This window comes from Phocoena sinus, chromosome 14 (genome assembly GCF_008692025.1).
Source record: "Phocoena sinus isolate mPhoSin1 chromosome 14, mPhoSin1.pri, whole genome shotgun sequence".
In the NCBI taxonomy this organism is placed as follows: Eukaryota; Metazoa; Chordata; class Mammalia; order Artiodactyla; family Phocoenidae; genus Phocoena; species Phocoena sinus.
Genome location: NC_045776.1, coordinates 79,216,640 through 79,504,997, shown reverse-complemented (window position 1 = coordinate 79,504,997; position 288,358 = coordinate 79,216,640). Strand labels below are relative to the sequence as shown.

The following is a 288,358-nucleotide window of genomic DNA, read 5'->3' as shown; positions in this document are numbered from 1 at the left end:
GAGGCTAGAACAAATGTGACAGGATGGTAGAACAAACGGAAAGAACCAGGTTCTCTACATATTGAAGAGCTTCCAAACAGCCCTGGACTGCCTATCTCCAGATGCCTTTCACCTGACAAAGATTCTTCTTTCTTGTGTAAGCCACTGTAGTTTTGGGTTTCCTGTTACTCACAGCTGTATCTAATTCTAAGTGACAGCCAGAATCCTGGGATCCCTTTCCTACATCTAATTTATACCAAGCCCTGTCTCCCAGCTATCCTGGCTCCAATCCATCTCATTTTATTATTCTTGTTTGAACCACATCATCTCTTACCAGTATGACTGCAATAGCTTCCTCGCTGACTCCCTGCTTTTAACCTCTCCCCACTGACATACATGCCCAACAGATTTCCACATTTTAATTAAGTAATCTTACTAAAACTCAAAATGGCTGTGTTACTTCTGAAAAATCATGGAATCACGGACACTCAAAATACAGAGTTTAAGAGGTCATTTAATCTGGATTTTTAAGGTTTGTTTTGCTTGCTGAAAAAGGAAAAGCAAATGGAGTTTTCCATGTGCCTTTTGCTATAATATATAAACTATTCCATATATAAAATGTAGAAGCGAACTTCTCTGGAGAAGACCCACAAATGTCAGCAGTTTCTCACAGGTGTTCACCAAAAGTTAAAAATCTCTAGTAAGTCTAACCTCCTCAATTTTTTTTTTTTTTTTTTGCAGTAGGCGGGCATCTCACTGTTATGGCCTCTCCCATTGCGGAGCACAGGCTCTGGACGCGCACGGCTCAGCGGCCACGGCTCACTGGCCCAGCCGCTCCGTGGCATGTGGGATCTTCCCGGACCGGGGCACGAACCCGTGTCCCCTGCATCAGCAGGTGGACTCTCAACCACTGCGCCACCAGGGAAGCCCTAACCTCCTCATTTTATATTCAGGAAAACTGAGGCCCAGAGAGGTTAAGTGACATGTCCATGGTCACAGAGAAGTTCAGTGGCAGAGCTGGAACATAACCTCCTGTTTTCTCCAAGCAAGTGTTACCAACTGGAAGCCAGTGAAGATGCAGAAGCCTCATACTCCTCTCCTTGAGGACTGAGTGCCCATTTTATTTTATTTTATTTTATTTTTTTTTTGAGTGCCCATTTTCACTTAGACTACACAGACTGGATTCACATTGATGAGGCTGTAATTTGTACCCGTGAATAACAGGAACTTTAACAGAGTTATTAATTATATACATTTCTGTTTACAGGAGAATAATACTGTTAGCCCCATTAAACACCATTATCAATGCATAATCTAATAATTTCAACATAATGAAACTAATATATTTCAGAGGAATAGAAGGAAATATTCTACACTTGGCACAAACTGGATTATTCTATGCTAGGAAGTCCTCGAGGCAGCAATAATAATTGTTCTGATTTTCACCACATCTACTTGGTACGGTGCTTTACACTTTACATATCATTTTCACATGCCTTATTACCTTGTTTCATTCTTCTAGAAACGTGGAGAGGGAGTAGGGCAGAGAAAACAGAGTGTACTGGTTGGGAATATCTGGGTTGCAAGCAACAGAATGAACATCCAACCTACACTAGCTTTAGGAAAAAAGAAAATGGGGGGTGGTAAGATTGCTGGCTCACATAACTGAATTGCCCCAGAATGTTCTGATTCAGGGGTCCGTGCTGTCATTAAGTTTCTGGCTTTGTTTCTGGATGATTCTCTCTGCTGCTTTGTTCGCTTCATCCTCAGGTTGACCCATAGTGGCCTCCTAGTCCCATATCCTCACATGACAAAGCCCAAAAGGGAAACAAAGGAGTTCCTGTGGCAGGTCTCATGGAGGGCAGAGCACTTGTCTGTCTCAGAAATGTCAGAAAACCTCTCCTCATATCTTATTGGTGTGACTTAGATCAGGTGCCCATCCCTCAACCAATCACAGTGGACGATGGATACAAGCACTTACTGGTTTGAGCCAATCAGGGCCCATTCTAGAGCAGAGGGTGGGATCAATTCCACCAAAAACAACAGAGCTAAAGATGGTGGCGGTGGGGGGAAGGTACCCACAGGAAAATGAGTGAGTGTTCTTGGTGGGAAAGAGGGAGGTGGTCTGGAAAAACAAACTACGGTGTCTGTTACATCGTGAACTGGAGAGGTTAAGAGCCATGCCCAAATGACACACGGATTCTGACATGTGGGACGAGACATAAATTCAGGGTTTCAAACTTTATACCATCAACACCATTGTCTAGAAACCGGAAGAATTTTCCTACTACCATTCGTACGTATCTGCCAGCTCTGTTCTTAGCAAAACATCAGAAAACTCGTGACCATTATGCTGAGCCAGTGACTTCCTGTCGTGCCCAATCAAAACAAAGAGCCCAAACATCAGATAATAAAGGAAATGAGACTGAACTTGGCATTGTCCTGATAAATACGAATTCCCTTCAATTTCACAGGAAGTAGCCAGACAGAAAGCAAGTTCACATTATTTTTATTCCTGGCCTCACACCCTTGTATATAACAAGTTGACCTCAGTTTAAGGTCAGCAACTCAATTCTTTATGTCACATATCAAATCACTGTGACTATCGCCTCCCCAGTCACACTGCTTTTTCTAGGATTTCAATTCATTTATATATGACTCACCTACTACTACAGAGCCTGAAACTAGCCAACAATACATGTAGCTCCCTATGAGGTAGGTAGAGTAGTATTTCTATTTTACAAAGGAAGGCACTGTGACTCCAAGAGCTAAAGCCACTGTATTAGAATAAACTAGTCTTTCCCTCCTGGGTGTATTCTTAACTACTCACACAGGATGCTTCACTTCTGACACTTCTGGTCACCAAATGCGTGTGGGTTTTTCCCCACACCAAGCAATTCTCCATGACACCCACTGGGTGTCCTACAATTGAACTCAATTCTAACCCTACCTACCTGCAGTAGAGTCGATCCCATGGGTTAAGGGCTCCATCCCACCCACTGTTCCCATCCCAAGTAGTAGGTCCCCAGATTACTCACAACCTCTGTCAGACATGGCTGCTAATCGGAGGTTCCCATGACCCTAATTTGCTAGAGCAGCTCACAGAACTCAGGAAAACACATGTACCAGCCTATTAAAGGATACGATAAAGGACAGAGATGAACAGACATGTAGGTTGACGAGGTCTGGAGGGCCCTGAGCGCGGGAGCTTCTGTCCCCGTGGAGCTGGGTGCGTCGCTCCATTACGTGGGTGTGTTCACCAACCTGAAGCGCCCCCAATTTCCATAGTATTGGCTTCATCACGTAGGCATGATCGACCATTAACCCCACTGCCAGCCCCTCTCCTCTGGAGAAGGGACTGGGGGCCAAAAATTCCAAGCTTCTAATTACGGCTTGGTCTTTTGGGTGAGCAGTGCCCACCCAGAGTTGCCTCATTAGAACAGAAGATGTTCCCAGTGTTATCACTTAGGACATTATGAGGGTTTCAGGAGCTCTGTGCCAGGAACCAGGGAGCAGAGACCAATACATCTGTTTTCCATCATCTCACAGTCACTCAACTAATAAGTGCTGGAGGCCCTTCCATGTGCGACTCTCACATGCTACACTCTTTACCAGGCACCCGATACAAGGACACATCCTGGTCTCCTTTGGAAGCACGTGGAAGCTGCTAGGTTGGAAAAGTCTGTCCTGCCTGGATTTGACGTCAGAGCCCCCTTCCCTGTCACCCGCCACTCATATCCAGGAATAAAAGCCTTGACTGAGAGGCTTTAACAGGGCCATCTGCTCAGGACACAGAAAGTACCAACAGGAAACATCTGCTCTAGAAACACCGGTGCTTCTGTTGATTGAAATGGACAAACGGAAAAGCTGTTCCCGAGTCTGGGGACATTGTGAGCTGAGGGGATTACGGTATTACCAGCTACTTCCGGCAGAGCTAGAGATGGGAGCACGTGGGCAGCAAGAAGCTTATCCCAGGCCAACTGGGACCCTCTTGGTCCTAATAATCAATCGCTGATAAATATTGTGCCGTGAAGAAGCTTGGAGGAGCCTCTGGGGTGTTTTGCCAGATGGGTAATTGAATTCCCTCTGGGAGGAAACAAGCACTGCTTGGCTAACCCCATTTTGGGTGGTGGTCTCTAGGTCAACTTAAGGTAGAAAAGCCAAACCCGCAGGACATTTTTACTTTGTGTGTGTGTGTGTGTGTGTGCTCATGAGTGCTTGTGGCTGTGTGTGGTTGTATGTGTAACATTGAATCATATCACAGAAAGACTGTTCATTTCACACAGAACTTATCACAAGTTTCTTTGAAACCCTAATTCCCCTCACCCCAGGTACTTTAAATAGAATGAGTTACAAAATCAATTCGGGTTGATTTATCTACAGACTTCCTTCCTCTTCCCTTCCCTTTCTTCCTCCCTTCCTTTATTCCATCCTCTCATTTAACAGACTTTAGTTGAGCCCCTGGTGTTAGTTGTCAGAGGTGAGTAAGGCGCAGTCTTCGGGGTGGGGATGGAGGTTTATAGCAGCGGTTTTTAAATAGGAATGGTTCCCACCTTCCCAAAGGGGACACTGGGAAATGCCCAGAGGCATTTTTGGTTGTCAGGACTGGGGAGGGAGGGGGCGCTACCAGCACCTAGTGGGTGGAGGCCAGGGATGCTGTTCCACATCCTAGAACGCACAGGACAGCCCATAACAATTACCCAACGGAAAACGTCAATGGTGCTGAGGCTGAGAAATCAGATCTTTCGTGTGGAAGATAGAATAGGACTCACTGCGTTCAGTCCCGGCTCTGCCTGTCGCTGTCAGGACCTCAAGTGAGTCTCTTGACCAAGTCCCTTGACCTCTTTGAGTCTCAGTGCTCCACCTGTCAAAGGGAATGAAAATAGTCCCCTCTCAGTAATGACTGAAGGGAGTCTGGGCATAAATCATACTGTTTAGTACCTGGCACAGAGCAGGTACCCAAGAAACAACAGCCACTTGGCTTCCAGGGTCTAAAAGGTACCAGTGGGTCCTGGTGAAATTGCAAATATATCAAGGGGAAGCCCAAAGGGATTGTCATGCTCTTTTCCCTTCCTGGTATCATTGTAACTTGTAGCTAGACACTGACTTGTACATTTAATGGTTCAGTGCCCCCATCCCCTGATCGACCCCTCAGCTCCATCAAGGCAGGGGCTGTGTTTTCTGTTGTTCCTTTTCTATATTCCCAGCACCCAGCAGTGTCTGGCCAGGTGGTATCTATTCAATAATTGGAGCCAGATGGCCTGAGTTGAAATCCTGGCTTCATCCACTCACCAGCGGTGTGAACTTGGGCAAGTTACTTAACCTTTCTGTGCCTCGTTTTCCTCCTCCAGAAAGTGGGCAAGTATCTACCAGACAGAGTTGTGGTAAGGGTTAAATAAGCCACCATATCTGTCTAGGGCCTGGCACCTGGTTAGTGCTTATAAGGATTTATTGTTATTATTACCATCATTACTTTCTTGTTTTCACTTTAGTGAATGCCACTCTGGCACCGGATGTCAGCTCACGGGTAGACAGACCTTCCTCTGCCTTTGAGGAGCGTTTGTTTCTGCGAATCATTTGGAGAAAGAGCTGAATTTGCAGAGAAGCTGGCAGCTCAGCTAAGCAGAAAAGTAGAAGCCGAAGTGATTTCTGGTGGGAGGTTCACGGGCCCGCTGGGTCACCCAACAGCTTCTCTCTCTCACCCGGAAGAAATGAGAATTGATTGGAAGCTCGTCCCATCTGAAAAGGTCTGTCGGCAGCCAGAACTGGTACATTGTTGTCAAGGATGCTTTTGGTTTTTGGTCCAGGGAGGAAGCAGTTCATGATGATTTGCTTTTCCAGGAAGTGAGACTGACTCCGTGGAGAGACAGAATAAGGTCCCAGACGCCTGCCGGATTTCACTGCTCCCCTGACAAGCAGGAAGACAGGACAATCGAGGGGCAGATAGGAAATGATAAACAAGGAGAGGAGACCCAGTGGGAACCAACCCAGCGGCTAAGGAGAGGCTGGGAATACGGGGCAAAAACTGCGAGCGATCAGAGAGGGAGGAAGAGAGGTTTAGAGCTGAGAAGACTGACAGCAACAACAACGGCAACAATAATAATAGCTGCTGTGAACTGAGTGCCTACTGTACGCTGTGGGCACTTTACACACCTGAGCTCAGTTAATGCTCATGGTGCCATTAGCTCATGTGTGTCAGGCCTCATCCACCTGTGGGTGATGAAAAGGTCACGCTTTCCGTATTCACGCATACATTCACTCATTCACTCAACAAACGTTCACCGAGCACCTAGCGTATGGCAGGCACTGTCCCAGGCACCGGGGATACGGCAGAAAAGCAGACAGACCAGCAGACCACACTCCCTGCCCTCGTGGAGCTGTCGTTCTCCTGGGCTGAGGGTCGGCCAACAATGGCAGACAATTACATCTAGTAGTCAGGTGGTGAGGGATGCTGTGAGGGAAATAGAGCCTGGGGTGGAGGTGGCGCGTGTAGGGGTAGGGTGAGGTTGAATTTTAAGACGAGTGGTCAGGAAAAGCCTTTCTGAAAAGGAGACATTTAAGCGATGACCTGAAAAAGGTCATTGGTTAAAATTTCCTGTGTTGATTCCAGCAGAGGTGGGTGGGTGAGTGGAGGGGCTTCCCATACCACACTAAGCGGTTCTCAGACGTCAGCAGGGTGTCTGCTGACTCAAGGCCTGGGAAATAGCATCAGATTCCACAGGGTTGGAACTGCAGGGCTCAGGCCTACAAGACCCCCAACACCACTTCAGATGCCAGCCAAAAGCCTGGGCTGCTGCCTGCGCCTGTGACCAGCGGACTGTTAATCAAAGGTTCCCACACCTTCCTCCTCCGGTTCGACGTATTTGCTAGAGCGGCTCACAGAACTCAGAAGCATGTTACTTACTAGATCACTGGTTTATTATGAAAGGACGTAACTCAGGAACCTCCAGGTGGAAGAGACACTCAGGGCGCGGAGTATCCACGCCCTCTCCGGCTGCACCACCCTCCCGGCATCCCCGTGTGTTCTCCAACCTGGAAGCTCTCTGAACCCCGTCCTTTTGGGTTTTTCTGGAGGCTTCATTACATAGGAATAATTGCAGGACTCACTGGCTGTTGGCAATTGATTCAACCTCCAGCAACTCTCCCTGAGGCTGAGAGGCAGGACTGAAAGTTTCAACCCTCTAATTACAGGATTGGTTTTTCCCAGCAACCAGCTCCCATCCTTAGGTGGGGTTCAAGCCACCTCCTTAATGTAACAGAAGACACCTTTGTTGATTTCATCACTTAAATTCTGAGGGTTTTTAGCTGTGTTGGAAATAGAAAGACCAAATATGTATTTTTTATTATAAACCACAGTATCACAGGTGAAAAGTGAGCCATGTGCATATTTTGGATAGAGTATAACAGAAAGAGAGCAGCAAGTGCAAAGGCCCTGAGGTGGGAGCGTGTCTGGCATTTTTGGGGAGTAGAAAGGAAGCCAGCATTCAGGAGCATAGGGAGTTAGGCAGACAGTGGTGGGAGGTGGGGGCAGAACAGGCACAGGTGTTGGATCACGTGAGCCTCATGGCATTGTAAGGATTTTAGCTTTTCATCCGAGTGAAATGGTGATCCATTACAGAATATCAAGCAGGGAAGTAATTTCATCTGACTTGGGTTTCAACAACAACTCTGGCTGCTGTGTTGAGAACAGTCTGTGGGAGGCAGGGAAGGAAGCAGGGGACCAGTTAGGAGGCTACTGCAAGGATCTGGGTGACAGATGATGGTGGCTCGGACCAGACAGTAGCAGCGGGGCTGGTGAGAAGGGCTGGGATTCTATAACCAACTTGAGTTTTCCCGAGGCCAAGCCTACTTATGTAGGATACTTCCAACACCCTGTCTCGTCCCACCCACGTGTTCTCTCACCTGTGCCCAGAAGCCCCCAAGACAGATGCATTCACCACCTGGCATCAGGCTGTTCTCTTGTTCGGGTTTCCCATGTCCTCATCACTGCACCCCTTGGAGTGGTGACACCATCACCACTGTGCTCATTAGGACACAATGTCCACGCCAGGGAATCACCTCCCTGTGTCCCCAGATCTTCCGGTCTTGGGGATGCAGGATGGGACCATGGGCCATGCAGTGGTGAGGAGACAGGCCAAGGCCTCACACCGGTTTGCTTGTGTGCCCCCGGGCATGAAGACTTCATCGATGCTTCTGTCAGCTTCTGGCCCTCACTTCCTCTTGCCAGAGGACTTGGGCTCAGTTGGGGACCAGATCCCTGGCCCTATTTTCCCTCTGTATCCCCAGTGAACCTCCCCCTGCTTCCTTGGGTGCAAACAAAACAGATTCCAGAGGACAGCCCTGAGAGAGAGAGAAAGAAGGAAGGAGAGGGGGAGGGGGAGGGGGAGGGGGAGGGGAGGGGGAGGGGAGGGGAGGGGAGGGGAGGGGGAGGGGGAGGGGGAGAGGGAATGTGTGCGTGTTGAAGAAAGCGGTGTGTGCCCGCTCAATGTAGATGTTATTGTCCCGTTTTCCAGATGAATCACTGGAGGCTCTGGGAGGTTAAGCGATTTGCCCAAGGCCATCGCTTGCATTCAAGTCTCCTAGTATTTCCTCTTCTTTTGCAATATCAAGACCCCTGCCCCATACTGCCCGTGTCCCCCCAAATCCAGAATGGCACTGTATGACTGGATAATGGAGCAGAGTATGCAAAACAATCTTTGTATTTAAAATCCTGGACATACTGTGGCTGCATATGTAGTAGCCCTTTATTCAGTCACTCAATAGACCTTGATTAAGCACCTCATAAAAATCAAGCCAAGAAGCGCACTGTCTCTTGTGGGAGATGGAGCAGTCAGAGATCAGTTCATTTCATTCTGGGTATTGGGAGAAAATTCTGGACTACTTACTCCTTAAGAGGAAGGGATGGGACCACAAATGGGGTTGACTCCCCACCTCACTGGTGTCAGCAACACCAGAAAAGCAGTGCTGTCGTGTCACGCAAACCAGGGTTCAAATCCGACTCTCACCAGTGACCAGCTGGGTGACCCACATTCCCTCAGGTCCCTTTAGCACCGACACACCAGTGTTTGACACAGGGTAAACACTCCATAAATGACCCTTACTGTTGCTGGGTTGGCAAAGGAATTTGAGGACAGAAACAAACTGGAGAATTCTGCCCCAAGGCCCCTTTGTTGGCAGCATCAGTTTTAGGGGAGGCAGGAAGCTCGTAAGTATCTGGATCAGGACACTCTGCCCCCAAAAGAGTAGTAGAGCTCCTCAAATCACCTGCACCCTTAAGCCCTGCCAGAGAAAGTTTCCCCAAATGCAGGAACCTAAAACCTTCCATGGTGGCTATAGACTTGACAACTTCACTTTTCCAAACAAGGGCAAAACTGGCTCTTCAACTTCAATGCCCGTGGGTGAAGTCCAACACGTTTAGTACTTTTCTAGGTGATGAAATGGATCGTTTTTCTCAAGACAAAAGAAAAAGAAAATCGAGATTCATGATGGGGTAGGGAAGAGGTGGGCAAGTTTTGATGATACAATAGAATATTTGAAATCCTGGCAAACTAGGGGAAAGGTCACCAACCATCTGTCCACTGACCAGACTGGAGCTACCTGGCAATTTGGGGATCCTGATCTATTATCTCCACAGACTGTAAGTTCTCCGAGGGGAGAACCACGCCTTTGAAAACTTCTTTTCCCCACAGGACCTTGAAAATAGTTAGAAACTTTATGCAGAGACAGGCAGGTTCCTGTTAATACCAACAGCCAATGTCTACTGAGTACTTGCCATATTCCAGGAACCATGCTAAGGGCTTAATCTCCATATACGTTCAAAACAGAAAATAAAAAAACCCAGATGGTGCATGCTATTATTACCGTTTACTATAATTACCATTTTATAGAAGATACGTTGAGGCTCAAAGAGGTGGAATAAGTAAAGCCCAACGTCACAGACGGGCTCTTCAACTTCAATGGGCGAACAGTTCAGTGAAAGAATGAAGATTTCCCCTCCTCAGCATGCAGAGGGTTAACTTAGAACCTCAGGCTGTCAGCACTTCTCTGATCTTGGCACTAATTATGTACAGAAATCATCTTGCCTCTGCTGTCTAATGAAAACGACTGTACAGAAATGGAATTTATCATGATATGTATTCTGAGTGTTTTCTTCTTTAAAAGACTACCTCAATTTCCCCCACTTTTCATTTCCCCCTCTCCTTACCAGATAATCAAATAGAAAAGTTATATTAACCTACCAACCACTTCAATTAAAATGCTCATCCAAAATTTGAAAACAATTAAAAAACCCATTATCTCAGATTTAACGTTCTCTGATTCCGTGTCTATTTTCTGCCACAGCGCAAACGGCAGGTAACATTATCACAGTAGGTGCCTTCTAGAAAGTAACATCTCATTCTTTGCCAGTCGGTCCCGACGCTGCTCGCCTGGCACGGGCCTTATTAAAAACCCTCACGCCCTGGTGTACTTCTGTCATGTCCAAATGCATTGAAATAATTGATTGTTTTAATGCGTTCTCCATCTGTGTCATTTTCTTCTGTCTTTCTCTACTCAGGAGTGGGTTTCAGAGAGAGGAAAGGACAGATCCACTCTTGGGAGGTTATAGACTGAAAGATGGGAGGGCCCCTGGCTTGGATCTGTTGCTCAGGGGGTTCTGCGTTCCCGTGATGAAATCAGAAATGGTTTTCCCTGGGACTTCCCTGGTAGTCCAGTGAAGAATCCGCCTTCCAATGCAGGGGACGCACGTTCAACCCCTGGTCGGGGAACTAAGATCCCACATGCCAGGGGGGCAACTAAGCCCGTGCGCCACAACTACTGAGCCTATGTGACACAACTAGAGAGCCCATGTGCTGCAACTACTGAGCCTGTGCACTCTGGAGCCCGCACCACAACAAAAGAGCCCATGTGCCGCAACTAAGACCCGATGCAGCCAAAAATAAATAAATATTTGAAAAATCTAATTGTCCAACGACAAAGAATTATATCAACTAATGGCATATCCTAAGAATGCAATAATATTCTGAAGTCATTTAAAAGTATATTAGAGAAGAATATATATTGAATGAGGAAAAATGATACCATGTTGTTAAAGAAACCAAATAGAATACCAAATGGTATGATCTAAGCTTTATGGGAAAAAAAGTATATGGCTATGACTTCATGGAAAAAAAAAAGACTGGAAGGTTATATGGTCCTCTGAGAAAATGAGAATCAGGGTCATTTTTATACTTGCTGAGCTTCTTCTGTTCCAAATTTTTTCTCCAGTGGTAGTGCATTAATTTTTCTGTTCAGAAAACAAAAGTTGTTTCCAAAAGGAATACCTGTGAATTATAGCAGGAAATGGAGGGGGAATATCTGGGAATTAAAGCAGGTTTAAGACCTTTCCTCTCAGCCCTGGGTTCCTATTACTACCCTGTAGTAGTAAGATTTGATGCATTACTACGTATACTATATATATAGTAATATATAATTAACAAGGATGACTACTGCGTCTCACCATTCCCTGGCCATTTATCCAGACCTATGCTCTGGCTCAATTTTTCCCAGATCTGACAAGCACTGTAATTGCTTAGTTAACACATGATGGAACTCCAACAGAACCCAGAAATGAGTTCAAGAATTGGACAATCTTTAGCTGTAGGCGAGGATGGAGTAGTGGGAATGGGAATATCCTCCTGCCTGAAACAACCAAAAAATTGGTGTCATATATGCTACAATGATTTTCAAGCTACTGGCACTCAGGAAACAAAGGACAGTGATCCCTGAGAGGCAAGAAACAAAAAGTCAGCCCTAGGTTTGCATTCCTCCATGAGAGGATTTCCAGGGTGCAGCATAGAGAGGGGGCCTGTTGGACTCCCTGAAATGAGAAGACATTGCTGAGAGTCTGGGGAACCCATGGTGGCTAGAGTTCCCAAGTCAGAATCGCGCAGAAGGGTGCTATTCAGAGAGAACTTCAGAAACCGTGGAGTTCTGATCAGCCCATGCATGTGAGCAAACTACCCAAGGCTGGGGAATCTTCTGCAAGGAGTGGAGATGACGGTGCTGGGTGTCTGGACCAACATATTAGTACAAAGGTGGAGAAACGGTTCTAGACGAAAACAGAAGAGAACGCTTTTGTGACCCTGCTTTAAGCAAAAATTTCTTAGATATGACACCAGAAGTACAATCTATATAAAGACAAATCAGACTTCATCAAAATTAAGATCTTCTGCTCTTAGTTAAAGCAGCCCCAACAGACTAAATACCACAGACTGGGGGCTTCCCTGGTGGCGCGGTGGTTGAGAGTCTGCCTGCCGATGCAGGGGACGCGGGTTCGTGCCGCGGTCAGGGAAGATCCCACATGCTGCGGAGCGGCCGGGCCCGTGAGCCACGGCCGCTGAGCCTGCGCGTCCGGAGCCTGTGCTCCGCCACGGGAGAGGCCACAACAGTGAGAGGCCCGCGTACCGCAAAAAAAAAAAATAAATAAATAAATACCACAGACTGGGTGGCTTATAAACCGCAGAAACTTCTTACAGTCCTAGAGGCTGAGCCATACAAGATCAAGATGCCAACAGATTTGCTGTCTGTTGAGGACAAGCTTTCTGGTTCATGGCCTACAACTTCTCGCTGTATTCTCACAGAATGGAAGGGATGGGGAGCTCTATGGGGTCTCTTTTTAAGGGCACTGATCCCACTTATGAGGGCTCTGCCCTCGTGACCCAATTACCTTTAAAGGCCCCACCTCCAAATACCATCACTCTGGGAGTTAGAGTTTCAACATATGAACTTTGGGGTTGGGGAGGAAAACACCCAGTCCGTTACATGTTCTTCGAAGGCACTTTTTTTCTCTCTCATTTTATTACAATGAAGTTTAACAGAACAGAAAAGTCACATGACATTGGTGGGTACAAAAGGCACTTTTAAGAGAATGAAAAGAGATGCCACACATATCTGGAGAAAACTGTAATTTGAAAAGATACATGCACCCCGATGTTCACTGCAGCACTATTCTCAATAACTAAGACATGGAAACAACATATATATAATAGAATACTACTTAGCCATAAAAAAGAATGAAATAATGCCATTTGCGGCAACATGGATGGACCTAGAGATTATCATACTAAGTGAAGTAAGTCAGACAGAGAAGACAAATATCACATGATAGCACATGTGGAATCTAAAATATGACACAAATGAGTCTCTCATTTGTGTTATCTACAAAACAGAAAGACTCACAGACATAGAGAACAGACTTGTGGTTGCCAAGGGGGCGGGTGGGTGGGAGAGGGATGGACTGGGAGTTTGCAATTAGCCGATGCAAACTATTATACAGAGAATGGATAAAGCGACACGGTCCTACTGTATAGCACAGGGAATTATAGTCAACATCCTGTGATAAACCATAATGGAAAAGAATATGAAAAAGAATGTATTTATATGTGTAACTGAATCACTTTGCTGTACAGTAGAAATTAACACAACATTGTAAATCAACTCTACTTCAATGAAATACAATAAAAAAATAGAGGTGCCACTCATAGACCGGAAGACATTATTTCCAAGTCATGTATTTAATAAAGAATTTGTATTCAGAATATATAAAAACTCTCAAAACTCTACAGTAAGGGAAAAAATCCAATTTAAAAATGGGCGAACTGTTTGAATAGACAATTCACCAAAGAAGCTATAGAGATGGCAAATCAGCACATCAAAAAAAGCTCGGCTTATTTAGTCATTACTCATTAGAAAAATGCAAACTAGAAAAACAACAGGATACCACTGAACACCTATCAGAATGGCTAAAATTCAAAGGGCAGACCTTGACACGTCTTGGCAAAGACTGGAGAAACTGCAACTCCTAAATGCTGCTGTTGGGAATGTAATATTGACAAACTGACTTCCAAAATAGTTGTACTTTTCTTAAAAAGTAAATTTTCTTAAAAAGTAAATTATACCTATGATATGATTCAGCTATTACACACCTAGCTATTTATCTAAGAGAAATGAAAGCTTATGTCCATGTAAAGATTTGCACCCAATGCTCATAACAGCCTTATTTGTAATAGACCCAAACTGGAAACAACCCAGATGTCCATTGACAGGTGAATGGATAAACTGGTATATACATATGACGAAACACTACTCAATAGAAAGGAATGACCTGCTGGTGCACCTAATGGAGACGAATCTCAAAATAACTATGCCGAGTAGAACCAGGGAGACAAAAATTGTATAAAAATGTAGAAAAAGAAAACTTAGAAAGCAATCAGTGATTGCCCAAGGCATGATGTGGGAGGGAAAGATTAAGTGAGACAGGAAGAAACTTGGGGGGTGATGGGTATGTTCTTGACTATGGGAATGATTTCACGGGTATAAATATATCAAAGCATCAACTTGTACTCTTTAAATATGTGCTGTCTGTTGCATATCATACCTCAGTAAAGTTATTAAGAAAAGTGAATACACAGATTTTAAAAAATTGAACTGTCAAGAAAATAATTCTGGCTCCAAGCATGTCTGAAAAAAAAAAACTTAAATGGTATCTTCTTTGTGCAACTTGTCTCTCCCAGAGAGAGGCTTGTCTCACTTGGTCAAGAGGGCTGCCATGACTCCGGGACTCCATCCTTCTATATTCAGATCCAGAGCCAAGAAAGCATCACCTCTTCCCTAAAGGTCCTCACAAAACTCTGAAATGTACTCTAGCTGGACCAGCCCAGTTCACGTGCCCACGAATGCATATGGGCAACCAATCACTATAGCCAGTGAACCATGATGCTCCGATTGTCTCAGGCCTGAGTCATGAGAAGTGAGAGCAGGAAAGGATCCCATTTCTTAAAACAATTCAGGGCTGCAGTCACAAGAAGCGTAGTGGATATTGTGGTGACCGCAAGAATGCGCCTCTTGGATCTCTGTGTGCAGGTAGCGTGATGAGTTGAGGGCCTCAGCTGCCATGCTCTGAAATCCATCACCGCGTTTGTGCAGAGGCCACACTTCCTTCGGGCTGCTCCCGGCCAGCAGGTGAGTGCAGAAGGAATCCAAAGGCAGACCCTTTCCTGGGAGACACAAGGCTCTCCTGACAAGTCACGATGGCTCAAGGACTCCCTAGTGGTCTTGCTGAATGGCTTATGCATTAAGTCTAACACGCTTTCATTCGCCCTTCTTTCCTCCTCTCTACCCTTCACCTGTGTCAAGGTGCCAGCTCCCTCTCCACCCTCCTCACAAGCATTTCCCCTAATGAATCTCTTGCACGTTTAACCCCATCTTAGCATCTGTTTCTTGTAAGACCCCAATTAACACAGATACCAGGGAGACACCTAACACATCTCTACCTCTAGTCAAAAGTTCCAGGGTTTGCCAAATCAGTTCTTATCCTGTATCTTATCTGACTTGCAGCCTTGGTTGGAGAAACTGCTAGGAACACAAAAGCCTTAAAGTGGACATAACAGGACTGACTTATGGGTGGTGACCCTGCCATCCATTGCAAGCACTCAGCGATTCACAAAGCACTTTAAGATACAAAACTTGATCTGATCTTCACAAAAGAGCAGTGAGGTGGGTGGAGCTATTTGATATTCGTTGTAAGGAGGTCGATAGGGAGGTCAAAGTGAATTGTTAAAAGTCCCATAGATCCAAGTCCCTGCTGCGCTGAAGAATCTTCAGTGGGGGCTTCCCTGGTGGCGCAGTGGTTGAGAGTCCGCCTGCCGAAGCAAGGCATGCGGGTTCGTGCCCCGGTCTGGGAAGATCCCACATGCCGCGGAGCGGCTGGGCCTGTGAGCCATGCGCGTCCGGAGCGTGTGCTCCGCAATGGGAGAGGCCACAACAGTGAGAGGCCCACATACCGAAAACAAACAAACAAACAAAAAGCATCTTCAGTGGTTCCTCATTGCCTTCAAGATAAAGACCAAGGTAGTCATGTGACACACAAGGGCCCTGTGATCTGGCGTTAGAGCCACGTTCAAGGCTCCAATAAAGCCACAGACTATTTGGCCTCTTGGCCTCTGCATATTCTGTTCCTTCTTCAAACACTTTCCATACCCTCCTCTGGTATCAACTACTCATCCATACTACTACTACTCTCTTCCTATTAAAAATCTACTCTTAAAGACTGGGTCGTGTATTCCTTTGAGGCCCCAGATCCCTGTTCTTACCCATTTCATAGTGTAATAGGTAAGAACCTTTGTATTCTTTTTTTTTTTTTGCGAAACGCAGGCCTCTCACTGCTGTGGCCTCTCCCGTGGCAGAGCACAGGCTCCGGATGCGCAGGCTCAGCGGCCATGGCTCACAGGCCCAGCCGCTCCGTGGCATGTGGAATCTTCCCGGACCGGAGCACGAACCTGTGTCCCCTGCATCGGCAGGCGGACTCTCAACCACTGCGCCACCAGGGAAGCCGTGTATTCTTTTTTACAAAAAAGTTACTGAAGTTTAATTGATTTACAATGTTGTGTTAATTTCTACTGTATAAAGTGACTCAGTTATACATATAGATTCTCTTCCATATTCTTTTTCACTACGGTTTATCACAGGATACTGAATATAGTTTTCCCTGTGCTATACAGTAGGACCTTGCTGTTGATCCATTCTCTATATAATAGTTTGCATCTACTAATCCCAAACTCCCCATCCCTCCCTCCCCCAGCAATAGGAGATACAGATATCATATGGAATTGACTCACACAATTACAGAGGCTGGAAAGTCAAGATGTGCAGTTGGCAAGCTGGAAACCCAGGAGAACACACGTACAGTCCCTGTGTGAGTCCGAAAGTCTCAGAACCAGCATTAGCCAGTGACACGTAACCAGCCACAAAACTGTTGACACTTGAGACCCAGGAACCAGTATTTCAATCCAAGTTTGAAGGCTGGAAGAGACCAGTATCTCTCCTCTAACCATTCGGCAAGAGAAGATCCCTCTTCCTCAGCCTTTTATTCTATCCAGGTGTTCAATGGATTGAAGGAGGCTGCTGTTGGGCTGCACCCCCCAGGCCTGCAAGCTTTGTAACTGCCCAGCCTCAAGACCAAAGAAAGAGCCCAGAGACGCCAGCCGTTATTGGATAGGGAATCTTACACGTCTGAAGCACAAGGTGCTGGACCAACACCTTACTGTGTACGGCAGACACAACATGACAGCAAACTTCACTTCTCAGGGGAGAAGGAGGCTACCATTTAAAGGGGGAATTGATGCCAGGTTGGCTCATCAGTTGTGAGGGAAACCAGTGGCTGGGGCAGGGGGCAAGCACGCAGGCAGCTACTCATTACACCTATCATGTGAGTGGACCAGGGGCTAGACATGCAGGGAGTGCACAGCGGGCAAGAGAACAGCCATCTTGAGTGGCCTGACCTCACACTCCACCTCCACACACCCTGCACGACCCGTACAGTCTAGGTCCACCTCTCTTCCACGGCTGCCCTGAGGTCAGGTAGATAGAGGTGCACTGCAGCCGAACAGCACACATGCGATAACAAGTAACAGCAGCTAACGAGCATCAAGAGTAAAGGCACCGGGACTTCCCTGGTGGCGCAGTGGTTAAGAACCCACCTGCCAATGCAGGGGACATGGGTTCGAGCCCTGGTCCAGGAAGATCCCACATGCCGCGCAGCAACAAAGCCCGTGAGCCACAACTACTGAGCCCACATGCCACAACTACTGAAGCCCACATGCCTAGAGCCTGCAAGCCGCAACTACTGAGCCCACATGCCACAACTACTGAAGCCCACATGCCTAGAGCCTGCGAGCCACAACTACTGAGCCCACATGCCTCAACTACTGAAGCCCACGTGCCTAGAGCCTGCAAGCCGCAACTACTGAGCCCACATGCCACAACTACTGAAGCCCACGCACCTAGAGCCTGCGAGCCGCAACTACTGAGCCCACATGCCTCAACTACTGAAGCCCACATGCCTAGAGCCTGCGAGCCACAACTACTAAAGCCTGTGTACCAAAGCCCGTGCTCCTCAACAAGAGAAGCCACCGCAGTGAGAAGCACGTGCACCGCAATGAAGCATACCCCCGCTCACCGCAACTAGAGAAAAGCCCGTGCGCAGCAATGAAGACCCAGTGCAAAAATAAGTTTATTCAAAAAAAAAAAGAGTAAATATACCTAGTATGCTAAAGAGAGTAAAATTCGCCTAGAGGTGGGTAAGCTTTGGAGCCGGGTGTGTATCGGGTCAATTTTTCATGCACATCCAGAGGATAACGACAGCATCTCGCTACAGACACAGCAATCAGATTCATTTCATAGTGAGACCACCACTGCCCCGACCCCCGAGAGCAGACTCCCTCCACTCAGACTCGGAGGAAATGCAACATGTTTAACAGGCACGATACAGGGGAGGTCATGACCTTTAGGCAGAATACAGCAGTAACAGCGCTCTGAGATCATACCGCCCTCGCCTGCGATTTCTGTACTGGCCTGCAGTGTCGTGTCACCTGTCCACGGGCAATCCCCAGAGCTGGTGCGGAATACTGGAGGGGAGGTATAATGGTGCCTTTCTCCAGTAGGGGCCGGATTAATTACCTAAGTAGTCTTAGGTGGGGCCAGGTAGACAACAGGTGAGATCTGTAAGTCCCTTTCTAAGCTTATTCCCCACTAGGCAGCAAACCCAAACCAGGAGGGTCTTACCTGCCAGTCCTACGCCATTTATAATGTGTCCCTCTGCGGGTAGGTCCTGTAGGCAAAAGTGGGTTATTGTCCTGACAGTTGGCAACCTTTGGGTCCTTTGGTGGTCAAGAGTTGAACTCAGATTGCGTGGACTAGTTGCCTCTGGGTTAATATGGCATAGACACTGGGACGATGCTGCTGAGATGTTCAGTCAGTTCATAGGGCTTGAGTCAGCCTCCTGGCCCACATGTTGAGAGCACGGGTTTCCTGCCTCAATCGTTAAGTACTCCGTTTATCTTTTCCGTTAGCCCGGCAGCGGTGAGGTTGTAAGGCTGGTGGAGATGCCAGCGGATGTCATTTTTATCAGCCCACTCCTGGACTTCATGGTCCTTGGTCGATGCTGACGTCCATGGGGGTCCTTATTTTGTGCACAGCTGCTCTAGACGGCCCCCCCAGTAGTGGTCTTTCTGTGGTGCTTGATGACTCGGGTTGGCCTTTTGTGATGTCTCCCACCTGTTGTAACGCACTGTAGACAGCATGGAGCTGTGGTCCCATCCCATTATACTGCTGCTCTGTGCCCTTCCATAGCCGGACCAGAAGCCCAAGGATTCTCTTGTTATTTGGCCATTACCACATTTTGGATAATTGGCCACTTCCAATTCACAAGCCTTTCCCTGAGTTAATATCCCTAAAGTCTGTGTCTCTCATGGTGTAGCGGTGGTGGGTCAGGGGTAGGCTGTCTTCCCGGACCAGAAAATATGCAAGTATGTAATAGATGATCCAGGTCCTTGCGTCCTGTCAGTGTTCACCAGCCATCCCCAGGCAGTCAGGAGCCATAAGCGTGGGGCTGCTCCTTTTAAACTAGAAGGAGACTCCAAGGTGAACAGGATACCCTCAATATAATGGAAGAAAAAGACACTTCCCATGGTGGTCAGCTGCCACAAGGCTCCATGCACGTGCTAGCGGACGGCCACCTTGGGGTCACCCTGCAACTTTCCATTCCCCATCCTTATTTCCTGACCTCTTGGGTGTTCACGGGGGTTTCCTTGGCCTCCTGGCTGGCCAACTATTGGACTGCACCCCGCAGGCCTGCAAGCCCAGCTTCGAGACCACAGAGAGAGCCTGGAGACAGCGACAGAGACATCAATACTTAATGACAGGGGATCTTACGCATCCGAAACGAAGGGTCCGGGAACGACATCCCCTCCATGTACAGCAGACAGCAAGCAGGATGTGGGAACCACGTTTGCTAGGCGGGGGAGGAGGCTACCATTTATATGGGGAATTGGCGTCAGGTTGGCTCATCAGTTACCAGGGAAACCAGCGGCTGGGGCAGGGGGCAAGCAGGTAGGCAATTACTGACTAAGCCCTACAATGAAGAGGATTGGATAGTCATGTGAGTGAAGCAGGGGCTGGTCAAGCAGGGGATGGCCGGGAAGCAAGAGGACGGCCATCTTAAACAGCCTGACCACCCAGAGGCCCACCCGCGCCAGGGAGGGCAATCTCCTGCAATGCAGTCTACTGATTCGAGGCGAATCTCATCCAGAAATACCCTCACAGACACACCTGGAATGGCGTCTGGCAAAATGTCTGGCCACCCAGTGGCCCAGTCAAGTTGACACATAAAAGGAACCATCACATGGAATAATTGTCCAAGGTTGTGTGACAGTGTCGGTGGCAGGGCTGGAGAACAAGCTGTCTCCAAAGCTCTTCTTTTTTTTTGGCCAAGCGGTGTGATACGTGGGATCTTAGTTCCCTGACCAGGGATTGAACCTGTGCCCCTCACATCGGGAGTGCAGAGTCTTAACCGCTGGTCTTCCAGGGAAGTCCCTCCAAAGCCCTTCTTACACAGCCATGTCACTATCCCCGTGGCTAAGGCAACCACAGGGTGGTGACCCCCTGCCTGATCCATCTGGAGCTTCTGCATTTCTTGAGGACATACTAAATGCCAGGCTCAGGCTCTGTGCTTGGCATTTTACTTATATCCTCATGGCCTTGGACTGTCCTGGTCTCCAGATGCATGGATATTGGTTGAGTGAATAAATCCCATTTGCCAGGGAGGATAACTCGCTTATTATAGGGTCCAAACCTAGGACGGACTCCACGGCCACACCATCCTTCTTGAAAAGCCCTCTTCCAAACCCATGATTTCTCACGCCCCAGAAACATGACTTTGCCCCTGCAGAGGCTGCAGGCTCGGCAGAACTTAACATCTCAGCTCCCCAGGGAGCATTATCCGCTGTCCAGAGCAGATTTCCCCAGAGGGTCTCAGTGCTGCCGAACAGGCAGGCGAACAGACTGGGTGAGGAGCCCTGGCACGTACCTTGCAGGTCAGCTGGCATCTGATCTAGACTCTTCTTCCCCAGTTTCTCCAGATGCACAGGGGTCTGCGATGCCAAGCGGGAGTGTTGTTAAGGGGATCTGTATTCTTTTCTTTTCCTTTCTCTCTTTAACTTTCAGCAGCAGCTCCTCCCCCCTTCATGGCAGGTTCCAAGAGTCTCAGGCGTCAATATTGACAGAAGAGGCCCCACAGCCCATCAGGGGATCCGGTTTCAAAAGAGTAGCTGAGCAAGCTCGTTAGGATGGCTTCTCGGCACACTTTGGCAGCTCCAATTACTTGGTTCTGAGCAGCATGAATATGGATCAGTGAGAGGAAGGGGACTCATCGGGATTAGTTTTTTTTTTTAACACAGAGACCGTATAGAGGAGGACTTTAAGAACACTAGTTTGGCAGTCAGAGAGACCTGGCTTCCAATCCCATCTCTGCTCTTTTTGCTTTGCTACCCCTGTGATGCTGGGAAAGGACATTCGCTACTCTGAATCTCAGTTTCCTTATCTGTAAAATGGCCCACCATACGTGTTGCATAAATACAGCAGTTCCTGGTGTTCTGTTTAGAAATGGTCACATCCAGAGGAACTGGCCTTCTTCTTAAGAGTGGGGAAGCTTTTCCCAAAGTCTCCTGCAGGTTTCCCCTCACGGCTCATTGGCCAGCACTGAGTTCTGCTAACTCCTGACAGCATCTGAGGACATCTTTCCCAGCCTCCTAGTTTTACAGTTCATGAAACCGAGGCCCAGAGAAGGTTGCATAGCAAGTCAGTGGCAGAGTCAGACCTGGAACCTGATGCCTAACCCAGAGCAGTTTTCATCCCCCTATAACACTTCTCTATCAGTGCTAAGATTTCCAAGGCTTTTTACTCAATGTATTTGTCAACATCTGCCACCAATTTCCTGAGCACAGGCAGGCAGGAGCCCTGGGCAAAGCCTCTTTCCCTATCTTCCAGTCCAGGTGAGTGGCTCAGTTAAGTCTTGGACTCTCCAGCCAGCTCAAGATCATCCTATCTGTCATGCAGAGAAGAAAATGGGGACGAAGGAGAGAAGCCCAGAGCGGCATCTATTCAACTAGTCTGCACAAGGACCCCTAGCAAGAAAGCCAGGCCTGACTGAGGGGACACACGATGCGGGGTGCTATGGAGACTGGAGGGGAATGTGGTCCAGCTTCACCTTCCCCGGGCCTCCTGCTGGAAGGCACGTAGTCATGCGGAAAGCCCACTGCCGTCGCACCAGAAGCCTCCCCTCGTTAAAATTCTGGGCCATGGTGTCTTGTATTAAAGCTGATATTAAGCCATAAAATGTAATATGTTATGACACCATAAAATTCAGTGTAATTGCTATAGAACCATAAAATGTAATGTAACAGGCGCAGTGTCCATTACACTGCTTCACAGTCTAAAGCAGTTAGCTTCCACTCTGCTTTTAGACAAACAAACAATTCCTATTCATTGCTAACTCTGGAGGAAGGTATAGGGAAATCAACGCACATGAGCATGAATTGTTAACACAAATGCCAAGGGAGGATGCAGTGGGGTGTGGAGGCACCCTCCAGGCTTTGTAGTAAGACAGAACCAAAGTGCCAGTCTTGTTCAATAATATCTAGATCAGGGGGACTTCCCTGGTGGCGCAGTGGTTAAGAATCCACCTGCCAATGCAGGGGACGCGGGTTCGAGCCCTGGTCCAGAAAGATCCCACATGCCACGGAGCAACCAAGCCCGTGCACCACAACTACTTAGCCTGCGCTCTAGAGCCCCCGAGTCACAGCTACTGAAGCCCGTGCACCTAGAGCCGGTGTTCCACAAGAGAAGCCACCGCAATGAGAAGCCCGCGCATTGCAACGAAGAGTAGCCCCCGCTCACCACAACTAGAAAAAGCCCGTGTGCAGCAGCGAAGACAAAAGGCAGCCAAAAATAAATTAAATAAATAAATAAATAATAATAATAGTAATAATAATATCTAGATCAGGGACCCGAAAAGCAGAGCCAAAGATGGGGATTCGGGCTAGATTTCTCCTGCAATCACATGTGCCTAGGTCCTGCAGAAGGACCACAAAGCTGCAGCCAATTTGGGCCTAGGAGTTGGAGGAGGAAAAAGAGGAGATCTGGAGATCTGGCCTGTCTGCTGCCCACGAGGTCCCGGCAAGGGGAACCACCAGATCCGTGACAGCAGGTGTGAGTTGCAGCCGGGCCTGAACTGACGTTGACGCTCTGAGCATAAACATGGCTGCTTGCTGCTTCATGCCCACTTTCCAAAGCTCACCCCAGTTCCTCTCGTGGCCCATTCGAACACAGAACCCTACAGGGAAGGGAATTTGGGGCAAAGGTTTCCATTCAACTAAGATGACATGATGTAAGGTGATCATGGGAAGGGAAGGCAGAGGGAAACGTGGAGTGGCATCACAGTCGGTGAGCCTTACGGAAGGGGAAGTGGGGCGGCCTGCGGGCGCTCCCCCAGTAGGGACCAGGGTTGTCTAGGGGCTCAGGCAGAAGGAAGTGATGGATAAGGTGAGGAGCGAAGGAGAAGCAGTTAGCCAGGTGAGAAGGGTGTGGTGGAAGAAACTGGTGTATGGAGAAGAGAGAGGGGGGAGGAGGGAGGGAAAGCGGGGGAGAGAGAGAAGGAGAAGCAGAAGGAGAAGAAGGGGGAGGAGGAAGGAGAAGGGAGAAGGGAAGGAGAGAGAAGCAGGTTAAGAGAGAAAGGGACAAACAGTAAGAGACAGTGAAAGAAAGATGCAAAGAGGGTATCAGAGAGAGGGAGAGAGACTGGAGAGAATTAGGAGTATAAGAAGAGCATGTGTTTAGAACGTGGAATGGAAGAAGAACGGTGTGAGGTGGGCTGGAGAAATAATCAGGGACCAATAACATATAAATACACACAAACAGAGAGAGAGAGAGAGAGAGAGAGAGAGATCCACACACCTATGTAGATAATCTATACTGTAAGCACCCGGTCAATGCATAATAGGCGTCCACACCCGTCCCTACAGACACAAGCACATATAATTCCCCAACGAATACCGTCCATCCCCTCACACCCCAGGAGGCAACAGGGGTTAATTCTGGTCACATCCTGGGCAGGGACGTTCTCCAAGATCCCGTGTGTGGTGTCTCCCCCATTGGCTGAGCTGGTGCGTGGTGTGGACGCTCAGCAGACCACAGCCATCCTGCAGTCAGTAGCCCTAGTCAGGGGAAAAGATGGTCCTTTCTGACAGGACATCAAAGCCTGGAAGCGTGGGCTTGGCTTCCAGGGGCTTTAAGAGGAGGCCTTGCTTCTGATGCATTTTTCAACTTGCTTCACAGCGTTATTAATGAGTAAAACAGACCAGAAAATCGGGAGGAAATGAGGCAGCATAAAGTCCCCACTGTGAATTCTGATCAGGCACCCAAAGAATCAGTGAGCTGGAGCCAGGGAAGTGTGGCTGGGAGAGCTGGCGCTGGAAAGCCACACAGAACAGAATGCACAACCAGGGACCACGCTGCACGACTCAGTGTCTGCCTGCGAGAAAGAGCCACGTGGATGCAGACCTAGGGGTGCCTGTTGTATAAATATTTGTGTCCAAGTAAATGGGAGAGGGGATCTAAAACCCCAGAAGCAAATGCTAAGGTTTTCTCAGGCTAGAGGGAGATATATTTTCTCCTGCACCACCGTGCCCCCTGCTATCTCCTTATTGGGGGTATTTTTTAGGGAAGGGAGAAGCACCAACAAATTTACTGTGAGACAAATGAAAGGACAACCATGATTTCAACATTTCTGCTGAGTCTTAGTGTTAAGATGGAGGCCTGGGCTAGATGCGTCTTCCTTTTGTGACGATGTACCACCAAGAATTTTGAATGATGCCGAGGAAGGTCCAGGAGCTTGTCTGCGTTAAAGACTGAGAAAAGATTCATTTGCTTAAGAAAATAAAATCAAAGTTTGCAGGTATTCTCTGGTATTGGGGAAGTTGGCACAAAGTATGTAGATCAGGGGGAGTGAGAATACATAAACAGAAAAGGTATCAGGCAAGGGACCTAAGGGGAAAGCCAATCTGTGAACAGTTCCCTGCAAGGTCTTAGCTAAGGAGCTTTAAGGATGGAGATGGTGAGTATTATATTTTAGGTTGTTTCCTATTCCACACTGCGTTGTAATTCACTCCTGATAGCCCTAAATCTTCCACAAAGTCTGTGTATCAGTTGAGGTAAAGGTTAAGCTGCTGTAACAAAGAACCCCAAAATGCAGTGGATTAAAGAAGACAGAAGTTTATTTCTTATTTGTGAAGGAGTCCTGACAGTGTGTGGTCTGGAATACGCCAGACTTTGCTCACATCCTCATTCGGGGACCCAGGTTCTTTCCCCGGCATTGTCTTTGTCTGCATGGTTAGGCTGCATCCAAGCACATCTCTATGCTTTTGTATACAAGGGAAGGGAGAGAAAGAACGCCATGCACAATATTCTTTTAAGCAAATGTGGCATTAGGGCTTCCCTGGTGGCACAGTGGTTAAGAATCTGCCTGCCAATGCAGAGGACACGGGTTCGAGCCCTGGTCCGGGAAGATCCCACATGCTGGGGAGCAACTAAGCCCGTGCGTCACAACTACTGAACCTGTGCTCTAGAGCCCGTGAGCCACAACTACTGAGCCTGTGCTCTAGAGCCTGCGAGCCACAACTACTGAGCCTGTGAGCCTAGAGCCTGTGTTTTGCAAGAAGAGAAGCCACAGCAATGAGAAGCCCACACACCGCATCGAAGAGTAGGTCCCGCTCACTGCAACTAGAGAAAGCCCACGTGCAACAGCGAAGACACAACACAGCCAAAAAAACCAAAAAACCAAAAAACAACAACAACAAAAAACATGGCACTAGTAAACCCATTGCTTCTGCTCACATTCCATTGGTTAATTCCATCTTGCCCCAGGGGAGGCAGCCATGTGCTCAGCTATTACTATGGAAGAAAGGGAGGATGGAAATTGTAAGAAAACTGGCCGTTATCTACTGCAGTCTTGAACCTGGGCTAAGCCACCATAGTTTCTTACTGGATTATTGTAATAGTCTCCCAACTGCACCCTTGATCCCTTCATTCTATTGTTTCTTTTCCCCCTCCATAGATTTCTTAACCTATTAAACACATTTTTTGACTACTATGCTCAGCCAGCTTTGAATTTGTATTATCACACAAAAAACTGTATCTTAGTTTTTGACTTTCAGTCTATTCTGAAAGCAACATCGGGAAGTGCTGCAAAAAGTTATTCACTGCTCAAAATGCTCCAGGGGCCTCCCATACGCTCTGAGTAAAAGCCAGAGTCTTTGGAACTGTTTACCAAGCCCTGTATGATTTCCAACCCCCAACCACTTCCGACCTCACCTCCTCTCACAGCCCCCCTTGCTTACTACCTCCAGCTACACTAGTCTCTGTCCTCCTCTAACATGCCAGGCGCGCTCTCACTTCAGGGCCTTTGCACTTGCCGAATCGTCTGCCTGAACCACTCTTTCGCAAGACATACATGTGGCTCATCCTGCTCCTTTCTCATCCAGGCCTTCCGTGACTCCACCCGTTTAAAATAGCAATTTTACCTCCTGATATACATGAATGATGTGTGTGTGTGTGTGTGTGTGTGTGTGTGTGTGTGTCCATGTGTAAGTGTATGGTTTCTTACTGTCCTTTTCACCCATTGGAAATGTAAGCTCCAGGGATGGGGACTTCACATGTGTGGGTGTTCATATGTATGTGACACATAGGCATATCTGCAAAATCTGTTAACCTCCTTCCCACTAATGACAGACTGTCTTAGGTCCAGGCAGGGAGGTGACAGTGAATAAAAGAGCCCCCAGTCTCTAGCCTCCTGGAGCTTATCTTTTGGTGGAGGAGGACAGACAACACACTGCATGAACAAATATTAAATATGATCATTTCTGAAGGTGATAATTGTTATGGAAAATAACCTGGGGTGAGTTGTTGATGAGTGATGGGGGAGGAGGGAAACTTCTCTAATCATCAGGAAAGGTCTTTCTGAGGAGGTGACATTTGAGTTGAGACCTGAGTGATACGAAGGAGCCAGCTGGGGCTTCCCTGCTGGTCCAGCGGTTTGGTTAAGACTCTGCGCTTCTACTGCAGGGGGCCTGGGTTCGATCCCTGGTCGGGGAACTAATCTTCTACTGCCGCGAGGTGTGGCCAAAAAAAAAAAAAGAAAAGAAAAGGAGCCAGCTGTGCAAAGTGCTGGGAACAGTATTTCAGGCAGAGGAAACAGCAGGTGCAAAGTCCATGAATGGGACTGGTGTATTCAATGGAAAGAAAAGCAGGGACGTTTGAGCAATGGAAGCACCAGGGATCATAGTAGAGATGAGGGTGGGAGGGAGGCGGGGAGGGACCAGATCATTCAGAGCTTCCCTGTCCACTTCCCTGCCCAGTAGCCAGTAGCCAACCGGTGCTGGCTACTGAGCGCTCGCAATATGGCAATTCCCAATTGAGACGCGTCATAATGGCAAACTACACACCAGATTTCAGAGATCTCGTATTCAAAAAAGAATGTAAACTGTTCATTTTCATATTAATTATACGTTGAAATGGTAATCTTTTTGATATTAGGTTAAATAAATTATTGAAGCTAATAACACTTGACTTTTTAATTTTTTAATGCACCGTATACATACACAGCTTGCATTATAGTTCTATCGGGCAGTAACAGAGACTTGCAAGCCTTGTGAGAAGTTTGAATATTATTCTAAGTGCAGCAGAAAGCCATAGGGGCATTTTAAATAGAGAAGCAACACGACTGGATCTGTTTAAAAGGATCACTCTGGCTATCGGGTTCCCGAAGAGCAGACTCTGAGACAGAGCAATGTGTAGGAAATTGATTAGGGAGTGTTCCTGGGATCCACACTCAGAGAAGGGAAGGGAAGGAAGCAGGATGGGTAGGAGGGGGAAGATGAGCTGGGTTGCATCCCACCAAAGGGCTCAGCTGACCCCCACGGGGAGCTCTGAAAGAGGGACAGGGCTTCAGAGTTATTCCAGACTGGGCCACGAGGCTGGGTCTTCATCCTCTTATAATGCCCAGTCTCTATACCAGCTGTCCCGGAAAGGGACAAGGTAGCTCTCACTGAAGCTCAGCCCTCCATTCTCGAAGGGGGAGCTGGTCAGTGCAGCACAGCACCCACTGCTGGGATCATTCTGTGGATCAGGGGAGGAGGGAGTCGGACTGGAAGCAGAGAGACAAGCTGGAAAGATCTGGCAAGGGATGAATCTCCAGGTGGGGGGGGACCCTAGTGACCAAAGCTGCAGAGGTGGGACGGCACAAGGGGTCGTCAGAGACTACGAAGAGCTAGGCTTCCTTTCAGGAAGCAGTGAGAGAGGAATGCAAATGAAAGTCTGGGGAAGTTTTGCTGTGTGTTGGAGACCAGATGCCCCACCCAGGGAATGGAAACTTCCTGGTTCCCTCCCACTTTAGGATTGGCTCCTTAAGGTCCAAAGGAGAAACCAAACAAAAGCATCCTTGGCAACCGGGTGCCTCCCAGCCATTCCCCGGCTTTCCGACAAGCTTGTCACAATATTGATGGAGTGATTAAATTTCGTGCTGAAGAGACTCGAGTCCTAAATAATGTTCCAAATAGACAGCAACTGTCTGAGATGCTGCCTGCACCTGCCCCGTGTTTCATTAGGGCCCCCAGAGGTGAAACAGAGCCAAGGAAGTGGGAAAAGGTCAGGATCTGAGCGCTCCGCATCCTGCAAGAGGGGCCATTGGGGTCCAGCAGAAAGGGCATTGGACTGGAGCTCCAAAAGCCAAACTTCCGGCCAGGATCAGCAACTCACTGCGTGACTTTGGGCAAGACATTTCCTTCTTTGGGCCCCAGTCACCTAATTTGCAAACCAGGAGGGAAGGGGGAACATTCACTGGTCCCTAACGGCTCTTGAATATTCATAACAGCTTTTTAAATGGAGGACTTATGATGGGCTAAGCACTTTACCTAGATTATCTCATTTACTCCCCACAAGAATCCCATGAGGTGAGCACTGTTATGATATTTTACAAAGGAGGAAACTGAAGCTCAGAGAGGTTAAGTAACTTGTTCCAGGTGACACAGCTAAGCGTTGGGTCGGAATTTGAAGGTCAGCCATGGAACTTACCATCTCAATCACTCCGTTTTAGGTTTCTTACCAGTGCTCTTAAGGGTCTCGACTATTTTTAACCTTACAGTTTAGGGGAAGATTATTTATTCAGGGTCACTTACCATTAGCTCTGCACTTTGAAATGTCAGTTCGACGGCCAGCTTGCTCTCTCCACCCCTGGGCTGTCTTGCCCTTGGGCTGGAATCATTTGTGGGACTCTGTCGAATTGACTTTGATTGGTACAGTCTCAAGAGGGCCAGGGTTTGGGGCAGACATGGCGGGACATGGGACATTATCCTGATTAGACTTTGCAGGTGCTTTATTGACAAATGTTATCCTGGCGAAAGACCAAAGCTCACCTGCCTCTGGCTCCTCTCGGCCTCCACTCTGATTCTCTGCAGCTGAAGTCCGTGGGAGACAGCCAGGCCCTGGGCTCAGCGGCTGTAGCCAAGGGGAGCTCCATCTCCTGTTCCCTCTCTGCACAGCCAGGTACAGCGGGCGGCCGGCCAGGCATCCGTCAGCACCCGCCAGTTGCTGTGGGAATAAAGGGAATAAAATATAAGAAACAGGTGGTTCCCTGTGAATCTGGGCAGAGTTCCAGTGCTGGTCAGGATGCAGGGGGAAGGGCACTCATGCTTTCTGGGGTGTGACCACTTGTATTGAAACTCTGAAAACTGGGCATGCCCTCTCTGACCCCAGCTCAGAGTGCCCTGGCATGCCAGTCTGTCCCCCAAATACCAGTACTCATGCCCCTCCTAACCCAATGGGGTGCCTTGGAGGGACCCTAGGGTCAGAGATGGCTACATAATTTGCAGGTTGCAGTGCAAATAAAAATGCAGGGATCCTTGTCTGTAATTTGTGGAGTCCAGTTCAAGATAAAAATTCTGTTAAAGATGCTGAAATAGAAAGCTTTTTCCTTTAAAATAAAATGGGCATGCCCTTGTTGAGAAAGGGCTCACTGCATATATAAATGTATTTGCATGGAAAAGAGACTGAAAGGCTAACCACTGAACAGTGGTTGTTTTTGCATGGTGGGGCTTCAAGGATATATGTTTTTAAATTAATAGATAATTTGGGAGCAGTTTTAGATTTACTGAAAAACTGAGTGGAAAGTACAGAGTTCCCATAAGCCTCTAAGTGTGTGGTAATGTGTGATGCGGCCATAATAACTAAGACATGATTGAAACAGGCATCCTGGCTCCAGACCCCATTCATGTCTCCTCACCTAGCTGCCTCTCTATTTCCCAGCTATGTGGACTTGGGCTAGTTTCTTGGTCGCCCAAAGTCTCAGTTTCTGCATCTATAACATGGAAATCATGATAATTCCTAATTCACAAGGTTGAAAGAGTGAGGAGGTCAGAGGAAGCTCTATAGCACAGTGCCTACATCTTGGTAAGATGTGATGGCCATTCAAGAAGTTATCTTGCTAACGAATGTCAGAGCATCTGGAAGCGCACACAGGTGTCAAGAAAACCAAAAAGCAATCATACATGTGGCTGGTCTCAAATGGGGAGTCTGAAGACTGAGGCAAAAATGACATTTTTCCCATTGAATTCCTTTCAGTCCCTCTAGAATTCCACTCAGATGTGGTCCAGTGGGGTGTGGTCTTTTCTCCCCAGTTTTTCTCCATCTTCTCTCCCTGTGTTCACATTCCCTTGCCTCTTTCTTCTCCTTTCCTCCCATGTCCCAGCTCTATCCTGGATCAGCACAAAAAGTGACAATCTCAAAATTCAAAATTGCCCTTGAAAATCCCTTAAGAGGTGTCATATTGGAGAACTACACATTGTCTTTTTAAAAATTAGTTAATTAATTTTTGGCTGTGTTGGGTCTTCATTGCTGCGAGCGGGCTTTCTCTAGTTGTGGCGAGCAGGGGCTCCTCTTTGTTGCACACTGCCCGGGCTTCTCATGGCAGTGGCTTCTCTTGTTGCGGAGCACGGGCTCTAGGCCCGAGGCCTCAGTAGTGGTGACTTGCGGGCTCTAGAGCGCAGGCTCAGTTGTTGTGGCATGTGGGCTTAGTTGCTCCACGGCATGTGGGATCTTCCCAGACCAGGGCTTGAACCCGTGTCCCCTGCACTGGCAGGCGGATTCTTAACCACTGTGCCACGAGGGAAGCCCCTACACATTGTCTTTCACTAAGTTTTCCTCCAAAATTGGAGTAGAAGGCTGTTTCTTCGGTTTCTGTTTAGGTTTCATGTTGGTCTTGATCAATATCTGTATCTATATCGATCTATCGAAATAGATGTATCTATGTATCTTTAAATTCTAGAACCACCCTCAGTGCGGCAAAGCTGTCCTCAACCCTGAGAAGAAAAGTAGGAAATGACCCCCACAGGGAATTCATTAGGTCCACGTTTCCCATCTCATGCCTGTCCTGGGGCACATACTCACTGAGTGGAATCGGGGAACATAACTACGAGCACACTTGTGTTAATACTTCTCTTTCTTTAATCTTAACTTTTTGAGGCTCCCACTAATCCTACTGCACCCATTCTAAGACGCACGCTTTTTCTGATTTTAACATCCCTGAGACCAAGATGCATTTTACAGTTTGCTATCAGCCAGCCAGCAGGTGTGATGTAGTTTTACTCCCTGTGCCCAAGCGAACTTGGTCGTAGCTATTCAGATTGTTACTTCAACTGCGTGGCGTACACTGCCGAGCCTCTACATGTTGATTTCATTCTCCACTTAACACGTCTTCAGAGAGATGAGGCCATGATACGACGAGCTGGCGTGGAATGGAAAGTTTCTGTGTGCACAGAAAGACCCCTAAGCAGAGTAATGGGCTGGAGAGTTGGTAATTGTGAAGCAAATTCCTGTCTTTGAGGGAATGATTCCACTTTCATATTTTCTTGCAAAGTAGCAACCAAATCTTGATGGAACCCCCAAAAGGGAAGAAACCACAGTAGATGACGCTATACTGCATTTTGTCACTGAGATACGTGCAAAAGGGTTCCTTGTCATATACCAAGCCAGGCAACAGAGGTAAGAGAAATTGCCAACTCCCTTGAAACAGATGAAGGGAATTTCAAACAAAGCATGGTGTGACCAGTTAAGGTGTTTAAAAAGACTATGAAGGCATTGGGTAGTAACTTAATTGGAAGAGCTTTTTAAAATTTATTTCTTAATTTTACATAAAATAATGATGTACCTTAAACTCGATGATGTTTTACATTTAATAAAAGCCAGTTGAATTCAAGGTAGTTAAATATATGGGGTGTGATGCGAATTTAATGATCAATGAACTCTCCCAGTAAAACACTGATGTGTTATTATATTTTTAAAACCTCTGACTACTCCCCCTGTCTTTCCAAAGATCTCTCCCAACCAGGGGTAAGGAAAGGGAGAAAAGAAACGCGTTCATTTTGATAGTGAAATATATATGCATGTATTTTAGGAACATGTAACAATACCAGTAAAACAATGCTTACCCATTAATTCAGAACTACTGGTTCCAGGAATTTACCCTCAGAAGAGTGACTGAGTACAAATATTTAATTACCAGGATGCTTATCTCAGCTTTGTTTATAAGAGTGAAAGATTAGAAACAATTTAGATGAGCATCAGTAGGACTGTACTTAAATAAATGATAATACATCCACATAATGGAATACTAGAACAGGCAGACATCAAAAACAGAGTCAATGTTTATCAGCATGGAAGGATACTCATACGATAACAAAGAGGATATAAGCCAAGCTTGAGAGCCTTTCTGTAAAATAATAATAATAATAATAATAAATGTCTATATATTTAACATATGAATGCTGAAGGGAAAGAAACAAATGAAATGTAAAAGCAGTTATCTCCTTTTCTGAATAGAGGAAATGTGGATGATTTTTATTTTCTTCTGACTTTTCTGATTCTCCTTTCATAAAATATTTTTATGTAGTTAAAAAATAATGAGAGGGACTTCCCTGGTGGCACAGTGGTTAAGAATCCGCCTGCCAGTACAGGGGACACGGGTTTGAGACCTGGTCCAGGAAGATCCCACATGCCACAGAGCAACTAAGCCCATGTGCCACAACTACTCTAGAGCCCACGAGCCACAATTACTGAGCCCATGCGCCACAGCTACTGAAGCCCGCGCACCTAGAGCCTGTGCCCTGCAACGAGAGAAGCCACCACAGTGAGAAGCCCACGCAGCACAACAAAGAGTAACCCCTCCTCACCGCAACTAAAGAAAGCCTGTGTGCAGCAATGAAGACCCAAAGCAGCCAAAAATAAATAAATAACAAAATTAAAAATAATAATAATAATAATAAGAGGGGAAAAAAGGAATTGATGTAGCTCCTGTGAGAAAAATGAGGAAAAGCTGCCCGCTTAGGCTTCCTCTGTGGTGTTTCTGTAGATGTCCACGGCCTTCTGCTCCAGGAATGACTTTTTCTCAGCAGGGGTGTGAATCGTAGAATTCAGAGCAGGGAGGTAGTTACAACTGGAAATGGCTCTGTTACAGACTGAAGCCTTATGTCCCCCAAAATTCATATGTTGAAGCAGCACTAACCTCTGGGGTGGCTGCATTTGGAGATGGGGCTTCAAAGGAAGTAACAAAGGTTAAGTGAGGTCATAAGGATGGGGCCCTAATCTGATAGGATTAGTGTCCTTACAAGCTCCTTCCCCAGTCACCCCCAGTGCCAGCACCAAGGAAAGCCCAGGTGAGGATGCAGCCAGAAGGCAGCCCTCTGCAAGCCAGGAAGAGTTACACCAGAAACCAAATCTGGGGCACCCTGATCTTGGATTTCCAGCCTCCAGAAGTTTGAGGAATAAATACCTGTTGCTTAAACCACCCAGTCTGTACTGTTTCGTTACAGTAGCCTGAGCCTACTGATACAGGCTTCCTCCATGGTGAGGGGCTCCAAGTTTCCCATCTGCTACACAAACAATTAGAGGCCTCCCTTATAGGTTATCTGACTGAGGGAAGGGAGTCAGACGGACCTGGGTACAAATCCTCCTGCCACTGCCTGGCTGTGTGAACTTGGGCAAGTCTCTTTACATCTCTAAACTTCAATTTTCTCATTTGTTCAACAGTGGTGAAAGCTGCCTATTTCCCTTATTGGGATGCTGTGAGAATTAAATTGAGGGAATGCATCTGCACCCAACTTGACCAAATCATTCTCCTGCTTAAAAATCTCGTTGGGTGAGGCCACATGACATAGATGAGATAATGCCTGCAAAATGCCTGGCATACAGTAGAGGCTCAACAAAGATCAGCTCCCTCATTTCAAAGGATTCTTCATGAATTCATTTATTTATGAGAATAAATTATCTTCTGGTGCCTCAGTTTTCTCACCTGTCAAAGGAGGATACATAAAATCACTATTTGGTTGAACCACATGAAACTGATAATATTTGATTGTTTGGGACCTATGGCAATTTCATAGGGTGCCACCCAATACCTCCTGGGTCTGTGGTAAAGATTTAAAAAAGAGTTAAAACGTGTAAAATGATCGTGAAAAAATATATGAACCCAAATGATGGCTATGATGACAATTATAAAGATGATGGTGATGATGCTTATGGTATAGAAGGCTCTGAGCTATGCCCTGGAGATATTATGGGAGACAAAACACCATTCTAATCCTTAAGAAGCTCACTGTCTAGTTGGGGAGAAAAACAGGTGCGAATGATCCAATGACAGATGCTTTGACATTTATCACCTCTTTCTTGGGGACCATGGACATTAGACAAGATGCCAGAGGGAGCAGAGTGCTGGTGGGTGAGGAGAGTCAGGCAGATGAAGCCAAAAGTGAGGGCAGGTCAGATTGTTTCAGCTGGAAGGAAGAACACGTTTTAAGATCTGGAGAGAGAGCCTGAGATGTCTTCTAGGTAACACCACGTCCATTCTGGTTGCCTCTCCCTGAGGCACTGATCCAGGCAGAGATCCTTTTTTTTTTTGTTGTTCTTTTGTGGTACGCGGGCCTCTCACTTTTGTGGCCTCTGCCGTTGCGGAGCACAGGCTCTGGACATGCAGGCTCAGCGGCCATGGCTCACGGGCCCAGCCGCTCCGCAATATGTGGGATCCTCCCGGACCGGGGCACGAACCCGTGTCCCCTGCATCGGCAGGCGGACTCTCAACCACTGCGCCACCAGGGAAGCCCGAGATCCTCATTCTTGAATCACTATATGACATGCTTGGACCTTCACCCCCTGTGCACCCACAATATCCTGACGGGGATTCTTTGCTTGAGTCACTCTCTTAGTGCCCAGTGTGCTCTGGCAAACCAAACTGAGCATCCTCACTGCCTTGCTTTGCTCTCACTGGCTTCCTTGCCTGGGCTGTCTTCCTGCTGCCCTGCTCCTGGCCCACATGAGTCTCCCTCTTCTTGCCTCATAAGGACCATCCTAAGATGTCTTGTCTGTTTCACCCAGAGAATACTCCCATCAGTCTCTTCCCTACCAGGAACTGTGTCCTGTTCCTCATTATAGCCCGTGTCCAGCAAAGTGCCTGGCACATAGGAAGCACTCATTAAATGTGTTGTAGAATGAATGAATGAATGAAGGTGAACGGGCAACATATATTAAGTGCTTGGCACATAACACCCCCAGATTCTTCTATCTAATCTGCCTCTACCATTTTATATTTTACAGATGAGGAAAGTAAGGGCTAGAAACATGAAGAGACTTGTCCAAAACTAGAAGTGAACTTTTCAGAGAAGCAATAATGATCATAAAAGCTGTCACGTATTAAGCTCTTACCATGTGCCAGGCGCTAAGCTCAGCACTTTATGGGATTCTCTCATGGAATTCTCCATGTAACTCTCTAGAGTTGGACTGAGTTTGACCCTTGTTTACACAAGAGGAAACTAAAGCTCAGAGAGGTTGTTAGTTGCCCAAGGCCACACAGCTGGATTCAAAGCTAGAGTTATGGGGCTTCCCTGGTGGCACAGTGGTTGAGAGTCCACCTGCCGATGCAGGGGACACAGGTTCGTGCCCCGGTCTGGGAAGATCCCACATCCCGCGGAGCAGCTGGGCCCGTGAGCCACGGCCGCTGAGCCTGCGCGTCTGGAGCCTGTGCTCCGCAACGGGAGAGGCCACAACAGTGAGAGGCCCGCGTACCGGAGAAAAAAAAAAAAAAAAAAAAAAAAGCTAGAGTTATGTGTTTGAGTTTTGGCTCTCAGCCCCTTGTCCACATTCCGGGAGCATAAACAAATGCTTCTGGGTTAAAAGAATGAAGTGGACAGGCTCCTCTCAAAACATGGGCTGCCCTCAGAGCCCTGAGGATGGGGGCGCCCCAGAGGGTCAAGGGCAGAGCTGGAAGATCAGGGCTCCAGCAGAAGCTGGAGGCGAATCTTGGTGGACTCACCTCCGACCTCCAGGAGGTGCTCTGGTTATTTTCTCCAGTGGTCTTTGAGGGGCTTTGGCCAATGCACCAAAAGTCAATTCTATGATACGAAGATCTCTGAAAAATCAAGTTGCCAACGACCAACTGCTCAAATTAGTCAACACTGCCAATTTTCCAAAACCTTATTTAAGGAAAATTCTTATCAAATATAGTTAACAAATATGAATACATTCCTCTTGAAGACAATGACTTACACTCCTATGCATGTGCTAGTTTAATACGCTCAATGACATTCACTGAATTTATACTTCTTGAACACTCCTATCCCAAAATTTATTCAGGATGTTTTAATTATATTCAGAACTTCATTTAAGATATTCAAGAACAAATTCTTCATTAGAAGATCGTCATAAGAAAGCTAAAGAGCTCCCATATTTCGCTTCAGACAAATTGAGCTTAAAATGCTACTGAGAATATATTCGCTGAAAACATTCAAGACTCATTTGTTAGCAAGAAGACCATTTTCATATTCATTGAAAATATTCAAGAAAGCTAGTAGTCTTCAAGGTATTTGTGGCAAATTCAGGAAATTGGTGAGTTGATGGCCCAGCTCAGCCAGGTGTTGGTCTGAGGCCTCTTGCACCAGCATGGGGACACATTCCTCTCAGTTCTGTGGCAGACACGGGACAGGCCAGTCCTTCTAGAAAGCTGTGAGCTGCATTTGGACCCTCAGAGGAGAAGACAACATTGCTGTGTCCCCAAGCACCACCTTGACCCTTTGGTCACCTTCATGAGAGGGAGAAACAGAAGACACGTTTCCAAGGGCTCTGTACGCATGATTTCCCTCAGTCACCCGGAGGACTTGGTTATAAAAATGATCCCTTTTTACTGATGAAGATGCTGAGGCTCAGACAGGTGAAGTGACTTGCGCAAGATCACCTAGTTAGTCAAGGGCAGAGTGGGGATTTGAACTCAGGCAGAGAGAGAATCTGAACTCTAGTGGCTGAACTTCGGAGCCCAGGGTCTTGGCTGGTGGACTGTACATCCTCACACAAAGATGACCTTCTATGAGCTTCACTGAATCAATGAACAAAGAAACTATAGTCAAGGTGGGGACCTGCTAGTGGGGACTGAGTAGCTGGGGCTTTGAAGAAGGAAGGAAGCCAGGAGCTATATGGGAATTTGCTGGCATATCCACTTGGAGATTAGAAACTGCAGGCAAAGCAGGAGAAGGAGAGAGTGAGTCACGAGGACAGGCCCCTTTTCCTTTCTCTATGCCATGCAGAAACGAAAATTATGGATATTCTGATGACCTACCTGTGTTTTTCACTTGTTCCACAGTCATGTGATTGCTTAGAGCCCAGATCTGGCTATATTATGTCCCCTGAAACCTTAAAAAAAAAAAAAAACCTAAGCACAAAGCGCAGCAGGAGAACAAGGCTAGCCATTAACGGAGATGCTTGCACTGTTTCCCAGCAGCAACCTTAGAGAAGTTTTCCAAAGTGTTCGCTTCATTCTTCCTTTGGAGGGGAAAATAATGTTCTTATTTTCTTCTTTATTTTCCAAGTGAGATGCACACCATATGCACATTGTTGATAAATCAAAAAGTATGTATAAGCTAAAATAAGACAAAAATCACCCATAAATCTTCCTTCCCCTACTTCAAAAACTCCTTGTTAACAGCGGGTGTACATTTTTCCCCAGGGCTTTTGTTTTTATGCAATTTTTAAATGGGATCATATTACACATGTTATTTTGTAACTTAATTCCTTTAATTTATTATGATCTTATTAATGAAGACAACTTCACATCGTTTTTATTATTGCAGATTTCTGATTGTTGATGATTCATTCCCTGAACCCAAAGAGGTAAGAGATGGAGAAGGCTTTGGGGGCTACTTGGGGTGCTGGCTGTGGGACAAGGTGTCCTCCGACAGGACTTAGGAGGGTTTTGGTGGGTGGGTCTCTGAGGAGGGGCCACCTACGGCTCCCTCCAGCCAGTCAGGGCTCAGGAACTTCCGATGGCAAACATGTGGGGAGACGTTACAATGATCTTCCACAAGTGACAGAACCCCACCTCTGTCAAGTGGGGTAGCTTTGAGAATTGTGTTACATCAGCCTGCAAAGTGCCTGCCCAGCGCCTCTCCCTTGACCCTCTCTACTCCACTGATCTAACACAGACACCTCCACAGACACAGCAGCGTTCTGGAAATCCCTCCCAAGGACGACGGATTTTAGCAGCTTTCGTTCCACCAAGACAGTAGTGTTTTGGCAGGGCACAGCAGAACTTGTCTGGACGGCGTGACCAGGCTCCTCTGAACGGCAGGAACTTAGCTCTGAGGTCACGGTTTCCTGGACCTCAGCATCCTTCCCCTCACCACCGGCTGGCTTTTCCACATCCTCCTCTTCTGCTTCTTGCTTGGTCTCCCTTTCTTATTCCCAGTTGTCTTTTTTTTTTCCAGAGTCTAAACACATAGAGAGAAGCTTGATGTGGTGGATGTTACTGCCAGGGGTGGGGAGCTAATGAAACCCTTGTGAGGTGAACTGGGGCTGGACCACCTTGTATTGTTATTTGCTGCTTGAGAATAAATATAAAGAATAGACACCCTTGGAGAAAAGGGAACCCTCCTACACCATTGGTGGGAATACAAGTTGGTGTACCCACTGTGGAAAACAGTATGGAGGTTCCTCAGAAAACTAAAAATAGAACTACCATATGCTCCAGCAATCCCACTCCTGGGCATATACCCAGACAAAACTATAATTCAAAAAGATACATGCATCCCCTCTGTTCATAGCAGCACTATTCACAATAGCCAAGACATGGAAACAACCTACATGTCCATCAACAGATGAATGGATAAAGAAGATGTGGTATACATATACAATGGAATATTATTACTCAGCCATAAAAAGGAATGAAATAAAGCCGTTTGCAGCAACATGGATGCAACTAGCGATGATCATACTAAGTGAAGTAAGTCAGAAAGAGAAAGACAAATACCATAGGATATCACTTAAATGTGGAATCTGAAATATGACACAAATGAACCTATCTACAATGCAGAAACAGACTCACAGACACAGAGAACAGACTTGTGGCTGCCGAGGGGAAGGGGGGTGAGGGAGGGAAGGACTTGGAGTTTGGGATTAGCAGATGCAAACTAGTATATACAGGATGGATAAACAACAAGGTCCTCCTGTATAGCTCAGGGAACTATATTCAATATCCTGTGATAAACCATAATGGAAAAGAATATGAAAAAGAATGTCTCTATGTGTGTAACTGAGTCACTTTGCTGTACAGCAGAGATTGGCACAGCATTGGAAATCAACTACACTTCAATTAAAAAAAAGAATTAATAGACACCCTCAAAGCAGTCATTCCCCTATGCAACAGAGACTCCTCAACAATATTTTATTTTTAGCTAGTTAGTGAGATAATGTATATTTAAAAAACCACAGTGCCTGGTACATAGTAAGCACTCAATAGATGCTAGCTATTACTATGATTGTGATCCCTTAAAAATGCATAGAGGGGGGCTTCCCTGGTGGCGCAGTGGTTGAGAGTCCACCTGCTGATGCAGGGGACATGGGTTCGTGCCCTGGTCCGGGAAGATCCCACATGCCGCGGAGCGGCTGGGCCCATAAGCCATGGCCGCTGAGCCTGCGTGTCTGGAGCCTGTGCTCCGCAACGGGAGAGGCCACAACAGTGAGAGGCCCGCGTACCGCAAAAAAAAAAATGCATAGAGGGGTTTCCCCGGTGGCGCAGTGGTGAAGAATCCACCTGCCAATGCAGGGGACAAGGGTTCGAGGCCTGGTCCGGGAAGATCCCACATGCCGCGGAGCAACTAAGCCCGTGAGCTACAACTAATGAGCCCACGCGCCGCAACTACTGAAGCCCGTGCGCCTAAAGCCTGTGCTCCGCAACGAGAAGCCACCGCAATGAGAAGCCTGCACACCGCAATGAAGAGTAGCCCCCGCTCGCCACAACTAGAGAAAGCTCAGGCGCAGCAACGAAGACCCAACACAAGAAGGAAGGAAGGAAGGAGGGAAGGCGGGAAGGCGGGAAGCGGGGAAGGGGGGAAGGGGGGAAGGGGGGAAAGGGGGAAGGGGGGAAGGAAGCATAGAAAGCATTTAGACCTTGCATCTGGGCACCCACGGGAAGTCTGAAACAAACACCATTCCTGCAATGAGACCCTCCTCCCCGACCCTGGAAACAGCCCCGGGCAGAGTGCATGCTAGCAGTATTTTCATACCCCATCACCTCCTGAAGACAGCCAGGGTGTCACCAGGCAGGTAAATGCGCTCATCTTTTCCCGCTGAAATTGGCACGTCCGGCGTGGAGCTTCGATGATCTATTTATCGGGGACAGTTCTGCTCTGGCATGGAAGTGCCCTGGTTTGCTGAGTGGTCTATTCATTTGTCTCTGCTGGCAATGCAGGCTTGTGGGGTCCCCGTCCTGGTTCCCACTGATGCCTTATTCCTCCTGCGTCCTGCAGCTCACACTGAGGGCAGGCACGGGGGCTGGCGGTGTGCTTGCCTCCCCACCTACAAAGGTGCCCTCCAGGGCTGGCTTCGAGTGGGCAGATCCCTGGGGATGGTCATGGGGCTGCGGGGTGGGGGTGGGGGCAGCTCACGTGGCATTAAAGAAACCACACCTCCAAGATCAAGGCCCTTTTCAAGATGCCATGGGAGTGGAATTGCTCCAGGCTCAAATGCTGGCTCTGCTTTTTCTTAGTTGTACGCCCCAAGCAAACGGTCGTTATGAGGGAATAAAGACACGTATTTCCCGCTTTCCTGTGAGGAGAGCATATGTAAAGTACCTGGCACATAGTAAAGTGAGCCTGACACACGTAGGAAGCTCTTAATAAAAGGCAGCTATTGTTCACATCTTCATCCTCATTACCATTCCCCTGGGCTCAGAGCCCGTCCCGAAGAGGGTGGGGTTTTCTCCTAGGCTGATGAAATACCAGAGCTGGAAGCAACCTACAGAAAAAGCCAGACAGCTGGATTGAAGCTTTGACTCCGTAACACTGTCACACTGTGTGACGAGCGGCAAGTTATTTCACCTCCCTGAACCTTAGTTTCCTCATCTGTCAAATGGAGGCAACAAAATGAGATACATCACGAGAAGCATCAGGCCTTGAGGGGACTCAGTGAAGATCAGCTTCTTCCACCCCTCCCTCACTTGTGCGATGCTTTACAATTTGCAAAGGGAGGTTACAGACATTATCTGATGCGATCCCCCCTCGACACCCCCAGCCCAGGGACAGATCACAATCCCTGGTTCACAGATGGGGAAACAGGGGCTCAGAGAAGCGCAGCAACTTGTCCCAACTCATATTCATTCATGTAACAAGTATGTACTGAGTGCCTACTGCGCGCCAGCTGCCGTTTCAGGTGCTTCGGGTATAGTGATGCGCACAACAGGCAACAAGAAAAAAAAATCCCTGTCCTCATAGAGCTGGGGTGCAGATAATGAACAATGGAGATAACAAAAAGACAAATTATATGTTAGGAAGTGACAAGTGCTCTGGAAACTAGATCATGATGGGGGGATCACGAATGATGGATGGAGGAGAGACAGGTTGTAGTTTTTTTTGTTTGTTTTGTTTTTTTTTGAGGTACGCGAGCCTCTCACTGTTGTGGCCTCTCCCGTTGCGGAGCACAGGCTCCGGACGCGCAGGCTCAGCGGCCATGTCTCACGGGCCCAGCCACTCCGTGGCACATGGGATCTTCCCGGACCGGGGCACGAACCCGCGTCCCCCGCATTGGCAGGCGGACTCTCAACCACTGCGCCACCAGGGAAGCCCAACAGGTCGTCGTTTTAAGGAGGGTGTTCAGGATGAGTCTTACTGAGAAGGTGACAGCAGAGCAAAAACTTGAGGGAGCCGAGGGCGTTAGCAATGCAGACTGCAGACGTCTGGTGGGGAAAAGCATTCCAGGCAGAAGGAACAGCGCATGCAAAGGCCCTGAGGTGACAGTGAGCCTGAGGTGTTCACAGAACAGCAGGGAGTGGAGTGGAGAGAGAGGGAAGGGATGAGGTTGGAGGGACACAGAGGTGATGGGGTGTGTGTGTGTATTCAGAGAGAGAATCCTTTAGGGCTTTGTAGCCATAATAAGGACCATAGCTCCAAGTGAGTTAAGGATCCATAGGAGGGTTTAAATAAAGTCGTGCCATGGTCTGAGTAGTATTCTCCCAGGACTGCTCTAGCTGTTGCAGACAAATTGAATGCAGGGTATTCATCAGGAGATGAATGTGTAAACAAAATGTGATCTCTCCATACAATGGGACATCATTCAGCTGTAAATAGGAGTGAAGTTCTGACACAGGCTACAACATGGATGAACACTGAAAACACGCTAAGTGAAAGAAGCCAGACACAAAGGGATCTTGTATGATTCAAATTCTATGAAATACCTAGAGAAGGCAAATTCATAGAGATGGAAAGTAGATTAGCGGTTACCAGGGACGGGGGAGAGAAAGGAATGGGGGTAGTTATTGCTTCATGCCTACAGAGTTCTATTTGAAATAATGAAAGTTTTGGAAAGAGATAGTGGTGATGGTTACACAAACAGTGAATGTAATTAATGCAGTTGAATTCTGCTCTGGTAAACAATGGTTAAAATGGCAAATTTCGTGATAGATTTTACCAAAAAAACAAAAATTGACCGCGGGGACAAGGATAGAAATAGCCTATAGGCTGTAACAGAGGCTCAGACCAAGGCGAGGAGGTGAGAGGGCTCAACGCTGGATACACGTGTGAATTAAGACCAGGTGTGGAACCTGGTCTCCCGAACCTTCCCCAGGACCTCAGGGCCCTGGAACCACACAGAAAGTGTCCTGTGCTCACCGCAGGTCCCCACCCTCCCAGTCTCCTGATGCTTCCAGATCCTGGTGGCGCAGCCAGGACGGGTGCTGGATCCCTCTGGCTCGTTGGGAGCATGCGGTGTAAGTACACAGAGGGGAGGTCGTGGGCTGAGGCCCTTGTGGACGTTGGCACCGCTCCCCCCGCTCCGCCACATGCACGCACACATCCAGGGTTTGCACCACCAGCCCTGCCCAGGCAGCTCAGCTCCAAGTTGGCAGCTACACCTCTGTTTGCTGTATCGCTCTGGTTGTCTGGGAGATGAGTTCCAAGGTCACGAGCCCAGATTAGAAACTGGGGGGAGCCCATGAGCTCACGAACAACACTGTTGCTGTTTGCACACCATGGACCTTAGTAACCGGCCAGAGAGACACTGGCCCAAATCCTGCCCCTCCGGAATTCGGGCACCATGGACAGAGGGGATACCGGCTCAAGTTAAAAAAATAACCTGAACATCCACTTTATTTTTGTAAAAATTAGTGTCACTTTAAAACAACTAAAATATAAATGCAAATTTATATTTCTTTTAAATGGAGTATTACACAGACTGCTTGCTTGAGGCCGGCTTTCCCCATGCGCCGTGACAATAAATCACCTTCAGGAGTGTGGTAGTTAATGGCTGCATACTTTCTCCCATTGTGTGGAAGTGCCATCATCTGTGCAACTAAACCCCTCACGCGGGCTATGGGTTCTGACAGTCCTGAGCTCAAATCCCAGCTCTGATTTCTACTTCCTATGTGACCTGGGGCAAGTTGCTTCCCTTCTCTGATTCCTTATTTCCTCCTGTGGGGAGTATACCACCCAGCTCCTGGACTTGTGAGGGTTAAGGGACAAACAGGTGAATGGATGTTGTAAAGTGACAAGTGCTAGACAAACAGGAGGATTCGTATGACAGAGGACCTCAGAGAGTACGGACGACGCCTAGTGACAGGCGGACAAGGAGAGAGGGCAGTCGAGGAGAGTCCTGGGTTTTCTGGGGGAGGAGTGCGTGTTGATGCCGTGAGCGAAAGTGGGGAAAGGGAGGGAGGGGAGCAGTGTGCAGGAAGAGATATTGAATTCCGTTTTGCTCGTGAGGAGTTTGAGAAGGCCTCGGGTGGAAATGCTTAGGGGGTATTTGGAGCTCTGGAGAGTCGATCTGGACTGCAAGGAGGAATTGGGTGTGTTAACATAGTGGTGGCCATTGGAGCTACGGAATGTGTGTGCCGATCCCAGGGAGAAGCAGAAGGGGCTTAAGACAGGATCCCGAGCACCACTGCATTGATGGGATGTTTCCAGGAGATGGAGGAACAAAGGGAGAGGTAGGAGGACTTGCCCAGGGTCACAGAAGGAATTTGTTTTTGAGCTGGATCAGAACTCAGGGGCCCCTTTGTAGGTGGCCTGCAGGCGCCGCTCAGCCCAGCACCTCTCCATGTCTCTCTCTCTCTTCCTCTCTCGCTATAGCAGCTGGTGTTCATTGTTTTCAAGGGAAAGAAATGGACTCTATCTAGTTCAGGGGGAAAGGATTTGGTAGAGCACATACAGTTGAAAGGAAAGCTCAGCACTGGCCCCCAGGAAGTGTGGGAACCACTGCCCTACACTGCCCACCTTGGCCAGGCACGACCATAACCACTTGCGTGTGTTGTCTCACAACAGGAGGTCCCGATAAGGAACACAGTGTGCTGCTGCCGAAAACTAACCAGGAGGATTCGGGAGGGGCCCCAAGGAGGGAGGAGACGCCAGCCCATAATGTTGTCCTGCCAACCTCTCGTGCTGGAACCTTCGTGCTGGAACTTGGCTGAGAGATGCGTGCGCCACCAGGAAGGACCCTGAGTCAGACCAAATATGGGCCAAGCAAGATGACTGGCCAGAGACAACCCAGAAACTGACCCCATCACCATAAAACCCGAGACTGCAAGCCACGTGGCAGAGCAGTTCTCCTGGGCTCCCTTACCCCGCTGCTCTCCACCTGGGCGCCCCTTCCCAATAAAGTCTCCTGCTTTGTCAGCACGTGTGTCTCCTTGGACAATTTACCTCCGAATGTTAAACAAGAGCCCACTTAAACCAGGGTGCCCCTTCCTGCAACAGAAGGACAGGAAGGGAGTCGGGCTGAAGACCTAGGGAGTAAGAAAAAGGAGCATCTCTTCAGGGCATCGTCACTGGGATGAATCAGCTTCAGTTCTTTCCCATCCTCCCGTCTCTCTGCTAACGGTTCACATTCCCATGAGAGACCCTGATTGGCTTAGCGTGGGCCATGTGCCCACCCTTGGTGAAAGAAGGACAGGGCCCTGGGATGGCAATTCCCAATGAAACCACACACAAGGGTGAGGATACCCCAAAGAGATATTAAGGGACTGGAACCAGAGGAAAGGGACATGGAAGCTGCCAGGCAGAAGCCACAGGTGTGACTCCACTGGGCGCAGGGTTCTCTGGAGCCTCCGAAAATGGGTTAAAGGGCATTCCCTAGAGGAGGCGAGACTTGAGCACGGGTGCCCGTGATTAGTCAACCTGATTAATTCATCACTACCCTCTTATACCTGGCAGGATCCCAAAGGGATGCAACAGAAGGTGGAACAGGATAGCTTTAACGAGAAGAGGAGGAGCAAACAAGACCTTAGCCACTCAGACGCGTTAGGGATGAGAGTGGGGCAGGGGAAGGTAGGCCTACACTGCCACAGTGCTCTCTCGATGCCAGGACTGCTCCAAGCGTTTTACGTATCTTGACTCATTGGTTCCTCAGCACAACTCCACAAAGCAGTCTATCATCACCTCTACGTGATCGTCAAGGAGCCTGAGGCACAGAGAAGTTACGACGTTTGCTCAGGGATACCCAGCTAATAAATGATAGAGAGCGATTCCAATCAGGGTGGTCCTGCTCTGGACTGTGTGAGAGTGAGTGTGTGTGTGTGTGTGTGTGTGTGTGTGTGTGTGAGAGAGAGTGTGTGTGTGTGTGTGTGTGTGTGAGAGAGAGTGTGTGTGAGTGTGTGTGTGTGTGTATAACAATTACATGGCACATAATGCCATGTTGTCGGAGGGGAAGTAAAATGTGCATCAGGTAATATGTTACCTGAAAGGGTCTCTTATGAGAATCAAATCATTTTTTTCTTTTTTTGGCCGTGTGGGATCTTAGTTCCCCCACCAGGGATCGAACCCATGCCCCCTGCAGTGGAAGCATGGAGTCTTAACCATTGGACTGCCAGGGAGGTCCCGAGAATATAGCACCTAGGTTTACTTTTCCCATTTTAAAGGTAAGACACTCTCTAGGCAGAATATTCAAACAACCCAGAAATGCACAAAGGAAAGAAAATAACTTGAATATCCACTTAATTTTTTAAAAAAATAGTGTCACTGGGCTTCCCTGGTGGCGCAGTGGTTGAGAGTCCGCCTGCCGATGCAGGGGACACAGGTTCGTGCCCCGGTCCGGGAGGATCCCACATGCCGCAGAGCGGCTGGGCCCGTGAGCCATGGCCGCTGAGCCTGTGCGTCCGGAGCCTGTGCTCCGCAACGGGAGAGGCCACAACAGTGAGAGGCCAGCATACCTCAAAAAAAAAAAAAATAGTGTCACTTTAAAGCAACTAAAATATAAATGCAAATTTATATTTCTTTTAAATGGAGTATTACACAGACTGCTTGTTTGAGGCCGGCTTTCCCCATGCGCCGTGACAATAAATCATCTTCAGAAGCGTGGTAGTTAATAGCTGCATACTTTCTCCCATTGTGTGGAAGTTCCATCATCTGTGCAACTAAACCCCTCTAGTTGAGCCGTTCTGTCATTTCCAATTATCCCTGAGTATAAATGCAGCAGACGCTGCGGGTGATCGGCTCAGATCTCCTCATATGCTTTTTACTGTTTCTGAGCACACCTACCCTGGCTGCTGGGCACTCTTGTTGGCATGGGTCCGCATCTGTGACTTTTCTCTGCAGAACCACCCTGGGGGTTACTGAAGCCACAGAGTCCAAAAGCCTGCCGTTTACTTCCTTGTGGGGCAATCTGCCTCCCCCACTTCCGTCCCTAAGGTAGACCTTGGCCTATGAGTGCCGATGTTGGACTTCTAAAGCCCAGACCTCTTGCCTCAGGTCAGAACAAATTCTGACCCACTTGGTCCCTCTCTGGCAGCACTGTTCGACAGTGTAGGGCAGAAGCGTTGTCGTGCCATTTTCACAGATAGATCACAAAAGACCTATCGGGCTTTTGTCTCACGCTCTCTCCTGGATCGCTTGCTCCCAGGGAAGCCAGCTGCCATGCCATGAGGACACTCAAGCAGCTCTACGGAGAGGCCCACGTGGTATATGTGTGTGTGTGTGTACATATACACACACAGTAAGTCCCCTACATACAAACGAGTTCCGTTCCGAGAGCGCCTAAGTCCAATTTGTTCTAAGTCCAACAAAGTTAGCTTAGGTACCCACCTAACACAATCGGCTATACAGTACTGTACTCTAATAGGTTTATAATACTTTCCACACAAATAATACATAAAAAACAAAGAAAACCTTTTTAATCTTACAATACAGTACCTTGAAAAGTACAGTAATACCAGCTACATCACCGCTGCTTTTACACTTGCTTCCAGACATCCTGGTCTTGAAATAAAGATACTGTACTTTATACAGTACTGTGTGTAGTAAAGTAACAAAAGCACAATCACTTGTAGAGGATGCACGCACGTGACAATGCACACCAGACACGGGAACGAACTTACGTGACTGGACATGCGAACACACGTTCACGTCTTTGAAAGTTCACAACTTGAAAGTTCCTATGAAGGGGACTTACTATATATAAAACTGAATCACTTGGCTGAAACTAACACAACATTGTAAATCAACTCTACTCTAATATGAAAAAGAAAAGTAGACCCTCCATTCCAGTCAAACCTTCAGATGACGGCAGACCTGGCCACCACCACGATTCAACCTCATGAGACCCCAGATCAGAATGACCAGCTCAGCCTTAGCGGAATTCCTGAACCTCAGAAACTGTGAACTATTAAATGTTCATTGTCTTAGGCTGCTTGATTTTAGGCTAATCTGTGATGCAACAAGAGCTACCAGCCGAACCTTCTTCTTAAAGGTTCACAATGCACATCGCCAGGCTAAAGAAGAATGTTTGAGTATTGTCTAACCCAGGACTTCCCAAAACTATTTGACTGCAGAACCCAACCCATTCCCTTTTCTTCTGACGGAACTCACTTTAGGAACTGCTGACCTAGTGTGAAATCTTGGACACACCAGAGATGCTCAATTTCTGGCACTTCCGCGAGACCCTGTCTTCTGACAACTGTGTCTTTGCTGGCTTAGATCTGAGGAGCCATTGGCAGTCAGCTCTGTCATCCTGTCTGCTGTGGATTTTGTAAGCTTTCACTGTCAGAATCAGAACAAAATTCACACAGCTGTCACGCAGCTCTGATGGAGCACAAACAGGCAGAGGAAAATGGACACTGTCCCAGGATATCAGGTCACTAGGCAACACGTCCGAGACAAGTGGTCCATGACCCTCCTCTGCCCTTCCTGCTTTACTGGGCTGCTGGGATGGTGATAATAACTTAGCAATGGTCCTGTTTGATTTACAAACTCACTCATCTTCCCAGCCACCCTCTGGGGGATATCCAGGGCAGCGACAAATGAGCCCCATTTTATAAGTGAAGGGACTGAGGCTCTGAGTGAGGATTAAGAGCTTTGTTTTTTTCTGGCATGATTCCCTCTTCCAGAAACCCTTAATCCTTCTTTCCACCACACATGCCCCCCGGCCTAGCTAACACTGGTCTGAAACCAGTCTGCCTGAGTTTAAAACTGGCTCAGCCATGCTGCCACTTCCCAGCTGTGGGAACGTGGGCACATTTCCGCATCACTGTAGTTTGGCTACGGATTAAATGGAAAAATGGATGTGCAGAGCATGGACAGCGCCTTACAGGTAATAAACATTTAATAACGTTATTATTATTAACTCTCATCCTTTCAACTTTGACAACATTTCTTCCTAGAAGCCCCCAGGAACTACTCTCACCTAACCCAGGCTGAGTCCAACCTGGGCTCCTCCTGTACAGCCGTGCCCCCCCCCCCCGCCCCCAATTCTCCAGTGGTTCCTAACCTTGGTTGCACATTGAAATCCTTGGGGAGCTTTATAAAAATAACCGTGCCCAGGCCCCACCTGAGACCAATTAACATCAGAATCCCTTGAAGGATTTCTAGAGCATGAGCTAAGCATTTCCCCACCTGACCTTCCCCTCAGCCACTGAGGGATGCTGGAGACTGGGTGCCTGGGCTCCAGCCTGGGAGGGCATCCTGACACCTTCATTTGGGACATGATGGAGGGAGGCGTGAGGCTAGCCAACCAGCATTGCCCACCTGCGTCTCTCCTCAATTTCCAAGTCTTCCAGGGAGGAGAATGCTGCAGTCTACTGCCAGCCTGCTGTCTGGGCCTCTCCCTTCCGCCATGTTCTCTTTTAAAATTAACCCTCTCCGGGGCTTCCCTGGTGGCGCAGTGGTTGAGAATCTGCCTGCTAACGCAGGGGACACGGGTTCGAGCCCTGGTCTGGGAGGATCCCACATGCCGCAGAGCAACTGGGCCTGTGGGCCACAACTACTGATCCTGCACATCTGGAACCTGTGCTCCGCAACAAGAGAGGCCGCGATAGTGAGAGGCCTGCGCACTGCGATGAAGAGCAGCCCCCGCTTGCTGCAACTAGAGAAAGCCCTTGCACAGAAACGAAGACCCAACACAGCAAAAATAAATTAATAAATTAGAAAAAAAGGCACTTAAATGCTATGAAAAAATAAAATTAACCCTCTCCACCATGGTAGTTTTGTAGGATAACCAACAAAAACAACAGTGATGGTAATAGCTGATATTGTGAACCCTTCCTATGTTCTGGGGACTGTGCTGAAGGCTAAGGGGCTAAAGTCATCCTCCTCTTCCATAGAAAAATACATCATTCAGATTCCAAAGTTATAGCTACAAGTTTCTACTGATTTAAAATAATAGGTTCAGGACTTCCCTGGTGGCGCAGTGGTTAAGAATCCGCCTGCCAACGCAGGGGACACGGGTTCAAGCCCTGGTCCAGGAAGATCCCACACGCCGTGGAGCAACTAAGCCTACGTGCCACAACTACTGAGCCTGTGCGCTAGAGCCCGTGAGCCACAACTACTGAGCCCGCGTGCCTAGAGCCCGTGCTCCACAACAAAGAGAAGCCACCGCTGTGAGAAGCCCGTGCGCTGCAACGAAGAGTAGCCCCCGCTCACCACAAATAGAGAAAGCCCGCGCGCAGCAACGAAGACCCAAAACAGCCAAAAATAAACACATTTTAAAAAAGAATAGGTTCATGGTACAACCACTGTGGAGAACAATACGGAAGTTCCTTAAAAAGCTAAAAGTAGAACTACCATGTGATCTAGCAATCCTACTCCTGGGCACATATCTGGAGAAAATCATAATTCGAAAAGCTACGTGCACCACAACACTCGTTGCAGCACTGTTTATCGATACAACAGCCAAGACGTGGACGCGGCCTAACGTCCGTCGACAGAGGAATGGATAAAGAAGATGTGGTGCATACATACAATTGAATATTAGCCGTTAAAAAGAACGAAATAATGCCATTTACAGCAACATGGATGAACGTGGAGATTATCAAACTAAGTGAAGTAAGACAGAGAAAGACAAAACTCATGTGATATTACTTACGTGTGGAATCTAAAAAGAAAGATACAAATGAACTTACTTACAAAACAGAAACAGACTCACAGACTTCGAAAACAAACGTATGGTGACTAAAGGGGAAAGATGGGGGGGATAAATTAGGAGGTTGGGATCAGCAGATACACACAACTATATATAACATAGATAATCAACAAGGACCTACTGTATAGCACAGGGAACTCTACTCAATAGTCTGTAATAACCTATATGGGAAAAGAATCTGAAAAAGAATGGATATATGTATATGTATAACGGAATCACTTTGCTGTACACCTGAAACTAACACAACACGGTAAATCAACTATACTCCAACATAAAATAAAAATTAAAACAAAAATAGGTTCATTCTTGGGCGGCGGGGGTGGGGACTGGCAGCTAAGATGATAGAGACGTGTTATCAGGGTTACCTCTAGACCTCTGACAGTGGAGACTGAAATCCCCTCAATGCCCCTAATTCCCACTCTTCTTGTCCCTAATGGAGACCTCGAGAATTAGGAGGCAGGTGCTGGGAGAGCATCAGCTCCAGGTGCAGACTCAGGCCACTGGTTCAGTAACCTGCCACGGCTCCCTGGCAGACCCTAGGTTCCGCCTTCCAGGCTGGGCTCGTGCTGAGACCACCCAGTGCCCCCCATTTACTGTGGACTTACTCTGCATTAGTACCTGTGGGCCAAGCACTTGGCATACACTTGTGTAATCCCCACAGCAGCCCTGCATTGCCATCACCCACTTCTGTGGATAAGAAAACAAATGCCTGCCCACAGAGGTCAAGTGACAAGGTCACATATAGGGTGAGCCGCAGAGCTGTGATCACAGTTCAGATCCCCAGTAGCCTTGCTGCTCCCTGATCTCAGGGCTCACACTTAGTTCTGCCCTGGACCCTGCTATTCTCTTTGCTTATTTACATATGGCCCGAGATCCCCATTATACCCTCAAGGGCAGAGACTCATGTCTGTCTTTTTCTCCAGGGCGCAGCATGGTACCTCATACATAATGGGCCTGGGGAAAGGAGGCAGTATTCAGAATCTTTAACAACTTGCAGGACCAGGGCACTGGCTATTCAGAATGGCCACTGGTCCAAAGGGAGCTGTTGATTCCTAGAAAAAGTGGGAGAAGGTAGAGGGAGGAAGGTGTCTAGATTTTAAAATGTAGATTTCATCATTATTCAGGTATGGCATGGCTAAAAGATCGGGAGACGAGTGCCATAGAAAAAATAGCTCAGTACATTCACAGATGCCAAGAGGAGGGGGCTTGCCACGTCATGGGGGCCACACGGGGAAGCACCAGGTTCGGTCAGAAGGCAGAGGGAATGTGGACAAGAGCCTTTATTGTGGTCTCTACGGGAAGGAACAGGGGAGGTGGCGGAAACAGACTTAGAATAGGCTAGTTCAAATAACTTCAGTTAGCTCTGGGGCACAGGGGCTGTCCCTAGTTGTTTGGTACCTCACCTTGAATGATCTGGGCAGGTGGGCGGTGGCTCAGAGGGAAAGAGTGTGACAAGGGTTGGGGTGGGGTCTCCGGATTGGTCTTCCTAAGAGAGGGGTGCTCGCAGGCTATCTCTGTGAGGGGCAGTCCCTCCAAGGTCAGCAAGGCGCCCAGTAGTCAAAGCACCAGAATAAAAAGACATGCTTAATAAAGGCTGAGACACTGCGGGCAGCTTAGAGGCAGTGCCATTTGTCAAGTGGTACTGAAGTATTTCAGTATTTGGACACCTGGCTCCATTGTACCTGGGCATACAGTTGAATCTGTGCTGAGCCTGAAGAAAGGCACTCAGTAAATATACATCCCGCGGCTCAATTGTATGGGCGGGGCCTGCAGTCTCCTTGCCTCCCCACATCTCAGTTCCCCTTGGAGAATGACCATGGCAGTGCCATTCCACACGGCTGCCCTTCCCTTTTCCTTGGGAGCCACCAGGGAGCCCCCATCTGCTCGTACTTGCAGGACTTGGAGCTGGTGGTCGGGTGGGCTGCTCTCACTGCAGACAGGGTGACTCAGCCAGCTCTCAGCAACCAGAGCGCAGAGCCCACAATAAGCCTTGAGCCTCCCACCCCTTCTGGCAACTCCTGGGCCCAGGGCGCTGGGTGGGAGGGGGCCTCCCAGCGGCCCTCCGCCCCGCCAGCTCCAGGTGTTCACTCCTGGATGAAACAGTGTTGATTTTCACATTATGATGCACAACTCGGCAGGTGCAAAGTGGAGGGGGTGGAGGAGAAGCCAGCCACTGATTCTGGGAATTTATTTCAAGACACATTAATTTGTTTCTTTCCTTCAAGGTCAAATCAAGTCATCTCCATATATCACCATTGGCAGTGACTGGCTGGCAGGCAGTTAGGAGGGGGTGGGGATGGGCTGAGGATAAAACTTTCCAGGGAGCTGGGTCAAGGGAGCAGAGCGTGGAAGCAAGTTCTGGGCGGTCCCTGTCCCAGCACCATCATCAAAGTGAGGGCTCTGGAACAATGTTCCTCCGTCATTTCGTTGGAGATCTCTGGGGAGGGGCCGAGTCATCCGTTTTGATGACAAGGCTTGTGTCTGTAAGCTGGAAGCCCTCAGAACTGAAATGAGCTGGCTTTCTGGGGTCTGAGATCGTGTGTTTGGCCTAATTTCCCAGGGAGACCCACACTCACCATTCCTTCCTTCATTCATCTATTCGATACGTATGTACTTTCAGTGGGTGGGCTCTCAGTTCTACCCACTCAGGGTCTCACCATTCAGCGACCCAGAACTGACGAACGTGGAAATGAAAGCTTTGCTTTTCTCTTTCCCTCACCAGGCTCTCAAAGTGAAAAGAAAGGGTAACACGACACCCAGCAAGGTGCCTTGCACTCGTATGTGCCCAGTAAATATTTGTTGAACAAATATCAAATGAGTAGGGATTTTCCCCTTTACTTGAATTTCTCCTTTCATCCTTAAAAGCAGAGCAGTTGGAATGAGTTTTGGTGTTTGTGATTGTTATTATTATTTATTCTGCTACACAAATGCCCAAGCTGTTACAGGATGTGCTGAGCTGGGATGGGGGTAATGATGAGGGGCTCTGGCCAGCTTGCTGGGAGTCTGAGCTGAGATCCTAAAGGATTAGCCAAGGAAGACGCTGGAGGAGTAAGCCCTGGAGAGAGAGAGCAATGTATTCAAAGTTCTGGGAGCAAGACAGGGCCTGTCTGGTTAGAGGAGCCAAGGGAAGTCAGATGGGGCTGCAGGGCGAAGGGAGGGGGTTATGGGAGGGTGGAGAGCAGTGACCCGGGGGAAGATCCCATAATGCCTTGCAAGTCTTGCAAAGAAGCTTGGACTCAATCCTTTGAACAACAGGGAACCACCAAAAGGTTTTAAAAGGGACATACCCTTCGCTTTGGCTCTTGTGTTTTCTTGTGCCTGTGAGGCACCTCCCCACCCCAGCCTCGTGTGCTCAAGCCTGACAACCGTGGAGTGACCCCTCCTCTGATAAGCCAATCCTATCCCCACCCCCTGCCATGCCCCGATTTGAAAGGTCACTTCTCTTCCCACAAGGTGGACGGACTCACTTAAGACACCCTTACGTTCTGCTTTGCTGACAGAAAGGCAGAACTGGGTAATAGGTTAATAGTAGAGTCAGACTCTCTAAGCCTGTTGCTTAGCAGGTGGGTGATTTGGGGCCATGCACTAATCCTTGCATGCATCAGTTTCCTTATCTGTAAAATGGAGGTAAGAACCGAACCTTCCTCCTGTAAGCGAGCAGGACCCTTACGGGGACAGACCGCCCCCGCTCTCCGCCCTCCACCTGCCTCTTGTTCGTAGTAAAGCTTTAGCTTCCTAGGCGTTCCCCGAGTTCCAAAGAATAAATTTCATCAGAGAAGCGAGAAAAGACTGAGACAAAGGAAAACGGTCAAGCAGACAAAATTATAATAGTTTAGCCTTTAAACAAAGTCAAGGACCTTTAGCTCCTTCTCAAGGGCTATAGATACTATTCTGAGGCAAATCCTTTGAGCTGTTCGGCAGATACTGAAACCCGCCCCCCGCCCCAGGTGGAAGACGTTAACTACATGCTGAGAATAAACGCACACTTCCCCCCGCCCTCGCCGAGCCTGTTGGAACCAGAAGGTTGATGACGCTGACTCCCAATTAACTCACCACCAACCAATCAGAAGAACGTCCAAGAGCTGACCAAACACCCGGCAACCCTCTTCCTCACTCTGTCTTCAAAAACCTTTCCCCGGGGCCTCCCTGGTGGCGCAGTGGTTGGGGGGTCCGCCTGCCGATGCAGGGGGCGCGGGTTCGTGCCCCGGTCCGGGAGGATCCTACGTGCCGTGGAGCGGCTGGGCCCGTGAGCCATGGCCGCTGAGCCTGTGCTCCGCAACGGGAGAGGCCGCAGCAGTGAGAGGCCCGCGTACCACAAAAAAACCCACAAAAAAACCTTTCCCTGAAAGCTGTCAGGGAGTTCAGGCATTTTGAACCCTAGCTGCCTGGCCTTCATGCTTGGTGCCCTGCAGTAAACGCTGCACTTTCCTTCACCACACCTGGCGTCAGTAGATTGGCTTTACCGCCTGTGGGCCAGGGGACCCAAGTTTGGTTCGGTAACGCTCATAGAATTGTAGGGTGATTTAATCTATTAATACATACAAGGCACTCAACACGGTGTCACAGTGAGGATTTGGTGAGGGCCGGGCTTTCTATTATCTGCCTACCCCTGTTGCTGCTCGGAGTTCCACTGGGAAGGAATCGTGGCTGTTTGCTATATGCTTGGCTCCCAGCATGTGATCAAAATAAGTAGGTGCTCAGGAAATAGTCACTGACTCCTGCTGTCACTCCGGGGTTTGGAGGTGCTCTTAAAAAGAAGCTCAGCAACTCATTAACTCTTCCGGAAGCAAACGTCTAGGTTCAAGTTCTACCATCACCATGGGACTTACCTGAGCTACTTCCCGGAGACGCAGCTTCTTCACCGTAAAATTGGACATCTACTTCCTGGGCTAACGTGAAGCTTAAGTGAGATTGGCTCCAGGGATGGAGCATGTGACCCAGGCCTTACCAATCAAAGCACTGATTTCCTGGGCTGTGCTTAGCTCAGGGATGGTCATGTGACCCAAGCTGGTCCAATAAGAATGACTCCCAGCAGAAGCGAAGAGAAAAGAGTGGCTTTTCTCGCTGGGGACTGGAATGTGGGGATGTGGGGCTGTAGTGATCGCAGCTGTCTTGTGACTACTTGAGAGGACATGGGGACACAGAAGAACAGGGGCAGGGGACGTGGAAGGCAACAGGGAGACTGGAGATGGAGCCGACACCGCAGGACCAAGAGACAAACAGTTCTATTAACATCATTAGAGACCTGAAAGCAGCGTTTAACCTGGACTTCACAGCTGTGTCCAATAAACACCCCTTTTTGCTTAAATCGGTTCGAGTGGGGTTTCCCAGCACTTAGCACAGAAACAGTTCTAACTGATGTACTCTGGTAGCCTCCCTGCTCCCCACCACCTTACTTTAAGGGTTCTGGGCTCCTGGCAGCATCAGTGTGGGGCATCCATGAATTGCTGATTGCCCCTTTTCTCCTTCCTAACAGAAGCTTGTTTTTTCAGGCAGCAATGTTCCTGGCCTCAAAGGACAAATCGGTATTGATCTTAGGCCAACACGGCATTCCTTTCCCTTTGCCAGGGATTGGCTGCCGCACACACACGTGACCCAGTTTTGGTCAATGAAATAAAAGAAAGAAATCTGCTGAGAGAGAGCTTCTGGGAAAGATGTTACCGATACAAGAGAAATGCAGACAAAAAGACTTTCGTACCCTTGCCTTCTCTTCCTATACATTGTCATATAAGGTTGAGATGCTTGGAGCTGCTGCAGCCATCTTGCAAACATGAAGACAGAACTTGTAGACTTGTCAGAGACGGCAGAGGAAAATGGTAGAAAGACTCTGGGTTCTTGGTGGCATAACAGCTGAAAAAGTAACTCCGAAATCACTCATATCTAAACTTCTTGTAAAGTTAGACAGATATTTACGTCATTTAAGCCACTATGCATTGGGCATTATTATTTGCTGCCACAAGCATCCCTAATAGATGTGGCATATCTAAGTGGTACCACATTTAGTTCCCATCAAAATGACACACGAAGCTAAGAACAAGCTCCTTTATTATTATTATTATTTACTGTTATTTTCCCCTAAACAGCACAATTCAAATAACAAAGACACACATGTCCCACCCATATACACAGTACCACGAGTCTGCCTGACAGGCAGTCTGGCCTTTGCTTGGTTCCTGGTGGAGCTGTCTGGAGACAGCCCCCTCTGTAAAAATCCCGACTTGGACATAGGAGACACAAGAAAGGGGGGACTTTTTAGCCAGAGAATAAACTAAGGGGCTTCCAGAGTCCTTGGGGAGTGCCAGCTTGGGAACATGCTATAAATGCCTGGGTGGAGGGCAGAAGGCACTGTTTGTTTTCATGTGGTTGTTGGATAAATCCCATATGGGGATGTAAGACCTGTCTATAAGCCTGTGTAAACCAAGTCTTCAGAAACACAGCGGGGTGAGCTTCTGGGCTCCGTCAACCAAACCCTGAGGCAGGCATGGACACTGGGAGCCCAGAATGGGAACCTGGGTGATGGGGAGGTCCCCAGAGAAAAGCAACTCTTGCATAGGCTGCAAGGTAAGATACAATGTGAAATGTTATGTCCCCTTTTATTTGTTTTGCAGCTGTAGAATGTGTAACATTTTCATCACGATAGAAAAGGTAAAGAAAGAAAAACTCCCAGCATCTTGGCCTAATGCAGCGGAACACGACCTGCCAATTGCGCCATCTTGCGGAAAAACCTACTATTACGCTCTCCAGGGAATCTGGTCAATCCACCCTGACCCCCAACATTTCAGTCGCACTAAATCTACGAGTTCAGCTAAAGTAATGTATCCTGGAATCAAAGAAGCCCAGGGGTTGGGGAGGGAACAAGGAAGGGCCACGACTGGGGTCTCAGGTACAAGTGACTTCCTGGCTGTCTTGGGGAAGCTCGTTGTTGAAACTGCTCTCTCCAAATGGTGAGTAAGGGGGGATCTGGGGGGCTTCGATGATCAGCAGGCCTTCTGGGGAAAGCGAGGCGAATACTGTCACAGGATCCACCTCTGCAGGAAGCCTAGGAGAAACACACGATTCACTTATTATCTTTAATATAGCCAAACATTCTCATTTCATTTGAAAGAAAATATTTTCGATATTGCCTGGTGGGATTATTATTTTGATAATAATCCCAGCAGGCAAGTTCCACTACTATCCCCAATTTATAGATGAGGAGACTGAGATCAGAGAGGTGAACTGATTTGCCCAAGGTCACACAGCCGGCAAGCAGCAGAGGGGAACAGAATTGGAATCCCGGTCTCCGAATTCAGAGTAGCTTATCATGTTGCTCCCCTGTCTCCCCAGGCACCAGACTTTTGAAAAAAGGTCCACGGTAGGGAAAGCCAGAAGGTTCAATCCCCATAGATCACCGGTCCAGGCTGGCTCTGACTATTGTAAATGCAGGGGTCTTGATGAAAGACCCAGGAAGTAAGGTGAGCCCATTCTGGTCATGGGCAGAAGGACCCTTCCTGGAGGGGTTGGGGAGTTTTTTGCTGTGAACAGCCACCTGTAGCCACATGAACTTCCTCTACCAGGGAGACTCCTGCCAAACTGAGCCACGGAGATTACCAAGGGGCCTGCAGGGAAGGATGGAAGAGAAATGGAACTTGCGCAGTTGCCAAGCCAAACTTCTGAAGTAGAGACACGGCCAAGAGTTTGGACCTCCCTCTCTGGGCTGGGGATGGGCTGACTCCGTTTAACCCTTTGCACGCCAACCCATAGAACACCTGGGACAATATGACAGGGCAGCCATGGTCCACAAGCATGGACTTTGCAGGCGGGCAGACGTGAGTTCAAATCCTGGTTCTTCCTGACTGTGCGACCTTGGGCTAGTGATCCTGCCTCTCTGAACTTATTTCCTTTTAGGAAAAGGGGGTTAAAAATAGCATCTATCTCTTAGGGTGGTGTGAGAATTCTGTAGGATGATGAAAGCAAAGGGCTTAGCACAGTGCCTGGCATACAGGAAGTGCTCAGTCAGCCTCACCTTCTACATTGTTATTGAAGTCATTGGCTGTACAAGTGAGCATCTTGACAGCTGAGACTATTTTAGCAGAAGCACTGACCCGTGAACTGTCGGAGCCCGAAAGGATCTCGACTGTCCAGGATGATGCTCTCATGTTACACACGAGGAAACTGAGGCCCCGAGATGGGGAGAGACTTGTTCAAGGGCTCTCACCGGGTGACCTCTATATTGAAACACGTGGTGGGAGAGCTATTCCTCCTCAACCCTCTTGCAGATCTTTCATTCACATCTAAGGGAAAGTCTCAGCTCTGTGTTAACATGCCTTTAACACCTTGGCCTCTATCTCCTGCTATTTTCTCTGTTTTAACAAAGAAAGAGCTAATCTATGACTTAGACCCTCAGGCAGGCAACACGGCCTGGTTAGAATTTAACCACATTTTGCTTCCCTTGGATTTATTTTACAATTGCCTTCTTCAGTGAACGTTTGACTGATGAGAATTGAACCTTATCAAAAGCGAGTTGATCGAAAAGAAAATCAGTCGTAAGCAAATAATAGTATGGGAACGTAAGCACAGAAGGCAAAAACTAGTTGAAGATGGTTCGTGAACCACTCATTTGGTTTCCCCTAACCAAACAGGAAGGTCGTGGGCTTGGAAGGTGGAGAGACCTGTGTTCAAGTCCCAGACCTGCTCATCATTGGTTATGTGACCTTAGCTGAGTCCCATCATCCTCTGGGCCTCAGTTTTCTCATCCACAAGGTGAGCTTAATGATACCTACTCTATAGCATCCTTTTTTTTTTTTTAAACATCTTTACCGGAGTATAATTGCTTTACAGTGGTGTGTTAGTTTCTGCTTTATAACAAAGTGAATCAGCTACATATGTACATATATCCCCGTATCTCCTCCCTCTTGCGTCTCCCTCCCACCCTCCCTATCCCACCCCTCTAGGTGGTCACAAAGCATCGAGCTGATCTCCCTGTGCTATGAGGCTGCTTCTCACTAGCTATCTGTTTTACATTTGGTAGTGTATATATGTCCATGCCACTCTCTCACTTCTTCCCAGCTTACCCTTCCCCCTCCCCGTGTCCTCAAGTCCATTCTCTACATCTGCGTCTTTATTCCTGTCCTGTCCCTAGGTTCTTCAGAACCTTTTTTTTTTTTCTTAGATTCCATATATATGTGTTAGAATACGGTATTTGTTTTTCTTTTTCTGACTTACTTCACTCTGTATGACAGACTCTAGGTCCATCCACCTCACTACAAATAACTCAATTTCACTTCTTTTTATGGCTGAGTGATATTCCATTGTATAGATGTGCCACATCTTCTTTATCCATTCATCTGTCGATGGACACTTAGGTTGCTTCCATGTCCTGGCTATTGTAAATAGAGCTGCAGTGAACACTGTGGTACATGACTCTTTTTGAATTATGGTTTTCTCAGGGTATATGTCCAGTAGTGGGATTGCTGGGTCGTATGGTAGTTCTACTTTTAGTTCTTGAAGGAACCTCTATACTGTTCTCCACAGTGGCTGTATCCATTTACATTCCCACCAACAGTGCAAGAGGGTTCCCTTTTCTCCACACCCTCTCCAGCATTTACTGTCTGTAGATTTTTTGATGATGGCCATTCTGACTGAGGTGAGGTGATACCTCATTGTGGTTTCGATTTGCATTTCTCTAATGACTAGTGATGTTGGGAATCCTTTCATGTGTTTGTTGGCAATCTGTATATCTTCTTTGGAGAAATGTCTATTTAGGTCTTCCGCCCATTTTTGGATTGGGTTGTTTGTTTTTTTGATATTGAGCTGCATGAGCTGCTTGTAAACTTTGGAGATTAATCCTTTGTCAGTTGCTTCATTTGCAAATATTTTCTCCCATTCTGAGGGTTATCTTTTCATCTTGTTTATGGTTATAGCATCCTTTTCAAGATGAGACAAAATTAAAACTCTACATCTTTTAACATGACTCCTGCCACACCACCGGGGTCACTAAATGGCAGATCAGATAGACACCACGGAGGATGTGGAGCAAAGACACTCACGTCTGCTTTGGTTCTGGGCATCCTCCATTGATGACTTTCGGCATCCCCTGGCCTCTCACTCCAGTTGGGTGTGGAAAAGCTCCCATCTCCAGGCTTTGCCCTGCACCTAACCTGACTGGCAAATTCCAAGACCTCTCCCTCTCTCCCTCATCCAGTCAAAACAGGGTCTTTCACATGGGGAAGGATGTGTTGAGAAGAATTCCTAGCCGTGGCTGAGGCAAACGGCTGGAGCATCCTGTCTGCGAGGATATCTCCAAGGAAGAATCTCAGCCTGGCTGAAGGAGCTTCCCTGGCCTCTAGTGACTGGAGCTTTTCCTGGGAGAGGCAATGAGACCTCTGAGATGGGGCTAAAGCCATCCCAGACCCCAGTCCCACTGCTTGGTGTCTGGAGTCTGGGCAGAGCCAGGAGGTCCCAGGAGTCCCAGGTGCTCTTGTGTGATTCCAGCCTTGTGGAATCTTTAATAATTTTAATTCCCATGGGCTGGGCACTGAGTCTGTACACATCCTCTCATTCCCCATCCTGAGGGAAAGAGGGATACAGGAACAGAAGTTCAGAGCAGTTCAGCATTTTGCTGCAAGTCACCCACTCAGTCATGGAGCTGGGACTCCCTACACGCAGAGGCGAGGTTCAAAAATATTTAACAACTGGTGCAGTTGGACCAACCAGAATGGATGGATCCATGCCGAAGTGATGGAGGAGGGTCCTGGGGGCCCTTTAGTTGCTGGAATGTGGGGAGGCTTGCAGGGTCCAGGGACAGCGTTGGGATGACTGGTTGACTAAGGAGAGCCTCTGGGGGGCTCCTGGCCGTGTCAGTCCAGCGTCCTAACAAGCATCCCAGCTCAGCTGCCGAGCCTCTAGCAGCCTTAGGCACTTCTATCTGGTCAAGTAACTCCCCGCAAGCTGTTTCCCCGGAGGCCTTGGAGATGGTGAGATCCATGGAAATGGCTGTCTTTTAGAGATGATGAATTTGCTGACTTCTTTCCGGTTCAGTCCCTTTCACAGCTCTGCCCTGCCTGTGACTCCATCCTGAGACCTTCTTTCAGTCTCTTAACAGAAACATCAGGGCTTCCCTCGTGGCGCAGTGGTTAAGAATCTGCCTGCCGATGCAGGGGACAGGGGTTCGAGCCCTGGTCTGGGAAGATCCCACATGCCGTGGAGCAACGAAGCCCGTGCACCACAACTACTAAGCCTGCGCTCTAGAACCCAGGGGCTGCAACTATGGAAGACTGCAAGCCACAACTACTGAAGCCCGCGCGCCTAGAGCCCGTGCTCCGCAACAAGAGAAGCCACCGCGATGAGAAGCCCACGCACCACAACACAAGAGTAGCCCCTGCTCGCCACAACTAGAGAAAGCCCGCGCGCAACCAAAAATAATAAATAAATTATTTATTAAAAAGAAAGAAAGAAAGAAACATCAGCCCCCTCCCTCCCTCTCTCCCTCATCTCTCCCCCATCAGCAACATTTGTTCCAGCTGGCTGCGTTACTAGGGAAAGGTGTGGGTCTTGGGGATGGCAGGCGAGCCAGGGAGCACGGAGAAGAACGGTTTGGCGTTTGCCTTATCAGGAAGTGGCTGCAGCCTTTTAAGTACTCCAGAGGCACCCGGTGGGTTAGGAATGGGCACATGGCAGGAGAGACAGGACTACAGAATCCTAAAGCTGAAAGCAGCCTCAGAATTCGGTTTGTGCAATCTCTCCAGACACAGGATATCTTTGCCAGGGCGAGGGGAGGAGTTAAGATTCAGTAACAAAACAATAATAGTAACAACAAACCACCACTTATGGGGACCTGCTGTGTGCCCATCACAGTGCAGTGATCTCACTTCCTTTTCAGCATCCATCCTTTTCACAGGTGAGGAAAGGGCATTCCTTGCTCAAGGAACGAACACGGTGAACTCAGAGTTCAAAGGTCTGTTTGGGCTGTTCTAGATGCTAATTTTAACACCCTTGGGTATGTCCTTTCACTTCTGGGAGATTTTGTTTCCCCATAATACAAGGAGGGTAATGTCTCCTTTCCCCACCGCATACCTTTGCTGCAAAGGTGAAATGGGACTGGGAAAAGACTTTGGAGCCAGAAGTACACATCAGTGGAAGGATGCTGATTAGGGGGAAGGTGAGTCTCTTCTGCCTACAGTTGTTGCCATCGGGGCCTCGGTGTGGCTTTGACTCATTGGCTCAGCCTGCTGGTCTTTCTGCTGCTTGTATAATCCCCCCCACCCCCCACCCCACCCCCTGCCTCAGCCCTTCTCACTCCCCTCAGCAAAACTGGCCTTTCCTTTGTCCCAATCTCTCAGCCTGAAGACCCCTCTAGGTGGTGAGTAGTGATGACAGCAGGACACCTTCCAGCCTAATTCATGTGCACGCTCTAGGGAAGGCGCGCGTTCTCCTGGCCATGGGAGACTTAGAGCAAGCAGCCTTCGAAAGATTCTATTGGGGAATTTGGGGCATCATACCTCATGGGTGGGTGAGTGCCCCAATTTTCATGGAATTGTGGACAAGTCATTTCGCCTTTCCCATTCTCGGATTCTTCATCTACAGAATGAGATTGTTAATCCCACCCCACGGGGCACTGAGCAGATGACTTGGCACAACCTACGTGCCGCCCCTTCTGGGAACCTATTGCACGTTTGCTGTGATACCTTCTCCCCTTTAGGTGCAAGGGTTCAATTCCCTGCCCTGGGGGCAGGGGTGTGTATCTTGAAGTAGAGATGCCCAAGAGGGAGAGACCTCAGATCTCAGGTCCCAGGCATCCCCACTTCCACTCCAATCCTACCCTGAAATCCAACTGCCACGTTACTTACTGGATTTTCTTTGTGAAGTTCTTGGAAACAATGCCACCTTCTTGCTGCTTCTCTTCATGTTTACCTGGAAGGGAGAAGAAAGCCATGTGTCAGCGGCTATGTCCCTCGGGCATCATTCAGGACTCAGGCTCAGATGTAAAACCTGCCCCGGCCTCGCTGTGTGGCTCGGGGCTTGGTCTAGAGGCTCCGGTTGTCTGCGCCTCTGGTCCCTCATCTGCTAAGTGGACCCACTTGATACCATCTCCCAGGCTGCCGTGAAGATGCAGTAAGACAACAGGCAGGTCCGGAGGCCTTGACCGTGGTTTGTAGATGATTATGCGTTAGACTTGGGAAATTACAGAGTCTATCTCCTGTCTTCTAAGATGTGGCATGGCATCTTCAAAGCCTTGCGTCTCACCCCTCTCTCCTAACCAGCCAGGAGACCCCTGAGGCCAACATCCCAGAATGGGTGAGAGGAAAAAAGTGGGGCTAGTTTGCCACCCAGCTGGCTTTAAAATGCACAGAGCCCTTTCCCAGCTCTGAGGATGGGCCTCTTTCTCCCTCAGTTACCGATGTGAAAACTGAGGCCCAGGGATGGGTCTAAGGGCACCCAGCAAGTGCATGGCAGCCCCAGTCTCAGAACCAAGTCTTGGAATCGAAGCCAAGGGCTGGGGTCCGATGCCCGTCCGCCTGTTCCAGCTTCCAGTTAGTTATTTGGGCCCCATTATCTGTACTGAGTCCTGAAAGAACTGCCTGGAAATAATGCTTCAACCTGCTAGAAGAAAACAACACCCTAAGGGGGCTTTCCTGGGAAGTGACACATTAGTCGCCATGGATGTGAAATTCCACCCACCCCTCCTCCTCCAGGCTGGCAGGCCAGGGCTTTTTTTCTTTCCTTAGGAAGGAAAAATATGAAATTACAAGAAGGCTTAGGTGCAAACTGGCTGTCGTCTGCAATTTATGTAACAAATTCTGAGCCCGTTGGCCATCCCCGCTTTTTTTTTTTTTAAATGGAGAGAGTATCTCTAATTTCTCTTTAAACAAATCGGATTAGCGCCTGGCAGAGCCATCAGGCTCCTATTATTACTCATTCCTCATTTGCGGCGCCACATTCCAGGGCCAAGAACCCTCATTTACCCGCGGACATCCTTCTGAGGGGCTTTGGAACTAGACTGTAAATAACCTTGTGTAATATAGTGTCTTACTGCAGTCAAGATTTTAAGCTGATAATTTATAGGTGATTACATTATTCATTACCTTTTTATTATTCATTATTCCTTTATTAATAACATTTTTTCTGATTACAAGATAACGCATGTGTATGTTTGAAAATGTAGAAAAGAAAGAAGAAAACATCAAAACCCTCGATAATTCCATCACCCCAAGGAAACCACATTTTTATATACGTTCCAGACTTTTCTATGTTACTTAGAAATGCATACATGTTATATAGTGTAGACGTATATCACCCATTTTATCAAATGAGATCATACTGTATGTTACACCTGAAAATTGTTTTTCTCTCTTACTGACGCGTTATAATTATTTTTCCATATTATAGCGAATATTCACTGCCAACCTGACTTTTAATGGCTGCGGGGAGATATAAGTTCATTTAGCCAATCCCCGGCTTTGGGGCACTGAGAGTGTTTCTGACATCAGAAAGAACCTCACCGTACTGAACATTCTTGTAGCTAGGTCTTCACACCTGGCCTCATGACTTCCTAGGATAAATTCCAAGTTCTAGAATTTCGAAGCCTTGTAAATTTCCCTTAGGAAAGGCTGCATTAACGTAGTCTCCCACCAGCTGGGCGGAAAGGGGTACATTTACAGGAATTCATTTTTCAACGGGAGTGTCTGGCTAACCAGAACATACTATTCTGCCAACGTGCTGCCTCTTGAAGCTCAGAGAGTTTATTCTGACCTGCCAAGTCCGTGACCACCAGCTGACCAGCTCTGATACAGGCCTGTGGCCAGAGGAACACTGTCTGTCCCCTGGTCCCCTTCCCAAAGCCTGGGCCTCCGGAGACCTGCTTCCCCTGGGGACAGGCCAGTGCCTCTGACTCAGCCCTTTTGCACGCTTGCTGTCCTGGCAATAATAAATGATAATGATGGTGATGGTGAGAATAATAATAGCAAACTCTTATATTGCAGCGCTTCCTTGGTGTCCACCACTGTTCTAAGCACCTTACCGATATCAACTGTTCATTTTTCACAAAAACCTTAGAAAGCAGGTACTTTTATTATTACCATTTTGTGGATGAGGAAATGGAAGTTCAGAGAGGTTAAGTGATGTGCCCCAGGTCACACAGCTTGGAAGTGCTGGAGCAAAGACTCCAAGGCAGGGATGTGGGTTGGGGATTGGAGCCCCTGCTCTGACATTTCCCAGCACATCTCTCTTCTTCTCTACAATGGCGGTGACAACAACTTCCTAGGAGCCAATGAGTCACAGAATTGCTTTGAAAGTTGTAAAAATACCATGTGAAGGTGAATGCTTGTGGTTTATTTTGATACTGGGGGAAAAAACTGACCCACAGAAGCTAAACCTCTCTGTCCATGCTCTGAAAATAGGGTACTGGGGTTGTGGGGGAGGATCTCTAAGCAAAGGCAGCTCCGTAAAGGGGGGCTTGGGGGAGGGGGTTAAGCTGGGTGAAAGAGGGTTTTGCTAGGAGGCCCCTGCTGAAGCTTAATTTGCATGGTATTTGGATATCTATTTACTGGGGCAGCTTAAGGATTACAACTGATTTTTAATTTCTTATTTTGCTTTCCTGTCTACATTTTCTACCATGGAAATATTTTATGTTGGTAAACAAAAAAGCAAGTATTACGAAAAAAACAAAAAAACGAACCCATCTGGAGGCCAGGGGAAGCTAGAGGTCCCTCACAGCCACCGAGAAATGTAGGTGCCGAGAAGCAGCATCAGCACTTCGGGGAAAGCCACCGGCCCAGCTGAAGAAAGAAGGGGCTGTTTCCAGGGGAGGCAGAGGCCCTGGGGTTCAGGAGAGGGGGTGGAATAAAGCCTCTGGCTTTCCAGTCCCTTCCTCGGCCAGGGCCTGGGCCAGCGGCCCATGAAGAGAACATTTCTTGGCTGGTGGCTGCAGGGTGGGGGAGGGGTATATGTGAGGCATGATGGAAACCATCTAGTCTAGCATTTTCCAAACAGTTCCCTAGGCCTAGACACTCATATGTGGTCAGATAAGACAGGGCTACCTCTCAGAGATTCATAAACGCCATTAGCAAATTCAATGCTCTGATAAGTCCTGCAGTGAGGAGACCTGCATTTATCAGATGCCCAGTGATATCTTAAAACACACCATTTGGCAAATACTGATCTAGTCCAACTCCTCATAAGACCAAGGGTAAAGCTGAGGCCCAAGAGGTCGTAGGATTTGTCCCAGGCCACTCAATTAGAAGCAGATCCAGCCATCCTGACTTGGAACTACCTAAGCAGGCCTGGCTTTGAATTTCAGACCTTGCCATGGAGAAGCAAGTGATCTCGGGTGACTTAGTCTCTCTGGGCCTCAGTTTCCTCATCTGTAAAATGGGTGCAACAAGCCTACGCATATTTCCTTGGAAGTCCATGTGAGGAACCAGTGAACCAACATCTGGCTGCGTTTAGCACAGTGCCCTGCACAAACAGCTTGAGGAAGAATGGGGGTGTCATTAAGTGAGGTAGGATGGGAGACTGATCTGACTTCCCACGTCCCTTGGAAGTTGCTGTTCAAACGGAGCCCCTGATAATCGATTTGATTTTTTAAATCCCTGTTATAAAAATCTCTGTATGTATTCTTGGGGGATTTGGATTCTGTCAAGCCGATGTTGCTAAGTGCACAGCTGTGAGGCATTTTCAACCTGAAAAGGCTTTGTCTGTCTTTGTCTTATTTAAGCCCCCAGGGACCCCATTTTACAGATGTGGAAGCTGAGGCTAGGTGACCCACTCGAAGCCTCTGGGTTAGTACGGTACTCAGCTGGGATCTCAGCCTGGAGCTGCCAGACCCCACCTAGAAAGGAGGATGGAGAGGAAAAAGCTCTCCAGGCTGGACAGAGTTCTCCTGAAGGGGCCACAGGGCATGGGACACCCTCCACCCTGGGGCGGAAGCCTCTGGAACCCTAATTCAAACAAAGACAGGAGGAGCGGTGATAATAATCACCTTGTTTGCAGAGTGCCAGGCAGACACTAGTATTAGCTCCATTTTACAGACACTCTGCATTTATTATCATGGATTGTCTGCACGTACTTTATCTTCCCTACAGCCTTGCAAGATGGATATTATTATGATCTCCACTCTTCAGATGGGGAAGCCGAGGCTCAGAGCAGTGAAAAGACTTTCTTGTCCATATCCATTCAGAGATTGAACAGCGGTGGTGGGATTTGAACCTGGGTCTCAAAGAACATCTAGCATTTATGTATGTATGTATGCACGTATGTATGTATGTATGTATGTTTTGGGGCCTTAATATTCTAGTAACATCAAAACAATGCCGATCCCTTGTGTTTTAGGCACTATGTACACACTTTACATGCGTCATCTAAGACAAAAATCCTTAGGCCGTGGAACCATTTGAACCCCAATTTCCAGATAAGAAAACAAAGCCCAGAGAAATGGTTTCAGGCGTCTGGCACCCTGGCCATCTCCCTCCACCTACATAAGGCCCCAGAATGCCGCCTGGCCCACCACACCCTCCGGAGCCCCTGATGTTTATAATTCTGCCCTGGGAGCCTTTGAAACTCCCCCTGAAGACTGCTCTGCTGGGGCTAGTCCCTACCCAGCCTGTTTGCAATGGCTTTTATCGATTTTCCAGCAGGTAGAGCCTGCCAGGAACATGCTTTTTAATGGAAAATTAATTGGGAGGGAAGGGACAGAAAGCTTTTCCCCTGCTGCCCTGCTTCGCAGGGACTGAGTGTCCATCTCCTCTTTCCTCTTCCCCAAAACGTTCCCTCTCCCAGGCTGGGATGTGGGCAGGCCCAGACTCTGCCTGCTGCTAACTCACGGCGTGACCTTGGACGAGTGCCCACCTGGGCCTTAGCCTCCTCAGCTGCAAAATGGGACTAGCCACCTCTGCTTCTCAAGGCTGGAGTGAAGATTATTTGAGAGCAGGAATATAAAAGCTGTAGCCCTCGGCACCTGGTAGGTGCTCAACAAATTGTCAACTTGCTTCTGGCCTCCCAATTCCCAGACAGCCGGGGTTGGAATCCTTGGTGATCTTGGGTGGGTTACTTTAACCTCTCTGTGCCTCAGTTTCCTCATCTGTAAAAAAGAGGAGACAGGCCCCGCCCCTTCTGCTTGTGTTCATTGAGATGCCACGGGTAAAGCTCTGAGCACGGTGCCTGGGAGACCGTAAGCGCTCGACCAGGGTTACCACGTCGCAGCCTTATAATGACAATTATGCCTCAGTTTCCTCATCTGGGACAAGGGAAGGTGTTTCTCTTGAAACCTGAGCTAGTTACTAACACTGTCATTACACAGCATCAAACACCCCCTTCTGGACTGTGTCGTGATGCTTGGGTACGTGAACCCCACTTCTTCTTTGGCTTTTTATTCCTATGTCTGTTAAACTTATTCTTTATATTAAATTCTCTCTCTTAGGACATGCAACGTGGTTTCTATTCCCCTGCCTGTTGGCTGGCTGACTGACGCAGCGCCCAAAGCCCCCAGCAGCTGAATCAGGTTAAAATTCCCCCTAGGAGCTGGAAGAGGAGAGCTTTTCTGTAAAGAGAACTTTTATGGGCTGCATTCCTGAGCCCTGAAGTCACCTGTGTCATGCAGCCACAGCGTCCCCTCCAAAGGAGCCTTCTCTTGGCTCTTCCGGGTCTGAGGTCTACACCCCCTCCCCGGCTTCTCTCCTTCCTGCCCCCCACTCACCAGACACCTCCACGTATCCGTCCTTGGTCTTTACCATCAGCTCCTCCGGCTTAAAGCTGTGCACATTGACACACACTTTCCAGGGCTCCCCGGGGAAGGGGGGCGGGCTCCTGCCCTCGGCAGGCACCCCAAATCTGGCCACAGCAGAGGGCCCCCGGGGCACCATGCCCGACCTCAGGGTCCCCGGCCAGGCGGAGGAGAGTCGAGGCAGGGCCCAGTCGGGCCAAGGGGCAGTCAAGTCGTCGGGGAAGGGGTCCATGCCGAAGCCATCATCCAGCAGGCGGGAGGACAGAGATGAGTCCCGGAAGGGGTCCCGGCGCCGGCGGCTCGTGTAATGGCAGGGGAAGGGCATCTGACCATCAGCCATGGCGGCTGCTGAGCTGGAGGGGAAACAGAGGCTCAGAGAGAGGGAGCCACCTGCCCAAGGTCACACAGCAAGGTGATGTGGGTGCACTGGCCTTCCAAGGTTATTCTTCAGCTTCGGAAAATGCCACTGCCAAGGACAGAGGCACACACCAGGCTGGGGTCCCAGCCCCGCAAGACTCTCCAGCCACCAAAGGCGACCCTTGGCCGGTGCAGCAGAATTCTCAAGGACCCCTCTCCACACAGCCTCACCGGAGATGAGCCAGCCACCGTCCGCCCAGGCCGTCCAGGCTGTCAGCCAGAGCCGCTGAGTGGAGCGGAGAGCTTAATAAACCGGGAACGCAGGTCTAGAAACTTCTCGCTTCTCCTGAGCTGGGTGCCTCCTATTTATTCCTGCTTGGGGCTGGAGGCGGGTTCTGCAAGCACCTCCCGTCACAGGAGTATTCAGAGGTGATGAACCAGCCCCGGAGAATCTGCGGAGGGGACAGCTGGGCTCCCGGGGGCCTGGGAGGGGCCTTCGCGGCCAAGTTCTGCCAGCCTCTCCGGACTCTCCTCCCCCAGCTCGGCTGGGCTCAGCTCCGCCCTCCCTCCCGCTCCCTTCCCCCCAGAGCCTGCCCGCCCCTAGCGGGGCACAAAGGCCTGGCTATTAATAACCCTCGCCTGGCTGAGGGCTCAGATCACCCTCCTGAAATACGTTCTCCAGAGCCTGCAGCATCCCGCCTCCCCACTGGGGACCCGCGGAAGGGGAGGAGAGAGACGGAAGCCAGTGGACCCTGGGTTGCAATCCCCCCTTCCAAGCCTCCAGCATCCTCAAGCTCTCAGAGCTTGCCTTCTGAGGGGCGGAACATTCTCCCCCAGGTGGCTCTGAGCAGTCAGCTTTCCCACCTGTAAAATGGACGTAATAGTAGCCTCCTCAGGGATGTATCCTGAGGTCATCCTCCTTACGCATTCAGCAAACCATCACTTTTATATTTTCAACGTTGATTCTCAATTACATGACGCTTGCTACATGCCAGGCCCTGTTCCAAAGGCTTCACAGACATTAGCTTTGCGTCATCCTCACCAACAATCCCGTGAGGTGGGAGCACTGCGACAACCCCCATTCTACAGGGGAGGACACTGTCATGGCAAGTGTTATCCGACGGTAGCTTCTACTATGACGGTGACAGTTAATAATGATAATTATCCAAAGGTGCTCTTCAGGCAGAGTGTCTGGTCTGGGATTCCAAGCCCAGAGAGGACCTATTTTCTAGACTTCCCTGCTCCTCCCAGGTAGCTCAGAGAATGAGTCCGTAAATTGTCCTTTAACCTAAAGGCCCCTCGAGCTTGGGCTCCTCTTTCATCTGTCCCCAGCAGGTGTGCAGTTCGGGGCGTGCTATGCCCCCTCTACGGGCTTAGGGTCGGGACCCTGCCTTCATCGTGGGCTGGGGTGGGTTGGGGGGTGTTAAGGAATGCAGTGAGTCATCGGTTGAGATATCGGTTTGGTATTAAGCAGGGCGCACATGGGGCAGTTTGCTAAAAATAATAGTATGGAGGGTGACAACACCACCATTGTTTACTGTTCCCTGCGTACCTGCCACGGCGGTGAGCAGTTGCAGATGTTATCGCCCTAAACCCTCACAACAGCAGTGTGGGCGCTGTCACCACGCCCATTCTGCAGGTGAGGAAACAGAGGCGCAGAGCGTGGCCTGTGCACACCGCTGGGGGGCGGCAGGGCCTGGGTGGGAACCTGCAAGTCTGGGCTGAGCTGACAGACCCAGACCCCGCTGCCTTCTCCTGGGGCCGAGAGGGGAAGATGGAGGCGCCCCCATCCCAAGTGACTGGGGTGAGATCAACGTGCTGGAAGCTTCAGGCTGACGTCACGTTGGGCACCGAGGCCTCAGCTCCCTCTGTAATTACAGCGGGGCGAGGCTGGCTGGGTGTGGAGCCAGGAATGGGGAGAATCACTGCATGACACACAGAAGAAAGCTGGCCCTGCCTGCGACCTGAGCAGGGGCTGGAGAGGTTTCCGAGCAGGGCTGGGGGTGGGGCAGTGTTCGCCTTCCTAAGCGCGAGTCTGCTGGTGGGTGTGGTCTAGAAGATGCTGCTTCTCCTTTCCTCCCAGTCTTCCCTTCGATAAAGGCTAGGGAGGGGGTGGGGAACACAGGCTCAGTGACCTCACTTACCTTCTCATTTCACTGATGATTGCGGCATTCAGGCCAGCAGGAGGGAAGAGACTGCTGTGCAGCTAGAAAATAGCGACAGCAATCATTAGCATTTATCTGGCACTTTCCACGTGCCAGGTTCTGTTCTAAGCACTTTAGATTTATGTGTATTAACTCAGCTAATCCTCCCTACAACTCCATGAGGAAGGGACTTTTATTATCCCCATTTAACAGATGAGGAAACTGAGGCACGGGGAGAGGATGTGTCTTGCTCCTGTCTATATGCCCAATTAAGTAGCAGAGCTGGGATTTGAACCTCAGAAGTTTCACTCCTGATCCCTCTGCTGTACCGCCTCTTGTAATCATAGTCACTGCTCACGTTGATTGAGCACTGACTGTGTACCAGGCCCTGTGTCCAGCACTTTCATTCATCGCCTCAATGAATCCCTGTAGTTCAGAGAGGTGAAGCCACCTGCCCCGGGCCACACAGCTGGCTGAGGACTGGAACTCGAGCCAGTGAGATGTGGGAGACCCCAGTAACCAGAATGGGACAATATTGCCCAGGCCTTGTCTGGCGATCCTCCTGCGTGCCTGTTGTCCTTTCCGCCCCACCCCCGCTCCGCCCCGGGTGCTTCCTATGTTTCTGGGTCAGGCCAGCCTTCTGTTTTGGGAAGCTGAGCAGGGAGGCAGCTGCTGGCCCTGCTGACAGGCGGCCTGGAGAGGAGTCAGCGAGCACACAGGGAGAGTGGTCAGTAAGCCCTGCAGGCTGTGGGCGGGTGGCAGGTGAAGTATGGGGTCAGCTCCGGGAGAGGCGGGGGTGGGGGGGGGTGGGGGGGGAAGGGCCTCCAGGCTGGCTCTCAGGGAAGGAAAGACCCCGGTGGGGCTGGGGAGGGGGCGATGCTACACCCCAGGTCCTGGAACAAGGGTTCTCTTGGCTGCCATCCTCTTGGAGCTTTCACGCAGGAAGGTCCACAATTAATCTTCAGACAGACAGCCCAGGGAGAGGGTGACATCACCCTGCATTCTGGAAACAGGGGCCCTGGGACAAGAAACAGCAGCCTAAATTCACACAGGTAGTGCCAGGACAAAGACCCAGGCTGATTCTGTGCAAGTTCTTTCTACTGCCGTGAGAAACCCAGGTTCTCTCCCTCCCTAGCCTTTACCCCTTCACCTGCAGGTACAGCCACGATGGGGGTGGGGTCTGTGGGAGCTGAAGGGGGGCTCTATGAAGCCCTCCAAGGCATGGCTTTCTGGATGTCATTTTTGCCTAAAGTTTGCCCTACAACTCCAGGGGTCCGGACTCTTGCTCTGGGCATGGAGGTGGGTTCTGGCAGCCTCCCCGCTTCACTCAGGCTCCAGGTCCAGGAAGACCCAGCTCAGAGTTCCCTCTCTCGGTCGCGCCCAGAGCCAGCTTACTCCCCAGCAAACAGGAGGCAAGAATCATCATGCCTTTTTTCCTTCCTTTTCTCAGCTCCCCTGTGGGTGACAGTAATGGGATTTCCAGTATCTTCAGCTCCACAAGAGCAGGACCCTTGGGCATCTCGTTCACAGCAGCATCCCCTGTGCCTAGAAGGGCACCTGGTACATGACGGGAGCTCAGGAGATCTTGGCTGAGCAGATCAGGTCTTATTCTCGCTGCGTCTGAACTGCCTTGCTACGTGTGACAGACTCCACACACAGTGACAGCACTGGAAAATTAACTGAAATTTCCGGAGTGCCTAGAAGGTGCCAGGCACCGAGCTGAATGCTCTCCAAGCATGTTTTTACTCAATCTTTACAACAGCCCTCTGCCCTGCAGTTTGTACTATCATCTCCCCAGTTTTACTGATGAGGAAACTGAGGCTCAAGGCATGATGTAACTTGCCCAAGGCCACCAGCTTGTGGGCTCCGAACCCAGGTGTGTCTGAACTTCAAGCCCTTCTTCTGCTGCACACCCATACAAACACGTGATTAATAAATAAAATTAAAAACAACCCACATGGTCGCTCCCTTAACAAGCCGATACCCTCCCAGTCCCATGCAGGTGGTGCTTGCTTATTAAGCTCTAGCTTCCTCCTACCATTGTCTCCAAAGTTCTCTCCAGACGGCTTCCTCTGACCACCTCTAAAAGTAATTACGATAATCCTCATCACAATTAAAATAGCAAACATTTACCATTTGGTACCAGTTGTGCTTTATGTATCGACTTAATCGTCAGCCAAATCGCTCTGCAATCGCTATCATTATCTCCATTCATAGATGATGATACCGAGTCACAGAGAGGTTAAATAACTCTTTCCAGGCACACAGCTACCAAGTGGCAGAGCTGATATTCAAATCCAGGCACACTGGCTCCAGAGTCTGTGCTCCTAACCACTCCGTGATTCTGGGAATAAGAACAATCAAAACCACGAAACAGTAACGAAGCCACCGTTATTCTAGACCAGTTATGTCAAGACCGAGCTCTGCTAAAGGCCCTGTCTGTCTTCTCTCTTCATCCTCATAAAAACCCTATGAGGCAGTGGGATACCGTTAATCCTGTTCTATGTGGAAAAGTCTAAGGCACAGGGTCAGGTCTGTGCTGACTGGCTCCTAAGCCTATACCTTCAGCTGCCCAGTAAGCTGGGCCGCCTGGCCCCCGCTGTACGCCTGGCCAGAGCACCAGCTCTCCAAACCCAGCCGGGCCCAACAGACCGCAGCTGAGGTGCAGGTCACGGCCCACCTCTCCCTTCATCTTCTCACTGGGCCTTCCTCTCTAGAACTTTCTACCGGTCCGTCCAGACCTTCCCAGTAGAACAAACAACACCAGGACACACTCACATTTGGGAGCCTGGAGGCTGCCTGGGATGAGCCATCATGGTGTCAACCAGAGGATCCTTACGTGTTACTGACGTGAAAGGTGCTCAGAGCCGGGGCGGGGGCGGGGGCAGGGGCTTGGTGGACTCCGCGGAGGGGGTTGGATCTTAGCTGCATGTGGCTCCAGAACGGAGTCAGGGGTCAGCTCTCTCCACCCATCTTCAAAGATGGACAGCCCTGGCTAATGGCTCTCAGGGGCCCCTTTACTTATTCCCCATTATTTATTCCTTTTATCAGGACTTCTGAGACCCCTTTCATAGCTCAAATAGTTATTCTGAGCCAGGCAACCAGATTTTTAAGGAGTGAGAGTGCCAGCATTGACCACTTATAAAAGACAGTACAACATGGTGGGTAAGAATGTGAACACACGCTGATTGAATCCTGGTAGCTGTGCTGCTCTGGGCAAGTGTCTTAGCCTCTCTGAATCTCTGTCTTGCCAGCTGTAAAATGGGGATGATAACAGTACCTATCTCACAGGGTAATTGTCTGCACAGGTTGTGAGGGGGACATGGTCGAGGAGGTCGGTATGGGCCAGGTGACGTAGGGCCTCGTAGACCCCACTAAGGAGTTAGACTTTGTCCTGAGCACTTTGAAGATCCACTGACCTGTCTGGAGAGGGAGGGTGATGTGATGAGATGTGAGATCCTAGAAAAATCACGAGCTGCTTATGGAGAGTGTATTACAGGGCAAGACTCCAAGGAGACCAGTAAAGATTTTGTTGTAGGATCTGGGGAAGATGGTGGCCTGGGCTAGGAGAGGCCTGGCCTGTTGGCTAAGAAGAGGTGAAGGGTGGATATAATCCTTGATACAGTAAAGAAGCAGAAGCAATTTGACCATGGAATTGGATGGGAGGGGAGGCTTAGGAGTTTTTAGACCTGGGCGACCAGGTGGATGGTGGTGCTGTGCAATGAACATGTGAGGACAAGCAGATATGGGAGGTGAAGGGACCCATTCGTTCATTTACTTTTTTTTTTTTTTTTTTTGCGGTATGTGGGCCTCTCACTGTTGTGGCCTCTCCAGTTGTGGAGCACAGGCTCCGGACGCGCAGGCTCAGTGGCCATGGCTCACGGGCCCAGCCGCTCCACGGCACGTGGGATCCTCCCGGACCGGGGCGCGAACCCGTGTCCCCTGCATCGGCAGGCGGACTCCCAACCACTGCGCCACCAGGGAAGCCCCATTTACTCTTTTATTCATTCACTTCGTATTTATTAAGTTCTTACGTGCCAAGCACTACCCTAGGGGCTAGAGAAATCAGTGAACAAGGTGAAAGTCTCTGTTCTCACATCGATCAATAAACAAATAATCCAATCAACAATTTAAATACCCTCAGATGGGGCTTCCCTGGTGGCGCAGTGGTTGAGAGTCCGCCTGCCGATGCAGGGGACGCGGGTTTGTGCCCCGGTCCGGGAAGATCCCACGTGCCACGGAGCGGCTGGGCCCGTGAGCCATGGCCGCTGAGCCTGCGCGTCCGGAGCCTCTGCTCCACAACGGGAGAGGCCACGGCAGTGAGAGGCCCATGTACCGCAAAAAAAAACACACAAAAAAACAAACAAACAAAAAAAACCCTTCAGATGCTGAAAAGTCTTACGAAGGAAGTAAAGGCTCTTAGTTCCGTTTCTGATCTGATTTCCTGCTCCCATCCACCCCTTGCTCCCTGAGCTGAAGTCCCAGTGGCTTTCTTTCTGCCCTTGGGACAGAAGAGCCACACTTACTCCAGTCCGAGGACCTTCCAGTCACCTGTGACACTCCTCCCCAAATCTCGGCATCTCTGGTTTCTCACTTTATTTGCGCCTCTACTTAAATGTCACTTACTTGGACAAACCTTCTCCTATCGTATTCTCTCACATCAGCTGGTTTCTTTTTCTTCATAGCCCTGGCCGTTAACTGACAGTTACATTCTACCACTCTATTATTTGGGTTTTTTTCTTTTTAATCCATCAGAATGAGAGCTTCACGAGGGCTGAGGGTGGGGACCTTTGTTATTTAGGGCTCTGTCCTTGGCACCTAAAACAGTACCTGGCACATCACTGGGATTCAGTACAATTCTGGGCACTTGGTAGGTAGCAACGCACTTCCAGAAGCCACTGTGGTTCAGAAAAGCCATGTAACTAGTTGTGGCCAATGAATTGTGAGCAGAAGTGATGTCTGTCAACTCCAGTCCCAAGCATTTAATATAATAGCCCCAGGGAGACCTCAGCTCCATGAGGGCAGGACCCTTGGGTGATTCACCTTTCCTTCTGCACTCTGGTCACCAACATCATCAATGAGAGACGTCCCCCTGCTGGATGGGAAATAAAGCTCTGTGCTCGTAAGACTCTGACATTTGGGGTTTCTTTGTTAGTACAGCATAACCCAGGCTATTCTGATGAACAGTTTTCCAAATTCTGTCCTTTTGTGGTTGCTGGTGTTCCTTCAAGAGAACTTTCTCGGTGCTAGCATCGTTCTGAGGGGTAAGTCATTCTCTCTCCTTCTCTATGGAGAGACCTGGCTGGGAAAGAGGTATCTATTCCTCCCAGTTTGGGACATTTATGCAGAATGCCATTACAAAGCACTTAGCAGAAGGTCGCTCTGAGATCTTTGGGGAGAGCTGGAAAGTCTGTAATCTTGAGGTCCCCTTTCCCAGATATCTCTGAGGTCAGGGCAGGAGGTGGTTTGACCAGTTGGTGACCGTGACACCAGGCAACTGCTTTGGAAACTTTTTTTAATTTTAGGTCTGGGGATGACAGCTCTTAGGAGGGCTCAGCCTGAGAGGGTTCTCACGGTCTGTGCTGGGAGGGGGAGGAAGGTTGAAGTCTCTGGGAGGATGTACAGAGATGGACAAGGGGAGATATAAACATGATGTCTCCTTCTCAGGGCTGGCTTAGATTCACCCCGAATACGAGGTAGGATTAGCTTCAGCTGAGAACAACAGAGAGTCAAAATAACAGTGGCTATAAGAATAGAGAGGTTTCGTTCTTCCTAATATTAAAGTCCAGAGACATTCTGTCTGAGCTGGCACGATGCTGTGTTCCCCGCAGACCTTGGGGACTGACACCTTTCCCTCTTACTGCCGCATCTGTATGGGCTCCATTCCCAAAGCCATCTCATGGACCAAGGAGCCACCTGAGTTCCAGCCACCATGTCCTCATTCCAGCCAGTGAGAAGAAGGAAGGGATGAGGAAGAAACCAAAAGCACACAACGAATCTCTGTTATAGCAACTTCTGGAAGCAACCACGTAAAAATTCTGCCTTTTCTCGCTGGCCAAAATTAGCCACATGGCCACCGTAGCTGCAAGGGAGGATGGGAAATGCAGTCTTTATTCTGGGTGGCCCTGAACCCAGTTAAAAATTGAGGTGGGGGTTATTACTCTGGATGAAAGGGCAATGGCTATCAGGAGGCAACTAGAAACTCTGCTGCATCTTGAGAGAGTAAAGACAGATTTTGCAGAAGAGTCCTAAAATCTTCAAGTTGGGCTCTTTTAGAAAACTGGTGGGAAATATGTACTTCTCTGCACCAAAATGCTTATATTTTCTTACATAAAAACTTGGCATGGGTTGTCAGATGATTCACGGACTCTCTGAAGCCCAAGCACGGGAGGTCATGGATTCCCTTAGGTTAAGATTACTTTACCTAGAGATAGGATTTGAGGTGAGAGAGACTCCAGGGAGAAAAGAAAACCTGCCACGAGTCACCCGGCCACAGGTTGGCCATAGTTATAGAAGGTTCAGAGCCAGGACTCAGAGGGAGTGGAAACCCCTGTTGCTCTGGGTACAAATGCCTGAATGATGCCCCGTGTCTTTCCACTGATGGAGGGATGTGAGAACTACTCTGGTAGAAAATGTCAGGGTGGGGATACATGTGGGGAGATCGCCAAGCTCTGAGGCGACTCTGGATTCTTCTAAGTGGAGGAGATATTTATGGAGGGCGGCAGCTGGGAGCGCCTCTCTTGAGAATTCAGTGTTCGAGGTGATGAAAGGTGAGAAGAGAGGCTGTTTGTTTGAGCTTTTGCCAAGGTGACCCGGCACCATCCCTGAAACTTATCAGGAGGGTATCTAGGCAACTCAGCCAGCCTACCCCCAACCCCCAACATTTTTAGGATCAGTAACAAGGACACTACCTCCATCAGGCCCTGGGCTAAGTGCTTACACGCATCACCTCTATCCATCTCCACGGCACCCTTATGAGATCGATACGTTCATTGTCCCCATTGGAAACACGAGGCACCTGAGGCTCAGAGAGGCCAAGCCACTCACACAGAGACACTGAGCTAGGAAGTAGCAGAGTCAAGCTCAAACCCAGGTCTTTCAGACTCCCAAGCCCTCACTCAGAAACTGCCTTTAAAAAATCATGCCGTTTGCCCATATCCCCCAGAGCCTCACACGGTGCTGGGTGAACAGCAGATGCCCTCATCCGTCCGCCTCACAGCCCACGCTGTCTCCTCTCACTCCGGGGGAGGGACGTAGCCCCTAGTGGGGACGGTGTGCACACCAGAGATCCTGTGGGACATGTCACTGCTTTGTCCTCCTAGCCACACTCCCCATCCCACACCCCACATAGAGTAAAAATTAACCAGTTTAGAAATGCATGGGAATTGGAAGGGTGGGGCGCAGAGCTGACAACTCCGAGCAGACTCAACTACATGGCAACCGGCCAGGGCCAGGGCCGGCACTTCCTGCTGGGCATACGGGGAGCGGGGATGGACGAGGCAGGCAAGGCTTCTGTCCTCTTGGAGATGGGCAGCGAACACATAAGCAAGTAAACACACTAATTACAGATAGTAATAAGCGCCATGGAAGGAATGCACAGGGCAGAGCCCGACTTTAAGCAGGTGAAGTCGTTCCTCCGGTCCCGCACACATGCACTCGCCCCTGCCTGTGATCCCCGCCCCTCCCTCCTCTTTCTTGGGCCCCCTTTTCTGGCCTGGCCAACTCCACTCATTGCCCAGGCATTAGCCTAGACGTCAGTCTCTCTGCAATGCCTTCCTTGAACCTCCAAGGCTGTTTTAGGTGTCCCTTTGGACTCACCCTCATTCTAGCATCCAGCTGTGCCACCTACTAGCTGCGACCCGAGGCCCCTGTCTGTGCCTTAGTTTCTGCGTCTGTAAAATTGGCATAAAATAACACCTACCTCGTAAGGATGTGAGGTTGAAATCTCATGAGTAATTTGTGTCAATATCCATGAAGCGCTTGGGATCGTGCCCTGCACAGAGTAGGTCCTCTGCAAAGTGGCCGTCGTTCCTTGTGTTCTCAGTACCACGATGGCAGCTTGTACCACACCACAGGATAGCAAATCTGGACGGCGGATGACATCGTAGGTGCCACCTAACTCAGTTGTTCTCAGTCCTGGCTTCATATTAGAATGACCTGGGAAGCCTTTAAAAAGATGGCTGACTGGCAACCACTCTCGGCGATTCTTATTTGGGGTGGGGGGATGGGACTCGAGCATGGCTGGTTTTATCAAGGTCACAGGTGTTTCTAATGTAGAGCCAGGGTTGAGGAACCCTGGTCTCAGCCAACCTCTTCTATCAGGTGGAGTAACTAGGGCCCAGAGAGGGCTCGGTTTGCTCTCCTCATGAAGCCAACTAGGCGCCCCTGCCCCTTGGGAACTTTTATTTCCTGATGTTGCCCCCCCACCCCCTGCTTGTCTGATCATCTTCACCCAGTGGAGGGGCTGTGTGTGCCCCTGGGGCTGGAGAAGTTTATGGTATACGTTGCCTCTGCTCCATCCCTGGGCAGCCACCAACCTGGCTGGAAAGAGAGGCACTTCTGGAAGCAGGGCTGTCTCCCCTGGAGACTGGGAGGGCTGGGTCACCTGTTCAGGCCAATCGCAGGAAGAAAAAAACACAAGAGCCCCATAACTGGGAGCCAGAACACGGAGAGAAGGGCAAAGACCTCCTCCATGAGTCACTAGGAGGCGGCTGGCATCACAGGGACCACCTCCTGGCAGACACATTTTCCAGAAAAAGTCATCAGAGGCCCTTAGGGAGGGCTAGCTCTGAGCAGATGGGGCTCGCACCTTTGGGAGTAGAAAGGTGCAGCAGAAATGGCCCTGCAGCCCACAGACCTCGGTTCAAATACCCACTAGCTACATGGACTTCCCTGTCCGAGCCTCAATTTTCTGCTCTGTCAAATGGGGCTAAATGGGGTTTAGGAAAATGAAATAAGTTAATGTATGCAAAGGGCTTGGCACATAATTGACCCATAAAAGGTAATTATTATTATTATATTATTATTTATTGATGAAACCTCAAAAGAGGACACTGGTGGTTGCCTTAACCAAGCCAATTTGGGAAGGAAGGAATCAGTGTGCACAAGGTCGGGCAGGGGGCACGGGGCAGGGAGGGAGTGGGGATAGATAGCTTTGGATCTATCCCAGGGAGGTGATCCCATCCAAATAACTCCCAAGGACGATTTCCAGAGGGATGGTGGTAACCTGTTTTGTTTGATCTTTCTCCCCTAGCTAATTAGTAACACACTTGTGTGTAAACAAGGGGCTGAAACAACCTCCCAGTAGCCCTGGGGGTATGGGTGAGCGTGGGGCTGAGGCACATCCTCCTGTCTGGCCCCTGGGATGATAGATATATATATATATATATGGTGTGTATGTGTGTGTGTGCGTGTACGCACGCAGTTTTGTGGACCCACAGAGTGTTTGAAAAAAGAATGAGTTATGAACATTTTAAACATCAGGAAATTCTATCTAAAAATTCAGGTTCTCTTGAGAACTTGGGAGATGTGGCAACACCAATTTGAGAACTCTCCCTGGCAGTGGAATATTGGGCTCCCCGGTTCCCCGGAGTCCCAACCCTGTACACTTCCTCACCTGGCTGTCCCCACGGGTGTTTCCAACTCCTGTTCTCCACGGACAGTAACTTTCACACCCGACACTGAGAACATTTCCGGGGGCCTCCACGGGGTCTCGGGGGGCCGCCCACTGTTCCGAGCTGGCTACTTTAGGCTGTCTTTCCGAAAGCCCCTCCCATAGCTCGGTTTAGGAAACAGTCATATGCTCACTAACATCCACTGAGTGCGTTGCATGCACTCAATTAGTTTTTTTTCGAGCCACCAGTGGGGTGTGGTCCTTGCTCCGTGGCACAGCGCTAATAATGACGGTGTCCAGACTAGAATCCAGGTCTCTGGACTCCCAAATCTGTGCCCTGCGCTGAACTTCCTCCTGACCGTGAAGGCCTCGGAGAAAAGGCATTGCACCAAAGGAAAGTGGTCACTTACTGCACAAGCAAATGTTGTAGGGCAGAGCAGTGAACAGCCTGGGGTCTGGAGTCAGCCCACCGGGATCCTATCATCGATTCTGTGACCTTGGGCTGGTGACTTTGCTTTTCTGGGCCTCAGTCTCCTTCTTGGTAGAAAAGAGATCTTAATACCTATACCTAGTATAGGTTGTGCTGAAGACCGAGATAAAAAGGCTTAGGGAAAGGTGGCTGCTATGAATGTATATATGAACCCAAAATACTTACAGGCTCGTTGTGAGGAAAGGAGCGAGATAAACACTGTGATGATGTGTAGCACAAAAGCAGGTGCCACTTGGCTGTTCTCTGTCCCCGTCTCCCAGCCACCCTCCCTCTGCTTCTGGGCACCCTACGTAGACAGAGGACGCTGGGCCACGGATGAGAACACCATACCATGGAACCTTTTATTAGAACAGAGACACGTTTCGTACAGGCTGAAAAAAATCGGAAACCTAGGGTAGGTTATGCTTAGCTGTGGACACCAGATATCAAACAAGCCATGGCCACTGTATCACTGGGTAGAGCACAGGGTCCCAGGATGCTGGAGAACACAGGAGCTTCTCCCCCTCTGATGTGGGCATGTGGGCAGAGGCCGGCTGCTCAGGCTGAGCTGGGCTGGTGGCGGATCCCCCAGGTCGGGGTTTTCCAGGTGGGAGTTCCAGCCCCCGATGTGGATCAAGCCCCCAGGGCTGATGTGGTAGATTTTACTAGGTCCTTGGCCAATGACTGCTGGAGGAAACAGCTGGGTATTGGGAGAGAAAAGATACAGCACACAGAGAAGTCCTCACAGCCTAGGCCTGGCAAGAAAGAGCTACCGAGAAGAGCGTGGGTGGGGCGTGGAGTCAGGCAGGTTGGAGCTCAAGAGAGCCTGGGCACGTCAGTTCCCCCTTCCCAGGCCTCAGTTTTCTCATCTGAAAAGTGGAAATATGACCCGTGTCACTGGCTTGTTTGAACAATTGTACAAAACATGGCCTGACACGATACACGGTGGTGAAATCCAGAGCACGGGCAAAGCCATCCTGGTCTCTCCTTTGAATACACTGGATGGCTGGGCTTGGAGAGAAGTTCAAGCTCATACAGAGGGCTTTAACCCAGGCCACAAGGGTTCCCAGGGGGCAGCACCTGGAGGTCTCCCGTGTCTGACTGCAGGACTCAGCTGCTCCCACCTCACCCTGCAGATGAAGTCCATGCCCTGCTTCTTTATTTTCTTCTGGCCCTTCAACCTACAGAATACACGAGGGACCCTATATCTGACAGTTTGGAACTCACAGCATCAGAGTTGGAATCCCCTCCCCTCCAGCCTGCCAAGAACACTTAGGCCAAGCCCCATTTTACAGATGATAAGACTGAGGCCTGAGAACCACTCCATTTCACCCAGACAGACACATACAGGCAAGAGAACCACAAAAGAATGCTGTTCCCATCTTTTGGGCTCAGCTCGTTAGAAGATGAGGCATAGCTTTCCTTGGCCACAGAAAAGGAATTACAATTTTTTGTTCTCTCTCTCTTTTTCAAGTTGTGACTTTTTAATAGAAGTTAAGTCTGTGCGCAAGCGTTTCGTTCCTCAATTAATTTCCATCTAAATGAGGATTTCCTGGAGATAACCAGTGTTTTAGTTCCCTTTGAGCTTAATTTGTATGACTGAAGCCTCCATTTCCGCCAATTCCAATTTGCTGGGTGGTTCTAGCACTCATTACCTGGGCGATAACGTCCCCACTGCAGACAGCCGCACCCAGAGCTGAGAGACGGACGGATTTCCAATAGCAATTTGGGAGAATAGGTGGTCCTTCACCTCTCCCAATACCACTCAATAAATAGGAAATAAATTATTAAATAAGCCACGTTCTGATGAGGAATCCCCATCATGGTATTTACAATGCAAAACAACTACCACCAACAAACAAAACAAAAAAACCCTCAAAAATCCAAAAATAACCCAAAACAACAGCCACAGACAGAGGGGAGACAACAACTCCATCAGTATCACTGGCTCATGGGTGCGGAAGTGAGAAGGAAAAGGTCGCAACAAAGCATTGCTTGATGACACTGCATCTACCCTAAGTTCCTCAGCTGGACGCTGCTGGCCAATGGAAGAGGAGGTGTGGTTTGAGGAGCCTTTTTTGGTTTTTTTGTTTTTCTTTCTTTTTAATCAGACAAAATTTTCTGTTCAGCTGGAGAAGAAAACAAAGCAAGACACGTGCACCTGAGACTATTCTGAATATTCGTGGAAAGGAATACAGCAGAAGAAAGGATGGAAGTGGGGCTCGAGAAGAAATACATGTGCTTTCAAACCTTTGGGAGCACCCCAAATGTTGGCCTCTTCAAGCAAAGCCTTTTGGAAAGGAAGACGGGTCTAAGTAAATGAAGAGATGGGGGCTCTCTGAGACTGAGACCCTCGTGTCTTTCAAACATCATAATTTGTGTTTTACTTTTTATCTTTTGCTTCTGGAAGATTGACTTTCCAAAGAAGGGAAGACGTGGAGGTAGGAATGCAGTCCAACCTGGATGAACTAGAATGTCCCTGGGTGGGGGATGTGAATTAGCTTTTCTGAATCAACTGAAGGGAGCTCACATATTGCTTTTAGGTTTTATTCTCATGACTGAAAACCTCCTAAAAATGTTTGAGGATGTTTTCCTTTTTTCTCTAAGTCTCAGTGAACTCACGCTGTCTTTGAAGAATTGCCCAGGCCTCAGGTCAACGTTTAGGGTTGTATCTCAGAAATTCCTCCACTACTCAAAGGTGGAAACTCTGGTCCACAGAAAGGAAGCAATTTGCCTAGCTCCACTCATCTAGCGACTATCCATAGCAGGAAGGGCGAAGGGCTGAATGTTGCTTGACCTCAAACCACGTCCCCCTCCCTTTTTCCATACTGCTTTTAAAAATAAGTCCTCACCATGAGCAGGTTGCAGGCAATCTGTCTTATTCCCTGGAAGCAGAAGTGCAATGAAGGTGCACTAGGCAGAGGAACAGCAGTGCCAGGGATTGGGGGTTCTGGTTAAACAAGGTTTACCAGCGCCCCCCAAACAGTTTTATTTTTGGATGGAAAAAAAGGAAATGTAAAGGAAATTCGAGAAACACGCCAAGTGACAGGGAGGGGACAGATTTTTCTCCCAGGAGGCATTTAAGCTCTTGCAAACCCTCCCAGGTTAGGGGTACTCCCTTGCTTGGGTTAGGGCAGAGCAAAGTCACATTGCCAGGGAAACAATCAGGGATGTTGCAAAAGTCTCACCAGACCCAAAGCTAGACCAGGCAAACTGGCCATGTCAAGGCAGTGAAGAGCGACTTTGGAAAGGGCAGGAGCCGTCTCCAGCCAGCAGCCAGAAGACACTGCTAGCTGCTCAGAGAGGCAGGGCTGGTCAAGACCGCTGGATCCTGGTTCCCAACACAGGTTCCAAAATGACCTTCTTGGTGGGAAACTCTGGCTGCTCCTTTCATCTTGTTTGTTTTGTTTTCTAAGTTCAGAAATAGTTGTGTGCTCTCTTCTGAGATCACAGAAAAAGGCTTTGGCTTTGGGTTTGTGTGTCTCTCCCAGGATGGCCGATAACCTCGTCACAAGGCAGGCTTGTCCACAGAGCAGCCTTGAGCTCTCAGGGGATGGGGAGAAATTAGCTAAGGGGGAGTCAGAAGCATGTGTTAACTTACACGAAACCAACTAGGTAGGCTCAGAAGAGCAAATGATCTCACCCACTAACTGTGTGCCCTGGAACGAGGGTGAGATTAAGATGTGCACATCTGTCTCACGTTGGGTGCCTCCCGAAAGGACTCTCCCAGGTGATTTAGACTCTGCAGCTTCGGCCTTACATGCTCACTTTAGACTCTGACCCCCATGTCAGCTGTGACTCTACCATGTCAGGTCAGCACCTTAGCTCGTAAGCCTCTTGACTGTTTTCATCTTTCTGGTACCTCAGTTAGGTAGCTGGGGGGCAGGGGGCTGGAGCGCAGGCCTGAACCTCACCGGACGTGGACTTAGTCATGAACCTTTGGTCTGCAGTGCTTCCGGGCCACCTCCAGGGTGTTCCAAGCTTAGAGCTCTGTGAGTCTCCCCTTCAGGGAAAAGGCCAACATTCCCATCCACATCCAGCCTCTCAAATCCCATCCATGGAGACATGAGGGAAAAAAAAGAGAGATGCACAAAAATACTGTAGAAGTTCCCCCTCCTCCCCAGACACACACACACACACACACACACACACACACACACACACACACACACACCCCTCTCCATATAAATAAATACTTGAATACTGCTAACGGCAACTGAGAGAGCGAGAATCCCATAAATAAATAAATAAATAAATAACCATAAATAAATAAATAAGAGGTTTGCTAGGAGCCCCCCGCAAAATGATCCCCTAGAGTTGCTTGAATGAAGGCAGTCTGGACCGGGGGGCCGGCTCTTGGGTCTCTCACTGCTGTGGCTCCAGAAAGCCTTTGTCTCCATGGAGACTGGAGTCCAGTCTGGACTCCTGGGCAGGGAAGAGGGTTATTTACAGTTGCTGTACATGGCCTCCCAGGGCACCTGCCATCGGGCCTTCTGCGGTGGTAGCACTGGCATTCATTAGTCTTGGCGGGCGGGGCCCAGGTCTGGGCCAGAGGGCATCGTGGAAAGGCCAGGTCCTCCACTGCCGCCCTGGCACCTGGCCCCGCTCTCCCAGTGGAGGAAGGACTTTCCGGTTGGCGGCAGGGCAGTTTCTGGACCCGGGCTGATGTGATGGGAAAGACCGGGAGGGAGGATTTCACTGCTTCCAAGAAAAAGGATTTTTTTTCAAAATGTTCCCCCCCCCCACCCCTGCGCACCCCTCCTTGGGGTGTAAGGGATAAAGAATGTCTGGCTTCTGCTTCCCAAAGCCCCAGCATCCAAAGCTGGGAGCTGTCCCTTTCACCCTCTCCCTCCACGCCCTGTCCTGCTGCTGTTGCCACCACAAAGTGGAAACTCACCCGCAAGGCTCCGGAAAGCCAGTCAGCTGGTGAGGGGGATGCCCAAGAGTTTATTTTAAGGATCTTCTCCCTCACGCCCCTGTTCTCAGGGCCTTCCATGGGTGAAGCAGCTGGTGGTATTTGTGTGCTGGAGATCAACTTACCCTCGCTGCCCAGCCCTGGGTGGGGGAAAGTGGGGCGAGGGCAGAAATGAAGGTGGGGCTTTCCCGAGCTGATAAGAAACTCCGGAAACCAGTGCGAGCTGCGGAGCATCCAAGCCCCCTTCCCCCAGACTCGCTGCATTTGGATCTTTTCCCCCAAACCTGAGCTGCTGTGCCCCATCCCGGCAAGATTCCTGAAAGGCAAAGGAGGCGACTTAGGCTGAGGGTGGGTGGGTGCTGGGCTGCACTGGGGAGGATCCAGGGTGTGGCAGTCTGGGCAGTGGGGAGGGGGCAGGCAGGCGCCAACCGGAGGGTAAGGGCAGACTGGCTGGCGCTGGGGACTGGCAGCGGGCCACGGCACTGGTGAACGTTCAGCAGACGGTCCCGTGGAATTAAGCTGCTGCCAGCTAACAGGGCTGAGGCAAATTTGGGAAGCGGGGCCGCAGACCAGGCTGTCCTGCTGTCCACCGTGTCCGTTCTCAGAGGTCGCCGGGTCCGTGTGAGCCGCCCAGAGGCATTTTGTGTAAACGGTGCGGTGGCCTCTCCCTGGCTAGAAACTACTGGGCCCGTCTTCCTGACCACGTGGAGGTACTGCGAGTGGCACACTGACCCCCTCCTTTTTGCTTCTACACTCACAGCCCGAGAGTCCATCTCCTATCTCCTGACACCTACCCCCAGCTGAAATGTCCATGACCCCTACCCACGTGTCTCCCTTTCTAGGACCCAACAGCCTTCTAGCTTTTGCTCTGGCCTATGTAGGGAGCTGAAAGGACTGGCCCCTCTCCTGGGCCCGAACTGCCCTTGGTCTCTTCTAACATCCACCCCTCACTCCCATCAGGGTCCACACACATGCAGCCATGAGACTGAATGAGAGGAGAATGAGGGCGGGTGTGAGGAAGCACACTGGCCTTCGTGTGCCACCTGCCAGCAGCGGGTGAGCAGAGCTCTCTCTACATTTTCCTGGCCTGACCCAAACTTTTGAGTCACGGACCCATCGCTTCTTACAAACCTTTGAGATTTCTCTGTGCCAACAGAAGGTGGTTCACTCCATATGCTCAGGCCTGAGTTGAGCCCCAGGGTGGTGTGGTGGAGGCTCCTAGGAGCTCGACATAGAGGCTGAAGCCCCCATACCCTCTTTTCCTCCCGCCCCCAGGGGAGCAGGAAGGACAGGGCCCAGGAGCCCTCAATGTCTATACCAAGGAGAAGGCAGAGTGGGCAGGGAGTGGGGGAGGCTGGCAGAGTGAAAGGGGCACCACAGGCAGCTGGCTCAAGGGAGGGCCTTTGCTTAGCGCCTTGTGCTGGAGTAGCTGTCTGCTGAGCTGTAGCTCCGGCTCCGGCTCCGGCTCCGGCTCCGAGAGCATAGGCTGGGGCTGCGGGAGCTGCAGCTGCTGCTAGTGCGGGTCCGGCTGCGGCTGCGGCTGCGGCTGCGGCTGCGGCTGCGGCTGCGGCTGTGGCTGCGGCTGTGGCTCGGGCTCCGGGAAGAGCTTCGGCTGGCTGAGCGGCTGTACCAGGAGGAGGCGCTGCTGAGGCCACTGGATGAAGAGGGGCTGGGCCGGTAGTAGGGGATGGGGCGTTTCCGGGCACTGCAGGGACCAGAGGGAGACGGCATGAGGGCAAGACTCCTCCCAGCCTCAATCCAGGGAGCACAGGCACTGTCCCAAGAGACATTTCCCAGCTCCTCAGGAAAAAAAAAATGCAGTCCTGAGAACATCAAGGAGATGCTTTCAGTCTACTACTGATATGTTTTGAAAAGTCATAATCTCACTTTTTTTTTTTTTAAACACAGCAAGGCTGGGCTCAGGGAGAACCTCCAGCTGGCAACAGTTTTGTTTTGCTATTTTTATTTTTACTAGAACCTTCTATTTATGGCAAAAAGAAGAGGCTGATTTTCCACTCACTGTAGTGCAGCAAGTTTCCTCTTGAAATAAATGGACCTCTTAAAAAAAAGCACATCTATTTACAGAAAATTAAGTAAATGGTACACTTAATAATCAGACAAGGCAAAAGTGGGGGATGGAAGTTTGGGAAACACTGAATGGGTTCATCACGATGGACTATTTGGGGTTGAGTATGGAAACCAGAGCGTCTTTTGGAAATGCAACTCTCTTCCTCTCAGCCTTCCTCCAAGTCCATTCCAAGGATACCTTCGAAAGTCAAGGCAGTGGGTGTACGACTCCCTTCCTGCGTGCCAGACCAAGGCAGGGTGTTCTGTGAGACACTTGAGAAGGCAATGCCATTACTCTGCCTTACTATCTGGGGCACAAGTTCTTCCTCCCCCTTCACGTCACCTCCAGGGAGGAGGCGTGGGAGGCCAGGATCCTTGTGGGTCTCTGGACTGAGCAGCTGACCCTTGGATGACCAGGAGGTAGGCCAACCGATTGTCAAGAGCCATTTTTAGGGCAACATTCAGCCATTCTCTCCATTTCAAGGTCTGAGAAATTTGTGTCCATTTAGACCTCAGGCTTCTCTTCTAGGGCCTTTCTCGTCCAAGACTTTATCTGTTACAGGAATCTTTAACCATCTAGTCTGACCATTCAGTCCATCACAGTGGAACACAGTGGGTTCTAGTGTTCTGCATGTAAGTTTATAAACTGCATTCACATCTCTTTGCCCCTTTTCATTTCATCCTTATGATACTTCTGGGAGTTATTTCCTCCAATAGTTCATGGGTCAGAAAACTTAGATTCTAGGAGATGAAGAGACTTTCCCAGCTCACCTGGAAAGTGGCAGAGCCAACATTCCTCTCCAAAACAGTGCTCCTCCCCTTACCCACTAGGGCTCCCTCCCAGTCCTTTTGGCACCTAAACAATCCTGTTTGCCCTCCCTACACTTGGTTCAGGGTATAATTACCTATGGGTCTCTTCAAGCCTTGCATTCGGGCTGTGGGTCTAAGGGCGGAGGTCTGTTGCCACCGCCTGGCTCCGCCCCCACGCAAAGTCCCGGTTCTGTTCCTTGCTTGGGTCCCCATTCCAAGGCCCGACCTCTTTCTACGGCCCAGCCCCGCCTCCCTCGCCCCCGCTGCATGCGCATATTCCGGCCACACCCGATTCCTCCGGCTGGGCTCACCCCTTTGCCGGTCACTGCATTCTACCCAGCCCCGCCGGCCTAGGCCCCACCCGCTTCTTGCAAGCCCGCACGGTGGCTGAGGGTGCTGACTCGCCCGAGGCTTTGAACAGAAACTTCATTTCGGTGGCTGATGGCGGGCAGGGTGTCCCTGAGCTCCCACAACCCTGCAATCCAGCCCCAAGGAGGCCTGGGGAGAGTCTGAGACCCCAGCGGGTGGGAAGGGAGTGGAAGTGAGGGAGGAGGTGGGTGCCTCCTGGCTTCACCTCGTTATTCTCCGCGCCTCCAGGTGGCTCGGGGAGTCTCTCCGGCGCTTCCGCATGGGCGAGTAGGACCGACGTCTCCGCCGCGCTCGCTCGCGCTCCCGCTGCTGCGAATCCTTCTCGCTGTACTTGGGGTCCCGCTCCCTGAAGGGGTGCGGTGGGGATGTTACTGGGGAGCTGGGGCTGGCCTGGCTTTTCGGTGGGAGGGGGGCACTCACTTCCTCCTTACCTTTGCCCTCCCCCTCGCTGGGGCAGGGATGGGGTCTGCACGGGGCCCCTAGGGAGGTGGGAGGGAAAATGACACGGCTGTGGGGAGAGTCTGCATGGATGGGTGGGTACCCGGGGGCGGAGGAGGGCCTTGCAGCTGGACGTGTGTAGGGGTGTCAGCCTTTGAAGGTGGGCATTGCAGGGTGAGGATATGACTGTTAGGTGGGCCCAGGTGCCGAGTAAGAATCAGAACTGGGGGGTATGGACATAGGGATGAGGAGTAGTATTAGGTGTGCGAAGAGTCTGAGGGCTGGGGTGTGGCCGTTGGAGTGTTTGCGGTGAGTACATGAGAACGCTGGGATGTACTGGGGGCCTGACTGCCACTCCAGACACGGCAAAGGGAACCACTATGATGCTGTGTCATCTCCCATCCGTAACCCGGCAGGGCTTGACCAGAGAGAAACTCGCGGGGCTTGGGAGACGCCCCAGAGAAGCAAGTCGAGGAGGCGATGCCAGACAGGCGGATCCGAGCAAAGGAGTGGGGACTGGGGGGGGGGGGGGGTGGGGGCGGGGCCGGTACCTGCTGGGACTGTAGCGGGAGTAGCTGGGGCTGCGGCGGGACCTAGAGCTTCTGCTAGGCGGGCTCCTCTTGCCAGAGTTGGAGGAATAGCTGGGAGAGCGGGAGGAGGACCTGGAAGAGAGGAGACAGCCTCTGAGGGGCCTGCTGAGCTCTGCCGGGCTTGCCCCGTCTGTCCAGCGTTTTATTCAGCTGGTCTCCAGGCCTTTTTACTTCTGGAGGCCAGGCAAAGGAACCAAGCCCTTACCTGAGGATGAAATCCCCTCCCTTTTGGATGGTTAATAATGATATCAACCACTTCCCCCTATTGAGTTCTTCCTCTCTTGGCCACGTGTTAGCTGTGTGACCTTTGGGCAGTTGATTTCACTTCTCTGGGCCACTACTTTCTGATCTGTAAAATGGGGGTAATTGTACTTACCCCATAGAATTGTAAATTAAACGTGTAAATTAGGGTAAATTACTTAGCATCTTGGCATATAGTCAGCACACAGGAAATGTTTATTATTATATGAGTATTATATATTCTACTATGTGCCAGATTTTGAACTAATTTTTTTTATATCTTTATCGGAGTATAATTGCTTTACAATGGTGTGTTAGTTTCTGCTTTACATATATCCCCATATCCCCTCCCTCTTGAGCCTCCCTCCCACCCTCCCTATCCCACCCCTCTAGGTGGTCACAAAGCACCGAGCTGACCTCCCTGTGCTATGTAGCTGCTTCCCAGTAGCCATCCACTTTACATTTGGCAGTGTATATATGTCAATGCTACTGTTTCACTTCGTGCCAGCTTCCCCTCCCCCCACTGTGTCCTCACGTCCGTTCTCTACATCTGTGTCTTTATTCCGGCTCTACCACTAGGTTCATCAGCACCAGTTTTTTCGATTCCATATATGTGCGTTAGCATGCGGTATTTGTTGTTCTCTTTCTGACTTGCTTCACTCTGTATGACAGACTCTAGGTCCACCCACTTCATTACGAATAACTCAATTTCGTTCCTTTTTATGGCTGAGTAATATTCCACTGTATATATGTGCCACATCTTCTTTATCCATTCATCTGCCGATGGACATTTAGGTTGCTTCCATGTCCTGGCTGCTGTAAATAGTGCTGCAATGAACATTGTGGTACATGTATCTTTTTGAATTATGGTTTTCTCAGGGTATATGCCCAGTAGTGGGATTGCTGGGTCATATGGTAGTTCTATTTTTTTTTTTTTTTTTTGCTGTACGTGGGCCTCTTACTGTTGTGGCCTCTCCTGTTGCAGAGCACAGGCTCCGGACGCGCAGGCTCAGCGGCCACGGCGCATGGGCCCAGCCGCTCCGCGGCATGTGGGATCTTCCCGGACTGGGGCACGAACCCGTGTCCCCTGCATCGGCAGGCAGACTCTCACCACTGCGCCACCAGGGAAGCCTGGTAGTTCTATTTTTATTGAACTAATGTTTTGTGTATATTATCTTATTTAATCCTCAGCATTTCCTAGGGTTAGGTACCATTATCAATCCCATTCTATAGATGAGGACACAGAGGCAGAGAGAGATGATGTATTGGGTTGGCCAAAAAGTGCCTTTGCTTTTTAAGTAAAAATAAAAGACACATTGTTCATTTTCACCAGGAACTTTACTGAACAACATATTCACCCTTTTGTTCCACTACCTTCTGCCATTTTTCAGGCGACTTCATAATTCCATCTTCCCCAAACTTTTTATCTTTTTGAGCCAAGAACTGTTCCAGATGCCTTTTACAGTCTTCCAGGGAATTGAAATTTTTTCCATTAAGAGAATTTTGTAAAGACTTAAATAAATGGAAACCTGAAGGTGCAATGTCTTGTTCAAAGGTGGCGGATGAATCAGAACTTCCCAGCCAAGCTGTAACAGTTTTTGCCTGGTCATCAAAGACACATGTGGTCTTGTCTTACCCTGATGGAAGATTATGCATTTTCTGTTGACTAATTCTGGATGCTTTCCATTGAGTGTTGCTTTCAGTTGGTCTAATTGGAAGCAGTACTTGTTGGAATTGTTTGGTTTTCCAGAAGGAGCTCATAATAGAGGACTCTCTTCCAATCCCACCACATATACAACATCGCCTTCTTTGGATGAAGAACAGCCTTTGGTGTGGTTGTTCATTTCGCTCGCCCCGCGATCTCTTCCGCTCCAGACAACTGAACAGTATCCACTTTTCAGCGCCCACCACAATTTGTTTTAAAAACGGAACGTTTTCATTACGTTTAAGTAGAGAATCACATGCGGAAATATGGTCAAGAAGGTTTTTTTCCGCTTATGTGGAACCCAAACATCAAAGCAATTAACATAACCAAGCTGGTGCAAATGATTTTCAACGCTTGATCTGAATATTTTGAGTCTGTCAGCTATCTCCTGCATGGCATAACGCTGACTGTTCTCAATGAATGTCTCGATTTGGCCGCTATCAACTTCACTGGTCTACCTGACTGTGAAGCATCGTCCAGTGAGAAATCTCCAGCACAGAACTTCGCAAACCACTTTTGACATGTTCGATCAGTCACAGCACCTTCTCCATATACTGCACAAATCTTTTTTTGCATTTCAGTTGCATTTTTACCTTTCTTGAAATCATAAAGAATAGTATGCCAAAAAAGTTGTTTTTCTTACATCTCCAATATTAAAATGGCTACACAAAAATTCACCGATTTTGATGTCTTTTTTTTGAAATTTTGAAACTTTATTTTTTTTAAGTTTATTTTATATATTTAATATAATTATATTTAATACTTTTATTAATTTTAATATAGTGTTTTCCTTTTAACATCTTTATTGGAGTATAATTGCTTTACAATGGTGTTAGTTTCTGCTTTATAACAAAGTGAGTCAGCTATACATATATCCCCAAATATCCTCCCTCATGCACACTGATATGACAGCTGTCACATACACTCTAACAAAATTGTTTTGAATCAAGTTAAAGACAACTAAGTGCTACTAGAGCCATCTTACAGAAAAAACCAAACAAACCTTTTGGCCAACCCAATAATTTGTTCAAGGTCACTCGGCTGGTAAGGGGTTTGAACCCAGGTCTGTTTGGCTACAAAGTGCTCCTGACTTCTGCTAGACCACACTGTTGTGCACCCGAATTACGAACCCCTGTGCGATTTCCAGTCTTCTTCCCTCTTGCTAATGCCTCCCACGTTTAGAGAACGACTGCCTTGCTTTCTCCACCACTTTCCTAGGAACATCTACCCTTCTTTCTCAGTCTTTCAAATAATTTTCATCTCACAGTTGCTGATTTGATCTGCTAGTAGTTCCTGCCAGGGTTCAGAGGGATTATGTGGCCATGTCTGTGTTCAGTGGGAAAGAGGGCTGTGATGGATTAGCAATGTCTGCTACAGGCACAGGAATGAGTAGCGGGGGACACTCTCTCATGCTCTGTTTTTGCCAGCTTTCCCTCACAGGAATACTAGCAAAGTTTTCCCGTCCTTTTCAGTTTGAAAAGAAGTCTTGCTCTGACTTGCCCTCACCCAGGTGTTCCTTAGCCCCTTCCTACTTTCTTAGGTGATCATAATAACCATCGCCTTGGGACTCTATTCTTACATGTTGCCCAGCGTGATGGAAGGAGTGTGGACAAGTAATACAGCTCCTCCAGTCTTAGTGCCCTGGGACAGTGTCCAGCTATGGCCCCTGAAAAATTTGCTTTGCCAACTTGCTCTTTGGCTATATATTGAGAGACATTATAAAAAAGAGTTACGATGGAACAATGCTTTTGGACACTTTGAAAGGACGTCAGGCATTTCTAGCCACTGTACCACATAGTGTCCCTTTTCTGTGGAGCCATGTGAATAATTTTTCATACTTAAAACTCAGAAATAACTGCTCTTCCAAGCAACTGGTTCAATTTTTATCTTTTTTGTTAATAATGTAAAGGGACAATTTCCCTTTTTGCCTTGTCTGCCAGGGAGCTCAGAGTCACATTTGCGGCACACCTCCATAGCAACAACCGTCATCCCTCGGTATCTGCAGGGGATTGATTCCAGGAGTCCCTGCAGATACCAGAACCTGCAGGTGCTCAAGTCCCTTATATAAAATGGCATAGTATATTGAATACACTGGCCTTTCATAACCAGGGATGTGGAACCCACAGATACAGATGGCCAACCATACAGAATGGTAGGACATGGCTTTGGGACTTAACCTTCCTCCTGATTTAATTTTATTTCTCTCAATTTTCCTTTTAGCCTGATTTGCTCTTCTACTTATGTCACTCCATCATGTTGAATATTTCTGTTAGCTTCCTTGCCTCCTTATTTTGAATGAACTGGTCTTGAGGTAACCACCTACGTAAGCAACTGTTTTTTGATACGGTTGCCGAAGAGGAATAGTTGGGTTGCTGTTGGAAGTTCTTGTTTGTAGAGGGAAGCTGGACTCCATGAAGCTGTGGGTTGATTAGATTGGATGGAATCTTCCAATTCCTGAGATCGCATGTCTCTGCATTCTGCCATATCGTTATTCCACATGAGAAAATCAAACAATAACCAGGGGTTATTAGAATTGAGTGGTAAAGTGAAAAAAATGGGCACAATTCTTCTCCCTGTATCCATGCCCCTTGCAGTGTGATTTTGCAGTTCCTCCCACTAAGAGGAGCATCCCTTGCATCTATCTGGATTGGTCCTCTGACTTGCAATGGCTAAGAAAACAGCTGAAGAGGTCATGCCTGTTCCAAGCCGAGGCCTTGCACACTACTTCTCTCTCTTGGAACCCTGCCATCACCATGTGAACGAGCCCAGACAAGCCTGCTGGAAGATGTGAGGCCACATGGAGCAGAGATGAATCAGCTGGGGTCATTCAAACCAGCCAGCCCCCAGACAACCCACCAGCTAATGGAAGACACATGCATGAACCCAAGAGAGAACAGAAGAAGAACCACTCAGCTGAGCCCAGCCCAAACTGCTGATCCACTGAATCAAGAACCGACGAAAAACTTATTGATAAGGATGCTACACTGGGGGGATAATTTTTATGCAGCAGAAGATAACTGATACACGTGAATGCATCCTCATGCCAATAACAACAATCAAAACTGGTATTATATTCCAAGTACTGATCTAAGTGTCTTATAGTCCTCAGAACAATCCTTCAGGGTAAGTATTGTTACGGTTTTCATTTTGCAGGGGAGGAAACTAAGGCTCAGACAGGTTAACTGACAACCAAGGCCACCAGTGAGTAATAGATAGAATGGGCATTCAAACTCAAATCTGTTCCACTCCTGTCGCCTGGTGGTCAAACGACATCTCCAGTTACCTTAACTAGCTGCAGAGCCAAGGTCAAAATTGCACTCACCTTTTCCCAGAGGAGGTGGATCGGCTCCTGGTGTACCTGGGGGAGGTCCTGGGGTTTGGAGATCTGGAGGAGTGGGCGCTGGCACAGGACGAGCTGCGGGAGCGCCCTCTCATGGGGGAGCTCCGGGCTGTGGGTGGGACCAAACTGGACTTCTTCACCTCGGTGCACTCCAGACAGGGTGACTGGAATCCTCTGCAGAGGGGAGAATGGCTGTTAGCACTGGCCCGCCCGCTGGTCCAGGGCATCTTCAGCTGATACTCACCTCCGTACTTTGCCTCGGCTGTGGTGCTCTCAGAATCCCCCATCCACCTTTCCCCGTCTTACTACCTCTGGAAAGACTTCCCAGACCACGGATGTTAGTGGAGCAGAGATAGAGTAGGACACATACCACAGGGTGCGTGATGGGTATGATCCAATCACATGGTGGAAGATTTCGTCCCTTTCCAGTCCCTCTGATCATATGAATGAGAAAGCCCGGGTTGGGTACTAGGGGGGTTTTACTGTCTCTTTAATGCTTGCAATCTCCCAAAGAGAGAGAGAGCAGGCCTGAGACTCAGAACCTTGGGCAGGCAACTGTAACTAACCAGAATTAAATACAGTGATTGAATCATATGTATTTTCACAGGTGCATTCTATTGAGGACAGGTGATACAAATTTTCTATTTAAGATAGTACTACAAGTTTCCTCATATTAAAAAGTGAGTTTATTAAAGTAAATAAGAGTAACAGTAGTATCTGGATACAGAACGACTCAAGAAAGTGACATGTAGTTGGTTTAAGTTGGGAAACTGGCGTAGCCCATTTTGCAGATGGGGGACTGGAGACCCAAAGAAGGGTGGAGGCTTGTACAAATTCACCCAAAGCACAGGGTCCTGTCATATTCTCACCTTGCCTAGAACCATGCTGGGTTCCTGTTGGTTCTCAGTAAGGACATGCTCATTGGGATTGGGCCAAGGGTCAAGTTCAAATAACATTAATGTAGTTTCATCCTGACCCAGCCCCTGCCCATACGCCATTCTCAGCTCTGGCACTTCCCTCTCTTGACTCCAGCCATAATGGACTACTTGTCCCTCCTGGAATATTCCTATTCCCTTCCTTGTCTGCAGGCTTTAGAACATTCCCACTGCCTGGAACCCTCTTCACTTGACAACTCCTACTCATGGTTCAGGCTTTCGACCCCCCTAAGGCTGGTTGTGTGACCTCCATTGTGTTATCAGAGCCCCCAGGCCCCAATGCCTCCCCCCACCCCTAGATGGCTCGCTTGGTCTTATAATTGCTGTCTCCCTCCCCCAGACGTGGAGCTCCCTGGGGACAGGACTCATGTCTCTCTGGACACTGTATCCCAGCACCAGGACAGAGCCTGAGACAAATGTCCTAGGTCATTGATAAACAGCTGTGGAAAAAACAGGCTGAGCCCCTGCACATCCTGGGAGCTTCACAGCATCATCTCATTTAGCCCCCAACAACCCTAGGAAGTTGGCACTATTATTATCCCTTATTTACAGAGAAGACCCAGAAGGGTGAGTTGCTTGCTCACGGCCACCCAGAGTCTCAAACCCTGATCTGTCCAGCCCTGAAGCCCACGTCCCTGCTACCTTGCCAGCCCCTGCCTTTACTGTCTGTGGTTCCCCTGATTTAGAGCTGATGTCTCTTCCATTCTGCCCTCTGCTCATAGCTGACATGACATAAATAGCCACGGATCTAAAGATCATCTATACTTCACAGTGAAAGGCTGGGTCTAAGTTACTTAATTTGGCTGTCCACATAGATCAGATTAAGCAGGTGACTGCTAAATGCCGTTCAGGCTTAACTCCAGTTCTGGAGACAGATCTGTGTTTCAATCCCGGTGTCCGCCCTTATTAAGTGAGGTTCTTAACTGCTCTGAGCTTGGTTCACCATCAGCTAAAAAAGAATTATAACACAACCTATCCCATAAAGGTTTCAGAAGGAGTTTAGGAAGATTATCTATGGAAAGCACCTGGCATAGTACCTCAGGGCTCCATAAATACTAGCTGCCGTTATTATTTTTGTGGTTGTTGCTATTCTCAGTATTTCCTGCATAACAGCCCTGAAGTATATGAGTAGATATCTGGGAACATCACTGCCTGTTCTTGGAGACATGGACGTTTGCTCTGACCCAGCCCTGGCTCCCAGCCGAGCTTGGGTGTGAACTGAGGCCAGGGATGCCCCGAGGCAGGCAGATCCATCCCTCTCCACCCTCTCACCACTGGCAACCACTCATCTTTTCACCGTCTCCATAGCTTTGCCTTCTCCAGAAGGTCTTGTAGTTGGAATCGTAGAATATGCAGCCTTTTCAGATTGGCTTCTTTCTATTAGTAACGTGGATTTAAGTTTCCTCCCTGTCTTTTCGTTGATTGGTAGCTTGTTTCTTTTTAGTGCTGAATAGTATTCCATTGTGTGTATGGACCACAGTTTATTTACCTCTTCACCTATTGAAGGATATCTTGGTTGCTTCCAAATCTGGGCATGAATACAGCTGCTATAAAAACATCCATGTGTAGGTTTTTGTATGGACATAAATTTTCAATGCGTTTGGGTAAATACTGTGGTATACTTTAAAATGACAGTGACTTTAAATGTTAGACTTTCTCCTCTGATTATTGGCAAACTGATATCTGTTTTTTCCTGCCCAGCCTCCATCCCTCCTCCTGATAACAGTACCCTGCTTTTCCTTCAGAGAACCAGACATTCCCCAGTTTTAGTGTACATGGGAAGACTCATTAGCCCTGATGGTGGCATATGACAAGTTCTAGCCAAGAATACTGCATCCCCTGGGCAGTGTGATTGGTCTAGTGTGGGCAGATGACCCAAGCTGGGCCAAGCAGAGTCAATGAGCACTTGCCCTGATATTCTGCTGAAATTCTCGGGAAAGAGGCATTTTCCTTCCATTGGCTGGCTAGACGGATAGAATGTTAACTGGATGGCATCTTTGCCAATGCTTTGGGAGGATCTGCTTGAAAATAAAGCCAAGAGAGGGGGAAGCAGAACTGAGAGATGTAATAGGAAAGACAGATTCCTGATGACATATTTTTTGAGACCCTGGATCCAGCTATACCTGAAGCTGATCTCCTTGGATAGTTTTTTCAAAAATGATGCCAATCTCTCTCTCTCTCTCTCTCTTTCTCTCAAATAAAAGAGCTGGAGTCTGTGTGTGTGGTGTAGTGCTAGGGTGAGAGACTGAGATTGTGGAGCTCAGGCAGGACCCCCTCCTGCCACCCAGGTGCACTGACCTTGACTCTCTGCCCCTGCTGGTGGGGGAGAGATTCTCCAAAGCGGCCCCCTCGTTCTGGGGGGAGGAGGTGGTGAAGGAGTTCCCTGAATCAGAGGTGTTGCCGCTGTTGGGGCCCCGGCTCTTGCTCAGGCCCCCAGTGGGGCTCTCCTTCTCCTGACCCCGAGACCTGGCTGAGCTGATCTGCATGGAGGGTGGCGAGGAGGTGTCATTGCCCGAGTCATACTCCTGGGAGCGTCCTCGGGACGTGGCGAGCAGCCTGGCAGTTCTGGTAAAGAGGGTAGCAGCCCCCGGCCCAGTGATCTGAAAGCAAAAACACCCGTCGGACACTGCTGCGCGCTGGGTCTGCGGGCTGTGTCTAAATAACCAAGAAATGTTTACCATCATGATGCACTGCAACGAAAGGAAAGAGAGAGAGGAGAGGCAAGAAGAGACGCCAAAAGACAAAAGCACAAATTCCTAAAAGAATACCACAGAAGGGAGATCTTTTCTTTACCCCCTTCTAGGATAACTGGAAGATTTAGGTATCATGCAGAGAAAAAAGCATGCGATCCAGATTAAACCAAAGAAAAAGGAAATGATACAAAATTTAATTTCTACGGAATTAAACGAAAGCAACAACTTAAGAGAAGGGGGGGGTGTAAACACCCTTAACCTAAAACAATAATAAAAATAAAGAAAAGTGGGGGGAAAGAAAGGAGGCTATGGGCCTGAAAAAATATATCTTGAAACTTAAGAACAAAAAAAGGAGATAAAGCCAAAAATTTAAACGTCAACCAGATCCTCAACAAATTTGACTTTTTTTTTTTTTTAAAGAAAAAGTTGCCCGAATAGAACCCTAAACAAATATCACATGGGGAAAAGAAATGAAATAAAGATGAGAGGTTTTTTTTAATATAAAGTCAAGGTCACAAAATGATATTTTAGTAGTTTTCAACTAAAGGGGAAAAGAAAGAGGGGACAAAAAATAAAAAATGGAAGTCAAACTGTCTGACGGAAAACAAACAAAAAAAAGCTCTCTACGGATATCTGCGTGTGTCCTTTTCCCCCTGGAGAAGGTAGCTAAGGCGCTCGAGTGGCTTCTAATAAATTCTCTCATGTCTTTGCGGATTATATCCACTTACCAAGCAAGAACTCCTCCTTTAGTAGGTAGGTAAGGTGTAAGAGAAAGGGAAGAGCGGGCAAGGTGAGTCCATCATTAGAGTCGCAAATGACAAGAAAAAACACACACCTTTCTGTACATCCTCACACTTGGCCCTGAACTTTGGGTTTTGGGTTTTCAGTGTTCTTGACAGGTGAAGCATCACTTCTGGTTGGCTTTCTCAGTAACGGGACCTCAAGCCATCAACACTAACCTCATCAGTCCCTTAATGCCCAAGTTGGATCAAGAAACCCTTGCTGACAATGCAGATGGCGGCTAGAGTTCGCATCAATCTAAGGTGTCAAGATGGGGGGCGGGGAACAGGGAAGGTGTGCTTGTGACAAACGGCTTTGGGAGGGGCTGCCTTGGGGTGCCTGGGAATGAGGAGGGGTCCCCAGGATCCTGTGTGGGGCTGATCTAGGACAGATGAAGGAGTAAAGGAGGCGAGGGAGAGACAGCCCTCGGGAAGGCTATGGTGTGTTTAGAAGTACAATGGATGGTTTTCTTTAAACGTTCAGACCAGTCTCACAGCTGGGATGACATAGTGGGTTTGGTTCTGGTCCCGCAACAATACCATGCTTAGATGTGGGCAAGATGGACCTCTGCCCTGGGTCTCCTCCAGCAATAACCATCCCTTTGGGGTGAGAAATCTATGGGGCTGAGAAGGCACCACCTGTAAACCACTCCCCCTGAAATGACTCTCTGGGGACCTGAAATCCCAGAATTCTCTGTTTAAATGACCCCTGAGTCCCCTTCCAGGGTCTCTGCAGGATCATCCATGGATCTATTCTCCCAGGGGTAGACCATGCTTCAAGTGTGCACATTCCTAGGTCAAAGTGTGGCTATTTGAACAGAAGTTGGATGTTCAGGCTTAGGTGTCCGTGTGCTTGGGTGGGAGGTCCATCACGGTGCTGGACACTGCAAGGACATGGGGGGAGAATGGGAGGGGCCAGGGCCTCGGGGCAGTTTCTCTCTACACTGTCATGTTGTGGCCTGGCGCTCCGAGGGGTCCAAGATTCTAAATCCAAATCTGACTTTCCAGATCATTTCGAAGGTATGTTTGCCAAGATAGGAGAACCTATTTCATCTAAGTTTGATGGCTTGATTTATAAACATTTGCATATATAGTGTGTGGCTCTCCTTCTATGCGCTTGTCCCAGGCCCTGCAAATATTAGTGTAGGCCTCACCATCAAAAGCCTGCTTCTCCCACCCAGTTTCTCCCATGCACCTTGGGCCTAAAGAAGGGGGACTTCTGGGCTTTCTTAAGGAAACCCTTCTGCCTTCTCAGCAGTTGGTCATGAGGGTGAGATACAGAGACAACGGAACTGTGAGAATAACAGTGATGACTCCACCAGCTCAGGATATCAGCTCCTGGAGCTGGGGAGGTGGGACTTCCTTTGCAGATTCTCCCAGGAGGCTTTGCACACAGACAAGGTGGTGGTCCAGCTTTACCAAGTTCCACCCAGCGTGGCTGCCACTGTACATGCTTGGCAATCTGGCTAGCTTTGCTCAAAATAAGGGACCTCAAAATAAGGTTGCCCAAGTGGGGTTTTCTAGTGTGAGACTTCTTTAAAAATTAATGTAAAGGCCCTTTTTCCATTCAGCTCCTTTCTGTCTTGCAGTTTGCAAGTTGGATGCCATATCCTTCCCACCTCTGAGAGTTCAATGGCTACATATGTATTTCCACCACCTCTGTCAGGAATGACAAAGCATCGTGCCAGGCAATTAGATCCTGGGACCTGGGCTCTCAGGCTGGGGCTTGGTCTGGGGATGGGCTCATGGAATCTTTGTCTCAGAGACAGTGAATGTTTGGTAGCCAGTGTATCACAAGTGACTCAGGTGAACCCCTCCTGGAAGGAACCAGGCTGGACCATGAATACAATGGTTTCCAGTATCCTATGGCTTTTGCTACCTGGAGGCATCCAGTCTGGGCCTTTCTCTGCCCAGGTACTTGTTTCCACCCTGACTACTAATTTCAAAGGATATGTCCTGGTGCATCAAGAGTCCCCAGGGGGAAGGATCTCCTGAACATAAGGCTCCTCGGGGCTCGTGGATATAGAAGGGGACTTTGCCCTTTTCACATTCTCAACCCCACATCCTGAGCTCACAGGGACACTTTCAGAGTGTCGCTACCTGACCACGACCACTATCCACGTGCAACTTGTGTGATCAGAACTGAGAAGTCTCTAAGGCATCATGCCCTCCCATCGGCACGAAAAACAGAGATAAATGTACTACTGAAATGCCCTCATTGGGCTGACCCTGGGGCTTGAAAATACCAACCTCTCCTGCTTGTTTAAAAGTCCCATTTCTTTGGATGAATCTAAATTCTTTGACATGCGTGACAGTGCCGACACTTCACAGCTCAACCCTGTGTCCTTCACAAACCTCATCTCTTCCATATACCCGCCCCCCCCACTCTGGCCCCCACGGCCTTAGGCCAATCGATTAGAAAGTTTTCTCGGTTCTACCACCACATCTCGCTCTCCCAACCCCAGGCCATTTGCCTATGCCATTTCCTCTGCCTAGAACACTGTTCCCCTCTTCCTCACTTCACATGGCTGAGTTTATTCATCTTCCAGTTTACAGATCACCTCCTCTTGAAAGCCTTCTCTGAGCCCCAGGCCAGGACAGCACAAAACTCTCTACTTCACTCATTCTAACATTCACTCTTTCATTCATTCACTCGTTCATGAGTGGCTTCTGTCTGCCACAGCACTCTTACTGGGGCGAGGGGGCAGTAATTGCTTGTTTTACCTCCTGTCTCCATCTGGATGGGCTGAAAGTTGGGGTCTTGAGACCAGCTCAGGGCTGGGCATGTGAGCCAGAGAGAACCTCTAGAATAAAGTTTTAGGTCCAGGCCAGTGGCAAAGAGAAGGAATGCCCTCTGCTCTTCCTCCTGGCCCTCATCAGACCTAGGACCCTCAGAGAAAGCACACAGGAGCCCAGTCTACACATGCTCAACAGCATAAGTTCCAGGCTAAGGTGAGAAGTTCCTGACCCGAGGAGCCTTCCAGATGAGACAAGCGGTGTTGGGTCTCCTTACTCCCTTTTCCACCTTCTGCTATTCTGGGAGGTCAGGTTAAGAGATGAAATGGGTCTGGCCTCTTGCACGCAACAGGGCTGCTGGCCCATGCAGTGACTTTGCTCGGGTGCTAGAACGGTGCTCCCCCTGGGTCAGGAACTCGAAAATGGTGCCCCACTCTGGCCAGACAAATTAGAAAAGAGATATACCTTTCTCTGGGCTGAAGCAGCCCCACATCGGTTTTCACAGCTGGCTCGACAAATGGAGGGTCGGTGGGGTGTAACTCCAAGGCCAGTCACCCTTGGACAGGGCACAACCAGTGTAACATGACATGCCTAGCAGGTCCTGGAGACGCAAATCTTCTCCCCCTGTTCGGCCTGCTTTAAGGATTACTTTGAGGGCCGCGGGAAGGGGTGGTGGCCCGAAGACTTGCATTCCTGCTTCCTTCAGCTGAACTCTATGTGGTTTTGTCTTTACCAGTCTTGATGGGCTCTATCTCTGTTTCCAGGTGATAGAAACATTTTCATAAACTCAGTAGGGATGTCTGGATCGTTTAATGGCCTCTTAGCCTCAGATTCCTCCTTCTCCAGAGCTCTCCAGTCACCCCACACACGGAGGAAAGACACAACGGAGGGGGGCCAAAGGCAGACTGTGGGGTGTGTGTGTGTGAGCGTGCGTGTGTGTGCGTGCGTGTGGGAGTGATGCCATGATAATGCAGGGGAGACCTTCGTGAAGTCAAGGACTTTATGACAGGCAGATGACAGAGGCCTCTGTGCGCTCGCCTCCCATCTCTAAGTGTCTCCTTCCTCGTCAGATGTTCACTCCCACTCCGCATGGAGGATGCAGACTGCTGCCCACTGGCTGCTGGCGTGACAGGATGGCTCCCCCGCTTTCCTCCCCGTCTCCTCATTTAGATAACAGGCCACTCACAAGTTGTCTTTGACGAGCTCTTCTTCATCCACTGGAAATTTCTCTTGTATGCACATAACTGCTCTGTGCCCCTGTATCCCCAGCTTAGCTGCAAAACGGTCTTCAAGAGGCCCGCTGGGAGGAGTCATCCTAGACCCACTTTTGTCCAGGAACAATGCCCTCATGGTACCCGGGACCCCTGTCTAAGATCTGGGACCCTCATACCAGGGCTCTCTTCTGTGGTCCACTCTGACCCCTTCCTCCATCCCAGACTTGCCCTTCTTTTTATGTCTTCACAAAGGCCTGCTTTTGGGGCTTGGCACAAAAATTCAGCCCCTGTAAGATTTGCTTAATCACCAAGTGAAATGCGCCTGTCTTCATATGGTTCTCCTAGAAACTGAGACAGGAATTTCAGTGCTGGCCGTTTCTTTGAGGACAAGGAACTTCAGTAGGAGAGTGGGGGCAATGAACAGGGGAGAGAAGCAGCCAGATGAAGATGCGTTATCAAGCCAGCTGCCACAGAGGGCTTCTGGAGGACACCCTGGGAGCCAAGGCAGAGACAGCTCCAGAGTTAACCCCAACCAGGGAGGGAGCTGTGATATTTATACACCAGTTCCCTGCCACTCATGGGTTAAAGGCTGCACCCAAAGGGTGTCAATTCTCTAGTAGGTCCAAACTGCCACCCAGCCAAACAAAGTGGTCTTTGGCAGCCAGAGAACATTACCTGGAAGCTGGAAGCTGGCAGTGTGTGAAGTGGGGAGGGGGAGGGGATATAAATGGACGGCATCTGTCTCAACACCCCAAACCACCACTAGAAAACGGACGGGCCAAGTTATACATTGTTTCAGATATGCTTTCTTTAGCCCATTTACCGGCTAAACAAATTTATGTTCGACAATAAATTTGAATGAACTGTCAACATTTTAGAGTGGGGCAGGTCCACATAACAGCCCATTTCTACTTCATGCTGAAAAATGAGAGGATCTGGCAAGATTGAGTCGACATTCCTGCTTGGTAATAATTGGCTTGTGAGTAATCGCAGCTGCCCCTTTTGGAAGCAGCACAAGCTCTCCCGGCCCCAGGCCTTATGGGTTCCCTGCTGCTTGTATCTATTAGCTGCCTGGCCCTTGAGACAACTAAGTTTGTGACCCTCTGTTCTAAGTGTTCGCTGCTACCCGGATCTAGCTGAAAGCAGCACAGACACGGTGCAACCTGTATGTTTCATCTCTCCCTTCCATCTCCCCCATCTCTGCCCTTTCGAACCCTCTTGGACTTTGTCAATGAAAGGAACCGGGAGACAGAGTCATGAAGCCATATCCAGACCTCAGAGCTATTACAAGCTTTTCCCTTCTGGGTCAGGATTGCTAATCTCAGATTTTTTTAAGGACAAACTGGTTTTCACAAACTCACGGCCACTGGGAGAAAACAAACGAATACGTTCCCTTTATTCTCTTAGCCCCTGCCAATGTGAAGCTCCAGTTTTTGTTTTTGTTTTTCTTTTAAACTCATAAGCTTGCCTATTCTCCTTTTTCCTTAATATACTCAGCGTCAACATTCGGGTTTTTCTAATAAGTAATTAAATCCCCCCACCATGAACTCCAGCTCCTGGTGTTTCACTGGGAGTTTCTCTCAGCCCTCCAGGGAAGCCGGCACTGTTATTTATTGTTTTTGTTTCAAATCATTATTTAATCAAGAACGGGGGAAAAGGCAACCTCTCACACTTCAAAACTTACTTTCGGCTGAATTCTGAGATCAAGAGACAGCACAGCCTAATAGGTTACAAAAATACAATCAAGAAGAGAATTCCAATTAAACTGAACAAGTCCATTTACTGAACTTCAAATGGCTCCATGGAGAGAGATGGCTATATATTTTTTTTCCCTCCCTGCCATATGGGGGACTGGAAATTCTCATGTGAATGTAGAGCTGCATGGCAGAGCTTTTAGCTAGAGGGTTCTGCTTATTCCTTTTTTTTTTTTTAAACCTTTTGTTTCACAAAGACATTAAGTTTATTTTCCTCATTGTTGTTCATCTTCCTTTGCACATTAATTAGGAAGACATCAAAAGACTGGATTCATTGACCTGTTAGGAGTTCATTAGAGAGGGGAGGAATGGAGAAAGACAGGGATCTGCTGAGGATGTTGGGAAGATGACAAAGTCCTTTAGGGCTGGGGTGGTCCCACAGGGCTGTGCACTGAAGTTGACCTTGGGCCTGAGGCCAGATGTCTCTCCTTCCCTCCGTCAGGAAGCTGAAGGGGACCAGCAGCTTCAACCTCATCATTTCTCGGAAGCCCCTTTTGAGGGCCCTCAGCCCACCTCTTCTTGAAAATTTCTACATGGATCCAGTCAGGCAAAATTTTCACCAGTCCAAATTGAAATGAGAAAAAAAAAAGTTCAGTGGAATGAGTTTTTCATCCAACGAAATGCATTTGATTTAAAGGCTCATCCTTTCTTCTGAGGCCATGTCTATTCTTCCTCTTCAGATGGTAAATGTCCCTTTCAGTATAGAAAATGGTGGTTTTCTTTTTCCTGTTCTTGCTTGGCAAAAGTAAAAGTTGACAATGCTATTCCGTTTTCCATTTAAAAAGAATAACTGGTCCCACAAATGCCTCAGTCTCACGGCCCCCTGCTTCCGCATTTTAGTCCCTTTGTTCTCTAAATGGCAATGAATGGCATTGGATTAGCGAGTCTCCTAGTTTGGGCAAGAGCTCACTTTTGCAGAATGTACGTGAGAACCTGGGTCAGAGGTGGGAAGGCTGGACCCTCCATACATGCTCCCTCAGCCTCATTTCCCCTGCCTTCAAAATAGGAGGCATATCCTGCCATTCTCCTAGAGTTGTTCTGAGGTTCACCTGAGATCTTGGATATAATTACGCTTTTTGAGGCCAGAGATGCTTCAAAAACATCATGTCTGCTTTTACTGGGGGCAAGTTTAACCCAGCCATTATGATGACAAATCAATAACACTAGCAACTACTGTATACTGAGGGTTATGTCCCAAGCATCAGGCTAAGTTTTGCTCATAAAACAGAAGCTGCATGAGGGTAGAAATCTCCTCTGTCTTGTTCACTGCTATTCACCCAGTGCCTGGCACATAGTAGGGGCTTATAAATGAATGGATACCTTATCTCATTCCACCCTCACAACCGCTCTGTGCAGTAAGTATGCTTATTAGTTAAAGGTACAGATGAGGACACAGAGGCCCAGCGAAGTGAAATGACACAAGGGAAGGCAAGTAATTAAGCACCTGGACTCTGAGGGTAGACTTTCTGGGTTGAAATCCTAACTTCTCCATTTAACAGCTGTCTTTTACTTAAGTTTTCTAGGCTGCAGTTTCCTCATTGTAAAATGAGGATACTAGCGGAAGATCCCCTGAAAGGCTATCATGAGAAATGCATGAGATGACACATGTAAAGAACTCAGCCTAGCACCTCGCACATAGTAGGTGCTCAGGAAGCATGAGTTATGGCTGTTATCCAGTCTCATAGGGAGATGAAATCAAGAACTCTGGAGTATCCGAATCTGCTTCAAAGTTCCTGTCTTCATCACTGTCACCTCCTGCTTCCTACTATTCACAAGTTTCATGAGGTCCTCTTTTACGGAGCCCAAGTTTTGCCTTTTTTTTTTGCCGTATCTGTGCTGATTTTTGTTGGCAAGGGTTATGTGGCAGCTGTTGGCTTGCTAGAGGCAGAAGGAGGAGAAAGGAGAAGACTGCCCTCTCCTGGGTCTAATTTCAGTCTTGATCAGCCCCCTTTAGATTCCCCCTCCAATTAGGATAGACCTCACAGAGGAGCCCCTGCTAGAGGACAGGGCGTGGCCAGACCTTGGGGCCACCAACCTCTCTGTCATCCAATAGGCCCTCTGGCTATCACAGTAAGCTTCTGAGATACAAGCCATGATTCATACCAGCTCCCCTTCCTACTCATTGGGTTACTGACCTAAGTCACTTCACCTCTCTGAGCCTCAGTTTTTCCATCTGAAAAATGGTGATAATGATGGCATCTACTTCAAAGAACTGTCTTGTGAATCAAATGAGAAAAAAAAAAACCGTGTAAAGTATGTGACAGTGCCTGGCACACAGTGGTATTTTGCTATCTCAGTAGCCATCTCAATTGGGTGAACTCCTACTCATCCTTCAAAGCCCAGCTCACATGTTCCTTTATTTGTAAAGTCCTCTCAGACACCAAGATCTCTTAGACATTGGTCCTTCCTCTGCGGTCCTACTACATATTGTACTTGCTTCCGTCACCTCCAGGGGTGATATTCAAAATATTCAACAACTGGTTGAGTGTGGGTACTGCCCCATCTGCAGGTAGCTGGCCTTGGCACTGAAGGGCTGCCAGGTATCACCGTTTATCTGCTGGACTGTGAGAAGGTCCAGAAGGTACCAGAGGAGGGAAGGGATGGCTTTGTTGACTGGGGGATGGGTGGCGACAGGGTCTGTTTGTCAACTGGTGTGCAAGTATTTGAATATTTGAACAGTGGGGGAGTACTAGCGTTCACCGACTCAGTGTCAGCCCTAATGACAACGCTTATCCTGCTGCATTGCAGCCTTCTGTTGACCGCTAGATGGTGAGCTCTGGAATTCAGGAAGCCTGTTTATACATCTCTCTGTCTCCCTAACACCTTGAACAGAGTTGACTGAGTGTAGATAAGGAACAAATGAGGCCATGAAGGATTCACTCCTTGGGACCCTCCATTTGGATTTGGGCTCTGACCAAGAAAGAGGGCTTCAGGTTATCTTTAGCTCACCAACTAGGATTTTAACAAGATACAACCCACTTCTGCATATTCATGTATGCAAACAGGTCCCCTTGATGTAATGTGCCCACCCCTGATTTTTAAAGAGCTCTGCATATGCGATGCCCACCATGGAGTGTGGCAGGAACCATGGCATAGGAGACCCCTCACGCTTGGGCTCCTGTTCACCTCCAGAACCCCCAGAACCCCATCTCCTTCCCTGGAATTCTTTCTCCATCCTGATTCCAGCCTTTGTTTCCTGCTTCCACTGGCTAGTTTCTCAGTTGTCACCTCCTCTGCCCTAACCTAACCCTAACCCCAATTCCCTTCCCTGCCTGCCTACCTCCTGTCCCATCTCAGCATTCACTGTTGTGCATTGTCTTTTACAATTTTTACCTTGTCTGTCTTCCTTTTAAGAAAGCACAGGCTGTTTCTTATTCACTGGATCCTGAGAGCCACATCAGAGCTGACCCTTTATAGATGCTTAGTAGATAACTGGTAGATTTGAACAAGTGGTGGAATGGGTGACTCAATGACAATGACTGTGCTGTTCTCTTCAGCAGAGAGCTCAAAAAGATCTTGGGGCCAGGACTCTTGGAAAATCTTTGGTCCAATGTGGTATCCTCTTCCATCCCTGCCTGTGCAGGAGAGAGGATGAGAAAGAGCCCAGCATGGAGAGCATCCAGAGGACCAGACTTGAGGGGCGTCTGATGCCCCAGGAGTCAGGCAGCCACGAGCAGGGTGGGGCTAGCCATTTGGGCTGCAGCTGCCACTGAGGATGGGAGGAAACTGAAAGCAGGGGAAGCAGGGCTTCTAGCTGTGGTCTCAACTCATCCACAGACTAGCCTGGGCCTGGAACCATTCTACTATTACTACTCCACTACTGTCGTTGCTACTACCGTTACTACTTCCATGGTTAATCCTGCTGCTGCTTCTATCCACCGCCAGCAACCTAGCACCTACCACGTGCCTGTTACAGTCTGAAAGTCTTACTTACGTTGAGTCATTGCATGCTCCCAACATTCCTCTTATGAGGTAGGTCTTATTATTTTCCTCATTTTGCAGATTTGGAGAAAACTGAGGCACAGAGAGTTTGTGTAACTTGCTCAAGATTCCACGGCTGGGAAGTACAGAGCCAGCATCTGGAATGTTTTCATCACAACACCTGCTTCTATTTGCTGATCTCTGTCCCTGTGCCGAGCACTGGGCTCGACTATGTACAAAATTACTCTGCTTCTGTCCCCAAAACAAGGCTTTTGAGGAAGAGGTTTATTATCTGCAATTTTTTTTAACAGATGAGGAAAGTGCAGCTCAAAAAGGTTTAAACAACTATCCCCAGCTCGCAGACAGGATTTGACCACATAAACATAGTCCCAAGTTTTTAACAACTCCGACCTGCCATAGCCCGTGGAAGTCATTTTTCTCCTGTGAGTCCAGGTTCTCTGTTTGGAATCAGGGTATTGGATTAGGTGAGCTCTTAAGGCCTCTGCCTTCTAGGTGCGGATGAGCTTTCTGCTCTTCTAATAGCAGCTGGGCCCTAAGAACCAACAGCCAATCTGGTACCTCACTCACTGGTGTGGGAGGACCACAATTTTGGGGTAGGGGGGGAGTCAACATTCGGCTTTTTGCAACACCTCACACCTGACTGGTTAGGAAACCATCCCAGGTGAGAAAACACAAGCCAGTTGCTCCCAATGGCACTTTTTAATGAGGGTCAGTTAGGGCCACCGAACGGGTTGCCATAAATACCATGACCAGGGAGACGGGGTGGATTTTACCAACTTAAAACCATTCTTCCACCTCTTATTGCTTGTATTTTCAATTTATTTCTACCTTTGCAACAATTCCTTTGGGACACAAATGGGATAACCATGCTCATTTTCCAGTTGAGGAAGCTGAGGCTGGGAGGGGTAAAAGGATTTGTCCTGCCAAGCCAAGACTTGCCCCCAGGCCTCCGGACTCCCTGCTTTACTGGAAAGACCTTTCATAGGACATTCGTGGAGGGGAGAATGCAAGTGAGCATCTACCATCTGCAAATACTGAGCAACTACAGGTATCTCTACAAAGGAAGGCCCTGAGGTGAGTTGTGGATGACTCCAGCTAGGTAGAAGATTTGGGCAAAAGTAGACCTTGGTGATACATGGTGCCTTTACTGGTAAAGAAGAGTTTCCCAGAATGCACTGGAGATATAACTATTGTGTCAACCAGACCCAACCAGTGCTTATCACCTTCTCTTCCTTGACCTCTCAGCAAGAACCCCTGAGTTATTCCTTACTTCCACCTCATCCTTTCTAAGGGAGCAGCTCTCTGAAATTTTCAGATTTATGCCTAGCTAGAGGAGACAGGTCCCTTCCCAGCTGTTAGCTGTAAGCATAGGGTACGTCTGTGTGGAATCTCCTCCTATTTGTGTGTCTGTCCCTTTAGAGTCTACAAAAGGCCTTCACGTGATTTCTGTTATTGGATATCCCCAACAATCCCACATGGAAGTGATATTATTTCAAATTTACCAATGAGAAAACTAAGTTTCAAAGAGGTTAAGTGACTTTCTCAAAGCCACACAGCTAGGAAGTTGAGCTCAGACCCAACTCCAAATCCCTTGCTCAGCAAACTTCCTGGCATCGAACTGTCTGAAGTTGTATTCCAGGCCTCCTTCTTGACCTGAGGGACTGTTGCGTGATCCCATTCAAGGCTGGGTTCCTCGACTGGATTCGCTCTTGCTTTACTCAGTGGCTTCACTCCAGACCTTAACCCTTCTGAGCATCGGCTTTTCTGTCCCACCTGTGGAAGGGACTAGTGAGGGCAGCTGCATCCTCAACTCCCTGAGATCTTGTGTGGACACGAGAGGCCGAGTGCTATCAGCTCCTTGGAGGAAAATTCTCGCATACATTCAAGGCCGAGCTTACACAGGTGACATCAAACCCCAGCTGCTCGTCAGTGCTGCAGCCTAGCTGTCAAAGATGCAGACGTCACCGCAAAGCTGCAGTGCCTCTGCTGCCTCAAAGACCCCCTCTTTTCCTTCCTCCCCAAAGAAACCTCCTGTGGTGTCTCATACATGCTTTCCTGCAGATGTCACTCTGGAGGCCAACATGTACTTTCCAAGTTCCCCTGACAAAGAGCCGGGGGCTTCGGGTTTTTCCTGTCCCCCCAAGCCCTCACTTCCCAAGCCGCCAAGCCGAATGCTGCCAAAGGCTGGTGAATGACCATCTGGTTAATCAATAAGGAGGTCTGAAACCAGTCGGATATTTGCCCAAAACTGAATTAAAATGTGTCATACACTGCCCTGAACTTGTGCCTCCACCCCCTCCAGGCTGTGCGGAATACTTACTACACCCCTGGCCGACAGGAAGCTGAGCATCTGCAGGGGCTGGCTGGGCGCGGGGCTGGACCGGGCCTCAGGGCTGGCCTTGCAGAAGCTCTTGGAGCAGCGGCGAGAATGCCTTCGGCGGGACTTCCGCCCTTCCTCGGGGGACTGGCCACGGTGCCTGGGTGCAGGAGAGAGAAAGCTGAGGGTCTTTTGATGGAGAGCATGGCAGAGAGGTGACTGAAGGACCAATAGGATCTGAGGACAACAGAGCGTGTTTGGGTGTGTCTGTATGAATTACGTGTGCATCCACCCACCCACCCACCCATCCATTCATTGATTCTCTCATTTGTTCATTTGACAAATGTTTATTCATGTACCTGGCACTGCTGTGGGGGCCGGGGATGCAGCTGTGAAGACAGGAAGGGTCCCTATCTTGAGGTAGTTGTGTGCCTGTGTGATTGTCTAGCTGCTTGCCTGTGTCTGTGACTGTGTGCATGTCTGGGTGTGTCCATCTGTGTTTTCATGTGTTTGTCTATAAATGTAGCTGCTTATATTTGTGTGTCTTTGTGTACGTGACTTTACCATCTGTGAAACAGAGGCATCTTATTGACTGTCACCCAAAACGTAAAAAGAAAATATCTGACAAAACCAACAAAGATGCCTCCGCAAGCCTGTCACATCTAGATCTGGCTGCCTGTCTGCAGTGGAAACCAAAGGAATCTCTGACTCCTCAGAAAGGGTGTGTCTGGACCCTGCATTACCTGTGAGCTCTGAGTCACAGTAGTGATGAAAATAACACCTTGTGGATTTGCACGGCACCTGTAAGCCCCTCTGCAGGTGCTTTCACAGGCCCCTCTACAACTTGAAGACATACACAGGGCAGATATTACTTTATTTTCAGATGAGAGAGCTGAAGCTCAGAGATGTTTAGGGACCTGCCTGAGGTCACACAGCTTGTAAGTGGTGGAACGAGGGTCCCCGTGGGAACCAATGCCTCTGGTTCTTGCGCTGGAGTGTCCCTCTCTGCTCTGGGGCCTCCAGGTCACTTTTCTACGGAGTGTGTGGCCCGAGGGCCAGCTCTCAGGTTGCTCCCACCTGTGCTGTAGTGCCTCTCAGCCCAACAGGCACTGGGGAGCTCGGGCGGCAACAGCAGCGGGAGATGTGACAGCAGCAGGAGGGCTGGGGCCAGGGCTGCGAGGTGAGCCCTCTCCCGAAGAGGTAAGCTTTGGAGAAGGTAGAGCGGAGCGCGCCGAGAGTCAACAAGCAGGCCCTGCACCGCCCTCCAGCCCAGGCCTCAGGCTGAGTCACACAGACCTGGGTCCTGGTGTCAGCTCTGCCAGTCACCGTGACCTTGCTCGGACCCCTTTGCCCACCAACACGCAGGTTTCTCGGCTGTAAATGTCTGTAATGCAGTTGAGCTCAGTGCATCAACACCCTCCAGATAAAGCCCACTGGGGGCGCCCTGTACTTGAACAAGCATCGTTACTGCTCCCTGCAGTGGCAGGGAATGCGCGTCACGGGGGAGTGGAGGACGTCTCTGTCCGAGGGTGTTAGAGAGAACCTATTATGAGCACATGGTCGGGGACTCTGGGAGCACGCAGAGAGCTGGCTTTGGCCTGGACCGGGTGCTGTCAGAAAGCGGAGGTAACTCTCTGATTGGGTGTCTGAGGTCAAGGCTACAACTGGTAAAGGAGCGGCAGTCACTCACGTTTGCCAGGATGGAGAGATGCTGGGTTACTTTTGGGTTCTGGACAAAGTTCCTGTTTTGTCTGGGCTCGGACCTGATTACAGAAGGGTCTTGTTGTTGTCTGGACCACTCAGGCTCACAGAGCAGCCTTGTGCGATGGTGATGCCCTTTGAAGCTGCTGCTGTCCAGTGGGAACACCAAGGCTCCAGTACTCGACGCCAGGGGCTGCTTTCTCCTTTCAAACGCTTTTACACCTGGCTCCACATTCACATCACCTGGGAGATTTAAAAATCTCGCTGCCCTGGACCTACCTCATCTGGATTCGATCAGAATGTGTGGAGCTGGGATCCAGGCACTGGTATTTTTAAAACTTCCAAAGTGACCACAGTGCAGCCAAAGTGGAGAAGCTCTGGTCTAGCTCACGGTGTGACTGGGGTGATTAAGAGAGAGAACGTATTTGCAGCTGCAGCACAGCGCCTGGCCCGGGGTAGAATTTAGGTACATATTTCTCCTCCTCTTTCCTCTAGACGTTCTGACTTCACTGGGATGCAGTGGGACCGGGACAGTGAGATTTTTAAACCTTCCCAAGTGATGTGCCCACGTAGCCAAGTGTGAGAAGCACTTAAGAAAGAATAAAGGAGCCTCTGACATCTGGAAGCTGGCCTGGTACCATCAGGGGGCCCTTGATGTTCCCACTGGTCTCAACAATGTCAAACGCCAGCCTCAGCGAAGCCCCACTCCCTCCCCTCACCCACAAGAACCTCTTCCTCTTCTCAGGCCAGGGCAGCCAATGTGTCAGCAAAAAGAGGTTCCAGGTTAGGAGAAACCAGACTCGGAAGGGCCTCAGAGCTAGGTACCTTGTGCTGTGTGGCCTTTCATAGGTCACTTAGCTTCTCTGTGCTTAGAACAACCCTTAGTGAGAGACAGTCAAGTGCAGAGCCAGATGCCCCAGTTCAGTCCTAAGCTCTGTCACTTAGTAGCTAAGTGCCTGGCAAGTTCCTTAACCTCTCTGTGCCTCAGTTTCCTCATCTCTAAAATGGGGATGACAATAGTGCCTCCTTCGTAGGGCTGGAGAGGGGATCACACAGGGGATCAGGAAGAGTGCTCAGCAGCTGGACACGGAAGCACGGTGTTATCGAGTCCTGTAGGTGGGGGCAGCGGTCCGTCTGTCTGCAGCCCCTTCTCTACCGGGAAGTGCAGACAGCCTGAGTGCAAGGCGGGGGCGCCCCTCTGCTGGGAAAGCGGCCTCCCCAACAGTGACAGTGGGAGGCAGAGCTGACAGTGACCGCGTCTCAGACGGGCTCTGGGCAGATGCCGGGGTGAGGAGGTGCCTCAGGGAGGGGGTTACCTGCTGTCACAGCTTGAGGAGCGGGACTCCGAACTCTGAGACCGCGAGGGGCAGTGGTGATGACGGTGGCGGTGAGACTTTCGGGGCCGGCTTCGCGATCTTGGGGCGGGTGGAGGGTGAGAAGAAACAAATCAGAGAGAGAGACGGAGAATTTCTGACCTTGTTACACACATCTTTCTCTTGCGCCCGAGTCACTGTCCCTCCCAAGGCCATGCATCTCCCCCGACCGGCCCCTTGCATCACCCCCGCCTCCCGCCTGTGTAACCAGCCATCCCTAACACAAGAGAGCAGAAAGGGGTCGTCTGGGGGAGACGGCCTGCCCCCCAGGGCTCTGCTGGGAGCAGAATCGTCACCTCTCCCTCGCCTGAAGCAGGAGTCTCGATTTCACACGGTTTCACGAACCAGTCAGATACCATAATGTGTGTATCAGGCACTCAGAAAATACCAACCAACTGAAGGGTATGGGCTAAAGAAAGTGTTTTGTCTCCAGAATAGTGCCGTGGTGCTGTATCTTCTAATTTTTCAAGTGAATATAGAAGTTGAGCTTTTTATGTAAATTATTCCTATTTTAAATGGAAGCTCTTTTTTTTTTTTTTAAAAAAAAGACACAGTTTGGGGCTAACAAAACACATTTGCAGAATCCATTAGGCCTTTGGGCTGCCAATCTGTAACCTCAGCCCTGGAAAGGTAAGTCTGGATTCTTAGCATGGAGTCAAAAGCCCACTCTCAGAGGGAGTTACATACATCATCGACAACAAAAATTACACTACCAATAACTGTTACCGCTGCCACTAAAACTGGTGCTATAACAGGTTACTTCAGCTTTCTCTAAATAATAATGATGACTCAGAAGTAGCAGTAGCAGTGGCAGTGGTCACTGAGGATATACAAGGACTGTCAAATAGTTTGGGCCAAGTCAGGAAGCCAGTGGGAGTTAGAGATGATTCTATTGTGAGGTACCTTGGTTATCCCAACAAAAGACTCAGGGATTCTGGTAATGTGATCATCAGACCATATCCCTTCCCTGTTTAAAGCCCTCCCATTGTCCTTATGTCAAGTCCAAGCTCTGACCTTGAACCCCAAGCACCTTCAGGAGCCAGCCTCTGCCTAGCTCTCCAGCCTCCTTGCCTGGCATCCAGAGCCCTGGTTTGAAAGGCTCAAGCAACCCCGAGGTGCTTGTATTCTGGCTCACACATTTCCCACATTTTACGATGCCCTGATGGTGGTGATGGGGATGGTGGTGATGGGGATGGTGGTGATGGGGATGGTGATGATGGGGATGGTGATGATGGTGATGGTGGTGATGGTGGTGATGGGGATGGTGGTGATGGTGATGATGGTGATGGGGATGGTGGTGATGGGGATTGTGGTGATGGGGATGGTGGTGATGGGGATGGTGGTGATGGTGACGGTGATGGTAGGTAACCCGTCTCTAACACATACTGCCTGCCAGGCACTGGGTTCTAAGCATTTTCCTTAAATGGACTCATCTACTCCTCAAAACAACCTACAAAGTGGATTCTCTTATTACTCCTATTTTACAGATGCAGAAACCAAGGCACAGAGAGATTAAACCACTTGCCTAACCTGCAGCCTAGAGTGGTTACCTCCATCCTTTGCCCCAGCCTAAGCTGCCCCTCCCTCAGGAAGCCTCCCCTCACCACCACGCCCTCTTTCCTGCACCCGGGCTCCCACCTCACCCAGGGCTTCCATCTGCCACTGCTGTGCTGTGACCTGTCCCACATCTGTCCCCGGTATCCTGCTGCGAGCTCCTCGAGGCCGGGAGGCACATCTGTCTAATCTCTGTCCTCGGGCCCCCGCACAGGGCCTGACACCTGTTAGGGCCTCTCTAAGGGATGCTGAATGAGAGGAAGTAAGTTACACCAGTGGTGCCCTGTTTACAAGCCGCCTTAACTAACCACGGACCTCGGCAAGAACCACCACCTGATCTCAGGGGTGCCTCGCGTTTCTTGCTTCTCCGTCTCCTGACTTTCGTTTTTTGGCTTTCACAACCTTCTTTTATGTCCCACTAGTGATTTCTGAGACTCGTCCATCTCTTGGCGCTGGGCAGGGTGGCCACCTTGCTGCCCTCAGGCAGGCGGTCCGTGCCTCTGTCGTGATCTTCCCACGCAGCCCCCAGCTCAGTGACTGTCTAGACCACAGCTCCACAGACAAGCCATGCTGAAGCCTCTGAGAACAGGCTCTGTCTGTGCTTAGCGTGATAAGAAAGCGTGACCAATGATTGCCTCTTGACGTGAACTGAACAAGCTTGATGATCGGGAAGTTCTTCCCTGAGCTAACTCACAGCTCTATTGCTTCCTTCTGGAGCGTTCCCCAGGCCCCCGTGGTGGTGTCTGAAATGCCTTCTTTCGCACTGGCCTTGGGTGAGGCGCTTCAGGCCGGCAAAGCTGAGCGCCAAGCCCTGCTTCCTCTTTTCCCTCCCCAGCAGCCCACTGACTCTCATCCCACTGCCTCTGATTCTCGCTTTAGAAGCTTCTTGGTGGGAGATAAAATGTTAGTTGATTGGAAAACACACTCACTAACATCTGCAAGGGTATAAAGTAGATGGGTTGTAACCAAATCTACTTTTAATTTGGCTGGGAACTGAACTCTTCAGGCAGCGCTGGCTGGTTTGAATTTCTACTACCAGCTATAAACCGTGAACCAGCTAGGACCCAAGGCCGGGGGAAGGAGCTCCCCTGATATCTCCATGCTCTAAGCCCAGAGGCTGGGGCTGGGACTCACATGCACACACACGTGTGTGCACGCATGTGATCACGTCCCCTTACCCACCTGTACACACACAGCGCACAGGTAAACCCCATCCCGCCCCTTCCCTATGAGTAATGCACACAGATTAAGTGGTGCACACGCCGAGGGCACCGAACTAGCACACAGTAGCAGACAGGGCACTACATGCATGCTATTCATGCTCACATAAGCACGGGCACACATACGCATTCGTGTGAACACAGATATATACCCCCCCCCACACACACACTATGCACCTGCGTTGCACACAAATGTTCGCACGATGGAAGAATGTACAGGTAGTATTTACACAGTGCGCGCTACACGTATACGCACCACGTACAAACGTTACACAACGCACACAGGCACACAGAATTCACACACATGCACACCGTTCACTTTCATGCAGACACAGACATGCATGCACACACACACATCACATACACAACCTTATGTACCCATGCACGACAAACCCACGACTGCAAGTCTACACAGTTCTGCTTCCCCTTCCTTCTCCCCTCTTGTTCGCCCACCCTCCTCTCCCGGTCCCCACTTCTTTGGCAATTCTAACCCTCTGGCTGTTCACAGGTCAGTCCCCCACCTCCCCAAGCTGGACAGTACGTTGCAGGTGGAATCTACTTACTGTTTTTTGTGCCTCTTCTCTTCCCTTCTTTTGTTTTTTGGGCTGGAGGAGCTGAATGGGAAATGGCCAGTTAACCAAAAGATGCAAAATTCTAGCGAAAGATAAAGTAGTCAAGATGCTTAACACACGGTGGTCACTAGATTCAGGCAGTTTGGGAATGGACGCCGATCGTTTCTAAGATCAGAGCAGTTGCTGCCAACGTTTTCACCCAGTGGGTTCAGCTAGACACACCAGCCCACACGTACAGACTGGGGATGGGGGACGGAGGATGCTAAGATCAGCTCTGGTAGCTTCACAATAACCGCAGTAGCAAAGGTCATCATATCTGCCATGCTTTGAGGCTTTCTTATCAGGTAAGCGCTGTGCTAATACCTCTTGGCAATAATCTCATTTCATTCTCCCTACGACCTATGGGCAGTGGCACATTTAATAAGCACTCATTTTCCAGAAATAGAAACTGAGCCTTAGACGGGCTAAGAAACTTGACCAGGATCACACAGGTGAGCTGGAAAGTGGCCCCAGACCATGGGTCCCCAGGGCCCGTCCTCTTGACTGCTGTCCAATCAATTTCTAAGAGAAAAGAATGGGATATCCAGGGAGCTGCTCTAAAGCCTCATGAAGTTCGGCAGATTCTGAAACGTTCCGCTCGCGAATATTCGAGCATCTGTTTTCTTTTAAAGTCACAGTACTGGGGTGTGGGCAGAGTGGACAATTACGACTCAGGGTCCCAGCATCATCAGAGGCCCCAGACGGCGAACACTATTTGGTAGTTCAAGCCAGACCGGCGTCAGAGGGGCACCAGGAATGTGTCACTGACCTAAGTCCTGGGAACGAGAAAATTCGATTTCACCCAACTGAAGTCGCACCTTGACACATGTCTGGGACTCAGCCTGGGAGGTGGAGAGCCCAGGACCTCACTGAACGATCCAAATTCACATCCTGGCTCTGCTACTGAGTCGCTGTGTGACATCAGGCAGGTTACCTGTCCTCTTGAAGACCCAGTTTCCTTGCCCTTAAAATGCGGCCATTGCTCAAGCTGTTGGGCTGAGCGGACGGACGACATTGGTTATCAGTGTCTACTTGTTCACCGAATGAATGAAAGGCCTTTGCACTCTGCCAGCTGCTGGAATTGTGCTATTGTTATTCTGGAAGCCACGCAAGGGTGCCCTGACCCTCTATCTGACAGATTTGGGTTTGAGTTTTGGCCCTGCCACCTTCTGACCGTGTGTCTGTGGACATGCCTGCCACACCTCCTGAGTCTTAGCTTCTTCATCTGTAAAATGGAAATAATAAGGATATCCACCACACAGCGTTGTGATGGGGATTAATGGAGATTAAATACACACACGCATGGAAAAGGCTTAGCACAGGATCTGATTTATAGCGAGTACCCCATAGGTGACAGCGTTATGTGTGCTCACCCTGTGCTTCTAGCACTCGGCCTCTGTCCCTTGGCTAGGATCTGGGAAGGCTTTGGTGGCTGGCGTGTCTGGGGCTGATGCTTCTCTACATGCCCCAACCCAAGATTTCAACCAGCGGTCAAACAAACAGACCCTGGCAAGGGTGGCGAGACCTGCTAGGGAGAGGAATCGGTAGGAGCTGCTCTGGCAGCTGCCACCTGGCCTGGGGGAAACCGAAAGTCTGGCTTGGAACTTTCAGGGAAACCAGATCATGGCCTTCATTTCAGAGGAAACTGAGGCCCAGGAAGATGAAGGGGGCGTGAACGCAGAGGTAGAGGCAGAGAGCTTGACCCTAGATGCTGCCTAAACCTGGTTAGGAAAGCAGAAAGCTAAGCAGGTAGCGAGAGGCAACAAGATGCTTACCTGTGCCTTCTCTTCTTGGAGAATGACCTGATTGAGGGCAAAAAAAAAAGAGGAAGAGACAGAGGGAGGAAGGAAAGGAGAGAGATGGGGAGGGAGTGAAAGAGAGGAAGGAAGAGGGAAGAAAGGAACAGAGGGAGGGAGGGAAGAAAATAAAAGTGAGTCTGAAGTTTCTTTTCCTGGGATGGATGTATCAGTGCATTTGTGATCAGGCTACAAGGGGACCGGGACACCTAGCAAATCCTCCTGTTTTAGATTTGAAGATCATATGGGAAACATTGGTTTGCATTTTGAATTTCCAGGTCAAAACCTATCGGTGTTTCAATCCTCACCCAAATTTGTCAGTAAGCCTGTCCTGGAAAAGGTTGCATGAGGGGCCAGAAGAGAGTCCCTCTGCCTCGTCCCTTCCCCCAAGTCTCACGTTGGTCTTTTCTCTCCCTAGTTGTGGATTCTTCTTCATCATCATCATCATTATTTTCATCTTCATGGGACAACCGACTTCCACATGTGGAACTCTTTACTGGTGGCCAGGCTCCGTGCTAAGCATGTCTCCATACAATCTCATTCAATCTCTTCCCCAAACCTGTGAAGTACTATTAACAACCATTTAACAAAGACAGTGAAGCTCAGAGAAGTTAGTTAAGTTGCCAAGGGCCACACAGCTTCACCTACGTAACCCCGATTCATTCTTCAGAGCCCCACACAGATGTCACCTTCTCCTTGTAGCATTTTCCAATCCACTCAGGCTGGTTTGGTGCCTCCTCTCTGTTCCCACAAACCCTGGGTGAGCTTCTGAGCTTAGCCTCACTACGGTACAGACTTCTGCGTAATATGACTACCATTTTCCCCACTAGAACGTGAGCAACTTGAGGGCAGGGACTGGGCTCTAGTCACTGTTCTGTTCTCAGGCCCGTGAATCCTAATTCGTGACACACAATGGGTATTCAATAAATACATGTGAAAAATGGTGTATATATATATATATTTTTTAACCCTGAAGGCTTAGTTAATTGAAAGGGAGAAAAAAAAGCTCAATGCGTCCTCTACCCCTACATCCCAGCTCCAAAAAGTCAACCATCACTAAGCAAACATTTCAGGAACTTGGAGAAAATGGACTAGAAGTAGAGTGATGCTCAGTAGATGAGGGTTTGGGAAGAACTGGCATCTGTATTTCCCCCTCCTAATTCCCCATGTTATGGTCCTTCTTCGCTCTAAACCTCCAACAACCCCTGTAGCCCCCAGAAAGAGAGCCTGTTTCTAACCCTCTGGCCTAGTCTCTTTCCCATGAGAAGAAGCCCTTGAGTAAGAAGCCACCTGGCTCCCAAGATTCATAGAGAAAAATGCTCCTGCTTCGCACCCAACCCCTAAACTGGGACAAACTGCTCAGCATAGTAAGGTGACGGCAGTCTGTGGTCACAGGCAGGCCCTGCCTCGACCAAGGACTCTGTGTTGGGGAGGTTTCGAACACCAAATTAGCAACATTTTACAATTGGTTTGCGCCCACACCTTGTCTTGAGCACAAACTCAGAGAGCATCAGTTGGCGTGTTTGGGCAGGTGGTAGACATAATAGGTGAGACGAAACTGAGTTGAGACCTTTCTGGCAACAAGGGCTGAAAGGCAACCACACCCCTGGGTTGGGAAAAGCCACGCGGGGGCTACTTTGAACGAGAGGGTGAGATGCGGCGGGGAGGGGAACCCACATGACCTCTTACCTTTTGTTCTGCTGTGATGGTTTAATTGCACAAATAATCCACCACCCGTGTAGGAAAATTGGAAGATACAGATAAGCAAAAATAAAATATAAACCACTCTTTCCCTGTCATCCACAGCCAACCACAGCAAATACCTTAACTTACCAAGACAGCTTCAAACTCTCGGAGCCCAGGGGGCCACACAAGCCTTGTAAATGTGTGTAGATGGAGGGGAGCAGGTTAGGTGGGGACAATGCGGCACCTCCGCTCTGTCTAAACGCATAGCAACTCATCAGCTCCAGCTGATGGCTGCCTGTGGGAAAACTGGTCCAATGAAGAGAGAGCTTCTGATTTTACAGAGGAGCAGGAAACCTTTGATTTTTGTATTGTGAAATCTTTCGATTATAAAATGTTGGCTCGGTCCATTAATCACAGATTTGAGACCTCTGGCATATAGCCTTCCTGTCTTTTATTTTTCCCCATAAGCATACGTGTGTGTGTGTGTACATGCACATGTGTATAGTGAGCTCCTTTGGGACTGTGTGTCCAGTTCCTAATGCCCCTTAACCACTGTCCACAAGGGTGTATGATCCAGAAGCCATGTTTCACAGGATCCCATTCTCTAGGACATAGTTGGACCAACCAGAAAGGTCTCTCCTTGGGAATTTGGAATAAGGAACAAGACCGAGAGATACTGGATCTTCCTGTGGCTGGGTCTGCAACATGAAGAGACAGGAACAGGGTGCAGGGTCCACATCCCCCTGTGTGCACTAGGGGGTTCGGCTTGGGTTGTGTCAGCTTTCCATTCATCGGTTCTAGTCCCTCACTGAGGCCTGGCTGGTCCCTGAGACATTCCTGTCTCCTTAGAACAAATCCCCCTCTGGCCTGAGTTAGCATTAGTGGGCCTCTGGTCCTTGCAACCAGAGTCCCAAGTTAGACGAGATACAAATACACGACAACACATAGATGAGTATTTTTTATAAATGAAATGATAGGCTTCCAAATGACCTTTCAGTGCCATCCACTGTCACCTCCACCCTCACCCCAGTGGGAACATCCCCGTTTATTTGCAGAGGAGGAAGGACAGTACCTGTGTCTCTTATGTTTCTTGGAACTTTTCTTCTTCTTTTTCTTGACAGGCGATGGGCTATATGATGGGGACCTGCCGGGGAGGGGAGACACACTTCAGAGGGAGGCTTTGAGGGCCACGGTTGGTTTCACAGAGACTCTTCTCCAGCCCCCAGACATGCCTCAGGTCTTTCAGTAACACACATCAAGGATGATAATTTGTAGAGTTAGTTTGCATTTGTTTCAAATGTTATCATGTGTTTTACTACTGGTATTATCTCAGTTAATCCTTCCACACACTTCTTAGGTAGGTATAATTGCTACCCTCCCTTTTCAGACAAAGAAAGCGGGGTTCAGAGAGGTAAAGTGACTTACCCAAAGACACACAGCTAAGAAGGTGGGTGAGCTGAGATTCAAATTGAAGACTCACTGATCCCAGGGGCTTTGCTCTCAATCACTATAGCACCCATAGCTGCCCTCCTGGTCAGGCCATAAGTATTTATTTTTGTCTGCTGCTCTCTTCCAAAACTGCACATACTTTAAAGGTCTCTCCTCTGCTCCACCCTGTGTCTCCCTGGTGAGACCAAACCCCTGCAGGAGATCTTGCCAGGATGCACTCAGCACGGTGGTGCCATGAAGGGGTAACCCGAGAAACAGAGACGCCCTAGGATCATGGTTATGACTCAAGGCTGATGTTCGGGTAACCCGAGTTCCAATTCTGACTCTACCATTAATTTATAAGTCACCTCAGGCATGTCACTGCTCACTCCAAGTCTCCTGTTCTCCCACTGATAAAATACCAACGTTGAAGTGTATCAGGAGCTGCAAACTCAATGCCAACACAGGCCTGCCTCTCAGATAGCTTAAATGGATGCAGCAGGTTGCGGGGGGCAGGGGGGAGCAGGGGAGACAGTAGGGAGTGGTGAGGCCTGTGGTGAACCAGAGAGCACCTGACCCAGGGGTATGGCTACTTCTCAGATCAGCTGAAGGTCCAAGGTAGGAATGTAGGCCTGGGCTTCTAGAGCTCCTTCCTTTTGAATAGAAGTTGCCAGAAAAACATATTTTCATATGACAGCTCCTGGTTTTAAAATATGGCCACCAATTAAAAAGACAAAAAACACTTTGCAGGTCAAATAAAACGTGTCTGCAGGGGTTATGAAGGGTTGAGAAACAATCGGACTTAGGGAATCATAGCGCTTGTCCCCAAAGAGTGCTCACTGAACATACTGAATGAATGAATGAATGAACGATGGGAGCCTGATCCCTCTGGTTTCCTTCTTTGATGTGTTCTCCTGTCCATACCTAAAATCAGGAAGCTCAGGCCACTTACCCCAATTCCACCCCTCGCCCTAGAATGGCTGGAACTCACGGTCTTCATTCACAGTCCCCTCTGGGTCCTCTTTGGGCCTAGCCCCTTAGAACTAGGTGAAAGGGGTGTGGAGGGAACAGGGCCCCAGAAAACCTCGAGTTAGGGCCTGAGTCATTCAGACTCTGCTCTCTGCTGCCCCCTGCAGGCTTCTTCAAATACTGCCTCCAAGGTTTGCTGGGATTTTTAACTTGCCCCTCTAAGGAACATCTCTTTGACCACCCCTTGGGGTGTGGAACACTGAACCTGCTTTTAGTCTACGGATTGACAGCCTAGAAGAAACTCTGACAATATTTTTAAATACAAAAAAATTAAAAGGTACTGTACATAGAAAAACCTCACAGGGTACAAAAGAGTCAATAGCTGGCCCAAAATATAAAGTCCATTATCCTTGGCATTTGCGTGTGGTGGAAGCAACTGAGGAGCCTGGAATCAAGTGTCTGTAGGTTCTGTCACCTCCTCTCTGAGACTTATTTTCTCATCTCTAAAATGGGGATAACAGCTATAAGAGAAATGAGTCACGGTGACTAGAGTTGACAATACTGTACTGCTAAGAGACTAGATCTTAAAAGATCTCGTCACAAGAAAAACCATTGTAACTACATGAGGTGATGGATAGGTTAACCACAGTTACTGTGGTAATCATTTAGCAATATAAACATATGTCAAATCATGATGCTGTAACCTTGGACTAATACGATGTTATAGGTCAATTATATCTCAATAAAACTGGGAAAATTTTTTTCAATAAAAATAAAATGGGGGGCTTCCCCGGTGGCGCAGTGGTTGAGAGTCTGCCTGCCGATGCAGGGGACACGGGTTTGTGCCCCGGTCCGGGAAGATCCCACATGCCACGGAGCGGCTGGGCCCATGAGCCATGGCCGCTGAGCCTGCGCGTCCGGAGCCTGTGCTCCGCGACGGGAGAGGCCATAGCACTGAGAGGCCCGCGTACCGCAAAAAATAAATAAATAAAATGGGGATAATAATGCCTGCCTGCTAGATCGTGGTCAAGCGTAAAAGAGATCATGGAGATCACAGTGCTTGGTACAGCCGCTCACATACGTGAGGTCTCCAAAAATAAATAAATAAGTAAATATTCATGGTCATAACTATGCTTCAGACTAGTCATTTACTATGTGCCAGACACTGAGACAGCTGCTTCCACATCCACTTTCTCACCTAATTCTCATAAAACCCCAAGAGGCAGGTATTTCTACCATTTTATAGAAGTGGAAACAGGCTCAGAAAGGTGAAGTGACTTGCCTAAGGTCACACAGCTAGTTAAGAGGCATAGAGGGGATCTGAATCCCAGGGGAGTCACTGTCTGACTCCAAAGCCCTTATTACCCCTCTTTTGTCCATTCTCCCATCTTCAGTGTTCCATGTCCCTTGGGGCCCTCACCTCCTTCTCTTCTTCCGGGTAGCTTTCTTCTTTTTCTTCTTCCCCCTGGAGGAAGGGGGTGGCGTCAAGTCTTTGCCTTGGGAGGCACTGAGGGGAAAACAGAACTGGGTATTAGTGGACACAGGGTTCCCCAAACCCCCAATCAGGGCTGTTGCAGCTGGGAAAGCATCCAGTTCCTTGGAGGGTGAAGGACCCATAGTGAATACTTAATTACCACCTCATGGCTGATTTGGTTACACTTCAGATTAAATGCCTCAAATAAGGAGTTAATGCTGACCTAATGAGACAGATGCTGTACGTTACCCAAACATCAATTGATTAGTTAAACCAGAGTTACAGAGGTTAACTGCTCTTAATAGATTTATTATTGAATTTGCAAATGGCTCACCTTGGTAAATAAATCAGTTTTTAAATAATTAATCGGCAATTCAGCACCCTCTCTCCACAATACAACGTGTCTGTAGTTCCTGCTGGAAATTAAATAGGAGGCAGAAGGTAGGTTAAGTAGCAGCCGATTATTAAAACTATATTTGCCAAGGTCTAATGTAACAAGATCCATTTCTTATATGGCTTCACGGAACCTCAAAAATCTCCACTCTTCAGGAATAATTATTTGCTGTTCAATTAAATTCAAAGGCTCAGGCTGCAGTTAAATGAAGTCAAGTTATCTCCTTTTATAATTGGGGCAGGCTCCAGGGATTTTTTTTAAAGCACTATCCCATGGCTAAAAGATATGGTTTTGGATGAAAAACTGCTTGGGAATTGAAACATGCCAACCCAGCCGAACCTCTTTGGGAAAACAGATTATTAATAAAATGTTACTGTCATTATTAGTAACAACACAGCTACCGTTGATTCACTTACTATGCACCAAATGTTTTATATACTTTGATGCTCACAAAAGCACTTGAAGGGTGTTACGATTTTTTTTAACATCTTTATTGTAGTATAATTGTTTTACAATAGTGTGTTAGTTTCTGCTCTACAACAAACTGAATCAGCTATACGTATACATATAGCCCCATATCTCCTCCCTCTTGCGTCTCCCTCCCACCTTCCCTATCCCACCCCTCTAGGTGGTCACAAAGCACCAAGCTGATCTCCCTGTGCAATGCGGCTGCTTCCCACCAGCTATCTATTTTACATTTGGTAGTGTATATATGTCCATGCCACTCTCTCACTTCGTCCTAGCCCACCCTTCCCCCTCCCCGTGTCCTCAAGTCCATTCTCTACGTCTGCAACATTAGTCCTGTCCTGCCCCTAGGTTCTTCAGAACCATGTTTTTTTTTTTTTAGATTCTATATATATGTGTTAACATATGGTATTTGTCTTTCTCTTTTTGACTTACTTCACTCTGTATGACAGACTCTAAGTCCATCCACCTCACTACAAATAACTCAATTTCGTTTCTTTTTATGGCTGAGTAATATTCCATTGTACACATGTGCCACATCTTCTTTATCCATTCATCTGTCGATGGACACTTAGGTTGCTTCCTTGTCCTGGCTATTGTAAATAGAGCTGCAGTGAACATTGTGGTACATGACTCTTTTTGAATTATGGTTTTCTCAGGGTATATGCCCAGTAGTGGGATTGCTGGGTCATACGGTAGTTCTATTTTTAGTTTTTAAAGGAACCTCTATACTGTTCTCCATAGTGGCTGTATCAATCTATATTCCCACCAACAGTGCAAGAGGGTTCCCTTTTCTCCACACCCTCTCCAGCATTTGTTGTTTGTAGATTTTCTGATGATGCCCATTCTGACAGGTATGAGGTGATACCTCATTGTAGTTTTGATTTGCATTTCTCTAATGATTAGTGATGTTGAGCAGCTTTTCATGTGCTTCTTGACCATTTGTATGTCTTCTTTGGAGAAATGTCTGTTTAGGTCTTCTGCCCATTTTTTGATTGGGTTGTTTGTTTTATCAATATTGAGCTGCATGAGCTGTTTATATATTTTGGAGATTAATCCTTTGTCTGTTGAGTCGTTTGCAAATATTTTCTCCCATTCTGAGGGTTGTCTTTTCATCTTGTTTATGGTTTCCTTTGCTGTGCAAAAGCTTTAAAGATTCATTAGGTCCCATTTGTTTATTTTTGTTTTTATTTCCATTACCCTAGGAGGTGGATCAAAAAAGATCTTGCTGTGATTTATGTCATAGAGTGTTCTTCCTATGTTTTCCTCTAAGAGTTTTATAGTGTCTGGTCTCACATTTAGATCTCAAATCCATTTTGAGTTTATTTTGTGTATGGTGTTAGGGAGTGTTCTAATTTCATATTTTTACATGTACCTGTCCAGTTTTCCCAGCACCACTTATTGAAGAGGCTGTCTTTCCTCCACTGTATATTCTTGCCTCCTTTATCAAAAATAAGGGGACCATATGTGCATGGGTTTATCTCTGGGCTTTCCATCCTATTCCATTGATCTATATTTCTGTTTTTGTGCCAGTACCATACTGTCTTGATGACTGTAGCTTTGTAGTATAGTCTGAAGTCCGGGAGCCTGATTGCTCCAGCTCTGTTTTTCTTTCTCAAGATTGCTTTGGCTATTTAGGGTCTTTTGTGTTTCCATACAAATTGTGAAATTTTTTGTTCTAGTTCTGTGAAAAATGCCATTGGTAGTTTGATAGGGATTGCACTGAATCTGTAGATTGCTTTGGGTAGTAGAGTCATTTTCACAATGTTGATTCTTCCAATCCAAGAACATGGTATATCTCTCCATCTGTTTGTATCATCTTTAATTTCTTTCATCAGTGTCTTATAGTTTTCTGCATACAGGTAGGTCTTTTGTCTCCTCAGGTAGGTTTATTCCTAGGTATTTTACTCTTTTTGTTGCAATGGTAAATGGGAGTGTTTCCTTAATTTCTCTTTCAGATTTTCCATCATTAGTGTATAAGAATGCAAGAGATTTCTGTGCATTAATTTTGTATCCTGCTACTCTACCAAATTCATTGATTAGCTCTAGCAGTTTTCTGATGGCATCTTTAGGATTCTCTACGTATAGCATCATGTCATCTGCAAACAGTGACAGCTTTACTTCTTCTTTTCCGATTTGGATTTCTTTTATTTCTTTTTCTACTCTGATTGCTGTGGCTAAAACTTCCAAAACTATGTTGAATAATAGTGGTGAGAGTGGACAACCTTGTCTTTCTCCTGACCTTAGAGGAAATGGTTTCAGTTTTTCACCACTGGGAACGATGTTGGCTGTGGGTTTGTCATATATGGCCTTTATTTTACTGAGGTAAGTTCCCTCTATGCCTACTTTCTGGAGGGTTTTATCATAAGTGGGTGTTGAATTTTGTCAAAAGATTTTTCTGCATCTATTGAGATGATCATATGGTTTTCATCCTTCAATTTGTTATATGGTGTATCACACTGACTGATCTGCGTATATTGAAGAATCCTTGCATTCCTGGGATAAACCCCACTTGATCATGGTGTATGATCCTTTTAATGTCCCGTTGGACTCTGTTTGCTAGTATTTTGTTGAGGATTTTTGCATCTATGTTCATCAGTGATATTGGCCTGTAGTTTTCTTTCTTTGTGACTTCTTTGTCTTGTTTTGGTATCAGGGTGATGGTGGCCTCGTAGAATGAGTTTGGGAGTGTTCCTCCCTCTGCTATATTTTGGAAGAGTTTGAGAAGGATAGTCTTCTCTAAATGTTTGATAGAATTTGCCTGTGAAGCCATCTGGTCCTGGACTTTTGTTTGTTGGAAGATTTTAAATCACAGTTTCAATTTCAGTGCTTGTGATTGGTCTGTTTATATTTTCTATTTCTTCCTGGTTCAGTCTCAGAAGGTTGTGCTTTTCCAAGAATTTGTCCATTTCTTCTTTTCTAAGAATTTGTCCCGGTTTTCCATTTTACTGGCATATAGTTGCCTGTAGTTCTCTCTCATGATCCTTTGTATTTCTGCCGTGTCAGTTGTTACTCCTCCTTTTTCATTTCTAATTTTGTTGATTTGAGTCTTCTCTCTTTTTGTCTTGATGAGTCTGGCTAATGGTTTATCAATTTTGTTAATCTTCTCAAAGAAACAGCTTTTAGTTTTATTGCTCTTTGCTATCACTTCCTTAATTTTTTTTTCATTTATTTCTGATCTGATCTTTATGATTTCTTTCCTTCTGCTAACGTTGGGGCTTTTTTTGTTCTTCTTTCTCTAATTGTTTTAGGTGTAAGGTAAGGTTGTTTATTTGAGATGTTTCTTGTTTCTTGAGGTAGGATTGTATTGCTATAAACTTCCCTTTTATTACTGCTTTTTCTGCATCCCATAGGTTTTGGGTTGTCGTGTTTTCATTGTCTTTTGTTTCTAGGTATTTTTTGATTTCCTCTTTGATTTCTTCAGTGATACCTTGGTTATTAAGTAGTGTACTGTTTAGCCTCCATGTGTTTGTATTTTTTACAGATTTTTTCCTGTAACTGATATCTAGTCTCATAGCATTGTGGTAGGAAAAGATACTTGATATGATTTCAATTTTCTTAAATTTACCAAGGCTTGATTTGTGACCCAAGATATGATCTATCCTGGAGAATGTTTCATGAGCACTGGAGAAGAAAATGTATTCTGTTGTTTTTGGATGGAATGTCCTATAAATATCAATTAAGTCCATCTTGTTTAATGTATCATTTAAAGCTTGTGTTTCCTTATTTATTTTCATTTTGGATGATCTGTCCATTGGTGAAAGTGGGGTGTTAAAGTCCCCTACTATGTTACTGTCGATTTCCCCGTTTATGGCTGTTAGCATTTGCCTTATGTATTGATGTGCTCCTCTGTTGGGTGCATAAATAGTTACAATTGTTATATCTCCTTCTTGGATCGATCCCTTGATCATTATGTAGTGTCCTTCTTTGTCTCTTGTAACAGTCTTTATTTTAAAGTCTATTTTGTCTGATATGAGAATTGCTACTCCAGCTTTCTTTTGATTTCCATTTGCATGGAATATCTTTTTCCATCCCCTCACTTTCAGTCTGTATGTGTCCCTAGGTCTGAAGTGGGTCTCTTGTAGACAGCATATATATGGGTCTTGTTATTGTATCCATTCAGCCAGTCTATGTCTTTTGGTGGGAGCATTTAATCCATTTACATTTAAGGTAATTATCGATATGTATGTTCCTATTACCATTTTCTTAACTGTTTTGGGTTTGTTATTGTAGGTCTTTTCCTTCTCTTGTGTTTCCTGCCTAGAGAAATTCCTTTAGCATTTGTTGAAAAGCTCGTTTGGTGGTGCTGAATTCTCTTAGCTTTTGCTTGTCTGTAAAGGTTTTAATTTCTCCGTCAGATCTGAATGAGATCCTTGCTGGGTAGAGTAATCTTGGTTGTAGGTTTTTCCCTTCACCACTTTAAATATGTCTTGCCACTCCCTTCTGGCTTGCAGAGTTTCCGCTGAAAGATCAGCTGTTAACCTTATGGGGATTCCCCTGTGTGCTATTTGTTGCTTTTCCCTTGCTGCTTTTAATTGTTTATCTTTGTATTTAATTTTTGATAGTTTGATTAATATGTGCCTTGGCGTGTTTCTCCTTGGATTTATCCGTACAGGACTCTCTGTGCTTCCTGGACTTGACTATTTCCTTTCCCATATTAGGGGAAGTTTTCAAGTATAATTTCTTCGAATATGTTCTCAGTCTGTTTCTTTCTCTCGTCTTCTTCTGGGATCGCTATAATTCGAATGTTGGTGTGTTTAATATCGTCTCAGAGGTCTCTAAGACTGTCCTCAATTCTTTTCATTCTTTTTTCTTTATTCTCCTCTGTAGTAGTTATTTCCACTATTTTATCTTCCAGGTCACTTCTCCATTCTTCTGCCTCAGTTATTCTGCTATTGATCCCTTCTAGAGAATTCTTAATTTCATTTATTGTGCTGTTCATCATTGTTCGTTTGCTCTTTAGTTCTTCTAGGTCCTTGTTAAACGTTTCTTGTATTTTCTCCATTCTATTTCCAAGATTTGGGATCATCTTTACTATCATTACTCTGAATTCTTTTTCAGGTAGACTGCCTATATCCTCTTCATTTGTTAGGTCTGGTGGGTTTTTGCCTTGCTCCTTCATCTGCTGTGTATTTCTCTGTCTTCTCATTTTGTTTAAATTACTGTGTTTGGGGTCTCCTTTTTGCAGGCTGCAGGTTCATAGTTCCTGTTGTTTTTGGTGTCTGCCCCCAGTGGCTAAGGTTGCTTCAGTGGGATGTGTAGGCTTCCTGGTGGAGGGGACTGGTGCCTGTGCTCTGGTGGATGAGGCTGGATCTTGTCTTTCTGGTGGGCAGGACTGCATCCAGTGGTGTGTTTTGGGGTGTCTGTGACCTTATTATGATTTTAGGCAGCCTCTCTGCTAATGGGTGGGGTTGTGCTCCTGTCTTGCTAGTTGTTTGGCATAGGGTGTCCAGCACTGTAGTTTGCTGGTCGTTGAGTGGAGCTGGGTCTTAGCGTTGAGATGGAGATCTCTGGGAGAGCTTTCGCCATTTGATATTATGTGGAGCCGGGGGGTCTCTGGTGGACCAATGTCCTGAACTCGGCTCTCCCACCTCTGAGGCACAGGCCTGACACCTGCGGAGTACCAAGACCCTGTCAGCCACACAGCGGCAGCTCTGTCCCTCACTGCACCTCCTAGGTCATGGCCTGCTGCTGCTGAGCCCATGTCCTGCTTCCACCTGCGGTAACCCAACGGGAGCACGGGCAAGAGGACGGTCTTGAGAGGGTCTGCTGCTGAACGGTGGCCAGCCTCGTTCTCGTCCCTCGTCCCGGCAGCAATCCAGCAGCTGCAGTCGGGTCTCCTTTCTAACAAATCCTAAAGGGTTACTCAGATGACACCTTGTAGAACTTTCTGGGGATCAGGGTCAAAGAGCCTGTCAACGTAGTGGCGACTGCTAGCTGCTGCTTCCGAAAGGACGCTCGTGCGGATTGGGGTCTCCGTCGGGCACGCCATCTTGGTGCTATGATTTTTACCGTCTTGTTCTACGGGCAAAGAAAACCAGGCTCAAGGGAGTTGGACTGTCTTGCTCACAGCTGCACAGTAAGGAAGTATCTGAGCTGGAACTTGAATCGAGGCCTGTGTGATTCCTAGCCTGAGAGCCTTCCCATAAAACCAGCTGCCTTTTCACACTTGTTTGTGTGGCTGATCTTTCGGAAGTTTCTCAGCTCTTTACAAATCATCATAAAATGCTGCCATGATTAACTCCATTCTGAGAATCTGGTATTTACAGTTAGTAGAAAACAACGATACAGTGATTAGAATATATGTTAAGGTCTCCGCATTGTCAGCCAGTAAAAATCATATAGCCATATGTAGAACAGTTTCAAGAGAGTCACTTTTAGCAGGTTAAAATTAAAAAGCATAGGGATTAAGTACCTAGCTAGTTAACTACACTTACATGTTATATAAAGCACAAAACACAGCACACATACCCAGGAAGCAAACAGGCCTCTTGTGTAAGCATGGTAAGCCACTTCCAAATTTTTCCTTCAGCGAGGGATTGACACAGAGTAAGAGCCTAATAAACATTTGTTGAGTGACCAAATGAGGGATGAATGGATGAAATAATTTAGACACATGTTAAATCATCTTGTTTCATATAAACACCTCCCAGTGTAACAGCTGCTAGGAATTTGAGAAAAACTGAAAACATTTAAGGCATAAATGCTTAAGGAGAAAGAAAAGACCTTTAAAAAATGTGTCTTATAAAATAGAGAAAGATTTTATTGTTTCTGTCAATTACTGTCACTTCATTCTCATACCCCAGGGTCTCAGGGGAGCAAGGTTTGGGAACCACTATCCTAAACTCAGATTTAAGTGATGAGATAAAACCCAAAAGCCCTACAGAGAAAGACAAATATCATATGATATCATTTATTTGTGGGATCTAAAAAAATGATACAAATGAACTTATTTACAAAACAGAAATAGACTCACAAACACAGAAAACAAACTTATGGAGTGGAGTGGGAGGGGGGAGATAAATGAGGAGTTTGGGGTTAACATATACACACTATATATAAAATAGGTAAACAACAGGGACCTATTGTATAGCACAGGGAACTAGACTCAATATCTTGTAATAACCTACAATGGAAAAGAATCTGAAAAAGAATATATATATATATATATATATATATATATATATATATGAATCACTTTACTGTACACTTGAAACTAAAACAACTTTGCAAATTAACTATACCTCAAAAAAATACTGGTAGGAAAAAAAAAAAGCCCTTGAATCTGGATGGATTTGATGTCTGTGAGGGGGGTAATTAACCCCCTCCCTAAACCCCAAATGCCTTTCCTCTACCTCTTTATTTTCCATGCACCAGTCTCCCAGGTATGCCCTTGCACACAGTGGGGCGGTAGGGCCAGAATAGTGGTTAAGTGCACCACAGTGACATAAGGGGCGGTTAAACACGCAGCAGTTAAGTATGCAGCGGTCACATATACAGTGGTTCACTACACAGTGGTCAGATACGCGGAGGGGAAGTATGCAGCCATGAAGAATGCTGGCTCCAGAAACGGACACACTTGGATTTGAACCACTGCTCTATTACTTCCTAGCTGGGTGGCCTCTATGAGTATCATTTTCATCATCTGTAAGATGGGTATAAAACATGAGACCTGTGTCCTAAGTTCGTTACGAGGAATGAGGGAGCTTTACTTATGCGATGTGCCCTGGACCAGCACGGAGCAAGTTACAGTAAATGTAGTGTCTATTATGACTTTGATTATCACTAGCAATAGGTTTATCATCAATATTGTGGTTTTTACTCACGTCAGAGAGCAGGTCACAGATAGGGGAAGGGAGCAAGGGGCCTGGACACTCTACAATCGAATGGACGACACGGCATCATTTTTAGATTATCATGTCCAGAACCTTCTCTTCCGGCTCCGTGAGACTCCAACTAACATCTTAAGGTCCTCTTATATTCCAGGCTCACTGTCAGGATCTGTACACACCTGATCTGATTTAATCTTCACTTGACTTTGAGAATTAGATCTCAATATCCCCATTTTATAGTTGTGAAAACTGAGGCTCACACAAGAAAACAATCTTGCCCAAGGTCACTCAGTTAGTAAGTGATGGTGTGCAGGTTTGAACGCAAGTCCCTACAACACACTAAGTCCCCTTTGGCTGTTTAGGAGTCAATGTTTTGAAAGTATGGAAATTCCCTTCCCCTCCCCTTCTCTCTCCATCTCCTTCAGCCTCTTATGGAAACAGCTTTTTTTTTCTGTTTCCTGGGGAAAATCCTCCAGAACCGATGTTGAACTTCACTTCTTCAAGCTGATAGGACTTAACTGTTTCCCCCTCATTGAAATCACGGCCTGTAGCCAGCCTGGGTAGAGGGCACCCTGGGTGGGGAAGCAGCCTTCATCCATGAAAGCTGCTCTGGCTTCCTAAGCCACTGCCTCAGGATTCAGGCTCTTAACTGGAGACTCCTGTTCATAAGCCTCAGGGGTCTATGAGTCCTCTGAAATGGTACACAGAATTTGGGGAGTATTCTTGGCATTCATAGCTTCCATCTAATTCTCAGATGGGTTTTGATCTGATTTAGGATCTCAAAGAGGAACTTGCAAAAGCGAGAGGGGAAGAATGGTCAGAGAGACAAACTTCATTTCTCCATCCTCAAGTTGAACTTCCTTGTTAGATTGAAGAGGGGAGCGGGGGCAGGGTCTCACCTGTGTGCTCTGGCAGGACTGGCCTCCTGGCAGGCTTTGCCTCTCTCCCAGCTGTTGGAGCCCAAGACCTCAGTGGCCAGAGCTGGCTCAGCTTTTTCTGAGGGTCCATCCTGAGCTGGGACCATGGGGCTGCTCTGGGGTTCTGTCCTATAGGGGAGGAAATAAGGAGGCAAAAGTGTTAGGATATGACAGAGATTCTTACTGTTCATCAAACATTCATAGATGTCAGAATATTTCCAACCTCCCTCGGAGTTAAGGTGGGGCCATATCATCATCAAGGGTCAATGGTCTCTGAATGGGAGTGATATGTATTGTTTCCAGTATGAGGCAGTAAGATCTGTGTGTCATCTCCAGCTCTCTCTCCCTCTGTCTCAGTGACTTTGGAGGCCACACATTCCAAAAGGTGAAGCTACTTGATGGAGGAGAGATGCCTGGGCCACATGAGACTTTGCATGACAGAAATAAGCCTTAGTTAGGTTAAGCCACTGAGGTTTAGGGACTTACTTGTTACTGCAGCATAGCCTAGCCTAACCTGATTGAATCACAGGGAGAGGCTGGAAACCAGCATTTTACTTCCTTCCTCAAGACTTAACTGGAGGCCAAAGCAGTATAGGATTAGTTCAAACTCTCCTTTGCCGTTTCGATCCCACTTTTCTGCCTTATCTGTGTATGGCACGGAGGCAGCTTCATTTAAACACTATCTTCACGATTTAGTAACTCTAGGTCCTGGGATCAGTCCTTCAACCTCTCTGAGCTGCAGTTTCTCCTCAACTATAAAAATAGGGAATAATATCAGTCCATATATTGTTGAGCTGTTGTGAAGATAAAATGAGATAATGCAAGCAAACAGGAAGGCCTAAGAAATATCACTGCCCTTTCCCTTTACTTCTCTGTGAACCAAACCTCCCATTTGGTGTCCTTAGCAGGTGCGAAAACGCCTACTTGGGACGGCAGTTCCCATGAAAGCCTGAAGTTCTCTTCTCTGCCTCTGAGATGAGGTCCAAATAACACAGGGAAATTACCTGCGTCCCACCTCCTTCTCTGAGTCCCAGAGAGGGAAAGGAAGTTGCTTAGTTACTCAGTCTTTGAGGAAGTTGTCACTCAAGTCTCCTGGCTCCTGTCATTCAGTCAGGAGTCTGAGAACCACAGGTGGATCTGGCCCCATCCAGCAAGCATCCCAGCCTGCTCACCCTGCCTGCAAATCCCAGGTCAAGCATTGATCAAAGGCATTAGCATTTCTCCTGCACCGAGCTCCTGCAGCCAGTGCATCAAGATTGGCTTTATGACTCAGGATGAATACATTTGATAAGCCCCCTGCTCCTTCGGGCTGCCAGGAGCGCAGGCCAAGCCTGGTCAATATTGAAGGAAGGGCAGCAAAACACATCCTTCTCTGTCAGCCACTGATCGGTGCATCTTTAGAAGCAGAGCTGGGGGATACTTCAAGCCCAGGAAGGATGGAGATTCTAGTCGGGTCTGCCCAGCCCTCCTCACTGCCAACTCCATGCTACCAGAACTCCAGTTTTCCCTACACCTCCCTGCAGCCCTTCTCCCACGATGAGGGTTCCATTTCCATGCCTGCGTTCCCTCCAGCCTATCTGTGTGGAATGCTGCCCTGGCTCTTTTCAGATAACTCAAAGCTTGCAGTTTATGCCCAGCCTCCAGCAAGGTTTGCCTCTTGCCACACTTGTCCTAGCCAAGGCTAACCCAACATTCACTAACGCCTATTCCCTGAGTGCGTGCAGTGTGTCCAGGCCAGTTCTAAGACCGGCGATGCAGTGAACAAGACACAGGTGTTCCCCGAGATCATGGAGTTTAGATTACAGATGGAAAAGCAGGTAATAAACACACAAGAAAGTAACAATATGGCTTATTTGTTGGTAATAACTTATGGAGAGAATAAATCAGTGGAATGGGGCTAGGAAATGGGGAGCGGGTGACTGTTATGTCGTATATAGTAATCAGGGAAGGACTTTTTTAGGAAGTAACAAGAGAGTGGAGACTTGAAGGATCAGAGACTAACCTTGCAGCTCGTGTTGGTTTTAAAATGTGTTCACAAATTCTTTGACACTCATACCATCCAAAGCTGAATCCTAGAAGATGTGGTATATATACGACGGAATACTACTCAGCCATAAAGAAGAATGAAATAGTGACTTCTGCAGCAACATGGATGGACCTAGAGATTACCATACTAAGTGAAGTAAGTCAGACAGAGAAAGAGAAATATCATATGATACCACTTATATGTGGAATCTAAAACACCCGATACAAATAAACTTAGTTACAAAACAGAAATAGACTCACAGATATAGAAAACAAACTTACGGTTACCAAAGGGGAAAGCGGGGGGAGGGAAAAATTAGGAGTTTGGGAGTAACAGATACACACTACTATATAGAAAAGAGATAAACAGCAAGGACCTACTGTATGGCACAGTGAACTATACTCAATATTTTGTAATAACCTATTTGGGAAAATAATCTGAAAAAGAATATCTATATATGTGTGTGTGTGCACGTATGTGTGTGTGTGTACACACACACACACATACATGCACACACACACATATGATGGAATCACTTTGCTGTACACCTGAAACTAACACAATATTGTAAGTCAATTATACTTCAATAAAAAATAAATAAATTTTAAAAAGAGAAAAAAAAAAAAGCGGGAGCCTAACTTCCTTCCCTGTGAATACTGGATGGGCTAGTGACTCACTTTTAATGAACAGACTGAATTAAAAGTGATGATATGTGACTTCCAAGACTAGGTCATGAAGGCAACTTCTGCCTCTTCCTCTTGGATTGATCACTTTGAGCGAAGCTGGTCGCCATGTTGTGAGGACACTCAAGCAGCCCTGTGGAGACGCCCATGTGACAGAACTGAGGCCTCCTGCCAACAGCCAGCACTATCAGCCATGTGACTGAGCCACCCTGGAAGTGGGTCCTCCTGCCATAGTCAAGCCTTCAGATAAGACAGCAGCCGTGGCTGACATCTGACCACCATCTCATGAGAGTGGTGAGTGAGTCAGTCACCCAGCCAAACCCTTGACTCACAGAAACTGCAAAACATAACTGTTTATTGTTGTTTTAAGCCACAAAGATTTGGAGTATTTTGTTGCTCAGTAATATACAACTTCTATACAGGTATCCGCAATCAGTGGAAGTATGTTCTAGGCAGAAGGAATAGCAAGTTCAAAGACACTTGGCATATACAAGGAATAGCAGGCAGGGGTTAGAGTGATAAGAGGACAGATCAGAGATGAGGTCTTTGATGGGACCTAGGAATCTGTATTCTTAAAAAGTTCCTTGGGGGCCTCTGATACTGTGCCAGGTTTAGCAAAGCCTGGACTACATAGGTCATGGAAGACCTTTGGGTCCCATGCGGCTGAAATGGGTGATGTGATCTGGCTTACATTTCAGAAGGTTCTCTCCACAGGCTTCGGACACTCAAAGGAAGGGAAGAAAGAGATCGGGAGACTTGCAATGACTTAGTGATCAGCGAGTTTATCAATGGATGCGTATTGCCCAGCAGAGTCTTGAGTTGGACACACACACAAGAATGGAATTTTGGACTTTCTGGAGCGTTACAGGAAACCAAGACACAAATATGTGCCCCAGGCAACCTGGCACTAGGCGGAAACTGAGTCGACGTGAGGAGTTTGGCAGTGAATAAATACATGACAAATAGCGCTGCCATTGGATGGAAGGTCTCAGTGACTTGTGCTAATAGAGGCGTGGGTTATCCCCAGTGCAGGGAAAGCTGGGGGATACTACTGCCAGGCACTGGCGGACAAGGCTTAAGGCAGGGACAGTGCCTCACCCATCGCTGCCAGCAGCAGGGTGGAGAATCAGGGATGGCAACCCCGACAATGGTTTGATGAGGAGAGCGGTATAATGGAGCTGCTGCAGCTTATAGCTTAGCTTGACACTCCCTGATGTGGTAGTTCTTTTTTTTTTCCAATAGCACTGGCTTCCCCTTCCTGGTGTTGGGTACCTCACCTGGGATTATAGCACAAACAAAAACAGAATTGATTCTACCAGGCTGACAGGGAGTGGTGAGGGAAAGATGAAAGGAATCCTTCCTAATGTAACATTTAAGATTGTTTAAATGTGTTCTAATACTTTGCTTCTTAGCTTTTTTAAAACTGAAAGAGACTCAGGGATCATGTAGTCCAGGCTCTGCTAAACATGGCACAGTATCAGAGGCCCCTTAAGGAACTTTAAAAAATACAGATTCCTAGGTCCCATCATAGCCATAATAAATCAGAGTCTCCAAGGATGAAACGTGGGAACCTGCAACTTAAAGAAACATCCCAGGTAGTTCACCTTCTATTAGGTCAAGAATAAATCCAAACTGATTATTGGGATTGAAAGGCTCTGAATGATCTGGCCTCTGTCCCTCTAGACCCCATCTCCTACCCCCTCCCCGTCCCTTACTCTGCTTTGGCCACATGGCCTTCTTGCTGCTCTTCACATGGAACAGGGCCCTTACTCAGAGCCTTTGCTCTTTCTGTTCCCTCCACCTGGTATGCGGTTCCTCCTCCAGCTATCTGCATGGCCGGCTCCTTCTTTTCACTCAAATGTCACCTCCTCAGAGAAGCCCTCCCTGATCCCCTTATGTAATCGTGCTCCTCTCATCACCAGCCACCGTCACAGTGGCCTGCTGTGCCTTCCCTCCTTCACAGTACTTGTTACTATTTGAAATGACCATTTTACATGTTTATTTGCTAACCGTTTGTCTTCTGGACTAGAATGTAAGCTTCCTGAGCGTGGGAACTAGTCTCTTCTCTCACCACCGAATCCCCAAGGATCTAGTGTCTGGCATAGACAATGCCTCCTTACTCAGGAAGCATTTGTTGAATGAATGAAGTTACAAATCAATTCTGATGACCAATCTCATGTGAGAACCACAGGTCAGATGCAACCTCTCCTCACATAGAAAGAAGCAGAGGTCCAGGGAGAAGGACCAGTCTGAGGCCACACAGCACTTCAGTGGACTCAGACCTCAGCCATGGTACCTCCACCCCCTTAGCCCCACCCATCTTCCTTCTTTGCCTCCAGCTTTGCATCTTTGCAGAGCTTTAAGAAAAATTCTGTGTCCCATCCTTGCTGAGGAGTACAGGCAGCTGACTCGTTTTTTCCACGTAGCTCTTTGATGTTGCATTAAAAAAAAATACTTAAAAGAAGGTGAGCTCTTCAGGGGACGGCTAAAACAGTGAAGTCAAGGGCCAGTGCACTCCACTTCACAGAAGGAGGGAGGGAGGCACAAGTGCTGCATTCCTCAAGGCCTCCCGCTCTGGTTCCTGCTAATCAGCGACCTGGAGCTTAGATGCTGCTCTTCGTAGTCATGGCAACCAGCAGATTCACAGCCTGTGATAAGAGGGCTGAACTTTCTGCAAAACTCTCCAAGATGACTGGCTCCCTAGCTGCTTCCCTGCTTCCCCCATCAAAGCTCCTGACTCCAACAAAGTGTTCACTCAGTCGGTTGGGTGCCTCGAGCACTAGTGTGAGTTAAACACCGTTTGGGGAGTCAGAGACACACAACGGTGGAGGGGAGTGAGGACGCCGGCCCCTGCCCACCTCTGTGCAGAATGAGGAAACCGAGGCCCCAAGAAGAGAGGAGCCTTGCCCAAAGCCACAGGGCGACTCACGTCAGAGCTTCAGCTTGAACTGTGGCCTTCTGACCCCCAGTCCGGTACTCTTTCCACGTCCTTTGATCAAAACAACAGCTGGCATTTATCAAGCACCTACTCTGTGCCAGACACCGGGCTAAGCCCTTCTCTGCGTCGTCTCATGTCAGCTTCCAAAGAAAGCCAGGAGCAGGCACGGCCACCCCCACTGTACAGATGGAGAAATTGAGACCCAGGGGTAGTAAATGGCAAGAGCACCAGAGGCCCTGCTTGTTTATGAGAATCAGCTGAGAAAAAAGGAGAGCAATCTGGAAAACACTTTGAAAATATAAGGAAATAATAAGTGGGGGCATAGGGTGAATGTTAGTAATTTCCCTGTACGACAGGGATTTTTGCCTCCTGTGTTTGGAGAAGGGGCTGTATCTCAAGCCTCTGGCCTGAACCTTACATTCCACAAATAGAAGTGGCACTTGGCCATTAGATTCGGGACATCCCTGACACTTACTTTCCCCATCCCACTAATAGCTTCTCCTGGGTGTAGAACACTTGCAAATCCAGCGTCTCAACAGATGCTGACAAGGCTCTCGGTAAGGTACTCAGTTTGGTGAACTTATCCCCATTACTTACACGAAGACACTGAGACCTGGGGAGGCAAAGGAACTTGCTTCCCATCCAAGATTCTTGTACTACACTTGCATCCAGGGCTGTGAATGATCCGCCCTTGTCCCTGCACTTAGCCAGACACCTACTGTCTCCCCGTTTCAGTAGACAATGAAGGCGCAGACCCTCAGCTCACGAGTCCAGCAGAGAACCCAAGGTTTATCACTGGGCTGAGCCAGCCCTTGGGGAAGATGGATTTGGCTAATTTGTGCCTTGGCTACCGGGGCTTCAGTCTGGGTCCTGTTAATATCCCGGCCTGACGTCTCGGTACCAAGTCCTTTTCAAGGTTAATTAAGCCTGGTTGGGGATCCTCTGAGGGAGCTGTGATTCTTTGAGCTTTGCTATCACGATTGGAAAAAGTGTAGGAGCTTGGGGGAAGATCAGGGATTCCAGACAGCCACCGTGGGAGGCATCGTCTGGATGTGGGAGCCACGATGCTCAGCTTAGTAAGAACTGAATGAGAAAGAAAACAAGTTTTATGAGGCTGGCATTTCCCTCATTATTTCATTCATTTATTCAACAGCTGTTTACTGAACGCCTACTTGGTATCAGATTTCAAGGACCCAAAAGTAACTAAAACTTATCTGTGTCCTCAAGGAATTTCCAGCCTGGAAGAGGAACACTGATTCCTCACCTGGGGATTACAATATGGTATATTCAGTTCTCTGATGGAGAGAAGCTCAGAGAACCATGGAACCACAGAAAGAGCATCTAATCCAGCCTGGGGAACATGGGCAGGTGGCTGTGAAAAGTCTCCTGAAAGATATTCGGAAATTGGTCATGTGCAAAGGCCAGGCACTGAGACACAGCAATGGACTTCAAGGAACTGCAGAGGAAGTCGTAAGTGGGAAGAGATAGTTGGGGTGGAGGATGGAAGGTAAGAGTTGAGACTGGCTTATTTCACTTAGCATAATGCCCTCAAGGTCCATCCATGTTGTTACAAATGGCAGGGTTTCCTTCTTTTTCTGGCTGAATTCTACTTCACCTATCTATCTATCTATCAGATACATATATGATATATATATCACATTGTCTTTATCCATGGACACTTAGGTTGTTTCCATGTCTTGGCTATTGTAAATAATGCTGCAATGAATGTGGGAGAGCAGGAAAAAACAGGAGCTGAGACTAAGGAGGTAGACAGGGCTAGGTTCTTCAGGGCCAAGCGGGCAGGTGCTTCTCACACCTTCACGTGTATGTGAACCACCTGTAGGGCCTGAGCTTCTGCATTTCTAACCAATTCCCAGGTGAAGCTATTGCTCCACGGACCATACTTTGAGTTGCCAGGTTGTAGATATTACAAATGATTTGGACTAATCCAGCTTTCTAGCACCCTCTGTCCTCAGGCAACTGGTGAGAACGGTTTAGTTCAGTTCCCAGGGCTGAGAGCATGTGAGTGTGTGAACATGTGTATGTGTGCATGGTAAACACTCTGGTATATCAAAAACTGTACAGTTCCTGGGGCTTCCCTGGTGGCGCAGCGGTTAGGAATCCGCCTGCCAATGCAGGGGACACGGGTTTGAGCCCTGGTCCGGGAAGATCCCACATGCCGCGGAGCAACTAAGCCCATGTACCACGACTACTGAGCCTGCGCTCTAGAGCCCGCGAGCCACACCTACTGAAGCCTGCATGCCTAGAGACTGTGCTCCGCAACAAGAGAAGCCGCCGCAGTGAGAAGCCTGCGCACCACAACGAAGAGTAGCCCCCGCTCGCCGCAACTAGAGAAAGCCCACGCACAGCAAGGAAGACCCAACGCAGTCAAAAATAAATAAATAAAATAAATTAAAAAAAAAACCCATCCAGTTCCCAAGTTCAGGTCAAAAGACAAAAGAACCATATGGAGACAAATCAGCTCAGCACTTCTTACCCAGCTCAGCCAGGCAGGTCAGGCCCCCAGCCTGCCTGGGTTTTGAACTCTCATCACAGAACACAAGCCTACTGCCCTGCAATCCACCCCCAGTCCACCCAGTCATTTTGCCCTTCACAGGCTGGCCTGTCGCTTGCCTATTTGCCTAGTGAGGGTTCAAAGTGCCAAGAAGGGGACTGAATCAGATTCTTGGTGTTGTCTGACATGAGGGCTGCCCCCGGCTTGGGAGCTGGCTGAATTCCAAAATGTTGTGGTTTCCCACTTGACCACGTTGTGAAGGGTAATCAGGTGACGCTGGGAAAGTGCAGAGGTCCTGCAGTTCTACTGACCTGGCTTCATGCCCTGATTCTACCCAGCTGTGTCACCACAGGAAAAAGGAACACCTCTCGCTCCAGCCCAGGGGCAACTGCAAGACCTTTCTATCAGCTGGAATTGCAGACACAGAGTTTGGATTTCTCCATGGAGGGAAAATTGCTGATTAGATTTTCTTGCCCTGGGAGGGACTGTGCTAGATGAGTTCCTTTTGGACATCATTAAGGCTACTGCTAGAGGAGGCGCCAAGCAAGCAAGATCTGCTGGGAAGAGGGAAGAAGCCCTCAGCCTCATAGGAAACCTTCAGTCCGGAGTAGCAGAAGCCTTGGTTCAAGAGCTGAGAGAGTAATAACTGGTCCCAGGAGGTCCCGTCAGGGACTGTTCACGTATCCTTCCTTCAGCCACTGACACAACAAATATTTATTAAGCACCTACTATCTGTGGGGCATGTACTAGGCACTGGAGACACAGCAGAGAATGAGACAGAAAAAACTCTCTACCTGGCGGAGATTGCATTCTCCTGGGATGGGCAGAGGGGAGAGGAGAGCAGAAAATAAGCGGAACTGCATGAACTATGGAGCGTATTCGAAGGCAAAGAAGGCTATTAAAAAAAAAAAGAGAGAAAAAGAAAGAAAGAAAGGGAGACGGATAAGGGGAACTGAAAATGCTACCAGGAGGGGAATGTGGTTTTACTCGGTATGATCAGAGGAGGTTTCACTGAGAAGGGAACATTGGAGTGAGACTTGAAGGTGATGAAGGAGTGAGCCTGGAAACGAGCAAAACGGGCAGAGGGCACAAACAACGCGAAGGCCCTGAAGTTGGAACGTACGAGATACACTGAGGTTGGAAGTGAGTCAGCAAAGGGGACGAGAGGAGGGCGTGATGTCAGAAGGGTAAGGGGGGCTCAGATCATGTTCTGGTGGGCTACTGCAGGGCCTTGGCTTTTTCTGAGTGAGGTGAGATGCCGTTGGAGGGTTCTAAGCAGAGAAGCGATGTAATCTGACTTAGGTTTTAAAGGATCTCTTTGGCAGTTTGCTGAGCGTGGATAGCCAGGGAGCTGGGATTAATGCAGGAAGACCCGTGAGGAGATGATTGCAGCACCCCACAGGAGACGAGGGCCGGGATCGGTGTTATCGCTGGTGTAGTGGCGAGAAGCGGTCGGTTTCTGGACAGATACTGAAGTTGGAATCAACCAAGTTCGCTCACGGGTGACTCCAAGGGTTCTGGTCTGAGCAACGGGGACGATGAGCTGCCGTTGACTGGGCGGGGACAGCTGCAGGTGAGGGGTGTTTTGTAAGGGTTCCCCAGAGCTCAGTTCTGGACAAGTTAGTTTTGAGATGCTAATTAGACACCCCCTCGTGGAGATGGCAGGTGGGCAGTTGGATACAGGAGACTGGAGTTCAGAGAAGACATTAGCGCTGGGGAAAAGCCCTTGAGTGATGTCAGCATTTAGACGGTGTTGCAAGCCAGAAGATTGGATCTTCTGGGGAGTAACCAGGAGCACGTGGATAGAATGAAGTGGGAAACTGAGGACGAAGGTAAGCCCTGAGGGAGTTGTACCGGCAGAGTTTCAGAATGACAAAATGGCTCGATAGAAGTGTCCCAGCCTGGCGGACTGGCTCTTAAGATATACTCATAAAATGTCTGATTCCTCTGATTCATTCCTTTAGATGCAGTGATTCATTTATTGTTTATGCATTCATTCATCTATTTCTTCATTAGCTATTCATTTATTCACTGATTCATTAATCACTCATTCACTCATCCGCTAAGCATCACCTTACTTCTGGTGGAGGGTCATTTCAAGATGATCCAGACATGAGCCTTTCCCTCAAGAAGCTCACAGTTCAGAGGAAGGCAAGGGGTAGGTACATAAGAAACTCTCACGTGGGGTGAAAGTGACCCAAGAGAGGAGAAGTCCTGAGTAGAGATAGGGCACCACTGCCTGCAGGAAACAAGACAGGTGGCACAGAGGGGGCTGAGCTGCTTGTCCGGGGAGGGCTGCCAGAGCACAGTGGTTAGATTTCTCACACTGGCCCTGCCTGGGCACTCACCGTGCTCAAAGGCACGACCCTGGGCGAGTCCCTTCACCTCTCTGGTGAAAGCACAAGTTGTCTGCACCTCACAGGACGGTTGTGAGGATGAAATGGCACGATGCATGCCCAGCACTTAGTTTCTGGCACACGGCGGCACTTTAAATATCAGGGAGATCACATTGTTCACCAGCCTCACTGCTCATTCCGATATCCTTTCACCAAACAGCTCAAGACAAGGGATTCTGGGAAGGGAAAGGGCAGGGAGGTCAGGGTGCCCTTGAGTGTCCCCGGAGATCCTCCCTACACTGGGGCCTTGCTCCCCCCACCAAGCTGAGTGGCTACCCATTCGCTGCTGGGTCCTGGCTTTTCTCTCTCAATAGCCCAGGGATGAATTTATCTCTTCCTGTCTTCCCGGGACAACCAACTGGACCCTTTCATCAGCTGGAACTACAGAGGTGGGGGTGGTGATGAGGGAGGGCATCGGGGAGCGTGGTGCAGTTGGGACTTTGTGTTCCTGTAGACACACACAACACAGGTGTCCCCCCTTTCTGGGGCTGAGGTTTGGCAGAAAATTCCTAACAAGCAGAGTAAGCTACCACTAAAATCTGCAGAGAGGACAGAGCGGACAAGCCACAAACCTCGATGGCAGGCGGTGAGCAGACGGCAAGCTCCTGGGGTCTGGGCTCGTTAGTTTTGTTTTTTTTTTGCAGTACGCAGGCCTCTCCCTGTTGTGGCCTCTCCCGTTGCGGAGCACAGGCTCCGGACGGACGCACAGGCTCAGCGGCCACGGCTCACGGGCCCAGCCGCTCCGCGGCATGTGGCATCTTCCCGGATCGGGGCACGAACCCGTGTCCCCTGCATCGGCAGGCGGACTCTCAACCACTGCGCCACCAGGGAAGCCCATGGGCTCGTTAGTTTTAAAATAACACAGCAGAGAAGTGAGATAAAGGGCTTCAGTGGGGGAAGCTGTCAGACACCTCGCCTTACGCTGTTGGAACCACCCGAGGGGTCCCATCTCTCCTCCTGGGTTTCAGAAACAGAGACTGCAGGCTGGGGCAGTGGCTGTGTTGCCCGATCACAGAGCCAGAACTTGTCAGAGCTAAGCCAGCCCTTGCAACTCTACCCAGGAGAAGCTGAGGTCCAGAGAGGGGCCAGCGCTACATTCCAGGACACTTGGCGAGTTAGGGGCTGAGCAGGGACCACCAGTCAGTTCTTCTGCAGCTGTAGTGAAAGCTATTGCTCAGATCTTAGTCAGTGTGAGTGTTGCCTACAAATACCGCACAGGCACCCCTTCCAAGAAGGTTATATCCACCCCTGGCGGGTGGCGAGGCATCCCATAGCCAACGACTGACTTGGGAGTACAAACGACCTTCCCCCTTGCGGCAAGGTAATACAATTCACACTCTAGAGCTCCCTGTGGGATCAGGCTGAGGCTGGAGTCCAGCTGGAAGTACATCTTTTCTTAGCTTTCTGTACTGCCCTAGCTTGCTTCGTCTCTCCCTTTCTCCTGAGAGCACACCCTCAATAAGTCTGTGCATCTAAATCGCTGTCTCAGGCTTAATTTCTTGTGAATTCCATCAAAGACAGAGCCAGACCAAGTTTTCCTCTACCAAACCACTAAACGCAAAACAATAGTTAAGTACTGTATTTGTTCAAACAGACATGGGTTTGAAGCTCTGCGTTGCTACTTCCAGGCTATATTTACCCAGCGGAAGTTACTTAGTATCATTAAACCGTCAATGTTTTCCCAGCCGAGGACGGCAAATATTCCTGGGTATGTTAATATTACCTGTCTCATAAGACGGTTGTAAAATGTTTAGCACATTTTATGGGGACATAACAAATGCCCAATATATGTTATCGGATGAAGCTATTTGACGCCTTTGACGATGATGGTGATGAGGAAGACGATGGCGGCGGAATGAGCGGACAGGCCGGTCCAGTCACAACTCCACCAATCAGCAGAAAGCTCTCAAAAGGCTCCACCTCTGAAGTTCCCGCACCAATCATCAGTGAGTTCTCAAATCACACCCTTCCCATTCATCCTCCTGTAGGCTTGGCCCAGAGGCCCCTCCTTTGCCATTGTCATTCTTCCCTGACAAAGGACTTCCTGTGGGAGAGAGGGATCTCTGTCTTTACCCGGAAGTGCCCATTTCTCAAGGCCAGCCCAGGCGTCCAGCTGTACCACCTGTAGAAAACGGCTCCTCCACAGTAATTGTGAGAAAGGAGTTGATGGGAAAGGGCTGTCCCTCTGCTGGGATTTTTACCTGCCTTTTAAAAGTCAAACCTTTATCTTTAGTAGGTAGTCAGCTTCAAGACTATCTCCCACCAACCGTGATGGGTCCCCGGGCTCCAGGAGGGCTTGGGGTGGTGGGGAAGGACTGTGGCAGGGACGGCTAGGGGCCCCCAGCGCGTGGGCAGAGGGCTTTTTCAGCTCTGCGGTTTCTCTGCTGGCCACAGACAGCACCCGAGCAACCGGGAGCCACAAGGAGCACTGCAATCAGGCCGACTGCAGCTTGAAAGCCGGTTTTGCTGTTTTCGAGCTGTGATCTTGGACGAGTCACTTCATCTCTCTTCTGCAGAACGGGGTAACTGGTAGTGTCCAGCTCGGAGAGGTGATGCACGTGAAGTGCTTAACACCATTCCTCGTGCAGAGCAAGCGCTTCATCAATGTTAGCTGTCATTGTAGCTGGAATTATTCATTGTAAATAGCCTTCGGGGCAGAGTCTCTCAACTTCGCCGTCTGCTCAAGCAGATCCCTCTGCCCTGCAGTGCCCTCTCTTCCCTTCTCTGCCAGGAAAAGCCTCACTCAGCCGTCAAGGCTCAGCTCAGCTGTTTCTGACTCCCCCAGCCCACCCCCGACCCCACTGCCCATTTCCCCATAGAAATAAATTCTGCACTCTCTTTGCTCCAACATATTGCAGCATATTGAGCAAGGTCTCTCATCTATTTAAGCCTCAGTTTTCTCATTTTTAAAATGGGGATAATACCTTACGTATTGGTGTAGTTGTGGGAAATATATAGTTATTAAGGTAAGCACAATGTCTTACTATTATAATTGCAATTAGCACTGAAAGAGACTTGGTAGCTCCCATCAGAGAAAGAATTTTTGCCTGGGGAGGAGGCTCACGGATCATTCTTTCAGTCATCTTTGAAGAGTGCATGGCTTCCAACCTGCCTGGGACCTTGGGACCCTGAAGACAGGGGACTGGCCCCAGTGACCTCCGAAAAGCCTGTCCAATTCAAAGGCTTCTGTGAGTCAGATTCTCCTCTGGGTCTAAGTCGTCCCCATCTCTTTGCCTCTTTCTGAACACATTGGGGTGGCACAGTGGGGACCCACATGGCCCATTCACCCCCAGTTTAAGGATGAGAGTTGTCACCTCTAAACAGTTTCTGAGCTCCTAGGTGAGAGCATGGGTATACCGACTTCTTCAACTCACTGTGTTACAGTAAAGGGACCTCATGTTTACTGAGCACCTACATTGTGCCAACACCTCATCAGATATTTAAAACACATTGTTTCATTTAAGTCCCATAATAAGCCCTTGAGGTGGGAATTGTAAGGGTTGTTTTTAGATGAGAAAAACAGAGGTTCAGAAAGCTGTAGTGACTTGCCTAAGGACACACAGCAAGTGAGGGAGCCCAGAGCTCTCAAGGAACTGTACCTGGGTGTCCCTGGTCTCCAGACTGAGGACGGCCACACAGTTCAGCTTTTGGTGTCACTATGTCTCTTTGCACTGTGACCATGTCTCCGCCTCCCCCAAGCTGACTGGTGTTCTGTCTCCTTCCTATTTGCTCTCCTGCACCCACTCCCCCGGCTGCTGTCTGCACAGTCTATTGATGGAGGCAATCAATCAGCCAGCTTGCTCAGACAGCTAAAAAACATCCCATCGACCAATTTTCCCTCCAGCGCCTTTCCGCGGACCATGCAACCTCACTAATTTGGAATTTGCAATGATTTCTGACACAGAACCTGCATTTCTCATTCTGGTAAAAAAAAAAAAAGAAAGTCTGAATGAAATAATATCCCATGGACCCCTGCGGACTTCTGAGTAAGGCCCTGGCAGCCAAGAGGCCCTGTTTCCACCCCTCTTCTCTTTGTTCCTGCTCCTGGTTTCTTCCACCTGCACCCACTTCTAGGTTGGATTATAACTGATGGCACTACTATAAATGCTAATACTACTAGTAATAAGAGCAGATGTTCCTGAAGCAGCAGCTGTGTGCCAGCACTGTTCTAAGCGCCTGGCATTTGTTTGCTCTGATATTCGTCACCACAATTATTTGAGGCTGGTACAATGATCAACCCCATCTTACCGATGAAAACACTGAGGCAAGAGGAGATCCCGATAACTGGGGGTGGAGGTGGAATTTGAACCCAGGCTGTCTGTTTCCAGAACCCATGGTCTTAACCCCTTCCCCCACTGTGCCTCTAGGGCTGAGCACTATGGGGGCCACTTGTGGACCCCTTGGACCCCAACAGTGCTTCCTGCTTTGGGCCTCTGAAAGCACCATGCAATGGGACAAGAAAATGTCGTGTCCTTCTATAGATGTGTGATGGGCGTGTTGAGCCAGGGATTGGAAGTCTGTGGGAAAGCTGCCTCCCGACTTGTGTCCGCAAGGACTCTACCGAGTGAGAGGCACAGAGCCTTCAAAAGAAACCGGTGGCAAGGGGTTTGAGAAGGATCTTTCCTAGGTTCAGAATCCTGTTTTAGAGTGTTGATTGCCCTTAGGGGTCAACCATCTAACCAAAGCCCTGGTTTCTTTCTACAGGTATTTTGCTCTATGCTGATAAGAGATGCAAAGTGCACCTGGAAAGCTATGTGCTGTCCCACTTGCCCCTTTCCTGTGCAAAGGCCCTGTGGCATCCTTTCGCATAGGCCCAGAGTGGACTTGCCTTTGTGGATCTGCAGTAGGGCATCCTCTTTTTTATGGGGGGAAACGCTGCCCACTCCGGTTGCCTTGGAATACGGTTTAAATGGAAAAGAAAGACCATGCCATTAAAAAAAATTCACTGAAATGACTTGACTCCTCCAATTACCCATTTGGTGGCGTTTAGACAGAGCCTTGGTTCCTGGTACAAATCTCTCAGCCCCTGTGGTAGGACCTGAGGCTTAAAACAAGTGCTGGGATTCTGGCAGGACTGAGGCAAAGCCCTTTAAACTAGTCCAACACTCCTCGACCGTGATGAAGCTGTCTCCCTGGCCACGGTATTCATGGTCGCGTTTTTACTTGCATCCAGCTAAGACTCTGCACATGAATGAATATATACGATGTGCCCAGAGGTGTGTGTATAAGGCGGGTAGAGCCTGGACCCCGGTGTTCTCAATGTCGAGATGCGTCACGTGGCAGCTCAGAAATGTCCAGGGTGGCCAGAGAATTCGTTGTGCAAACTGGAACACTTGGAGGATCAAAAGGGGCACAGACAGTAGATACCCAGGATCTGTGGTCACCATGGCTATCTCCCTTTTCTGACCTTGAGACTCGAGTGTCCAGCTGTCTCTTCTCCCTCTCCTCCCAGAAGTCCTATCGGCTCCTGAGACTCACCTGTCCAAACCTCAACACATCGCCACCCCCACCACCTGTTCTCCAGCCCCACCTTCTACTTTCTTAGGCAAGCAGCAACCGGCCATCCCCCGGACCCCCTCTTTCTCTCACTCTCATATCCAGCCCATCAGCAGATCTTCACCATTTCAAGTTCAAAACATCTCAGCACCCATCTCCTCTCCATCTCCACTGCCACCTCCCTGGTCCAAGCCCTCATCATCTCTCACCCAGACAACTGCAACGGCTTCCTTGTTCACCTTGGCCCCACCCCGCCCACTCTCCATGCAGCAGGCAGGGTTCTCTTCCAAAACGCAGATTCAATCACATCACTTCTGTCTTCAGAGCCCCAAGAAGCAAGTCCAAACTCCTTGATGTGGCTCTCATGGGCCTTCAAGGTCCACAGCCCCAGCTGACCTCTCCCGGTGTGTCATGCTCCGCTGCTCTCTCACTCACTGTGCGCAAACCACCTGACATCCCTGCACAGCCCTGAACAGTTCCGCACAGCCCCGCACAGCCCTGAACAGTTCCGCACAGCCCCGCACAGCCCTGAACAGCCCCGCACAGCCCCGCACAGCCCCGAACAGCCCCGCACAGCCCCGCACAGCCCCGCACAGCCCCACATCCAGATGCAGCAGAGCGTGAAAGTTCAGGGTGCGGCCTGGTGCCAGACTGCTGGGTTCAAACCCTTGTCCTGCCACTCTGGGACCTTGAGCAATTGACTTCACCCCTCTGGGCCTCAGAGCTTCATCTATAAGATGTGGATAATAAGAGTACCTGCCTCATAGGGTTATTTCAGGGATTAACAGCGAATACATGTAAAGCTCTTAGAACAGTGCTTATTTCTTACTAATTAAGAAATGGCATCACTCACCTTGCCTCCTTCAAACTGTCCAGTTTTCCTCCTGTCCATTCTTCCGATTTCAACTTACAATGCCACCTTGTCCAGGAAGACTTCCCTGACTACTTAGACCGTTTATATACCTTCTCTATGCTCACAATATCCTTTACTGAAATTGTCAGTTTAAATCTCTGTTCCCCTCCCCTGGACTGTGAAGCCTTTGAGACAGAACCTGAACATTTTGCAGCACTGTGTCCTCGGCACCTGGAAGGTGCCACGCCCGTAGTGTCTTCAGTAAATACTGGTTGAATGGGAGAACTGACTGGATAAATAGCCCAATCAAGCCAGCAAGGAAGAGGTTAACTGAGGGGACTGGCAGTGGATGGCAGTGTATCTCACTGTCAGTGTGGCTACAGATAGCCGCTTGGGACAGCTCCCAAGTCCCAGGACACCGGCATTTGTAACAGAAATTTCTCCAAGATGGGCAGGTACTGAAGGGCAGCCAGTCTGCCCTGAGGATGCTGCACACAGAACAGGAGCACGGGTCTCCCTGGGTTTCCTGCTGTAGATGCCCCGCTATTCCCCTTCCCACCTTCCAGGCCACTGGTTCCTCAGCTCCAGGGGTCAGAGGACAAACCAAGTCCCTCTCCTTGGTGTTCTGGAGCCCCTCCCCCCACTGACCTCTCCTCCAGGTATCCGCCCCCCCGCAACCAGTTAGACCCTCTGAACCCAGAGACCTGGGTTCCAGTCGAGCTTTGCCACATACTAGTTATGTGGACTTGGGCAAATGAATTCACCTCTCTGTGCCTCAGTTTCCCCACCCATAAAGTGGTAAGCATAATAGTGCCTACATCACAGGGCTGTGATGGGGATTCAGTGAGGTCATGCATTTGGTGATGTGCACGGTACGTGGCAAGAGTGCAGTACTGCTTTTCCAGACTTTTAAAAGATGACTCTAAATTCCATGTCTAGTTTGCACTGTTCTTCCCACTTGAGATGCCTTCCCCCTGTGTCCCTGCATGGCCAAGCCTCCTGGGTGGGTCTCTGCTGTGCATCTAGACGCCCCAGCTGCTCTTCTGTCCTCTGGCGCAGACCCACGGCCATGGTGGACACCCGGAATGTTCTGGGCAGCTGCACCGTCAGCTTGGCTCTGGGCCCAGTAAGTCTGAGCCCTTTTCTGAAGAATCAGCTGGCCAGCAAATGCCCCTGGCTATCTTGGGAGTAGGACCATTCCCTTATATGCAGCCCTAGAGATGTGATCCCAGCATCCTTGGTAGGGAAGTGGGGAGGGAGACAGGGAATGAAGGAGCCACTAACATGTGGACCTGGAGCCTAATCCTGCTGGGGAGCCCTGGGAACCAGTGTAGACACACAACTCCGAGTTCTTTCACCTGAGGCACCTGGAGAATTTATCCTTCAACTCCCATCAGTCCTGACTGAAGGCTACTCCCCAGGGGCATTAACTCCTGCCCTGTGTCTGGGTGGAGTGGGCTTGGTGGCTGGAGAGAGCCCTCAGGTAGAGTCTCAGGTCCTGTTAGTTGGAAGTCAGGTTGGCATCCTCAGAAATGGTGGGCACTGAGGGGACACGGGCAGAGAAATAGCAACATCACTAATTCTGCCAGGCCCAGGCACTGAGTGGCGCCTGGAGGGCTGCAGTCACGGCCACACCCCAGAAAAAGGCCAACCACCAGGCAAAGCCCAATTTCCCTGGAGCTTTCACAAGGTGGGGTCCTGAATTCCAGAAAATACCGGACTTCATTCCTTTGTCAAATCCACCCTTCTTGCCTCCCTTCCTTCCTACTTTCTTTCTTTCTTTTTAAATCAATTTTTATTGGAGTATAGTTGATTTACAATGTTGTGTTAGTTTCTGCTCTAGAGCAAAGTGAATCATTTATACATATCTTCACTCTTTTTTAGATTCTATTCCCATATAGGTCATTACAGAGTACTGAGTAGAGTTCCCTGTGCTATACAGTAGATTCTTATTAGTTATCTATATTATATATAGTAATGTGTATATGTCAATCCTCTTGAAGCTTTTTTTAAAATTATATTTTATTTATTTTTTATACAGCAGGTTATTTGTCATCAATTTTATACACATCAGTGTGTACATGTCAATCCCAATCGCCCAATTCATCAGACCACCACCCCTAACCCCCCACTGTTTTCCCCCTTTGGTGTCCATGCGTTTGTTCTCTACATCTGTGTCTCAATTTCTGCCCTGCAAACCGGTTCATCTGTACCATTTTTCTAGGTTCCACATACATGCATTAATATACAATATTTGTTTTTCTCTTTCTGACGTACTTCACTCTGTATGACAATCTATAAATCCATCCATGTCTCAACAAATGACTCAATTTCGTTCCTTTTTATGGCTGAGTAATATTCCATTGTACATATGTACCACATCTTCTTTACCCATTCATCTGTCAATGGGCGTTTAGGTTGCTTCCATGACCTGGCTATTGTAAATAGTGCTGCAATGAACATTGGGGTGCATGTGTCTTTTTGAATTATGGTTTCCTCTGGGTGTATGCCCAGTAGTGGGATTGCTGGATCATATGGTAATTCTATTTTTAGTTTTTTAAGGAACCTCCATACTGTTCTCCATAGTGGCTGTATCAATTTACATTCCCACCAACAGTGCAAGAGGGTTCCCATTTCTCCACACCCTCTCCAGCATTTGTTGTCTGTAGATTTTCTGATGATGCCCATTCTAACTGGTGTGAGGTGATACCTCATTGTAGTTTTGATTTGCATTTCTCTAATAACTAGTGATGTTGAGCAGCTTTTCATGTGCTTCTTGGCTATCTGTATGTCTTCTTTGGAGAAACGTCTATTTAGGTCTTCTGCCCATTTTTGGATTGGGTTGTTTGTTTCCTTAATATTGAGCTGCATGAGCTGTTTATATATTTTGGAGATTAATCCTTTGTCTGTTGATTCGTTTGCAAATATTTTCTCCCATTCTGAGGGGTGTCTTTTCGTCTTGTTTATGGTTTCCTTGGCTGTGCAAAAGATTTGAAGTTTCATTAGGGCCCATTTCTTTATTTTTGTTTTTATTTCCATTACTCTAGGAGGTGGATCAAAAAAGATCTTGCTGTGATTTATGTCAAAGAGTGTTCTTCCTATGTTTTCCTCTAAGAGTTTTATAGTGTCCGGTCTTACATTTAGGTCTCAAATCCATTTTGAGTTTGTTTTTGTGTATGGTGTTAGCGAGTGTTCTAATTTCATTCTTTTACATGTAGCTGTCCAGTTTTCCCAGCACCACTTATTGAAGAGGCTGTCTTTTCTCCATTGTAATTGTATATCCTTGCCTCCTCTGTTATAGATTGGTTGACCACAGGTGTGTGGGTTTACCTCTGTGCTTTCTATCTTGTTCCATTGATCTATGTTTCTGTTTTGGGGCCAGTACCATATTGTCTTGATGACTGTAGCTTTGTAGTATAGTCTGAAGTCCGGGAGTCTGATTCCTCCAGCTCTGTTTTTTTTCCCTCAAGACTGCTGTGACTATTCGGGGACTTTTGTGTCTCCATACAAATTTTAAGATTTGTTGTTCTAGTTCTGTAAAAAATGCCATTGGTAATTTGATAGGGATTGCACTGAACCTGCAGATTGCTTTGGGTAGTATAGTCATTTTCACAATATTGATTCTTCCAATCCAAGAACATAGTATATTTCTCCATCTGTTGGTATCATCTTTAATTTCTTTCATCAGTGTCTTATAGTTTTCTGCATACAGGTCTTTTGTTTCCCTAGGAAGGTTTATTCCTAGGTATTTTATTCTTTTTGTTGCAGTGGTAAATGGGAGTGTTTCCTTAATTTCTCTTTCAGATTTTTCGTTAGTGTATAGGAATGCAAGAGATTTCTGTGCATTAATTTTGTATACTGCAACTTTACCAAATTCATTGATTAGCTCTAGTAGTTTTCTGGTGGCATCCTTAGGATTCTCTATGTATAGTATCATGTCATCTGCAAACAGTGACAGTTTTACTTCTTCTTTTCCAATTTGTATTCATTTCTGTTTCTTCTCTGATTGCCGTGGCTAGGACTCCCAAAACTATGTTGAATAACAGTGGTGAGAGTGGACATCCTTGTCTTGTTCCTGATCTTAGAGGAAATGCTTTCAGTTTTTCACCATTGAGAATGATGTTGGCTGTGGGTTTGTCGTATATGGCCTTTATTATGTTGAGGTAGGTTCCCTCTATGCCCACTTTCTGGAGAGTCTTTATCATAAATGGGTGTTGAATTTTGTCAAAAGCTATTTCTGCATCTACTGAGATGATCATATGGTTTTTATTCTTCAATTTGTTAATATGGTGTATCACATTGATTGATTTGTGTATATTAAAGAATCCTTGCCTCCCTGTGATAAATCCCACTTGATCATGGTGTATGATCCTTTTAATGTGTTGTTGGATTCCGTTTGCTAGTATTTTGTTGAGGATTTTTGCATCTATATTCATCAGTGATATTGGCCTGTACTTTTCTTTTTTTGTAATATATTTGTCTGGTTTTGGTATCAGGGTGATGGTGGCCTCATAGAATGAGTTTGGGAGTGTTCCTTCCTCTGCAGTTTTTTGGAAGAGTTTGAGAAGGATGGCTGTTAGCTCTTCTCTAAATATTTGATAGAATTCACCTGTGAAGCCATCTGGTCCTTGACCTTTGTTTGTTGGAAGATTTTTAATCACAGTTTCAATTTCATTACTTGTGATTGGTCTGTTCGTATTTTCTATTTCTTCCTGGTTCAGTCTTGGAAGGTTATACCTTTCTAAGAATTTGTCCATTTCTTCCAGGTTGTCCATTTTGTTGGCATAGAGTTGCTTGTAGTAGTCTTTTAGGATGCTTAGTATTTCTGCGGTGTCTGTTGTAACTTTTCCTTTTTCATTTCTAATTTTATTGATTTGAGTCCTCTCCCTCTTTTTCTTGATGAGTCTGGCTAATGGTTTATCAATTTTGTTTATCTTCTCAAAGAACCAGCTTTTAGTTTTATTGATCTTTGCTATTGTTTTCTTTGTTTCTATTACATTTATTTCTGCTCTGACCTTTATGATTTCTTTCCTTCTGCTAACTTTGGGCTATGTTTGTTCTTCTTTCTCTAGTTCCTTTAGGTGTAAGATTAGATTGTTTGTTTGAGATTTTTCTTGTTTCTTGAGGTAGGCTTGTATAGCTATAAACTTCCCTCTTAGAACTGCTTTTGCTGCATCCCATAGGTTTTGGATCATCGTGTTTTCACTGTCATTTGTCTCTAGGTATTTTCTGATTTCCTCTTTGATTTCTTCAGTGATCTCTTGATTATTTAGTAACGTATTGTTTAGTCTCCATGTGTTTGTGTTCTTTACGATTTTTTCCCTGTACCTCATTTCTAATCTCATAGCGTTGTAGTCGGAAAAGATGCTTGATATGATTTCAATTTTCTTAAATTTACTGAGGCTTGATTTGTGACCCAAGATGTGATCTATCCTGGAGAATGTTTCGTGTGCACTTGAGAAGAAAGTGTAATCTTCTGTTTTTGGATGGAATGTCCTATAAGTATCAATTAAACCTATCCGGTCTATTTTGTAATTTAAAGCTTCTGTTCCTTATTTATTTTCATTTTGGATGATCTGTTCATTGGTGTAAGTGAGGTGTTAAAGTCCCCCACTATTACTGTGTTACTGTCGATTTCCTCTTTTATAGCTGTTAGCAGTTGCCTTACATATTGATGTGCTCCTATGTTGGGTGCATATATATTTATAATTGTTATATCTTCTTCTTGGATTGATCCCTTGATCATTACGTAGTGTCTGTCCTTGTCTCTTGTAACATTCATTATTTTAAAGTCTATTTTATCTGATATGAGTATTGGTACTCCAGCTTTCTTTTGATTTCCATTTGCATGGAATATCTTTTTCCATCCCCTCACTTTCAGTCTGAATGTGTCCCTAGGTCTGAAGTGGGTGTCTTGTAGACAGCATATATATGGGTCTTGTTTTTGTATCCATTCAGCAAGCCTGTGTCTTTTGGTTGGAGCATTTAATCCATTCACGTTTAAGGTAATTATCGATATGTATGTTCCTATTACCATTTTCTGAATTGTTTTGGGTTTGGGTCCTTTTCTTCTCCTGTGTTTCCCACTTAGAGAAGTCCCTTTAGTATTTGTTGTAGAGCTGGTTAGTATTTGTTGTAGAGCTGGTTTGGTGGTGCTGAATTCTCTTAGCTTTTGCTTGTCTGTAAAGTTTTTGATTTCTCCATAGAATCTGAATGAGATGCTTGCCAGGTAGGGTAATATTGGTTGTTGATTCTTTCCTTTCATCACTTTAAGTATATCGTGCCACTCCCTTCTGGCATGTAGAGTTTCTGCTGGGAAATCAGCTGTTAACCTTATGGGGAGTTCCCTTGTATGTTATTTGTCATTTTTCCCTTGCTGCTTTCAATAATTTTTCTTTGCCTTCAATTTTTGTCAATTTGATTACTATGTGTTTTGGCGTGTTTCTCCTTGGGTTTATCCTGTATGGGACTTGCTGCACTTCCTGGACTTGGGTGGCTATTTCCTTTCCCATTTGGGGGAAGTTTTCGAGTATAATGTCTTCAAATATTTTCTCGGGTCCTTTCTCTCTCTCTTCTCCTTCTGGGACCCCTATAATGCGAATGTTGTTGCCTTTAACGTTGCCCCAGAGGTCTCTTAGGCTGTCTTCATTTCTTTTCATTCTTTTTTTCTTTTTCTCTTCCACAGCAGTGAATTCTACCATTCTGTCTTCCAGGTCACTTATCCATTCTTCTGCCTCAGTTATTCTGCTGTTGGTTCCTTCCAGTGTATTTTTCATTTCAGTTATTGTATTGTTCATCTCTGTTTGCTTGTTCTTTAATTCTTCTAGGTCTTTGTTAAACATTTCTTGCATCTTCTTGATCTTTGCCGCCATTTTTTTCCCGAGGTCCTGGATCTTCTTCACTATCATTATTCTGAATTCTTTTTCTGGAAGGTTGCCTATCTCCACTTCATTTAGTTGTTTTTCTGGGGTTTTATCTTGTTCCTTCATCTGGTACATAGCCCTCTTCTTTTTCATCTTGTCTCTCTTTCTGTGAATGTGGTTTTTGTTCCACAGGCTGCAGGACTGTAGTTCTTCTTGCTTCTCCTCTTGAAGCTTCTTATGAATACCCTTTATGGCTTGTGTTCATGACACACTTGGGAATTCCAGGGCGGACCAGTGCTTAGGACTCAGCGTTCTCACTGCCAGGGGCCAGGGTTCTATCCTTGGTTGGGGCACTAAGAGCCTGCAAGCCGCACTTCAAAAATTCCTCTTTTCATTTCAGCTAACGTTTTTCTCTTGTTCTTCCCACTCAAGCTATCAAAAAACCTTCCTTCCTACTTTCTTTCCCTCATTCCCCAGACATTTCTTGAGCTCTGGCTCTGCTAAGCATCCTTAGGGTGTAAAGTTGATTAGGACACTACGGTCCACCAATCTAAAGCCTTTTTCCTATAAAGCTCAGAGAGGGGATGTGACCTGCTTCACATGAAGTGGCAGAGAAGTAAGCAGAACCCCGGTCCCCTAACATCTTAAGCCTCAGGCTACTCTGACTGACGAGGGCTCTTCCTGGAAACTCCGTCCCTGCCCATTCTGCCAGAGCCAGAGCCGCTTCCTCTGGCTGGAGGCCCAGGGTGGGGCTGGCGCAAGGATGCGGAGGTCAAGCTGGGCTGCTGGGTGCGGGGCTGGCAGCAAGCGACACCTCTGTCCACAGCTGCCCCGGGCCGAATCACCAGCCGGGCCAGTTTGCCTCAGCGTTTCAAACCGATCCTTATGCACGGGTAGTCTCAGGGAGAAAATAGGATTTTGCCTGTTGTTGCCATTTAAAAGAAGGGGGGAAATCACAAACACATTCTCTGTCTCACCAGAAGGCGGCCCATTTGAGACGATCAGTCAAATGTTTTCAGCCAAAGCCCAAACAGGTCCACATTTTCCCAAATTACATGGGTTGAAAGGAAGATGGGAGAGACGGAGAAAGGGCTGATGAGGCTAGGCTGGTGAAGAGATTATCCACAGCGGAGGGGGAGGGGGCTCCACTGTGTCTTTAGTGGGGTGGGGGGAAGAGGCTGGACAGGGTGTGGGGCTCCTTCTCTTGGTGGAGGGTCTTGGCTTGTGTTCAGAGATGCTGCAGAGCCCTGCAAAGACACGCACTGGGAGTTCAGCCCACTCTCAGTAACTCCTGTGGAATAATGAGGCTGATAATGAGACCGGCAAGCCAGAGCCGAGGGATGCTACCAGCTCAGGGGAGAAGCGTCTCCCTGCAGTACAGCTCAGCGGTTGTCAGCCACCGTGTGACGCTCTGATCCATCATCAACTGTAAGCACTGTCATGGGTTCGTTACTAATGACTGCTAAAGATGAAAATTTGGGAATGGTTTCCAGTTGAAGTAAATATATAAATACATGAATCTTCATCACCCCAGCTAACGGCAGCTCCTTTCAAGTGGTAACCTTGATGCTCTCCTTGACTTCTCTCTCGCAAACCCGAGGTCTGACTTATCAGCAAATCTAGATGCTGCCTTCAAAATGTATCCAGAATCCAAATAGTTCTCTCCTCCTATGACCACCACCCTGGCCCAAGCCCACATCATCTCTCACCTGCATTATTGCAAGAGCCTCCTAATAGGTCTCCCTGCTTCCACCCTTGCCATCCTGCAACCTGTTCTCCCAGAGGCAGCCAGACGGATCCTGCTAAATCTCAAGCCAGGTCACGGCACTCCTCTTTTCAAAGCCTTCCAAAGGCTTCCCTAAAGCCAAACTAACTAGAGGCCCATGCAACCTGGCCCCTGTTACCACCCTGACCTCACTTCCCATTCTCTTTTCCTGCTTTCTCTACTCCTGCCCCACTGGCCTCCATGCTGTTCTTCTGACACGCCAATTATAATTCTGCCTCAGGACCTTTGCACGTGCCATTCCCACTGCCTGGTACATGCTTCCTCCATATATCCATATGACGTCCTCCCCCTCATCTTCAAGTCTTTGCTCAAATGTCACCTTCTCAGTGACATTTTTTCCCTGACAACCCTACATAAACCCTATTTAAAATCGCAACCCCTCTCCACTGTACAATGGTCTCTTCTTGCTTTATTTCCCTCTATTGTACTATAGACTTTGTGATCTGAGATAACCATTTACGTGTTTATTTTGCTTATTGTATGAGCTTCCCATTCCCCCATTAGGATCGAAGTTTCGTGAGGGCAGGGATTTTTTTGTCTCTTTTGTTCACAGCTGTTTCCCCAGACTCTTGAATAGGGCCTGGCACAAAGTAATGGCCCAATTAATATTTGTGAAACGAGTAAGTGGATAGATTCACGATTCTTTCTCTAACAGAGTACTTTACCCTGAGTTGCACTCTGTATATTTCCTTGAGCAGGAAAGAAAGGTGTGAAATTAAGTTTGTGCACTGAATGTTAACATTATGTGATCTTGGGTTCATGCGGGGGGATGTGCTCGGTATGTGAACATCATCTGTCGTATGTTTGGACTGCTGGGAAAAAAAGGTTGAAAACAACAGGACTTATGAGTGGGTTTACAATATTGCATGGCTCTTAATTGCCTCCTGGCTTTGAGCAAGTTGCCTGCCCTTTCTGAGAGACAGCGGAGGAGCAATGGGACCGTCATCGCACCCAGAGCACTTTGGCTCAGGTCCTGATTCTGCCACCACAAGCTGAGTGACCCTAACCAAAGAACTTGATTTCAGAAACCTTTGTTTCCACGTGTCCATCATGGGGAGAAAGAAGCCACCAGGTAAGAGGGACAGCATCTATGAGGGTGAGCTGTGGAACCGAGACCTGGACTTGAATCCTGGCTCAGCCACTCCCTAGCCATGAGCTTCATTTCTTTTCCTTAAATGGGCATAACCCAATCCCACAGGAATGTTGTGAAGATTAAATGAGTTACTGAATAGACAGTGATATGGTAATAATAATAAGTGATCGTTTTAGTACTTATTTTCCAGTCTTCTAAGTTTTTATAGATAGATAACATTTAATCTTCATCACAATGCCATGAGGACAACATTATTATTCCTTCTATTTTAAATACAAGGAAATTGAGTCACAGAGTGGTTAAGTAATTCACCCAAGGTCACACAGCAGAGCCAAGTTTCAAAGGTCTAAAAACCAGCCCTTCCTCCCCGCTCCCTCTCTAGCCCTAAATAGAACCACCTGGGTCCTTAACATCCTCTCGTGCCAGTTAACAGGAGTTGGGGCTTAGGACCAGCCGACACCCCGCATTCTCTAGGTATGGCCCTACATCTTTAAGCACCAGAGTTCTCCTGAGCATCTGAGTGGAGAGGTGCGCCAGGTAGCTGAATTCGGGTTGATTAAATCAAGGAGAAAATCAATTAAATCTAAATAAAGAAAAAAGATTGGAAATCAGGCACAATGCCTTCTTAATTACAGCACCTAATCACTGGCTGAAAAAAAAATAACTACAGAACATTTCATTTCATATATGGCCTTGTGTATCTGAAGTGAGAGGCTCCTGATGAAATGCACATTTCCCCACTTGATTAGTAATTGACTAGGCGATTCCGGCAGTATCATGGGTGGAAATGATCAGGCATAATAGCGAGAGCTTTTTAAGGATGTGACGACACAGGATGCTTTGGGGGTTTATTGAGGGGTAGTTGACCCCAAGGTCCCCTATCCTTGCGGTACAACTCACAGTTCTCCCGACAGTGAATGCGGCCACTGGGCAGGGCCAAGTGTGCAGTGCAGCAGGCGAGCGTGATTAAATGGCTTTTCTCTGCACAGTTCGGAGTCATTGCAAACACACAGGGCTGGGGAAGATCGCCAGCAATCAGCGACCAAACGCCTCAAAGAAATTACCCTGACAAGCAACCCTGCCATTCAAATCCTGGATTATAGCCTTCTAATTGGTCTCCCTGTCTCCTGTCTCTCCCCTTCCAATCTTTCTCGTCCACTGCAGCTAGGGGCATCTTTATAAAGCACATCTCACTGAGTCACTTCCTTGATTAAAACCCTTCATTGGATTCTTGTTGCGATTAGGGCAGTCCAGACTCCCTACCCTGGCCCAGGAGACCAGACATGATCTGATTCCAGCCCATCATTTCTCCAGCCCTCACTCCCCACTCCTGCACCCTTTATTCCAAACATACCGATCCAACAGAGTTCTTGAAAACCTTTCATGCTCTCATGATTGCATGTCTTTGCACATGCAGTTCCCTCTACCTGGAACACCCTTCTCTCCTTTCCCCACCTGACTAACTCCTGCATCACATGCTCCTGAACCACTCTCTCACCTGGCGAGGTTTCCTTTCCAGAAGAGCTTTCTCCTAACATGGCAAATGTTACGTGAAATAATAATTGTCTGTGAGCTCAACGAGGGCAGGGTCCTAGGTCTCTTGAACTGTTTTGTCCCCAGAACCCAGCACAGTGTCAGCCCTGCTTAAGGATTTTGTTGAATGAGTGGGTGTAGACTCACCAGAAATGGTCGTGATAATTTGGGTGATGTGCAGCCTCCTTCTTACAAGGTAATGCATTCACAACACCATCTCTCATCTGGGATGCTTTCTTGCCTTTTTTGACTATGAGTGAGTGTGACAAGGCTCAATGTTTGCTTGTTCTCCTGGTCCTTTTAGGATGTGGGAGCAGTGCCCAGAGCTCTTGGGGACATCACCGACTCAGTCAACGAGCCCCTATTTATTGTGTACCTGTGATTGCCCAGCACTGAGCTGGACACCTGAGCTTTAGAACGCTGACAAAGGTGCGGTATCTGTGCTACAGTAGCTCACAGCTCAGTGCACAACAGGTGTGTAAGTGGATGCTTACAACAGCAGGACACAGGAAGGATAGATTCCCACAACAGCTCCTTTTACCTAAGGGAGGGGGACTGAGATGCAGAGATGTGCTATGGCTTTTCCGAAGTCACAAATAGGAAAAACATACATCCCACCTGCCTCCCCTCAAGGTGCCCAAGGTGGGGGAGAATCTCCCAAGCCACCAGATAAGCCAGATCCAGTGAGGTCATTCCTCAGATGGATAAGCCTGAGCGCATTTGGGAGCAGGTGAGGTTTAGAGTAACATGAGAATTAGAGTTAGTGAAAGACGCAGTGACTCCAAGAAGTGAAGGTCTAGAGACCAAGAACCCTACCCACTGGGTCTCTGCTCCAGGTCCACCGGGTGGTGTTGGAGAGAAGTTCTCTTAAAATCCCTCTTATTGCCTGTAGTTTGTGGAAGGCAAGTGTTGAACCATCCTTTGAATTCATTCATCCACTGAACAAATACTTACCAGATATTTAAATGAGCCAGGTAGTATGCCAAGTCCTTTGCAGACATTTTCTCATTTAATACACAACCCTTGAATTAAAGCTGATTTCAAGGTATTATTCTAATTTCTCCCCCTTTGCATATGTGGAACCTGGAGTCAGAAAGGAAAATAACTTGCCCACGTAGTCAAAATTAATAATAATGATAACAGGTGTCATTTGTGGGTCATTTATTGCATACCTGACATGGTGCTAAGTTAATATATCAGTTTTAATCCTCACAACAAGGTTCTGGGGTAGGTACCCTTAATGTCCCATTTTACAGATGAGGGAACTGATATTTAAAAGGCTCGAGGAACTTGCCCAGAGCGAATAGCTGGTGCATGACGGAGCCAGAATCTCACGCTAAGTCCGCTTGAGTCCCTAGTCCAGTATTAATCAACATGGTCCCTGAGTCACCTACATCAGAATCAGCTGAAACATTTATGTAAAATGCAGAATCCCAGGCCCACACAGCCCTCCAGAATCTGAGGGCGCGGCCCAGGAATTGGCATTTGATACAAAGTTTCTAAGTGGTTCTTACACTCACTAAGGTTTGAAGAGTTTGTTGCCAATCCTCAGGTAGGGACCGAGCAGCTTTCAACTAAAATATTGCATTTGACTCTCTCACTCAGTTGATTTGGAAAAACATAACCAAAGGAAGAAAATCAGTGAAACTCTCCCTAGGTCCCAGGAGGGCTGCAAGAGATGTAAAATGAAGACGGCAAAGACATTTTGATGCCAATACTCCAGCAGATGTGTTTACGTAAGTCGGTTTGATTACAGGTGCTAAAAATATCCCATTTAAATTTAGAAGCCTAGACCATTTCCCAGTGCTTTACCAAAAAGCAGTTTTTTAAAAATTTTAATTCATTCCTAACCCCAACCTCCTTCAACTAGTTATTAGTATTGACGCTGGAGTCCCAGAGTTTGTTATCGAGAATTATAATGGCAAATCACGAAGACATTTTCTCTGATTACACAGATTCTCAGTGTGTTTGGCTCCCATCTCCCTGCCAGCCATTCCTCTGAATCAGCAAAGCGCCAGCTGTGCTCCTTGACTTCCTTCGGGTGGTTGAATACCAGACCTCGACGACTTCCCCAAATAAATCTTCCATCCGTAGGGATCAGCCCCCGCTTCCTTTTCCCCAACCTCTCTTATTACGATTTTGTACTTTACATCTTTGAATCATATATTGGTAAGCCCTGAGAGGTTCAAAGACTCAACTCACAGAGGAGGAAACTGAGGCACAGAGAGACGGGGAATAATTCACCGGAAGTGGCAAAGCATGAAATGACGGGGCTGGCCCAGAGCCCATGCAACCTGCCTCTGAGTCCAGGGTTCTTCCCATTACCCCAGGCTGCTTCTCCTGGAATTCTGCTCTCCACCACTTACTAGCTTTTGACCTTTAACGCAGCTTACTAAACCTCTCTGAGCCTCAGTTTTCTCATCTGTAAAATGGGAATAGTAATAATACTCACCTCAAAGGGCTTTTGTGAGGATTAAATGACTCAATCTATGCAAAGTACTAAGCACGGTGGCTGGTACATAGTAAACCCTCAATAAAAGGCCGCTAGCAGCAGCAGCAGCAGCAGCATGCAGTCCACAACACATGTTGATCAGTGAGTGATCACTAATATTAAAAATTCGGATCATTTTTTATCCTGCTCGCTTTTTTAAAATAAGAAGAAACAATGCCTTGCAAAAAACATAGTCAAGTGTTTGAAAAATATTGGCAGATGTTTTATGAACGAGTAAGAAAGATTCAAAATTACTAACCTTGAGATTTTGACCAACTTAACATTTATTTCGATTGGAGATTAGGGATGCTGACTATTGGTTAACCTTCACACAACCCATCAGCCCCTACAGGGGGGGACACTGGCCTTGATCACCGTTTCTCCTTCAAGACTCAAATGCTCCCCGCCCCTGGAGTCTTCCTTGGTCCCACCTTCTCTGAGCTTCTCCCACAGGGCTTGGCCTTAGAGAAAACTTTCTCTTCCATCCCATACGGGTGCTCATTACCCTCACACTGCCTGTGTCTAAACACCATGAGGGGAAAGACGGCAACTCGCCCTGTACCTGGTGCGTCATAAACACTTGATGCGGTGAATTGGTTGGCTTATTTGCAGTCAGCTCCTAGCCCTTCTAGGACTTCTCCCTTCTAGACCAGTGCTAGATCTCTAGAGTAGCAACTTCACTGAAGAATCCCCGGGGAGCTTTTTAAAAGTGCCAATGTTTAGGCCCATCTCAGATCAATTAAACAGAATCTCTAGGGCAAGGGCTTGGACATTCATATTTTTTAAAAGCACCTCCCTCCTCCCAGGAATTTATTGTCTTATAGGGCCAGAGATGACAACTACTGCTTTGGACCATTATATATATATATATTTGATTTTCTAGCCCACCTGACTGGGAACCCATTGGGAGTAGGTCTTATTCGTCGTAGGTCTTATTCGTCTTTTCATCTGCAGCCTTAACATAGGGATTAACAAGCACTTAATAAATGTTTATTGAATTCGTGGCAATAACCTTTCATACTAATCACCAAGACCCTTACTGGCTCATAAAGACGGTGCTTCTGCTCTATTTAATCTCTGAGTCCCAGCTTCCCTATCACTTCATTGGGGGAGAAAATAATATCTATTTCCTGGAGCTATTTACGGTGAGCGTTGAATGAGATCATGTGGGTGAAGTGCCTAGATGGAGCCAGGAACATCAGAAATGCCCACAAAATGTGATTTTTTTTTTTTCTTTTCCCTTTACTAGTCCCCCTGGCAAGCAGTCAGAGGAAAGGAAGGGGATCAGCTGTGCTTAATCCAAACAGGAAATGTACACGATATCTAACACTGCCACACCCCTGCCATCAATACCATCACCACCAGCAACAGCATGATTAATAATGAGCCCAAACTCTGGGCAGACTCTTTTTTTTTCAAGCACTGTACATATATTACTTCCTTTAAGCCAATGATGACCCTACTGAGACAGGCCTGGGACCTGGGACTGGGACCCTTTGCTGCAGTGCTTGCAGCTAGACAGAAGTCTCCTCAAGCGACAAAATACAGAGAAACTATAAGGGACTAAAAAATACTGCGTGCATGCACAGTTGGGGCAAATTCTGGACAACTAGATATAAAGGAGACCAAAAAGCCCAACTGCCACTTCTGATGAGCCGGGAGCCAAAGCAGGGTACTGTGCACGCCCCCTGCACATACCACCGCCAAAGCGGTGGGCAAAACACCTAAGCCAACCCCTGGCCCGACCCGTGGACACACCCCTACCCTCACCTCTTATAAGGACCCAGCTCGCCCCACCTCAGCGAGCAAGTGAGCAAGGGAACCTGTCGTTTGTTCTCGCTCCCCCCGCTGCAGCAGGGGCCCCCATAAAGCCTTGCCTGAATTTCTTGCCTGGCCTCTGATCAATTTCTATTGATTAAGGAGGCCAAGAACCCTGGTCAGTAACACTATAAGGTAGGTATTACCATGCTGGTTTTAGATGAGAAAATGGAGGCTCCAAAATGGAGGCTCCAAAAGATTATGTGACTTGTCCAAGGTCACACAACTAAGTAGTAATGCCAGTGTCAAACCCAATGTTTTAACCACCTCCCTCATATTCGTCACTACACTTCCCGATTTTTCAAAGACAGGCAATTCATTTTGCAAACTAGCTCCTGACTCCTGGAATGTCACATTCTTTCCTTCTTTGTGTGCCCAGCTGAGATGACACATGCCTCTTGTCTCACGTGTTTGCTCAGATCACCAGACAATGGACAAGTTGGCTGTTGGTGCATCTCATTTCTTTGCTCTCCTTTGGACGCAGTAATAACTGTGGATACTTTTGAATCCGTCTGAGCTAGATTCCTATCAGAACCCTGGCTACTCTGTGACTTCGGGGCAAATGTCTTAAAGTAGCTGAGCCTCAGTTATTCCTTCTGTACAATGGAGCTAAGAAGAGTGGCCAGCTCACAGGACGCTTGTGAGAATTAGATGACGCGTGCAAAGTGCCTTGAACCTCACGAGGGCTCAAGGCAAACTAGTAAGTGGTAGTAACAATAGTTGTTGTTCCTCTTTGGAGAAGATGGTCTAGCTGCCCAGAGGCCGGCCACCTGCCTGTAACCAGAGCAGACTGGCTGGCTGCCTGGGTCCTGGTGATGTTCAATTACCTCCATCTGTGGGTAAAACAGCCCCTGCATAATGGACTGATTAATCTCCTTATCGCACGGAGCACACAGTGTAATTTCATCAGAGAATTCAGATCGCCAAGCGCAACATCAATGAGCGCAGAGGGGGCAGCTTCACCCTCCCTTCCCTAAGAGCCCGGGGAAAAATAACATGTCTTCCATCTCTGCCTCCCTCGCTCATCCTTCCCTCTGATGTGAGAGTGGGACTAAGAATGCATAGGCAAAAAGCTGCCTGGGGAGCAGGTAGAGGAGGAAGGTAAGAGGAGGGGACCTATTTTTAGGTCCATTACTTCTGGGGTTCTGTGACAGCTGTCACGCCCCACCCCCCACCCCCCTCGGAAGTTGCTACTTGAGTTTGGAGGGAATAAGCAGTTGGGGGAGGGGGCAGGAGAAGAAGCCCCACTTGTTTTTTTTAAGGGATGTCTGGACAGAACAGTAATAACAACTACTCATAGTTGTCTGTTACGGGATTCTAACCACTGTGCCTGCAAAGGTTATCTCCTTTTGTCTCACGATAACCTTGTGAGGAAGGTGCTATTATTAGTCCCCATGATGCCGATGAAAAAAACGAAGGCTTGGAGAAGTGAAAGATTTCCCAGCTGGCAAGTGGCAGTCAGGGATCAAAGGCTGCCGAGTCCAGCTCTGAAACACGAGCTTTCTGGCTCTGCTCCCGTTCCCAGCCCCAAGGGCTGGGTCTGTGTGACAGGACACCTAGCTCCTCGCTTCCCTCGCTGAGAGTGTAACTCAGCCACCTTCATCCCGATTTACCTCCTGAGCTCTGCCATCCACTCATCAAATAATTTATGAGCATCATCTATGTGCCAGACACTGGCTAGGTGCCAGAAAGGCAAAGATATACGTATACACTTGGAGCCCACTCTCAAGGTGACCTAAGTCTGATGGGAGGATGCTCGCCCAGACCTTCACTGAGAAGTAATGATGGTGGCAACACCATGAATGAATCTCACAGAGCCCACGCTTTGCAAAAGAAGCCAGACGTAAAAGGTGGAGATGGCCTAGAGTGTGACTCTGTTCCTATGAAGTTCTAGATCTGGCAAATCTAACCTATCATGAAGAGTCATCAGGACGGTCAGGACCTTTGGGAGTCGGGGGCTAAGGAGAGACCTGAAGGAATTTTCTTGATGGGTGTAGGTTTCAAGGGTGTGTGCATCTGTGAAAACTCACTGAATTGTACACTTAGATATGTGCATTTCATTGTACGTAAATTCTCCCTAAAAAGTACTGTGAGCAAATATCAAAAAATAAACAAAAGTAACCACTTGTGGTGTGCTTAGTATGTGCTGAGCCTTTATAAGCATTAATAAATTTAATTCTCATAACAGCATTACTGAGGCACAGAGAGGGTAAGCAACTTGCCCAAGATTACACAGCTAGGAACGGCCAGAGCCAGGATTCCAGCCCAGATCTGTTTCTTTTGTTTGTTTGTTTTAATACAAATTCATTTATTTATGTTTGGCTGCGTTGGGCCAGGGCTCGAACCCATGTCCCCTGCACTGGCAGGTGGATTCTTAACCATTGCGCCACCAGGGTAAGCCCCCCAGATCTGTTTCTGACACATCAATCTGTGCTCCCAACCACTAAGCTATCCTGCCTCCACTTTCTCACAGTGCTCACACTGAGATTCATTTATATCTGTTTATTCGCTCACTCAACCAATAGATGTTTGATGCGCCCTGCACTGGGACTAGGTTCAGAACCACATGGTTAAAACACACCCCAGGATTTGAGCTAAAGGAGCTACTAGTCTTGTAAGAAGGGAGACGTGGAAGCAATCGGTCATATCGCAGTGTGATATGGCCTGTCGTGGAGGACCTGAGTCCTGGGGAGGACACACCTAAGCCCCCTTGGGAGAGGTGATATCCAATCAACCTGCTTTCTCGTAGCCCATTTCAGTGCCTGTCCCCTCTGTTTAATCTCTGGGCATCTGAAAGACAGATGCTGTGGAGAGGGGTGGGATGGCAAGCCAAGGAAATGAGGCTTCTCTTGGTGGTTTGGTGACGGACTACTTGCGCATGATCTAGGACATATCACATCATCTTTTTGGTCCCTAGTTTTCCCATTTGTAGACTTGGTGGCCACCTAAAATCTCCCCACATAAAACAGATTAAAGTGGAGCTCTTCCATTGGCAGCAGGGCTGGTAATCGGGATACCGGACCGTTCAACCGTCTGCCTGTTCTCTGAGGTGAGCTCAGAGATAGCTCTGCAGAATACAGTCTGGAAACTACAAACAGAGGTGGACGCTCAGACTTCCCAGCTCTCAAATACGAGGAATCTGTGACTCCAAAGGCTATGGTCTGTCTTCTTCACAACCGAATCCCCCGTGCCTGGAACTGTGCCCTGGCCCAATAAATAGATGAGTGGACAGGTGATTCAAAATTGATTCACTTAGTGGACAGGTAGAAAGAAGCCAGGTTTTTTCCCCCCGGTTTAAAGAAGCTCCTGGAGGGAAGAAGCCTGCAGACATGTTTTGCTTGTGCTGCATGGTACTTTCCAACACTCAAGTTCATGGCCATTTCAAAAACAGGTGTTTCATGTACAAATTTCAATTTTAAGAAAGATCAGGGCTTCCCTGGTGGCGCAGTGGTTGAGAGTCCGCCTGCCGATGCAGGGGACGCGGGTTCGTGCCCTGGCCCGGGAAGATCCCACGTGCCGCGGAGCGGCTAGGCCCGTGAGCCATGGCCGCTGAGCCTGTGCATCCGGAGCCTGTGCTCTGCAACGGGAGAGGCCACAACAGTGAGAGGCCCGCGTATCGCAAAAAAAAAAAAAGAACGATCCTCGTTGGAGACAAGGGACCTGCACTGCTCTCCCAAGGCAACCATCAGGCAGATCTAGGCAGCAGCGACCTCCTAGCTCACCTTAGTCCCCACCTGTCATCCTCAAAAGCGTTGGGAGTGAACAGAGCTAGCCACACCTGGGTCCAGCCTTGCCAGGTATCCATAACTTGGGCGATAGTTGGTAATCTGGTGGTGGCTTTCTATCCCCGACAGCTTCTAAGAAATTAACTGGCCTGTATAGAGCTGGCCCAGAAAACCAAGGCCCACCCTTTTCTCTTCTAGCCAGGAAGAGACAAGATGACTTCACATCTCATTGGCTGGGGGTGTTCCAGGAATTGCCCACATGGGCCCACACCCACGTCCTCATTTCCCTGGTAGGAAAGAAACAACCAGCCTCCCACTTTCTCCCTTCTCACACAGAACTCTTTGTTCCCAGGTTCCAAAACGCAGGCTCAGCCCCAATCAGGTTTGGGAGTGCCATGAAGCCAACGCTGTGGTCTCCAGCTGCTGGGATTATATTTCAATCATGGAAATCCATGGTTCTTAAATGTGTGTCAACAGCCCGTGCAGATCTGGCTCCTTCAGAATCAGGGATGGCACTTTCTGTAAATACAGATTCCTGGGCTCCACCCTCAGGGATTTTGATCTAAGAGGTCACAGTGGTGGAGGGGTAGACTCCAGTATTTGTATTTATGGAAAGCTCTCCCAGGAGGGTGATTCTACTGCCCAGCCATGGGTGGGGCCATAGAGAACAGGCTAAACCACTCTGTGTTCCACTTACTCTGCCTTCCACCTCTTTAAATGCTGACTTTTCGATTGGGGGCTCTCCTGTTTCCAATTTTTGCCTCACCTTGAACTTCCCCCCAAGGAGATCTCTCTAAGCCTGATTTTCTCCCTCAGCTACCTTGAATTATATCCTTTGGGCTTAGCTCGGACCCCCTCTCCCCTCAGTTCCCAGTTCCACATTATACCCTGGCAGAAAAAAAGACACCCCAAATCAGTATCTTTGGGGACAGGCAACGCCCTTACCAACCACAGGCCTCGCGTGGGGATTTCTTGTTCCTTCTCCCTGCCATCCCCTCCTATTTCTAAGCCTCGCCGCCTTCCTTTTAGGATCAATTAATGGGAACAAGTGTCGTTCTATCTCCCGGCTTTGGAGATCCATCAGTTGTCTGTCTGCGACACCTCCATGGTGGGTACTTGGAAGAAGTCAGTCCTGAGAAAGAGGCTAGAAGCCCCGTGGCAAGCCGGGTGTGGGTTACCGTGCCCAGGGGTCCAAGCGGATGGGAGACAAATATCTAAAACTCCCACAGCCATGGAAACAGCAGCTCTTCAAGGTGATTTTTGCACACACACAAAAGGAAAAGACAGTGGAGTTCCGATGAGGGCCCTGGCCCCACTGCGGCTACCCAGCCTTTCTGCTTGTAGAAGGGGCCGGTTTAGAAAGAGGAGGAAAGGAGAAAGCAGCAGGATAGAGGATTTGGCTGTAGGGTAAGCAGTCTGCACAAAGCCTGTTTTTTCTCCCTTTTTGTCCTCTGGCTCTGAGGCTGGGTCACAATAGTGACGATGGTGGTTATGCTGATGACTCCTAACAGGTATTCAGCGCTCGCCATGTGCTGGCTCAAGCCAGGCACTGCTCTACGTGCTGTTTGCATTTGCCCCTCACAACAGCTATGACATAGCTCCTATGTTACCACTGCTGGGTTACAGAGGAGAAAACTGAGGCAAGGGGGATGTTCCAAAGCTTGGCCAAGCCCACCAAGGGACGGGGGAGGTGAAAGAGCCAGGCCTGTCTCCGTCTGAATCTGGAGCCTGACACTAAATGCCAGGCTGTGCTGGCTCTGGTCATCCTAGGCCCTGTCCGCACTCGGACGTCCCTAGTAGACTTGTATTTTTGTGAACATCTGCTAGGAAAGGTGTGCACCACCAGCCATTTAAGAACTTGAAATACAGCGGGGGAAGCCAGATTTAATAAAAATAGACCCTTAGCCCTAGATTGCCAGGCACTGTGCTAAGAATTTTACAGCACTACCTCATTTAGTCTCCTGACTACTCTGTGACCCACATCTTACAGGTAAGGAAACTGAAGTTCAGAGACATTAAATCACACACCCCCAGGTCACACAGGGTGTGGGGGAGGAGCTGGGATTCAAATCCATGCCTGTTGGCTTCTAAAGCCCAAGCTCTGACCCAAAAGGTTCATGAAAAGGTAACAAACCACACTAGGGTAGTTACAATAAGCTACAGCATGACAAAAAATACTGGGCTCCCGAGTCTTATTTGTACAAATGTTTATTGAGCACCTACTATGTGCCAGGCACAGTACTAGGCACTGGGGATAGGATGTTGAGAAAAACGGTTATAGTTTCTTCCCTCATGGAGATTACCGTCAAGTGGAAGATGCAAAAGGTATGCAATTAAACAGAAGAACTAGGAAGGAAAGCGGCTAGTCCTGGGTGGACATGCGGTAGTGGGGCTGGAGCAGAAGTGAGTGAGTGAGAGAGGGTAAGGGGAGACAGGCAGGGCAGCCAAGAGCCAACTCTGCAGAACCTGATAGGCTATGAGCCCTGTTTGGACTTTATTCTGAGAGCAGTGGAGAGCTCTTGATGGAGATTGGGCAGGAGAGTGACATGGACGGCTTCCTCTTTGGAAAGACCTCTCTGGCTTCAGTCCATATGATATTATGGATTGTGTATGTATGAACCCACATACGAATGTGTGGAGCCGGGGCCAGAGCCAGTGGTAGGAAGGCAGGTAGGAGGCCCTTGCAGGGATTCTGACAAGAGAGGATGGTGGGTTGAGGAAGGAGCGAGGGACTATGTTCCCTAAATCCAATCAGTGCTGTTGGTGACAAGCAACCTCAGGTGAAGGGTGTGGATGATTTAGTATAAATGCATCCCTGCAATCTAAGGAAGCAACAGCTCGACTCTGGAAGAGCGGTCCGCAAACTTGAGCATGCCTTGGAAACACCTACAGGGCTCGTGACAGCTCAGGTGTCAGGCCCCACTCCAGGAGTTTCTGCTTTGGTCGTCTGGGCTGGGACCCAAGAAGGTGCATTTCTAACAAGCTCCCAGGTGAGGCTGCTTCTGCTCATAGTGGGACCACATTTTGAGAACCAGCAGTGTAGAGTAAAAAAGGCACCCAATTTGCAGCTACATGCACTCAGGGTTGAATCCAGTATCTGCCCCTACTTAACCTGGGTAAAACTGGATTACCTCTCCAACGTTCAGTTTTCTTCATCTCTAAAATGGAACCAGTAGTATCAACATTATGAATTTGTTGTATATTTATAGTAAATCAGGTAAACGGCTTATTATAGTACTTGGCACATAAAAGAGGCTCAATAAGTAACAGCCATTGTTAGAGAAAAAGATTAAACCAGCACTTAGCCAAAAACGCATTAGCACTGGGACTAAAAAATGGTACTTTCAATGAGCATGCAAAACCTTGGGCCCCTAAAGTTATAAGTAGCTAATATCGGCAAATAACAAAAATTGGGTAACACATATTAAGGGGTTACTCTTTGCCAAGCGAGACTTCAAAGGCAGCCAGAAAACAGAGGTATTCATGGCTGCTAAATCAGCTTGTCTATTTATGTACCTATTAAGTGGGAAATCCCTTCATTAATCCACCATTTTCCATCTATCCATCCATCATCCATCCATCCACCCAACCACTTATCCATAGATTTTTCTAAACCCCTATTTTGGGCAAAAAAACTGTCCTAGGTACCATACAATTCAATGGCAAGACCCTCGATCAAGTGGGTCTAGCATTTGTGCCCTTCTGGCATTCCAGTTGGCTCCTGTTTCCATATTTTATCCAGGGACTCTGACTCACCCAGAGCAGTCTACACCGTGGTGGAGGTGGGCAGGGGGCAAAAATAGAGCAGCATGTCCTCAACTAAGATGAAAACCAAAGGAGAGAGGTGGTTAAGAATTAAGGCCCCAGAGACAGACAGACCTGAGGTAGATTCCTGATCGCTGGCCCTACCATTTATCAGCTGAGTGACCTTGGGTGAGTAACCTTTGTGAGCCTCAATTTTCTTCTCTAGAAAATATGGGAGTGTGAATAGTGCCCATCCCATGGGGGTGCTTGTAAGATAATACATAATGTATATGTAAAGAGGTTGGCATGATTCCTGGTATATATTAATTAAATGCTAAACAAATCACAACTAGCATCGTTAGCAGTGGGTCAACGGGGCCATTTGCTCAGATCCATGTCTTCATTATCAGCTGAAGCCAAACCTGGCGTGGGGTTTTCCCTGGGACTATACCCTCCCCCTGCAGGAGACAAGAAAATAGTCTTTCTTTCCCCCTTTTCCACAAAGTTCTGCCTGATAAATCAGTGTCTGGTTTGAGGAGCAAGAAAGAAAAGCACTTATCAATACGTCTGATATTGGTAAAGCACTTTCTGCATTTCCAAAGCATGTTTATATCTTTTTTCTCACTTTACCCTGACAAAACCCTGAGCTTTAAATAAGCAAAGTCTTCTTCGCCTCATTTTGAAAAGAAGGAAACAAGCCCAGGGAGGTTAAGTGGCTTACCTAAGGTCACACAGCAACTTAATAGCAGGGCTCTGGTTAGTTTTCTGAAATGTTCTTTCCAAGATACCGCATGACAACCTGCGTTCACTTTCTTGGTTTTACGCCTTTTCATAAATGTGAGACCAGAGGACTTTGGCTGACTCCTCTGGTTCTTTTTTAATACTCTAATGCCATCACTGGAAAAAATAAGTCTATGCATGCATTTTTGGCTATTGTGAATTATTAATGACAATCTCTTTAGTGTGTCAATTCCATTCCTTTGTTCGAAACGTTCCTTTTGGCATTGGCAACAGCACTGAAATAAATAGTTTATTTGCCAATAACGTAGCTTGTTAAATTTTAATCAAATAGAGTATTGTAAGCACATCGTTACTGGGATACACCCCTTGGGAATGAGAGACATCACTTTAGAAATGAATTAATAATGGAGCCTTTCGAAGCCAAAATGAAATGGCCAATGGAGCCTTGATGTGAATTATCCCTATTTGAGTTGTAAAGCAATGGAGTTGGTCTCACGCTACTCCCATTAAAATTTCCTTGTTAATTATTTTCGGAAGATAATAGGAACAACCCAACGTGGGGGGTACTGCTTTGCTTATTTTCTTTTGAAAAGCATGAGCTCTTCTTATGGTGTTTCAAGCACGTCATCCAATATCCTTGCATGTTAAATCCTGGGGATCTGATGTTGTGGCTTTAGGGATGGAGACGGGAGCCCAGACCCATGGCTTCCATTAATTTCTCTCTCTCTCTTTCTCCTCTGTCCTCTTCATGGTCAAGAGAACATGGTATCGTACTTTGTGAGTGAAGATGCTCTTTACTCATCACTAGGAGGATGGAATTATTGAGTTGTTTCTGTTCGTGGAAAGGGATTTAGCCATAATCCCTTTTGCTCTTACTCACATATCCCCCTTATGGACCAATGGCTAGCGCTTGGGAAATGGTTATATGGTAGTTACTAGGGCTGTTGATTTCCAAATTCTTCGTTCACGCACACAGTAGGATCGCACTTACCCTCCCCCTTACATTGAGGCACATACTGTGACTTGCTTTGACTGATGAAGTGTGAAAGGAATTGATGTGTGTAACTTCTGGATAGAAACCTTTAAAGGCAAGTGTGAAGTTTACTATTTTCCCTTTCCCTCCGCCCTAGTAACATAGACTTTCCGAAGCGGTAGAAGTTCATTCAGCCTGGGCTCTTGAGAGCGGACACCACGGAGCAGGGATTCCCGCCAACCCGTGACGAACGTGTAGTGTGAGCATGAAAAGAAACCTTTGTTGTTTTAAGTCTCTGATGTTTGGGGGTTGTTTGCTACTTCAGCACAACCAAGCCCATCCCTACCGACAGATGCAGGATAAATAATGCATATGTTACCACGGGAGTCACACGCAGTGATGACCGTGAGATCACATCCGGGACTTCTAGTTCTTTGGGGGGAAAGAGATTGTGGCTTGTTCATCTCTGAACATCCACTGCCTAGCAGAGTGCCAACTGTCAGTGGATACCAGCAGTGTTTTCTGGAGTAATGACTTAGAAACATGGCGGCATAAGCTCTGGACTCTCTTCAATGGCTAAGGTGACGATGATGATGATGACGGTGGTGGCGACCACCTTACTGGTGACACCAGCACCTACTGAAGGCTTACTATGTGCCTAGCACTATGCTAAATAAGCTGACAGGCAACATATCATTCAGTCCTTGCAGTAACCCCTTAAGTTAAACATTAACGTTGTCTCCATTTTGCATATGAGAAAGCAGTGCCATGAAGAAGGTAAGGCAGTTGACCAGGGCCATTAATAAGTAGGATTCAAATCCAGATCCATCTATTCCAGGGATCCTCAAAGAAGGTGGGAGACTTTGCCTGTGACAATGTCTGGAGACACTTTTGGTTGTCACAACTGGGGAAATACAACAGGCATTTAGTGGACAGAAGCCAGGAAGGCTGCAATCATCCTACAACACACAGGGAGGTTCCCCAAAGAATTATGCAGCCCAAAACGCCAATAGTGCCAAGAAACCTCGATATATTCTTATGATGCCCTTAACCACTAAATTACACTGTCTCTACTTCTATCTCTTCAGAAATCAGGGAGACCAAAGCTTCAAGATTCCCATTTCAGCTTCCTGGAAGACCTATTGGAAATAGATACATGTGTTTCTGACTTGATCACATTACAAAATATAGATTTATATACAAATTTTCAGGAGCACACATTTCCCATTAAGTGAGACATGTCTGGAAAGTTATGTAACTAGTAGGTTCAATAGGTAAGGATGGCTGGAATTACAGACAGGAAGTGGTTCACGGTTGAATTCACCACACACGTAAGTCCTTTAATCAGCGCCCGCTGTCCTTGGTGCTGAACCACTGTCTGGGTCTCACAGACATGAATCAGCAAAGCCCCTGGGTTTGAGCGGAAGTTCTGCCCACGCGCCCAAGTGCTCACACAGGGCTACACCTTTTTCCTTTTCTAGCCTCCCCATTTCAAGGACATTCTGCTCCCACCTTTGGAACAAATTAATTAGCATGTGGGAAACTGCTATTTCTGAGTCCATCTTGAAGAATTTTCGGTCTGGGGCTTGACAGGGTGGCGATTTTTTTCCTTCCATTATTCATTCCTTCAACCTTTAAGGACTTTTCTGCCACTGAGTACACAGCGCTGCCACAGAGGCTGATATGTGCGTACACACACACACACACACACACACACACACACTCCACATTAAGAGGTGCTGGGAGGGAACAGGCATGCTCAGATGAAATAGGGTTTCTGAAAGGATGAAGCTGGGGAGGGAATGATAGAATACAGGGCTTCATTATCAGAGAAAACTAGCCAGTGACCAGCATTTGGCTGCCAGGTGAGGATTATGTTCCTTCCTCCCACCTTAGACTATGGGCCTTATAAGGTTGGTAAAGTGTCTGATAGAGTAGGAGTGAGCTGATCTCATCCTAGAAGCCTGTCTTTGGAAGTCATTATATCCTTCATGAAGCTGGAAGACCTGGAACGTCAGATGTGGAGGATCCAGTATAGGGGAGTCGTTTTGTGAGGCTTAGGACGGGATGGAAAGTTGAGTGTTAGGGAGCTGAAGTCCTTTTATGCTCCTTTGGAACATTCTCTCTCTCTCTCTTTATTTTTTTAATATTTATTTATTTGGCTGCGCCAGGTCTTAGTTGTGGCATGCGGGATCTTTTTTTTTTAGTTGCGGCATGCAGAATCTTTTTAGTTGCAGCATGTGGGCTCTTAGCTGCGGCACGCAGGATCTAGCTCCCCAACCAGGGATCGAACCCGGGCCCCCTGCCCCTGCACTGGGAGCACGGAGTCTTAACCACTGGACCACCAGAGAAGGGGCTGGACCATTCTTGGGAAGGACTCATGTCAAAGAAGTTACAGACGATGCATGGAGGAAGTTGACTAAGTCCCAGTCAGCTAACTCAGACCTCACTTTCTTAGTCTCTGCTGAAACACCTTAGGGCCTGGGATATTCTGCCTTGTGTAGGTTCCAAAAAATACGAGGACTGATTCTGGTATTGTGTGTGTGTGTGTGTGTGTGTGTGTGTGTCCCAAACCCAGATAAAAGTGCAGAACATTCACAGAGGGCTGACCCCTGTGAAGAACATTTGAGGTACAGAAAAATCCTCAGGGACTCTGGATAAATGAATAAGAGCGTATATGAGTGTACACGTATGTGCACGCACACACATGTAGTTATCTATGTCATGTAGAATGTGGGAATGTGTGCATGGGTACATGTGAAAATGTCCATGAGTGTTTAACAGAGTGGGATGGGAGTGTCATATTCAACAGCAATTCCTCCTTTGGATCCATGGTTCTCCTGGGCAGTTTTTTTACTTTGTTTTTGCTGGTTTGTCCATCTGTCCACTGAGGTGGTTAATTCCAGGGGAGAGGGGTTTTTGCATCATGGGCTGATATGTGAGATGTTCTCAGGCCCCAGTCATCACAGATTCTGTTTCGTTCTCCTTTGATACCACTATACTCATGGAATCTCAAAGCTGAAAGACCTTCCAATCACTTCAATTTGTAGGGGGAGAAGCTGAGGTCCAGAAAAGTGAGTCAAATCTATACAAATTCACATAGAAGTCAGGGTCAGTGCCTGGACTGAGTCCACCATAGGGCTCCTTCCACTCTCCTACTTATGTTTCCTTAGCACCAGGGGACTGGATTAGCATCAAGCAGAGAACTGACTTGTAAGCCAGTCAGCTCAAATCTCCATCTGATCCCCAGCATGAAGGGACCCTGCACCCTCTCTCCTTTCCCCAGAGATGCTGGACACTTCCGTCTTAGAATCTGGCCTGCTCTGGGCTACCAGGATCGGACCTGGTAGGGGGCAAAGAGTTCCTGAGAGAAAGATCCAGAGGAAAGGTCAAGAACCAGGTTGGCATTGACATGAGACACATGGAAGATGTGGCTCCCCATTGCCTTTAAGATAAGACATGCCCCTGTGATTCGCAGGAGGGTCCAAGCCCTTCCTATACCTTCTCAGCTCCCTCTCTTTCAACTCCCAACTTGCACCCACACGCTAGCCAGGGTGGCATTTCCCAAGACGGGCAAGGCTCGTTCTCACCTCAGTCTTTCCACATATTGGGAACAACTTCCACGGCTCCTCTCCTCTTTCCTGGCCGACTCTTGCTTGTATCTAGAGTTTTGTCCCAATCATTACTTCCTATGGAAGCTTTCCACGGCTCCACAAGTCCTTGATATGTGTTCCTCTCTGTGGCCCTATCACCCAGGGAGATTAAAACGGGGACGTTCTTATCTGGTATCTGTGTCTGGTTGGCTCAGCCTTGTAGCCCCAGAGTTTTACTCAGTGCCTGTCAGAATGAATGAATGAATAAATGAATGAATGATGAACAAATAAACAAACATCCTTCTGAGTCCCTTCAACAGAGTTGGCAAGGGACTGAGTATGAAGTAGAAGCCCTGGGGAGTGTGTAGAGAAGGGGGCACTTAACTGGTAGAGTCAATGTTTCTTAAGCCAAGACCCACACAGAAGTGATTTCAGGGCTGAGGACTACCCCATAGGCTCTGAAATGCTGTCTGTTGTTCACAGGTCTTGTGCTTGCTGGACATGCAGGAGGGCCGGGCGGAGGTGTCTCCAGCTAAATAGCTGCAACCTAGGGAGACGTAATTGTAGGATTTGAAGGCAACTTTTCCATGTGTGGCTCTGCTCAGGGGAAAAAGTGATCACAGGCCTCCCAACTGGAGAGCCTGCCAAGTATCAGACAGCTGCAGGTGGGGAGGATTATACTGAATTTGGCTGCTATGGGCAGGCCAACCTCAGACAGAATGTGAGGGTGTTAAGGGCACAAAGTCTCTGGAAAAAAAAAGATAGGAGAGAGGAAGGGAAAGGCAGAGGAAGGGGGCTGCAGGGTGTGCTCCAGGAGAGAGAGTAGCTGGCTGGTCTCCAACTCTAGGGAGCATCAGGAGAGGTAGGGAGAGGAGAGAGATTTCTGACAGCAACTTATATTTCTGAGGAATGCTTGTGTCATTATTTCTGGAAATTTATATTATGATGGACCTCCTCCATAGAAGAGCTATAGAAGGGGCAAGATAACCAACGGGTAATGAACTTGGGTTTTTAACTCAAGCTGCCTATATTCTAATTCTAGCATTTCCACCTATGGGCTGATAACCTGAGGAAGTCAGTTAATCTTTTAAGCCTCCACCTACCCCTCTCTAAAATGGGCACAACTTCCTGTACCAGTCTCAGGGAGTATCTATCTCATTGTTACTGTTACAACTCCTGTACCAGTCTCAGGGAGTATCTATCTCATTGTTATGAGGGTTAAAAATGAGATAGTTCACATAAGGCACTTAATACAGTGTTAGGGACACAACATGGGCTCGATAAAGATTAACTAGTATTATTCGTGTCTTGTGTTATTATTTACCTAAGTATTCCTAATGCCCCCACCCCCAAATGTCTGGCACATAGTAGATCTCAAGAAAATATGGCACAAATAAATGAATGGATGGATAAATGAATGGAGTAAATCAACAAAATATTTTTTATGTACTCAGTGTTTGCTATGAGGCAATTTTATATATGCCTTGCGTCTGGTGTTCCCTCTTCCTGGAACAGCCTTCCTCGTCTTCTTTCCCGGTGATTGCCTATCTGCTAATCAAGACTCAGCCCGGAGAGGCCATTTTCCAGGAAGAGGCCTTCCTGGCATCACTTGCGGTGGGGTGGGGAGGGGTGCTGGGAGAATCATGGTTGTGTCTCTGTTCTAAAAGCGGCTGTGAGTAGAAAGAACCCTGGACCTTTTCGTTTCTGTTCTGTTTCTAGCCTTATGAGTGACCTTGGAAAATCCCTTGATACCTTTTTAAATTGAAATATAGTTGATTTACAATATTGTGTTAGTTTCAGGTAGACAGTATAGTGATTCAGTATTTTTTGCACATTATATTTGTGCTTCTATCTTGTCATTTGTTGAATGGGGATGATGGTGTTTACCATATAATGTTGTTTTCAACATGTCCTTCCTTCAAAAATATTGAGCTCCTCTTATGAATCAGTCACTCTTCTGGGCTCTGGAGAAATCTCAGTGAAAAAGACAGGTAAGATCTCTACTATAATGGAGCTCATAATTTAGCGTAGAAGACAGACATTAAAGAAATGTGTTATGAAAAAAATATGTATATGATTATAATTTGTGATATGTGCAACAAAGGAAAGGAGGGAGTGGGAGAGACTAGGAAAGACTTGCTTGAAATCTGAATGGCAAGAAGGAAATAACCATTCAAAGGAGAGTTGAGTAAGAGCATCCCAGGCAGCGTGAGCAGCATGTGCAAAGGTCCTGAGGCAGAAGAGAGAGCTTGGGGTGGGGGCGGGGGGTTGAAGAACTGCAAAGAGGTGGAAAGGACATGAGGAAAATGGGACAGGGGAGGAGAGGAGTACCATAAGGTCAGAAAGGTGGGCACAGAAACCAGGTCTGCCAGAGCCTTGCAGGCCACAGCAAGGAGATTATAAGTGAGACAAGGGATGTCAGCTCTCCTAATAAAAGGTAAAGCTGCATGCAATGTCACATAAGACCCTGGCTATGGACCTGTAACCAGCCCTTTGGTTTCTCCATTGGCAAAGTGAGAGAACATCATCTGTCCTGCCACACGCCTCCGCCCCCCACCCCCCAGGTTTACTGATGGGCGTGACATCTCCTTGTAAGTGACATCTCTACATGACGGCGTACCGCACCTAAGCCTTACTGTGGCTGCACCAGGCACCGTGGCCCTGGTTATGCCAGCCCTTAGACAAGGCTGAGCTATTATCAAAGGGGAGGAAGCATCCTGCAGACTGTTTTGGAACCATGATGTATGTGGCTATTCTGGGCCTGGTGGGAGGGAGGCTTGAGGGGGGCCGGCCGGAAGAGCAGAGTTATTTCAGGACACTGCAGCAGGCAGTTTGCAGCCTGAGTGTACAGAGCAAACCTGGAGAGACCGGAGGGGCCAGGGACCCTGAACTGCCGAAAGCTAAAGGACGTCCTTAGACGGACCCAGAAGTCACGTGCTTCTTTTGTCAGGCAGCACGGCAGGGGCCCTGGAGGAGGACAGGGCTGGGACCAATGCCTGCTGTGTGACCTTCGGCAGATGCCCACTAGGTGCCAGGCGTGCTGCCAAGTCCTCTACATGCCTCAGCTCATCGTGTCCTCCCAACGACCTTATGGCGTAGCCTCTGGGTTGTTCCCATCTTACAGATGAGGAAACTGAAGCTCAGAGAGGTTAAGTGGCTTGCCACGGTCCTGGTGCTATTAGAGGGAGAGTCAGGATTTGCACGTAGCTCTCCAGATCCCAAACTGTCTACCCTATGCTATTCTCCCTGCCTCTTATTACCCACGACAGAACAGGGTTGTCAGGCCAACTAAATGAGACGGTACCTGTAAAACACTCAGTACAGCTTTTGCCATGTAGTATCTGACACATAGACGTCTTGGTAAGATATCACTTGATTTCACCTGCACTCTTTGAAACTGCTCATTTGAACGTATGTACCAAACGTGAGGCACTTTATTCTTGTGGTGAGATAAAGGCAGGTCTTAAAAATCCAGATCCAGCAGGGACTGGCTAAACTGGGATTCTGAGGGGGGTATTAGCCATTGGGAAAAAAAACCTAAAGTGTGTGTGTGTGTGTGTGTGTGTGTGTGTGTGTGTGTGTGTGTTTTAATAGAATCCATGGAGGGATAAAAAGCTGCAACGTTAATTACATATATAAATAGCACTATTGAATGTGGTCTTTAAAAGAGTCTTGCAAAGTATAATGGCAAGAAGTTACTGTCCCATGGAACAGCTAAAGACATGGAGACACAATAGGGTTTATGGGGTTGTCCAAAGTCACAGAGCAAACCAGTGGGAGAGAAGTGACGGAACCCCAGTCTGATCCTTTCTGGTGCAGGTCTCTAACCCATGAATATTCTCAATGAAGACTGTAAATAAGATTTCATAGTTTTCCCTGCTAAGCATCTATTCTCTGCTATTATAATATGAGCAGTGGATTCTTCTTGAGGGACCATCCCCTTCTCTACTCTCAGTCCATCTGATTCAGGCAAAGGTAACTTCACTCCATCTCCCCGACGAGCTCATGATCCAGTCCTGGCCAATCACAGCATCACATGCCCCTGACCACAGTGACAGGCTCATAAATGGGCACCTAACCAAACCAGGCCAACTGAGCTACTGAGACTCAAATCTGGGGCTTCTACTGAAACCACTGGGAAGGGACCCACCATCCTAGAGGTTGCTAAAAAGGATATGATGAAAGCTCCTGGTAGGCCAAACTATACCCCCAAGAGGAGAGGATGCCTAAGAAATAAATAGGGGAAGACACTATTTAAGATCCTGGATGCAGCTAGACCTGAAGCTATTTAACTTTTCAGTTATGAGAACCAACACATCCTCTTTATTACTGGGGTGACCTTGGTATGGTTTACGTCCCTGTAACCAGAGGACTCCCAGCTAATGCAATCATTGTCATCATCAACAAAAAACTTTAGGTCTACAAAACGTAGGAGCTTCTGGTACCCATGAGAGTGGTTAAGAGCATGCATACTAGAGTCAGGCTCCTGGATTTGAGGACTGCCTCTGACATTTTCTAGTTGTGTGACTTTTGGTAAATTACTCTACCTCCCTGTGCCTCAACTGTAAAGTGGGAAGATAATATCCCCTACTTGGCTGAATCATTAAATGAGATAATATGTGACTAAGGCTTAGAGGAGTGCCTGGCACACAGTAAATACTCAATAAATGTTACTACTGGAATGTGGATCAGAAAGAAATTGTTTTACCCCAAACCTGGGACCCTTAGAGGCACCATGTGTACAAATCGATTTGATGGTCACAAAATAAACACAGTGAGAGCTGTCACTTTTTGAGTCCCTACTAGGCGCTTTACATGATTATTTTACATCAACCATATAAGACAGGTAATTTACTATCCCCCCTTAACTGACTACAAAGCTGAAACTCGGAGAGTCAAAAACCCTTACTCAAGACAACACAGCTAATACGGAGTGGAGCTGTCACTTAACCCAGACTTGCTTTCTCCAAAGCCGTGTCTCCCTCAAAACATGTTTCCTAAACCTCAGCTGTTCACACAAGACCAATCACGATTGTTGACCATTTATCCCTGTGCTTTTTATATTTGCTTAATATTATTGAAATTGACTTATTTTTTCAATACATTTAGTTAAAGAAGAAACCTAACCTCACAACTGTAAATGGAAAATGAGTAACCTGCTCAGAAACAGAAGATAGCCTTAAAAATAGGTAGGATGAGAACAAAGAACATTATTAAATTCTAGCCATACTACTGCTATCTGCTTTGAGCTCTGAGCCTGACACCGGCTCCCTCTTTTGTTAAGAAAAGAAGATTAGCAAGTGTTGAGAGGTGTTAAAAATATAGCAGTCTCAAACTTAGACAACGCTTTGACAATCAGAAGGATAGAAAGTGACTTGAAAGGTCAATCACTTTCTCACTATGTTATTACATGTTATTTCATGTGTCCATGGGGCCACCTAAAATATCTCAGACAAATAATAATATGGGTCCAAAACTCTGGAAAACACAGCACCTCAAACTCCAATTTACCTATCCGCTATGGACCCTCTCTGTCTATACTCCACTGCGTTCTCTCTCTCTTTCTCTCTCTCAACCCTTGAGCATCCTAAATTATCAAAAAGTCTTCAATTCACAAGATTCTTTCCTCGGGTAAGTCTTGGAAGCACCATATTGTACGCTGCCATATACACCCACCCCATTACACCCACCTGACAGATACATATGGTCCTTATCAGCTGAAATTCACTGCCCTGCCCCTCTATTGTGGATGAGCCAGCACCCATCCACCCACTGCTACACGGGGATCCATCTACATTCACACAACAAGAACAGCCACTGTTGCCACAGTGATACATTCTAAACAAGGCAGGTGATACAATTCTCCTTGGGTATGTGGCATCAAAGAGATGATTGGGGCACACTGTTTCTGATTCAGACTCCTGGGGAGAAAGACTTCACACTGAATCGAATATACTACCAAGAGTCAGAAAGAGGAAAATGATAAATAAATGCCCGCCAAGCTCTGAAAGGTACACTCTAGCTGTGTGGCCTTGGGTAAGTCATTTAGCCCAGATCCAAATTACAGCAAATGACTCCAAGCACCAGGACTTGCCCATGGTCACACAGATAGTGACAGAAGTACAGACAGACCCAAGGGACAAAGGGATTGTAGGATATTCCGTTCTGTGCCTGAATGTGCTACAAAGCAGCATTTACCAAAATGCGTTACAGTGAACACTGGTGCTACATGAATAGTTGCTTTTTCCTCTAAAATGGTGTGGGGATGGGACTGTCTACTCAAACGGAACTGAGAAACTCCAGGTTAAACAAAAAGGACCAGGTTTTGTTGCCACAGGACTTATCACAGCTTTAATGTGTTAAGTGCAATGTGGAAGCCCAGGAAGGGAATGTGTGATGCAGCCTTTCTCAAAAATTTGTGGCCACAGAACCTTTTTCTTAACATCTTTATTGGAGTATAATTGCTTTACAGTGGTGTGTTAGCTTCTGCTTTACAACAAAGTGAATCAGCTATACGTATACATATATCCCCATATCTCCTCCCTCTTGTGCCTCCCTCCCACCCTCCCTAACCCACCCCTCTAGGTGGTCACCAAGCACCGAGCTGATCTCCCTGTGCTGTGCGGCTGCTTCCCACTAGCTATCTGTTTTACATTTGGTAGTGTATATATGTCCATGCCACTCTCTCACTTCGTCCCAGCTCACCCTTCCCCCTCCCCGTGTCCTCAAGTCCATTCTCTACGTCTGGTCTGCGTCTTTATTCTTGTCCTGCACGTAGAGAAACTTTGTTTTACGGTCTAGTGGCTAACAGCCCATGGAATACTTTGGGAGACACAGCTCCACGGAGTGTTCTCAGTCAGAACACCTTCCACGAGGGGAAACTCACTCCTTTCAGAAAACTTCTGATGGTTAGAAAATTCTTCCATCTGAACCAAGAAAGAAAACTTAATTGAGAAAAAACAGCCTCCCTGTAACTTGCACCCTTGAGTTCCATTTCTGCTCCCTTTTGGGACACCTAACATTTCTAAGCCTTGCTCTTTTTTCCTATAAACTGGGAGTGATTCTAGCCCTAATTAAATCCCAGAATTGGAAGAATTACACAGGATAACTCAACTTTTTTAGACTGTCGAGCGTTGTAGATATGTGAGCCATCGTGTATAAAGCAGAATCACAAATTGCTTCAGGCAGAAATGCTTAGGCCTAGCCCTCGTGGAGACAAATTATCCAGAACAGGGTTTCCCACCCTCGGTACTATCGTTTTGGGGAACCATGCTGTGCACTGCAGGACGCTGAGTAGCATCCCTGGCCTCTATCCACTAGATACCAGCAGCAACTCCCCAGTTGTAACAACCAAAATCATCTCCAAACATTGCTGAATGCCCCTTGGGGGATAAAAGTGATCCTGGTTGAAAACCACTGCTCTAGGTCAGCAAGCTTTCTGTGGTGATGGAGACACTCTAGCTTGTATCTGTACTGTCCAATATGGTTGCCACTAATACACATGGCTATTGAACACTTGAAATGTGGCTAGTGTGACTGAGGAAATGGATTTTTAATTCTAATAATAAACTTAATATTAAATCAATAATACATTTAATAATAAAATTTCATATTATTTAATTTTTAATTTAAATATATGTAGCTACAGGTGGCGAGTGGCTACCATCTTGAACAATACAATTCTAGATAATGTAATTTGAGGTCCATCTATTATGCCAAAAATATTTGTTGAGCACCTACTATGTGCCAACCACAATGCCCCTTACTTGATCTATACTGAAAAATGGCAATATGACTCCTGGTCTCACCCAACTGGGAGATACCTTCAAGTAAGCTACTATAAAAGACAGTGTGTGCTTTGGGCTTGCATGCCAAAGGATATCCCCTCTACAAGCCTGTCTCTCTGCCTGAAACCGTACCACATGCAGTCCATTGAGTTGCAAGGTCTCCAAAAGACACATATGTTATCTCAAGAGGAAAACTGATTACCCCCCACTGATGTGTCATGATGGGTTTGTTTGTGTGATTAGCTACACTGAACAGATCCCTAAGAGCTCTTTGAAAGCAGAGCCCTGTCTTGCTCATCACTGTCATCACCAGATGACAGTGGCACAGTGCCTGGCACAGGTGGGTGATCAGCAAATACTTCCCAAAAGGATCCCCAGAACAGATCCACAACAGCCTGTTAAAGACAGTGACGGTTCTGAAAACCACGCCACGTCAAGAACAACTAAACCACCTGACTGAACTTGATCAGGACAGTATCCCAGTACCTGGCACCAAGTATGTGCTTAATAAATATTTGTTGACCAAAGAGCTGGGGGGAAGGGCATGTTGAGAAAAGCTCAAAGCCTGTGTCAGACCCGGAGAGGTGAGGTTCAGATATGAAGAGTGTGTGATTGGTATACGAAAGAGAGACCCCAGCTGGGGTATAAGAAGAAGAAGAATTTATTATTACTTCTACTGTTACTGCTTGTTATGGGCTGAATTGTGTCCCCCACACCCAATTCATATGCTAACATCCTAACTCATGGTACCTCAGAATGTGACTGTATTTGGAGACAAGGCCTTTAAAGAGGTGATTCAGGTAAAATGAGGTCATATGGATGGGTCCTCATCCAATATGACTGTTTTCCTTATAAGAAGAGTTTAGGACATGGACAACATACAGACTGAGGGACGGCCATTGGAGGACACGGCAAGAAGGTGGCTGTCTGCAAGCCAAAGAGAGAGGCCTCAGAAGAAACCAAACCTGCCAACACCTTGATCTTGGACTTCTAGGCTCAGAACTGGGAGGAAATAAATTTGTGTTATTTAAGCTGCCTGATCTGTGGTCTTTTGTTATAGCAGCTGGAGCTGACTAATACGTTACCGATCGTTTAAAACACATTAGGCTCTGTACTAACTGTTCCACATGCATTATCTCCTTAAATCCTTGCACTGGTCCCCGTAAGTCTGCAGGTCCCCTGCAGCCTGATCTGGCTCCTTTCAATGGGAATCAGCCGTGTCATTCCTGTTTTCAAACCTGGGCTTCTCACCTCACTCAAGGTAAAAATCAAGGTCCTTATAATCACCAAAACTCATCATACAAATTGGCCCCCTGTTGACTCTCTAATCTCATTATTCTCTTCTTCTTTCAAACTTGCTGTACCCATGGCTGGCCAAGTGTATTCCTGCCTCAAAGCTTTTGCATTTGCATGTCTGCCTTCCCCCCAGATGTCACCTGGATTGTTCCCACACTTCCTTCAAATCTTTGCTCAAGTATCACTTCATCAGTGAGGCTTGCCTTAAACACCAGATGTATCAATACAAGGTAACCAGGGACCCCTGCCCAATGCCAGCCTTTCCCTAACCCCCCTTTCCCTGATTCATTTTTCTCCCCACCAAGTATACTGACTTGCATATCAATCTATGGCCTCTTTCCTTCCACTAAAACTTAGGCACCACGAGGGGAAAGACTTTCTTATGTTTACTGCTACATCTCTAACATCTAGAACAGTGCCTGGCACATAGTAGGTACTCAGTAAATATTTCTTGAATGAATGAATGGGTCCTCACAACCTCTTTATGCAACAGATATTATTATGATGCCCATTTTACAGGTAAGGAATTGAGGCTCAGAGAAGTCAATTCCCCCATTCAAGGTCAAATAACAAGGAAGCTGCAGGTGGGATTTGAGCCCAGTTTTCTTTGCCTGCAGTTCCCATGCTCTTAAACACCAGGAGGCCTTTGGAGAACTCTACTGTGGGCAGAGAGTGAGAATAACCCCATCAGCTCACAATCCATGCCTTTTCTTGCTGCTCTATCTAGCTCCTTTAGCTCCATCACATGGGCTGGCTGAATAGGTCTTGGTAATTTGACTCTAGAAAGAAGAAGAAAGGTAATGGCCACTGGGAATCATCTCCTTCCATATGACGTCATGGATCCAGCCTTGATCTGGGACTGAGCTGGGGGACCCAGACTCGGGTCTGGCTTTGCCACCCTCTCCAGGTGTACGATCTGGGGAAAGCTCCATCTGTTACTTCTCTAATCTCCAGCTTCCCCAACTGTAAAATGGGGGTTCTAACTCTTGCTTCACAGCACTGTGGTGAGGGTAACATACCAGAACATATGAGAAAGGGAAACCTTGAACACTGCCAAGTGCTATGCACACATAAGGCAGTATTCAAGCTGCTGAGTTCAAACATTTGTCTACGAATTGCTGGCATTTATTGTATACTGGGGCAGATCGTATTGCTGTTCTCTGTTCTTCTTGCTTCCTTGTGTCCACTCCCTTTGTCATGTGACTTTGTAGTTCCTCCTACTAGGGGTAGGCTTACTTCTCCACCCCATTGGTGTTGGGATTGGCCATGTAACTTGCTTTGGCCAGTGGAGGGTGGGGGGAAGTGACTGTGTTCCAAGCTTAGGCCTTCAGGGGCATTGTGTGTTTCTGGTTGTCTCTCTTGCACTTCGACCATCACATGAGAATTTGTCCTGGGAAGCGGTCCAAGGAAATGAAGGCATATGAAGCAGATCTAAACCCAAGCCCGGCTAGACTCAACCTAAACAAGCTGACTCCCAGTCAACCTGCAGATGCATGAGTGAGAATAAATGATTAACGTTTTAAGGCATTGAGTCCTGGGGTGATTTGTTACACAGCACTATTGTGGCAATAGGTGACTGACATACCTACTTGCTAAATGTCACATTACCCCATGAAATATGTGATAGGTTCAATAATTATCCCCACTTTAAAGATAAGAAAACTGAGAACAGATGGCTTCAGAGGTTTGCTCGTGGTCTAGCAAGAAAATGGCATAACTAAGCCAAAAACCATGGAACTGTGTGAGTGCAGAATCCTCTCATTTTATACTCCAGGCTATGCTATTTCCTTTCACCTGTGAAATAGAAACCAAATTGTATCCAGATTATTTAGGCTAAAGAAATGCCATATTCTCATTGTTCTGGATATTTCAAGAGAGATTGGATAACAAAGAGTTTAGGCACCATGCTGAAATTAAAAACAAACAAAAAAACCCAGTAACAACAGACCCCAAAGAGACCTGGGTTCTGATCCCAGTTTTTCCACAAACTGTGCGTTCTTGGTCAAGTTCTCTCCCTTCTCTGGGCCTTCACTGAACAAAGATGAGGCTGGATTTTGAATCATTTATGAAAATAACTTATGTCATTAGCTCTAGGATGTTTCACGGGTTGTCTCATTTAATCTGTCCAGTGATCTTTCCAGGTACTGATGACAACCTGAGACAAAGACAAGTTAAGTAATTTGCTAAAGGTCACACAGTCCAGACTTACCCCAGGGCTCCAGGGTCCCTTCCAGATCCAAGGTTCCCTGGATGAGCTTCAATGTGGATAGAAGCCCAGAGATCTCCTTTCCCTGGCTACTTTCCTCCTTCTCCCCCAGGGGTATAATGGGAATAAAGACAGGAACTCTGCTTCCCCCTCCCTCCGTCCAGGCTGGGCTGGGAGGAGATAAAGGGGTCCTGAAAACCAGCCCTGGGATAATTAATGGTGCCCAAATCAGGCCTCTTTTCCCCCTCGGTGGGTCACTGGGATTGTTAATTCTTTTCTTTATAAAAATAATTAGCCCCAATCAAGACTGGAGCTCTTCGGAATTACAACTCATTAGCTGTGTGTGCATTCTTCGGTTCTAAGAAAAGTCCTGCGGCACTGATGAAAATTACAGGCCCCTGGAATCAGCATTAGAGTAAATCCAGCCCGTGCTCCCCGCCGATTACCATCAACCACGTTGACTCGGCTTCTGTAATTACAGATGGAGATGGAGGGTGCGTCTGTGTGTGTGCTTGAGTGTGTCTATCTCTGCGTGAGTGGGGTTGGGCACCGGTGACAAAGGCCTGGGAGTTCCGAAGTCTGGATGGCAATACACTCAGCTCTTTCTCCTTCTCAAAAGGAGGCATTTGCATCAAAGATGAGGCTAAGGGTTAATTCAGAAGGAACAAGCTACAGGGTGCTGGCAGTGGGGATGGAGTGGGGTGGGAGATCTTCTCCTTGGGAAAGTGTGGCATGTGGGAAGATTCCTCACCCACGATTCTGGAGTTTGGGGACATCTTGAGCCAGCAGGCAGGTCTGGGTTCAGATCCCAGCTCTGCACCAATTGCTTGTGACTATGGGTGTGTCTAGTTTTTGGTCCTCGGTCCCCACATGCATACAGCTGAGTCCAGTGACATTAATAATGAGAGCTAACCTTTATCTAACACCTACTATGGCTCGGACCCTGATAGATTTCCTCTGTATCATCTCATCTGATATTCGTGAACAATCCAATGAGGTAGGAACTGGTGTCATTCCCATTTCAAAGATGAAGAAACTGAGGCACAGCAAGGTATTTAACTGGCCCAAGTTCATAAACAGCAGAACTGGGATCTCCACCCAGGCATTCCAATTTACAGGGTTTATATCATAACCACAGCGCCATATTGAGTTTCTCAAGTTCTAGCTAAGGAGAATCTTCCCAGCTCTGCTGGGCATCTCAGTGCCCTCTTTTTATTAATAATGAAAATCATAACATATCAAGCACTTAGTATGTGCCGGGCTTCTTCTAGATACTCCCCACATATTTTTATCTCTGTGGTGCCTCGCGGCAGCCTTATGACACAAGGCAACGTTGATCTACATTTCGCAGAAAGTGCGGCTCGGAGAGTTGAAGGGTCTTGGCCGAGTCTGCAGGACTGAGTCTGGGTCCAGAGCCTGTGCTCACAGCCACCGCGACACTCTTTCCATGGCCTGTTGTGGGAGCTCCAGCCCTGATCCGGGAGGAGGGACAAGCAGCCTGGGAAACTTTGCCTCTGACTCTGTTCTCCTCCCTGGGCCCCCATCTCCCCACCTGTGAAAGGCTCTGGGTCTTTGCGGCTCTGAGATGCTACCAGTATGCCTCCCCGGCCCGATCTCCCTCTCATCTCCCGAGGTGGCCACAAGGAGCTGCTCAGCTGTGCTCTGACCCCTGTCATGCAGATGGAGATAGCGCCAGTGACCTAGAAGCATTTCCTTTTCAGGAGACTGGAAAATAACCTGGAGCGTGGCAGGCCCTTGGGGCCACCCTAGTGTCTGGAGTCCAGAACATGTCCAGCCGATGGGCCCCCAGGGGTACCAGGAGATGTGCCCATGACACGGCTCTGAGTGCAGGGGTGGGTACGGGTGTTTGCAGCTCATTCTTCCGCTAGACTTTTCTCTCCCCCCCCACCCCCGGCTTGTCCTCTCTCTCTTATTCATTCTTTCTCTTTGCCTCTCCTTGTCTGAGCATCTGTCCTCCGTCCCCTTCTGACTTCCTCGGTCTCCCAGGTCTCCCTGACCTCCCCTCTGCTGTGTTTATTTTTCCCCTCGTTTCTGCTCTCTCCTCAGTCTCTCCCCGCTCCTTGCTTTCCCTCCCACCTCTCTCTCACCCTTCCACCTCCAGCCTTCTTTCTGGTCCTTTAGCTATTTTCTCTCCATCTCCTCTCTTTCCTCAGCTCTTACTTCTCTTCTCCCTCTCCTCTCTCCACCTCCCTCTCCTTTTTCCTTTCTCCGCCCCCCCCCCCCACACTTTCCCTCTCCTCCCGCATCCTCCCTCCGGATCCGCAGTCCTCTCCCTCCCTCTCTCATCCTACATCACCCACCCCCGCCCCCTCCTCTAGGGCCTGCTGTTTGTTGCTGTCTGCAAAGGCTGGCAGTGTCATTGGTGGGCGGTGGATCACTCACATCAGAGGTCTGAATCAAATCAAACTGCAACTGAATTACACTAATAAACCAATTAAATGCCTTTCAAAAAGTAATTTCCGTAGCATCCCTCATATTCGCGGCTGCAAATCCCGTTTCTCGCACTGCCTTCTCTCGTTCCCGCCCTACCTCTCTCCTTCCTCCTCAGTCTTCTCTCTCACTTTCTTCATCCTCAGACGCTTTCCCCTTCCCTCTCTCGCCAGCTCTGCCTGCTTCACCCAGCCACCCACCCGGCGCACAGCCTGCTTCCCCAACCTGGGATTCCGACTACATTCTAGGCAGTTGGTCAGACGAAAAGAGAGCTGAACCGGGAGTCAAGAGACTTGAGCTCTAGTTTTTGGCTTTGCCGCTCACTGACTATTCTGGGAAAGTCCTGGGGTCTCTCTAAGCTCTTGTCACCTGCCCAATGAAGGCCCTGGACCAAGCTATTTCCAAGGTCATACCTAGCTTCTGAAGTCTACAGTTTCGTGTCCAATGCTGTTGAATGATGTCAATGATTCCTAGAGTTGAGGATCCTGAAGAGACCATCTGGTCCCACCTCCCTGCCTTGAAGCAAGATCCCTGGTGGGACCAAGGCAAGCTGAGCAGAGATCTCAGCTCGCTCTGGCGGCCGTTATCCACTCTCTCCTCTCACCGAGAATGCAGACCACAAGCCAGAGCATCCAATCACCTCGGTCCCATTGTTCCCATTTTGCAGAAGGAAGTCTCAACACTACATGATTCTCAGTCAAGAACCCAACGAGGCGTTGGTTGGGCTCCATTTGTACACATTGCACCTCAGATCCCCCTCAGTACACACAGGCATCTTACAAAAGCTGGAGTCAACAGGGATTTTGGTCTGGGGACAGACTTCACCCTATCCCTTTACTTTCCTGAGGGCCGCTTAGAAATGTCCAACACTATTGCTGGCACTTAAACTTATGAACGAATTTGATTCAGTAGGGAGCAAGCAGAAAGCAGCTTTCCTCTTTCTCCCACTAGAAAAAAAAATTGTTTTAAATGTTCATGGGCTCCATATCACAGGGCTGTCTTCTGAAGTTGTATGGTCTGTTGTTTTATTCTTGAATTGAAATATCGTTGATATTATAGAAATTATGTAAAAATAGCTTACATGAGTAAGATTAGGAAAGTACTTTCACAGCTACACTGCACCTTTATAATATCTCTGTAAGATAGTCAGGGGACATTATCCTCACTTGACAGATGAGGAAACTGAAGCGTAGACACCTTAAGGGGCTCCAACAAAGTCACACAGATTTAGATTTGTGACTATAACCCAGATCACCTAATTAGACCTAGACAGAACTGGATTTGAATCCAAGCTCTGTACTTATTATCTCTTAAGCAAATGGTTTCACCTCTCTGTGTCTCAGTTTTCTCCTTTGAATGATGGAGGTTAAAACGAAATCCCCTCAAAGAATGAGGGTTATTATGACGATGAAATAAGCTAATATATGTAAGATTCTTAATGTGATGCCTTGATCACAACGAGCAAATCAGTAAAGAGTAGCCACTGTTACTATTGTTCTTACTGCTACTGATGTTGGGACAAGTGTCTTTCCCCCATCCTCACATTTATGCCTTGCCCCTTAGGGGAGGTGGCTTCCCCCACTCTCTCTCCATTCCTGTAAAATTATAAGGAGCATTTCTGGCCTCCTCTCCACTCTCAAATTCACTCCTTTCTGGGTGAAGGTTGTCAGTCCAATTGGTCAGAGTAGGGAAATAACTAGGTCATGCTTTACTGGGATGGGGGAGGTTGCTGTGTATAAAGACAATGCACGTGCTCTACAGGCTGTCTCTTCCCGCTGTGTCTGTGTGGGTGAGAAAAGCTCTCTCACACTCTCCAGCCACATCTGAAAAGGTGTCTCTCAAGGTCCAGCACTTAGTTCAGGTGTCAAAGATGAATGTCTTCACTGAGCCTCAGAGCCAGGTCACCTTTTCTCCTGCAGCTTTCCCAAATTCAGCCCTGGCTATTCACATCAGTACTCTGGTTTTCATGTGGTTATTTACCTGCCACACTGCTTATACATCACATTGGTTGGATGGCCGACCATCTCGGTTTGCCTGAGACTGAGGGGAGTTCCCTGGTATAGAACTTTCAGGGCAAAGACTGGGAAAACCCTGAGCAAACTGGGACCACTTGGTCACCCTGAACACTGGTTCAAACTTTGAAGTGATGAGTGACATCCCAAGCCGCTTAAACAAGTAATAATAATTACAGTCATAAAACATGAAGACTACAGAACATTTGAAACATGTAAAAATATTTGAAGTCACCCCTAATCTCATCACTCAGGGACTCCTCCAGCCAGGCCCACCAGAAGACACTCCCGGGTGCTCTCAAGGGCACACACTTTACCTTGGCCATAACACAACTGGGGCCTTCTTGGTGCTGGGCAGTGTGTCACCGCTGACCACAGCGTCACCAATCTTGTTTTGTGGGCTTTTCTCCTGTGTTCCGAGGGGAGCGAACAGCAGAACAAGGAGTGTGTGCGGTGCTGGTTGGTGACGAGAATTGTTAGCCTGCTGTGTTTGAGTCAAGTCCTGCCCCTGACCTCCTTAACTGCCTCAGCTTCCTGCTCTGTGCTCTTGGACTTGGAGTGCTGGGACAGAGGACGGAGGCAGATGAGACCTACTCTCTCTCAATCACTAGGGCTCGTTATCAAGAAAACAGCTGGATATTGAGAGGCCAAGTCAGCTCCTCCTTTTTCACCCCCTGGGCTCCTGTCTTCAGAGAAGGTGAGGGAGAATCATAATGGCTTTCCAGGGGGAGCTGATAATAAACTGGGTCTAAGAGGGCAGCAGGAGTTCCTATTAGCAAATTCCCGGGGACACCACCCTCTCGTGGCATTCCAGGAAGACGTGCAAATGAAGAGGATAAAAGAAGAAACGCAGAGCATGAATCCAGGACACAGGAGATAGCAGAGCATGATGAAATGATGAAGAAAACTTGGCTGAGTTGAGGAACAACTTCTGTTGGCAAATCAAATAGACGCAGCAAATTCCGGGAACAAAGAATGAGAAAAAACAAACACCTAGAAATCTTGGTAAACGATTTGAATTTCGAGAATAAAGAAGCAAGGATGCAAGCAAGGCAGGGGAGAAAGGTTAATTATCCGCTTAGCCACTGGATTATGAGTGGAGCAGAGACAGTGGTGGGGCTCACCTTGGTCACAGCTGTGTCCCCAGCACCTGTCAAAGCGCATGGCTCATAGTATTGGGTTGGCCAAAAAGTTCACTTGGGTTTTCCCGTAAGATGTTACGGAAAAACCCAAAGGAACTTTTTGGCCAACCCAATAGCTGCTGAATAAATGTTTGTTGAATGAATTAGGTGAAAGCATGTAATAGTATTATTAACGCTTGCCCAAGTTAGTCACTCCTACAGTATTTCAGCCACAGTCATACTTCACTGACCTGCTGGACCAGCAGAGGATACAACTACCCTCATTTCACAGCTGAGGAAAGTGAGATTCAGCCAGATGATGCTATTGCCCAAGTTTATGTGTCCAGCAATGGGCGGAGCTGGAACGGGAGCCCAGGTGTCTCCGTCACCAGCCCTGGACTCAGGCCTTGAGGGCTCAGAGGCAGCCCAGATACACTTTCATGGCTTCTCTCTCCTTCTCTTTAGCAAACGTACTGCAGGGCTTTAACCATGTTCCTGGGCAACACATACAAGCCAGCTGTCCCTGTGGTGAACACAGTGTGGAAGGCCTAACAGACACCTGCAGGGTACACATATAAATAAATCAACCATGTTGACCCATGGAGAAATTCCATGTGAAAACGTGGCCCTTGGCAACAGAACCTTGATTCATGCAGCTCTGTTTTCCTTGGTGGGCCTGGGATAATTTTTCACCCAGACTGTAATGTGATGGGGAGGCAAACAGACATCTATAAAACATTCAACAGAAATCCAGTTTTCATTCGGAAGGGTTAGTGGTGCCCTCTCTCTCTCTCCTTATCTCCTAGTCTCCCCTCCTGCCTCAGCCACAAGACCCCTACTTTCTGTTTTGCATTCGGATAGAAAAATCTATTTTCTGATAATGGTCCTTAACTCCCAGGGTATATTTCCCCTCATACAGTATGGCGTTTTGCAATCTGCGTGGCATGCATTCTGAGATCTCTGTCTTCGTGTGTGTGTGTGTGTGTGTGTGTGTGTGTGTGTGTGTGTGTCCCTACCCCTCTCCTTCCCTCCCTTCTTTTTCCCATCTGCCTCGCATTCCCATTTGACCGAGAAACACCAAAGTGGTGAGCTACCCAAGAGAGGTGGAGTCACTTCTTGTTTTCACCAGCAGGGGGCGAGGATATCCCCCTTGCCTTCAATATCCCTTGTTGATGCCACCACAAATAATTTCTAAGACCTTTGGAGAATGAGACCAAAAAAAATTGGGGGGTGCCCTCTTTCCCCAGAAGAGTGGGTGGCAGAAGTGAAAAGAGCTCACCCAGAACAGCATCCATAGCACCAATATGTTCCTCAAATACCACTGGAGAATCTGGGACCACTCTAGCAACCCTGGACACAGTTGGCTACAGCGATGTGAGCTATCATAAGGCACAGGTGGGCAGCACAGACCGTTCTGTAGCTTCGTCCTCCTTTCTGTCCTGTGTCCTTCCCCCTCTCTTCCTTGCCTTTCTGCATTCAACTGCTTCTTTCCCTCTTTCCTTCTCCTTTAAACTTGGACAATTACTTGCTTGAGCAGTATTCGCAACCAAACTGGCAACCAGGAACTCCCCAAAGGTGTTATCCATGTCCTTCCACTTGCGGTCCCCACTCTGCCACTGAGATGACCGAGAGACTACAAACACGGAGAGAAAACTGTCCTCTTCCTTTATTCAACCACGGGACCTTCTGTTTATGCTAGAAGCTGAGGAAGGGCAACCCTCACAAGCCAGAGGAAAACTGAAGAACATCAGCAAGGTGGAGGATTCACCGGGAACGCATGGAGGCTGGGCTCCCCTGGTGGCGCAGTGGTTGAGAGCCCGCCTGCCGAGGCAGGGGACACGGGTTCGTGTCCCGGTCCGGGAAGATCCCACATGCTGTGGAGCGGCTGGGCCAGTGAGCCATGGCCGCTGAGCCTGTGCGTCCGGAGCCTGTGCTCCGCAACGGGAGAGGCCACAGCAGTGAGAGGCCCGCGTACCGCAAAAAAAAAAAAAAAAAAAAAAAAAAAAAGAAGGCCCAGGCTCAGATACAGGCCACTGTGTGCTCAGAACAACGGGTCTGGAAGCAAAGGAAGAGACTCTGGCTGGACCTTACAAACACCTGCTGGAGCCAGGGTGGGCCACAAAATCATCGGGATAATTTTGGAACCCACTGGTACCTCTGGAAATTGAAGTGGAGCCAGTGGCCACACGAAATAGCACTGATTCATACTTGGAGTGTGAGAAAACGTAGGGCACTGCTGGTATCTTGCTGGCTTCGCCACAAACAAGAAAATCTTTCGCACAGTCAAAACTCCTCACCAAAGATATCTTTGGCCCTAGCTACCTCTCTTATCTCTCCAAGCAGCTGAATCTATAAAAAGGAAAAGGCAAATTGCAATAAATCTAAACGTTTCCCTTTTCCCTTCATCTGGCCTGATATATCCAATCAAAGATCTACTAAATACCTCTTAGAACCTGTACAAGCTTCCAGTTTACGATAAGCATGTGAACAAACAGAGAATAATGTTTGGCTACATGAAAAGACTCAAGGTTTAGAAAGAGAAGATAAAGAAGACTCAACAATATAGAGATACTACAAGGAGAAAAATTCAGAAATTCTCTTGCTAAGATGAAAGAGGGTGTTGCATCTATGTAGCTAGAAGAGATAATCCGAGAGGGGTACCTAAGAAATCTGGAAAATGCCATGGAAATGAAAAACATATGGGCTGAGTTACAAATAAAGTTGCAATAGAAGCATTAAAACAGTAGACTGCTTATTACGAAGGATCAGATTTTTTGAAATGTAAAGATAAGCTCAAGAAAATCTCCCCTAATTCAGAAACATGTAAATGAAAACGAAGAGACACAAAGGATGGATCCATAACATCCAATACTGTAGAATGAGAAGGAGAGGCAAGAGAACCAAGATACTGTGAAGAAAACTTCGCTGATCCAAAGAGGACATCGAAAAGAAGATGTGGCACATATATACACTGGAATATTACTCAGCCATGAAAAGAATGAAATAATGCCATTTGCAGCAACATGGATGGACCTAGAGATGATCAAACTAAGTGAAGTAAGTCAGAAAGAGAAAGACAAACACCATATGATATAACTTATATGTGGAATCCAAAATATGACACAAATGAACTTATCTGCGAAACAGAAACAGACTCAGACATAGAGAACAGATGTGTGGTTGCCAAGGGGGATGGTGGGTGGGGGAGGGAGGGATTAGGGGTTTGGGATTAGCAGATGCAAACAATTATATAGAGAATGGATAAACAACAAGGTCCTACTGTATAGCACAGGGAACTATATTCAGTATCCTATGATAAACCATAATAGAAAAGAATATGTAAAGGAATATATATATATATGTATATATATATATATAAAACTGAATCACTTTGCTGAAGAGCAGAAATTAACACAACATTGTAAATCAATTATGTCAACAAAATAAATTTAAAAAAACAAAGAGGACATCAAAATGGCCAACAAGCCCATGAAAAGATGCTCATCACTAATCACCAGAGAGATGCAAATTAAAACCACATGAGGGACTTCCCTGGTGGTGCAGTGGTTAAGAATCTGGGAAGATTCCACATGCCGCGGAGCAACTGAGCCAGTGTGCCACAACTACTGAGCCTGAGCTCTAGAGCCCACGAGCCACAACTACTGAGCCCGCGCGCCACAACCACTGAAACCTGCGCGCCTAGAGCCTGTGCTCCACAACAAGAGAAGCCACCGCAGTGAGAAGCCCGTGCACCGCAACAAAGAGTAGCCCCCGCTCGCCGCAACTAGAGAAAGCCTGCGTGCAGCAACGAAGACCCAACACAGCCAAAAACAAACAAACAAACAAATAAATAAATAAATTTATTTTTAAAAATCCCCACAATGAGACACCACCTCACATCAGTTAGAATGGCCATCATCAGGAAGACAAGCGATCACAAGTGCTAGCAAGGATGTGGTGAAAAGGGAACCTCTATACGTTGTTAATAGGACTCTGAATTAGTCCAACCACTACGGAAAACAATACAGAGGTTCCTAAAATTTGTTTTAAATAGATCTACCATACAATCCAGCAATTCCACTTCTGGGTATACACCCAAAGGAAATGAGAACAGGATTTCAGTAAGATATATGCACACCCATGTGTATCGCAGCATTATTCCCAATAGCCAAGATATTGAAACAACCTGAAATCCCATCTATGGATGAGTAAATAACGTATATACACAATAGAATATTATTCAGCCATTAGAAAGGAGGATATCATGCCATTTGTAATGACATGGGTGAACCTTGAGCATATTATGCTAAGTGAGATAAGACAGAGAAAGACAAGTACTGTAGGATATCAGTTATATGTGGAATCTGAAAAAGTCAAACCTATTTTTAAAAAGAGAGTAAAATGGTGGTTAGCAGGGGATGGGGTGTGGGGGGATATGATTGATGGTGTTTAAGGATACAAACTTATAATGAGTAGTAAGTAAACCATAGATATCTAATGCCCAAATCATAATTTTATTAGAATATTTTAACATACTTCAAAAAACTAAGTAGGTAAAAATTAGTAAGTCTGAGTAATATATATGTATTAGATGTTTTTCCTTCTGAGGCACGAACAAGATTCTTGAACATAGGTGGATAATTTATGAAAAAATAAATCCCCAGACTGGTAGAGGTTGGGATGCCCTGCCCAGATTCACCTTTAAGAGTGAAGGGTGTATTCTCCCAGACCCTGGAAGTCCTGCCAGCAGACAACACTCGGCTGTCAGCCCTGTCAGGGATTGCCCCCGCTGCAGACTGCAAAGCTCTGCCTCTTCCTAAGGCAGCCTGCATCCAATGACTGATGTGGGAGATAAAGGTTCATCCTCTTGCCCTCAACTCCAGACAACTCTGAAGGGTCCTCTCTGCTTCAGCGCTCTCTGTGGGGTCAGCTGCGGTCTCCACTGAGACTTCTTTGCAGACTGACTTTTCCCTCTGTGCATCCTGCTTCCTTCCCTTCCCTTCCTTCCCACAAGTGTCACTTGACCCCAAAGTCATTTCTCATAAATTCCCTGCATCTAATCTCCATCTCAGATCCTGCTTCCCAGGGAACCCCACCTGCAAAACAGACCTATGACTTGCTTCTAACAGACAGAATATGGCAAGAGTGATGGGCTATAATGTCTGTGATTAAGTTACATAAGATTGTAACTTCCATCTGGCAAGCTGACTCTCCCCCTTGCTGGCTCTAATGAAGATGGCTGCGACGCTGTGAGCCATTCTATGGAGGAGCACACGCGGCAAGAGGTCTCAGGTCTACAGCTAACGAGGAGCTGAATCCTGCCCACAACCACCTAAACGAACTTGGAAGCAGATCCTAGCTGGCCCAGTCGAGACTTTGAATGAGACCTCAGCTCTGGCTTACACCAAGATTGCAGCCTTGTGAGAGATCCTGAAGCAGAAGAGCCAGCTAAACCTGATCCGTGGAAACCGTGAGCTAAAAAATTGTGTGTTGTTTAAGCTGCTAGATTTGCGTTATGTTAATTTGTTACATAGCAATACATAACTAGTGCATAAGGATTTACCATCAGAAAACAATCGTGGATGTGTGCAATGATGTGGACACAAAGAAGTTCACTGCAAAATTTTTATAATTGAGAACATTTGGGAACAGTCTAAATGTCAGTGAGTATCAGGCTGGAAATATCAATTATAATACAGGTGAACCGTACGAAATTGCCATTTTTATAGGTTAAAAAAGGTCAAATATCACTAATGTTATGTCTCAACCTAAGGTACTCATACAGTATAGACACTAAAAAATAGTAATCACAAAAAACAGTTTTCAATATGGTGGGAAAACCTCGTGAAAATTTCATGACATATTGTTAAGTGAGAACAAGTTTATAAAACTATGGAAGTATGATTTTAATTTTGCAATAGAGAGAGATGTACACATATGCATGTGAAAAAGACTGCAGGGATATCAATAAGAAGCTAACCGTATTTATCTTTAAATTATGGGATTTGGAGTGATTTTTATTTTCTTTCTTTCTATACTTTCTGCAACGGACATATATTATTTTTAATGATCAGAAAGCAAAGTTAATTAATACACGTCAGTCAACAACGGAATAAATTCCTAAACCAGAACTAAACTTCCTGCTTAGAAGGCTGACGCTTGTTTCTCACAAATCATTCTGCCTGATTTCCAGGCTTTACAGAATCCCTGGGAGTGTATCTGTTAAGTGCCCTGTGATATCATCAACAGCTCTGCTGGATTAGCTTGCTGGTTTCTGGAAATTTGTCAACCCTCCCTTGTGGATAGATTCTTCCTCATCTTGTGGCATACCCTAGGTTCTCTGAGTTGCTCTTTACAAATCCCTTGGCTTCTGACATTTCATGGTGCCCAGCAGTCCAGGGAATTTCGAGGCAAACATGTGTTCTAAAAGAATGTGGAAACTCACCATGTATTTTTCTCTCCTGTTTCAGTTACCTCTGCCCTTCTGTCCACTGTTCAGTTTCATCTGTTACCCAGCTAATGACCCTGTTAGAGAGCCAAACGCTCCCCGGGCTTCGTGGTGAATGGCTGCTGGATTTTCTCTCCCAGATCCCAGAAGTGCCTTGGGACAGCTGTGTGGGCCCCTGAGGGATGGGCCATTAGCTGGGAGCTCTCCCTCACTGAGAATTATCCCCTTACATCAGAATGTGTTCCTACCCCCTCTACTTGGTACAGCCTGCTTACTGTGTCTCTGACCATGTCCTGTCTGCATTGAATCCAAGGCTCCCACTCCGTGGAGGAGACAGGATTTGAGTGATGTGGTTTTGGCAAATTTCATTACCATCAAAGGCATATGTTATCACTGCAGGAAGAAATGGGGGTGTTAGGAGAAGGGTTAGTTGGTGACTATCCACATTTTCTCTCGCTGACGAGGGACTTAAAGTACTTCAACTTCAAAAGAGCCTAAGTTTTAACAAGATGGATTCAGGCCAACCGTGAAGACAAGAACCATTTCTGTTCGATTCTCCAAGCACCTAGGACCGTCCCTGGCACACAGTGGGCTCCTAGTGGATGGCTGTCGAATGGCTCAGTGACTGGATTAATGGATGACATCAAGAATTGTTAGCATGCTCTTTCGTAGTTTGGAATTCCCACCGGTTGGTCCAACTTCTAATCTTGGCAACCACACAGAGTAAACCTTCTCTCTTTTGCATGTGATTTTTGAAATGTTTGCTCACAACGCTTGTGTCTTCATGTCTGCGTTGACTGTTTCCTTGAAGCTTAACAACCCCGGTGGCTTCAATCACAGAACATTATCATTTTTCAATCAATGACAAAGGAAAAATCTCTGTCCTTGTCCTTTGCTTTGATTAAGGAAATTAGAATGGTAATAAGGGAGCAGGTGCTGGTGGGAGTAGATCCAAGCCATGTTGCTCATGAATGAATGGGGATGGTGTAATGCCTACCCATCCCCTCACATGAAAAAAGATATTGTAAGTTGTTCCTCCCCTTTGGGTATGGGGCATAGTGTTTTCCCACCTGTGTTTACCTTTTTCGGTGTTGGTCTCCTTAATCAGCTCCTTCCTGCCCCTCAGATCCCTGCAATTTTCCTACTATTCTGCCCAGACCTCCTTTTATGGAGCAACCCTCACTATGTGTCCTCACCGCAATCTTCCCGCTATGCAGAAATTCAAGCCAAGAGTGTTTGCACAGCTATAACGCAGCAAGTCAAGCGTTCCTTTGGTCACGGCTGTAGCCTAGGATGGCCAACTTAAACTCAATTTTTTTCAAGGTCTCCTCCTCCCCCTCCAGGAAGCCTTCCCTGAGCATTCCAGCCCACAGTGTTCTTTCCTCCTGAGTTTGAGATGCACTTCTATCTTGAGGTAGCATGGTGCAACAGACAGAACATGGACTTTGGACCCAGACTGAACCAGGTTCAAATCCTGGGACTAGCACTTACCCACGGTAAGGTGTGGGCAGATGAGATTTCCCAGTATGGTCTACTTTCTCCATTTGCAAAATGGGGATAGTAATGAGGGATACTAATCCCTCAACTACAGAGGGACTCATTCTAAGGCAGTGGCCCTCACAGTGCGGTCCCCAGACATTCCGTATCACCTGGGAACTTGTTAGAAATGCAAATCCTGAGATACCTCCCCAGCCCGTATCTGCTGAATCAGAAACTGGGGGTGGGTCCCAGCAATCTGTGCTTTTAACAAGCCCTCCAGGTGATTTCATTGCTCAAGTTTGAGAACCACTAAAGATTAGCAATAACATGTGCAAAGCACCTGCACATACGTGTTGAAGAGTCTTCACTACTATCAACCTGTACGTCCGTCACTCAGCTCGATGCTGCCTTGCCCAAAGAATGTCTGTTAGGGCAGGCAGTGTAGCACAGTGGTTAAGAGTACAGCCTCTGGAGTCAGAAAGCCTTAAATTCCATCTATACCAGCTTTGTGGTCTTGGGTGAGTTAGTAATCTCTGTGCCTCCATATCTGCAATATGATGACAATGACAGTAAAAGAAAATAGTCTGTTGTTTGTTGTGAGGAATATCTGTGATAAGACGTGTTGAATACTTATCCCATTGTCTACCATGTAATAAGTGACCCTTAAAAGTGATCGATGGGCTTCCCTGATGACGCAGTGGTTGAGAGTCCACCTGCCGATGCAGGGGACACGGGTTCGTGCCCCGGTCCGGGAAGATCCCACATGCCGCGGAGCAGCTGGGCCCGTGAGCCATGGCCACTGAGCCTGCGTGTCCGGAGCCTGTGCTCCGCAACGGGAGAGGCCACAACAGTGAGAGGCCCGCATAAAAAAAAAAAAGATCGATTATTCTAGTCTCCAACTATGTTCATTTGTCCTCAGTTATACCATAGACTCTTTAAGAGCGGGGCTAACATAGGTCATTTATGCCCTCCACAATGATTTGCATCGTGCAGAGTATAGAGCAAGGGCACAACTAATGCTCGTAGATCTCTCATTGCCACATATACTAATATCACACAGGGTAAGAGCTTGAGCTTTAGCATTATCAGGTGATTCAAGCTGACATCAAAGAGGAAAACTGTCATTGACAAAGGAAAGTGATCTTGTAGGAAAACCTGGGATTGTGTCCTTACTCTGCCATCTATCAGCTATGTGACTTTAAGATTCCATTTCTTTATCAGTAAAACAGGGATTATGCTTTGCTTGAGTTTAGAAACAAATCCTGACTCAGATTGGTGCAAATCATAAAGAAATATATGATCTGAATTCTAAGCAGCCCAGTGCTCAGGTGGGCTCCAGGGCTGGTTTACTCAGTGACTTGATGATGTCATTCAGAGCCCAGGTTCTTTCCATATTTTTGCTCTCCCATCCTTGGTGTGAGGGCTGTGCTCTCAGGCTGCACTGTCTTGATTTCAGATTGGCTGCCTGTCCCAGACATTCTACCCAGACACCAGAATGTCCAGAGAAAGAAAAAGACTGTCTTTAAATGTGACTCCTTCTTAAGAAAGGAGAAATCTTTCCTGAAATTTCCCCAGCAAACTTCTCATTATGTCTTATTAGCTTAGACTGGGTTACACATAAAACATCTTAAAACAATTGCAGGTGAGTGAACAGGATTGGTTTAGACCTATCACCTGGGTTGTGTGGCTGGCTTGGGGGTGCACCAATGCCACTACATAGAACCAAATTTACAGGGTTGTTGTGGCAATTAAATGAGACCATTGTACCACACACTATATCCAGCACACAAATGACACGTGATAGGGTCCTCTTTCCGTCCCTTCTTTCACCTCCCCCATACATCAACCAAGTTCTAAGCATTCTGCCTCTTTAATTTAATTCCAATTTGTCCATTTCTCCATAGATCCCATCACCCCCAAGTCCAGTCCACATCATGCTTGTCTTGAACCTCTGCACTTTAAAAAAATAATATTATCAACCTCTTCTTACCCATCCTCTGCACAGCCACTAGAGTGATTTTCTTAAAAAACATAAATTGCTTAAAACCTTCCAGGGCTCCCAATTCTCCCTAGAATGAAATCAAATCCAGATGTGGGGGTCATGAGAATGTATTCCCCAGATCTCCAACCAGAGGGAGCATAACTGGCCGAAGGCCTCCAATGCCGAGCTCTGACCTCTGCGGAATCAATGGCTGGGATACCAAGGCAGGGATGCAAGAAACTCCCCTGACGGCCGCCGACTTTAGCTGGAGGGCTCCCCAAGAACCTTGCTGAAACTTCCTCAGACTGCACAGCAAGCTAGGATGCTTCCACTCGACCTTTCTTCCTCCCCTTTCTCCTCTGTTTAAGGTCTGATGCTCTCCCAGCCTTCCCTGCTCCCAACCACCCCATTTGGCTCCTGGGCAGTTCCCCTAGTAAAATCCTTATGTAATCCTGTCTCGGCATCTGCCTCTTGGAGGACCTGGACTCACAAGAGTGAGAATCTCCACGATCTGATCCAGCCTCGCCTCTCACTGCTTACCACCCGCACTAGATGTGCCGGCCACCCTGAAACACAGACGGCTCCCCTTTAGCCCCTGGTTTTGCACACGCTGCTCCTCTGCCCCATGCCACCCCCTTTAGTCTACACTCCCTGTTTGACTAAAGCCTCACTTCTTCTGGAAATCTTTACCCTCTGTTTCCCCCTACACACACACATACACACACACACACACACACACACACACACACACACACACACACACGATTACATGCCTGTGCCACGGACACCCACACTGTTCCCAGATCCCCATCACTCCTCAGTGTATAACTTTTTTTTTTTTTTTTTTTGCGGTACGCGGGCCTCTCACTGTTGTGGCCTCTCCCGTTGCGGAGCACAGGCTCCGGACGCGCAGGCTCAGCGGCCATGGCTCACGGGCCCAGCCGGTCCGCGGCATGTGGGATCTTCCAGACTGGTGGCAAGAAACCCACGTTCCCCTGCATCGGCAGGCAGACTCTCAACCACTGCGCCACCAGGGAAGCCCTATGTTATAACTTTTGACTCAGGTGCCTCTCCACAGAGGATCAAGCCTGCAGAGCGCAGGACCATGTCTTCTCATTTCTCCTATTTGTCCGGTACCCAGGACAGGACCTGCCACACTGTAAGTGTTTAACAGCTAATGGTCCCCTTCTCCTCCTATGGCCCCAATACATGTCTGGGAAGACACAGAGTCCCTGACAGGGCCCTGAAACACATGCAAGTTACATCCCCAGCATCAGCCTGGTTTGGATGTAGAGGGATCAGAAAAGATCCAACGGCCCCAAGATCCAGCTCAGAGACCTGGCCAGCCTGCCTCGCCCTCTGTTTCCACAGCCTCCCTGGGGCAAAGACTTTTGCCCCAGGGAGGCTGAGCTTAAACGCATGTCAATCACGCTCTGGCAAATCCTGGATTAAAAGATCAAAGCTGACAGGCTGCCTGCTCGAGGCAGGGGCCAGCCAGGACATACAAGGAGAGGTTGGGTGTAGAATACACACCAAACCGGGGCTTGTGAAGAGCAGCGCTTCTGTGTGTGTGTGCAGTTGATGAATTACCCAAAGGTGCTCAGCCTAGGGGGCTTATAGGGGCTGAACCCAGCCCGAATTCCTTCCACCAACCTGTGTGCCCAGCTGTCAGGTTGCATCAGCAGAATCCAACCACCTAGAGAGGGCACCTTTGGTGACTGCACAGAGATACACCATGAGCCAGCAGCAACCCGGAGTGAGGCGGGGCCGGACTCCAGGAAAGAATTTGAGGCCAGAATCCAGCCCAGTTGGGAGACCAGAGCCTAGCGCGCACCAGGGGCTCAGTGCCTGTGGGCTGCTGTTGGGATGACGCTGAGGCCTCTAGCTCTGCTCCCCCGAGACACAACAAGCAGCCCTCGGCCATGTGACCTGAGACCTGTGACCTTTCCCTTTATCATCTGGCTCTCAGTGGGGACCAGAGGAGTTGCTATGCCTTATGGGATCTTGGCTGTCATAGTCCCCCCGCAGCTAGGGGGGCTGTTGGTCTAGAAGGAGTGAGAGGGGAATAAACACAACCCCACCAGCAGACACTAAGCTGTTGGCAGTCTCATCCTTTTGCAAAGGCACCCAGTTGTTCTCCATGTTGTGATCCAGGAACGTGTCCTTGTTAACCAGAATCCTGATTCTGTTCAGGCATTTGGGCTGGAGGAAGAGGGTGTGCCTCATTAGGGAAGGCTGGGCAGCACCACAGAACGAATGTTGGTTAATCAAAGCCAATCACGGAAAGTCCATTCTCCTTGCCGGTGACGGCTTAGGTGTAAGCGTGTGACAGAATTCTGGGAGGCCTCGAGGGAATTTGTATTGTACTATTCCTAAGACAGGACACGAGACAGGATGCTCTGTCTCACTGTGTCTGCGTGCAGTGGCTGGAAACGCTGCACCCTTCTTGCAGGGTGGAGGGGAAATATCATTAACACCCCGAGAATGGCAGAGCCAAGCCTAAGGTCTAGCTGAGTTGCTCAATTAACCTACCCTCCCTCAGGACTTCTGTTAAGTGGGAGAATACGTTTCCCTCATCATTGAAGCCATTTTCCATTGTGTTTCCTGGGACCTGCAGCCGAACACACCTTAACTCGCACAGGGTCTCTGGGCCCACATTTGAGGCATATATATATATATGTATATATATATACACACACATATATCTATAAATATATAATGCCTTATAAATTTCAAAATCCCTCTGCCAATATTACGTGGGCGATGGCTAGCAACTCAGCTCCATGATATATGAAATCTACGTCCAGTAAAGCTTCCCTCCTTCATATCAGGTAGATGTTCAACTAATTATGCAGTCAGGATGCCAGGAAGCTCTGCCGGGCATCTGGCTTACATTTCTACTGCTGCTTTAGGGACTCTCCCTGTGAAGCAAGTCCCATGGAGATCATCTCTTTGCCTTCAACAACTACCTGGAACCTTGGCCCCCATGGGACGATAACCTTAGCTGTGGTTGGATCCCTAGCATCTGGACCAGTGCCCAGCACAGAGTGGGTCTTGAAAAAGGGTTTTTTAAATGAACAAATAAACATGAGGTCCTCACCAGAGGCTCGAGCGGAGGCTTCACTATAAGAGAAAAAAACAAGCGTTCTCGTCTTTTGATTGAGTCACAACCACGTCCCTTTCCATTAACTTCAGTTCAGGCATGGTGCCCCTAGTGCGGCAGGACAAAAGCCAGCATTCTCAGCCCTTTATGAGAGGGATTCCAGCACCAGTGGCCACTGGGGGGCAGTGGTGCCCACACTCCCTCACCTGTCTGATCCTTGGGAGGCTCTAGTCTACTCAGGCTGATCCAAGGTGTCCCTAAAGTCTTCATTCTCGGAAGCCACGCGGTGACGAACGTACAGCCCTCCCCTACCTACAAATCAGCTGCTCTCTGCTGACTGTTCTGCCTCAATTCCAAAACTCCTGTATTGTCTGCCTTGAATTTATAGGTAGTCATTTGCCTACAGATTCCACCTCCTCTACGAGCACAGGTTAGTTCTTTTCCTTTTTTTAAGTAAACTTCTAAGTGAAACATACCAGCCCGACAGAAGAGCTCCCAAATCATCAATATACAGCTCAACGCACTTCCACCACATTAAAGAAACAGAATTTTTCCAATACCCAGACCCCCCCTCCACCGCCATGCTCACTCCTGGTCACTCTCTCATCTTCCTCTCCTGGCTTTTCTGACTTCTAGACGAGTTTTGCCTGTCTTGGGGCTGAACATTGTTGGGGAGGGGAAATTTCTCCCTGTAACCCTCCTGAGTTCTTGTGGCCGGACTGATAATAAAATTGACACAAGGCCGGTTAAGAAGAGAAAAAGACACAAAATTTTAATTCATGCACGTGAAGGTCTCATAGAAACGGGGCCTAAGAAGTGGCCAGAGCAGGCAGCTTTTATACTTTTTAGACAAAGAAACAACACATTTGTGAGGAATTGACAGGACAAAGAAACTTGGGTTTCGGGTGTTTAATTAGTAAGAAACCTAAACAGAGTTTGGGCTTGAATTAGTACTTTTTTTTTTTTTGCGGTACGCGGGCCTCTCACTGCTGTGGCCTCTCCCGTTGCGGAGCACAGGCTCCGGACGCGCAGGCTCAGCGGCCATGGCTCACGGGCCCAGCCGGTCCGCGGCACGTGGGATCTTCCCAGACCGGGGCAAGAACCCACGTCCCCTGCATCGGCAGGCAGACTCTCAACCACTGCGCCACCAGGGAAGCCCTTGAGTTAGTACATTTTAAAAGTAACAAGGTTTGTTTGTACAGGCTCCTCATCCCTGTATCTCCGGTGCTAAGGGCATCCTTCTACCTCCAGAGGCAGGGAGTGCATCTTGCGCATGAGAGATTTATTTCCTGCTTGTGGGGAGACAGAAAGGAGGGCCAAAGTGTCCCTCTTGCATTGGCCATTTCTTAAAATAACTTTAATTCAAAATAATCAATATGCCTTTGTGGCATATTTTGGGGCAGCCTGCTCTGAGCCCCAACAATATAAATGGGATCATACTGTAGATGCCCTTTTGTGCCTGGTTTCTTTGGCTCAACGCTAAGTTTGTAAGATCCATCACTGTTGTTGCCTATAGAAGTTTGCTGATACCCATTGTACAGATAAGAAAACTGAGGCTGAGAAAGAGGAATCACAAGCAAGGTCCCCAGAAAACCAATGGAACCCATAGCTCCTCTCCACTGTCTCTGTGAATCACTTTCTTGGTGCCATGATAGCTCCTCTCTGGGGGGATCAGTATCACCTTTTCCTGTCCACCCAATAGGACTATTTCTCTTTGAAAAAGACGCGCTTAATCACCCCCTTTTTTCAAAAGCCTTTCCTCATTCTTGGCTACAAGATAAAATCCTCTTTATTTCCCCAGCTCTTTCCTTCCTGTGCTCTCGATAGAAAACCTTTCTCCAGCTCTGCCTGCAATTACCACCGAGAGAAATCTCAACTACTTTGGGCAATTCATTTGCGCTTTCACACCAGGCCTGTCTTTAACACACCTGAATGGTCCTCTTCAGGACAACCTTCCCCTTTGAGCTGCACTTTTTCAATGCCACCAGCCCTGACTCACGCCCCTTCCATCCCAACTCTTATCCTTTCCATGATTTCATTCCTTGCACTGTTGGAAATGGATCATTCAACCCAGACTGTGCTGATAAGATGGATAGCTCTTCCCTGCTTGGGGCCACTGGGTTTAACCAACACCTCAATGCAAGCATCTTCTACAAGGATTTAATTCAGATATTTAGACAACAGATTTTTATCTACCACACCAGTTGCTTTGCCTCTGAGTAGAGTGGGGATAATCCTTTGGCTTTAATCAGGAGGTAGGTGAAAGGGTCTGTGTATGTGGGGTGCAGGGGATAAAGTTAGAAAGGCTGAGCGTCAAGACTCTCATCCCAGGTACCTGACTCACCGTCTGACCTTGAGAAAGTCAATTCCCCACTCTGAGTCTCAGGGTCCCATCGGTAAAATGAAGGGGTTGAGTGTTAAATTGGAGAGGGGGTGATCGATCCAGCAGGGAGTCCACGCAGGGCCACCACTCTCAATTGTGCAAGTTGCTGCCTGTACAGGGATACCCTGTTAAGGGGCTAAGTTGAGGGCGGAAGTCCACCCGGAGAAAGGGGTTCCCTTCCCTAATTCAAGGTGCCTTGCCACTAAGCAGCGGCCCTGGTGCTGTTGTATGCGCATGATTTTTCTGGGAAAAGCATCCATAGCTTTCCAGCTTCTCAAGGCATCCCAGTCCCCCTGAAGGATTCAAAACCATTCATTTGCATGGTCTCTCCAGCCTCTTGCTTCCCTGCCTCCAGTGAGTTTGCTGGTATTTCCTTTCCGCTTCAAATACCCTCACTTCTAGCTCTGAAATGATCCATAAGCACAGAGCCCTACCCCTCGAATAAAATTGCTGGAGAAGGGAGGTGTTGTCTGGGACGACTGTTTCATTTCTCAGTGAAGGAGTTTGACCCAAGGGAGGCTGAGGGAGAATGCTCAAGGGCAGAGGAAGCAGCTGTTAGGAATAGTGGGGTAAAAAATTAACTAAATGTCTTATTTGGGGAGGAGGTAACAGGGTACAAAGGCAGCCGCCGCCAGAGAAGGCAAAAAGCAGTTGCTGTTTGGGGTTCGGGGCTGAGAGTGAAAATTGAAAACAAACTCAGCTGAGGTGGGTGGATGATGGGAACATGCTTGGGGGAATTCAAATCCTGGGAAACTTCAGGGATTACCTGAAGCCCTCTTTTACCCATGCTGATCGGAAGAAGGAAGATAACAGGACTGGATCTGCAGGCGACCCCTTTTCTGCAGGCAGAAAATCCATTATTTCCACCTAGGGATGGCAAGTGTGTCTATGATTAGGGCTTAATCGTCCACATGGCACGAAGGATTTTGTGCTCACCTTTTTCTTTAAGCTTCTATTAAATATTTAAGGGGCTGGCCCCCAGAGCATTTAAATTAGGATGTGGTTTACATCAAATTGGTTTACTTATCACCTTTGCCAGTCAGGTCCTCTCTTCTGGGAATGCGGACTTGGGGCAAGGAGATTCAGGGCGTCATTGGTGGGGTGCAGATCTGGAAGATTATGGAGAACTGAGGGCTTCATCTGGCCATGTGGAGCGGCTGGGCTCTGGGGTGTTTCCCTGTGATGGAGGGCTTCATCTGGCCATGTGGAGCGGCTGGGCTCTGGGTTGTTTCCCTGTGATGGAGGGTTTCATCTGGCCATGTGGAGCGGCTGGGCTCTGGGGTATTTCCCTGTGATGGAGGGTTTCATCTGGCCATGTGGAGCGGCTGGGCTCTGGGGTGCTTCCCTGTGATGAGCCCCTTCTCTACTTGGGCTTCACTGAGCCAGTTTTGGCTTCTTGCAACCAAACCACCCTTAAGGAGACACAAACTTCAGCCACCACTGGGTGGGGGGTGGTGATGGCAGGATAGATGCTCTAGAATCTTCAGTGAGGCCCTCATGACTCCTAGGTGGCTTGAGAGTAAGTATGCCCCACTTTAAATCAGTCTAGGGTATAAAATTCCAATTTACAACAAAGCAAATTAGAGTAATTCTTTCCATTACCCTAGAGGATTCCTCTTCCATCCTGGTGGCCCCCCAGTATTTCCAATTAAACCCATTCATTCTAGCTCTCATCCAGAACACATGCATTTCTCTCTCCCTCCCTGTCTCTCTCTGCTTCTCTTTTTCTCATAAGTACAATGGCTGTCATGCTTGGAGCTCATGCTATGTCCTAATGCTGTGCTAAGCTTTCTATTGACATTGTTTTAATATTCACAACAACCTGCTAAGATATTCTCCCCCATGTTAATGATGAGGAAATTGGGGTTTAGGTGGGTCAAGTAACTTGCTGGAGGTCACACAGCAGGTACGTAGCAGAGTCAGGATTTGAGTCAAGGTCAGTCTGAGTCCAGAGGATGGGGCAGAGCAGAGCCCCTCCTCTGCTGATAGGTGGGAGCAGAAGGGCTGAGGGGAGGGGGGCAGAATGAGTTCACTAGTAAACTGGCTGAGCCTGGAGACGGCGGGAAAGGGGAGTGTTGAAGGAGAGCCTCTGCTAAAGTGAAGAGGAGATGGACACACACCCCCCATCCTACAGTAAAGGATGCCAGAAACCTTTACCCTCGACTCTCCCTTCAATGGACTCCACTCATTGCTGCTTTTAAGAATCTCCAAGTCTCTAGGTTCTTGTCCCCAGTTTGGCTGGCAGAGCAACACTCATCCACGCATATCTCTGCCCCTGCTTCCCAGAAGCCCCCTACTCCTGCCACCCACCCTCCTGTTCCCCTCCCATCTTCCCCAGTGCAGGGAATGCAGCAGCTGCCTGCCCCTGAGCGCATGCTGAATCCACAGCCCAGATGCTGAAGTCCACAGTCGTGAGGGAGAAGCTCCAGAGGAAAGTATCCAGAGACAGGGCAATGTCTCAGCAAGGAGACAGCGCGCTGGTGCGCCATTTCAGGCACAGACTCAGGTAACTTTAGAACTGGAGGAAACCTTAGAGGTATGTCGGTTTCAAGATGGGGGAGAGTGAAGTGCAGAAAGAAGGAATGACTTTTCTACCATCATGCACTTAATGGGTGGAAAACCTGGGTTTCATTCATTTACTCATTCATTTGCTCACCCAAGATTTATCAAGCAGCTATTGTGTGCCAGTCACAGAAGATGGAGATACCAAGTGGAATAAAACAGTCTCAAGGGGCTTGCAGTCTAGGCTGTAGATGGTATGGCTCCCACGTTAAGGAATTTTCTAATTCGCGAGGATATTAAAGTTGGCTACATATTTAATAAGCATAATAGTACTTAGCATGTTCTAGACCCCAGAGTATTTACAATTATTATCTCATTCAATCCTCACAACAACTCAATGAGGTAGGTACTATTTTATCCCCATTTTGCAGATGAGAAAACTGAGGTACAGAGATCTGAAATGACGAAGGCTACACAGCTGCTAAGTGGCAGAGCTGGGATTCAGACATGGGCTGCCTGGCCGCCTGCTGCCACTTTGCCGTTCTCAAGCACTTCCATAGCATGTTATTATATAAGGAAAAAAAAAACCCTGCCCATATGCTGCTTAAAACGCCATAAAATAGGTAAAAATACAAGAGAATACGAAATCAGTATTAAGAAAAATAAATGACACAGTAGTCAGGGTGATGGAGGGGAAAACAAAACAGGGATTTGTAAGGTACGTGTGTTCTTTCCCAGGATTACTAGTGATGAACCGCAAATTTGGATATGTCTCCTAGCAGACAAAACATAAATTAAAAAGTCTGTTATATTATTTTCATAATTTCTGATTAGAAAATTTAATTTCTTATAGGGAAGTACAACAATCTGTTTATTTTTTCTTAAAAAAAAAAAATATCGGGTTTCCCTGGTGGCGCAGTGGTTGAGAGTCCGCCTGCCGATGCAGGGGACACGGGTTTGTGCCCCGGTCCGGGAAGATCCCACATGCCGCGGAGCGGCTGGGCCCATGAGCCATGGCCACTAAGCCTGCGCGTCCGGAGCCTGTGCTCCAACGGAAGAGGTCACAAGAGTGAGAGGCCCGCGTACAAAAAAAAAAAAAAATCTATATATATACACATATATATGAACTGAACCCTGAACTCTTGAGGGCAAAGACCATGTCCTGCTCATCTCTATGAAGGGTCCTCTGACAGAGAATAATGTGAAAGGTGTTATTGTATTGGGTGGGTGGGTGGGGTGTGTGTACCTGTTTCCTAGAGCTGCCATAACAAGGTAGACAAACCAGGTGGCTTAAAACAACAGACATTTACTCTGTCACAGTTCTGGAGGCCAGGAGTCCAAAATCAAGGTGTTGTTAGGGCCAGGCCCTCTCCAAAAGCTCTAGGGGAGGACCCTTCCTCGCCTCCTCCAGCTACTGGTGGCTCTGGCTTTCCTTGGCTTGTGATAGCATCACTCCAGCCCCTGCCTCCATCTTCACATGGCCTTCCCTCTGTGTCTGTGTCTCCTCTCGTCTCATAAGGACACCAGTCATACTGGATGAAGGACACACCCTACTCCAGTACGACCTCATCTTAAATTACATCTGCATTGTCCCTATTTCCAAATAATGTCACGTTCAGAGGCTCTGGGTGGACTTGAATTGTAGGGGAGACACTATTCAGCCCGTTACAGGTGGTAAGAGAGAACGTTTCTGAGGAGGTGACCTTCTTGCTGACGTCTGAAGAATGAGGAGGACCCGGCCAGGCACACATCTGGGGGAGGAACAGTCCAGGGTGAAGTGTGAAGGCCCTAAGTCTGGGATGAACATGGTATGTGGGAGGGCTGGCAAGACCCCTGTGGCTGCAGCAGCATCGGGAGGGGAAGAGTGGGGGGAACACGGAGACACAAGAGGAGCTAGGAGGAAGCTGGGACCATTGCCAGGAGCTTGGATTTTATTCACAGTACAGCAGGGCAGGTCTTGAGCAGAGGCGTGACAATGAAAAGGTTTGGTTTTTAAATGATCGGCCTGGTGGCTGCATTAAAGCACAGCCCAGAGAAGAATAAACAACTGGAAGTGGCAGTGGGGGATTTGGGAGACTGTCCCTGGGAGTCCCCAGGTGAGAGAGGATGACAGCTCTGACTAGTTCAGGGGCTGTGGGGATGGAGAAGAAGAGATTTCGGCTATACTTAGAGCTGAGAGCCTCCCTGACGGATCGACTATATGCTGGGGAGGAAAGATGGTCCTGCTGTCCTGAGAATTCTGCTCTACATGTATCCACCTGCAGCTGGCATTTTCAGTGAAACACATGCCCTCTTTCCATGCCCAGACTCGGAGTTCAGCCTCATTCCTGTTACCGGCTTCACTGCCTTCCGTACTTGGGGTTGATCACAACTTATTATTTCTCAATTCCCCCATTCTTGGGCACTTAGGTTGTTTCTGATTTCTCACAGTTACATCAGTGCTACAATAAACGTGCATCCAATTGCTCATGCCTTCAACAGATTTCTGGAACAGAATTTGGGCGTGTGTCTGAGGCTTTCTCCATGCTAGAAGGGGTGTAGCTGGGTTCTAGGGTACTCCCACTCTAATGGGATTATAGGTTTTTGTCAAAGTATACTCCCATGGGTTCAGTGACCAGAGATGTGCTGGTTCCTAACTAAGCAGAGAAAGCCCATCCCTTCCCCACCTTCTGAGGCTGAACAGTCCTGCAGGAGGCCCCCATCGCACGCCACCTCCTCACTTCCTGTGCTTCCCTAAATTTAAAAATTTCAGGGTTCCTGTAGGCCATATGCTACCTTGTGTCTGGTCTTTAGAACACGGAGTGGCATTTGGGGAATGGGACCAGGCTGCCAAGTGTAGCTTGGATCTGGGAAATGGCCAGACTCTCCTTGCAGACGGCTTTTCTTTTCTCTAATACATGCCCTCACTTGAACGCAGGTCCAGCAGGAGAAGAGGAGATTAGATCCTTATACCTGTTCTGACTCATAGGTCTCCATCTGTTACAGCAAAGCATTCTTGGGAGAGGGAGAGGATTGGGGAGGGCGATACAATCTAGCTTCATTTCTATCCTTTTTCCAAACGCTACCTACAATTTTTTTGTCTGCTCTGAATCTCTATCCTCATCAGAAACAAACAAAAAAACTGTAAGGGGTAACACACATGACAGATAGAAGAATAATTTGCTTAATATGCAAAGAGCCCTTACAAATTAAAAAAAGAGAATGACCTAATTCTATTAAATGGATGAAGGACACGAAGTAAAGCAATCACAGAAAAATACAAAACAGCAAACAAATCTGCAAAGATGTGCAGCCTCACTCATTATTAAAGAAAGGGGAATCAGAACAGGCACATACTTGCTAACTCTCAGAGTGACATAGATGAAAGAGCTTGACCATTCCCTATCTTGTAAATGTCAATACCCTCGGGAAGGGAGGGCGCAAACTTTGGGGAGGGCAATAGGACAGTATCATTTTCTTTGCCCCCACCCCCTTTTCCTTTTTTTTAAATTAAAAAAAAATTTTTAGGACAGTATCTTATGCTAGGAATATTAACAATTCCATTTCTAGGAATTTATTATAGATAGATATAGAGATAACGAACTCCAAAGTGGGCAAAGATATACCAAAATTCTTATTATAGTAATGTTTTTTAAGGGAAAATTCTGAAAACAGAGTGACTGTGAGTCAATAGGACATTGACTAAATAAAGAACGATACATCCATACAACAGAACACAATGCAGCGATTAAAAGAAGAACAGGGCGGCTCTAAATGTACTAATATATTTTAAAACCCAAGGTACAAAGTTCAGAAGAAAAGGCAACTTTCCTGGCATAATGCATTGTATTTTCATATAAAACATTTATGGAAAAATGGATAAAAAAAGCACAATAGCGATTGCCTCTAGTAGACAGCAGTAGAAGATGAAGAGACTTTCACTTTTGTATACTTCTACAGTGCTTTTTATAAATTATTATCAAATGTTACCTTTATGATTAAAACTTGTTTTAAAAATATTTAGCAGAAAGCAGATGATTCAAGAGCGGACTTAAAATCTGGAACTTGGAACATCTGAATCCTAACTCCAGTTTATGTTCTGTTTTCACCTGTGTTACATCAGGTAACACAGGCAAATCTCTGGACCTGACTTTCTCATCATTAAACTGGAGATGTTATGGGTTTCTTGGTGCTGGTGTCACTGTTGATGTTCTTTATGCCGCTGCAGTGACAAACTGGTGCAGAAAAGCAAGCAGCTTAATTGTTTGGCTCCAAAATTTGTTTTGTTTGTTACCCACGTGCAAACATCAATCGGATATTCTTGGAGATCGTGTCACTTACTTAGTTAAAGAAATAATAGTGATGCTTCCCGGCCGTGAAGGCGTATTGGAGATGTTAGAGGGCCATCCAATTTCACCCATCCTTCTGCTAATTCCGCCTGTAGCCTAGTGCATGCTGGGATTAAATAGCATCACCTCCCGGGTTGATGTAAAACACCTGGTGAGATTTTTCTCATGCTTGCCTTCCCTCAAGTTGAGAAGGTAAAATCGGGTCATTCTCCATCTGGGGTAGGAGTAAATAAAGACATAGTAAACGTCAACAGAGGAAATCACTAAGCAGGGGAGATATTATTAACAGGGACAGGAAGACTAGAAACGCTTAGGTGAGAGGTAACTGAAAAAAAAACAATAAAAGAACTTTGCAGGGTCTTTGCAGAGAAATTGCAAAGAATTGTGGGTTAAGGAACGAAGATGGAGGCCATGGTGGGGCAGAATGAAGAAGCTGGTTGAGTTGGCAGGAGTGCAGTTGAAAAGGGAGGGCCTCAGTAGCAGACAAAGAGTATCTCGGAGGCGTTCATTGGTTGATTAAAAAAAGGGAAGGGGGGACAGACAGGCCGAAGGACAGGGAGAAGAAAACTGTTCTTAATGATTATAAGCAACTTGCCCTACAATCCCAAAGTGGGACAAGGAGGACGGGTAGAAAAGGCTGACTCCAGAGGCCGGGAGGACGGTAAGCTGGGAAGAGTTCCCGGAAAGCCTTGTCTCCGAGGAGTGTTGCTAAGTCAGGGGATGTCCACCTGGGAATTATGTCATGGGAACCTTGGCTAGAAAGACACTGGGTGAGTCCCAGCTCAGACACCCTGTTACGTTGGTGTGTTGGCACTCCCCACGGGCGGGTGTCTGTGTTTGATTCATCTCTATCCAAAGGCAGTGGCCCATCGTGAGCACGTGGTGAATGCTGGCTGCACGAATGAAAGTCCTTCCAAGGAGGTGGGAAGAGAGACTCTAACCTTCTTCCCCATGTGACTGCTATTGGCTTATATTAGGACCTTGGCTAAAGTACAGCTTACAACTGTTGCCACTAAGCGTCGTAGCCACGGTGACTGAGCACTTTGCCACATCAGGACACCGTGAAATGCTTGCAGACATTCTCGTAGGTAATCCTTGAATCCAACCTAGGGGGTGGGTGTTATCCTCACCCCCCTTTTACAGATGAGGAAAGAGCTTAGAAGGGTGAAGTGGCCTGCCTGGGGGTGCCCAGCTGGGATCTGAAACCAGATCTGTCAATTCCAAAACCCAAGAGCTTTGCAACAAGATACCAGAGACTGACAATGGCCCATGTGGGGGCGGCCTTAGTCTCCCTGTTTTACAGATGAGAAGACTGAGACCCGGGCAACGGAAGTTCAGATTGTCAGACTCCAATCGCGTGCTCCTTCCTCTGTGCGACTCTGGTCCTCTCTAATCCCATGGGAAGGCGGGAGACGTGACTCAATGTGGCTTTTTTTTAAATTTCCAAAGCCTTCCAAAGTTGAACAGTCCTGATTTTCCAGCCATGTCAGATATTTCTGACTGGATCAGTGGGTCTCAACCAGTAGCGATTTTGCTCTGCGGGAGACATTTGGCAATCTCTGGAGACGTTTTTGGTTGTCACAACTAACGGTGTGTTTTTGGCGGGGGTGTGGGGGGAGCAGTGTGGAGATTCTACTGGCATCTAGTGAGTAGAGCGCCCAGGGAAGCTGCTAAATATCCTAGAGTGCTGCTTATGTACCTCCACCTAGTCTTTTTTTTTTTTTTTAATGTTTATACACATAACTAATACAGGGGGAAATCTTGTAATTTACGAAAACCTTCTCATTAAATACATAAGCCACAGAGACAAAGCTAAACATCCAGCCACTCCCCACCCGCCTTCATCAGCAGCCACACTGTCAGCAGTTTGTGTACATCCTACAGTGCAAAGGAAGTTCCTCACAATGAAGAATACATCATTCTTTTTGAAGTGGATAGACCCCTCTCTGGCCTCCCTTTGAGGCTGGTACTTTTCACCCTCAGTCGCTTAATATTAACTTAATCGCCCAGGCTGCCTGGGCGATTCATCCCAGAAAATATTTTCTGAGCACCTACTATGTACCAGGTGCTGAGCCTGAAGCTGTTCTGATGCAGAGAGAATATCTCCCACGGCACAGTCATGAAACATTAGAGCAAACAGCTTTGGCCGTGACACACACCAACTCAGGAACTAAGAAACAAAGGGGGAAAATGGTCTGACTGACAAGAGCGGAAGGAGAAGCATCTGGAAAAGTTGCTTGTAGCGACTGCTCTTTGGGCCCTATTCACACCTTATTTTTTATCAGTTGGTTTCCTTGTTCATTGTTAGCACCTCCCCACACCCCAGTCTGTCACAGGTTCTCTTATATCTCTGACTCCTAGCATAGTACCTGGTATACAGCAAGCACTCCCTAAATATGTGCCCTTTGAATGAATGATATTATCTCATTCAAAAACCCCGTGAGTAGGTATTGCTATTATCTCCATTTTACAGAGAGGAACCTCAAGGCTCAGAGAGGTGAAGTACTTGGCCTAAGGTCACACAGCCAGCAAGGAGCAGAGGGCCAATTAGAATCCAGAGGTGCAGAACCCAAAGTTCTGCTCTTGACACCAGCCTTTAGAAGGCAGCCCTGATGGCTTAGTGAGTGAAAGTCATGCAGGGCAGATGGATTCAGGAAAGAAGAAAACCAACTTTTGCAAATCTTTTCTTCAACCTGTGGATTTGAGAAGGTCTGGTTCTTTGGGGCTGGGATCGCTGTGAATCTCCTCCATCATCCCTCCCCAGTAGCTAGTGCATCCCATCCCTTTCTTGCCCCCCGATTCTCCTATTTAATGGTCTTTCTCTCCCCTGCCTGCCTCCCTCTTCCCCATCTTGTCCAGTCCCCTGGGGCTGCCAAAGGTGCCATTCGGTCAGATAATTAAAGTTCCCCTCCTGTTAGCATCTCGCTCCTGAGCCCTTCCAGCAGCTGTTCAGCTGGAGCGGGTCTGGGAGAGCGCACAAAAGCTTTACCAATAATTGTGTCTACAAGCTGCGTGTGCGTGCGTGTGTGTGTGTGTGTGTGTGTGTGCGCGCACGCATGCATGTACACAGCCAGCATGCGCCCGGCCTCACCCCAGCCCCTTGGGTGGGGGCCACGGATTCATTACAGATTTTTCTTGGCGGCGTTGAGAGGAGGGAGGGGAAGGGGACCAGATGGCAGACAGGCGGGTGGCGGTGGGCCCTGCCTCCTCTTCCTCTCATCAAGCAGATGCCCTAGGAACAAGGGCCCCGGAGGCAGAGGCAGGATTAGAGGGGGAAACACCGTATCAATTAGTGTCAAAGGCCGGGGGACTTGGTGGAGGAGGGGCAGCCAGTTGGCTCTGGCTGGTGGGGGAAGGAGAGAGAGAGAGAGAGAGAGAGCACTGATGCAGGAGAGGGGACCAGACCAGCCCGCAGCCCACAAGGGGTTAACATGCATCCTCGCGAGGAGGAGCTGGGAGTGAGGAGAGAACCACCCTCAGAAATCACCAAGGGCAGCACCGCACTTTCAGGTGGGTAAACTGAGGCCCGGGAGGAGAAGAGGCTCAGCGGGAAGTCTTACAGCCCCTGCACTGCGGCTAGTACTACGATTAGAGTTTTAATATTATTAGATATTAGACAACATTAGATAATATTAGATAATAATAATAATAGATATTAGATAATATTAATACTACTAAGAACATTAGTAATATTCTTGTCTGTAGTAATATCAAAAATCCTAGCAGCAGTGAAATCGTATGAGCCTCACTGCTGAGCACTTACTTTGTGCCACATACTTGCTGGACAATTTCTTACCTAATCTAATCCCCCCAATGGCCTGATAAGCTAGATCTTAACAGCCTTGTTTTATGGATGAAGAAATTGCAGCCCAGAGAAGGGAGTGAGGCTGCCCAAAGTCACAAAGCAAATAAAGATGCGGCTGAGATTCTAACACAGAACTGAGCCGAGTGAACAGTCAACAAGCACGGCTCGTCTGGACTTGCCCTTGGAGTGAGCTTCGGTCCATGTTGGTTTTGAGGAGCAGCATTCTTAAACCCTCACTTCTTTTACTCTAAAAAACAGAACAGACTTTAAAGTTCCAAGACCAAAATTCAAGTTCAAGCTCTTACTGACAATCTGTGTGACCTTGGGCAAGTCACTGAGCCTCTCTGAATTTGTTTCCTCCTCTGCTCTGTGAGGCTATCCAACAACGGTGGATAGGAAAATTACTTCTGATTAATGCCTATAATGGAATATTATGCAGGCTTTCAAAAATGACGAGATGGGTATTTACTGACATAGTAAGATACTCGGACTGTATTGTTAAATTAGAAAAAAAAATCTGAAATTAAAAAAATGCCCAATATTATCCCAAGTTGATTAAGACATATAGAGAGAAAGAGTGAGATGAGAAAATGAGAGAGAAAGCGAGAACAAGAGTGAGTTAGTGAGTCCAGAAGGATAAACTCCAAAATATTTGTAGTGGTTATTCTCTGTGCAATGATACTTTCTTTTTTGTATGTAAGTGTTTACAAAAATTAGTATGAATACAAGTGATAATATTACAAGTTTGTTCTGTCATCAGCCTTGCCCAGTCCTGAGTATTGTGAGGACCAAAGAGTCTGGCTCTGCATCCTGTAAAGTACCCACACATCCGAGGGATGGTTTGTCCCCTGGGGTGTGATAAGATGGGGAGGGGAGTGATAAGATGTAGGTCAGGGTCTTGTCTACAGCTCAGTTAGAGACCCAACAACATCAGTGGGTCAGGTCAAAGTCATAAAGAACCAGCGTCTGAGGGCTGCTGGGGAGGGAAGGGTTAATGTGCAAATCCATAAAGCTGACCCCGGGGTGGCCCGCTTAGGAGACCATCTGCCAGCAGGCCTGCAGCTGCCAATCCAGGCAGGCCCTGCCTTCTCGCAGGCTCCTCCCAGCCCGCACCGCTTGGAGCAGCCCAGATGCCTCTGCCTTGGCCTCTGACTCCAGCCAGGGGAGTCACATCTCTCTCCCCATCCCCAGCAGCCGCACTGGCATCCGAGGCAACAGCGGTTGCCGACTTGCCCACTTAATGGTCTCACATGACTAGCAGACAACGACGTGGTAGGTCTTCCCATTGTGCAGCTGAGGAAACTGAGTCTCAGAGGCAAAGGCGCTTGGCCGAGGATACAGATTCTTGGAGACAGCCCAGGTTCCTGGGGGAAGCGGCGAGCCCCGCCCCATCCTCTGATAGTCTCCCACGGGCAACGACTCCTCCAGGAGCAGTTGAGGGGCCAGGTGAGGCTGATATTCTAGAGCCTGTCACCAAGAGCTTGAGGCGACGGGGCAGGGATGGAGGTGAAGCAGAAGAACACAAGATGGGCGTCTTCAGGAAGCTGGGTTCAAATCCCTGCTCTATCTCCCCACTCTGCCTCATCTGCTGGTCGATCTAGAAAGTCTTATGGGGACCTTCCAACTCTCCCATTTTGGGGAATCCAAGACCTCTGACTACTTCCGGACCCCAGGAAAAAGAGTAAGATGAGCGCCACTGGCACCCACTCTGGAGTCAGATATTGGTCCTGAGAGCCAAACGAGGGGAGAGAAAAGAGTTAACTTGAGGGGCGGGTGGAGAAGGGACAGAATCCTCTCTGGAACCTGCCCACGTGTCAGACTGAACAGCTCCGGACTGACGGCCAAAAGATGCAGAGAGAGACCCAAAAATTCCCAGAACAGATGGGCCAGCCCGGGCGTGTGGGGGATGAGATGGCCGTCATAATCATAATATCTCAAATTCCTCTGGTGCATTCCGGTTTTCAAAGCTCATTCAAATCCATTATCTTATTGGAATCTCACAACTCTTCTGGACAGTAGATGGCCAGGGGCTACAAGACCCATCTGGCAAGATGAGGCAACTAAACTCAGAGAGGCTAAGAGGTTTGCTCAAGGTCACACAGCTCGTGTGTGGTCAGAACAGTCAAAAAGAGAATTAGGTCTCCTGAATCCTAATTCATCCATCAGTGGACCTGTGATTTGATCCCCTCATTTTCTAACTTGGGGGCTTGGAATGATGATATATGTTAGTAATAAAATAGCAACAACAAAAACAGTAATAAAACCAACATGCACTGATCACTTATAACACGATAGGCACTGCTTTAAGCACTTCATACTATCTCATTTAATTTCCACTTTGACCCTGGATGAGGTAGATATTACTATTAGCTCCAACTTACAGATGGAGGAGACAGACTCACATGAATGAAATCACTTGCTCAAGGTCAAAGTTATAAAACACTGTAGCTAAGATTCAAATGTAGATCACCCTGTGCCTTCACCACCGCCAGTGGTTCCCAATCATCACTGCAAATCAGAATCACCTAAGAAGAGTTTAAAAAATCACTATGCTCATATGTCACCTTGAATCAATTAAATAAGGGCGTCCAGACATGGGGCCCAGATATCACTATTTTTTAAAGATTCCTAGGTGATTCCACTGTGAAGCCCAGTTTGGGAATCACCATACTACACTCTCCCCAGGTACAGTTCCATTGATCATCTCAGAAGAGCTCTGTGACAGCTGCGTTTCTCTGTTTCCCTAACTGTAAAATGGAGCCCCTTTAGCTTTGTTGACTAGGATCCATCCTCTCCAGGCTCAGGGCAGGAAAGTGTCAAGGCCCCAGAACTTTGAGCTGAGAGCTCTAGCTGCTCCCCCAGAGTCAGCTAGAGTGTGGGAACCCTATACCCACTTGACCCTGTTGTAAAACTTTTATTATGTTTATTTCAAATCAGGTTTTGTGCAACTGCAAACACTGGAATCTGTAGCAACAGGGAATGTGATGCTGCTAGCCGCATTCTTTACCTTCTCTGGGCAAACCCGTTCAGTGTCCCCCCAAAATATAGTGAAATCATAATGGAGGAGAAGCCAGGGGCACCGCCAAGGGAACAAAGGAAAACAGATCCTGGAGGAAGGGGCTGTGGCTTGCTGGAAACTGGGACAGTGGTTTTGTTTTGTTTTGTTTTTCCCAGACTCTGGCAATCATCTTCACTCCTGCCTTTGAAATCATCCCCCGGTTCCTCCTCAGAAGGAAGCAAAGTGCCTTCTCTGTGCCTGCTCTCCTTTCTGAGTCTGGGGGAGCAAAGTGTAGAGGGAAGGTGGTCTCTTCCCTGGGTTCAAGTCCTGGCTGTTGGCTAACTTGTTGCACGGGCTTGGACCGGCCGCTGGCACGCTCCAGCCAACTTCCCTGCCTGTAAATAAGGAGACTGGAGCCCCTCCTGACCTTGACCTACCTAGTTCTGTCATCAGATCTGTCAACCGCAGGATGGATAACAGAGAAACTCAGACGCACGTAGAAATGCAAAGAAAATCAGGCCTCCTCGAGAGCTCTCTGCTCCACCCCCCTTGCCCTCACCAGGAGAAGGTGCCATGGGAAGCTGTGGTGCTTTTCTGACCCCCTTGGAACTCGCAGTCCTGGTCCACAAATGCTTTGGGCTCAAAGCTGGGAGTTCCACGATTGTGAAGTCTAGGATCAAATGTCCTGATGAACAATGTCCCAGAGGAGGCGGGAGTGACCCCATTGGGCTCAGCAGATGACAGGTCTTGGACCCACGGAACTTAAGAACCATGGGATCCTATGGTCTCAGAATCTCAGAACCAGGGGCATAACCAGGTGTGTGGGGCCCGAAGCTTACACAGTTGGGGGCCTTCTTTAAAAACACAGCCTGAACCACTTCTATCATACTTTACACTCTAGACTTTTTGGTTGTATATTCCGACTGCCTCATCATATGACAATTTTGTAGTATCGTCAACTACAGAGAGAACAGGAAGGTAATTCTGCATTTTTTCTGTGTTGGTTGTTTAGGAGCACTTGGAGACCACGTGGTTGAGAGGTCCAAAGGTCCCAAAGAGATATCAAAGTGAAAGGAGTCCACGGCAGTGACCGACGTCAGGCCGTCTGGCAAGCCTGAAAGGGGCTTATGAGGACAAGGGTGTTCCAGGGTCCCTGTGGTCTTTCTCCTGCCCGTGAAGAGGGCTTCCTTTTGAAGCTGTGCTAGGAGCGGTATCTTAGCCACACTGAGCTCTTCATGCATAGAAGATAGCTCATTTTCAGCTGGTTATCTCCCCTCATAACTTCTACCAGCTCTCCTACTTAACAATCCCACAGCCTTGGGGGAAAACAGGAACAGAAAATATATGCAAAATGGCCCTCCGTTTTGATAGAGGTGTACGCAGTTGCTGACTTCAATCTTTTTGCAGCAGCTCCCTGAGAGAATCAAGAATCGAGGATGCCGCAGAAGCCTGGGGACTGGGGCTCGGCACGCACCGGAGACGATGAAGGTACGGAGCTCGGAGGTTTAGGACTTGGATTGGACGCTGCTGTTGTTGGGGGGGAAGGGAAGACAGGGAAATGCAGGCCGAGTCAAAGGGTTCAATCTACTTACCCCTGGCCCTGGATCCCAGGCTGTACAGCAAGGCTAGCAAAGCCTTCCCACAACTCCCCTCCTGCCCGGGACCCTGAGACGATGGGTAGCAATACGGTACAGTGAGTCCAATCCCGATTCCCCCTTTACTCGCTGTGTGACCCTCCTCTGACCTCCGGGCTTCTCAAGTGTAGGATGAGCACGATGAAAAGGTACCCGCCTATAGAAGCAGCACAACTCACACACTGCTCTCAAGACAGTGCCTGGCGCTGGGATAAACACTCAGTAAATGCTGGGCGTTATGATTCCTGTCCAGCTTGGCCCTTCTCGCCACCAGAGCCCAAGGAGAGACCCCTCCCTTGCCCCCGATCCCAGGGAAGGGCTGAGAGTGGCCCTCCTAATATCATATGCTAGCCCTGCACCGGTTACAGCATCTAGGGTAACTGAGAAATAGAACTGTGCCTCTTGCAGCCCTAACTGGTATGGAAGCAAGGCTCTCTACGGGAAAGGAAAGCTTCCTGGAAAGACTCAAATAAAAAGAATATGGTCCTTTACACCTGCCTACTGACTAGGTTTGCCCTATGAATGGGATACAGATCAGACCCTCTCAGTCAACTGAGTTTCCGTCCTATCCCAACGGGCCAATCAGACCCCAATTTTCTGACAACTCTGGTGTCCTTTCTGAGAATGTCTAAGAATTCTGGGAGAATAAATCCATCCCATGTCATAACTCTGCTCCTGGAGAGCAGAGACTTTCTCCAGTTCATTGTCACAGCCCAAGCATCCAGCACCAGGTCTGGCACGTAGAACACACCCGATAAACATGTTACTGAACGTGACAGTGAATAAATGGACACGAAACCTTCAAAGGAAAAAACAATCAGGGGAGATTACTTCCCAAAGATCAAAGAGAAACCTTCTGACAGTTGAGTATTTTTCCTTGTTTTCTTTTTTGTAGCAACATTTAATAAGCATTAATGGCAGTCGAGGCACTGACCTAATCACTTTGTCTATCACTGCATTTAATCCTCCCAGCAACACTCTGAAAGTTGCTCTTAACATAGGCAGTGTGGTCTGATGGTAAGGAATACAGGCTTGGGCTTCCCTGGTGGCGCAGTGGTTGAGAGTCCGCCTGCCGATGCAGGGGACACGGGTTCGTGCCCCGGTCCGCGAAGATCCCACATGCCGCGGAGCGGCTGGGCCCGTGAGCCGTGGCCGCTGAGCCTGCGCATCCGGAGGCTGTGCTCCGCAACGGGAGAGACCACGACAGTGAGAGGCCCGCGTACCGCAAAAAAAAAAAAAAAAAAAATCAAGAATACAGGCTTTACAAAAATCGGGACGGTCCTCCATTACCAAATACCACTTTTGCGACATGCGTTGCTCTTGCCGTAGTTCTGGCACCTTATCGTTTTATTAAGGACCTTGTTGTGTTTTTTACCAACTTATTACTTGAAATGATAATACAGCCTGTCTGTTTGCTGTTTCAAGACTGTGATATATTTTCCTAGTGGTCTGGTTTTAAAAACACATAAGACTTAATTTTTCTTCAAAAAAAAAAGAATACAGTCTTTAGAATTAGACCCGTGTTCAAATCCTAGCTTCAGCAGCTTCTAGCTGTGTGATCTTGGATCAGTTACTTCTCTCCTTGAGGCTTTCCTTGTCTATAAGATGGGAATGACAATATATACTTGATGGAGTTAATTTATTTAAAATGTTAATGCATGTGAAGACTTTAGCACAGTGCCTGGATCACAGGAAATGCTCAAAAAATAGTGACTGTTATTCTTCCGGCCCTCTTCCTCTTACATGGAGAAAGAGCTTATCAGAGGCCACAGATGCTCACCGCAGGATGTGACTCCAGGAATGAAAGGCATTTCCTGTGTATGGGAGAGGATGGCACCGAATTCCCTCCCCTTTCCACCCAGACCTGCTACTAGATTACCTTTCTAGTTCTCTTAGCACCTAGGAGGGACCCTGTAACTAGCCTTCACCAATGGAATATACACAGGAGTAATGGGTCACTTCAAGGCGGACGCAGTTAAAAGCAGGTGTGACCTCTCCACTTTGGTTCACTTTCCTCGTCTTCCAGCTGGATCATGCCACATAGCAGGGAAGCCACGTTACGGAGGTGGGTCCCTATACGGCTACATGAAGCAAAGCCCTCCTCCAACCCATTTAGGACTAAGATACAAACAGGAAACGACTGGTTCACGTGAAGCCACTGAGATCCCACATAGCTGCTACCTCCTGCCTACCCTAACCACACTATTTTTATTTAATGACCTTCTTGTAACATCCAAGATGCTATCTACTCTGCTTATTCTTCAGGTCTACCGGTATAAGCAGCCAGCAGATGTGCTCTCATGGTGAGAGATTATGTTCCCTGGAGAGAAAAAGCACTGGGAATCGATTCCAGTGGTCTGAGGGATTCCTAAGAAAGAACATGAGATGTGAAAGGAAGTCCCCGTCTCTCCAGCGGCACTGCCTTCCAGGTTCCCCCACTGGGCAAACAACCCCATGACTATGGAGAGTGCTAAGCTTCCACTTAGGTTAGGTTCTGGCAGAATGTCTTCATCTCCAGCTGTTTCTTTTTTTAAATTTTTTAATTTATTTTTGGCTGTGTTGGGTCTTGGTTGCTGCACGCGGGCATTCTCTAGTTGCGGTGAGCAGGGGCTACTTTTCGTTGCAGTGTGCGGGCTTCTCATTGCAGTGGCTTCTCTTGTTGCAGAGCATGGGCTCTAGGCGCACAGGCTTCAATAGTTGTTGCATGAGCGCTCAGTAGTTGTGGCACACGGGCTTAGCTGCTCCACGGCACGTGGGATCTTCCCGGACCAGGGCTCGAACCCGTGTCCCCTGCCTTCGCAGGTGGATTCTTAACCACTGCGCCACCAGGAAAGCCCCTCTAGCTGTTTCTTGAGAAAACTCAGAACAGCCCAAGGATAGGACTGTCCATGGCTAGATGACTTGTAATCACAAAATCTAGGTTCCAATGGTAAGTGTACTTTCTGTGTTCTCTTTGCCTCTCTTTTCCCAGAGATGTCTCTCGCACCTAGAAACAGTTTAACCCAATCCTGGCTAAAGCTCTGGTCTGGCTTTGCCCAAATGGTGACCAACACCACTATGGACTTTAATACAGGACCAGTCACTGGAAACACAGGGTCCACTGGAGTTAAATATATTGGAGATCCCATGGCGCCTGGGCCCAAGTCCCTTCCTTTCCCGTGACTAGCTGTGCAGGGGTGAGGAGAGGATCCTAGGAATAAGTGGCGCTCCTCCTTAGCTACAGGTGACCACGCCAACTCCCGCCGGTCACCTCCCAATTGTTCATTCCCATCCTTAAAGAGAACCAGCAAGAGAAGTATCTGCTCACTCCTATAAAATGGTAGACTCCCAGGTGTGTATCTGGGTGTTTCTTTGGTGTGCCAGATGTGCTAGGCTCTTTTCTAATTTATCATCTCCAATGCTCACAGTAACCTTGGAAGAAAGTTATTTCCCCCAGTTTAGAGATGATAAAATTGAGGCTTGGGGTAGTGAAATATAGTACCATGCTGGGGTTACTTGGCTGTGCTATTCAAAGTATCACACGTCACACACAGTGTACAAAGTACAGTCCGAGCAGAGCAGAAAGTACCTTCCAAACTCCCGGCACCATTTTTGATGTGTCAAAGGATGTGAAGAAAAAGGATACCTGCTCCACCCACCTTATAGAATTAAAGCACTAGAGCATGGCTCAAGGGCACAAATATACACAAAGTATTTGAAAAAATGTAAAACACTATATAAATGCAAATTATTAATTAATAGGCTAATTAATTGACAAGGAGTTTGTATAGCATGGAGGTTAAGCGCGTGGGCTCTGGAATCAGATAGGACTGGGTTTGATGAAGTTTTGACCTCCCTGAATCTCAGTTTCCTCTTCCTCGAAATAGAGATAAGAATATTTATTTCCCGTCTCATAGGGCACTGTGAAGCTTTAATGAGTCAGTATATACGAAATGTTTAGTATAATGTCTGACTCACACTGCTACTATTTTTACAGATAACTCTATTAGTCTCAGTTTTTTCTTCTGTGAAATGGAAAAAAATAATTCGACCCATTGCATGGTGCTTTCATGATTTGAAACTCTTTTAAGAATACAGGGTAAAAAAAAAAAAAAAAAAAAAAAAAAAGAATACAGGGTATGCCAGGGTTTCCCTGGTGGTGCAGCGGTTGAGAGCCGATGCAGGGGACACGGGTTCGTGCCCCGGTTCAGGAGGATCCCACATGCCGCAGAGCGGCTGGGCCCGTGAGCCATGGCCGCTGAGCCTGCGCTCCGCAACGGGAGAGGCCACAACAGTGAGAGGCCCGTGTACCGCAAAAAAAAAAAAAAAAAAAAGAATGCAGTATGCCAATTCTGATGATAAATCACCCCCAAACTGAACAGAGGCTGGACACAGCTGGGAAAAGATGTGGCGGGAGAAGATTGGCATCCCTGAGGCCAGCCCTCCCTGCTGCCTCCTCGCCTTGCTGCACAGCAACTCAGGCGCTCCAGGCAAGACGAAGCTGGCCTCCATCGCCCTGGCTCTGAGTTCCGGAGCCCCAGCAGCAGATCTGGCTCCTGCAGCCTCCCAGCATCGTGCTGGGAGAACACAAAGCCAGAAATGGCTCCCTTGGTGCAGGACGCCCCTTCTCCTCCTCGCCCTGCTTCAGCTCCCTGACTTGCCTGAGGAGATGGTGAAATGTGTCTGCTTGGCCTGGCATACTGTGGATCAGCAGTGGGCAGGCTGGTCCTTGAGCCCTGTCTCCATCCAGATTGTCTTGTCTTCTGAATCTCTCCCAGTAGCCAACTCCTCTAGAACTCGCTGATTCAACAAATACTTACTGTGTACCTAGTTTGTGCAAAGCACTGAACTAGATACTTTCCCATCACAAGCACAGCCAAAATCTCTTCGCTCTCTAAACCACCTCTCCCGGGGTATATAACACAATGCCTGTTCACAGCTCTAAGTAAATATGGATTGGGTATCAGTTGTGTCCTGTGTCCTGGGTCCTGTGCTAGTGGCTGGGTATATGGAGATAAACAAGACAAAGCCCTCTGGCCAGATATATACATTCAGGCACTAACTAACAGATTCCGGGATTGCTCTTCTATTGACATTTCTATTCATCAACCTAATGGTTTATGTATTTAACAGTAGTTATCAGAGCTGGTTAGCCACTGTCTAGCTTCTTTAGCCTTGGGCAGGTGACCTTCCCTTTGTGAGGTTCTGTTTTCTTATCTGTTTAATGGGGGGAGGGGGTGTTTTGTGATGAGCATTAATTGAAACAATGAATGTAAAAAGCAAAGCACCAACAGCAAGGATACTACTTGATCTGATCCTTCCCAAAGCTGTAGCACTCCCTTTCTGGGAAAGATAAATATATAGCACGCATACTGCGACCTTCCTTTCTTGCACCAAGGACAGACATCACTAATGAATCAAAGCATTCTTCGTTACTCATCTCAGATGTAGCCCCAGAAGCCTTCTCAGCACAGCGATTCGGGCACATACTACTAATTGATTGAAGCTGTTGACATTCTCTATGGAACTTTTGTTGCTGTTGTTGTGGTACGCGGGCCTCTCACTGCTGTGGCCTCTCCCGTTGCGGAGCACAGGCTCCAGACGCGCAGGCTCAGCGGCCATGGCTCACGGGCCCAGCCGCTCCACGGCATGTGGGATCTTCCCAGACCGGGGCACGAACCCGCGTCCCCTGCATCGGCAGGCGGACTCTCAACCACAGAGCCACCAGGGAAGCCCCTATGGAACTTTTTTTTTTGCCATCCTGCCCTTACTTCACTCAGTTGCATAGGTCTGTAGTTTAGCTGACACTCCAACGAGTATCTCTTTCCTCCCTGAACTTTACTCTTGGGTCTTGAGTGTAACCTCCTTAGAGACTGAACTACACGGGCATAGGCCCAGACGCATGCAGGTGGTGCCCATTATATGTATATATTGACTGATATGCCTCTGACCAGCAAATGTGGCTCCCATTCTGCTGACTTGCTGAATGGTCTTGGGCAAGTCAGTTCTCATCTCTGGACAATTTTGACATTATTTTCTCATAGGTAGTGTGTTAGTAGAACATAGTGGTTAAAATCTTGACTGCTGGGGTCTTACAAGCTTGGGTTTGAATCCTGGATCCACTTCCTAGCTGTGTTACCTTGGAGAAGTCACATAACGTTTCTGAACTTAAGCTTCCTCATCTCTTAACTGGAGATGTCTTAATAGTACCCACCTCAAAAGCGTAAAGGAAATATTGCATGGAAATGGGATACTGTTTTGAGATCCTGATCTACTTGTTTTTTTTCTCCCTGTATTTTCCCCTTTTCTTTTTTACCATTTAAGCAGATCATGGGTTCTACCCTCCTTGCCTCAGGGGAGGCATGTGTCAGGGCTGAAAACAGGAAGAATATGAGAGTGTTTTTAGCTTTTGCTTTTTGGAAAACTCAAAGCCTTTAGGGGAAGAGGATTTATGGACTTAAGCAGAGAGTCCTGAAGAAACACAAAGGAAGAAAGATTTCTCCAGAGCAGAAACAGATTGCCTCTGCTGGGGAGTGGAGAGGAGAGAAGATGGGAGGGGAAGGGAGAGGAGGAGAGGGGAGGAGGGAGAGGTCTGTAAGACCAGAAAAGTCCCATGTGGGCAAAAATGATGGGTGTCTCCATGGTAATATGTGTGAATTGATGGTCAAGCTGGGCAACCTTGGGCAAGTAAAATAACCTCTCTGGACCCGTGTTCCTACAATGTAAGGCTGTCTTGAATCACCCTACAAGTTTAGCGCAAGGAAATGGGACGTCCTTGTGCTTAACAAGTATCTATTCTCCCACGCTCTTCCTCAACACCAATGATTCCACTTGCGATCCTCTGCATTGCCGTGTTTGGGTTTAGCTCTGGGCAAGAAAACACATGGTTAACTACCAATATCTCTTGTGTCCTTGTCTTGAAGGGTTGTCCCTCTTCATGGATGGTTCGATAATCCTCTTGTTGGGCATGAAAGGCAATTCCCACTGGCGGACTCTCCTTCTCAGTAACTGCCCCGTGTGAAAAAGGACCACCACTACCCCCAGGCAACCCCTCACCCAGCCCCATGAGGTCAGCCTCCCTGCTGGGCAGTCCCTTCCCTCTCTGCTGGAGCCCAGTCTTTGCGGAAGCTTCCACTGAATTGATCATCTAGAAACTTGAAAGCAGGAGAAAGCTAGGCCTCACCAGTGACATTCCCCATATTGTGCCTGTGGGGAAGCAAGAGTTGGGTAAGAGAGAAGACTGGCAGCAAGTACATCTCGGTTATAACCCTAACTCTGACCCTTACAAGGTGGTAACCTTGGCCAAGTTGCTTAAAGCCTCTAAGTCTCACTTCCACCATCAACAAAATGGGGACAACGCTATCTACTGCATAGGACTGGGGGGTGAATTCAGTGAAGTGACATCTACAAATGGCCCAGCGTAGAGCTTAGTTTATAAGCAGGCAATATCTAAAATTGCATGGCATTACGACTAACTCGCTGATCTCTGGCCAGTCGCTTTACCTGTTCAGACTTTAACTCTCTTTTCGACAAAATTAACTCCTGCCATGCCTGCTAATTGCTAGTTATTAATAGACATGCCTCTCCTACTAGAATGTAAGCAACTTGAGATATCTTTATTCATGACTATGCTTTGCAGTGCTGGGTGAAGGTATGAATGGATAATCAGAAGGGATTTCAGATGTGAAATCCCCTTGCACAAGTTTTAACAAAGGATCATAGCAATTGTGATTCTTTGTTTCTGACAAGAATGAATAAGTACAATCATTTAAATCTCAATAGCAAAAGGCCTCAGAGAAAAACCAACAAACATAAAGTGCCTAAATTCCTTGGGACTACAATGTTTTAGGTGTCTTACGAAGAACTAAGATTGGGAGAACAAGTTCAACCAGGCTTTATGCCTGTAAGGTCTTAGAAAATAAATGATCTGACCTGCCATTTCTTATCATCTGTTAAATGAAATCAATAAACCTTACTTTACCATAAATATAGGGAAATGGTAAAGAAAGGCACAAAGTAGATGCTCAATAAATGTTGGTTGGTTGGTTGATTGATTGGTTGGTTGAATGAATGGATGGATGGATGGGAGAAGAAAATATCTGGAAAAAGGACGAAGGAACAAATAGCTGGAGAATAGATGAAGGGATGGATGAAATAATGAATAAATAAACAAATGGTTCCTTGATCAATGGATGGGTGTAGGGTAGATGGATGGATGGATGGAGGGAGGGATGGATGAGTGACTACGTAGTGGATGGATAAATAAATGAATAGAGGAAGAGATGATGAGTTAATGGATGGATGGGTGGATGTGTCGGTCAAGTTCGTAGCAAGTGTGAAGTACCGTGCCTATGAAGAATGACCATGACTGCATAATAGATGCACCTAAATGGGTCAGCTTGGGGTAGGTGTTGCAATTAGAAGCCCCAAATTTCTCACTCAAGAAACACTTGTTCTCCTTGTTTCTCTCCCTCCCTTCCCTAGGGAAACTTGCTTCCAGGAAAGCTGCTCATTAATGTAGCATCAAACTCCTTCAGTGAGTTTGTTCACCTGAAAATAAAACTGGGCAGTACTAGTGGACATATGTCTTGAACTATGTTCTCTCTCATGCATCACTGTGGCACTGGGATGGAGCAATGTAAACAGCTTGTCAAGAACTTCCTCGTTTCCCTATGGTGCTCCTAATTTTTCTGATCTTTCCTTCCCACACCAGGAGATTGGCAGAGCAGGCATTCCCAACAAGAGCTAGTAAGAGTTACCAGCACAGGATTCAAATCGCATCTCTGACATCACCTAGTTGTGTGAGCTTAGACAAGTTACTTACCTTTCTGATCCTTAATTTTCCCATCTACAAAATGGAAATTGTCATAATATCTAACTACCCTAAAAAATGGTTCAGTGTATTAAGTGATATACTGCAGATAAAGCATTTTGCTCAGTGATTGGCATGTAGTAAGTATTCAGAAACTATGATTAGGAACTATTATTAAAACTTTGACAGGTGAAGAAGTTGAAACACTGACATTCATGAGGTCACTGAGACAGAGAAGTAAACCCTGGGAGTCAGGAGACCTGTTTTCTGATTCACTATTTGACTTTGGGCAGGTAAGTACCTTTTCCTCTCTGAGCCTTTCTTTCTCTACCTGTATAATAGGGAATGGAACCCATGAGCTCTGAGATTTAGGGGTATAATCGCAGTGTCTTTTCGCCCTCCCCCTCTACCAAACTGATCCTCTTTTGAACATGAACCTTAATGTCCAAGGGCAATCACTCCTAACAGGTAAAACCAGGAATCAGCAACTATGCAAGTTAGAGACTTTTGTCACCCTGATGCAGACGAGGCTCAGGGTAGCAAAGTGACTTGCTCAAAATCACGCAGCTAATAGATGGTGGGATAGGATTCAAGCCCAAGCTTATCAACCACAGAGCCAGAACTCATCCAACTATGCAACCCCTTTCCCTTGGCATGTGTCATAGCCGTGTTTGCTTGGCGAATGGGAGGTGATGCCTTCCTGAGGGCTGGATGAGCAGGGTGGATGGAGGAGTATGCTGAGCACCCAGAATTTCCATGGAGAGGGAAGGCAATGGGGTCTTTTGGACCAGAGTGGGGACAGCAAACATCAGCTGGCTGTGATGGCACCTAGCCCAAGCGACAAGATGGGAAACATCAAAAACATCTAGGAGCACTTAGACCACAGTCCCCAGTTCCTGCATTCAAACTATCACTGGGGATAGATTGAGAGTTGATTTGCTAAAGGGCCATAAATGCTATAGGTCCAGGGTGGAACAGCCAGTGTTTTGGGGTGCGGACGAGTACAGGCAGTGGATGGCAATCATATTAGCTCTTTTCCTCTCCCCTGGAACCCACTGATGCTCTACAGGGAACCCACTGTCTCTGGCATTAATTGCTTGTGAGGCCTTAGGCAAGTTACTTAACTACTCTGGGCTGGATTCCTTCCATAAAAGGAAGTTAGGGAGGGTGGGATGAAGAGACTCTTAAGGCCACCCCTAACTCTCTCAGTGGCAAGATGTCCTTTCTTGGGGGAGCGGGCGGTCACGCATAACCTCCCCCGTGGAAGGAAGGTTTCCAGACGCATGCTCCTCCCACTGTAGTTTGGGGCCTGTTTCCCCTCAATCAGGCCCCTGCAACGATGGGGTAAATTTCTTCCTCAGGCTCCTGAGCTCTGAGTCCCCCTTGCTGTTTTGGGGTCCTACTGCAATGTCTCCCTCCTCCCTTGGCCATTAAAAGGGATGTCACTCAAAGGGATGTCTCCACTTAGGAAAGGGAGCATACACAGGGGGCAGCTGTGTGGGGCATGAGGCTGGTACACTTAGTGTAGAGAAAGAAGGGGGCTTCAATGGGGGTAACACTGGCAATGCAGGCTGGTCAATGACCAGAGGTGGTCACACCTTTCCTCCCCTTGCCTGGTGGATCCATGCTCAGTGCACCACCTCCTGGGGTCACACATTTTGTCTGCAGTGGGATGGGGACACTAAACTTGGAGTCAAGAGACCCGGGGTTTATTCTGGGTCTTTATAAGACCTTGAGCCTCAGTTTCTTCTTCTGCAAAATGGACATAAAACTGGCACTTAACTGTTGTGAGAATCAAATGAGGTCAACAGTAATAGCTAAACCACCACCACCACCACAATAATGTATCACGATTTCATGGTGTGACTTTTGGCAAGTCATTTCACATCTCTGAGCCTCATGTGTCCTATTTGTAAAATGGGAATACACGAATTTTTCTGCTTTCTTCTCCAAGGAACTCTGAGCAGTGCGGCGTCTTAGAACTGGGTGTCAGGTGGCCCGTATGTCAGCTATACCTCGGGCGCTAACACTCTGACGCTCCACAAAGTGCCCTGTGGACTCTCTGTGCCCCTGTCTCCCCATCTATAAAATAAAGAGGCTGTGTTCGAGTCCCTCCAATGTCCCCTCTGGCCCTCCCGTTCTGACTGCTGACTAAATGCCCCAGGGAGCTGACACTGGCTAATAAGGAGCTGATCACTGGGAAGTGCTATTGTGGTGATGGTTTCCGGCTAGAAAAAACCGTCCACACGGTAAAGAGTTGCCCCGAGCCTACCTACCCTCTATGGGAGTGGGCTGGGCCCCAGAATCACCTGCCGCTTGGCCTTGGAAGGGCGGCTGGACAGGGCGGCTGGCCAGAGAAAAGCCTCCTTAGTGGCTGAAAGCTCTGAAATATGATCCCAAGAACAGCCAGGCTGAGTACAGATGGACATCTCATCAGGATCCCCAGACCAGGCTTTGGGCGGCATATGTCACAAGAGGTCTTCATGGGGCAGGATGCCATATCTCACAGAGAGGGGTCGGGGGCAAGAGCGAGCAGTGTCTGATCTCCTGATCACAGCAGGAAAGCTCACACACAAACCTTGATGTTGGGCAAACACCACTTCACCGAACCCAGAGCTCACCCAGGCTGAATCAGGCTACGTAAGGGCCTTGGACAAGTCCTTCCCCTTTTGTGGGTCTCAGTCTTCCTATCTGCAAAATGAGGAGCCGAACTACGTGAGCAGGTCCTGGAAACCTTCTGACCTCTTAACTCTCTCAGTAAGAAGTTTTGAGAATGAACCCTCAGATAAGTGTATTTATAAATTATATCTGTACAGTTGTTCCGACACATTATAAATATTATAAAACATATCTTTCTGTCCTCCACGTGTAAAATGAGGAGACTGGATAATCTCCTAAAGGTCCCTTTAGCTCTAAAATTCTGAAGATGTATGTCTGTAGGTCTCTGAGTTTCCTCATCTGTACCATGCACTTATATACCCTCAATCATTCATTCAACAAACGTCTAAAGAAAATGGGCCAACCACGGGCCACTGTTCTAGGTGCTGAGATACAGCAAGGAATGAGACAGACATGGTCTCCACCCTCAGTAGTTCAAAGAGTTCTCCTGTGAATCAAAGGAAACACTGCTGTTTTTGAATATTGGACATTCCATGTGGTTCAGACTATTAGGTATAAGAATGATTCGATGAGGTGAAATTGCTACAATTCATGCATTCAACCAACATTTGTTTGGCCCCCTACTATGTCTCAAGTGAAAAAGGTAAACCAACAAGCAGACTGACACAGTCCGCATCCTCATGGTGCTTTCGGTGTATTAGAAGAGGTACACTTTAACCAATGATCCCGTAAGTCAGCGTAAAATTACTAATGTGTCGAGAACCAAGAGAGGTACTATAGTGATGAGAGTCTGTAATGCCAGGTGTGACCTAGTCTAGAGCATTGTGGGAGGATTCCCTAAGGAGATGACATTTGAGTTGAGATCTGAAAGCGGAGTAGGTATAAATTAGGCACCAAGGGAGAGGGACAGCTTTCTTGGCATCATGTGTAAAGGCCTGGTGGCAGGAAGGGCATGGAAAATTTGAGTGACTAAAAGGAGGAATGGGATGCAGCCGGAGCGAGAAGCAGCATTTTAGAAATGATCTTGGGGAAGGTGGCCAGGGGCTGTACCATGGCAGGGAGTCACCAAGGCTTAAAGTTCTGCAAGCCAATGGACAGTGATGCAGCGCTTTAGACGAGGGTAAGGAGAGTGTATATGGTCTGGATTACTTTTCAAAGAGGTTCTTCTAGCTCGACATGGAGATGGGTAAGAAGGGTAAGGACAGAGGAAGACAGTGTTACGGACAGTGGTGTGAGATGGGATTATAACAATGGCAATTGCCTAAGCTGACTGGACGTAAAATAAGATGATTAAAATAACACAAAAACACCCATGACCTTAAAATCCAAACCACAGTGACAGGATGTACAGCAGGTAGAGAAGAATGTACTTGCCATTGAGCAGACCTGATCTCAGATCCTGGTTTCGTACTTACATACTACGTGACCTTGGACAAGCCACACTTCAACTCTCTGGTCTCAGCTTTTCCTTTTCTGCAAAGTGTACTAGACTATAAACTTCTCAGTTAAAAGCTCTGGGTTTTTATTCCAATTCTGACTCACCAGCCACGTTCCCATGAGCAGGTCACTTCTACTCTCTGAGCCTCAGTTTCCTCATCTGTAAAATTGGGTCTTCAAAATACCTCTCTCCTAAAGTTACTGTGAGGATGGAATCAGACAACAGATGAAACGTGTTTGGCACAGGGCTGGGCACGTAATAACGTAAGGAGCTCGGCACACACATTCCCACCATGAGGAAGTGCGCGCACACACTATGAATGCACACGCGTCAGGCCCAGATGGCACCTCTCTTCCCGTAGGAGTGGTAACTGCCTTGTAAAATCCCAGCTCACTTGCCTAAGCTTCACTTTCAATGAAGCCAGAGAACAGTGATCCGCTGGTGTTTCTGCTCAGCGAACCCGGCAGCGGGATGTAAGCCCAGGGAATTCAGCAACGAAGGGATTCTCCTGATGAGAAACATTGCGTCCAGAGGATCTTAGTATTTGTTTGCAACAGACAAATGCAGATGTGAATTACTTAATGACTGTTTTAGGGTTCGGCATTGTTCCTGGATTTGGTTTGGCTTTGTCTCTATGACATCTTAATTCTGTGTTTTATTTCTCAGAGCTCTACATACAGGCTGTGGTATATGGGAGCTCCCTCAGCAAAATCTCCAGTGGAGATGGGGGAGGGAAGGAGGGAGAGAGAGAGAGAGAGAGAAAGAGAGAGAGAGAGAGGGAGAGAGAGGGAGGGAGGGAGGGAGGGAGGGAGGGAGGGAGGGAGAGAGAGAGGGAGAGAAAGAGCCTGCGAGCGCAGACTGTAGCTTCAAGGGTGTGTGGCAAAGGGGGCCGTGAGGTGAGAGGGATAGTATAGATTTGCACCCATGGATATGAGAGATACACCAAGCCCTCACCATCATGGGAATAAGATTTGCCACTTCTGTTTGGAAGTCTAAACAGTGTCTTTTTCAATTTCCTAATCTGATTGATCACAATCAGAGTGACGTGTAAATTTCATGTTTGTCCATAACACATGGAGGGGCCCAGCTAAGCTTCCGACTCTGCCATTCAAAGTCATCCCTGGTTGCACTAGAGTCGGGAGAGAGGAGCCAAGAGAAGCAGATCAGACCAGGGACCCTGACTGAGAGGGCAGGAGCGCCCCTGCGACCCCCTCCATCCCCCCAGCCTAGGAGCTGAGGACCTGGGAAGTCCTTAGATGTCTTACAAGGCCCTGCTTGATCTGTTTCCTGCCTATGTCTAGGGAGTCAGCTCCTGTCAGTCTCCCCCTCACCCATTCTGCTCCAGCCACACTGACCTCCTTGCTATTTCTCAAATACATCAAACATGCTTCCACCTCAGGGCCTTTGCACATGCTGTTCCCTCAAACACTTTCCCCCCAGTAATCCTCATGGCTGGCTCCCTCCCTTCTCCAGGTCCCTGGCCACTCCATCCAATAAAGCCATCCCCGCCCCCACCCTCTAGCCTTTTGCTCAGCTTCATTCTTTTTAAAAGCACTTACTACCGCCTGACCTTATATTATTTGTTTGTTTCTTCATTTACTATTTTTCTCCCCCATGAGAGCGGGGGGGGCTTCATGCTGTTCACTGCTATACCAAGCAGGAGCTCAAGAAAATTGCTGAATGAATGAAGTACAGCTTTGGTTTTTAGCCACAGGCAGCTTCTTCTTCTTTGTACATTCATTCCCCGGTGGTTTATTTTCTCTTTGACATGTATGGGCTCCCTCTGCTCCCCCCAGCGTCGGTGGCTGCTTGAGGAATGAAGACTGGATTTTGTTTTAGCCAGCGCTGGGCCATGAAGGACAAGAAACCTAACAGCCCATGCCCGAGTCTGTATCCTTAAGCCACTGACAGGGGAGTCAGGAGATCTCTATTATAAGGGCAGTTCCTTTCCATAGCCTCCCTTCATTAGCACTGACTGGGACTCCCCACAGATAATGCCCCCTCCAGAGTTTAACCTGCTTTTTCCTCTGGGAAAAGGAAGCTCTTTCTTGAGACTCTACGGGGAGTAAAGGCTGTATCCATTCTGGTCATTCCTTGCATTGTAGGTAAAACTGATGAAGAAAAAGAATCATCCCCATTTTACAGATGAGATAACTAAGGATTACTGTATGATAATAAGCAAGGGACTCCAGGCCTCACTGAGGGTCTCTTCTTCCTCTGGTTTTCCACATCCCCCTTTCTTTATTCCTACCTACATTTATAGTACTTAAGATGATCTGCCTCAGTCATACACACTCCTGTCTATGTCTCCCTTTGCTGCTAAATTCCGAGGCCCTCAAATGGAAAGACTGCATTTCATTCATCTTTTCCTCCCTGATGGGCCTGACACGTAGGAATAATAAAAACGATCATTTATTATTAATGGTAAGTGCTAACACTGATGGAGCCCTCACTGTGTGCCAAACAGTGCTTCCCATACATTAGTTCATTCAGTCCTCCCAACAGCTCTTGGAGGTGGCTGCTATTATTAGTCCCATTTTATGGATGAGGAAACTGATATTGAGAAGGTCAAGTTGCTTGCCAAAAGCCACGGAGCCAGTGAGCGTCTGTAAACAGTAAAAGGAAACATTTCCTGTGATTAGTTTGCCTTCAGGTCCTGTCGGATTTTTAAAACAGCTCTGTACAAATCCCCAGGGGCTCTTTTAGGCGACTGTAGTGAGAATAATCTCACTACAACTCCGTGAGATGAATATTTCACCGATGGGGAAAGTGAAGCGTAGAGAGGTGAAGTGACTAACAGATTCCAGAGCTGGGAAGTAGCCCAGCAGAATGTCAGCCTGGGTCCACCTGACTTCAGAGCCCAAGCTCTTCACCATTCTACCTCTTCCACCCCAGAAATATTCTCTCTCACCTCAGAGAAAGTCTTACTAACAAGCAATTACAGAACTCCGGTTTCGTTAAGCCCCTGCGAACTCTTCCACCTTGCAGGAAGGTAAGTCCAGCCACTCTGAAAGAAACGATATTTTAAAAAATGTACTGTGCCCCTGTGGGATGACTGAGGTGCCATGGAGCAGAAGGCACCTGACCCAGGCTTCCATCCTCATTTATAGGAGGTAGGCTTTTTTTAGGGACGTGGCCCCATTTTGGTGGCCTGGAGTCGGGGTGGAGTTAACGGAGACTGACACGGGCCTGGAAAGCACTTCCAAGTGACATTAAGTTCGACCTCCTGCCCCCGGACAAGCCGGCATGTTCACTCACCCAGCCACACAGACATCTATATCTAGAGAGCTTCATCCTGACACTGGTGAGAGTCAAATCTATTTGCAGTGTGTGTGTGTCTCCCAGCCTCCCGGGTTGCACTGACCAGCGTCCTCAGATTGTCAGGACCGGGGTGGGGCTGGGAGAGGGCTAATCTGATACTGGATCTGGACCATGTGTACTCATTCAATTAATGCATCCAACTTTCATTGAACATCTACCGCAGCTCGGGTCTCTAAGACAGCACAGCTGCCAGGTGAACATGGCAGTGTCAGAAACGATCCCCTCATTGACCCTGTACACCATTCAACCAATTTCACCTTTCAGAAGGAGAAAGGTTTGACCCAAACAGTAACACTCCCTTTCCCGAGAAAATGTTCATTCATCGCCAGGGCAAGCATTTTCCCTGACCCTCGTCTCCTGGCTCTTAACCACAGGACATCGCCTCCCAACAGCCCCTCACTCTGCTCCTAGAGACAGAGTCAGCACAAATGTGCTAACTGATCTCTTGGCACGAAGGGGAGACTTGAACTAAGTGGTTCAAAGGCATTTTCCCTGCCTTACAATTTGGCCGTCTTTCCCTTTATGCAGTAAAATCTCCAATAGTTTGGAATTTATGATCCTTTAGACAGGGACTGGGCTGAAGTCTGCTTCTGGACTATTCTGCACGGAAAGGATTTTCGAAGAAAATTAATAGCTTGCCCAACGAATGGTAAAGGGAATGCATAGTCTACTTAAGGGGGCCACCTCGCCCTTTACAAACACTCCTGTATCTACAAACAACCGAGATACTAATTACAAGTGATAGTTACGTGTTCATTAAGTCCTCAACTACTCTTTGTTGATCTGAATATTACAGTTTGAGTTGGCCTCCGACACTAGGTTTCCCACTTTGAGCCTAAACTTCTCAGGTGAAAACTTTTCTGGATTAAGCAATTAAAAAAGAGAATGACTTAATGCCAGGAAGACGACTGCACTTCTTTGGCAGGAACAAAAGAGGGGGTCTCCTACACTCCAAGTATCTTATTGATTCATGCTGGCTCTCTTCCAGCTGGTACAGGGTGAGGTTTGCCTGGGATACTTCCCATTAGAGCTTCCATCCTGGAAGAACCACCCACAGGCAACCCTTTTCACTCTTGATATGAACAACAAATGATATTGTCACTCTAGAGTTGATGGGCTAGGGGTTCAAACTATGGTTTTCAAGGGATTTGAGCCTTGGCTAGACTGGCAGTGCTTGGTCATCCCTACACAAAACAGAGTAATCTTCCATAGGGATGTCGTACCAATCCATTCTGAATCCAGACAATTCTTCACCAGCGCTCCACCCCCTAACTGAAAGCATCAGATCACAAAGCAGCTAACCTCCCTTCAGGGAAGGAAATATAGGACCTTAGGGAGGAAAATATGGGACTGCTCTCATCCCACCCACCCCACCTCCTGTCGCCTGTCAGGAGCTGAAATCTCACAATTTTTATGGTCAGCATTATCAGGGTGAGAAATGGGTAGGCAGGAAAAACACAATACTGGAAGGAACTGTAGATTTCCTTTGGCCATTATAGCTCTGAGCTGTTTGTTTTAGAGGCAGTGCGTATTAAACAATCACTCTGTCCCTCGCACTGTGGGAAGTGCTTTACCTGACTCAGTCCTCCTAACTCACTGCCTGAGACAGCTACGATTATTGTTTCTATTTTCAAGCTGACAAAACAGGCTCAGCAAGGTAGAGCCACTTGCCTAAGGCACTCAGATAAACCGCAGAACCAAGTACCGGTGTTAGGGCCGAAGCTCAGCTCTGAGCCCTTAAGCACCGTTCGGACATTTGAGTCAGACATCTGCTCGCAACTTGATACATTATAAAGATATTGCCTCATCAAGTATGCCTCACAGAGGCAGAGAGGGAGGGACCAGGGGATGCTTTGCTTGGAGTAAGGTTGTATGATGTATGCATATTGCTATGAAATCAACGAATTGAATGTAAGCTTCTATCCTGGTACTAAATTATCTTCAGAAACAGACTTAAAATATCCTGGGGAAGTTCACTCAGTGGGTAGTAGCCCTCATCCATAAACAAGTATTAAGTGTGCAACCAACAGGACTGGCTGGTGGTTCCTCCTCCCCCTCCCCCAGCTCCCTGTAGACAGCTACTTGGGCAGATCCGCTGACTGTGAGCTGGGCCTCATTCATGGAACTAGACAACATTTCTGATGAGACCAAGTCCCCAGACTGCCTGTAGAGGAAGCTGCTGATGCTAAGCTCATGCCTCTGTCCCTTTCCTTCCTCAGAACTCTGCTTTAGAAACATGGTACTTTCACCCTTAAGTAAGCATAGAACCTTAAAAAGGAGGTAGAAATTGACCATCGCTGGATGTGGCTGGCGTGGGTGCAAATGTGGATGTTTCAGGCTTTACAGCCAGTCTGTTAAAAGACAACTCCAACCCAGCCCCTCCTGAAGACTTAAACGCAAAGTGGAATCTATCCTACAGAGAGGCCACGCCTGTTACAGAAGTATTAAAGAGGATCCTTTCAGCACGACATAAATTAGGGACTAAATGCTCAGACTTTCACCTCGGGAGTGGTTTTCAGGGGGAAGGAGACTCAGGAGTGAAATGACGCCTGGGTGGGGAGGGCTGGCTATTATGAGTCTCATATGGATTAGATCGGGATTTGCACAAAGCTGCAGAAGCATGCGGGGTGGGGGACCTCGTGAGCAATCCATATGACTGAGAGTATGACCAGGAAAAAAGGCATGACAGTAACAGACTGACAGGCAAAAGGTGAAGTTACCAAGCAAGGTGGCCATCAGGTATGCTTATCTGAATTAAAATACCACCGGGAATCTGCTCTCCTCTCCCTGCACCCCTGAAATACATGGAATACTCGGGACCAACTGCCACACTTCTAGTTTCCAATGAAATTTCCTCTAGTCCCTTCTACAAGGGCATATCCTTTGGCCAACGCAGCACCTGATTTGTCAACAAGAGGTGCACTCCGAAGGTGGAATGGATGGCAGAAACCCAGGGAGATAAAACCACCGATGTCAAAGCTCTCTACAAAGAACCTCCTTCCAAGCAGAGCAACACCAGCTTTTGGTGGCATTTGGTGTTACTGTTCCCCTTCTCCAGCCTGTGTCAGAGGATGTCCCCTCACCCCAGCCACAAATACTGGCTGCTGCTGCCGCCACTTGCCGTCTGCTACATCCTGCTGGCCCATCATGTTTCTAGTTCAGCCATTCCCAACGTGGGGTACCCGTTTTTCTTAAAGACCTGTACGAGCCAGGTCTCTATCAGACTATGAAAAGTTCTCCAGTCTGAGTTTGATCCTTAAAATATAAGTCCCCCATCGGTCCTCCGCCCCACACCCACTGGGGAGTTCAGATGCAGCTGTGCCATAACAGGCATTCTGTCCGAAGCACTTTCCCAGACATGTTTTCAATCTACTCCCTAATGCAGCCTGCCAGGATTAATAAATCCTCCAAGTGGTCTCCCCTGGTCCACTTCTTTCTTTTTCTCCCACCCAACCACTCATCCAACACCAGCAAAAGAAGAGTTTTCATTCAGCCTTGATTTTCCCTGACGGAGGGCACAGGCTTCTTCCTTTCGTTCTCGAACTCCTCTAAATTGAATGATCTATGAAAACAACTGGGTCTTCTCTGTATTGGAATGCTTCTGTTCCCCCCAACCTCCTCTCAGTTTCACCCCACATCTTCTTCTCCCTCTTTCTGCCTTTCTTTCATTTCTTCCCTCGTCCCCCCTCCATCACACTATTTCTATACCACCACCCGAGGATCGGTTCTTATGGCTGAGTTCAAAGCAATCAGATTCTTTTTGAAAAACCAAATAAAACTCTTCTGAGACCATCTTCACGATCTTGGAAGGCTCCTCCCTGACTCTTGAGCTCAGACTCCTGGTTCTGCGTGCTGGAGACCAGATAATTCAGCAGCAGCCGCCGCCAGGAAGGTGTGGAGGAGGGTGCTGTTTAGGGTGTATTTGAGGGAACAGCATATGGGCTTTTGTCAAAACAGTCAGAGCTCACTAGTTTCTGAGCTGAGCACGGAAATGTGCCGCTGTCTCTGAACAAGGCTTGAGCTAGTTCAATCCTCATCTCTTCTGGTACAACACCGCTAACTGCCGCAAATCCACCATTCCTTCACCCCCTGCCCTCGGAGCCCTGGGATATCAAGAAAAGTTTCTCAGTCATCTCCCACCTCCACCGCCCACCCAAAGACAGCAAAACCTTTCAAACAGCAGCTGCCAGGTCAGCCGGTTGAGCGTCGCTCCCCTTAAAGACTCTCCGTCCCTTCCCACCAGCTGCCACCTCACACAAGCAATTCGTTCTCCCATGTTCCAGTGGGAGATACAGAGTAGTGACGGGAAAAGACAGGGGCTCTGGCCCAGCTGCCTGCCTCCACCCCGCAGGGCTCTGGGGCACAGGCCAGAAAGGGGGACCATCAGGGTCTCCCCTCTTAAGCAGGAGGTCATTACCTTGGCAGCGGCTTGCGGGCCGTGATACTGGCGACAATGATGCTCTCGGGACGCGGGGTGGCCACGGCTTTAAAGGTTCCTCGCCAGAACTTCTCAAAAAGCTGTTTCTCTCCTTGTTGAACGCTCGCCATGGCCAACCAAAAGGGCCCGGGGCTCCCGGGCGCTGTCCGAAGTGCTGAAACGAGGCTTCCGAACGGGGGCACACCCGGCCCCGCTCTCTGTCCGTGTGAGGCCGAGAAGGGTGGGGTGGGAGAGACGGGTTCAGGGCGGGGGATGGGCGCCTCAGCCCGGGCCGGCAGGGGAGGAAGAAGGCTTGTGCGCCGGTTCTCTCCGCCTTCTGGGTCGGCTCTGGGCTGCGCTCTGAGCTTGCAGAGCCTCCGCGCCCCAGGAAGGGAACGTTGGGCTGGCTTTCTCGGCAGCGCCGGAGAGAAGAGGCGACGGGGTCGTCCGTGTGTGCGTGCGCGTGTGAGCCCCGGAGCGCCCGGGTTTTGTCTCTCTCACAATGTGACGTTGGAAAAGGAGGCTGGTCGCGCGAGCCGCACTTTCCTCCCCGCTCTCCGCCTCTCCTCCGCCCCACCAACTCCCTCCGCCTTCTCAGCCTCCAGCCGCCATCTGCATAACAAAAGCCCGCAGGTCGAGGGAGGAGAAAGGGCTGGGCGCGCGCCCGTCACCGGGGCCCCGCGGCTACGGAGTTGCAGCGCTGACCCCGGAGAAAAGCACTCGCGGCACCCCGAACTGAACCGAGCGTGAGATCCTGCTACCCAGCCCCCTCGCCTCCCCCTCCGCCGCGGGCCTTCCCCCTACCCTCTCCTGCCGTGCTCTCTGGGCCCGCCGCCTCCCTTCCCAACCCCTTCGCGAGTCTTGAAGATCTTCTATCAAGGGAGAAAAAAAACTTAATCTATCCGCCCCCGCCAACCTGCCCCACCCCTCCGCCACCGCCCCACTTCTGGGAGGGGCTGTCTACAGCAGCAAGGGGACGGGGGACGTCTTCGGAATTCCTCTTTGCGCCTGGGTGCTGCGAGATCCCCACCACCCAGAAAGTGCCGTTTGATGGACCATCCGTCAACAATTCGGCCTCTCGCCATCTGCCGAGCCGGCCCCGCCCGCAGAGGGGTGCAGCGTTGCATCTGTGCACGCGGCTCTAAGGGCTATCTCTTTTGTGCCTCACTGCCAGCCAGCCCAACGTCCTGCTGCCAAACCCATCCAAAGGAAAGGGTGCCCACACCCCACCCCACCCCATCCACTCCTGCGGAACTCTGCTGCAGCCGCTTTTCCTTAAGACAGCTTGTCTCGGGAGAGGAGTCCGTTTTGGAAAGGAAAGCTTTGGGGGGTGGGTTTTGAGGGGGACATTGGAAGATTATAGGGGGATACTCTTCTGTCTCCCCATCTGCTACCCCTTCCCAGCCCAGCCCTAATCCCAGAAAGTGGAAGTTCAGAATCACAATAAAACCTAGACGCAGAGGGTCTGGGCAGAATTTCTCTCCTTCACGCCCGGGGTTTTCATTAAGGAAAAGAGACACGGGACCCCTCAGCCCATCTCTCCCTTGGAGTCCTTTAATCTCAGCAGAGTTGCTACTCCCACTCCCCAGACTTCGCATTCCTGGAAGGAGGCTTCGCCAAGTCTTAAAGGCCTCCCAGCACCTGGCACTGGGTCTTGGCCACAGTGGGAATAAACTTCTTGCTGATGGTGATAGCGATGGGGACCAAAGGGACCAGGGCACAAATGTGAACTTCCGAAACTCGCTGAAAGGCAACAGGAGGGGAAGAGGAGAGAAGGGGGGGGGAGGAAGGCAGAGGGGACCCCTGAGTCACCGAGCATCCTTCCAGAAGTGTATCTACATTTGGATTTTTGGGTATTTGGATATTTGCGTGTCTGCTTGTGTGAGCGCCTGAGAGCACTGCTCGCTCAGCAGTGACCCCTTCTGGTCAACAGCTAGAGATGCATTTGCTGGCTTCTTGATGTGGGTTGCCCTGCCAGCAGGTGGAGGTAAGGGCTGGGGAGCTTGCAGGTGAAGGAAAGTGGAGGCTAGGCCCAGATGTGTTCCCTTCTCTCCCTCCTGCCCCAAATTCCCCACTCTCCCATCACTCTCAGGCACTATTTCCCACCCTGAAGTTGCTGTCATTTGAAATGCCATTGAGAACTGGCTCTTTAAGTAGCCCGGGATATTTGACACCATCCTTAGTCATGACATTGTGGTCTGAATTGAGTCACAGGCTGGGGAGCGGTAGATGGGATCCTACCCCCACCAGATCAATCAACATTTCCCAGCATGTTCCTGTTCTAAGTTCTTAGAATGTTGATAAAGTTTCCATTTGCACAATATTGTCTCTTTTGAACCTGAATAGCAGCCAGGTAAGGTGGGAGGGGAAGCTGTTGATATTGCATTTTAAAGGTGAGGAAGCTGAGGTGTAGGATGGTCAAGTGACTTGCCCAAGGTGATTCTACAAGAGCAAAGGAAGTCTGTACAAAATACAGTTTCTGGTTTTTTGTGGTGGATAGGGGATCTTGGGATACCAGGCACCCCAGGGTGGCACACTGTGAAAACTGTCAGATACCAAAGGAGGCACATACTGAGAAGCACACAGTGTTTAGACTTCTAAGTTGGGAGTCTTGGGTGATAAGTTCAGGGCCTCGAAGCCAGACTGCCTGCCTGTGTTCAAATCTCAGCTCGGCTATTTCCTAATTGTGTGGTCTTGGAAGAGTGACTTCACTTGTCTATGCCTCAGTCTCCTCATCAGTCACATGAAATTCTATAAAAATCAAATACCATGTGTGTAAATGGACTTTAGGTCTGGCTTCTCCAATGCGACTCAAACTCCAGTTCCTCCATCACTTTATCAATGCGTACCCACCTTGTTCTCATTCCCATAGGATATTGCTCTCTGTTTTACCAGGTGCAATCAGTCACCATGCTGAGACCTTTCAGTATGCTGGTTAATGAATACAAGCATGTGGCACAATCACTGCCTATCCTCTGTGCTACGCCGGTGTCAGCATTCTTTCTGAGACAAGACCTCAGAATCCTTCTCAACACATTCTTTAGATAGCCACCACTAAGTGGCTGGAGTTGGCATTCCAATTAAAATCACTTTGCTGGCCAAGTCTAGAGAGTACTTCTTTACCTGAACGGCATTGTTCTTTCATTAGAAAAAGGGAGACCAGGGAGAAGGGATTCCAGGATTTGCAAACCCAGGTACTCTAGAGCAGGAGCTAAAGAGGTTCTTATACGTCCTTCTCTCTGATGATGCAAAAAGGCAGCACCACCAGCTCAGAGAAATAGCTGCCCCTCCTCCTGAGGCAATTCAAATCCCACCTCACTAACATGACTGTGTTGAGGTAAACCCCTTACTCTGTCCATAAATTCTCTGAGTATAATATGGCTAATCATTATCCACCATCATCAAGGGACACCAGGGTACTTGACAGTCTGTACCCATTTCCAAAAGTCCAGTGAACAGTAAATGATTCAAATAATTCCTGAGATAATGGGAAATATGATAATGAGACCAATTCATCTATCTTTGTGCCCTTAAACAGGATCATGCTAAACTATTCAAATTACAAGATTCTGTATTTTTTCGTACAGACTTTTAAGGAGAAAAACTGATTCTATTACTCAGGGCTTACTAATCCTCACTTCTTGAAAGCTCTACTTTATGTTTAATCTGAATCCCACCTTCTCTAATATCCATTTCTCTTCTAGAATATTGATATAAACTGCTCCAAATGCCCCTGGACCAACATGGATAAACCAGGAGTCCTCCTTCCCTGGTTGCGTAGTTCCCAAGAGTCTATAAGACAAATACATTCATTGCTGTCTCAGATAATAATAACTGCACTTATCGAGTAAGTGTTACTATGTTTTATGTTCTAGTCACCATTTGTGTTAAACCTTTGATAAACGTTATCTCATTTAGGGCAGAGACCTAAATAGACGTTTCTCCAAAGAAGACATCCAGATGGCCAACAGGCGCTAATTATTAGAGAAATGCAAATCAGAACTACAATGAGGTGTCACCTCACACCAATCAGAATGGCCATCATTAAAAAGTCTACAAATAATAAATTCTGGAGAGAGTGTGGAGAAAAGGGAATCCTCCTACACTGTTGGGGGGAATGTAAATTGGTGCAGCCACTATGGAAAACATTACGGAGGTTCCTCAAAAAATTAAAAACAGAGTTGCCATATGATCCAGCAATCCCACTCCTGGGCATATATACAGAGAAAACTCTACTTTGAAAAGACACATGCACCCCAATGTTCATAGCAGCACTATTTACAATAGCCAAGACATGGAAACAACCTCAATGTCCATCAACAGATAAATGGATAAAGAAGATGTGGTATATATATAAAATGGAATACTACTCAGCCATAAAAAAATAATGAAATAATGCCATTTGCAGCAACATGGATGGACCTAGAGATTATCACACTAAGTGAAGCAAGTCAGAAAGAGAAAGACAAATATCATATATCATCACTCATATGTGGAATCTAAAATATGATACAAATGAACTTATTTACAAAACAGAAACAGACTCACAGACATAGAAAACAAACTCATGGTTACCAAAGGGGAAAGGGGGAGAGGGATAAATTAGGAGTTTGAGATCAGCAGATACAAACTACTATAAATAAAATAGATAAACAACAAGGTCCTACTGTACAGCACAGGGAACCATATTCAATATCCTGTAATAAACCATAATGGAAGAGAATGAAAAAGACCATATATATATATATTATATTGGGTTGGCCAAAAAAGTTCATTCGGCATTTTCCATAACATCTTAATTACATCATAAATATAATTAATATATTTATATGTATATAATCTATTATATATATATAACTGAATTATTGTATGTGTGTGTGTATATATATATATATATATATATAATTGAATCACTTTGCTGTACACCAGAAACTAACACAATATCGTAAATCAACTATATGCTTCAATTTTAAAAAAAGCATTATCTCATTTAATCCTTCTCAACAACTCTATGGGAAAGGAACTATCATTGTCTGAATTTTGCAGATTTGGAAACTGAGTTTCAGAGTGGTAAGAGGATTCAGTGTGTGCAAAGACCACATATTGAAAGAGTTGGGTACACACAAAAAAGAGGCTGAAGACCAGAGAACACAGTTAGTGATGGAAGAATGGAGGAGAAATGGAACCGTTAGTGATGGAGGAATATGCTCCATGCGATGAAATGAGAGCACTGCCATTATTCTGCCCAATTTTAAAAGCCAATGACACTATATCATTATTTATCAAAGTAAGGTTCCTTGGAACCCTGGTGGCACCCCCCCCTCCACCGCCACAGAAGGTTTTAGGTGGTAACCAGGCAGATGGAGTATTAAATAACCTCAGAGTACATGGTCATGTATGATGAGAAAGTATTCCTTTTATGACTTGCCTTCCTAGCTATTAGGTTAGCCCCAGAAGTAAATCTCCATATTTTGATTTTCTGAAAATGTCTTGAACACATCTCTTAGGACTTACTTTTCAACAATGAGAAAGTGACTTCAGATTCAGGGGCATGGACAACTAGTATTTAGTAATGCTGCTTTGCCTTCATTGTATTTATTTTTATAGTTATCTTCCATTATTGGCATGTGACACTAATTTTTCCTTTCTAAAATGTCCTCTTTAAGGAAATTTGTTAGGTAAAGAGGTGATTCACGTTTGAACAACTTTTTACTATAGACAATTTCAAACACATTCAAAAGTAAAGATTAGCATAAAGTACCCATTTCTCCTGTGTACCCATTTCTAAGTTCAACAATTATCAACACATAGTTGATGCTTTTGGTCTTACTCTGACCCACTTGCCACACTCCTAAATGATTCTGAAGCAAATCCAAGACATTGTATTATTCCAGTTGTAAATACTGCAGGATGTATCTCTTTGTTTTTTTTTAGTATAATGGTGATATCGTTATCACACTAGACAAAATTAACAATAATTCCTTAGTATCATCAAATATCCAGTCAATGTCCACTTTTCCCCAACTGTCTTAAGTGTTTGTTTTTTGTTTATTTGTTTGTTTGAATTGGGATACCAATAAGGCTCATTCATTGCGGCTGACTGATGCTTCTCCTTCAGTATCCTCTTCTCTATAAGTTCCCCCCACCACGCACACACATATACATACACGCATTCCATTTCTCTTTCTTCTCTATTTTTGATAAGAAACTTGCTTGTTTGTCTAGTGGAATTTCCCATAATCTGTATTTTCCTGATTACACTGATAGCATTTCTCTGTGCCCTCTATTTCCTGTTAAGTGACGGCTAGATCTAGAAGTTTAATCAGATTTAAGCTCAAAAGAAATTCCACCAGAAGGTTAATAATGTATGATTTTTTTTCTTTTCTTGTGACGCTAGCTGAGACTGAAGATCTTTGCCTAATTTATTAGGGGTTGCAAAAATTGTGCTGTTCTAATCCATCATTTATTTTTATGTATTAGCTGGAATACTCCTATAGAGAAATCCCCTCATCAACTATTTGGGAAACTCGAGGCACCATTAGTATAGAAAAGGCAGAATAAATACTTGATCCTTTCCCTTTATTTACTAGTTTAAATAACAATGAGTTGGTGTACTAATATTCTTTGAAAGTACTACTGAGTTTTTTTATACTTACGATGAATTCATAGATTTAAATATATTTGATGTGCTTTGTTATTTTTTAAATAAAATTTATTATTATTTTTTATTATTATTTTGGCTGAGTTGGATCTTTGTTGTGGTGCACGGGCTTCTCATTGTGGTGCTTCTCTTGTTGCAGAGCTTGGGCTCTAAGAGCAAGGGCTTCAGTAGTTGTGGCTCGCGGGCTCAGTAGTTGTGGCGCCCGGGGCTTAGTTGCTGCGCGGCATGTGGGATCTTCCAGGACCAAGGCTTGAACCCGTGTTCCCTGCATTGGCAGGCAGATTCTTAACCACTGCGCCACCAGGGAAGCCCTTAATTGCTACTATTATCCTTACTAATGCTAAAATTGTTTCACCTCTAGCCAGGAGAGTCTATTCAATTGGTTCCTGAGTCCTGTGAAATGACCCTAGAAGCCTCTGACGACTTTCTTGCTTTCTGCTATGTCCAGAAATTTCAAGCTCAACTTACAAATTTCCTGACTGCCCCAGACCTGGAATCAGCCATTTCTCCAAACAGCATTGGTTCCTTTTAATGAGTGCCAAGGTTGCTCATCCCTACTAGATTAGTCAGTCATTGTTTCTAGGACTTTTTAATATACAGACCTAGGAAATTTTATTTTAAGACAAAAAAATATATCATGATTTTCTACTGGTATCTCTGGCTCAAATAAGCGCTGCAGGTTTTTCTCATAAACCATAAATCTCACATTTGTATTTCCTTTCTGACATGCCAAAAATCCAAGTTTAGTGACACCAACATAATTACTCATTTTCTCTGTCCCACAATACACGCGTTTTAGAACAAGCATACTTATACGACCGCCTATAATATGATTACTGAAATCAGTTTCAGATTTTGTTTTAACCTCTCACTTGGGTGTATATTCAGATTACTGTTTTATTTTGTTTTGTTTTTTTTTTTTGCGGTACGCGGGCCTCTCACTGTTGTGGCCTCTCCCGTTGCGGAGCACAGGCTCCGGACGTGCAGGCTCAGCGGCCATGGCTCACGGGCCCAGCCGCTCCGCGGCATGTGGGATCTTCCCGGACCGGGGCACGAACCCGTGTCCCCTGCATTCGGCAGGCGGACTCTCAACCACTGCACCACCAGGGAAGCCCCAAATTACTGTTTTAAAGTCAAGTGGAATAAAATCACATTGAGGTGTATTTATTTACATTTAAGCTTGATTTTTAGGGATTGTTTTTAATATAACTTTATTTTTTAATTATGTAAAATATTTACAGTGTTCTAAAGTCAAAACTTCCACAAAGTATATTCAGAGAAGTCTAGACACCCTGTCCTGTCCACCCTCTTTACTCTATCTCCATAGGTAATTTAATTTTTTTTATGGTTTATCTTTCCATTTAAAAACTATTCCTCATCCAATTATTCCATTTTTCTTAAAGTGTCAAGACTAAGTAAGAGCACAGGTGAGACACAGATGCTACAGAAATGCTAAAGTAGTATTCAAACTACTAATGTTCAGGACATATTGTATCATCTATCTGTGTGTAATAGCCTGACCCGCCTTTTCCAGGCCTGGAAAGGGGCATTGCCAGCATTTGACTCAAAGGCCTTTTTGCCCAGAGGTGTGTAGCAGAGCTCCTTTACTTATAAGCAAAAAGTATCTGGCATATGCACATGTGGGCATCTCATCAACTGCACTATGCTGGTGTAATATTTAAATGTGGACACACACACATCTGTGTTCTTCTCAACAGCAAGGTGGGAAAAGAACTTGCCTAAGAGAATCCAATTTTGCATCTAAAAGCATCCCTCCACCTGTCATGATGGCTCACCTTATTTAGTGTATGTGTGTGTATGGACTGTATATTGCCTCTAGTGCCTTCTGTTTTTAAAGATAGGACGCAACTTCTGAATGTATCTCGCTTTGTCTTGTCTGTTACTTCTTTTCTCCTGAAAGGAGCACAGAAGCCTCTCCTGGAATGCTTTGAAGCAGAAGACAAAGGCAACTGACCTTTGGTTTGGAAAAAAGAAAGGACAGAAAGAGAAAACCGAGGCTGTTCCCATGCCCCTGCATGCCGCGGATCTCTAGGCAGAGCTGAAGCCAGGCACCTTCTGCAGCCAGGGCCTTTGGGGACAGTTCCGTGGCAGCAGGACCCTCCCTATCGCCTTGCCCCTGGATTGGATGTTGCAGAAATAATTACCAAACAAACCGATAGTCCGTGTTGTGACGTGACCACAGTTGTTAACGCATCGTCTCCCTCCTGGAAACTTAGTTCGCCTTACAGGCAGGCCAGATTCTAAGCAAGCTCCTGCCAACCCAAAGCCCAGAATACCTTCCAATGCATTTAAGCTTTCCTCCCTGTGCAAGAACTTTACCAACATTTTCAGCTTTTACTCCCTGCGGTGGCCCTTTGAAGCAGGCTCTGTAGGAAGCGAAGGGATTGGCTGAGATTATACAGCCAGAACGTCTAGGGGGCATTTCTCGTTTACTTTGTTTGGGGGGCATGATTAAAATAAATAAATTAATCAAAATAAATTTTGTTTTTAGAAAAGTGATAAATGCTATTTTTAAAAAATCCCTCTCAACTAGACTTTATAGAGGATACCCTGGGTCTATGATTCAGTAATTGGAGCAACAAGCTTGACTCTCGGCCCCCTCTCCTTCAAGGGGTCTTCAGATGAGGCTGGGCAATGCACAGAAGGCTGGAAGGGCCAGGATTCCTGTCCTCATTAAACTTGGGCAACTCATTCCTAACTCTGGCCTCAGTTTTCCCACCGGAAATTACACGGTTGGGTTCTCAGAGGTCTCCAACTGGCACGCCACAGGATGAATTTCTGACCTACAGATGTGTTCTGTTTGAAGCCCGCAAGGTATTCAAAAATAGAGAATTTCAATGACTACAGGTCGAAGGCAAATGCTCTCCTTTTCGCCACAGACCCCACCGTTCTTAATTGCATCTCACCCAGCCTTCCTCGGGCATAAACATTTCCACCCTCAACCCAGTAGCAACTCCTGGACTTGGGCATCTCTAAGGGCCTTCCCAGGGGTGACGTTTTACAGTTTCTTCACGATTTTGTTTGCTTGGAATAGTCATAAGAGTCATTTTAATAACAGCAGAAATCTAGCATTTGTTGAGGGATTACTGTCTGCCTTTGCATTGGATTAAGCATGAATCATCTTGCTCCCCTCTCATAATAAGCCAAGGACAAGGCTATTATTGTGGTCCACCCTTTGCATATGTGGAAGCTGAGGCTCAAAGAGATGAAGCGCTTTGCCCAAGGTCACACAGGTGGTGATAAGTGGAAGAGCTGGGATTTAGGTCTAGGCCTTTCTGAGCCCAGGAGCGATATTCAAAATACTTAACAACTAGGACAGCATGGAGCCGACTAACCAGATGGATGCTAGGCCTAGGGTAGCCTGGGTTCCAGGGAAATGGATGGAGTGACCAGGATGGTGCAGACAGTGGGCCCTGGAGGGGGGTGAGAGGAGCACGTATTTACTGAGATGAATGGAAGTGCTTCAATAGTAAACATCCAGTGTGGCTGGAATTGCTCTCTGGCTTCATGGCTGGGCTGCTCTTTACCACCACTAAGCCCGTTGCACGATGAGCCAGAGGCACCTAAAGTATCTTTAGCACATGTGTTCCAGAAACACACAGAAAATGGTGTTGAACAGAAGGCAACGGTGCCAGGCGATTCTGGGGGACAGGTCTCCCGAGAGATGGAGAAATGGGGAAACAGAAATACAGACAGGCTCCCTGCTTTCAGAAACTTAGAAATAAAAAAGGGCGGTGGAGCTGACCTGGAAAGACAGTTCTGTGGGTTTCTACATGAGTTGAAGGAGGCTAGAATTAATATTAAGTGGACCACTTAATATGGCTCTGGCCCCAAACCAACCACAGAGAGTGTAACTGACTCTTAAAGAAGTAATTCAAGTTATGTGCCCTTTCTAATTATTATAACGCATTTACAAAATTTATTGGGCACAGACTAAGTGCCAGGGATTATACCAAGTGCTGAGGTTTCAACAAGAAGTAGGAAACTGGCTCTGCCTTCAATAAGCCCACAGTCCAGGGTGAGGGGAGGGGGTGTAGGCAAGTAGCCTGGCAATGCCTCTGGGCTGCGATCTGTGATATCACCCCTCAACTCAGAGGGCTGAGGATGCACACAGAAGGAGTACTCGTCTCTGTGTTGAGGTGGTCAGGGAAAAACCAGACCCTAAGTGTAGGTTATCCAGGCCAAGGAGGCAGGGAGAGGGAGAGGCCACTCCAGGGAGAGAGCTCACAGGTACACAGACCCAGAGCTCAGAGTCCAGCAGCTATTCTCACAGTGGAGTCCAGACCAGCAGTAGCAGCATCTCCTGGGATCTTGATGGAAATGCAAATTCCCAGGCCCCACCCTAGGCTTATTGAGTTGCACACTCTAGGAGGTAGGACCCAGCAATCTGTTTTGACGAGTCCTCCAGGTGAGGAACGCAGAGAATAGGATTTCCTCAAGGTTGAGGGTCGGAAGTATGGCTAGAGAGGAGGGTGGGGCCGGGTCACAAAAAGCCTGTGTGATCAAGGTTTTATCTTTAGGGTCATGAGGCACTTTCGAGGATTTTAGAAAGAGCAGTGACATGGCACTTGCTTTTTTAACCCACATAAATGCTCCTCAAAACTGCTCAGCTGGTTCCTACCTCTAAGCCTTTGCATTTGCTGATCCATTTGCCTGCAACCTTCTACCCGCAGACTTTAAAAATACGAATGCCTTCTCATTATTCAGATCTCAGTTCAAATACTAATTCCTCTAATCACCCAATAATAAATGGTCCTTCTGTTCTCCTCCGCGCCACCCCCCCTTCAGCTCTTATCTCCACCCATAATCATCTTGTTAATTACGTGTTTATTTGGCTATAGTGAATAATGCTACATTAACATTGGTTTATGTGTGTCTGCTTGAATCTCTGCTTGAAGGTATTTTGGGCATGTACCTAAGAATGGAAATGCTGGATCATGTGGTAATTCTATGTTTCATTTTTCTAGGAACCTACCCCTCATTTTACATGTCAAGGAACTGAAGGCTGGAGTGGGTACAGGATATGCCTAAATTCATAAAGCACTGAGTAGGTGGTAGAGTTGTAAACAGACTCCTGGACTCTTTATCAATCCCAGATAGTGGAGAGCAATAAAGGGAGAGGAGAAACCAGAGGGTCACGATCAAGGAGACTGGCAGGGGTTGGGTATCCGCTGGGCAGAAGGGTCCACTCTTTGGCAGTCAATTTTTCTAATACTGGGCCGACGGCACAGTCAAGTCTCTATGATAGTAAAGCCTAAGAGGCTGGGTAAGCAGGATAGAGTGGAAGAAGGAAGACCAGGAAAAAACAGAAATTGCATTAAAACGGTTTTGCCCAAGTGCTTGGGAGCAGGGACCTACATCTTGGGAGAAGGGAGGGAGCAAAGAGAATGGATGGGAGCATCTTGGCTTCAGAACTCTGGGCTAATGCTGTAAAAGGCCTGCTCCTAAATAAATTACAAGTAAAACTGGAGGAACAAAACTCCTACCTGGGAGACAAACTCCAGCGCTAGTACAGCAAGAAATAGAAAGCTTAGAAAGCTTCGTAAGAGTGTGGGCTGGGAGTGGAGCCTGCAGACCTGGATATAAATCCCCAGCTCTTCCACTCACCAACTTTGTGACTTTTGGCATGAGACAAGCCCTCTCTGAGGCCCTGTGAAACGGGACAGCGACAGTGCCTACTTCCTAGTGAATTGACACAGTGATGGCGATGCACCTGCCGATGCTGAGGAGTCATCTACTCCCAGTGGTTCTGGACCCTGGTCGCACACTAGGATCACCTGGACACATCTTGAAATTACTGATGCCTGGGCCGCGCTCCCAAAGATTCTGGTTCAGTTGGTCTGAGGTTGTGCCTAGTCATTTTTTTTAAGCTCCCGGGTGATTCTAATGTGCAACCAAAGTTGAAAAGCAGTGTGTTCCAGTGCTTTTCAAGACTCGATTGGGATCTCGTTAAAATTTAGATTCGGATCCAGTAGGTCGAAGGTAGGGCCAGAGATTCTGCATTTCTAACCAGCTCCCAGGTGATGCCTGGAGATACTAGTCCCCAGACCTCACGCCGAGTAGCCAAGTTTTAAAAAGCCTACTCTGGGCCTGGTATGACCCAAATGAAGTGCTTGCTGAATGTCGGCTCAGAAGTAGCAAGGATATTCAGTGGGTTGTGGAGTGAGGGGGCCTGATCCAGTGGTCAGAGTAAAATCGTAAACATCCTAGAAGCAGCACAGGGCCTGCCGCCTCAGTGCGGGCTTTATGTGAAGTGAGTAACTCTTTTGGGTAGTTTCTGCTGCTCGCAGGGACGGGCGCTGGAAGGCCTGAGTGTAATGATAATTGTGAACCAGAGTCCCGTGGCTGCAAGTCAGCTGGAGTCTGGGTTCATACATGCAGGTTTGAGTCACACGGGAATCAAAGCTACCAGTCTAGGAAGTGACCTTTTGGGGACAAGGCTGGGGCACTCCATGAATTTATTCAGGTAGTACTGACAGAACATCTCCTGGAACACAGCGGTACTGGGCACTGGGGTCTAATGAAAACCACAGCCCCTGCTTTCAAGGAGCTCACAATCCAGTAGCTGGGGCACAAACCATTAAACAGGCAAAATTCAGAATTCAGAGTGATCGGCGCTCTAACGGAGACAGCTTTTGAGAAGGGTCCTTGGCCCAGCCCGAGGGAGTTACAGGAAGATTCTTAGAGGAAGCAACAGCTGAACTGAGCCGTAAACAGTAATAAGAGTTCCCCAGGAGAGGAGGTGGGAGCAGAGAGTGTCCCAGGCGGAGGCAAGAGCACAGGCTAAAGCAGGAGGTAGGAGAGAACAGAGCCTCTTCCCAGAAGCAGCTCAGTTCATTGGCGTCGGGGCTAGGGATACAGCCACAGAAGAAGCGGGAGCTGTAGAAAGGGCATGAATGTCACACTAAGGCATCTGGACTTCTTTTTGAAGCCAGAGGTCTATGGGATTAATGAAACCCTTGAAGTTCTCTGAAAAGTTTGTGCTTACATGTCTATATGCACTATCCTGGTATAAAACTACTGGGTCTCCATCAGAGTGTCCAAGGGATTACAGATCCCCAGCTAGGTAAGAATCCCTGGGAGCTGCAGATGGGATTTAAGCCTCCCATTGGGTAGAGCTCACTCTGTGCAGGAATGGAAATGTCACAAACACTGGGATGGAGGGCCCAGGGGTAGAAGAAGAAACGACTACCCTGTTCTTTCCTTCCCCCTTGAATCTTTGCACATCAGTTCTCTGCGCTGGGATGCTTTCTCTTCCCCGCTGCCACCCACACCTCACCTAGTTAAGTCTTATTCATCCTCCAGGTCTCGACTCAGAATCTTCCCCAGCCTTGCAGAAGACCGGCCCCCTCCCAGGATACACACCTGTAGCTCATTTGAAACAACTGCCACACACTGTGATTATATAATAAATAATGTAAGTCATCACTCAAAACTATCTGCACCCCTCCTATCTACTAGAATAAGCACTCTTTGTTGGAAGATATTATCCACTGTGTTCATAGCTATAATCTCAACACCATGAATGGGTCCTGGCACATAGTGGAGACTCAAGAAACATTACTGAGCGATGGCATGAGTATTTATTTGAGTGAATGAATGAGTGCATTCACGGAGTTGACCACTACCACCTGAATTCTTTTCCCTCGCAGCCCTAGCCCTAACTCCCACCCAACTCTTCATTTTGTATTTTAAGCCCTTCTCCTTGCAGTCCAGTAGGTATGGTGGGAAAGAGCTGCAGGAGGGAATCAACTGGACCGGGCAGGTTTCTGAAGCCCCTGCCCCAGTGGTTTCATATGGATGTTTTTAATCACTTAGTGAGCAGATGCACTCTATGGGTGAGAATCCAAGGACCTTTCCAAGTTGGTTAGCAAATTCCCTCACAGACCAGCAGCAGCATGGCACTCACGGCTGCATTTTGAAAATCCTGATATCTATTTTCTAACGAGCACGTTGCCTTATTTGGCTTATTCCTTTTAAGCTGCCAGGAAGGTGGGAAGACTTTCATTTGTTCTACGTCACCCCATGTGAAGATAAGAAAAATACCCATATTACAATTGCAGTTTGGGGTCTAATATTATTAGAGTAAGGATGAGTAATTCTGACAGCAAAGAGTGCAACTACGGTGAGTCAAGCCAGTCTTTTAATGGGTGTCACATCAGCAGCACCAGCCCCCGTGTTCTAACTCCTCCCCAAAGCTTTCACCTGACCTCATCAAGTCTAAACCTCTGTGAGCCTCAGTTTTCTAATCTGTAAAGTGGGGAGAACAGCATTTTATCTGATAAGATTGTTGGGAGGATTACAGGAGATAATGTATGCAAAGTATCTGCTTCTATATTTCCTTCTCCCACACTAGCCCACACATTTAAGCAATTTTAAGATTAACATAACTACTGGACCCCAAATTCTAAGCAGCTCCTGCAACAGAGGTCAAAAATGTGAAGCTTTGGGTCAGGGGGGTTGCAGAACAATGGTCAAACAAAAAAGAAAGAAACTATGCAGAACAGCGTTAGGTTTCATTAGCCCAGAAGGTTTGGTTATGTATCTCTAACTAACAGGGAGCTTTCTATGTCTTTTCCATGCTGTAAGCATTTTCCCTTCAAACTTTTTTTTTTAAAGCTGATGGAACAGGAAAGAAGAAGGGAAAGAAGCCACTCTTTCTTTCGTTTCTTCAAAGGCAACCCAAATTTGATCCCTTTAGTGAATGGCTCAAGATAAAAACTCCACTTCAGTCTGCTTTCTGTGATTAAGCAACCCACTTGTTTGTCAAATAGCAGGGAGAAGAGAAGAAAGGGAAACTCTTGTGGCTGCTAAGTGCTCTGAAATGTACTCCCTCCCAGCCCCCTCCGGTTAGGTGCGCGGACTGCCTGCAAAGGGATTCTCGAGATAGGGGGCAAAAGTGAGGTTCAGCTGCACAGAATAGAAGAGAAAATGGGAATGAGGTCCCACAGGATTGTGGAATCCCCGAGTCAGGACGATCTAGGACTCCTAAGCCCCGCTCCCAACCCCCTGCCTTCCTTTTAGGGACATTGTAACCTTTGAAACCACCCTTCTGCTCCACGTAAGAAATCGTACTACTGAGTAAAACTAACAGACTGCTCTTTCTTTTTTAAGGGGTCGGAGGGGGCTAACCTCAATCCATCTTGCTTCGCTGAAATCTAATTTCGGCTTGACGAGATGAGAACTTGAGTTTCCACGGGAAGCAAGGACTTTTCGCTCAAAGCACTGCTAAGTCCTGTAAGTTCTGGTTGGGATGTAGATGTAAACGTGCTGGGTTGTTGAAAAGGTGGATGGACGTAGTCCATAAAAATACAGGACACCGATACAGGCCACCCAGTTAAATCCGAATTTCAGATGAACAATGAATGTTTTTTAAGTATGTCCCATGTAATGTTTGGGATATACTTATGCTAAAAAAAGTTTCATTGTTTATCTGAAAATCAAATTTAACTCGGCATCTTGTATTTTATTTGGCAAAACCTCAGCTATCGGGGCTTCCCTGGTGGCGCAGTGGTTGAGAGTCCGCCTGCCGATGCAGGGGACGCGGGTTCGTGCCCCGGTCTGGGAGGATCCCACATGCCGCGGAGCGGCTGGGCCCGTGAGCCATGGCCGCTGAGCCTGCGCGTCCGGAGCCTGTCCTCCGCAACGGGAGAGGCCACAACAGTGAGAGGCCCGCGTAACGCATAAAAAAAAAAAAAAAAAAAAAAAAAAAAAAACCTCAGCTATCGACAATCTAACCCCAGCCTACACTTCCTTCTCATTTCCTTGTGAGCAGAATTGGGAGTATGGATAAGAGTGGAGAGCCACTGAAGGCTTTCTGAGGAAATTTCCAGGGTGGTTAAACCCATGGGCTTTGATGTCAGGCAGGGCTAGATTCAAACCCCATGTCTGCCTCTTACTACGTGACCTCCAGCACGTGACCTTCCCTACTGAAACTCCTTTCTTTATGGTAAAATGAGAATTGTAATATCAGCCTTACAGAGTTGTTGTTAAGATTAAAATGGGGTGACATCAAAGCACCGAGCAACCTGTAGCTCCCAGATAAACGGCAGCCCTTACAAGCACACCCCTCTACCTTTCCACGGGCAGTTCCTTCCTTGAATTCCTCCTTACCTATGAAGATTTCTCCATCTTTCTCTTCAGCCCAGGTAGCTTTTTGTCTACACTGCTAGAGCACAATGCCATGTGCTCTGAGGCGCTGTACTGGAATCAGCATCAGTGCTCACAAAGTTCACAAAAACTGTTCAGTTTTCCCAGTTGAGACTGGATTTTTTTGGCATCAGATACCAAGTTTCCTTCATTTCTAAAGGTCCAGCATTTAACACAAGGCTTAACACAGAGGAAGAGCTTGATATTTCCTAAATGAACATGTTATGAAACCACTAACACCTTAGCATAAATCGCCCCGACTGCGGTTTACAAATGGTAGCACAAGCGCAAAAGACTAAAGTCAGTACAGGAAAAGTTTCTCCAGAAGCTGAAATTGTCCCATTCAACGGATTGTCTTTATTTGAGACTATTCTTTCTTCTTCGTTTGGGGTTGAAAAAAAGTCACTTATAGAATAAGTTTTTAAAGGTATTTATCTGACAAAATAGAGAGTTAGCAACCTCCACACTGAGACAAATCTGCATCTCTATCTCTAGCCCAACAAGGAAGTTTCAACATTGAAAATGCACTAGTACCTGAAATTCGAAAGTCTGAGGACTGCCACTTTATGAAATAACAGAGTGAAAAGCAGAACTGGAGGGAATGTAACCCACGACTGGTAAGTTTTGATGAGAAGAAATGGAGAGGAAAGAACTACAGCATGAGACCCAACTACGGAGGTACATTTTACCTGAATAAAAAGACCAAAAGGAGTTTGGTGGAGCAAACTGGTGGATGAAGAAAGCAAACTAACTTCCACTACTTCCTCACTTACTTAGGACATAACCCCACCACCCCAGAGATCAGGACCTTCATTGACTCAAGTCTGAGGTCCCTCCCAATGGTCCCTCCCACAGCTGCTGAGGTCAACGACCTCCTTCAAAGGATAACAATAGAGTACAAGGAGGGATGTCGGATCCCAGTGACCTCCAGGGACCCTCCTGTCTTTGGAAGCCACATCAGGCCCCTCCCTCTGAATGAGAACAGCTGTACCAGTGCCCCATGCAGATTCTGGGAACTTGCCCTTGACTTGGCCTCAGAATTACATTTCTGTAAAGATAGTTCCTTAAACCTCTGTAGCTCTGTTGACCACGATTCCAGGCACTGTTTGGTCATTCCTCAGCCCTTCCTCCCTTTGTCCCTCCCGCTTTGTTCTGTCCTAATTGGACACATCTGTCACTTTCAGGTCTGCATTGCTCATCTGTCACGGTCCGCAGCCAGGAAGAGACAAGGGAAAAGGCCAGATGAATGTTTTGCCAATAAGAGGAAGACGTGGATGTTTTAAAATTCTCCAACTCTCAAGGTAATCATGTCCCTCATCCCCAACTCAGAAATAATAATAATAACAATAGCAACTATTTAAGTACTTGTCGTGGGCTCACCATAGGACAGGCATTCCACTAAGCACTTTACGGCATTACTTCATTTAATCTTCACAACAAACCCACGGGGGAGACGTTACCATACCGCAGATGAAGAAACTGAGGCTATGAACTTAAATCATTTGCCCCAGGAGCTTCTCACAGCTGTAAGCAGTGGAGCTGGGGACTGGAAAGCCAGTGTTCCTGATTCCAAACTTCTGTGCTTAACCTCACTTAATAGAGCCTCCACTCAGCCACCTTCCAAGACTCCTATCGGTCTACCGGATGGACCTCAAAATTCTCAAGAATTTTGGGCTCTCAAGACCCTTCAAGACCCGGTCTTCATCTGCTATCGCAATCTCATCTCCCACTAATGCCCTCCTAGAATCCCCCATGGCAGGTATTTTGGAGTCCCTTTTACTTAAGAAGTCCCTCATATCTGAGCCCTCTCCCACACCATTCCTCACCCCTTAGCATGCTATTTCCCTGACCCAAGTCTACCCATGTTGCAAGCTCGAGCTCGAGCCCCATCTTGCCCAGCACACCATACCCAATGAGTCCACTTTCATCTCAATTTCAGAACACTTAGGGTCTGATGAAGCACGCGGCCCACCCCACAGATGACCCTGAGTCGCTGTGTCATCATTGCTCATGTGGGTGTTTCATCTCCCCATCTTGACAGCCACCTACGGGGAGGAGACATGTCACGGCCCACGTGTCTCTTGTATTCTCTTATGCGGAACACGACAGGTGTCGAGCCAGTGTTTGATGACCGACCCCCTTCTCCCCTCTTCTTTTGTCATCTCCATTCTTACTTCTTCTTCCCCCTCTCCTCCTCATGCTTTCCTTTTGGATTTCATTCTCTTCGTTTTGCTCCCCTCTGCTCCCCTTTGCTTTTTTAAGTGTGGCAGGCAGCTGCTGAGGGTGACTTGCTTCTAATGAACAGAGTGCAGTGAAGGTAACGGTATGTCACCTCCATGACTAGACGACAGAGGCTGTGACTCTCCTGTTAGCGCTCTCTTGCTGGCACTCTTTCTTGTCCTCTCCCTTGCTCCCTCTGACGAAGGCAGTTCCATGTTGTGAGATGCTCTGTGGAGAGGCCCACATGGCAACAGATCAAAGAAGGCCTCTGGCCAACAGCTCATGAAGAAGTGAAGTCTCCGTTCAACAAGCTGCAGGAGACTGACTCCTGCCGACAACTGCGTATGAGCGAACATGACAGTGGATCCTTCCCAGCTGAGTCTTCAGACGACTGACGATGCAGCCCGGGGCCACACCTTGATGGCCCAGATGGGTCACACCTTCCCGGACCAGGGCACGAACCCGTGTCCCCTGCATCGGCAGGAGGACTCTCAACCACTGCGCCACCAGGGAAGCCCCCACTGTTAAGTTTTAATACTCAGCATCTCATTGAATTCCTACCACATTCCTACAAAATGGAAAATCTCCATTTATAAGTGAGGAAACTGAGGATCAGAGAGTAGAAGTGACTCAAGCGCTCAGGGTCCCAGAGCAAGTCACTGGCTAGGCTGGGATTTGAGCATTGAACTGTGTTACTCTCGAGCAGCTCTCTCAACCATCCGCTGCCTGTGTCACAGCTGTGACAGGTGGCTCCAAAGGGAGAAGCTTCCAGTTTCCTCTGGATAGGATAAGTCTCTCCAGGCCTGTGGACCCACACACTCCGCTCACAGCCTGGTATGAAAACAAAGAGGCCGGCCCAGTCAGGCTCCCCGCTGTCCTGGGGCAGGAATAGAGTGCAGTAGAGAAGGGCGCAGGCCTGGGTTCAAACCCTAGCTCCTCCATTTACCATCTAAGTGACCTTAGGCAAAGCATTTAACATCTCTGAGCCTCGGTTTTCCTATCAGTGAAATGGAGAGATAATAACAGCACCCACTCATGGAGTCAATGTGATAATCCACAGAGAGCAGAAGCAGAGGCGGTGAGAGAACGCCATGAAGATGAAGGGCCTCGGTAAGTCTGTCCACGTAAAAATTCAGAGACGGGAACCTGAAAACGAGACAGGGAGAGGCCAGGTAGCCCCGTATATTTTCCTCAGGTTCTGACGACTTTGCAATTCTGATTCCCTCATATCCTTAAAACCAATGTGCCATTTTCTTGAGACCACCTGATGTTGAGGGGGAGAAGATGGGAGGGGGAACACTTATTCCCCAGGCCTCATGTTTCCCTATAGGAGGACCTCCAGTAGAGTGACACTCCTGGCCTCTTGCCCCACCTGACTGGTGCACCTGGAAGAAGGAACTGAACTTGCTCAGCTAGTCTCTCTTTGGGGATCTGCTTGCCTGCAGAGAAGGTGCATTCTGGGCTTAGCAGAGCAGGCTTTGTCCCTTCGGTTTTGCCTGATGCTGGGATTGGGGGCGAGTTCAACTGAGAAGAGTATTAGCAAGCTGTGTCCTCCAAAAGAGCTTCTTATCAGTAACAAAGCTGACACCTTGATCTCCATCTGACTGGCTCTTTTGTGTCTCTTGCAATTAGTTTCCAACCACCTTGAAAGGGTTCATTCCCCTCTTTTTACATTGCTCATTCCAACCCTCCATTAGGTCTCCTCATCATGATTCCAGATGGCGGTCCGAAGCAAACTTTCTGCCAAGACAGCTCTTCCTTGGCTTACCTCTCGCCTGACATTCTGGCTTCCCACCCATCCAGGTCCTGAATCGTACAGCAATTTGGCAGATCCACTTCATACCCATGCCTCGCCCTCCGCCAACCCTGCAGATGCCTTGACTCATCCAAGTCATTTCTAATTACATCTTGGCTGATAACTATTCTAGCAATTTCTTCTTGTCTGGTACATGTTCCAACTTTTCCACTTTCTTACTGAATCTTATAAAAAAAAAAAGGAACTTGGTAACTCTGGCATTTTTGAATCATCATTAATTTCAAGCTTGTCTTATTTTATTAGCTGTTCTACATTCCCTCTGAGATCTCTTTCCTCCTTGATGGACCTGAAAACCTCCATGTATTTTCTTTCCCATACTGAGCTAGGACTAACTTGAACTAACTTAGAATTCTAACGAACGTGCAGAAGCAGCAGTAGATGTAGCCTCAGGGTGGGGTTCCCAGGTGTAGACTGCTGGCACCGTGAGCCCTCAGAACATCTCTTCCAGGGGCTTGCTGATCCTCTGTCTGTTCTGAAATACCTGCCAAGAATTAGTTTTTCTGAACTAATCAGAGGCAGGCAAAAGCCTCCAGAAGGGCTATGATGCACATACTCACTGAGAGGAAGGTGAGCTCATTGACTCACCTCCCCCGGTTAACACATACGAAATGATTTTCTTTTCTCCCTCCAGATAAGCTCTCCTGTCTCTGGCTGAGAGTTCCCTAGGGAATTAGGGAGCAGAGAGGTGTTTTATGGCGGAAGAGCAGAGAAAAGGGTCAGGTCCAGGGTGTGATTCTCAATAGCACCATCTAGAAGAACGTCCCGTGATCATGGAAATCGTCTGCATCTGTGCTGCTCTTAGAGCAGCTACAAACGACATGAAACGTGGCTAGTGTGACAGGAGAACTGAATTTTTAATTTTATTTACTTTTAATTAATTTAAATATAAATAGCCACATGTGACTAGTGGTTACTATACCCAACAGTGCAGCTCTACAAAATGCTACTTTGGGGTTTATCTGGACCTTCCTTCTACAGTAGCCATAGTTCTTTGTGAGTCCTGGGATAACATACAAGAAGACGATGATCCATCTGATTCACAGAATCTGGGGCCAGTGGATGGATGTCACGATGCTCCAGGCCCATGGGAACTACCCTCTAGTAGATATTTCAAGCAAAGGTCACACATTGGTGGTCCACAGGCAAAATTCAACCTGTACGCCTGTTTGACTTATACAATTTTTAAAACGTCAACTGGTTGCTGACATTTAAAAACCAAGAGGTTTCACATAACGATTTGCATTTCTAGCTTCCCTTGAAGAAACCAGAAGACCCCACCGGCCAACATTCAGACAGTGATGGGTAGCAGCAGCGTCCTTCACGTAGGACAAGTTTGCCACAGTTCCCACCCCTCCCTATGGTCTAAACGTCCCATGTAGACGTCTGGGTTTGTTCGTCCGTGCATCATGCTTCTAAGCACACGTGGGCTTTTGTTAGGCATCAGACATCCTGAGCTCAAATCCCATTTCTGCCTTATCACAAGCTGTGTGACCTTGAACAATTGATTTCACCACTCAGAGCCTCAGCTTCCTCCTAAGTAAAGTGGGGAAAGTAATAAAAACAGACTCCAGAGTGTTGTAAGGATCTGAGGGAATAGTACCTGTAAAACTCTTGATATAGAACCAGACTCAGGGAAGTGCTCCAAAGATTCACGGTCGATGCTGGAAGGAGAAAAGGGAGGATGAGGAAATGGAGGAAGAGGAGACACGAGAAAATAAAGAGAGAAGAAGCGGAGAAAGAGGGGAAGAAGGAAGAGTCAGAGGGAAATACGAGCTTCTAGTCAGTTTCCAAACACATCTAAGACCCACGAAGAAGGAAAAAACCACCTCTTTCCCCAGTGAAATATTCCCTAATTCCCTACAAAACAGCAACATAATACCACACCCACCCACGGCGTAAGCCCATGGGCACGGGGTGAGAGTTGAGAGGTTACAAAGGAAGGTACTAAAGCAAGGAAATAAATCAGCTGGCCCCTAGCACCTCTGCCCTTGGATCTGCAACCTTTGTCCTGAGAACCAGCTCTTAGAGGCATTTGGGACTTTGTGACAGAAACACCAAAGGGTCTGGGCTTCATGAAATCCATTCGGGCTCAAGTCCCTCCCTCACATCCAGCGTCTATAATCAGAAGAGATCTCCAGGTGGCATAGTTTGGACATGTCTATCAAAGGAAAAGCAAGCCCTTCTAAGACAAATCCAGGGAAAGTTACCAGCTATCTGTTTGCAAAAAGTAAAGAAATGCAGGAGATCTGGCTAGATTCTCAGGGAGTTATGACCTCAGGTTCCCAGCGTTTAACTTTGCACAGTTTCTCAAAGTTAATTCAAGGACCATTTAATATGCTGAGAGAGGCACATCAAAATGCTGATTCCAAGGCCTTGCACCAGACACGTGGATTCAGTGGATTCCGTTCACCTGGGGGGTGGGGCTAGGGAGTCTGAATTTTGTAGATATACAAGCTGTTCTACTTATATGACTTATTGAATCAAGGCATATTAATGCTGGGGAAGCATAGTTAGCAGCTGGTGAGACTAGCAAGATCATTGCAAATTGGAGTGGTCAGGGAAGGCTTCTCGGAGGAAGAGAGCCAGCCCTTTTGCTGGGTCTTGAAGTATCTAGATGGGGGCCACAGGAGGAGATGAATGCACTCACTGATTCATTCACCAGATTCTTACTGAACACCTGCTATGTGCCAAGCTTTGTTCTAGTAAGCAAGACAGAGAAAACCCTCTGTCCTCATGGATCTAGTTGGCAGAGGTGGGCAATAAACAAAATATGGAAGCAAAATACTTAGCTTGTAAGATGGCGAAAGGCACTAGGAGAAAAACGAGACCTTTGGTAGAAACATGTTTCAAATTTGGATATAAGATAATATTATATCAATACAAGCATGAGTCCCAGTCTAGCGGTGTTGATGTTGGCAGGAGGCTGCCCATTGTTGTAAACCATCACACCCAAGATCCATCCATTCATCCATCCACTCATCCACCAATTTATCCATCCATCTATCCATCTCACCATTCATCCTTCTATATTCTATTCTTTCCTTCCTTCCTTCATTTTTTAAAAAATCAAAGTATAATTGACCTACAACACTATGATATTTCCTTCCTTCCTTCATTTATACAATCTACTTAGGAAACCGTGTGCTAGACCCCCTGTGAAGTTCTGAGGATACAAAACTAAGACAGACACGTTATGGTATGAATTGTATCTTCTTTCAAATTCGTATGTTGAAGCTCTAACCTCAGAATGTGACTGTACTTAGAGACAGGGCCTTTAAAGAGGTAATTACGTTAAAATGGGGTCATTAGGGTGGGCCCTAATCCAATATGCCTGGCGTCCTTATATGAGGAGGAAATCAAGACATGGACCAAGAGATATGGATACATGCAGGCAGAGAGATGCCCACGTGAACACAGTGAGAAGGCAGCCGTCTGCAAGCCAAGGAGAGAGGCCTCAGAAGAAACCAAACCTGCTGACCTTGGTCTCAGACTTCCAGCCTCCAGAACTGTGAAAAAATAATTTTCTGTTAATACCCAGTCTGGGGTATTTTGTTACGGTAGCTGTAGCAAATGAATACAGATACCATCACAGAAGCAGGGGTTCACCCTCCAGAGAGAGAGAGAGAAGGAAAATTAAACAGAAAATTATGATATAAACATCTCTTTGCCTTGCCTGAAAGCCCACCCACAGAGGCACCTCCATTTGAATTCATCATTGCTCTCTCATTAATTCAACAAATATTTATTGAGCACCAACTACATTTCTGGTTCTGTGCTAGACAGTGGGGATACAATGATAGATAAGGTAGATACATCCATTGCCTTTAGAAGTTCACAAGCTCCCCTACCCCTCCCTCTAGACTGAACACTGTTCTCTACCCATTCTCAAATAAGACGGTGCAGTGTTGTGTGATAGATATGATCACGGACTGGGGAATCCGACAGACCTCGATTTGAGTCCATGTTCTACCACTAATGGGCTGTGTGGCCTGGGGCAGTCTGAGCCTCAGTTTATCTCTAAAAGGCAATAACAACACCCAGGTATGATTGCTGTGAGAATTAAATAAGATCAGGGACATAAATCAGAATAAGTACTCCACAGATGTTTGCTATGGTTATCAATGCAGCCTCTGAAGCACAGCCAATCAGATGATAATCAATATCATCACTAACATGGAGTGCTTTCTCGATACCCAAGAACTCTAAGTAATCTGCACACATTATCATTATATCCATGAAGCATCTTCCCTACAACCCCAGCCTTCCCTAGTTTAATTTTCTGGTTTCTCTTTTGTCTACTTAGTGTTTTATCACTCCCAGGAAAGCACTTAAGACCCAAGATTGTCTGAGGGAGAGGCTATAGGCCTGTCTGGAAAGAACTTGTGTTTTTCTCCGCATCCATGGTTCCCCTGATGCTCCAGTTTGCACACTGGCTCAGGCGAGCTGGAAGAGGGATCTGGAGGGAATGGTGCCGGAAGTCTCTCCCTTAGAGTTGCAGTCACCAATAACACATTGGATTACTGGTCCCCAGTAAAGCAGTGCAGCTGTCTCTGTACATGTCATTCCTAGCAGGGTTTTGCGGTCAAATTACCCCCAGCGCTACTGGAAGGTACGACCCACTTGCCTTTGAGGGAGTGGAGATGGGAGCCAGCAAGGACTTGTTATCATGGAAACCACGTCTCCTCTGGGGCCCCAAGGGGCACTTCTGGAAATGGTTTGGAATTTGATCACAGTCTTCAAGCATAAGAACTGTGGTTAAAAGCTGTTATTTCCTCACTTCTGGTAAACGGTTGTCAAGAAGCTGCCAGTTCTGTTTTGTGCTGGGGGAGATTGGATTGGGGGAGGATGTGGGTCGGGAGGATGGGAAGAGATGATAGGATGGGGATCCCAGAGCCTCAGAGCTGCACCGCACCCCAAACAGAGATGACGGTTTGGAGATGGTCCTGCCTGACTCCTTGTCAAGAGCAAGACAGTCAAAGGGACACTGAGATTAGATGGGGTGAGTCGTAAGTGACCACCCTCTCAGGTTGGAAAGGAGGCTTAGCTTTAAGTAAGAAACTGAAACACGCAGGTAAGGATCATCAAGTCTGAGGGTCTTAAAAGAGAATTCCAGGTACAGGGGTTGCAAACTCAAATACTTATTAGGCACCAAGAGGAAAAACACCATTTAGTGACGTTGAAATGAGCTTGGTGAGGCTTTAGGGGAACAGGAGATGGCACCCCATCTAAAGGAGAGGGCAGTCACCAGTTCCAGCTGCCTGCTGGAGACCCCGGGTGGGTCTGCAGCTCCAGCACAGACCAATTACACACGTTTTCAGGAAAAGCCCCAAATCTGGAACTTCAGGTGAAATCTCCTGACATGGAAATGTAGGCTATGGATTCAAACATTTAAAAATCACATTGCAGGCCAAATAAAACATGCCTGAAGGGCAAATCCAGCTCACTCATTCAAGCTTGCAAACTGTGCTATGAGTGTTGAAAAGAAATTCCCAATTCCAGAGGCGGAGGGAATTTTAATATATCATCAATTACCACCACAACAATGAAAAACACAGTAAAAAGAACAGTTATGATTTATTCAGTACCTACTGTGTGCTTAGCAATTTGTTTATATTACTCCATTGAGTTCTCACCACAACCCCGGGGAAGGCATGGATGTTTACCCCAACTTAGGAAGAAACTGAGGCTCACAGAGGTTAAGTCATTTGTCCAAGGTCACACTTTACTACACTGGAGTCTCTGCAGAGAGGGCAATCACTTCTCCATGTATCTTCTGCGGTACAGAACGCCCCACACACCTCCAAAGGCTTCTTCCTTCTCCAAAATTTCCCCTTGTCTATCGATCAGGCTTGTTCTAATGCAGTGGTTTTTAAATGGGAGGGGGGCACGATTTTGACATTTAACGATGTCTCCAGACATTTTTGGTTGTCACGCTGATGGGGGAAGAGAGGGGGTGCTACTGGCATCTAGTTGGTAGGGGCCAGGGATGCTGCTACACACACACTACAATGCACAGGACGGCCCCCACTACAGAGAACTGTCCAGGCCCAAATGTCAGTAGTACCAAGTTTGATAAATCCTTGTCTAAAAGGATTAGGGGAGGGAGAGCTGACGGCTGAGGGGTTCCTAAGGAGATGAGAAGGAGGAGGGAGAGAAAAATACTGAGGGTGACATTTGTAGAAGCAGCTCCACTGTTAGAGAACCTGCACGATTTACCAAGGGTCCTCACTGCACTGTTTCACTAGTACTTCATGACACCTGTTTAACACATTTTCTTATTGCCATTTTACAGATGAGGAAACTGAGGCCCAGAGAAAGAAAGGGATTTTCCCTCAGGCTTCATGAATGGCATCCCACAAATACCATTAGTGGGATACCAATAATACCAATAGTGTCTAGGATATCTTGGTTCTAGTTGACGGCTTTGCCCCTTCTGCTAACACTTAAGTGTTTTCTACCTGTCAGGCACTTCACTAAGAATTCTACATGTATCATCTTACATTCTTCCAACAACCCAATGAAATGAGTACTTGGTGTATCTGCATTTTTACAGTTGAAAAACTGAGATTCAGAGGAGCGACACCACTTGACCAAAGGCATCAGAATTTGAACCAGGCATTTTTGACTTTGAATCCTGTGCTCTTAACCATTCTACTGTCCTTCAACCTATGATAAGTATCCCATGCTTATCCAGTAAGGAAGCATTTACTGAGTTCCCTATTTAGAGGAAATTGGGAATACACAAGAGCAATTCCTAATGCATCCTGACTTCAAGGAGCTTACATTCCAATGGAAAGAGCAGGCATATGCACCACTAGCTGTAACACAAAATGAAAAGTGACCAGGTCATAAAGAAGAGGCAGTAAAGCACTGAAAGACAGAAGTCAGCAAACTATGGCCTGTGGGCCACATCCAGCCTGCTGCCTATTTTGATAAATAAAGTTTTATTGGTGCACAGCCATGCCCATTGGTTTACATAATGCTCATGGGCTGCTTTTGAGTTGAGTAGCTGCTATAGAGACCACCCAGCCTATAAAGCCAAAAATATTTATTAAATACATGGCCCTTCACAGAAAAAGTGTGCCGGCCCCTGCTGTAGAAGAGAAAGGACCAATACTGAAAATAACCCACCTTCTGTGCTTCTCTCTAGATCCATTGGTGATTGATTACACCTCATAGATATTAGCATGGGGACCCCTGGAGATGACATTAATGACATTAACAAACTCTAGATACTGGGTGTTGACTGTGTGCCAGGCACAGGCCTAATCCTCTCCAGTTGCCCCAAGCAACCCATCAGACAGGTATTATTAACCTCTTTCACACATGAGGAACATGAGGCTCAGAGAGGTCAAGAGGCAAACCCAAGTTCAAGTAGCTATCAAGGGTCTGAAGGTGGACATGTACGGCTCCAAAGCTCTCAGCCTCCTGCGTGCGGAAACACTCAGCACGAGCCCTGGCTCTTGTCAGGAAACTCTGACAAATTTTCAGAGATTTGTATCTCTGAAACTTCAGAGATTTGTATCTCTAAAACTGACTGAAACTTCTCAGTCAGGAAACTCTGATAAATTTTCCATAAATAAAATTTTCTTCTTTCCTTCCTTGACCAAGTCTCCCACCCCTGTAAACCAGGTTGATACTGTGATTAATAATAAGAAATATATATTTGGCCTTCGTCCCCATTCCTGGCACAGAGCTCCTAAAACCCTTGGAATTTCCTAAGTGATGACAATGATAAAGGTGTATTATTATGTCAGTGAGGTGATTTTTGGAAAACTCCAGTGTAACCTAAGAATGGAAGCTGGTGGTCAGGGGAACCAGCCATGTGATTAGAGGGTTGGAACTTTCAGACCCACCCCACCTCTACCTCTGGGGAGGGGAGAAGGGCTGCAGATGGAACTCAGTCACCAAAGGCCCTAGTAACAAAGCCCATAAAAACCCAAAGGACAGGTTCTGACTGCTTCCCGTGCTCAGTGAGGCAGGGAAGCTCTGTGCTCTTTCCCACCTACCTCGCCCTGTGCATCTCTTCCATCTGGCTGGTCCTGAATTATATTCTTTTATAGTAAACCAGAGATCTAGTAAGTAAAATGTTTTTCTGAGGTTTGGGAGCCACTCTAGCAAATTAATCGAGGGGTGGGCTGTTGGAATCACCCATCTACAGCCAGGAGGTCAGAAACACAGGTGACAGCCTGGACTTGGCACTGGCGTCAGAAGTGGGGGTGAGTGACCTTGTGACACTGAACCCTTCACCTGTGGGATCCGATGCTACTCTCAGTGCAGACAGTGTCAGAATGGAGTTGAACTGTAGGACATCCAGCTGGTGTTGGGGAATTGTTTGGTGGGGCAAGGGAAAACCCACACTTGGGATGCAGTGTGGCAGAGTGGTTCTCACACTGGGTGTCAGAATCGTAACCAGTAAGAAGCTCCTGCCACCCTCAGATAGTCCTGGAAGCTCTTTTCATAACCAGCTTGTCTGTCTCAGACAGCACCCAGAAAGTTCCAAATTTCAGAGGGCTGCAAAGCTGCTACCTCGGCCTCACCTCGGGGAGCTACTGTGGCTTCCAGATGGGCTCAAGTAATTTCCCGCCCCCAGCAGTCCAGCAGTTGGTATTACACAGCAGTTTACAGCCTCCCCTGGTTAATCCAGCCTGCTCCCTGGTCGCTTCTCATTAAGCTGAGTGTGGCCTCCTTTCAACTTTCTCTGAATTAAACTGTCACTTTTCCCAGCAAGGGGCTGCAGGTGGAAAGTACAAGCGCAAAGCTTGGAAGACAAGTGAGGGAAAAGGGCCCCCCCCCCAGACCCCATCCCCCCATCAGCTCCCACCCCCTTTCCTGGAGCCACAGTGATGCTGCCCCTCGCCACCTCCTCCCACCTGCAAGCTAAACAAAAATAAGTCCCAGCATGTCGGGGATTTTTTTAAAACTGAGGGTATTTGGCCCAGCTACTGCAGGAAAATATTCGACTACCTGTAAATTTCTCCAGGCCGGCCAATTATCCCAGCTGTGCAGCCAAGGCCCCCCCGGGATGTTTCCAAGAGAACTAGCTCACAGCAGACGTGCTGCTCTGATTTTAGTTGTCTCCAGTCAAGCATCCCAGAGCCCCAGCTCTTCCTCTCCCAGCTTGATCTCAGACCACAAACTCCAATTGCCTCCCCAAGGCCTTCACTGGCTGACGAACTGCTGCCCCGGCAATGGTGGAATGGTCACCAGGGATCCCTGTGGCAGCAAATCCGTGAGCAAGTTGTATATTTCTGTGCAAAGAATTTGGGTTTAAATCCCCCAACTCTGTTTCTCCCCAGCTATGTGATTCTGAGCAAGTGACTTAGCATCTTGGAGCCTCTGTTTCTTCTCCCATAAGATGGGCTGTCATTGGGGCTTGTCTCCAAGGTATAATTAAATAACACGACAATATATTTTTTAATTGTGGTAAAAATATATATAACATAAAATTTGCCTTTGTAACCATTTGAAGTACACAGTTCTGGGGCATTAACTACATTCACATTGCTGCACAACCATCACCACCACCCATCTCCACAATTCTTTTCACCTTGCAAAACTGAAACTCTGTACTCATTAACACTAACTCCCCATTCCCCTCCCCCCACCCACCATTCTACTTTCTGTCTCCGTCTAGTCTCAGCACCTCATATAAGTGGAATCATACAGTGTTTTCTCCTTTTGTGACAGGTTTATTTCATTTAGAATAATGTCCTCAAGGTTTGTCCAGGTGGTAGCATGTGTCAGAATTTTCTTCCCTTTAAGGCTGAATTATATTCCTTGTATGTATACAACACTACACATTTATTTATCCATTCATCCACTGATGGACCCTTGGGTGTCTTCTCTATTTTAGCTATTGTGAATAATGCTGCTATGAACCTGGTTGTACAAATATCTCTTTAAGCCTCTGCTTTCAATTCTCTGGGGTATATGCCTAGGAGCAAAACTGATGAATCACATAGTAATTCTGTATTTAATTTTTGGAGGAACTGCCACACTGATTTCCTCAGCAGCTGCACCATTTTCCATTCCCAGCAACGGCGCACAAGGGTTCCCACTTTCTCCACATCCTCACCTACACTTTGTTATTTGGAGTTTTTCGTTTTTTTGTTTTTTTTTTTTTGCAGTACGCGGGCCTCTCGCTGTTGTGGCCTCTCCCGTTGCGGAGCACAGGCTCCGGACGCGCAGGCTCCGCGGCATGGGGGATCTTCCCGGACCGGGGCACGAACCCGTGTCCCCTGCATCGGCAGGTGGACTCTCAACCACTGCGCCACCAGGGAAGCCCTGGAGTTTTTTTTTTTTGATAGTAGCCATGCTAGTAGATGGGAGGTGGTATCTCACTGTGATTTTGACTCACATTTTCCTAATGATTAGTGATGTTGAGCATCTTTTCATGTGCTTGTTGGCCGTAGACAACAATATTTTTAATTAGTGCCTGGAACATGTTGGGGGCTAAAACCTGATGCCCGTAATTTGTGAGATACAAATCATGATTCCAGCTGAATCTTTCCTGTAGGTCGGAATGCTTGTCTGCTCCAGGGCTCAGAGCCATTTAGAGGGAGAAAGCTGGTGCTTTCTCTTGCCTATTCTCTTAGGCTGTGGGAAGTCACTTCATTTCTCTGAGCCTCATCAAGATGCTCTGAAGACATATAAAATAAATTGAAAACAATCTTACAGGTGGTGGAAAGATCACTGTACTAGGAGTCACACAGACCTGGGTTTGAGTCCTGCTCTGCCGTTTATTAGCTGTGTGATTTGGGCCAAGTCATCTATCTCAGATTCCCGCATAAATGAAGCATTCCATGGATATTTGTTAAATAGATGAATGAATGGGTGAATGATCTCTTTCTCATCAGCAAAATTATACCCATTGCTGGAATATTCTATCCACTAATACAATGTATTTGCAGAGTGCTTTGCAGTTTTGAAACTACTTGGGATGTGGTACGGCTGAGTGGTTGAGAGTATATATTTGCATATTTACAAAGACACGAATCTCAGTTTGAATCCCAGCTCTGCCAATACTATCCATGTGACCGTAGACAAGTTATGTGATCCTTCCAAGCCTTAGTTCCTCTGTTTTCAATATGAGAATGATAGGAATTCTCACTGTACTAGTCAGCCAATGATCCTTGTTCCTGATGTTCAAGTTCTTACGTAGCCCCTACTGAAAATGAATAGGGCTGATCTACACGACCAATAAGATACTGCTAAAACGATGGGGCGTGATTCTTGAGCACGCCATAAAGGATACTGCAGACTCCTCCTTGGAGGCTTGCTCTCTCCTGGATCAGTGAGTCTGAAGGAAGCCAGCCACCACGTCATGAGGATGCTCAAGCAGGAGGCAAGGAGATGCGGCTTCCTGCCAGCAGCCAGCTTGCTAGCTTTTAAGTGAAACACCTTGGAAAATGATCCTCCAGCACCAGTCAAACCTTCAGATGAGGCTGCAACCTAAAGAGACACCCTGAACCAGAACCACTTGGCTAAACCACTCTCAAATTCCTGACCATCAGGAATGTGTGAGGATTAAAAAATAATAAATTAAAAAAAAACAACAACTATGCGTCAGGTAGTAAACGTTTACTGATGTTTTAAGATGCTAAGTTTCAGGGCAATTTGTTATAAAGCGATAGATACCTAGTACACTCACCTCATAGGGCCACTGTGAATTTTAAATGCATGTAAAGGATCTTTCCTGCACAGTGCTTGACCCACAATAACAGCTCAGAAAGTATCATTCATTATTGTTATTTTTGGCCATAAAAGTAACTTATTTGCTCTTTGCTCTGATTCAAGGACTTAGAAGGGGTGTGTCTGTAAAAACATGCACTTGAGAGGCATCAATAAATTAATTAAAGCACAGATGATGTGAAGCCAAGAATATAACCTTTCTGTTATCTAAGCTAAAGAGAGGGGAGACGGGGCAAATAAAAACCTAAAAGGCTGAAGGTTCTTTCCAGCATTGCAAAGATTTAAGTAAGTCAGTGGCAGAGACCCAAATTAAATACAACTTACGAAGACTGGAACACTCAGAGTGCTGTATAAACAGACATGGTATTATGGTTTCCTGTACTTTATAAAGTCTATGGAGTGCTCATGGAATTACCTCTTTTAATCCTCCCCAATAAGTCCTGTAGGATGCTTATGCTTGTGTCCATTTTATGGAAGGGTCAACTGAGACTTGGAGGCCTGAGGCAAACTTCTCAGGAACATATAGTCATCAGGTGCTAGTGACGGGTTTCAGACCAAGACCTCCTGTCCTCTTGACTCAGACCAAGCCCAGAGGTTGTTCCATGATGCCAGGCTTCAGTCTCTTCCTCTCTCTGAGCTTCAATTTCATGAAAAGTAGGGTTTGGAAGAAACCAGAGACCACATGTTCAGAAGCTTAATGCACAAAGCAGTTTAGTTAAAGTGCAAAAAGCAGGTCGACAGCGACTGCTTTCTCTACTATAAGAAAAGCAAGAGCACACATTCAACATACATAGCAAACGACACTGGGCCTCAGAGTTGGAGAGGCAATAGGGACTGGCGAGGATGCTGGCCAACTGAAGAGCATAGGTCTTTTCTTGAGAGGGTGTTCTCCTTGCTCTATCCAGGTGCTGCCATGCAGGAAGAGAAGCCTAGGGCTGCCAGATCACCTGCTTCTTCAAGAGAAGCCTGAACCTGTATCTTATATGAATTCTCACCAAGTTTAAAAGTTGGGTCAAAGAAAATAAAAATAAAACAAAACACTGTATGAGTCAAACACACACGTCCACAAGCTAATTCAGCTCATGAGCCACCATTCAGTGACTCCTGGACTAGATACTTTGCAAGGTCCCCCCCTGCTCCAGGGCACGCTGTCTCCATCAGTACTCAGCACGACTGTTTGTTTACACGGGATACTGGGCAGCCTCATAAATATTCCAAACTGGTTTTCATGTGCAGATGTGAGCTGTGTCCTCAAATAAATTCCAGACTCTCTTGAGGGCGGGGACCAGGTCCCTGGTTTCCTGTGGGTCTTTGTTTCTGACTCTTTCAGTATAAGGTGCAGCCACGCAGGGTGAGGGTGCATTCAGCTGGGGCAGAGGGTCAGGCTGAATGATTTTCCCCAGGCAGTGGCTCCGGAGAGCTGCAAGTCTCACATCACTGAGGTTGGGGGGAGCTTTGGATCCTGGGAGGGCAGCTTCCATCACTGCTGGTGTTCTAAGGAATTGAGGCCAGGGAATCAAGGTTAATGACTTCCATCTATATCATGCTTGCCAGATTTATAAACGAGGATTCTGTTTCCTTTGGGAATTGTGCCTGCTGCTGGGCAGATGTGGCTGCTTTCGCAGAGGGAACTGACTTCCTCCAATCATCCCAAATGAAGAGGCAGCTTCCTCTGGGTGTTCTCTCCCTGGAGTCCCCGAACCATCTCATAGTGTCCCATAATGTGGGTTCTGGAGCTACCCTTCTTGGGTTTGAATCCCAGCTCCTTCACTTACAAATTAAACAGAACTGAAATTGCTTCTTGATCATCCCTGTGCCCATAATGGTGAAGAATCTGTGTTTAAAAATATAACTTATAGGCTTCCCTGGTGGCGCAGTGGTTGAGAGTCCGCCTGCCGATGCAGGGAACACAGGTTCGTGCCCCGGACCGGGAGGGTCCTGCATGCCACGGAGTGGCTGGGCCCGTGAGCCATGGCCGCTGAGCCCGCGCGTCCGGAGCCTGTGCTCCGCAACGGGAGAGGCCACAGCAGTGAGAGGCCCGCGTACCGCAAAAAAAAAAAAAAAATATATATATATATATATATATATATATATATATATATATATATAAACTTATGTCCTCTGCTCCCCAGGGTCTTATAATTTAATTGAGGAGATAGAACCAAAAAAGTTACAAAGGCTTAATACAGATATGAGAAGTTACGGCCCACGGCAGTAAACGATCATTAGCAATTGCGTTGTGCAGAAAGTACCATAAGAACAGAAAAGAGGGGAAGGGTAAGCTGGGACGAAGTGAGAGAGTGGCATGGACATATATACACTACCAAATGTAAAATAGATAGCTAGTGGGAAGCAGCCGCATAGCAGAGGGAGATCAGCTGGGTGCTCTGTGACCACCTAGAGGGGTGGGATAGGGAGGGTGGGAGGGAGACGCAAAAGGGAGGAGATACGGGGATATATGTACATATGTAGCTGATTCACTCTGTTATACAGCAGAAACTAACACACCACTGTAAAGCAATTATACTCTAATAAAGATGTTAAAAAAAGAAAAAAAAGAACAGAAAAGAGGAGGAGAAGAACACAGTGAGATTCATGCAGGAGCGTTAAGGCTTTACAAACTAATGGAGCTGGTGGGGGAGCAGGGGGTATTGATGAAAAGTGCTCTGCTGGCCCCCACTGAAGAAGACAAGGTTGAACAGTGGTTAGAAGTATGGACTTTGGAAACAGACCTAGGTTTGAATCCTGAATTTACCAACGGATTCTTTTAGTTGAAGGTGACAGAGACCCAGCTTCAACTTAAGCAAAATGGGCCTCTACTGATCCACAGAAGAGGGAGGGGGTAGCTTACAGAATAAATTGAGGTGATTAGGGCAGTTCTGAGGCCTGAGAAACTGGAGGCCACTGGGGTTGTCTGACTGCTCATCTCATTTCAGCTTTTCTTTCTGCCCCATGTCACACTCTCCTGCAGCAGACGGGCCTTCTCCATCTGGCAGCACATACGGCACCTAGAAGCTCTGGATAAGGGCCTTTGAGTTCTGTGACCACAGAGAATAGGCTATTTCTCCTCCAGCTCCAAGTAAAAAGTCCCAGGGAAGAGCTCTGATTGGCTTGGCTTGGTCACATGACTTTCACAGGCCCTTCTCAGTGACCACAGAGGGGTGTGGTCCTGTGATTGGATAGGCTTGGGTCTTGGATGGAGTCTTGTGAATGGCAGCTCCACCAGAACCACAGTAGTAGGGAGGGTATGGAGAGAGGCTTCCACTATTCCAAGAAGGATAGGATATTTATCAATGCTTTGTTTTGGTAGAAGGTCTTGGAAATAATCTAGCCTAGTGTTTCCCACTCCTGGATGAACCTGTTGAAATTCAGATTCCCAGGCATCACTCAACACCCTAAACCTGTCTCTAGGGATTAGAGCCCAGGAAGCTGTTTTTAACCAGCTTTCCACATGACTCCAGCGATCAGCTAAGTAGGGAGACCACTGGTCAGTCTATCCCAATCTTATAATTTTATTGGGGAAGAAAACTAGGCACAGAGATGAAAGTGATTCACCCAAAATCACAGATGCAGGAAACGGGAGAAGAGAAATAAGACTTGAGTTCACCTGCCCTGCAGTGCCCCCCTCATTCTCCTTCGAGCTCCTTGTTTTCCCCAGCTCTTCCACTGTCTCCCCAGACCACACAGGGAGGAGGCCCCATGAGTCACCTTTCTACAACTAGATGTCTCTACTACTGAGTCTCTAACACTGACCCTCCCAACACACTAACACTAACACACACACACACACACACACACACACACACACACACAGCTAGACACTCTTCCTCCTTCTCCAGCAGCTGTGTCTAGAGAAAACTTGATGTGATATGATGGGCTGCAGAGATGGCACTTCAGGCAGGGGGAAGTGGGGAAGGGAGGGAACCGCAGAAGGACTGGGTGACGCAACCCCCAAAGATAACCACGGCTAACCCCACAGGGCGCTCTGAAGCAAGAATGGCCCTTCTTCAGAGGTGTCTCAAGTTGGGCCTAAATGGTCAGATCTTTGTACTCCCACATGGATTACCAATTCGCTGTGGGCTGCCCTGAGAAGGGTTATGTCTTTGGATGAGGTAGTTCTCTGCAGCTGAGGCAATCCCTGAAGGGCCGGCAGGTGAGGACCAAGCTATTGACAACACCCGCACGGCTGGATAACACGTCCTTCATTGAAGGAGGATTCGGGCAGTGCATTAGCATGTCCACCACATATAAATGTTTATAATTTACTGTAAGTAATATTTGTAATTCGTTTATTATAAATATAGTGTCCTATGTATTCTTATACATAATGATAACAGCACACTTTTCCAAAAATGCTCAACATGTATTAGACACTAAGCTAAGCACACTGCCTTGTTACTACATTTAATCTTTACAGTAACACTACGAGGCAGACATTGTTACCCTTATTTAACAGATGAAGAAGATGAGGCTCAGAGGGTTTAAATAAGCTTACACAACTAGTATGCAGTGGATCTAAGATTCCAACCCAATCCTGTCTGATGTCAGAGCGCTATAGTAAAACCACTATAATAAAACTGCTGCGTGAGTCATTCAGGTAAAGTGGGGGAAGAAGTGGTTACCAAGAATCAGCAAAGAGGAGGACACTGCATCTGGGGGAGTCTCGACACAGAGGAACACACCCGACGACCTCTGAGAGATTCCTGCAGTTCCCCACTAAGATTCATAGGCAATTCAGCATTATTTAGCTTACCAGCGTTTTCAGTTACCTGTAGAACATGAGCACATGGGATACGGGAGCCATATGCTTTGACTAGAAAGAGAAGACAGACAAAGGAAAGAAAATTCCTGCCCATACGATGGTCTCGAAGTACTGGGGAGGGAGTTCAAGATAAGGAGCTTGGGGAGATCCCAGGGGGTGTCCAGAGTCTGAAAAGTCAGTTTGGGGCTAGGAAGGTAGTTAGGAAAGTGAGTCAAGGGAAAATTTCACAAATTAACTAAAGGTCAGCCCTGTCTTGGGATTATATCCCACAAAATCTCGAAAATTAAAAAGCCTCTTGGAGACCATACGATCCAACCTTCTCAAATTTTAGCGAGGGTGATGGAGACCTAGATATGGCCTGGCTACGGCTTGACAAGGACTGCAGAGAAAGAATAAACAAAAACATAGGTCTCCGGATGACAGTTGGCACTATTTATTAACATGACTCCCTTTTTTACCTCAGTGTTGGTTAAGTTCTCTAAGCAGCAGATGCTGAGATAAAACAACGAGTGTAAAAGGTTTACTGGAGAGTAACAACCCTTGAAGGAGAAGGGAAGGGAGGAGGATTGGACAGAGGCCGCTGCCAGGCTGCAGTAGAGCCCGGGACAATGTCTACCAGCCCAACAGGGAGCCCCGGAGCAAAGAGTGCCCATTCGAAGCATCTACACCACTCTATTCTCTGCTTCTATGAGTTTGATTATTTTAGGTTTCTCACCTAAGTGGAATTAGTGCTTCTGTGCCTGGTTTATTTCACTTAGCATAACGGACCAGGGACCGTTGGGGAGGGGGAGTTGGGGGGTTGTTGCTCCATGGGTATAAAGTTTGCTATGCCAGATGGATATATTCTAGAGCTCTGCTGTAGAGCACAGCACCTATAGTCAACAATACTGCACTGTGTGCTTAAAATTTTGTTAACAGACTTATCGTGGTGATCATTTTACAGTATATACAAATATCAAATCATTTTATGTACACCTGAAACTAATATAATGTTGTATGTCAATTATACCTCAACTTAAAGAAAAAGGAAACTTTTGCAGGTGATGGATATGTCTATCACCTTGGCTGTGATGATGGTTTTAAGGGTGTGGGCACATGTCCAAACTCATCAAATTGTATACATTAAATAAATGCAGTTTTTTGTATATCAATTATACCTCAGTAAAACTTTTTAAAAGCATCTATTCTCTGGGCTTCCCTGGTGGCGCAGTGGTTGAGAGTCCACCTGCCGATGCAGGGGACATGGGTTTGTGCCCCGGTCCGGGAGGATCCCACAGG

The 288,358-nt window shown here is 47.4% G+C and overlaps 2 protein-coding genes across 2 annotated transcripts; both read right to left on the bottom strand.

Annotated features, from left to right (window-relative positions):
* Positions 1–56,097: 56,097 nt before the first annotated feature.
* HSPB8 (heat shock protein family B (small) member 8) lies at positions 56,098–70,377 on the bottom strand. The gene is made up of 3 exons (XM_032653842.1): positions 69,497–70,377; positions 63,654–63,717; positions 56,098–57,865 (listed from the first exon to the last, which is right to left on the bottom strand). The coding sequence occupies exons 1-3, from the start codon at positions 69,861–69,863 to the stop codon at positions 57,706–57,708; spliced, it is 591 nt and encodes a 196-aa protein (XP_032509733.1). The 5' UTR covers positions 69,864–70,377; the 3' UTR covers positions 56,098–57,705.
* Positions 70,378–88,428: 18,051 nt separating this feature from the next.
* SRRM4 (serine/arginine repetitive matrix 4) lies at positions 88,429–249,888 on the bottom strand. Its single transcript, XM_032603401.1, has 13 exons — positions 249,758–249,888; positions 136,353–136,499; positions 126,709–126,795; positions 123,964–124,035; positions 121,185–121,211; positions 119,362–119,412; positions 115,968–116,066; positions 112,954–113,110; positions 99,814–100,115; positions 96,563–96,754; positions 91,257–91,367; positions 90,473–90,613; positions 88,429–88,726 (listed from the first exon to the last, which is right to left on the bottom strand). Exons 1-13 carry the CDS (start codon positions 249,886–249,888, stop codon positions 88,429–88,431), a joined length of 1,815 nt encoding a protein of 604 aa, XP_032459292.1.
* Positions 249,889–288,358: the final 38,470 nt, after the last annotated feature.

Bases quoted from the DNA above. Each gene is read 5' to 3' on its own strand.
- HSPB8 (XM_032653842.1), bottom strand. From the start codon at position 69,863: ATGGCTGATGGTCAGATGCCCTTCCCCTGCCATTACACGAGCCGCCGG. The intron at 63,718-69,496 runs GTGAGTGGGGGG...TCTCCCTTCCAG, and splicing joins CGGATACGTGGAGGTGTCTG to GTAAACATGAAGAGAAGCAG. The intron at 57,866-63,653 runs GTAAGTAACGTG...TGTTTCTCCTAG, and splicing joins AACTTCACAAAGAAAATCCA to GCTTCCTGCAGAGGTGGATC.
- SRRM4 (XM_032603401.1), bottom strand. From the start codon at position 249,888: ATGGCGAGCGTTCAACAAGGAGAGAAACAGCTTTTTGAGAAGTTCTGG. The intron at 126,796-136,352 runs GTGAGACCCTGC...TTTTCCCCTCAG, and splicing joins AGTCCTGCCAGAGCACACAG to TGCCTCCCAAGGCAAAGACT. The intron at 88,727-90,472 runs GTGAAGCCAGGA...TGGTCCCTGCAG, and splicing joins GAGGCGCGGAGAATAACGAG to TGCCCGGAAACGCCCCATCC.